The sequence below is a fragment of the Lichenostomus cassidix genome, chromosome 2, assembly GCF_008360975.1.
Source record: "Lichenostomus cassidix isolate B80296 chromosome 2, HeHo_3.0, whole genome shotgun sequence".
Classification (NCBI taxonomy): domain Eukaryota; kingdom Metazoa; phylum Chordata; class Aves; order Passeriformes; family Meliphagidae; genus Lichenostomus; species Lichenostomus cassidix.
Genome location: NC_139482.1, coordinates 19,769,061 through 20,010,089, shown reverse-complemented (window position 1 = coordinate 20,010,089; position 241,029 = coordinate 19,769,061). Strand labels below are relative to the sequence as shown.

Genomic DNA, 241,029 nt, shown 5'->3' with positions numbered 1-241,029 from the left:
ACTACAGTTGCCCAAAACAGTGCTGCTGTTAATACAAATTCACAGCATCCATTGCTAGAATTCAGTGGGAGTTATTACGGAGCATACTGTGAATGCAAATTAAAAATAATGCACAACACTCAACTAAGTCCTAATGGACCAATGGCACAATGTCAAATACATCAGGAGCAAAGACTTTTAATACTATTATTAAAACCCCAAGCAAACAAACAAAGCAAGTAAATTAGCACTGACAAAAACTGTTGGAGCAACATTTACTCATCATAGATCAGCGTGCAGACTGACTGTACAGCTCCCAGAGGCTTCTAAAATGCCTGCATGGCTGAAGGGGGAATATGCCTCCAGGGATGTCATATAATATAAGGGTTCTCATTGGGCACTGTGGTTGATGGTTGAGGTAATTAAGTCAAACTAAATGTTTCTTTCCATCACTGAGTGTGGCACAGTGTGTCCAGCTGCCCATCTGTAGAAAAATCTGATTTGGGATCATGTTTGTTGAAGTGTGATACATAAAATACACAGTGATAGAAATGAGAGGCCATAGTGGAGTCCAGAGTCATCTTTTATGATACATGTGATGGGGTGTGATGGTCAGTCGGCATCGTTTATGTTTGTGGAAAATCAGAGCCACAATTCGGGAAAATAAATGCATAATATGAGCAAATAGCAGGGATCACTTGGAAGAAGGAAAAAAAAAAAAAAGAACAGGTGTATGAAGGCCTAATCTTGGGATGGGAAGATTATCCATTGAGTTTGATCCAGGAGGGTGGCCTGACAGTTCAGCTCCAAATGTCTTTTTGTGATCAGTGTGCTCAAAAATGCTAGAGCTCTTTTTTGTTTGTTTTTTTTCTTCCCCCTGCCCCCCTTTTTTTATTTTTCTTAGTTCCTTTTTTTTCTTTTTTGTTTTTCTTGGCATTGCTACATTTCCTTTGTTGAAATTCACAGAGTACAGTAAAAGAAAAAATAAGGAAGAACCATATGCCCATGTATGGGGGTAGACTATTTCATTGCTGTGGAAGAACACCACAGAAGTGGTACAGAGCACCATGAACTCGTGGATTTGAGGAGGAAGAAAGACACGACCTCTGTCTTTAAACTGGGAAAAAGCCATTAACCTCTTTAAATAGAGTTAAAAATATAACTGCCCAGATTGCAGCCTGAACATATTCTTACATAATACTGATTCTCACAGTCTCTTTCTTCAGTAAAAACTGTTGAATGCTCCATAGAAACATAGCAGCTGCAAATCCCAGATTTTCCTTCTTCTATCATCAGGTACTTCTTTGGCAGTTTGCAGCAGTGAAGTTCATGCTGGTAAGGCTGTGGTGCAAGGGGGATGCCAAAGGGGTGCAGTTGAGGGATGTGGGGGAAAACAGTGGGATCAGCCAGACAAGGCTTGTGACTGTGGGATATCTTGCTGGGAAAAGGAGATCACCTGGAGGAGAAACCATGTCCCATACATCATGGGGCTGTGTAGGAAAGTAATCATGAGGGTGCTTGACAGTCAGGGTTCAACAAGGTCCCTTAGCTCAGATGCAGCTTTAAGCCCATGTTAATGTGGGGCCAATCTTGAGCTTCAGGTGAGGCACCTGCCAGAGTCCTCTGAAAGCTCAATGTGTCTCTGCAGTGAAACATCAGTGTTTACACAGGGTAGGGTGCATATCCAAGCAGTGATGACCCAGGCAAGACAGTCACTGAACCTTCAGAACATCTTGGGAAGAGAAATAGTATAGGAAAATAAACCATACAAAAAATATCCCTCTTAGCGTTAGGGTGGCTTCCTGTTTCAGACTCATCAGTGAAAGCAAGGGGGGAAAAACTCTACACAATTCTTTATTTCTGTTTGTCTAGTAACATCTTGAGCCATTTATAAACTGAAACTGAAAGCCTTTACCTCCAAACAGAAATAAATCCAGGGTACTTTAAGAGCTAGCAAGATATACAGGCATTTGGGAAGGCTTGTTGTAAACCAGAATTGTCTCAAATGTCTTTTTTTCTCCATTCTGAAGTAGTTTTCTGTCTGAGTGATACTGGTTGCAGACCAGAGTCCAAAATGAGCCAAAACATGATGGGATTCATGCCAGCATATGAGAGAACCATCTCAGCCAGCGCATGAGCATTCCTGTCCTGCTGGGGAGAGGACTGGCAGTGGGGCAGCTGGATTGGGGCTGACCTGCCAGCTGCAAAGGAGCACAGCCCCTCTCTGGCATGGGGGGAAAGTGAGAAACCTTGGAAGGGCTGTGCTGTGGCCAGGGGGTGCAGGAGGTGGCAGGCAGAGGCCAAGGGAGAGAGTTAGGACATTTTCCTTCTCACGGCAGATGAAAATCAATTGGGCTCGGCTCTCTGTCTCTCTCTCCAGTGCTAGGTATGGGACTTCAGTAAATATGCTGCTATCCCACACCTCGGTGACAGGCCTTGGTGAGATCGTATTGCAGTCCTGGCTCACTTTCATTAGGCTCTGCAAATATACTGCCATTCCTGCAAAATCTGTGTGCTGGGTAAGCCAGAATCTCTTCTATGGTCCTCAGATAGCCACTTAGCTATTTGTTTCCCTCTCAATTACCATACTCCCAGAGAAAGCACATTTTAGTTTATTATATCCAGTGTTTTTGATGGCCTGGCAGGAAAGAATTAAGGTCTAGCAGAGGGGAAAACCAAATGTAGCCTAGGAAGAGTGAGTGTCATCTGAACAGAAGGGATCAATATCAACTCTTATGTTTAGCATGATTTTCAGAACAGGCATTCAGTACCTAGCTCCCAGGTGAGACTTTCTGCTGCGCATGGTCATTTTCTTCTTACAGATTGACCAACCTCATTTTTAACCTTGAGAGCTTTACCACCCATACTACTTATTTGGACATGCCCTGCAGTTAACAGGTCCATCTAAATAGAACTAAGGTTGTAAATATATGGTTTGCATACACCATTTCTGAGTCTTTTTTATTGAACAGCCTTGGCCTCATCAGTAGATCTGAAGAAATCTAAAAATGTATTGGTGTTTGGGAGGAGAGCCCAAGAGGGAGATCAGGAGCAAGGAAAGGAGGATGGAGGCTCCAGGGCTTTGAGGAGGTGCATGGGGGGCACAGGGGCTGAGTGCGGGGAACAGGATGGCATGCAAAGTGTGTGGAGCCTGAGCCCTAAGGGCAGAGGGGCAGGAGGATGAGGCATTTTCAGCTGAGGGGAATGCTGATGCTTAAAGTACCATTATCATGTACTGGTTAGATGTGCATTTTAAATACCAGCATTTAAAATCCTTCGCCTTTAATGTTGTGTTTGCATATTGCATGAGTATGCATTTGACCGAATAGCTGAGTGTGTGTAAAAGTCAATTCTAAAGCAAAGAATCATCACTTGGAACCTGCAGCTGGAGAAAATTTATTCAAGCTTCCCCAGATGCACTCAGGCTCAGCTTGGCTGTGCTTAAGAGCAAATTGAGAAATTAACAAGTAAGCAATATGTGAATTTTTTTTTATAGCTGTTGGGTGTGGTCATATGTGGTCAACTGAATGAGCCCCCTGCTGACAGCTGACCAGAGAGTACCAGAGAGAGCAGCAAGGAGATGCAGCAGTGCTTCCCTGAACTGCCCCAAACCACACTATCTGGATCTGCTTCAAGGAGAGACAGTGCTTCAGCCTGTGCACCGCCTTTTTCCTTCTTGTGTGACTCAGTCTTTAGTAATGTGTATGGTGCAATAACTTTTGAGGAAAAAAATACCCCAACAACCAACAATCTTTTCAAGGGGGATGAGACTGAGACCACAAATTCAGTTCACATTGGAGGAGCTGGGCTAACTCCCTTTCTCAAGCACAGTGAACCAAATTTTCAGCGCTGAATTGCATGTTTTCATTTCTGAGGCACATTAGCATCTAGCTGAGGGTGAATAATGTGTGGTGGCAGGTATCTGAAAGATCTGCTGTATGGGATATTTGCATGTACCCTACTGAGTCCTGAAAGACAGGAACCAGTGTCGTCATGGGGCCCATTTCCTGCCTGGCCCAGTGATGCATGTCAAGATCTGAAGCAAGATGATCTCTGGAAATTAAAAGGTGACAAGTAATTCAAAATTGTGACATATTGATTTCTTTGTTCAGACACCATATAATTCGTAAAGCTGCAACACAGCACTGTAACTCAATGTTTGGTCTTTAATGACTGGCCCAGTTATAAATACTGTTTTACCATTTACTGACATTTTACATTTTTGAGCATGTATTTTATCTAGACTCACAAGCAGAGTGCAGCCATTTTTAACAAAAAAATATTTCAGGCTAAACAAAAGCAAGAACGCATGACCACGTGAGTGCACTCCCAATGCTCATTGAGAAGCTGTTGCCAGATGTTCTGCAGGAAACTGGGAAAGAAGGTGTGGGCTGGGAAGATGTGAGTGGAGCATGGAGAATAGCATTGGTAGAGCTCCAGTAGGAACCCTGCCCTGGATACCAGTTGGCTGAGGTCTAAGCTGGGTGTGACAGGAGTGGTGGTACTTTGAGCTGCACACTCATTAACCCCACACAAGGCATCACCCTGATCACAAGCTGCAGCAGCTGTTGGTGGAGACAGCAGGGAAGGGAGCTGTGTTTTCCCCAGGCTCTGGGAGAAGAAACATTGAAGGAGCTCTGTGGTGGACTCATGAAGATCAGATCTGTCTTGGGTTTTTTTCCTTGGTTATAGCAAACAAGCATTATTTTCTGTAGACTATCACATCTGCATTCCCGGATTCAGGTAATGTAACAGAAAAAGTGACAGAATTCCCCCTTTGACTGTATTGATCTATTCTGTAATCATAAGGGTAAAATTGTGTAAAATTTGGAAGTTTGGGTTAGATCCCTGAGTTCTCTTTTATTTAAGTAAAGAGGACATTTTTAGGAAATTAAGTAAACTATGAAATGTAAACTTACCTCCCCGTTCACAATTTCTTTTTAAAAAACCTGCAGATACTGTGATTACCTAGACAGGATGCAAAATGAATAAATTATGTGCAAACAAGCTGGTTTTGCCAGTTATAGATACAAAACCTTGTAAGGGCTTCTGGTTTTAAAAGGAATCTGAAATGATACATTTTTCATGGAAAGTAACAGCTTCACTAGACCTATTTATTTAAAAGATCATTAAAAAACAAAGATGCAGAAGTTTACTTTTATAGGACACAGATGGCGCATCATGGCTGGGTTTCATATTGTCAGATACAGTTATATGAAATATATACATCCATACCTGAACCATTCACCCTGGTTCCGTTTATGCTTAAAAGAAAGGTGCTTCTGGGGACAAATTGATCTCATCCAAAAGTGAAACATATTTAAGCTGAGATTTATTATCATGTGCATAAAAAGATACCAGAGCAAATGTTTCAGCTGCAGGTGAGGTAAAGCCCTCCTCTCCTGAAAGATATTTGGGGGAATTAAAAGCATTCTTCTCATCTGAAAACACAGACCGTTTCATTTATTCAGACATATTATTTTATGAGGTGCTGGCAAGCTTTTAAATGAGTATTTCTCACATAGCCTGGCACACAACTTCTACTGGAGACACAAGGTTGAATCAAGTCACATTTTGACATGGACTAAGCTTGATAGATACAGGGTTTAATTACACTTGCGTATTTCATTTTGTGGGAAAAATAATTTAGAGGCTCGGTACAGTGCATGTTCTCATGGTGTTATTGACATGAGTTATCCTATCCATGGTCACCCTGCTATATTCACACTACCTACTTCAATTTGTCCTTAATTTAGAGCCAAAATTAGCCTTTATCTTCCCTATCCTTTTCATGTAGAAGGTGTCTGCCACACTCACCTTATAGGTGGAATTTTTCAAGCACTTACTGCAGAAATCAAAGGTGGTTTTGCTGTTAAATTCCCCAGAGAGCAGAATTAATTGGTAGGACCTACTCAGAGAAATCCTGCATCCACCAAAATGACTCATCCATCATTTGTGAAGGGCTCTGGTACCCTGACTGGGTGGCAGTGGTGTGCAGAGTGCCACCAGGGTTGTGGCTCATGCTGTTCATATTAAGAAGGTCACAAAATGTGCACTTGCTTTGGGAATTCAACCCAAAAGCCCATTCTCCTCAAAAAATAAGAGACTTGAAAAAAAAAAAAAAGAGTTATAAGAGACTTGGAAAAAATATTGGGTTGATTTTTTATTTACATGCATGAGAAAAACAATAATTAATGAAAGTCTAGGTTCAAATCAGTGAACCAAAGGATCATTTAAGCTGGAAGATCTCTAAGATCATAGAGCCCAACTCTTAACCCAGCACTGCCAAGTCCATCACTAAACTGTGTCCCTCAGTGGCACATCTATGCATCTCTACAACTTGTATTTTGTTAGGCTGAGTATGCTCCTTCAAGAAAAGAAGCTGCCATGGGTTTTGATGTACTGAGCCATAAATATGCAAGGTGATTACAGCAGATATAGCCCCTGAATAGGCTCATGGGCCTGGGCAAAAGGAATGCTGAGAGCCACAAAATATGGTGAGTACAGACACAGCCCAGCCATGCAGGAGGCCTTCCCGGGTGGCAGTACAGCTGGAATATCTTACTGAACAAAGAGGAGTTAAACTCCTTAAAAAAAAGGTTGGCAACAGTATTAAAAAACCTCTTAAGCTGTAAAAAAAAAAAAAACCAACCAAAACCAAACCAACAAAACCTCTTAAGCTGTAAAAAAAAAAAAACAACCAAAACCAAACCAACAAAACCTCACTCCGCAGTTCCTGGAAAATGACAGTCAAATGAAAGCAGGGCAAGAAAGCTGCTCCTAAGCCCCTCCCGTGAACCTCTTTTAAGAAGTTTTGTCTGTTGCATTTGAGTCATTGTAGTGAGTTAGAGAAACGGAAGTGTTAAAAGAATTTCCATCATGCAAAACATCCAGTTATTCAAAAAGAGCTATTTTAGTTTTGTAAATTCCTCCTGAAGAAGTGATTGCTACAGGGAAGGAGAACTAGTAATTAATGTAGATGATGCTGTCTCAGAAGCATAGTGAGCTTGGCTATACAAAGAGCTTGTTTTATGATTATTTAGCTATTGCCTTTTCTCAAAAAGTATTAATTGAGGAGTTCTTTTAGTTTGAAATAATAGTTTCACAGGATTTATTCAATGCACATGCTATTCTTAATTGGAACAAAACAGACATTCTTTGAGTAGCTGTTTGATACTATAGTCTAAGCTTTATGTAAATAATCTTTATATTTATACATGAGCTGGGATCAAGAATTTGTCCATGATATAGCAATGGATTACACTGCCATGGAATTAAAAAGCAAACAGTTTGGTCAGGAGTTAGCTTCATTGCAAACCCTAAATTAGATTAGATTAGATTAGATTAGGAGGGGTATTCTTTCCCAGGCCAGGATTAAAATGTTAGCCGCTTTGGAGAGTGGGGAAATATTCTCAGGACAAAATCTCAAGAAACTGAAGGATGCCTGTGATTTAATTAGGCATCTTGTGTCATTTAGTGTTTCCCCCACTGCTCAGTCACTGGAGTAATGAGATTCTGAAAAGCCAGGCTTTTCCTTTAAAAACTAAATTATTAGTCCTTAAAATTGCTGAGGGGGAAAAGCTGAAAAGGATGCTCCTCAGTGTTAAAGAAACCAAAAAGAAAAAAAACAAGGATTAAGTATTTTTGAAGAAGTGGTGTGTTCCTATGCAGGTTTTGAAAAACTGTGTTAGATTATATTAGTAAGCAACTATTGTGGAAAAGAAACGGTATAGTTCACAGGGATAATTTTTAAACCATTTTGCACCCCTTGGTCCGCAGAAGAAAGCCCCAAATAAATAACGATGAGGCAGGAGAGCCCCAGCCTCTGTTGGAGCAAAGTCCTGGCCTCTTCCAGGCCACTGCAGCAGACGGTGAGTGTAACTGGGGCCAGATTGCTCCTGTCTGGCACAGCTGGAACCGCTGCCTCCTTCCTGGCAGTCACTGACATTCACAGTGCTAACAGCTCAATGGCAACTACCCTCAATCAACCAGCAATAGCAGTGGTTTTCTACAGATTTCACAGCCACGCTCGTGTTCTGGGACTCGATGGTAATGCCAGACTGTCCTGCAGGTGAGAGGAGAGATGGGGAAGGGACCCCAGGGCTGATGCACACATCCCCTGTCCCAGCGTGGACCACGTGGCACTGGGTCTTTGCCTCCAGAGTGAAGCCTGGGCAACACCTGAGACATTTAAGATCATAACAACCACCGTGTGTGCTTAAGGTAGCCTCAATACTTCTTTCCAAACATGTTTGAGAGGAAAAAACCGAAAGGAGAAAGGGACGCAGCCAGTAGGCTTTCCCTTAGAGTAAACCCTCAGCACTGGGAAATCTCCATGTTACTGGTTATCTCTGGACTGTCTTGTTAAAAAAAACCTAAGGGTTTTTGCTTCCAGGAATTTGTCTCAATTCCTCTTGAACTTCCTTGTTATGTGGAATTGAATTTCGCACTTTGGTTGGGAATTATGTGAAAAAAAGAAATAATTCCATTACTTCATTTGCACTGGATATCTGATAATTTCATTACTTGATCCTTATGGTGTGCAAGTAGTGACTAACATTTTCTCATGATCCTCATACCAGACATTGATCTAATCAGCCTTGTCTTAATACTTCTTAGCTTATGAGTTTTTTCATTCTTTTTTTTTTGCATCTGGAAGCAATTCTCAAAAGTTTTGAAAAAATTTAGAAGCACAGCTTATGAAAAATCCATGTTTTCCAATATCTGTCTTTAGAACAGATAACTTTGCATTGTCCTTGGTAATTAATTTACTGGTACCACATATCATATTTCTTGCAAGGTCTTTTTTTGCACAAATTCAAAATACAGAAATAAGAAACTGGCCATCTTTTACCTGTGGCTGGATAAAAACATTGAAAAATAGACAAAATCAGACCAACAAAATTAATTTTTTATTTAAAAAAAAAAGCAACATGACGTTGTATCTTTTACCAGTGATAGGAAAAAAAGAACCTAAAGAAACATTGCTTCAAGGTTTTGTAGAAGCCTAATTTGAAGCAACTATTTATAGATGCTGCATATTATGTTAATTTGGCTTCTCCTGACACACAAAGGCTTCCTTTGAGAGCTTTTGTAGTAAAAGAAGGAAGAAAGCGAGGGGCCCTCACAAATAGAGATATGATAAAAGCTGCTGTCATTATAACAGATCATCAGAAAGAGAGAAGGAAATGCTGAGACACCATTCATCACTTTGAGAAATGCTCACAAACAACTCCTGGTTAGGTAGGACTAGCTACAATTTTTATGAAGAGTGATATGTTACCAGAAAAGTGAAATTTTTCCTTTTTTGTAGGCTGTTTACAAACTTATCCCAATTTCTGCCAGTGTTATTTGCAAGAATTAATTTGAATACCTCACTCAAAACAGTAAGAAGGAATTAATTTCCATTTCAAAATAAATTTGCTTTCACTGAAATGTTGTTGGGTTGGGGGTTTTTTGCAGAAATGGGATGTGAAATTTTCGGCTTCTAGACTGTATGCAAACAATTTTAAATGGGTTATTTTCATTGTATTGAGGTCATTGATCACACTATTTTTTCTACTGTATGGCTGTAGAAATGAAAAACAAGATTTTTGACATGGGAAAACAGACCAGAACTGATGAACTATTGACAATGCATATGAATAATTGATAGCAACCAGAAATGAGCTATGCTTCACAGAACTTCAGGTTATTTTCTATTTTTGATGGTTTAAAGGGGATAGTGGCACTGTGGCCACCTTCACTGATTGTATTACTCATAAAAATGCAACTTTTTCAGGAAGAGAAAGAGAAAATCTTTACAAATTAATGTTTGCAAGCACAGTATGGTTATAGAATAAATGTCATGTCAGAAATTACATGTTAATGGATGCTGCTTTGTGTCTTAAGTTCTTTCCACTCCCCTGCAGACAGACATCAGGGGAGTGAAATCCTTTGTATGGTGAACTCACAATGCAGTTGTGACACCTTCTAGAAATGTGGTGTTGGATTTATTTAAAAATATTAACAAACCACTAGAAATCATTCACTTGGAGATTATTACAACTCATTTGTATCAAATTGTTTTTTCCATTAGTACAAGTGCCATTAACCAGACACTCAAAATGCCAGTCACTGGGGCAGTGTTCAAAGAGAACCTTCTATCCATTCTATGGCACACCAACATCAGCCACTGTCCAGCTGCTCTGGCTGCTGCTTGTGGGGAAGGGGAGGAGGCAGGAGGTGGCAGGCCAGCTGCTTGCCCACACAAAAAGCCCATCCACCAGCTGCTGGGGGTGGCCTGGGGAGCACCCTGGAGGGTTTGCCTGGTGTGAGCAGGCATGCAGTGCTGACCCAGGGAGGGCAGAAACCACAGCGGGGCTGACAAGGTTTTAAAAATTAGTTCTCTGCACTCCAAAATCATCAAGCATATAATGTTTTGTACATTGCCCACATAACGTGGACTCATAAGTTAAGAGCTGAGGCTCAGAAGTTCTGATGCCTGTGCAGGTGCCACAGACACTCTGCAAACTTGCACAGGGATTTTGTTGTGGTATGCACCACATGGTGTTGACATAACCTCATCCCAGGTATTACTTGAATGAACCCACACCATCAAATAACATCTTGGGCTAGGAAATCTGTGTCTAGACCAGATGTAAAGATGTATTTAAAGCAGTCTCACCATCTCTTATAATTCTCTCCTGGCAGTAGTCTTTACTCAGGCTGGAGACATGAAAAATCAGGGATCTCATCATTTTTCACATCAGGGATAGCAAGTGATCAGTAGCCTAGAAACATCACCATCACACTCATCTCCTCTGAGGTAGCATCTGATACCAAGACTACAGAATCAAAATTAATCTTTCTGGACATATGGTTAAGTCAACACAATTTCTTATAACCCCATTCCTCGGGGACAGAGGCAGAGAGCATCCTGATCTCCTGCATCCTATTATTATGGATGTTATTATCATTACTTGCTGAAAAATAATGTAGAATGAAAAAGGAACACTTTCTTCCTGCTAAAAGAAAGTGTTGCCTTTTTATTCTAGCATTGTTCAGGGTGGGGGGTGGTGTTATTTAAAAGAGCTTAATTCTGCTGGGATAATTAATTCATTTATATTCTTCTACACAACTGTCTTTACCACACTTTGTCACTGAGCTACTCTGTATTTTCAGTTGATGCATCCAGGTAGAATTGAACTGGGAAAGCTGACATTTCCAAATGTGTCTGAGTAGGAAATGATTCAGTGGTTCCAAGGAGTAGAGCCAACTGTAAAAGACCATTTGCAACATGATACATCTGGAACCCTAAGCCACTCTTTTGTTTTATGAGCTTCTAATCCTTCTATTTTAATGTACAGTGCTTTCCTTTTCCATAGAAAGATTTTGATTCCATGATGGTTTATTTTGTGTCTGCTGGGAAGAATTTGCATTGTAGCTTTCTAGGGAGCTCATCACAGGGGCAACCAGTGGTCCCTGCCCTCTGCAAACCCCACTGGGTCCCAGTCAGCCCAGGGGAGGCTGTTGATGTAGGGTGAAGAGTACATCTAAAGAATTTAGTCAGTGACTAAGCCTGTGCCATTTCAATGATTAGACTTTGACCTTGATTCAAAATATTCATTTGCATTTGTCACAAAAGTGGTCACTGAGGTATGCAAGTCGTGCTGTCTCGTTTTCTAACAGCCTATTTTGCAGCATATTGAGGTATTGTACGCCCAGGGAGAACAATCAAGAGCTTGTTTTACCTAATAAGGAAACTGCTGAGGCATATGAATAACTGTCCTGTTTTCCAATACATTTCACATTGATTAATTTTCCAGTTTTATGAAACAAGCTGCAGTTATCTACTGAGTCAGGTTCAGCGAACCAGTGCTTGACTTTAAATAGAAAACTACTGATGTCGCTGGGCAGATGTGCACAGGCTCTCCAAAGACCAGGGCTCCCATCAACACCAAGTGACACCATCCTATTCAATCTCCCACTTGCTTGCTTCTGGCTATAGAAACACTGACTTCTCTTGTAACTAAAGTGTATTTTTATTTGATACTTGCAATATTTTCTTGTAAGAACTTATGTATCTGCCCTGCGGAAGTTCAAGTTTCATAAAAGAAGAAATGAAGCTCAGTTTTACTTTTCTAATTCGTTTTCTATAGAGTTTACAGGTTTCTCTGAGTCAGGTACTTTGTGGTAGAGAAGCTGAAGATGTGTTTGGAAGACTGACTGAAGGAACAGCTCAGCTGTTTGCTCCTCAGGTGGTTGTGTGTTATGATTCTGTCCATGAAGACTGTTCCATAAACTACCAACATTAAATACTTAGTCTTCTTTCTGACATTAGTGCTGCTAGGCACCACATTCCTGAGAAAGCAATTCATGCTTCTAAGGCACACAGTCAAATCTTACTTATGTTAAATCAGTAGGAACAGAATAAACATAAAGCTCATGTCACTTACCTTTTCATGCTCAACTGCCTTGGTCTCTGTAGCACTCAGGAGAGCACTGTTGTGCTAGGGGATGGAGCTGTTGGTACATTAGGAGGAATGAGGAGAGGTGCCTGTGACATGGCTGCAGGACCCTCAGCAGAGGACTTGCACAAATCCCTTCCCTTGCTGGTCCCAGCAACAGGGCATAGGAGCACCATAACTCCCTGTGTAATAGTTATGCCTGCCAGCCAGGTCAGAGCCTCACACACAGATCCCTTCCAAGGCAGTAATGAAGGGTGCTGAATCCTCACACTGAAACCTCCTGGTCTGTGCATGTAGAAAGGCTCTGGCATCGTATTGACAGCACAGCCAGCTGCCAGGGAAGGATTCCACACATAGGTTTAAACATTCCTAGCATGAAAGGTGTCATTTAAGCATCAGTCATCATGTTCACTGTTGGCAGAGGGTTAGGTGACTCATTTTATCACCAAGGCTATTCCTAGAAAAAGAAAATGTAAGTGCCTTAGAAAGGCAGAAGGACTCCAAGTACAAGAAATCTTATAGTCTTTATAGGAGAGCCTAAAGTACTGCCATTAAGCACCAATGAAATCCTGAGTGATTAATGATCAGAGGAAATAGAAACAGGTTTATGTTACAGGCTATGCAACATCACCCCAGGACCCACAGCAGGATCAGAGGTCTGTGGTGCCAGAGACCAGGTTCCCAAGCACAGTGATCAGTGTTTGCTGGAGTTGTGGGTCTATGGTATTTTACAAATTGTTAACAGCTCCGTGAGAAATACTTAACATCCTAGACAGAGAACTCTGGAACAAGTACTACTTTGTTTCCCATGAGTATTAGTCCACCTCTTAACCAAATGTTTTCCTGCTTCCACTCAGCAGTATTGTAATATATTGTTAGAAATGGAGAGAGTATGTTTTTAATTGTTTTTAAACATTTTAGAGAATGTTTTTAAAGTCAGTCAACATATCAATCCTATTTTTGTTTGCTTTGTGGAGTTGTCTCTGGGTGCACAAGCTGGCTTCCTTTCAGATTAAATTAAACCAGAAGACAGGCTTCTGGGTCATATATAGTGGGCTCCAACCACTGATAGCATTAGTAGCCTCCTCCATCACCCTCCACACCCCCACTCTGGGTAGTGTGGACATGGGATCCCCAGTGCCAATAGTTTCACCCCACAGACCTACTCTATTGCAATCCACTACTCAGCACTATGGGCATCTGTGTTGGTTTGAAAGCAAACCAGTAGGAGATTACAAGTTAAGATTGAAATTAAAAATAAGTGAAATAATACAAGGAAAAGCACTGACAAAGTTAGATACAACCTAACACCCTGTTAGGGTGGTAGTAGCAGTCCAATTGAAGTAGTCTAGTTGAAGCGGTGATCTTGTGAAGGTCTAGTCTCTAGCTGAAGATCTAGTAGTAGCTCTGGTCTTCTGGGAACTCAGTAGACAGGGCTAGCTCAGGCAGTTCTAGGGCTAGGTTATATCCAGGTGGGAACACCTGGCTCCTCTCTCCTCGGCAGAGCATCTCACAATGGGATGAGATAAGTCTATGAGTTACACGGTGGGTCTCTGATGGCCCATTGCCTGTCATGCGGGGTGGGTCGTTAGCAGCTGGTAACAGCTAACGGATGGTCCATTGTCTGTTATCCGGAGTGGGTCATTAGCAGGTGATGGCAGCTAACGGCCCACAGCTGGTGGTAATAGAATACTTAACTACATCTATATTGTAACCTAGGACATTATCCACCCCTTATTCTATTACTATCTACACAGTTTTTACTTAAGATAAGGTCTCTTTGTGGTACACAATGGGTTTCCCCATCTGCTTTCATCACTCACCAAGTATAACTAGGCCCTTGGGCAAAAACTACTCTACGGATGGGTTTGCTTTTGCTTGAGGTGGGACTAATTCAAACAGTCTTTCCTAAAAAACTTCTTACGTGTACCACAGGGACTTTATTTCCATTTACTGTGTGTAAAGGTTTGGACTCGGCAGGATTGGCTCGATTGATAGAACTTTTTGTGTTAACTATCTAGGTGGCCTTTGTTAAGTTCAGTTCTCAATTTTTGAAGGTTCCCCCGCCAAGTGCTTTCAAAGTGGTCTTAAGTAGTTTGTTGCACCGTTCAACTTTCTCGGCAGCTGGTGCATGATAGGGGATGTGGTATATCTATTCAATTCTGTGTTCTCTAGCCCAGGTGTTTATGAGGCCATTCTTGAAATGGGTTTCATTGTTAGACTCGATTCTCTCAGGGGTATTATGTCTTTACAGGACTTGCTTTTTTAGACTCAAGATGGTGTTCTGGGTAGTAGCATGAGGCACAGGGTAGGTTTCTAACTATTTTGTGGTTGCTTTCACTATGGTTAGCACGTAGCGCTTTTTTTGGCGGGTTTGGGGAAGTGTGATGTAGTCAACTTGTCATACTTCTCCATACTTGTACTTTGACTATCGTCTACTATATTACAGAGGCTTTACTCGCTTGGCTTGTTTGATTGCAGCGCAAGTTTCATAGCTGTGGATGACTTGTGAGATGTTGTCCATGGTCAAGTCCACCCCTCGGTCACGAGTCCACCTGTATGTCGCATCTCTCCCTTGATGACCAGAGGCATCATGGGCTCAACGAGCTAGAAATAATTCTCTTTTGTGCTGCCAGTCTAGATCTACCTGTGACACTTCTACCTTGGCAGCTCGGTCTACCTGCTCGTTGTTACGATGTTCTTCATTAGCTCGACTCTTAGGAACATGTGCATCTACGTGTTGAACTTTTACAGTCAGTTTTTCTGCCCGGGCGGCGATGTCCTGCTAAATCTCAGCGGCTCAGATGGGTTTTCCTCTGCGCTGCCAGTTAGCTTTTCTCTAGCGATCTAACCATCTCCACAGTGCATTGGTTACCATCTAGGAGTCTGTGTAGAGATAAAGCTTTGGCTATTTCTCTCGTTCGGCAATATCCAAAGCTAGTTGGATGGCTTTAAGCTCTGCGACCTGATTCGATTCACTTTGTCTCTCGGTAGCTTGTACAGCTTGTCGTGTGGGGCTCCATACTGCAGCTTTTCATTTTCGATCTGCGCTTACAATTTGGCAGGAACCATCGGTGAAGAGGGCATAGCGTTTTTCACTCTCTGGCAGCTCGTTATACGGGGGTGCTTCCTCGGCACGTGCTACTTGCTCTTCTGCTTTTTTTGAAGATAATTTAAAAGTCTCACCTTCAGGCCAGTTTGTTATAATTTCCAGAATCCCAGGGCGATTCGGGTTTCCAATACGGGCGCGCTGTGTGATGAGAGCAATCCATTTGCTCCATGTGGCATCAGTGGCATGATGGGTAGAGGGAACCCTTCTCTTGAACATCCACCTCAGCACTGGCAGTCGGGGTGCAAGGAGAAGTTGTGTTTCTGTGCTGATCACCTCTGAGGTGGTTTGGACTCTTTCGTAAGCTGCTAAGATTTCTTTTTCGGTGGGAGTGTAGTTGACTTTAGACCCTCTGTAATTTCGATTCTAGAATCTCAGTGGTTGACTTCGGGTTTCACTAGGCACTTTCTGCCAAAGGCTTCAGGACAGACCATGGCTCCTGGCTGCAGAGTAAAGCACATTCTTTACTTCTGGTTTTGTCTTGACTGGTTTAAGGGCTACCGCATGAGCGATCTTTTGTTTGATCTGGGTGAAGGCTTGCTGCTGTTCAGGGCTCCAGTGGAAATCATTTTTCTTGCGGGTTATGAGGTAGAGAGGACTCACGATCTGGCTGTACTCAGGGATGTGCATTCTCCAAAAGCTTATGGCGCTTAGGAAGGCTTGCGTCTCTTTCTTGTTGGTTGGTGGAGACATCGCGGTGATCTTATTGATGACTTCAGAAGGAATCTGACGCCGTCCATCTTGCCACTTTACTCTCAGGAACTGGATCTCTCGGGCAGGTCTCTTGACTTTACTCTTCTTGATGGCAAAACCGGCTTCCAGGAGAATTCTGATGATTTTCTCTCTTTTCCCAAACACTTCTATTGCTGTGTCTCCCCACACAATGATGTCATCAATATACTGCAGATGTTCTGGAGCCTCACCCTTTTTCAGTGCAGCTTGGATCAGTCCATGGCAGATGGTGGGACTGTGCTTCCACCCCTGGGGCAGTCGGTTCCACGTGTACTGCACACCTCTCTAGGTGAAAGCAAACTGAGGCTTGCACTCTGCTGCCAGAGGAATGGAGAAAAAGGCATTGGCAATATCAATGGTCGCATACCACTTTGCTGCCTTGGATTCTAGCTCATACTGAAGTTTCAACATGTCCGGTACAGCAGCACTCAGTGGTGGTGTGACTTCATTCAAGCCACGGTAATTTACTGTCAGTCTCCATTCTTCACTGGACTTACGCACCGGCCATATAGGGCTGTTAAAGGGTGAGTGAGCCTTGCTGACCACCCCTTGGCTCTCTAGATCCTGAATCATCTTATGGATGGGGGCCACAGAGTTTCTGTCAGTGCGGTATTGCCGGCGATGCACTGTTGCTGTAGCAATTGGTACCCGCTGTTTTTTAATTCTCAGTAGTCTTACAGCAGACGGGTTATCTGAGAGACCGGGCAGGGTATTCAGTTGTCTTATATCTTCTGTCTCTACGGCTGCTATCCCAAAAGCCCAGCGATGTCCCTTCGGGTCTTTGAAATATCCACTCCTGAGATAATCTATGCCGAGGATGCATGGGGCGTCTGGACCAGTCACAATGGGGTGTTTCTGCTACTCATTCCCAGTTAAACTCACTTCAGCTTCTAGTACAGTCAGCTGCTGGGATCTTCCTGTCACCCCAGAAATAGAAATGGATTCGGTCCCCACATACCTAGATGGCATCAGGGTGCACTGAGCGCTGGTGTCAACCAAAGCCGTGTATCTTTGTGGGTCAGACGTGCTAGGCTATCGGATCTACACAGTCTAATAGATCCGATTATCTCTTTCTTCTACTTGGCTAGAGGCAGGGCTCCTCTAATCTTGTTTTTGGTGCACGATGTTCTTTTGTAAATGTGTTCCTGAGGTTCTTTCAAGAGGATCAGTTATATTATCATTTTCATTTTGTCGGGGGTTCTGTCCACAAGAGACTGGGGCAGTGTTGTACCTAGATGAGCTTCTTGAGGTGGATGTTTCTGTTTTCAATTCACGTACCTGGGCTGCTAAGGTGGAGGTGGGTTTCCTATCCCACTTCCTCATGTCTTCCCCATGCTCTTGAAGGAAAAACCAGAGGTCACGTCGTGGAGTTTGTTTTCTTTTCTTGACTGGAGTACGTCTGCTCTTGATGGCAGAGACTCGGGTTGGTTTTGGTGTGGCATGGAAAAATCTTTCTGTGAGTTCTTTCCTTAGTTTCTGATGGCTCTCTTCAATCAATCTCCGGACTTGCTCGGTCAGGTTTGTTTCTACCGATGAGACCTGGGTGCGTAGTGGGGCGGTGATAGTGTCCTCATAAATTCTCAGTTTGTTTGCTAACACGCTCACCTGGTCTTCGCCTTCCCTCCACTGTAGTGTTGCCAGGTAACGAGAGTATATCTCTGGTCCGAGCCGCGCGAATCTTAGCCACATTTGTGAAGTGCACCGGACATTATCTGGGTTCTTGGGGAATCTCTCGTTGTCTGAGAAAATGATCTCTAGCACGGCCAATTCCCTCAGGCATCGGATACTTTGTTCTATTGTGTTTCATTTCCTTTGGTGCATCTGGAGGTCTTTTTTGCACAGGTATTTGTCTCGTACACTCAGCAGCAATCGCCGCCAGAGGCTGAGAGTTTCTTGGGTTTTCCCAATCCCTTGGTCAATGACCACATCCTGAGACAGGGATCTCAGTTGTCTGGCCTCACTTCCATCCAGAATAGTGTCATTAGCTGCGGCGTTTCAGATACGGAGCAGCCAGGTCAAGATGGACTCATTCGCCTGCCGGGTGAATTCCCTCCGTAGGTCACGCAGCTCCCCCAGGGATAGAGAGCGAGTGATGATCTCTGGCTCTGTCTCTTCTGCTTGGTGAGATGGTCCTGCCGCATCCTCATCAGTCGCTGTGCGGACTGACTTGCTCTTGGATTTCTTTTTCTGGACGGGGGCAACTGCTACTGGCTTTGGCTGTTCTGATTCGGCAATGGTCTGTGGTGAGACATTGACTGCTCCTTTGGTTTTTTTCCTCTTGCCTGCTGATTTGTTTTGTTTCTCCTCTTCAAGAAGGCAAAGTATTGTTTTGTTTTTCAGCATGAGGTACACTGTGCTGGTCGCAGAGAAGAAAGAAAACAGAACTAACAGGAAGATTATGCCATCCTTAGCATCCAGAGAGAACTCAATGTTGTCAAAGATGGCTGTGCCTGGCCTGAAATGCTGGAAGAAACCACTCTCTCCTCCTAGCTCCAGAGGGTGGGTGCGATTGCTGAGGAGGTCCCAGACGAAGCAGCTCAGGTTAGGCCAGGCAGACAAAGTCGAGTATATATAACGAAAGGTATTCATCGCCTCACAGGTTACCATGCAATAGGCATAATAAACCAATACAGCAATTCTCATGCTATTCTCTGGTCGCAACAGGAGCAATGCAACGGGTAGATAGTTTCCCATTTGAGGGAAAATATAAAGGGTAAGATACATTACCCACATAGACAGGCTGAGCATCATGGTGATATGATTTTTTGAGTTTCTCTAGGTCGGGCCCCACGTTGGGCGCCAAAATATGTGTTGGTTTGAAAGCAAACCAGTAGGAGATCACAAGTCAAGATTGAAATTAAAAATAAGTGAAATAATACAAGGAAAAGCACTGACAAAGTCAGATACAACCTAACACCCTGTTAGGGTGGTAGTAGCAGTTCAACTGAAGTAGTCTAGTTGAAGCGGTGATTCTGTGAAGGTCTAGTTTCCAGCTGAAGATTCAGTGGTAGCTCTGGTCCTCTGGGAACCCAGTAGACAGGGCTAGCTCAGGCAGTTCCAGGGCCAGGTTATATCCAGGTGGGAACACCTGGCTCCTCCCTCCTCGGCAGAGCATCTCACAATGGGATGAGATAAGTCTATGAGTCACACGGTGGGTCTCTGATGGCCCATTGCCTGTCATGCGGGGTGGGTCGTTAGCAGCTGGTAACAGCTAACGGATGGCCCATTGTCTGTCATCCGGAGTGGGTCATTAGCAGGTGATGGCAGCTAACGGCCCACAGCTGGTGGTAATAGAATACTTAACTACATCTATATTGTAACCTAGGACAGCATCCATTCAGGTGCTCCAGCCAGCTTCATGTTGATTTATGCCTTTGCTGATCTGGACAGAAATATGAGGTCTATGATGAGTCCAATTCAATTGGAGCATGTCAGCTGACACATCTTCAGCGTTGCAGGTTGTAAAGTTCAAAATCTGTCGGCTAAACACACTGATTGTATGTCAGGGTGTCTATGCATTCTGCCTTGTAGAGCCCCCCTAGCCTACAGCTCCTTCATGATTCCTCACAACATTCCCTAATCCCTTACACTGGTGGATGCACCAGCTCTAGTCCTTCCCTGAAATATAATTTTCAGTCATGCAATGTAGCAAAGCACAGAGAAGTAAAAATCCATTGAGTTAGCAGGCTTGAGAGAGAGTATTATTATGGCAGAAAGCATTCTGGATATTGCCCAACAACTATTTCACCTATCTCTGTGTCCTGGTTTCAGCTAGAATAGAGTTAATTTCTTCTCAGGAGCTATTACTGTGGTGTGTTTTGGATTCAGAATAAGAGAGGTGTTGATAACACACTGACGTGTTTTTTGCTTCATCATTTTATTCTAAGTCAAGGACTTTCGTTTTTCCTTGTCTCATGCTCTGCCAGTGAGGAGCTGCACAAAAAAAACCAAACTGGGAGGGGGTGTGGCTGGGACAGGTGACCTGAACTGACCAGAAGGATATTCCACACCACAGAACATCATGCCCAGTATATAAACTGGGGGGAGTTACCCAGAAGCATGGCCAATCTGGGTTTGGGAAGGGAGGTGTGGCATCAGTCAGTGGGTGGTGAGCAATTGTATTGTGCATCAGTGGTTTGTTTCCTTAATACTATCATTATCATTATAATTATCATTATTTATAATTATTGTTGTATTTTACTTTATTTTTGATTATTAAATTTCTCTTGTCTCAACATACAAGTTTTACTTCAATTCTCCTCCCCATTCCACCAGGAAGAGGGAAGCTGAATGGGCATCTGGAGTGGTGTTTCATCTCCAGCTGGGTTAAAACCATGGCAGCTCTTCTTTGGCACCTGAACAGGGGAATCAAGGGTTAAGATAAGGACAGATCTGGCCAGAACATGTTAAGAGAAAATTGTTATAAATATTCATTGTATCGGTTTAACAATAGTTGCGAGTTACAATGTGGACGTATTTGCCCTCATATTTGTGGCGTTTTGTCTGGCTTGTACCGGTAATACCTCGCTTGCAGTTCGTGTTCCTGTGGTGTGTTTCATGGGATGGGCTTGTGACATGGCAGTGTTGCTGGTCTGTACACCAGCCTGGTGGATACGTTCAGTATTGCAGGCACCTCTGTGCTTAGGGAGTCATCCACTGGAAGCCGCACTTTTAGCTTTTTCTCCTTTATTTCAGAGGAGCAACATATGGGGGGAACACTTTCCTATTTTTTTCTTCTCCCCTCCTTTATTGTTTCCTTGTCCTCCAGGCTGATTACAGTAGTCGAGGTTTTTAAAGATTTTGAATTTTCTGTGACTACCCTTGATACCAAACTGATCTTTTTGCCAGGAGCCAGCATGTTGTTGCATATGGTTCATGCCTTCTTCAAGGTCAGACAAATAATCAAGAGCATTACCCAGAGATCTGCCCAAAAGCTGGATGGTTAAGAGTGGGTGGGTGGGATTGTATGAGCATGTCCCTAGGGCAGTGGGCACCTCCAGCGTGCTTGCACCTTACCCCTGAACACATGCAGAATCCAGAAAAATAGCAAAATATTTTTTAAAAGTGTCTTATCACCCTGGCACCCCACAGAAGACCCAAATCACTGTACCATGTTGGGGCCTGGCCCAGGCCTATCGAGCCATGTTCAGCACTGCTCAGTGTCCTCAGGAGGAAAAGATCTTTAAATCTGACAATGTGACAACAGGCCCTGCCGCTGCTCCAACCCCAGCAACAGGCATCACCACTACTCCACCCATGAAAATTACTCTGCAGATCTTCCTTCTATCTTCTCTGCATTTTTCTTTTCCCCAGAATGAAGCCGTTCAGGAGTAGATGGCTTCCTGAAATCTGAGGACTGGCCAAAAGTCCACATTCAAAAATGGCTCTATTTCAGACATAAAGGACCCATCAAGGTAATATATGGACTTGACAACTCAGCTATAAGCACCTGTTCATCTCTTCATAGATGAAGTTCAGTTGAGTGCATCTTGCTTCTAAAATTGTCCTGACACTACTGGGAATCTTGGCTCAGAGTAAAGGAAATGAGCAAACCCAGCAGCTCTGCCAAACTCAGTGCTATGAACACTGAATGTACTGGGGAGCACAGAAAAGACTTATCATTCACCTCACAGTCACTGGCAAATTCTACTGTCATATTTAATTTTCCATGAAATTATATTCAGACATAGGGAAGTGTCAGAGAGACTATTCATGTCTTGGCTGGCGTCTGTGCAGAGAGGGGCTATCAGTGATAGAAAGTCTTAGTTAAAGGGTTTATATTTTCGTGAATGAAATCAAGGTTTTCAGATGTGAGCAAGTTGTGGTCACTACAATGAAAAGGAAGGTTTGCTCCCAGGTTAGCTCTCCATGCTGCTGCCAGTTTCTTTGCAGCTGCTGCCCCTCAAAATAGTCTTCAGTTAAGGAGGTGCTAAAAAACCACGATGATATGAAGACAAAAATAAGTAATTCACTAAACAGGGAACATTGTAAAAGTATGTACATTGAGTCAGAACAAAAGTCCCTGACCTACAATACTTTGACCCGAGCTTCTTCTGAGACTGCCAGTGGCAGAAAACAAGTCAAGAACCCATCCTTGACTAAGAAAGTTGTTTCTAGGTGCTTTACAAGGCACCTAACATATTATTTGCCTTGACAAAACCCAGTTTTGAAAACCAACCGACTAAACAAGCATGACAATATAGATGTGAAGCGGTTTATCCAAGGGGAGAAAGCCTATGACTCAAATCTATTTGCAAAGTCTGTAAATTCAGACAGCACCAAAAGTTGTAAACTTCACAGAATTGTGGTTTTCACTGAACTCTTGGGTTGATGGAAAAAATTTTATTCCTCATAGTCAAAAACTAAACATGGTTTCCATTACAAAGTTCACTTCTGAAGTGAGTTGCTGGAGACTCTCCAATGAAAATTGGTGCTGCTTTGTCAATGTCAAGGGAAGATCTAACCTTCTGCTTCAGTAGGCTGGAGAATGGTACATGAGAAGATTCCTGATTGAAAAATATGGCTTCACTAGAAGGCTGGTAAACAAAACCTTTTTGTTCAGGTTTTATTATAGAACAGCACAGCCACATGAAAAATACAACAAGTCTTTGCTTCTGCATTGATCTACCAGTTGAGAAAGGGTTCAGATGCGGCCAGAAGGAAGAGCACATTTGTGTTTTCTTTCAAAGTGCACTCTTGCTTTTGTTGTCCCAATTCACTATTCTCAGAGCCACTAGGGGCCCAGAGCCTTTTCAAGTCACTTTTCTTATTTACTGTCATTTATGGATTATCCTGGCTCCTTCACTGTCATTCACTCTCAGGTACTTCCTGCTGCTGCTGCTATTATTGTAAGCTATTGGAAAAAATAAATAATAATTAAAAAAAAGTGAGGCACCCCTTCTCACAGACCTGTTAGGCTACATATTTCACTTATAGAAGCTGCCTTTCACATCGTTAAATTGCTTCACCTCCTGCTGTTAGTTATGCCTGCAGAGCTTTTGGTAAGTCCCTGTCTCTGCTGCTGAACGAGGTGCACCTTTCAAAATAGCTGTGACTCTTACCTGGGACCACAACCCTTTGTCTCTTTCATCTCTGTTGTCTCGAAGCTTTCAATAACAACCATCCCAAGAGATATTCATTGCTGCTAACAACACACTACTCACTAGTCTGGTTCATCCTGCAAATGCAGAAGAGCATGTTTTGGGAGCAGCTTTTAGCATAGCAGTGCAATTTTTCTCCAATTAATGTGATTCGTGGGGTTTAACTGTGTCTTTCACGCACATATTCACTCTCCATAATTTAGGAAGCATCAGTCTCCAGAAGCTCAGATCCTCTTCACAGTCATATTACAGCTCAATTTTATCTTTTTTTCTTTTTTTTCCATCCAACTAGTGTTTTTACAAACAACTGAGAATGGTTTCATATTTTACAACTATCTATAACTCTGTCAATAGCTGAAATAATTACCTACATCTTCTCCTGCACAGAGGACTGTATAGATTTTCTTCAGTGTCCAGAATATTTCTTTACATGTTTCTGACTTTCTGACCAAGTATTTTTTTCTCAAGGGCAGGTGATTATAGACTGCATGTGAACACAAGGGGCCATGACAGAGACTGAAATGTGCTGGCTTGGAGCAATCCTGTCAGAGTTAGCTATCTGCAGGCAGGCTCAGAGTGGGCTACACAGATTTGTCTCCCTCCCTAATGTACCATTTCTTCACGTTGTCTTTCTTTTTACCTTTTGTTGTAGTAATGACTCACTGTGCTTAAAAGCTGTAATTCTGAATTCTGCAAAAGCTCCCATGCCAAAGAATACTCCTTGATGCAAGGAGCAAGAGAATAAGCAAAAGTAGATTCAAACAGAGAGAAGGTTTTAGAAATAGAAAGAAGTAGTGAATATACTGTTTCATGGAGAGGCATGAGGTTAAAACTACGAGAAATGTGACATTTTCCAGAAATGCATCAGGCAAGGGGAAAAAGTTCAAGTGACCATTATGTTTTCTGGGAAGACAACATGAAAGAATGATGGCCCTGAAGTGGGTATTTTTTTTTTAATATTGCTAGGAGACAGGCATTAGATTTTCATGTAATCAGGTTTACATAGGGAAGTGTTGAAGTTTGAGCCAGTGATCAGGCAGCATGAAAGATACTGAAGGGGTACATTGCTTCTAGGAGAAAGAAAGTACTCTTGAAAGGTATCAGCTTTACAAGAGAAACTGATCAAAGGGGAAAAACTTCTGAGCCATGTATAGCAGATCTATAATTTGTCTTAATGCAAAATACACCATATACTGTTGTTATTACAATCACTGTGTCAGAACAGATTGTAATGGGGATCAGATATCAAAATCAAGGGGAAAACTCCAATCAACTTGACTTAACCTGTGAAAATGCAGAGATTATTTAGCACTAGCAAAAGAGAACAAGATCTACAAGAGTTAGAAGGAACAGAAAACAGTTTTACAGAATAGAGAGTAACCAAACCCTAAGTCATGAAGGACAGAGGAAAATTATGGAATTCTTGGATTTCTACAGGCCTAAGACTGAAAATCATAGCTGGAATCAATGTACACCTGCAGCCTTCTGAAACACCATGCCAGATGTGTATATTTCAAGCAATGAGACTTTGGCCAAAAGTGTTATATTCTTAGGAAAAAAAACATTTTGTAAGATCTTGCAGAGTGGGATTTAGTGTACCTATTAAGAAACAAGGATTCCTTCACAGTCTATACAGTCAGAGAGAATTTCTCAAAAGGGAATGATGTGAGCAGAACATCACTCTGTTAAACTTTGTGACAGCTTGATACTGGCTTTTGAACTAATTTGAGATCTCAAAGAGAAAACCACATACTGCTGAGCGCAGAAACACAGGGCACAGACAGAATGGCTGCCATGGTGGGTGTTCTAGAGCTCCACACAAAAGGGCAATAACATCTGGAACATTCACTTTTAGGGAATAGACTGCATCTGTTCTAAGGTGGAAAACAGGTCAAAAATCCAGGCTCATTAAAAAGTAAAAGAGTCCATAAAGACAGAAAGCAAATGCACAGATTAAAAAAAATGATGGACACAATAAAGGCCTAGAAAGGGCAAACAAAAAGTTTAATCCTGAGGAAGCAAACAAAGGACAGAAACAAAATAACAAAAATACCATTACTATTAAAAGTGTAAAAAAAGTCTTGTGTTTTATGGAGTGTTCAGTACAGCATGAAATGAACTTATTTATGCTAACTCCTGAATCTTGGAGTCTCAAGCTGAAAAGGCCAAGAAGTCAGTCAATGACAGGCCAGAGAATCAGGACTGAGCAGACCAGTGCAGGGAACACAGGCAGCACATCACAAGGCCAATGAGATGCTCTGAATACTCAAGAGAAAATCAAAGACCCAGGAGGTCTAAGTCATTAGACACAAGAGTGACAGGCACTTGCTGATTTTAAGCAGTTGTTCAGGTTGGTTATAGCCAGCCTGACAAGTGAGGGGACACAGTTTTTCTTCCTTTCTTACAGACATTTCAGCCTGGATGTTGATTCCCTTCCACACTGAATTTGTGTTGTGTGGCTTGCAGAATTTCCACTGTTGAGCTTTCCCTTATTCTGTAATAAATTACTCAGAGGAACTGCCTTTCTCATTAAGGTGTTTAAGTAGACTCATTAAGTATAACATTTGGACAATACCCAGGCAGCAGAGATTACCTCTTTTCTGTTAGCTAAATAGAAGTGCAGACAGAGTGCAATTTTCTTTACACTTGTGTTTCAGAGGGATGCTAAGAGGATTTCATGGCAGGAAACTGGGGATTGCATGAAATTATGCTGCAGGTGAAGGCAAGTCAGCTGTTTGCTCCAGTTTCTGAAGTGTATGTACATTTTATTCCCTCAAATTCCCTGATCCTTCTTTGACCTCTAGAAGTGAACAGTGTTTACAATGTTACAAGTTATTAGGAATGACAGGTGCAGAACAATCAGTTTAAGCCTGGATTCCTATGGATTTTATCTACTCAGCATTTCACCACAGGCCCAGCAATTTCCTATTGCCTTTCTCTGTCAGCAATCTGAGATTCTGGTCTTACATTTCTGAAATCCTTGCTTTCTATTGCATCCCCTAGGTACCAGCTAGAGAAAGTGCAGGGTACAGTGGTTTGTCCAGAGCCTGCTGGTGCTGGCAGGGCAGCCAGTGTGTGCACCCCAGTTTAGCCAGCAGCAAGTCCACAACCAGCTGATGGTGCCACCTTTCATTTATGGTAACATTCACTTGGCTTTTCCTTCTCTATTCAAGCACAATTTTTCTAAAAAATTTAGGAATACAGTGTCTTTGAAACATTATTGTCTCTTTTTCACGTGGCTAAAATTCTCAACCAGATTGAAAAGCTATTGGAGAAAGGACATGAACAAGCAGGAACTAAAGTACAGCCACATACATGTCACTTCTTAGGAAGCCTCTAAGAGGTGCTAGAACTTCTAACTTTCTCATAGACAAGGTTTTGAGAAATACAGGATTGATTTTCCCCTTTAGAGATAATCAGCAAAATTTTCCTTCATTTGCTCCAAGTGGGACTTACAAGCTCTGGAAAGGGACTTGTTTTGCAGGGTGATCTGTTTTGGAGGGTTTCTCAAATGAAAGATGCTATGCAGCAGGGATACAACCAGTCTCCTCCTGATGGGGCAGCTTATGAGCAATGTGGAGTCCCTTATCAGTTTGCCTCTAGCAATACTGTTTGCAGAGCCAGGTACAGTCTGGTATTTGGAGCCAAAGAGGCTAGAGTGGGATTCATCTAGATTAAAATTTGGTGTCTACAAAAGGTTAAATGAACCACACATTCCTTTCCCCTGATTCTAAAGGGAGGCTTGTGTACCTGCCCTGGCTGCAAACATCTACAGCATAAAAGTCTAAAGTTACTTGAAAGGAATCTCACCTTAATGTCCAGCCAATAACTCCCCTTTTATTTTACTTCTAAGTAGCAATATTCTCAAACAGAAAAATACAGGTAGACATAAAGCAACATGACAAAACATTTTAAAGCACAGTCTTACTATAAAGTGCATAGGTGCAAATAAATCTGTCCCCTTGGCGACAAAGTCATCAACATCCACTTGACAGGATGCTATCATTCAGCTTGCAAATGCTAAAGTTCCAGTGCAGTGAGTGGACTGCACTTCATTAAAACCCATTTCTCACTACAACCACTGCCAACACCACAATCTCACTCTGCAATTAAGAAAATGTAAAATGATCCCCTGCAAAGAAGAGTACAGTAGCAATGAAGGGAACATAGTCAAGTCCAAACCTAAGCCAGCAAATAATTTTCTTGTTACAGGTTCCCAGAAAGGACTTGGCAAGGGACATGAGTAGACAATGGAGCAAAGTAAATTGAAGGCTTTATCATGATCCCACTTCTCTGCCATGCTGAAATGCATTTCACTGAACTGCATTTTAAAAAAAGTTATTTATAGGAATGTATGTACATATATTTATGGATATGAAGGAATGCATGTATTTACTTCAAACAAATACAAATACTTCAAACAAAGAACTTTTTAATTAACTCAAAGGCTGCAGCAGTTGCTGCTGTCAAGACTGACCACTTCTGCCTTTTTGCTTTGTAGAAGGAGCATGACCAGCTAGTCACTGACACCACTTACCCTGGGAAACTCTGAAGTTCAGTTCCATGATGTGTTTTTCTGCTAGATTCTCATTATCACACATTCTGATCTGCCTCAGGCAGCTATTAAGCCCCTTGTCAAGTCACAGCTTACATATTGACTGTGAATCGTATCTTCTTTTAGCCCAAATTACCTCTGCATTTCAAGAGTCTGAAATAGATATCATGCAATTAAAACATTTTAAAAGCATTAATTGACACTTACAGCAATAACTCATTAAGTTGTTTTGTGCCAGAAAAGCCATTTGTCTGCAGATACTGTATCATTATGATTCTTTTTAGCATTCCCTTTAGTTTTATGTCCAATAAACAGCATCAATCCTTTGTGAAGACAATATAATGTTCTCAGTATCAGAAGGGACTCACATATAACAGAGAGGAAAAATTGTATTTGCTATAGCCTTAAACCAAGTCAGGCCAAGCACAATGAAATGAGAGTCACTGATTTCTTTCAGCTTTCCAAAGAATGATCTAGAGGGGTGCAGTTTAGAAAACGCAAAGCAATATAGAAAAGAGAAATACACATGATGTGGATTATAGACACAAAGGGACACATATCATTTGCTGTAAACCAGCAACTTCACTTTCTTGGCATTACATGAATTCCTACCAAATGACCATCTGGTCCACTTTAAGTGTCAGAAAAAAAAATCTGGGAAACATGTAAACATTCTCTGTTTACCTCAGACATGCAAGATCAGCATTTATACTTTGGAAGTAACTTGTTTTTACTGTGCACTGTTGTTTAATCCCATGTTCCTACTTTTTAAACAGTTCTTGTTGTCACTTCATCCTTTGTTTTCTCAGCCACTTTCTTGTCTGTCACAACATTAAGCCTCTTTCTAAGCTTCTGAGAACAGAATATGGTTCTTTCAGTCAATCATCCTTACCAGAGGACATAGTGGTAAAAAAATGAGATGGGTGAACTGTTAGAACAGGGATTATTTTAACTCCATCTACACTCCAGACTGCAAGCAATGAACCACTGCAAGAGTCCAAATTCATGGCAGGGTTGGCTTCTTTCAAAGATCTGCCCCTTCATCAGAAGAGGGCTGGAAGCTACCAGGGTCTGAAGCCAAATCCTGGGCAGAGGTGAAACTGAAATTGCTGGATTCTAATCAAACTCCACTTCAGGAATATCGAAAGGCTTCCAGGGGAGTGGCTGTGTAGGTGTTTCAGATGGACGCTAGAGAATTTTCTCAGTACAGAGCTGAGCTGAATCAGGGTTAATTGTGTCATGCACAGAACAAGTCAAACCCTCTTTTGGAGATATGAAGTAAAAACACAGGAAGAAGAGTTAGTTGGTTCCCTGTCCAAGTTCTTGCCACTCTTCTCCAAATTCCAAGTCAAATGCACCAGGAAAGAAAATAGATGCCACAACAAGATAGAAGAAGTTTCTATCACATTGCTTTTTATTGGAAAAAAACAGATTAATTCAGAACAAAAGATTACTTTGTCAGTGACAGAATGAGGTAAAATTAATACAATGAAGCCTCATTGAGTGAGACTGTATTATTCTCAAATTGGGGATTAATTAATCCTTCATCCGCTTGTCCTCCAGCAACATTACCTCATTTTGTTTGCAGGGCAGAAGACTCAGGAAATCTTTCGTCTAGATTTTATGACCATTGTTATAACTGTTGCTTTCTGTCCCTTGCCCCCTGTGGCCACTCCCTGCTTCCTTGGCTGTGTCGGTGTGGGAGCCTCTGCTGGCTGCTCACAGCTGGGGAGGCAACCTGGCTTTTCATTCACCTTCTTTCACGCTACTTCCTATACCCCCATCCCCAGTCTCAGGACTTGGAGATTGCACTAGCCGAGAATTTCCTTAGAATTTTTGATAGAAAATTGCATTTTCACATTATTAGGATATTCAGAAGAATGTTTAATCTAAAACTGGTTCAGAAGAAAATCCCTCACTGTTTCCAGCTTTGTTAAGTAAACTTGTTAAGTAAATAAAGTTATTTTTAATTAAAATAAGAAAAATATCACCATTTCACATGTACCACATATTTCATTTTGAACTATTCTTAGAAAAGCTCTTTTAAAAGTCAAGTCTGCAAAATTGTGTAAGTCAGCACAATTCCACTGAGACATGGGAGCAGAGGATTTGGCCCCAGGATCTGTATCTCCAAACCTACTGTGAACTGCAAACCTACCCAGCTGTGACATTTCAAACTGCAATCTCTTAAGGGCTTTTGTAAATTATCACATCCTGCCCGTGCACAGTCTCAAGAGGTATTATTTGCAGATGAAACCTCTTGGTAAGTAGTGTACCTAACGCATAACAGCTATTTGGAGCTCAGGGTAGTTCCATGGTAATTATTTCTGAGTTTCTCACAGAAGAGGAGCTGTACAACATGACACTGGTTAGTGCTCGGGGCAGTCGCTATCATCATGAGACCAGTAATTCTCTACCTGTGGTTTCTCACAGAGATATACTGAAATAATAGCTTGTCTGCAGCTGACTTTAAACATGTCTAATTATCCATTCAATATGCACCTCTTACAGTCTCAGAGGTTCTAGTAAATAATAAAGTCACTTAACCCCTTCCTCCAATTCAAGGTTTGGTGTATATCTCACGCTATGAAACTAAGCATTCCTTGATCAAAAAACCTCCAAGCTTACAATCACCAAATCCAGGTTAACAACCTTTCTCAACCAGAGGAAATACTAGGTAGTATTATTTGGGCTGTGAATATTTTTAGATACAACAACCTCAGGGAAATAAGAAATACACACTGAAGAAAGATCATCACTGGAGGGAGGCTATGGGCCTGTAATGGGAGTATAACTGAATCCTGGAAAGGTTGAAGCCCTCTGAAAGGTAGAAATCTTAGCACTAGCACAAGACACCTTGAAGGTTTAAGCACCACCTCTGAAGTGCACAGACTCATCTTAAAGCAAAAAGACCACCCCAACGTGCCTTCGGAGAAAGAGCTTGTGACTGAATTCTCAGCAAGCACTTAGAAGAAACACATCTCTGAGTAGATGTGCCTCAAACAGTTTCATTCAGGAGACTTTTATACCAGTGTTGGTGACCAAGTTTTGCTATTCTGCAGAATTGTTGGTCTGACATTCCTCCCACAACTGCCACAAAAGACTGCGCTAAGGATGGAGAGGTCCCAGATTTTAAGTATGCTGGCTCACCTACATACCTCCTATTCCTCTTTCATACATATTTTATTTTGTGTAATGAGATTTCACAGCACAGAATAAATTAGAAGATACAGGCTATGGTGGAAAAGGTGACATCAGAAAGATGGGAGCCTGGACTAAATGAGCTGCCAGAACTATTTACAGAGGGCACCCAACACCCTAAATAGATTTACTTCTGCTGCTTGAAACATTCATGCTCTCAAGATGGAATCAGATCAGTCCAAGGTGCTATTTCTTCCAAGAAGTTCTTGACATCTCAGAATTAAACTACATTAAAACACCAGAGGAAGGTGTTAATTCTTTCAACATGTAGAACCATGCAAATTGCAGGCACATAGTGTGCCCAGAACTGAAAACCAAGAGCAGATATATAAATGGTACCTCTCATCAGTGAAGCACGTCTCATGTGTCTTCTCCATACCAAAGGCCAAATAGCAAGCTTGTTCCAGTCACAAGCACAGCAGCCATCCAGGAGTTACTGACTCAGAAACACTGTCTCCTTTTCAGTTCCCTAAACATGTATCCTACACACTACCCTTGGCACAGAGCTAAAGCCACTGACCCTTACCTAACACAGTGTTAGCTCCATTGTTCTTGGCAGGCTTTCTGCCCCTGCACAGTCTATCCCTGAACACTTTACAGACCATAGCAAGGTGATTGAGCTGGCTCCAATTCAGTGCTGTTTACCAGCTCAAGGATTGTAGCAAGTGTTCAAACGAGTCAGGGGAGTGAAAAGAGAACAACAGCCTCATGTTATTTACAAGAGAGCTCGTGATTGTTTCCTCACTGTCAGCATCCTGCAGAGATCAGAAGGAAGCAGGACTAAAAGAGAAGCATGTTTAAACATTGAATGCCTTCAGAAAGATATTCTGAAGTATAATGCTCACTTCAGAGAGAAGGTGAAGTCGCTGTGTCTTTCTCACAAATATTTGCAGCTAAGAGCTGAAACTAAGGATCAAGGAAGTTGACTACGAACTTGCCATAAACTCAAGAAACTCACATATCTGAAAACACAGAGTCCATTGATTTCATATTCAGTAGGCAAGGGTGTAATTAGTTTTTAAGTAACTATACAGGTGGAAACAAACGAAGTAAACAAACCTATTCACACACAACAGACATTTGTCAGGGGGCAAGAGCATGCATAAAAAATAGTAGTATAGAATATTTTATCTTCATCCTGCAATTTTTGGGATGACAAAGCTATTCCTAAAGATTGCAGCCATTGCACCAATTTAGGAATATCACAATGAAGTGCTCTTCCAGCTGTGTGTGACCTGTAAAATAGCAGGGCCCTGAGACAACTGAGAAAATCATCAAGACCATAGAATTATTTTCACACAGCAAAGAAATTGTGAGAAAATAATAAACTAAAAAGTAGCTTAATTTTGGTTTTATGGCAAAAGAAAAATATAATGGCAACACTGTCTAATATGGCTCTTAAGACAATCTTTTAATTTAAAAGGGGTGAGAAATGGAAATACCATGCCCTCTTTTTCCTTTTTTTCCAACTCAAGTTTCACATAAGAGTGACACATTTCTACCAGTAATACTTATGTCTATTGATTTTAGAAAATCCAAAAACTTTGGTAGCAAGTATGAACACATTGAAATTTATAATAGGCAACAGTGGACACTGCCTATGAATCAAATGGAACTGAATGAACAGGTATTTTTCAGCTACTCTTTCCATTTAAGCAGAGTTAGTTTGTACCTCTGCTTTCTTTCTGGCAACCCTAAGACATGATCATCTTTTTAAAGATTCAGTCAGCATATTTAGTGTATGGGGATTGTTCTCTACATTTCTATCACCTTTTCAAACATTGTATTATTGCAGTAAGAACCGAAAACAAAAGAAAACCTTCAAATTATTTAAATAACTATTTCTCAAGTGTATGAAATTGTTCAAAAGTGTTTATATCTCATGAACTCTAAAATAAATTTTCTATTTAAGAACCTCTAGAGAATTGTTTCCAGGGTTTTTTCTAGAGACAGAACTCTTTTACTAAGAGTTGGCTAGGTATAATGTAGATTGGAAGGTTAAATAAATCGAGCCCCAGTCAAAGATGATCACTGTAAAAGACTCCTTCTTATAAAGAATTCTATTTTTTTAATTCTCACTAATATCACCTCAATTTGAATGAAAACAGGAGTAATGTTAAATACTTGCTTTGAGTTGGCTGCAAGTGTCGGCTGCAAGATCCACAATTCTATCTCTGTTTTGTCACTGAATGAGTCTCCATCTTAATGGTTTTCCCGGACTTAATTTACACAATAAAATGTCATTTTATTCAGTAATGAAATGTTTCTTTTCTTCATGAGTTGAAGGTCTATATTATACTGTTCTGCTTCACACATGATAAATTAAGAGGCATGCAAACATGACTATACACCTGGAGCCAGGATTCTCTTCTGAGTGCAGGAGGGTGCTTGGTGTGTGAAGCAGGACTCCCATTTGAATCTCTTCTTGCTTGTCATTTGCAATTTGTTCTACCAAATCTGGAACAGCCACTTAAGGGCAGTCAAAGTGCGATCTTATCAACATGGTATGAGCACAAACCACTGAGAGATTATATATGAAAATCAAAGTTGTTCAGTGACAGCAGCATTTCAATAGGAATGTCCAAGCAGCTGTGAGGGATGACCTACCCTGCCTATTTTTAATGGGATGTCTCACTAGCCCTAGATTGATTTCAGAAATTAAAGATACTTTTGCAGACATGTGAAGGGAGTTTCTACAACTCTGCTGAATTCAAATCAGTATAATGCAATAGTGGTGCAATACTGGAGATTTCCAGGTGTTCTGGTGCATTCTGCAGGGAGCAGTGCTGGGAGGAAGTGCCATCATGCAACAGCTATAGCATGACAAGCACATGCTCTCTCCCAGACAGTACCACCAGGGAGGCTACAGCTTACTCTTTTCCTGGTAAATCCAGAATTACACAGAACAGAATACAGGAATGTCTATGCCCCATCATACTCCTGTTGAGATCAGTGGATGTTCTTCCATTAGCTTCTATAGAAAACTGAATGGCTTAACCTTGGTAGAGGGCCAGGACACGTAAATCCTCCCCTGTAAATTTAGAACAGAAGACCCTATCTGTGACTTTCAGATTAGGAGATCTACATCTCCATTATAATACATCTGACTAACAGGATTTAAGCTTTGTATGCAGTTAAGCTCCTTGGGGTTACAACCACTTGATTCCTAATTCAAAAGAAGTAGGTGTGAATGCTCACACACTGCTTTATCACACTGTCATGGCAACGAAATCCTCATAGCTGCAATGTCATTGTTAGTCACATAGCAAAGGGCAGCCAGAGGATGTTCTCTGCCTCCACCCCTCTTAAAGGTTAATACCACAAAAAAGTTCTTCTCCAAAACACTGAAACGTCTACTCCTGGAACACCTATTTCAGGACCACTGTAATGCAATTTTTTTTCATTCATGTTGACATTCTCTTTAATGCCCTGTGTTTTCTGCTTTTCTTTCATAAACCAGTATTACTACTGAAACCTACTTCTTTTTTATGGAATATATTTTAAGAAATATGGAAAGGCTGTCTGGGTAAGAGCAAATATGTTACAGGGGACCTTGATTAATTTGTGAAATAATTCTAGATATGAAAGTATAGCATTTGTAAACAGATATCAATCGGGTGTCATACGCTGAATGCTTATATGAACTGACATCTACATGCTAAAAAAGTTTAAAAAATCAACTAGAACAAAGTTTAGAATATGTCTTTTAATTGATGATTAATTTCTACAGTGCTACAGTATTAACAATCTCTAAAACAAATATCTGAATCTATATCCAAAAAAACCTTATAATATTTGCAAATAAATAAGTTATTAGAAGTATATTGTGTTGCTTTCCTGTCCGTGTAAACTTCTAATGATAACCCATTTCAGAACAAATAACAATAATAAGCAGTTGCACTGCATTTACATTAGTACAATTCTATACATATAAATTCTATACACTTAGATAAATTTTTCTGCACTTACACTTTACAAAGCCATAAACTGAAAGGACATTCAAATACATTCAAGACCAAACAGAGAGGCAAAGAGGCATGAACAAAAAGACAACGTTTCAGGTGGTACAAGATGACACAGTACTGTATATCACCAGCCACTACCAGCTGCAGGTGTGAAATTGACAGCAACTTCCTAGGAGAGGGCTGCAGTCACCCAACATCCACGTTCTCCACAGTTTCTCTCCGTACAGCTCTCAGCTCACTTGTCAGATCTACTTTTGTGATCCAAGAGCTCACCAGACAGGTCTTCTCCATCTGGGAAGTCATAGGGGTGAATCAGCTGGGGACACTGGCAAAGCTGTCAGTCCCACTGAAGGCACTCGAGCCCCGAGAGTGGCACTAGTGCTGCACGGTGCTGCCCAACAGGGACCCCAGAGTGCCACCCACTCTGGGGTAAAGCTGTGCCCTCCTGGGAGAAAGCTCATGGAGCTGCCCTTGGCAAACACAAACCTGCCACTCGAGCAGCCTGGCAAAGCCCCACGGGCAATAATGGCACTGCAACTCACTTGAGCAAGAGAACACAGAGCTCTGCAGAAAAATGGGGAGTTTGTTCTTTAAACAGCCGTTGTAACAAACACAGAATGAAACATTTTAATGGGCTACGGTTAATCATCTATAAAAACTGTAGGTTCAGCATGAATTTAAATTGTAAACTGGTAATAAATAATACAGTAAGTCTCAGCACATTTTAAAATATACATTATTAAATAAACTTTGATTTTCAGAAAAGCTTTCAACTTTTTTTGTTCAAAAAACCCCACTTAAACAATCCTTTATGAACTGCAGCCAGCTTGCCTGCCTGAAAATTTTGATTTATGAAGCCCTACTACCTAGTGCAGAACATTTATTTATATTAACTTAATTTTTTTCTAAGGCAGATTAAGCAAGAGCTGAATTCACAAAAACCCTTAATGTAACAACTAATTTAAAATTATAAATTATTATAATGGCTGTGATTTGGTTTCATTCTGATTTATTTAGCTATCATATACATATCCACATATCCACTGAAATAAGCTACTGTGAAGACTGTGAGTACCGCAGTCAGAGCAGTAGCTGGACCTAGATTTAATGTGCACATATTTCTATCTGGATAAGAAATGTAGGTTCCATCTGGTCATAGAAAAGGTCTCCATGCATCTCCCTGTTAACTAGCCTTGCAATCTAACCATTAACACAAAGCTGGCTAAATGCTGTCTGTGTTCAATAGGAGTTAGAAACCACCCTGCACCGTTCTCCAAGGCAGTTAATTGTGACTGTGCTGTTGGGAGCAGAGTGCTGCACCCATCCTGGCAGACCAGTACATCTCAAGACATACATGCTAACAGATAGCAAATCGTATGGGCTAATAGCTAAAAGATAGCTGAGTGGAGCACGAAAGCCCTTTCATAAGACACCCTTTGTGCACAGAGATCCTCCCAGCTGATCTCCTGAGCTTGCCAGGCAGAAGGCAATGAAAGCACACTGAGCTTCCTCTCATTGCATCCTGCATGGGGAGAGAAATGGCTTCTACTAACCACTGCTCACAATGGTCTCAGTGACCCCTTGGTAGATCACGAGCAAGAAGCAATAGCTCAGCACCATATTTCTTTCTTGCCCTGAAGCCTGGATCTGACCTCCAAACATCCTGGGCTGAGCTGTGAAACAACCCAATCTGCCCCAAAACAGCTTTTCACAGTGTGTGAGTGCCGGGGAGAACCTCAAGAAATCCAGATGCTTTCAGGTGGAGTTTATACAAAGGATGGTGTGTTTCTGTTTCTACCAAAGGTAGGAAATGTCACCTGATTAAAAGGAATCTCCCTATTCCTGTGTATTGCCATTCAAAAAGTTTCATAATATGATATGGTATATGATTTCATTGATTCATGATATGACATATGATTTCATTTCGGAAGGCTTATATAGAACAAGTAAGAAAATACCTTTATAAGAATGATTTGTTAAAGACTACATGAAAACATTAGAGATGCTGATGTTTGGATACATTCCTAATCTTGCATAAGCAGGAGGATTTAAATGCTTTAGAAAACAAGGAATACTGCAGAAAGGAAGACAAAAGAGACAGATGTAAAAAGGAAGTTGGAAAGAGCACCATATGAAAATCATACTTAGGTTTTAATGTCCATTTAACAGGATAGTTAAATGTTTCATAATGTTGTATTGAAATTTAAATAAGCTACCTAGGATAAAATCCTAGCCCATCTGAAGTCAATAGAAAGAAGATTTTACCTGCAATTCTCACTATTTTGCAGAAGATGTGTTAACAGAATAGCAACCAGACAAGAGGCAAAGGCCTCAAGCTGTGCCAGGGGAGGTTTACGTTGGACATCAGGAAGAATTTCTCCACAGAAAGGCTGGTCAGGCATTGGAAGTGGCTGCCCAGGGAGGTGGTGGAGTCACCGTCCCTGGAAGCATTCAAGAAGCAACTGGACATTGCACTTAGTGCTGTAGTCTAGTTGACATGGTGGTGTTCAGTCAAAGGTTGGACTTGGTGATCTTGTAGGTTTTTTCCAACCTTACTGATTCTGTGAAAAGGAGGCTTCAGCAAAAGGTTTCAGTCAAAAAACAAAGGAGGACGAAAAGAACATGTTACTTACTTTTTTTAGGTAAATGCCACATAAACTAATCTACATGGCAATCTCTCTGGTCTATGAAACATTGACTGTGATACTGTAGGTAATTTTTAGCTTTACTTTTATTCATTCAACGTTTAGCAAGACTGTTTTGTAGCTGTAAATCAGTTTTTAAATTGTATCATTACCTTGTACATCATTGCCTTATGGAAGTGCAACCCAAGGTTTTTGCAAACAGTGCTGTATTCTTTTCATTTCACATGTACAAAAGGATATAAAAAATAGCTCCTTGATTAATATATAATATCCTCAGGCCACAATGAAAACAAATATAATACAGTTTTATAGTGCATACATTCATTTTAGAAGGAATACTATCTATGGGATACACTCATCTGATCAAAGATTTCAAAATCACACCCTTAAGTATCCAATGTATTTTCAATTAATTGATAGCTATGGTCTTCAGTGAGCTGCCCTGACAGTAAAAAAAGACACAGAACTTAATCTAATCTTAGTTACTCACAATTTATCACACTACTCTGCTTGCTAACTGAGATATATTTCCCAAAACTGCTGATATGTTCCTCATGGATGAAAAAGCAAGTGGAGTTTATAAAACAGTACTCAAAGAATGTTGGACACATACAACTGCTAGTCTGAACACATGTAACACAACTATATTGTGATTCAATGTTGTAAATGTACTTTACATTTGAAACTTTTGATAATTTTAGCTGCATATAAAACAGAAGTAGTAAGTTAAATCAGAGCACCTTGTGTGAAATTTAAGGAATACAACAATTACACCTCTTAAAATTTAAAGAAATACAACTGTTCTGTCTCAAGTCCACTATGCACCTGTCATACAAAAGGAAACTCATTTACATGTAATGAAGACATGCATAAATATCACAAATTTAATGCACAAAATAGAATTTGAAAATTAGGGATATAGCAAATCCTTGCTTTTTTATCAAATTAACTGATACACCTTTTTCTGGCGTATCTACAAATTTTAGAAAAGCTGTATTATCATAGAATCATTGAAGCTAAGAATCAAACTGCCTATTCAAGTACATAGTTCAACCTCTTGCCAACTCTTAACTGAAAACCTTCCAAGACACTGTATGCATTGATAGCACTACTGTGTCATTCCATAACCTAATGGATCTTATTGATAGGATCTTTCTCCTGATATTCATTGGCTATTTACCTTGTTTCAAACCCATATAACCAGTTCTAGCTACACCTTCATGCTTAGAAACCTCTTCCATTTGTCATGTAACAAAGAATTACACATATTAACAACTCAATCTTTCTGACTTCTTTCTAACTTCAAGTTCTAGTTTTGTTATTGTTCTCTGAGCTTTCAGAAGATTATCCAATTCTTCATCCCTGAAATATAAGACTATACTCCAGAAATTACCTCAGCAATCACAAGTATTCTGATTTCCAGCTGCCTGATGCAGCTCTTCCACATATATACTCTTCTTTTGATATTAGTGAAGCCAGAGGCAAGACAGGTTTGTTGCCTACGTTTTCAAGGTTTCATACCACATGACCACATTTCCATCTTCTCTCTCTCACTAAGTATCCAAGTTTCCTCAAATGCATCACCTTTTCTCTGAATCTCTTAGGCTGTGTCTAATTTGTTGGACCTCTCCCACTCAGGAATCATATAGTGTGATATCATTTGTAATTTTTATTAATATGCTGTAGATCCTTCTTGCAGATTTTTGAAGACATAAAAAAGAATTAGGTCAACACAGTATAAACAGTTAATGGGGAGGGAGCAATTAAAATTGCCCAATGGGATGATTCAAAGCACAATTTATATTTTAAGATGCTATTTCAAATATATTTTATCCCACTGAGCTATTTATAAGAAGTCAAACATCTCACCATAGCTACAGCTTTTCAATGCAATACTGATTTTCTGCATACATAATTTAAATGTAGAATAGGAAACATGCTGACAATCAGCTTTCCTCTGCAAAGGAGTCCTGTTCCAGCCACTGATTAGAGAAAGGTAGGCACATCATGTCTGCTCCTCAGCACAAACTTTTAACCAGTTAATACAGTATCTATTATTCCATGCATCTTTAAAATTACAAATGAAAATACAGGGAGGTCTAAATGTGCACTGACAATCAAGAATTCAGCTCCTTTCAAAAGTCTTTCTGGAATTCTGCAGTGTAATACTGTAATTCAAAAAACGTTGAACAACATGCTACAGTACTTATAACTGGAAAGGTATTACTTAATATAAAGCTTAAACAACATTCAATTCACCTAGTCTATGAAAAATATCATTACCTAATTTACACTCTGCTTTCCAGAAGACTCACTTTCAGTACAACTTAACAACTGTCCTGTTCTTGATTATGACTACAGGTCGTAACAGAACTTTCAGAACAGACGGCACAGTAGCCAACTATTCTCATTCTTAAAGCTATTTGTCAACGTATTGAAAATAAGAAAACAATTTCTTTGAAGAAATGAAAAATTAAAAATCAAAGTGAATCTGAGGATAAAAAGGTAGGTCTTTTTATATTATTTGCAAAAATATATTAATTGCAAAAATAATACAGTCCATGGTATTTTAGACACAGTTGTTTATTCTTGTTCCATGTTTTAAAACTTGGACTCAGAAAAATCAGAGGAAGTTTTGGGTTTTTACCCTCTTTTCTTCTCTTTTCCACTAAAAGCACCATGGTTACACAGCTTGATTCAATCGTCCTTTTCCACGATCACTTCTCCATGAAGCACTCTCCTTCTCTGCCGCAGCATGTGGAAGTAGAGTTGTGGAAATACTTGATCAAAGCATAAAAGAAAGCAAATTAGATGAAAAAATTCAACAGATCACATAATGGAAAAACAAAGTTTTGCAGAATGATGAACTGAGTAAAAATTATGGCACACAGTGGTGCAGTTAATTAAGGTTAATAGTAACAGGTCATGAACATCGTAGTGATTTAAAAAACAATAATTACTCAATGCTCAGACAAGGCCCCCTGAATAAATACTCTGTGTTCAAGGAACTTCAACAGTTTTCTTGTAGAAACAGGATTTAACCATATTCTGGTATGCTTGAAGTCTTCAAATCTGTCCTAAGAATGTTTGAATTATGACTTGGAGGAGGATACAATTTACCCTGCTTGTTCAAGTCTGAAGTGAGGAGATCCCTCTTTCTTGTCCCTCTGTCGTCTATTATATTACTATCCTGATGACAGAGTTAATCCTTATATTTAATGGCTAGAAAACTGGATTTATTCCTGAAGCGCTAAGTTACATAAACAGATGTAAAACTGTTAGTAAGCTATCATACCTCAGAATATTTTTTACTGACATAAATCTCTCTTGCTGGCCTTTGTGATTTCTTGGGACAAAAAATTTCAGTGTGTGCATATTGTCAAAGTCTATGTTTAAGGTCACCTTCTCAAGTAAATACCTTTCATGAATGCAGATCACAGATCTCTCAACTTCAATCTTCCTGTTTTTCAATTTCTCTCCCTAATCTGCTGCCTTGATGTGCAGATCATAAAAAAAATTCTATTATGGGTATTATCTAAAATATTATATTTGCCTATTTTGGTCTAGCTCCATTCATGTTGGAATATCTGGTGTATCAGGTTGCTTTCTCCTTGTCTTCACTGCTTAGGTAGCAGTGGAAGTAAAAATGGAAGTCAAAGACAGATATTCTATGTACTGTTACCTCCATGGCTTCTGGTATGCCTAAGTACAAGGACAAACTGATGACACCAGGGACTGCAGATGTTCAGAGAGGTTTAGGGGGATTGATTTCTGTGAAAATGAAATCTTGGAGAATATTGCTTCAAGCTTTTTCTGAGCATGCTTGAATGGTGATTTTTCTGAGGTAAATAATTATTAGTAGCAAAATGCTGCAGCAAATCTCTGGAACAACTTGCAGGACCATTTTTAAGCCATTACTTCAAAGTGGGAGAGGCACTAGAAAGTCTCAGTGACACAGTTACAGACACTTTTGTGTGTACGTAAAAAACTTCTACTTTGTCCAAGTCTAAGAAATGTTTCTAGCATTTTCATTGAAATTTTTGAGACAGCTTAGGTTCCTAAGGATGTCACAGGACAGAAAATTTCAGTCTAACCAATTAAAGCATAGTGAAGCTTGGACCAACAGAAAGCAAGCTTTTATTATAGAAAGTGTTCAGCAAATTTTAACACAGGCAGTGTTTACAGCATCACTGATGACTGATTATTATGTTGTTAAAATGTTTCTACAGTTGAATACTTACATGGCACATAGGAGCACATGACAATAATAAGGAAGTAATAGTAGTCAAAAGAGACATTGTATTTGTTGGGAAGTCTCAGCGAAAACATTCCTGTTTTCTTCACATAGGGTAAAGCAGCATATATGGTTAGCAGTTCACCTGCAACTCCAGCAGGATACAAAATGATAAAAAAGTTGTATCTGCATTGAAAAATAAAAAAAAAAAAAAACCTTGTGAGAAACACCACGTAAATTTTAATTTTTCCCTTGTTATTTTAAGTGACTCAGCAATGTATTACAGTAGCTCCTGCACCAAAACCAAGGACCACATCCTGACTTGGCACAGAATATCAATTTCAGTTACTTTTGACAGAGTTGCTTAGATTGACAGAGAATGCGTTTCTCAGTACTTCTATTTAAAAATAGTGAATTATTAGAATGTTTTTATCTCTTTCTAATAAAACAATCCTCAAATTTTTAGTGTCCAATAATATTTTTTTTAAATGTACTGATCTTACTTCTGTTGTCAATGACAAGATTCAGACCAGGACTGAATCTCAGATTCAGATGATCCTATATATTTTCATCACAATGCACACACACTGGGTCAACTGTATGTATTACAATTTGTTTGAAGATAATGAAAATGTTGAAAAACATCAGAAGCCTGCTTTACTGACTACAACATGGGAATACTATGTTTACCACTAATGGAAATTGGAATAAAAAGAGAAGAGAAAATGACAGTGCCAGAAACTTATCAGATCCATTTTAAAGTGAGATGATGTTCAAATAAAAGGCAAAGCATCCAGTTTAAAGACAATGTGATTTGAATGCCATAGGACACATAGGCAGTGACAAAATGAAAACTGTAATCAACAGGCTTTGTGCTTTCCTTTCACACAGTGCACCATGGATATGCAGGTTCTCCTAAGGAACAATTCACCAGTTCATGCAAGGAAAAGCAATGAGAGCTGTCACATAGAGAGAAAGGTACAGTGTGCACTCCCTGATCAAAAGAAATTAGATCCAAAACAGCAGCAACTAAGCACGAAACCCTCCTAGAAGCAGAAGGGCTTAGAAGACTCACAGATGAGGGGAAACACAGAATGGTTCAGGTTGGAAGGGACCACAGTAGGTCACCTGGCCCAACCTCCCTGCACAAGCAGGTTTATCCCAGAGCACAGGGCACAGGATTGTGTCCAGGCTGTTCTTGAATATCTCCAGTGAAGGAGACTCCACAACCTCTCTGGACAACCTGTTCCAGTGCTTGGTCACCTGCACAGTAAAGAAGTTCTTCCTCATATTCAAGTAGAACTTCCTGTGCATCAACTTCTGCCCTTTGCCTCTTGTCCTATTGCTTGGCAGCACCAAGAAGAATGCAGATTAGGGGATTAGATAAGAAGGAACTGATGCCTTACAAATAGTTTGTTTGTCTCTATGTAGTCATGATAAAGACCAGAAATTCCGTCTCTCTTGGTACTGAACTTATGCCCAGCTGTGCTGTTTATCCACAAATCTTGATGGGGTATTTTGGACTTTATGAAAAAATAATGCCTTTTCAAATGTTTTGTTTATATTAATGTTTCATCATACATCTCTTCTGTGAGAATGTCAGTTTTCCCTATTGTCTACATAAAGGAAACAAAATCCTGTTATTCAAGGCACACTGACCTGATGGCAAAAATGATTATCTGTCAATGTAGTATGGTCTGAATGCATTTCTCTTTTTGAAGTCTATATAAAAAATTACTCATGATAGCCCATCTGAGTATTTTTAAATTTGTCATTAAGCTTAACCATAAAGTCTCTCACCTCAGGCACTAGCAAAAAGATGAATGGACACAAATATCAGACAAATCAAAGAAGTGCATTAGAAGCATCAAGTCTGCATTATCTCTAAACCACAAATAAAGTAAAATAACAAACAAACTCTTTCAAATAAGAGTCGCCTGCACTGAATGTAGGTTAGATATTTTTCTTCTAACATCCTTAGTCTGTCCTACATGTATTTTTCAAATAATGACTACACAGAATACAATTCCAGTTAAGTCTCTTGATAAATATGCAGTTTCTGTAGTATATGTGACCTAGTGGCCAAGCTTAAGTGTGCTTCAAAATCAGAATAGTTTTGGTATGGAACACTTTTTGGGTGGTCTAAACTAAGTCAGTATTTAACTTCACTATATTGATACAATGTTACAAAAGCACTGAAAAAGCAGAACTGGTCACAGACTAATAATAACACAGACTGAGTGACAACAACTCCCACATTTTCAAAGAACTGGCACCCACAAAGACTAGCACAGGTGCTTAATATTGAACACTGTATTCAAGAGCATCGAAAAGAGTCATACTGTATGTTAAAAGACAACTCCAAAGATGCAGAAAAAACGAGTAAGTGAAAGCAACATTTAAACTGTGAGGCTCAAAAAGCAAAGGAAAAAAACACATATCCCAAAAGCCTCAGCTAAAATATTTTTCATATTTGAAACCAAGCAACAATGATCCCAAGTACAGAAAGCAACGAGCTTGCACTTTGCTGACACGTAACCAAAGCTCAAACATCTGCTCTCCTGTGTGTTAGTTCAGCATGCGTGAAACCAACATGCAGAGAATCATGAGAAACTCAAGTGCAAGGCATCTCCACCTGGCCCATTTAATGAAGTATGGCAAATGGTTGAGCAGGTTGAATGTGTAGAAGGAATATCGAGTAATCTCTGTCACAGTCCATACACCCAGAAAAAGAATAACGCTCTCCTCATTCTGGATCTGCAGAAGTATAAAGAACCAATATTTTCTTCATCCTTAGGCTTCTTTTCTGTGCAAACTGCAACAGGTTTCTCTTTAAGATACACAGAGCAGAACTAATATCTTGTAAAGAAAGAAAATTGTGGCATAATAGTCATATGCTGAAACTGTTACCTGGTACAGTTCATTATCATATGTGTTAACTAACATACAGACATTTGCCAACTGAGCAATCTTTATCCATTATACAAACATTAAAGTATAAAAATCTATAATTATGCTTATTCCTCCTCTTTATTCTCTACCTGCATTTCCACTACACTATTTAACTCTCCCTCTTTTATGTGTGGTTGACCTACTTGTCTATCTTCCTACTCATCAAAACAGCAAGAACAAACAAATGCTACAGAAGATATGTCCTTCTCAAAATCACATTTTAATCACTCTGCTTTTCACTACTCCATTTTCTAAACTTCCTCTTACTTTTTATCTTGCTACTTCCTCCATGTATAATGCACACCTCCATGAAACTTCAGGCAAAAGGAATTGCTTTATATAACCTACTAACTGGAACTTGGTCACACAAGATCAAGTTTGCAAGACTTCAGGGAACTCTAAGAGAGTTAAGGAGCACAGATGGCTCACTAAGGGAAGAGTAGTTGGCAGATCAGGAGCTTTGTGTAAACTCACTCACCAATCCTGCGTAAGATTTAAGTTCTGAGTCATTAAACTGCCTCATCAGTAGGTAGCACATCTCTGCTGTTTCAAAACACCAGTTCTTTTTCGCTCTGAGTGAACAAATAAACAGAAGTCCCCAAACACAAAGAAGGCACCTGGGGATCCATTACAAACACTGCCTTCTGTGAAGAAGAATTACACGCAAGTAATTTTTTTTAAGAGGGGAGGAATTTTGTAATACACCTCTATGCCTGAAGGCTGAAAAGCTCCAGGGATGTCTGTGAAATAGAACAAAGCAACAAAGTTGTGTTAAAATTATAAAAAAGGGAAATGAATTTTCAAAATAAAATGCAACATGGTGACAAAGTTTAATACATCTCCAAGATGCTGAAAATCCACAACTCTGTCAAAAATTGAGAAGAATTATAAGTGCTCATGAAATCATGCCCTCAATGTGTCAGTCAAAGAAGGTGCACTTTTAGCAGAAGAATCTCACCAACATCATAAAGAAATGGAGATATTAAAATAGCACAAAAATCACAAACAAATAGCAACAACTGAAGTGCAAAGACTTCCAAACAAATAATCAAAGGTAAAGACAGAATTAGGCTGTTCTTTGCCTCATGCAATTAGAGACAAGCATTGATAACTCAAACTTGGATTCATGTCACAGTGCTAAATCCAAGCAGAAGAGCTTTAAATAAGTATGCAGAGAATTCCTATCTGCTGCCTTGCAAATCTGCAGTCAAGTGGGGAGGTCTGGCTCTGGCTATTATCACTGCCGTGCCTCTCACCACCTAAAGTGACCCTGAACATTCATGCCTGCTAAGCAATAACAGCGTGAAATACAATCAGACATACATTCAGATGTATTTTTTCTTGGACACTGCTTGGCCCGCTGTAGTGTAGACAGAGGAAATAAAAAAATTGCTGGATATGCTAAAGATTTAGTCCACTGCAGATAACAAAAAATGGCAAAATGCAATGCTATAGTCCAGCTCATGTGTAAACATTCAAAATAAAAATCTTATTAATCTTTGAGACATTTTGCCTTAAGGAAAAAAAAAACCACTTAGCTTACAAAACACCGAGCCAAACAAACAAACAAACCCCCACAAACAAACACAGAACAAATAGAAAACCCCTATGAAAAGTCTGTTTAATTTATTTCATGTTAAGAAAGCGACAGTAAAGGAAAAGATGCAGTGTAGAAAACAAGACCTCTTGTGAACTGAAGATTTGACAACTGAGGCAGGTGCTAGTATAATCCATCTGCAGAAAGGCCTATGCCATCTGCTGGTGAGACAGTTTAATGGCTCAGCTTTTCAAGTTCTGAAGAAATTCAGGAGCACAAAATCCATCACCTAATTTTTTTACATGTCTTTCACAGGAAGCACACCTCATAAACTAAACCTAATGTCCTACCTACTAGGTGTGAACAGTCTGCTTGTTTCATTCTGCTAATGGATCACTAGCCTTACAATAGCCACCTACAGCCAGGCAAATAAAACTATTGTCATTTATACATATCCTCAAGTGCCATTGTGACGTGCTGGATGTCATCAAATGTTACTCCTACCATAACGTTAAAATTTTTGAGAAGGTTTCTTAAAAATAATGGAAAACTTCAACCATGTTTTTCCAAGGGAATTCAATTTAAGACATAAATTTGAAGACATAAATTAACATTTTATTTAGATCAATTCATTGAGTGCTAATTAAAATTTTTGAAAGGGAACTGGTAACACTGGGGTAGTTTTGCTTGTAAATAATAGGAGTAGTCATTGATTTCACTTAGGCAGGCCACAGAGGGCACAACACTGAAGACACTGCTGATTCACAGCTAAGACCCAGACTCAGCCTCCTGGGAAGAATCACACAAATCCCGTTGTGTAACCCTAACTTCCAAAATTGTACTCAAGTATGTAAGCATTCTCTGTAGGAATATCATTCATTTCTAAATCCACCTTCCTTGTGAAATGAGAACTGTATTAATAGCTTCTCCTTAAAACCAATCATAACATAATTTGCTCACCCACATACCTGTTTTATACTATGTGCAATGAACCACACCATGAAGATTCTTGAACTCACTTGGACCCCAGTCACAAGCACAGATGTGCGAACTATTCCTTAAAAAGAGAAACATGTTATCTCTGTTCCACATATCATGTTTTAACTAGTTACAGGAGAAACTAAAACAAAGAACTCACCAACTGCACAGTGGATTACCTGTAAATAAAAATAAGTCAGAGGTTACTAACGTCCAGCATGTTACTAGCTAGTGTATAAACATTTGGATATTAATATAGATCTAGGTTTAATTCTGTTTTTTATCTCCCACTAACTGTCTTAAAAAAATGCATGGCAGAGCCCTGGCAATCAGTGTTGGGATGGGGTCAATATCCAACCTGTGCAAATACATGAAAGACATTTATTTTCCAAATTAATTGTAAATATTAGGTATTTAGATACTTGCAAAGCATTTTTTTCAACTAGTAAGCTTCCCTTCCTTTACCTTACTCAAAGAAGAATTTTACAGGACAGTGTGGAGGAAGTCATAAGGAACACTAAACACACAGCAATTTAAAAATGTTCTACACTCATTACAGATTAATAACATTATTATACTTTTGCCAATGACAGCTATGAAGCTTTAGATACAGTGTATTTTCTGGTCAGTAATGTTTAGCAAATGAAGTGCTTTCCATTATTTTGGCAGGTTTGAATAGAATTACTTAGTGTGAATGTTTAGCAGCACAAAAGCCTACATACACCTGGTGACATGATTTTAATGGTTGTTTGAACTAGAGGTGTTATAGGCAGACTGAGGAAAAAAAGTTAAAATGCAGATGAGAATTCTTTGTTGTGCCTGGGAAAGAACGGTAAGAGCTCAATAAACCCAACAGCTTCACTCCATATATGTATCAGAACTGAGACCACTAGTGCATAGTGTGTAAAAGCATTACTCAAAGAATACTTTGCACATCTTGCACAGACCCTGCTGCAATAGATTATATGGGATATGTGAAGCCAGTCTCAAAATAAGTAGAAGCAGGAAAGGCACAGAAGGATAGTAAGTCCAGTATAAGGAATAATAGGTAACCTATAATCTCTGAGAGGATGATGAGATATCTAGTACACTAGAGGGTTGATCTCCTGGCTGTAAAGCCTTCGAGATTTTGCCTTTTACATTAAAGACTCTCAAATCAAACAGTTCCCAGGCACTGTCTGACTTAAAGAAATATTAGAATTAAGTTTGAAAAACATGTGCCCATTTATTTCAAGTAATCACCCTGCCCCACCCCCAAAACTTCATTAAATAATAAAGTAAAAAGGACTTTTAGTACTAATATATTTTTATTAAAATTCAGGATAATAATATGTTTTGCCTACGATATGCAGCATCCAGTAAAGCAAACTAATGTTTAAAATTTACCTCAAGCAAAGCAAATGTCTGGAAAAATTTAAGCGTCTTTTGAACGCTTCTGAATAAGCCTCTATGTGTTCCTTTCTGTATATAAAACCGCACCATGGCAATACCTAATACCAGCCACCTATAAAAGAAAGAGAATGGATACATTTCAAATCAGAATTCTAAAAATATCCATCCGTTGTAAATAATTTAGTATTTTTCTTCAGGGATTATCTTTGATTCTTCACTTGTCAGAGTTCTTAGATCATCAAAAATATCTTTAGACATAAATATTATATAATGTTATGTAAACATTACGCTCATCTCTTTACTTGGAGAAGGAGGGAGGAAAACGTGCTACCTTCGGAGGATTGACTTAATTGAGAGAACCCCCCAAAACCACCATCAGACTTTTCACTAGCAGTGATTACATATTTTTACTATTAAATCCTCATGCATCTTCACTATTAAATACTGTTATTTGAAAACACATGGTGAACTTGGCACCGAAGTCACTGTTTGGGTCGCGAGTTTGTAAAAATAAAGGATCAGAATTTATGCACATCAGTTCTACATTTTGTGTGGCCCCTCAACTCACTGATTTCAGGACTGACTAGTGATCTTAATGATTCTGTTTGTGATTGCCCAAATGAAGTTACCACTACACTTATGTTTTCAAAAGTGTTGAGAATTGTTCTTTAAAATTCAGACTGCAAAGTGTTGAAAGATGGGTGTTCTGTGCTCCTGACTTCCAGAAGCAGATGTATTTAACTAGTATATTTGAGGGTGTTGGATAATTTTATTTAGATTTTTTAGAAAATTGAAAAATGAATGTAAATGTAAAAGAAATGTAAAATGTAATGTAAAAGAAATGTAAAAGAAAGAAAAAGTAACAGTATCTCTTAATCATAGTAGAATTTGATATAAAACGCAAATTGAGATTCGGAATGGAAATTGACATTAAAAAAATAAACATCTGAACTCTGGGTTGATCCCACCACCAGCCCAGACTCCTTAAAATAGTCCAAGGCAGGAGCAATTCCTTCCACATAATAAACCCATTTTTATACAATTAAGATTTTAAAAACAGTGTACTATGAGTTCCTTAATCATAGGATTGATTGGGTTGGAATGGACCTTAGAGATCATCTAGTTCCAACACCCCCTTCTGTAGGCAGGGACACCTTCCCCTAGATGAGGTTTCTCAGAGCCACATCCAACCTGGCTTTGAACACTTCCAGGGATGGAGCATCCACAGGTTCTTTGGGCAACCTCTGCCAGTGCCTCACCACCCTCACAATAAAGAATTTCTTCCCAGTATCTAGTCTAAACCTGCCCTCTTTCAGTTTAAAACCATTATGCCTTATTCTATCACCATAGGTCCTTGTGCAAAGTCCCTCTCCAGCTCTATTGTGGGCTCCCTTCAGGAACTGAAAAGTTACAGTAATGTCACCCTGGAGCCCTCCGTTCTCCAGACTGAAAAAAACCAGCTCCCTCAGCCTTTCAGACCTATACCTCATTCTTAAAACATCATACTAGCAAGAAGACTGAAAACTTCAGGTTTCAATCCAAAAAGACTAAAGTCTTTTAGTACAAAAAGACTGAAGTCTTTAAGTACAAAAATTCTTTAATATAGACACAGGCATAACCAGACCTATGGATGGTTATTTTGAGAGGTAAAAATAAAAATCAAAAGTGACAATAATTTTAGTTTAACTTCTTCTCTGATGTTGCTGGGAACAATTATTCAGTCCTTCCATTTTCCATAAAGCCATAGCAAGTATATTCTACAGAGACATGAGCTCTGGTTAAGGAAGGGCCCAAGTGACAAAGCACAGGGGTCTCAGAAATACTCAGAGGCAGATTCAGAGAGATGATTAACATTCAGAGAAACATGTCCATAAACATTTGGATAAATTTTTAACTCATCTTATACTCCTCCCTAAGCATAAGGTATAAGCTAACACTGGAAACAATGTACCAGGAAACACTGATCTTTGCTCAGATCCTTCTGCTGTAACAGCGTGAGAGCCGCGTGGATCCTGACAGCTCCCTGCTCACCTCGGATGGCACGGACTGCAGGATCAGCCCCTGAACAACTCCTGTGCATGGTGCACTGCTATGCAGTCACTTGGCGTGCCCCATTCCAGCACTTCATGACAGCATTTCAAACTCACATTGACTCAGTCAGGCTTCCCCACACAGTAAGAATGATTCCTCTCTTTGATCCCTTCTACTTTAAGCCCATGAATCTGATCTGTCAGTGCTCCAAAATTTTCCCCTGCAAGTGTTACTTAGATTTTATATTGGATTTTAAACATGAGTGCATTTATTTCAGGTTGTCTCCCACTACTGTGGAAACAAGGAATCACTGGAATATCACTGGTAGTCTTTCACAGCGAAGCTGCCCTGTTTTATAGATAAGTGTTTGACAAGAGGAAGGTGACAGTGAGTTTATGTCCAGCTGGCAGCACAAATGTGATAGCAACAGCTCTGTCCGAGACTTAGACTGAGAAGTCATAATACATTTAACCTAACAAGGCATTTTTTTGCACCTCATTCCACAACCAAAGCATTGCAGAGAGAAGGAATCTTGGACTTCACTCAGAAACAAAGACTACAGACATATTTTTCTCAAATGATTTTTTACATGGACATGAATTTCTGTAGATGGATTTATTTAGCTGTCAGTGGCTTTGACTTTGGATCTCAGAAAAGCGCTTGTGCTGAGAATTAAAAATCACCAGGAAATGGCAAACACTTTCTATAATAAAGGCATCATCTCCAGTTGGGACTTGCAGATTTTAGTCCCTTAAATCTGTTTCAGAAACAAAGATAAGCTGCAATTTTTTTTTTTTTTTTTTTTTTTTACTATAATGGTTGTTAACATGTAGTTATGCATTGGTTTGTTAAACCTCCAGAAACATTTTGCACTATATTGCACTGCCTGGACAACTGGACAAATATAATATTCTAGTTGCTTATTTATCCTGTGTAGTGCCTCTGTAAAGTATAGCTGTATTTCAAATATGTATTTTCTCTTAACTTGTACCCACAAATGATTATAAGAACTTATTCCTATCTCTTTTTTTCTCAATTTCCACATAAAATATCCAATTTTGCATATCTTAATTCCTTCTAATATTAATGGAAAATAGGAGAGAAGGAAGTGAGAGATACTTTAGCAGCACCTAAGGTCAGAACTAACATGGTTCGATAATCTTTTAGAGACATATAAAAGACAGTGGCAAGAGTCAGTGTTCATTAGCAAATTCACACATGGAGACTGAGAATTCAATGCCAGCTAGGAAAAAATTACATGAAAGCACTTTTTAAAAAGTACTGCAGTAATATCTGAACAGACTTGAATACACATTCAAGATTCTCAGTTGCTAGTGAGAAGAAATCCATTACGATCGCATTCGTAGCTTTCTCCATCAGTGTGGTGTGTCAGTTTGAATCAGTGGGATTCAAAGGGCAGAGAGATCACCCACTGCTAACCACAGCAAAGCTGTTCTCATGATGAATATCACTCTAGAAGTTATAACATTTTTAATTATTAGCTTTCTTTTAAGCATCTGGAATTTAACAGATTGTGGTTTTTTCCCCCCAAGAGTTAGTGAACAGAGAAAATTTTCACGAAGTTAGAATATGTGCTTCAAGCGCTAGCAACATAAACCTGCTGCTCTTATGATGTCTTATTCAAACTAAACATCCCCTTTCCTCACAGCAGAGCCTCGCAGCACGCAGCACAAGCTCAAATGAACCTCCCGGGCTACTGCAGCTCTTGCCCAGTGCCCGCGGGCGCTGCGTGCCGCGCTGCTCTGGACAGCTCAGCGTGCCGGCAGCCGGCCGGGCTCTGCACCGAGCCCAGCGGGACCGCGGCCCGGCAAGCCCCGGCGGCACCGAGGAGCTCTGTCGGCGCCCCGCGGGCGGCCAGCAGTCCACTCCGCATCCGGCGCGGCCGTGCCGAGGGACGCGGCTCCCCGCCCGGCATGCCGCTCCGGCTATACTTAACCTCCGCGGCGGGCAAGGGGTGACGCGCCGGCGGCCGGCAGCGCTGCACCGTATTAGGCAATGGCCGGCAGGCCAGGAGAGCCCCGCTCCCGGCGGCTCCCCCGCGCCCCGGCTCTCCCGCCCGGCCGCCCCCGGGCCCCCCGGGCCCCCGCCTCGCCCCGGCCGCGCCGCCCCGGCTCCGCCGCTCCGCGCCCCGCTGCCGCCCGCGCCCGCTCACCCCGCGGTCATGGCGACGTTGTAGAAGATGAGCCAGGTCGTGGCCAGGGCGCCCAGCTTCTTCTTCTTCTTGCCGTTCTCCTTCTCCTCCACGGCGCCGTTGCCGCCTCCGTCCTCCTCGCTGGACGCCATGGTTCCCGGCCGGGAGCGCGGCGCACACGGCGGGGAGGAGGGGCTCCCTCCCGGCGGGGCTGGGGCCGCGCTGACAGCCGCACCGAGCGCCGGCCCTCACCCCATCTGTCTTCCCCGAGGGCCGCTGCCGCCGCCAGCGGCTCACATGGCCCCGAGCGCTCCTCCCTCCGCCCTGCGGGGCTCCCCGGGTCAGCCAGAGCCTGCGGGGGCGGCCGAGCTTCCATGGGCAGCGCGCTCCTGCTGGGATGGAACCCGGCCTTGCTGCTGGCCGTCCGGCAGTGCAGCGGGCACAGCCCACCTCAGGAAAAGGGACAGAAAATAACTCGGTTCTTGGAAAAACAGAAATGTCTGTCTGAGATTGACCATCTGGGAGTCTGGTCAGAACCTGAGCGGTGGGAATAGGCCCAGGCTCCCGCCTCAGAGGCCCAACAGCCACCTGCCAGGGTGACCTCGCGAGTCTGGCACGTCTCCATAAATGCCACCCTCAATACACGAGGAAGACTAAGGTCCACACCTGAGAAGGGATAAATATCTCCTAAGGGCCTGAAGAGCACCTAGCTGGTAGACTGAAGGATGACATTTGAATATGTATGTTATCTTGTAAGTGCACTCTGTGCAAGTGCCCTAGCAAGCCAAGGCAGCACAGGTAGCATTGTTGGGGCTGGCTCTGGAAGGGGGGCAGCCTTAGGCTGAACTGAGCTGATGTGACATGACCCTTCAAATGTCTGGGCTACACCCACTGTCCTCACACCTGGCTCAGGCTCTGCTAGCCTGGGGATGCTGGTCCCTTCTTGGGGCAGGCTCCTCATTTGCACAGCTAACCATGGTGACCATGGCCACTCAGCCCAAATACCTTGGAGATAGGCATGTACAGATGGAAGAATTCCAAAACTGGGTCAGTGTATCTTTTAAACCCGACTTGTTCAGTAGAATTGAAAGAGTCCAAGTCTATCTACTTTAGGATAGGGTAGGTATCCAATGTTGAAGACATCTGGATGTCTCACATCGAGGGCCTTCCTGTAAAAGATAAGCAGATGTGCCATACAAAACCCAAGTCTCCCCTTCCTCACCAAGGCACACAAACAGATGTTCATCTTTCAGCCTCAAAATACATACCTACTGGCAACGGCAAATATATTACATGTGCAAAATGAGTAGCTGGCAAAAGAGTACATTGTAAATGCTTGTAAGATTATAGTACACACCAATGTTATACATACACAGATGCTTTTTGTGTTCAAGTCATAAATATAATCCAGTTTGAGAATCCCGTAGTTAAAAAATCAAGACAAAAGAATTTATACACAGGATTAAATGACCCAACTCAGAAGTTTTTGCCAATATGGGTTATTCTGAGCCTACATGTCATCTCAATGTAACATCTATAAGCAGGTTTAAACTATAGCTTTCCAGAATATTTTCTGTATTTACTGTTTTAATTCTGGATATTCCCGCTATTTCACTTACACCTTTTGTCTGCTTGAATTCCACTTCTCTCTTCAAACCTTTCTAACTTTTTGGCTTTGACAATGTAGTGCTGAAAGGGGCATGGCAAATTTACCACATACTATGACTAAAGTGGTTTTTGTTTTATTTGATTTTGTCAATTTATGACTTCATTAACTGATGAAGACTTTCTTGTTTTAAATTATAATCCATGGAGAGGTGTTACCAATCCCGGTTTTTAACATTAGGGTTTTTTAAAATTACTTTTAGCTGTCATTTGCCATTTTTCTTTTGACACTTTTCCACAGAAGATTTGAGGGAACAAATCCTATTTTATTTCTGAAATAAACATTTTCATTTTTAAATGCTTCCTTGGATTTTTTCCATGCTTTTGTGCAGAATCTTTTGAAATTTCAGAATCAATGTTTGTCTAATTCTCATTAGAATTCTATATTACTTTCCTTCCCCTATCTATTTGCTCAAATTTATTGATTTTGGATGCACACATTATCTGTAATGATGACTGGGTTTGTCTTCAGTTAATTCAGAACTTACTGGTGAGGACAAGCATCTCAGTGTGTTTGCCCTAGTATTGTGGTTACTATTTATGTGATTGCAGTTTCTCTTGCAATCACACAACACATTCACCCAATTGAAGAGAACTTTCTGAATATCCCCATAACCTTTTTTTGGATTTAAATATATTGAACATTTTGTTCTGTTTGCAAGTTTTGGCATCCCACATTTGTCTATGTTTCCCAACCATTTATTAATGTATTAAGCATAAAACACATTGTAGAACTTTCATAAACACCCCACTGGTCTAATTTTACTGTAATAAACTGGCTCCTTGTTTCCATTTCTCATGTTTTAATCCATGGAGATATTTTATTCCTTAATCCATAGCTACTTCATATCCTTGGTAGTTCCTGTGTGACATTTTTGAAGCAGCATTTTCAAAATGTGTTTGTTGTGTTAATCCTGTTTTTTCAAATATGTTTTTATTGTTACCTATTTCAGGAATTGCAATAAATTAGTTGAAATGCAATTGCTTTTTCATAGGTTTCCTATTTTTATTCTTTAAGCCATGATTTCTGCCAATTACAATGTATATATTTGTGGTTATTAGTCTGTATTTTCTGAATCCTTTTTCTAAATTTGATAAAATGCCAGCAATTTAACTACAGTACCTTTACTTAATTAGAAATTATGTTCTTTTACGGCAGAAAAATTTTTTCATCTAATATTTCAACTTTGGCTAGCACCTTTTGACGCCAGAAAAAACCTCCAAATGATCCATAAGACAGATTTTGTTTACATACAGAAATTTGTTTAATGGAAGTGAATAAGCTTATACATTAATTACAGTATCTAAATCAGCTTTTAAAATCATTTATGACTGGCTTATCAGTTGAGGTGAACTTTGCTGTTATTCAAGTACAAATCAACTTTCCCAATAATTTTCAAGACAGTCAGATCAAGGTCTTTTGTGTTCTAGGTAGATGAGAGCATCACTGTGTTTCATATTGATTCTCAACATTCAATGGCAGTTTACCTTTATTCACTGTAGCTCCAAATCATCAACACTGTTCTACTGTTATTATAAAAATGAGAGGTTTTTCTGGTCTTCTTCATGATTGATATTATGGATACATATTTTACTTCTAGATGCCTATTGCACACATAGATATTCAAAACCATATAAAGCTGAATGTTTTTTACTTCCATTCTATTTCCATAAATACAAAGTGAACCTTTTATGAGATTATTTTCTAATGAAATGGTCTACAGTGTTTTGGGGGTTTTGTTACAAAATATATCTATTCAATAGATGGGCACACTTCCATGAAATGAAAAATTGTAGTGCTCTGAAAATAATATAATGACTTAGCAACTCCACTATCACAGGGGAAGTTTATCTACTATTAAATGCTGCAAGAACTACTTCATATGAGCCCTGCAGAATTACCTTTATACTTCAGATTAGTTAAATGTTAGAGAGTAACTTAAAATCCTGACAAGGAGAATTTGTTAAAAAATTAATGGCTTAAATTGTGCTTGTCCTTTTGCCCTGTCTTCAGTTAATGTTCCCAACATACTGCAAGAACAATGTGTTTAGACAACAGACTTATATATAGTACTTGCACACTATTTTAGGTTTATGGTATGTAGGAATCAGTGAGGTGTTCAAGGATGAATGCAAGTAAGCAGAATTATGTCAAAATTGAGCAACACTAAGTATGTGTCTTTTTGTATATTCATCCAGGTGTGTAGATCTGTTATTTAATTTACTATGCTAGGAATTTGACAGAAGATGCTCTCAAAAGACATGATGTAGAATGAATTGCATAAGTCTTGTGGGAGGAACTAGAAGATCTGTTCATATTTGGCACTTCTGAAGCAGTTGGAGTTTTGCACTGCTACTGCAAAAGAAACGATTCATATTAAGCCTCTGACTGTACAGCTCAGTAGTCAGCAAAGATGTGTCATGAACACAGGCTGAAGTGGAAATTTTTATTTCTGTTATAAAAATACAAAAATTCTGGTGTGAACATTTAGAAATTTTTGTATGAAAACCATTGATTCTGAAAGCAACAGGTTTATTTAATGTTCTGAAAAGTACCAGTCTGGAATGTCCTTGTGTGTTGTTCTATTTAATCCTCTCCAGGAACAAAACCATAACGCAAACTGCAATGCTGAAGAACAAACACATGTTAAAGGGAGATGACTAGACTGCTCATTTGAGTTTGGTTTATCTGAGTCTTTGGTTTAAAATTCAGTGTACTTTTTGCTATAATGGACAATCTGAACTCTGTACAACAGTTACTTTATGGGATATTTTAGATATGATGTGATCTCTGCAGTTGGTATTTTTGTACACTGCAGACTGTCTCACTCCACTCTAATATTCTAATTGTGTGTATACATACATATATAAATATAAAATGCTTAAAACTGAAATTAGTACCATTACCTTCAATGGTACTGTTCATATGAGTAAAATAAAACACTCTTGGAAATTAACTGCTAGCATAAATATGTTCTTAAATTCCCTTTTGTACATTATGCAATAAAAATAATATGCTTCTTAAAAAAAAAAGCTTTGCTACCTTGCCCAGGATATATCAGACAAATTTTTCACAGGGTTTCAAAAAACACACTTCAATAATACTAAAAATTCCTTCTGATTTTGTGTATACTTCAATGGTAGCTTACTTGTGTGAGAACTACACTCTCTATAGAGGAGACTGCTTCCATTATTAGGTTCAGAGCACACGCAATCTGAGGTTGTTTTATTTCAAGAACTTGAGTTAAAAAGGGCTCTTTATCAAGTGAGTAGTGTTCCAAACTGAGGCCCCTTATGGTCAGTGGAAGTATTTCTATTTCCTTCTTCACAGAATGGTGGAGAACAAGAAGATTAATTTTAACCTCATCATTGGTTGAAAACTGGTCTGAGTTATCAGCAAGAAAAAGTAACCATATTGGGTGTAGTCAGTTTGGCCACACTGAGAACAGGTGTTCGTGCCAAAAAAAGCACTAGGACAAGTGGTTCCCTGTGGTAGTGTCGGGAAGCTGGCACAGAGTGATGCTCTGGCCAGCATCCCCAGGGAAGCCCAGGCACCCAGAAATCTCAGCAGCCAGCACCTTACAGATTACCTGCCTTTTGCAGGTAATCAAAATACATTACTATAAGATTACTAAGGCAAACAGCATAAACACATTATTGTGTTTGACTTCAATGAATTTGTTATCCAAATTCATTTAACAAAACTGCAGTGTAAACATATGAAATATTACTTCATATGAGTTGGTTTGCAAGTACTGCTTTGAATTCAGAGAGATTGAGGAATATATAAATCCTTGTTTCTGGCATCTACATGCAAATATTAACTAGAAAGTTGCACATTGCAATTTTTAATGTGGTCAGGGCAAAGTGAATTATTTTATAAAATTTATTACTAGAATCCTTGCCTAGTTTTAAGATTACATGGATCGGAAGGAACTCCAGTTATATGCTTCATATAATCCTTCTTGCATACTTCATAAATATTAAGGTAAAAGAGGCAACTAAATAATTTTAGCCTGATTTCCTATATAACAGCAGACACCAGACTTATTGTATTGATACATGATATATTCTCTCTATTTAATGAAATAGATAAGAATACTGTAAGCCATGCTATTTGGACACTTGCAAAATATTAGGACATGTACAATAAGATTATAGATGGGAAGTAAATCACTGTGGTCCAGTAGTTAAAACATCTACATATGCCCTGTAACTGGGAGAAATTTTGTCTTAGCCATATCATTGTATTGTTATGTATTATAGCGTCTTGTATGCCATCCAAAACATTTTGTACTTGTCCTGTCAAAGACAAAAGCTGTGATTAAATGGACTGCTGGCACTTGCTCTATTCTGAACCTTTCTCTTTTCTTTTGATTATCATTTCTTCACAGCTTCCAGTTCCAAAAGCAATGTACACAGTGGACTATAATGAAAATGCAGTTAAAATAAAGGTCAGTGGGACTGATTCGTGAGTCAATTATTGCTCTTCCTATCTTTTTCCTTGCTAGTAGTGTATTGGCCTGACTTTTTCCTGGTATCATACACCTTATTTTTACAATGCAGCAGCTATAAAACTAATATATGCTAAAATAAATGGGCATGACAAGTAAAATACTACCCCAGTAAACTGGAACTGCAGTGGACCTCCATGGCAACAAAGGATTTGCCTTCCTCTAAGAAAATGCTTGTCTAATGCAGATGGGTGTCAATTGAGTGATTGTAAAGACCATTAGAACTCCCCTGCAGACTGTCATTTACAAGTTACTGTTCCTAAGAATCCTTTCCTACAGAAGACTATAGGGAAATGAATTGTTGTATATCATCAGAATCCAGAACTAAACTTCATATGGATAAATTCTACTTATAATTTAAAAAATAAGTCATAAATTGTACAAACAAACAACATAAATAAAACAATCAAATTGAGAAGTATGACACATCTTTAAAATCCAGGAAGTGTGTTACAATGGAAATCAACTGAATACATGCCTTTATGAGACTCCATCTGGAGTACTGCACTCAGCTCTGTGGACTCCAACATAAGAAGGACGTGGACCTGCTGGAGTGAGTCCAGAGAAGGCCATGAACATGATCAGAGGGCTGGAGCAGCTCTGCTGTGGAGACAGGCTGAGAGAGCCAGGGCTGTGCAGCCTAGAGAAGAGAAGGCTCTGGGGAAACGTCATTGCAGCCTCCTGGTATCTGAAGGGGGCCGACAAGAAAGCTGGAGAGGGACTTTCTAACTAGGACATTGTAAAGACACAGTGATAAGACAAGGGGTAATGGCTTTAAATTGAAACAGGGTAGATATAAGTGAGATATTAGGAAAAAATTCTTTACTGTGGGGGTGGTGAGGCTCTGGAACAGGTTGCCCAGAGAAGCTGTGGATGCCCCAAACCTGGCAGTGTTCAAGGCCAGATTGAATGGAGGTCTGAGCAACCTGGTATAGTGGAAAGTGTCCCTGCCCATGGCAGGAGGGTTGGAACTAGATTATCTCTAAGGTCCATTCCAACCCAGGCCATTCTATGGTTCTATGATCTCTTTTACCTGTACCTGAAAAATAGTAGTGTACAAAAAGAGAAGTGTGCAAAGAAAGAAGAACTGTCTGTACCAGTCACGTGAGATTTCTTACTTCAGACAAAAATAGCACATATTTTTTAAAAACACCCTACTTAAAACTTGCTATGAGGCTGTCTAGAGATAAGCCCTAAGTCACAGAACTATTGGGCAGATAGGCTTATCTGTGAAATCAATAGAGTCACTGTTGTAGAGGCCATCACAAGAATGAGGTCCAAAATAGAACAGATGATTAATCCCCTGGACATGCCTGTTTTTCCTTACCCAGTCTGCTGAAGTACTGTCCCCAGCTGTGCCTTCCCACCTCTTCACATGCCTGATCTAATTCCAAGGTGAGTCAGAGGTATGACATGATCCAACAGGGAACTTTTCTGCAGTGAGGTAGTTTTCAGCTGGATCAGCTAATTGTGCAGCCACAAATGAAATGGATCAAATTCCAAATCTAATAAGAGAAATGTGGTGGCAGCACATAGTTGTGGGCACCGGGAGTGCAGTGTTGCTACATTCTCTTTCAGCTGTAGATACCCCAAAATTAGATGCAATTTGAGACTGTACCTTTGAACTAGTCTCCTTGCTTTTAGATAGCTAACTTAGGCAGCAGTAGAAAATAATACCTACATTTTGAACTACATCCAGTAAAGCAAGATTAAGACACCTGTTTCCAATAGCATATTCATTATACTAGTCACACATAAGGTGGAGAAGCTGGTTTCCATAGCCATTTGTGTCTGCTAGGGCAAACCCCACACTTCCTGGGAGAGTGCTCTAACCACCACCCACCCATTGCTGTGCCACGGAAAAATGCCAGAGCCATGAGACAGGGAAAAGAGGGAGATACAATATAACATGGAGTTTTGGAAGGACTTCACACTGTGTACAACTGTAAAAAAAAATCATTACTCAATCAAAATATGAGCAATGATTACAGAGCCTTAAGATGCTTCCTGAGTATAGATTTCCTTTTACAAAATGTTGAGTAGGGTATTGGGAAGTAAAGATGGGTTAGAATGCTTTCAGGCAGAAGGCAGTCTAAAACCCCAGTTCCCCATGTGTCTTGTGTTCGCTCTTCCTGTGGGACTACTGCATACAACCTCTGCTTGTTTTAAAAAGATTCCTACAATTCATTTTGAAACCCATCAGAAAGAAGGGATGAAAAAGGAAAGCATGAAACAGGCTCAGAGAACGCCTACCATATATCTTTTGTGAACATAATGGGGGATGATGAATGGAGAGGAGGTAAAACATCTTCTGAGAATATCTAGCAGATATTGTGGAACTGAGGCAGAATCCAAAGAAAACATGCAATTCTTTACAAGTAGTCAGCTCTAAGCAGTAGACCAATGCTGACCTGCATTAGCTGCTGAAAACAGTTGTTACGGATAAGTAAAGAAGCAGAACTAGAGATCTGGGAAAAAAACCTTAGTAATATAACAAAGTGCCTAGTGACTGTAAATCCCTGTGGGAAGAGGCTTGGTGTGCAGTTTTCATTTGATGTGTCAGAAGTCTGCCTAATGCATGCAATCACATTCATTATTGAGCATGGTTAGTGCTATTGATTGCAGCTAGCGTTTCTGCCCTGCAAACAGTAGTAGTACCCTTTTCATTCCTTGTTTGCACGGCTGTGATGTGTCCTTATCGCTCTGTCTGACTCTTCCCCCAAGTGTATACACGAGCCCAGTTTTACTCAATTTGCAACCCAACTAGTTCATAGTGATCGAAAAAGTACTAAAAGGCCTCAAGGATAATGACTTAAGAGCTTTATGTGACAGCAGGAATAGGCAGAACGTGTCTTATCCTATGAGTCACATTGTTAACGTGGGACACACCCCACTGAGGCCAGGAACACACTCTTCCAAAGTGGAGCAGCAAGATAGGCGACCAAAGGCCACGGGATATTCCAGGCCGTGTGACCAGCTGAGAGCTACTTATCTGCATGGGATGTGACCGCGGAGAAGCAGTCAGGCGACCGTGCTATGCCGTGAGAAATGCTGGCTTAACCACCAGCCTTCACTTCGCCATCAGGCTACCCATGGCATAAGCACCATGGCATCCCCAATGAAAATATTCACTCAGCCCAACGTATAGGGAAGCTCCAAAAATCCTCTCCAGGAAGCAAACCTGCCTGGGTACAAAACCCGTGTCTCCCAAGCAGGGCGGACGAAAGAGCTGCGCATAACTAAATAACGTAACCATCCGCCCGGGGTAGCCGTGCCAGCCCTCAGCTCCCGGCCCGGGGCGGCGGGGCGGAACGCCGAGCGTCGGCGGCGAGTCCAGCCCCGGTTCCCGGCGTGCTGCGCGGGAGGCGGCGCCGGCCCTGCGAGGAGGTGGCGGCGGAGCTGCCCGGGGCGGGAGGAGGAGCCGCTGCCGCCGCCGCCGCCGAGGGCTGCTCTCTCTCGCCGCCGCCGCTGCCGCCGCGCTGCCGGGAGGGGCGGCCGCCCCGCGCCCCCCGCCCCGCCATGCCGCTCTTCGCCACCAACCCCTTCGACCAGGATGTGGGTGAGTGGCTCCCGCGGCGCCGCGGCCCGGCCTGTGCCCGAGGGAACCCCGCGGGCGGCCGGCCCTGCGACCCGCTCCCGCTGCATCCCCACGGGCGGTCGGCCCGCTATCCCGGCCCGGCGCTGCTGGGCTCGCTGGCGCCCGGCCGGGAAGCGGGAGCAGCTGAGCGGCCCGGGCGGGCCGGGGATGAGTCCCGGTGGGGGCGGCGGGGGCTGCGGCCTGGCCGGTGACAGCGCGGGGCTCCTGCGGGCCCTGCTGGCCGCACGGCCGGGGCGGCGGGCGCGGGGATGCTCCAGGGGGACGAGCTGGCCTGCTCAGCGCCAGTAACGCTGCAGCGCAGCAAAACAAGTAGTGAGCAAGGTCCGCGCTGGAGTGTTGTTGGAAGGATGAACAGTAAAAAGCACCATCTACAGTTGCTTCATAGACAGGCATGAGAAAATCGTCAAAGCGTTTTGTATTTAGTGCTGGAAAGGGGATTCCTGTGGGAGCTTTCTCTTTTCCTTTCAAGTAAAACTTGACGTGCTGAGATCAGGTGTCATCCCCACCTTGCTTGTTACAAGGCCAGACCAGATGGAGAGGAAATATCTGGCTTTTACTTGACAAAAATTGTGCTTAATGCTGATGTGTCCAAACTGTAGGTAAAATAACACATAGACAGTTAATAATTAGTTTTGTGTGTCTGATTTGAGATTGTGTAATATGGTTTGGTTTCGACCTGCTGCTGACATCTGTTTTACTGTAATAAAAGCTTTGTCTGGGGAATCACATAATATAAAGGGACTTTTTCTCATATGTGGGTAAGTAGCCCCCCCTTCCCCGCGATTATTTTCTTTCAGCAGTGTAACACTGTATAAGTCTCTTGAAACCATTTCACAATAGCCTTATACTTGCTGTAACTTTCAACTACAGATACATTGTTTCTTAGTGTTTATCAAACTTTAGACGTTTGGGCTGCGATTTAATTCTTCCAGCTCTTCAAAGAAAGAGCAAGTCAGAACCGTTTGAAGTCTGTGTCTTTTCAGGGGAAAGTATTAGTGCATAAACAAAGTAGGGGGACAAAGTCTGTATGTATGTTATCAGAAATTCTTAGTCTGTTGTATCAAAATAAGACACAGCTCGGTCTTCTCATTTTGAACTTTTAACACTTTTAAGCTGAAGACTGCGCTTCAGTTAATGACTTTGTTTGTGGCAAACTTGACTGACTTACTTTGGAAAGTAGTAAATCATTTTTCTTAAGTTGTTCTGCTCTCTTCCAGTGTAATTTGACAGCTGAAAGTGAGGAAGAGATTGTATTGCTTGTCAGTTTTCCACAGACTATTAGAGGATTGAAACATTGGTAATATTATCTGTGAGAATGATATGATCTAATGAGATTAAAAAGTGATAGGCTTAGGTTCTGGCAGGTGTTCACTTTTTTCTTCCTAGTGCCTTTGGCTGGCAGGGAAGCTCAGACTGCTGAATGGGTCTCTCTTGAGCTCAGTCCAGTGAACGTGCTCCTTAGCACTGTGAGTCTCAATGCAGGGCAGTAGCACCCAGCAAGTTCTTCAGTGGCTATTTGCTCTTTTCTAGGTGCAGAGAATGCCAATGCCTTATTTACTGTGCTTGTCTAATATGATCACCAGTAAATAATTTTCGAAGTGTTATTCTGTATACTGTATGAGGAGAGAGAAATAACTACTCAGTCCTTAAGTGTTCTTGGAAAGGCAGGTAGTGGGCAATGGGCTAATTTTCCCCAGTAAACAGCCTCTTTCTTTTGGCCCCTTTCATGGTGTCCTGAGGGAGACTGAAGGAGCAGCAGGCTGTTCAGTTGGTGACAGCCTACTTTCAGGAGCCTGCTGCCTTTATCCATCACTTAACTGGATTTTTGCCAGGGAGATGGGAATGATGAAGTCTCCCGGAAAGCATCCCTGGGCTCTTCTTCTCTGAGGCCCCTTGGGAACGTGCTATTATCTGGATGAATTTTTTGGCAGGCTTCATAAGATAGCATCAGCTGTAGAGTGAGCTCTCATATTCTCAGGAAACTTCCAAAAGTTGTCAAGCTGTAGTGCTGTTTTCCATTTATTTTCTCAGAGTGAAAGTTGAGTGCTCTGCTTTTGTTCTTACCCAGCAAGAAAGTTTTCTTTTGAAAATCAGGTTCCTGAAGCAGAAAGGCAGTCAGCAGCTATTCTTAATTTCTTGTGAGTTTGGACATTGGTGTTAGTTGATAGTGTTGCTGCGATAGCTGTGCGTTCTTGTCTACTGAACAGCTGACCAATGCTGTGGAGTAGTTGGAAATTATTTTGGAACCATTTAGGATGATGGATTGCAGAGAACATATGTGGAACTAAATAGTTCTCCATTGTTTTGAGGAGCATGTCTTACGTTCAGGACAAATTTGTGAGTTTTTCGGGCCAGTTAGCAGTGTTTGGCTAGTCCTGTTAGCATGCTGCTGCAGTGGAACCTGGTCATCCATTATAGTTTACCATTTAATGTCATCTTGGTACAGAGATTTTGAGGGGTGCACCTGTTTTTTCAGGTGTAGTTGGCAAAAGAATGTTGTTCAAGACTGCTATTAAATTAAAGAATGCCAAGAGATTTGAGGAAGTTAACCCTTGTCATCCTCAAGAGTCTGAATCTCTGGATGAAGCCCAAATACTTGTCATTTTCTGAAGTTTCTTTTTACCATATTTAGGAATATTTCAACAGGAAGGGATGCTAATCAGTGGTGACACAAGTTTTCACAATCAAGTCAGGGAACCTTTGTCAGTGTGTCCAAGTAAGGAGCATACTAATGGAAATTAAAAAGAAAAAAAAATCATCAAACAACTGGGCCTGTTGATAATATAATTAAGAAATGTTAATCCTTCATTTGAGGGGTTAGAATTAAAAGTGTTCTTATTAGGTTCATGGCTCGTCTGTTTCTGCCATGTTTCTCAATCTTAATCAAAAAATTATTCTCAGGGAGTTGTTCCTGAGAAATGCATATTTATCTGTAAGTTTGACTTGGGTAAAATAATGGTGAAATGTGCTTTAAGAATCAAAAGACTGTCTACTAATCTGTCATGACAGGCTAATTAGTAATGTAGCTGTGCTTAGGCTAGGTTTGATGAAGAACTTACTGCTGAAGCAATTCTCAAGTGTCATTTAGATACTATCTCAAGAATAAAATCTGTAACTCAGGTTCTGGTATAAGTTGTCATAAAATCACACACAATATTAAGAGGAGGTGTTTAAAAAACATGGGGGGTTTTGGACTTCTTTTTTCTTACACATAGTAAAGAATGAAGGTGTTTGTATTTGCTTTGGATGGTACTTTAGTTCTTACTGTGATGGTTCGAGGTAGCACAGGAGTGGGAAGAAATTCAGGCTTACTATTTACAGTAATAGGAAATTAAGCAGGTAGTGTAGTAAGGTAGTAGAGCTTGATGTGACTTGCAATCATTTTCCCTGTGTTTTATTAACTATAGCAGTTGTTGATAATTTTATGTTACTGACTCTTCAGATATTTAATAACATGCTTGAATTACAGATCAGCCTATAGTTTGATGCTATTAGAATGTAAGAAATGGTTTGACCGTGATTCCCGTGGTGCAATTTCCTGGAATAAAATCCTCTTGCTATTTAAACTTGTTGTTCTTTAGATTCATCCCCTTGGTTAGTCAACATCTTCAAAACATCCAATTACATGTCTTTGTGAGCTGGACTTTCTGTGTCAGGCCAGGTTTGCCAAAAGAAGGGAAAATTGTCACTGATGAGTTTCTTGACCCCAGATCATTATGGAGACTGCAGACTGTGAGTTAACATCAGCTTCAAGGGAAGAGGAATTCCAGTGATTGGTTCATCTTGTCATGAGACTGGCACTTTTTTGCCTTAGATGGCCTACTTTTTTTCTCAGCATTGTTTTATAAACAACATTAACTGTGACCTAAGAGGGAGACTGAGCAGAAAATGTGTACAAAAGGACCTATAGCCACCCCGCTTTTCAGTTATTTATAAATGTTTATAAATGTTAAAAAAAAAGGAACTTATTACTTAAAGATACCTTTGGTGTTATGTTCTCAGTGAAAAATGGCAGTGCTAACTGGATAAGACTGAGTGGAATACCCCTTCAATATTTCAGCCAACAAAAAAAATCTTTTTCACTATCAATTACCAGACTCTTGAGTTCAGCTGGGGACTTTGAAGCCAACATAGTATTTTCTATAGTCAAAAATCGTACTTTTCTGGTAATTTTCTTTCTTTCCTCCCAGGGAAGAACTGTCTCTTTAAGCGCTTCTCCTCATTTCAGCTGTGACAGTGTGCATTATAATATCAAAATTCAGAAGAATCAAAGTAGATCTCCAACATGTAAAATCTGTTCCTCTAGCTGATAAAAATAACACTGCATACCTGATGTGAAAAATTAAGTTTCTTGCTGATCTTCCTTCTGAAATGCTTCTAGTGTCGCTTGGCTTGTGGGGCTCTGCAAATATATCCTGGCCCCATTTGTTAGTATGACGTTCCTGTGATACACCTTGTTTATGGACTGTTCATCCTTTGCGTGTATCTCTAATGTGCTCACCTTCCTGTTGTGTTGTAATATTTGTGGGTGAAAGGTAGTTTGAGTTCTATGGATTTGTTTGGGTTAGCATGAGACAGCTGAACATCTAACTTACTTTTGTTCAGCTTGTCTTACGATTTCAGCCTTTTCTAACCAGGTCGTGAATTCTTTTGCCTTCATTCTGCTCAGTTCATTTTGTTGAGCGATGTTCATTTTGGCTGGGCTGCTTCATGCCCAGTGAGATCCTACACAGTCTTTTGAAGGAATGAGTTGAGGTGGCCTCAGTCACTGCTGCTTACTATGCCTCTGATCAGCTGCAGTGCTTTCATGGGACACTTCTACAATTGCTCCTGTAAGGACTTGGGAACACTGCAAATGGGGATACAGTTAAACTGCAGAATTTGGTTACTAGCTTTACCAAAGTTAATGGTGCATGGAATTCTAGTTCCTCTCTATAGTTTCATTGCCTTCTAGAGGTTGTTTTCAATCTTGTCTAAATGGAATCTGGTTGGACATATTCTTCTTATGAAGTTCTGGGCATGTTAGTGAAATGCAAAGTGGTTAATATTCAAGTGGTGGCTTTTATAGAGTGGGCCAACAAATGTATTTGTTCATTTTGTTTGACAGACAAAAAGAACAAAATATAATTGAATTTAACTTCAGTGGTGTGGAATGGTATGTAATCTGAACTTCTCAGCAAGTGCCAGCAAAAAGAAAGTAAAATTTGCAGTCAATTTCAGTCTTTAAGAGCTATTTAAACTATATTACTTTGGAATTTTAGTATTTGTGATTTTATAGAGAAGGGCAAATTATTTGTTTAGCCTTGTGAAGAAAACAAAACTTTGAATGGAAGAGGAGGAGAGAAGGCTGAGGGGAGTGTTGAATTTTTTTTGATTCTGTGGCATTAACAATGACATGACAGATTTTTGAGAATTTTTTTCATTCTGCTAGAAAGTGATTGTAATATGAGTCTGTGAGTTGAAGTCTTTCTTTAGCTATTCTTTTGAAGATTTTCTTTAGCCATTCTTTTCTTTGAAGTTACAACTTCAGTATTTCATTTTAACAATGTCCAACTGTGAAAATGATATTACATCCATGAATAGAATAAAAGCAAATAATAAGTAGGATGGTTAAAAACCTAAGTTTGGTATAATTTTCTGACAGTTTTTACTGATATTTTTTGACTGCTTCAAATTACGTACATTTTAAGTGTTGGATTTGAGGGTGTTTTGATGTAGATTTCTTATTTCTTGAAATTCTGCTGGTTTTAACATCTTTGAGACTTTGTTGCAGAAAAATAGCTCAGTTCTAAAATTGGTTTTTTTTGAAATAAACTTCAGTGAAATCTAAAGCTTGAAAAGCTCAAGCCTGCCAAGACCTCCCTCTGAAAATGAGGGACTAGCAATGGCTAGTCACTAAGTTTTCTGCTTTAAGAAATGCATCATGTGGTTGGTTCACTGCAGTATCTGAACAGTTGCAAATTTCTAATAAGGTAGTAAAATGCTATTGTTAAGATGCAGAACTGAGGCAGAGGAATCAAGTGACTAGCACATATTTCCATGGAAAACCTGCAGCAATATTTATATTCCTACTACCAGCACCTAAAGCATCAACCACTAAATCTGGCAATGGATTTTTTCAGCATGCACTGCTATTCTTCTGTTTAATAAGACTTTGTAAATCTGATGATAAATTTCTTTTAGGACAGGTATGAATTTTAGGAATTTTTATTTCCTTCTGAGAAAAGGGGTTTTTTTTTCTTCTGTCCTAAAATGATCAACTGCAGTGGTGTTTTGTATGTAATAGGGAACTTCAAATACAATCACAGTGCAAATATTTTTGGTTTGCTTCTAATTTATAAATAATGCACAAAACTGGAGGAGCAAACAGAATTTTATCAATGCTCCAAGTGTTCAGGTTTGTGTAAATTATAGGGAAATGGGGCCTCAACACAGTTAATGAACTTTGCAACACAAGGAGAGGCAGGTTGATTCAGGTATCCCTAAGGAGCCCATGCAAGAGCCTGTGTACTTATGCTACAAGCAAAATATAAGTAATCAAACTCATATATTTAGGCCTTCCTGGCCTGGCTTCTCATTCAACAGGTGTGATGCTGTCTTCTGGGTTTTAGGTACAGTATTTCAGTGAGAGTCTATGGCATTCGTAATGAGGAATGGTGTTTTCTTTAGAAGCCAGGTGCTATTCAGTTTTGTATAAATTTTATTCAGCGGTTTACTTGAAAAAAGAATATACATTTGGAAGGATGACTTCAGCATCTAGGTGTTTTATTTGAAGGACACTACAGCTTACTGAGAAACTTCGAAGTTACAAACACTGCTGAGATTTCCATCATAGGAGATGCATTTTGCTTCACAATACTTTATTTGTTCTGTGTTTGATTTATGACAATGCTTGTGTGGTTGCAGCACCGTTTCTGACTCAGAAGTTATGAAGCTACAAATCATTGGTCACTAAAAGGTGTGTTGGTAGGGAAGTACAACTAATGTGTACCTTATTCTCTTTTATATTTTCCTAGGCACCTGCTTTAGGTATAATGTATGTGTTAGAGACTGAATGTTGGGCAAGATGGAATCGGTCTGGCCCAGTATAGTTAGTGTTCTGAAAACAGAAGTATAAAAGGAGAGGCCTAGTGATCCCATGCTCTGTGCGTTGCAAAGTGGCTGAAAAATGGGATGTATTGGTTTTCTCTCTTTTTCTTTTGTTGTAGTAACTAAATGAATTGTTGAAGTAATTTAGACAGGTATTATTATATTTTGCCAGATCATTGTTGTGTTTGACCAAAGAACTCATAGATCCAATTATTGTTTTCCTCTAAAATTGTGGTACTTACCACTTTGTGTGTCTGTCTTTATGGAATTACTGGTAAGAAAATAATATTAAATGACTCCTAAAAAAGTAAAGGTGATGGTGCCTTAATAATGTCTGGTCTTTTTACTCTTCATGTACCTGTAACTTGGTGTAGTTCTGTGCTTCTTACAAAATGCTAAAAACGTCTGTTCTTAACACCTTCAGCCAAAACAAAGCACTCTGGGTAGAGATTCAAGGACACATTCATTGCCCTAGGGCCTGAAAATATGTAAACAATGGTGGGAAAGGGGGAGCAGGCCTGGGGTGGTCAGCATCATCTCCTGAAGGTGTGCTTGGGGAATTAGGGACCAATATGCTAATAGGACAGAACTTGTAAAAGGTGAAGAGCTTGTGATCCAGCATCCATTCTGGGTGTAGTCCCTTTGAGGGGGACTTTGCTTGCCCGAATGTACCTTGAAGGCCTTGAATAAATTTGTCCTCTTTTTATACTCCTAATCTGTCTTGGCCTCTGTTTCAGGTAGCCTGTTTTAGGCATCAGTGAGAGATGAAGATGTGTAATGAAAAAAATCTCAAGGAAAAAAGCCAGTTTAACAAATTTAATACTATTATTTTACTAAATACTATTAATAGTAATTAGGATTAGTAATAACTATTAATTACTACAAATTAACGTGATGTAACATAAGATTGTACAGTCTTGCACTGGTTAAAATGACTGTATTCATTTGTCAGCCTTGCTTGTTCTCAGAAAACAATACCTTGAATTTGAGTGGTGCAGCTTCATGGAAGAGAGCTGTGATGTAGTCCTTCTTCCTTTGTGTTTGGCATAGTATTGATAAGTTTTGAAGTATGCTGATTTCATGAAGGAGCCAGCGCTGTCTTTTAAAATTATTTTGGTAAAGTTTGAACTGTTACCTGATCCTGGCTTGGCATTCACTAAGTTGAATAAGATTTTAAAGCAATGATGAGGTGGAGGGATAGGGTCTGAACTAAACATTAATATTGTTACGCCTGAATTAATTTTGATCAAGGATGGAAGATGTAGAACCTTTCTTCTTTAAGTTATCTTCTATGTGCTGTGCTAACCTGTCTTAAGACTTTAAACTCAAATGTCTGTTTTTCCTTCCCTGTAAGAGTCCATTTCATACTATGATAGTCTGCCAGTGACATGTCAACTGGACCTAAATCCTGGGAGGGCGCCAGCTGCTAGGCAGGGTAGGCAACTACTGAATGCACATGAACTTCTTTTTTTGCCTGTTAGTGTGTGCCTCATGTAAGAAGAGACAGTATTCGTGGATTTTAAGTGATAATAGTGTAAGTAATTTAACTTAAGTAGATTTAAGTAATAATTTTGTCTACAAAACACTGATGCAACGTAGGATTTTTGTCAAAGCATCTTTGTTGCTCCTGTTCTCAGAGTGGTGAAAGGCGATAGTAATTTACTAATGCTCTGGCAGAGATAGTGGCCTTTTCTGTGGACAGTCAGCTCAGACAGTGTGCTGCTAACATTCTCAGTATGCTCTTAACTTTTAACTGCCCTTGTTTGAGAAAGAATTAAAGTAAAACGCTAGAGGGAATTTTTTTTTCATGGCTTACCATTAAATTTTTTATCCAATAGAATTATTGGGTGATTGTTACTGCAGAAGGCTGAAAATATACAGTGAAACTTGGTTTCAGGCTGAAATTTAGTAAGAAACTATCTAGTGTTTATGGTGGAGGAAATACCCTGTCCAACAAGGGGGAAGGCATTGCAAGTAAATGGCAGTTTTTATATAGGAATAACTTCAACTGCCAAGAAGGAATGTGGCCGTGGTAGAAAACTTGTAATTGTACTCATGAATAAATTTACTAAATGTTCTCATTGAGAATTAAAATAAGGGCTGTAATTGGTGTGGTTAATATGGATCAGGGATTTCATCAACCACCATCTTATAGTTTTATCCAAAGTATTTAAGTTAGCATAAAGCATGGTTTGCTGTTATATTAAAACATTAAGCATACATTAGTTTAGTCCTTGGTTTGCAGAGGACATAACTGATTGCCATGTCGTTTCTGTTTGTTGACATTGTGAGGAAAGAAGGATTGATTGTTGTCAAAAATACAGACAACTGTCTGTTATGTAGAACAATGGAAAAGACCAAGGTTTCAGTTCCATTGGATTGCTCATCTCTCTGCTGAAGGATGTGCTAACTGAAGTGCAGCATTAGGCATGAGTCTGGGTTTGCGAGGCTCTATGGGTGAGTGTGGAGCCTGGTGGGAACTTAAGGCTTTGGAGAGCACTGTGGAGGCTCACTTTGACTGGAGCTGGTCCAACTCCTGTAGAACTGGCAGCAGTGGAGTCTTGGAAGGAAACTGACTCCATGTGGTCTGTTTTGTGTGTCTCTGGACTGTGCTTCTTAGCCGTTTTCAGTTTGGTGAATGCACTGTAGGCAACTTGAGCTCTGTGTTTCAAAAAAAACAGTTGTGGTGCCTCAGAGTTGAGGCTGACTTTGCTGGCAGAGCAGCTGCTGTGCACATAGACTGCAATTTTAGGAGACTGCCTTGGCCTGTGATGGCTCTAGGCAAGGCATGAAGTTCAAGTGTCTTACCTGTAAATCACGAATTTCTATGATTGTTAGTCATAAGCATGATTTGTAACAAGAACAAACTGAAAGGAAAATAAACTGGTTGGTTGATCAGCTGATATATCTCAGTGCTAGGTGGTGCATGGTGTCTACCCATAATTTTTGATATTTCTGTTGATAATGACTACTTGTTGTAATCCAGCAAGTTTTCTGACAGGGTTTCGAGAGAAGAGGCAATGTCGTTTTATTTTATCTGAGAGAACATCCAGCGGCATATTTTGTGTTTTGCAGATTAACATGTGGACATTAGATGAAGGAGGGATGGGAAAAAAAAGTGTATTATTCTGTGCCCATTCTCCTTCTGTTGGGTTACTAATGGAAAATGCTTGTGCATCCCCTTATGCTCTTCAGTCCTGATCTGATCTATCAGTATTTAGAAAATCTTCTACTGAGCTGCAGTGTAAGGCTCAGTTTCCTTTAATGTTTTTATTTATTGTTATTCTTAGTGTAAATAAACTTTTCTGGGGAAGAAATAAGGAGGGAGTCTTTATTTTTTCTTCTGACATTAAATGTATTCCTTCTCCACCTCTTCTCTTTATTTCTTTAGTCTTCACCAGGGACTTTCGTCCTATTTAAAAAATTGGGAAGAAAGAGTCTCAATGGTTTCTTTGAGATTAGCGTTTGTTTAGCAGCCTTTGTAGCTGAAAAGAAACAGTGAAATATATCATCCAAAGCAGAAATAAGAATGGGAAGATAAAAATTTAGTGATTATGATGACTTTTTAAATCATCCTTGTTGAGATGTAATACGTAGAAAGGAAATGCAAGACACAGCAGTTTAGTGTCTGAGAAGGTGATAAATTTGGTTGTATCTGACTCTGTAAACAGTGAACTAATGCTTTCAATGATCATATCCTAATAAACTTTATAGTTTCAAATGGAAAAAATAATCTGTTGGTAGCTGTACTACTTGTGTCGTTTTCTGGGTGCATCTTTATTATGTGGAAAAACAACCTCAAAGTATGTTTGCTCATTAATTAAAATTCATGGTCACAAGTGAACATTAGAAAATTAAAAATAATTAGAGGTAACATTGCTAATATATGAATTTTATTAAATATAGGGATTTGTCATACATTTAGCAATATACAAAGAGGTAATATTTCAACATCTTTGTTGGTAATTATTTTTTTTTTAATTTGTATTTTGATTTACTTATACTTTATTTATCAGAGAAAGCAACCAGTGAGATGAACACTGCAGAGGACTGGGGCCTCATCTTAGACATCTGTGATAAAGTTGGACAGTCACGCACAGGGTAAGTGACTTTGGGAATTTCCTCCCCAAACTTCTTAAATTCTGTTTTTTCAGTCTCATACCCAGATGAGAGAAATGAAAGTTTTGTTATCTTTTATAAAATTCTGCAACAGCAGAATTTAACTTAAATTGATTACAAGTAAAAGGAAAGTATATGGGGTTTCTGCTGAAATATTTTAGAGTACTTCCTTTGGAGATCCTGGCTGATCTGTACAAATTAGGACTTGTGTACAGCAGCTTTTTGCCAGTGTAATAGAATAAATAAACTGATATGTTTTAGAAGTATCACTGTAAACCCAGAAGGCTTCATGAAGCATTTTTCTTTCAAAATCATAATCTAAGTTGGAAGTGACCTCTGGAGGTCATCTAGTCCAACCCCCCAGCTTCAAACAGGTCTAATTAGATCAGGTTGCTCAGAACCGTGTCGAGTCTTGAATGCCTCCAAGGTCAAAGGTTCCACAACTTCTGTGGGCAACATGTTTCAGTATTTAACTACTTCTACTGACTAAGTAAGTAAATAAAAAATTAATCCTGCAATCCGATTACAATTTTCCCTGCTCCAGTTTGTCTGTTGCATCTTGTCCTATGACTGTGCAGCTCTACGAAAGAGTCTGGCTGCATCTTCCGTGTATTCTGTGATTAACTGGCTATAGAAAGCAGTAAGGCCACTTTTTGTCTGCCCTTCTCAAAGCTGAAAGGACCTCTCCCATCTTTCCTTGTATGTGAGCCTTCCTGACCATCCTGGCAGTTTTCCATTGGACTTAAGGCAGGGTGTAAATGGCCTTCTTGCACTGGGGAGCCCCAGACTGGACCAAGTGCTCCAGATGCAATCTTACAAGTGCAGAATGGAGGTGAAGAGTCACTTTTCCTGACCCTGTTCATTGTGCTGACCACTTGCTTGAGCCAGGATGTGGTTGGTTGCCTTTGCTGCCAGGCTGCCCTGCTGATACCTCTCACCCAATAAGACCTGCAGATCTTTTCCTGCTTTTCATGTGGTCAGCTCCTGGCCTCATTCAAAAGGCAATTCCTTACCCTTGTTCTTGTTGAACTTGATGAAGTTACAGTCTTCCCGTTTTTCCAGCCTGCCCAGGTCCTTCTGAATATTAGCCATGCCCTCTAGTGTATTGATTGTTCTCCTTCAACTTGCTCTGGTCAGTAAGTTGCTGAGAGCAGTGTTGATCCCAATAAAAATCCCTGAAGTAATACCACTAGATACTGCCTGCTAACTGGAATTTGCTCTACAGGTGACGATTCTTTGAGCTTAGGAGGCCAGTTTTCCACCCACCTTATCATCCTTTTACCCAGCCTGTATTTCAGCAATTGTGTGATAAGGAGACTATAAGGGCTTCAGCTGTATGTCAAAACTTCGCTAAAACCGAGGTATAAAGTATCTGCTGCCCTCCATAGTTCTTGCCATCAGACCACCAGTGTCTTTGTCACAGAAAACAATGAGGCTTTGTGCTTCTTCCCCTTGTTTTCAGAAGCTATTCTCTGCCAACAGGGCTTTGATAAATGTGCATTTTGAAGATGTGATACAAAATTAAACACGTCTTAATATGGGCTGCTAATTTTTCCATTATTGATTACTGAGCTCTTTCCTAGAACTTATGCATGAACTTACTTTTTGGACAAGAAAAGATAAAGTATAATTTGAGCTAGCAACTAAAAAATAGTGTTTAAAGACATAATTTCAGTGTATTTATAGTGCTTTCAGTCTGTGTAGTATTAGGCTTTGGAAGTGTTTTAAATACACCTTTGAATTAATTCCCTGAAACCATTCAGGTAAGGAGCAGACTCAAGAAGAGAGTTCTGCCTTTGATGCTGTGAAAGGCTTCTCTGAGAATGACTTGGATTGCCTTGTAAAACTTCCAGGAACAGTATGAGATGCCAGACAGCAAAGTCCCACCTGGGACTTTTGTTCCAAAGCACAGGTTTGCAAATAAGCTTATTCCTTGGGATTAGAGATAGTCTCTAGAGGAGCACTTAAAAATAGCATGGTACATTGAGACTTCTGTGCTGTTGTGTATAACTGTAGCTAACAGCTGGCAAGTTCTTAATAATGTTTCATATTAGTCTTTGTATGTAAAACTGCATTTCTCTTCCTTGGTCATATTGATACCGAGCCTGTAACAGCAACTATATTATTGAATATTTCAGTATTCTATTTAATCACTGAAAGCCTTTCCACAGATGAAATTTAGTCTCACAGCAACATAGCCTGAACAGTGTTTGAATGTGTGTAGCTGCAAGAGACAGCAGTACAGAGAAAGCTAGAAATCTTCTGGTAATGTGCAGCTAAATTCCTGTGAGGATTTGTGAGGTTTTTGTGTTGGTTTTGATATTTTTCTTTTGTGTGTTTGTATTTTAATCTTTTTCTTAATAAAGCTGTTTTTTAAAAGAAAAGTGGGACTTTAACCTTTGTAATATTTATCCTGCTTTTAATAGGCTGCCAGCTGACTTGTTGCTTAAATTCAGATTCTGTTAAAACCTGCTGATAGTAGGTTTTCCTTGTTTTTGATGGATTAAGTCACGCAGTAGCAAGGTGAAGCAAAACAGTGTTTCCCATTAAGAAGTTTAAATGAGATGTGCTTAGCTGTTTGAAATTCCCCTCCAGTTTAAGTTCCTCTGACAAGGATGCTAGTCTTCTTAACTGGGATCAGCTTTAATCTTTTAACCAATTCTCCTCCAGTGCAAGCTGTCTGTTACTGTTCTTGGCAGAAGTTTAGATGACAAAATCTCTGCTTTATGGATTTTCTTTGTACCAATCAGTAAGCTCCATCGCATGTCTGCAGCATTCTGGATGTGGATTGTCTTACACCTGAAGCCACAGAATACTAGCCTAGAAGAATACTTGCTCCTTAAGTAGCACTTTTGGTGTAGTACATTGTCTGCCAACTTGTTTGTATCCAGATTAGTTGTTGGAAACCTGTTATGCTACAAAGGTACTGCATTTTCTCTTAAGAAAAATTAATTACAGTTCCATAACATAATTGCTACTCTTATTTTTTACACTGTAGTACTCTCCATACTGAGAATCACAAATTGCTGAAAATGTTATCTTGCTTCCTTTAATCCAAACCACTAAGACAGATTTTAGTAAGTTAGAATTGCACTGAATCCCTCTCTTTGACTACTTTCTCTGTTTTTTGTGAATTTCCAAATTAGAACTGCACAGGAAAGACAGAAAATATGTCAATATTTTAAACAATATGACTTGTTTACAGTAGCATATATGAAATACTGGTTTATGTAGTATAGAATTAATACATTCTGTATGTTTTGCATATCAGTTCTTAAGATGATCTAAAAACTTGTCTAATGATGAGACAACACATTTTTTTAATCTCTGAATTTGTTTTAGGAACTCATACAGCTCAGCAGTTGCACATCCTATTGTTTGCATCCTGTTTTATGCTAGTATTAGCTCAGTGAGTAAGTTGCCTTTTCAACATGAAAACACGATTAAAACAAAGGTTTTACTGTTAGGGGCAATCGTTTTTGTACAGCATTCTTGAAAACTTGTTTATTTTAAAAACTTTAATCACATGGTGTGATTCTTGGGGCTGTCCTGTGCAGGGCTACAAGCTGGACTTTGATGATCTTTGTTGGTCCTTTCCAATTTAGGATATTCTGTGATTGTATATTTGACTGGCTTTTTAAACGTGACTACAGGGAAGTATAGATTTTTGCATAGCGTTGCTTTGCTGCAATGAAAATTCTTAGAAAAGTTAATCTGTAGTTTATCATCTCAGAATAAAATAAAATTATAAAATTTGAATGATTCATTAAACAGAATAAAAGGAAAAATTAAAGGACAGGTGTGGTATATTTTTCCAAAGATGCCCCCCCTTCCTCTGTCATTTCAGTGCTAGCCAGTTCCTTACTCTAATTGTGTTTGCATTTGGCTTTGAGATAGTTGTACTGTTTATGTTTATTTCATGAGACATATCAGTCTGCATTGAAACTATCACAACTTCAGCTTTTCTCCAGCAAAGTCACTTGATAAAAAAAATGATGGCCGAAAAATAGGAAGTCAGTGGCTGAGAGAATACACCAATGGTTGAGAAAATAGAAACGTTCATTGCAGCACTCTCGTTTGGGGTGGGTATTGGAAAATTGTCATTGAGAAATGATTTGTCCATATTGCTGCTTGCCTAACTTTGTTCTGATTCCTTAAGGATTAATCACTGCCTCAGCAAGTCAGTGTTCTGGTTAGCTGTTTCTTCTTTGGTTGTTTTTGTGCCTGTTCATGCAAGAGAGAGCAGCAAAATTGCTTACTTGATAGTTTTCCAATGAGTCTTCTATTTTTTTTGCCTCAAATTACGCAATCTTGGTAGCATTTTGTATTGTCATTGCAGGGTATGTCTAGCAGGCTGACCAGGAAGCTTTATGATCAGCCTGTTTCTCAGAGAGCAAGGAGGATAGCTGAGTCCCACAGAGTTACCTTAGACTGTAAATGAACCATAAATTCCTCAACACATCTGAAATATTTTGTGCAGAGTAGTATTTTAGACTGCAAACACTGCTAATTGTGCATTTGTTAAATAAGGTTCAATCAGATTTTTTTTTTTTTTCTTTCTAAAACTAGAACTGAAATTTATTGTGAGTATTTTCTGGATATGTTGGTATATGATGCCATATATGATACATAGCTTATGTTGTATCTTGCCATATTTTCACCCTACTTATTTGTTATTACTACTCATTGTGGTGCCTCTGAAATTCTGATCATAGAATCATGGGAGCAGAACTTCAGCACAATATTTGTATATGATTTGGAGAGAAGCCTAATAAGTGGATAGAATTCTACCCTCATAGGGTGTATGCTTCACTCTGGTTTCTCTATAGTGCTTCTTGTTAATTTACACAATAAATTGTATGATGAGTTAATTAGAAGTAAAAATAAGAATTTACAGTCCTGTCTAGATTACATTTTCTTACTCTGTGTGACTAAAGACTGGTACACCTCGATTATTTTTTTAATGTACATGTGATCAAAAAATTATTTTAAAAATTTGACCATTTAAAAACATTTAACACATAAGTATTGATAATTTCTGTTAAATATATGAACAAGTAGATTGTACTTGAGGTGTGTGGATGATCATTTGGCTTTGAGGCTTTCTTATTACTTTATTACTTTTAATAAGACTTTAGATTCCTTTGTAAAAAAACTCCTGCACTGATGGTCCTGTTCCTGAACTGCTAAGCTCTTGATTCTGCACCCTACCTTTATAAATACTGGCTTAACAATGGGCAAGTGCTTTGTTGCACTTGCACTAATATCACATTGTTAATCCTACTCATAAGTTAATGGTTAAATAAAGCAGTTTTTTCTGAAAATTTTAGCCTGTATTCTTTCTCAATTAAAGTGAACATATGAAAAGTCCTGGATAATTAATAGATAAAAGGTAGTACTTGCCTTAAAGCTGTCATTTGTAATAATTGGTTATATGAAGGTATATACTGAATGATATTTACTTGTGCTGTGTGACAACACTTTCTATAATTAGTACCACTAAATATGAGGTGGACATTTCTGTAAAATGTAGACACTGCCAAATATAGTATAGCCAAGCGGTGGTGTAACTTATACCTGAGTTTCATGTTAGTTTTTGGATTCCAGTTCAATAGAAAAATACTTTTGCTCCCGAAGACAACCATGCTATAAATGTGTAAACCCCATAAATGTGTAAAATCTTAGTTTAGATTTACCTTTTCTTATCCTCTTTCTCTTTTTCTACTTACCCTCTTCCAGGGTTGTCTTTTCAGGGCTATTCAACAGATAATGATTTTATGCCCATGATAATTCCTATCTCAGCTTTGCTCAGCTTTCCACTACTTGTATAGACAGAACAAAGTAACAGAAAGTCACACAGATTTTAATATGCTAAACTTTCTGAAATTCCCTTTCAAATTCTTTGTTGAAGTTGCTTTTCATGTTATTTCTATCTACCACAACATAGGTAAGACTTGAATTTTGTATTTAATTGTTTGAAACTTTGATATAAATTGTCTAAGAGGTTTTTTAGAAATTATTGGATCATTACATGTCTTTATAAATGTTATTCTATAGATTAAAAGAGGCTCTGAGGAATGTAGCAGTGGTCATTCAAAATCAAAGTAGAAAAATGGTGTTGGTAAATCAGTTTGTAAGGCAATATTCTTACATATATATGTGAAATATAGAGGAGTAGGTGCATTGACTACAGAGAATTCCAGTTCTCTAATTGCAAAGGATTTTATGCATTTCTGGAGTATTTACAGTAATTCACTCGAAGTACAAAAGGTAATATAAATTACTGAGAGGTTTTTATAATTAAGAGCTACAAATCCTACAGATAGAAATGTGTACATCTGTTTATGGTGTTAAATTTATTTTTTAAATGTTGCGCTTATAAGCTACCAAATAATTTACCCATAATTTTCGGGAGTTCTGGCTGTTTGTTAGTGTTGTCAGCATTGTCATGAGTGCAACAGGAAATGTTCATTCCATTACATATTTTTAATTGTCTTGTGTTTTTTAGGCCTAAAGACTGCCTCCGCTCTATTATGAAGAGAGTGAACCATAAAGATCCCCACGTGGCTATGCAAGCATTAACAGTAGGTTCTTTTTAATGTAGCGATTTTTCTTCTTGGGAAGTTATATTGCAAAAAAATCTCTGAGTTTTAATCTTTCTTTCTTTAGCTTCTAGGAGCATGTGTATCAAACTGTGGCAAAATCTTTCATTTAGAAGTCTGTTCGAGAGATTTTGCCAGTGAAGTAAGCAATGTGTTGAATAAGGTAATGTATTATATTGATTCAATATATGATTGCATATATTTCATCTATGAGTGAAACCACATAGAGAATTGGGATAATCTGAAAGTGGAATGGAATGTACTTCTGGAGGACTGGAAAGGGTTGGGGGGAAGGAGAGAGATTACTGTAAAGACTGTGGTTCTCAGAACTTCGTGAATGTCACTTCATACTATTTAACGGAGGTATTCTGTTTGGGGGAGGTGTGGTGTGTTAATTTATAAATAAACTACTTTGTTTTCACTTTAAATAACAGCCGTGAAACACTAAATACAAATGTGGTGAAATGAAGATAATACAGGGCTTCTGTATGACCTTATTTTACTTTATTTTGGGCCTAGCACATACTGTACTGGTACAAACACAATGCTGATGTACTATTCTCAGTTTCTAGTAAAGATTGAGTGCTAACCTTGACTACAAAACAAAGTATCTGTATATTTTATATTGACAGTAACATGAAATTTCTTGAAATTAAGATCAGATTTCTACGTTACTTAACTAGTTTCTGTTGTCCATGCAGGGTCATCCAAAAGTTTGTGAAAAGCTGAAAGCCCTTATGGTGGAATGGACTGATGAATTCAAGAATGACCCACAGCTTAGTTTAATATCTGCTATGATAAAAAATCTTAAGGAGCAAGGAGTTACTTTCCCAGCTATTGGCTCACAGGTATATTAGATCTTTGTGGTTGTTTTTAAAGTGTTTCACAAATTCTGTTTATCCTCAGCTCTGGATTTTACAGTTTGTTGTCTTGAATTTTAGAATGTTTGGCAAACAAAATGAAAACTACCTTGCCTTAGTAAAACTTTTCTTTGAGGACTGAAATGCTCTCAGTTACTTTAGATTTTTATATGGCAGATGAATAGAAATCAAAATGGTGATCTTAATGTATTGCCAGATTTTTGTTGGATTCATTTTTTCATCTTTTGTTTTGGCTAGGCTGCTGAACAGGCAAAGGCCAGTCCAGCTCTAGTTGCCAAAGATCCTGGTACAGTAGCCACCAAAAAGGAAGAGGAGGATTTAGCTAAAGGTGAGTGCATTTATTTGCTGACATGATGCATATGTTGATTTATTTAAATGACCATTAGCCAGTCTGTATGTGTTACTAATGGTTTCTTCAACATTTAGCCCACCAAAGCCTATTTTTAAAGAGATCTGTGTCTCAAAAGCCCATATTGTGCATCAGTTTTGTAATGTTTGTTCATGTGTCCACCCTGATCCTTCTTAAATATGATCCATCTTTTTTCTGCAAATTTGAACTGAGTTTAATGTGAGTGAAACTTCACTGCTGAGTCAAGTGTAATTGAAAATTACCCAGAAATGTGAAATTATTCAAGAAATGATAGAGAGGAAAAAAAGGAAGGGGCAAAATTTTGTTTGTTTAAGCAAAAATAATTTTGTTAATTATGGATTAAGGAGGGACTTTACTGTGAAGGTGATCAAACAGTGACCTAGGTTTCCCAGGGATGCCATGGTGTTGTTATTCTTGGAGATACTAAAAAGTTGTCCTTGGCAGTCAGCTGTGATGACCCTGCTTGAACAGGGGATTGGACAAGGTGACTTCCAGAGGTGCCTTCCAACCTCAGCCAATCTGTGTCAATCTGATTCCCTGAATCCAGGCTAAAGGATCCTGCCTAACAGAGAAACAGAGGGCACTGGAACAGCTGTATCTTTTTAATATTTCAAGCAATCTGGAAAAGTTTAACACCGTGTAAAATGTAAAGTAAGAATGTAAATATTTTACATCAGTTCAAGGTTGTAGCAATAATATAATGATAAAAAATTGAAGACTTTGCAGAATTATTCCAGTTGTGCTTAAATGTTGTTTATTCATCCTGTCCAAACCTCAGTAAATCCATAGGCAGAATTCTGCTCTCTAGTCATAAAACATCACTTTGTTATTTACTATTCTAGAGAATGGTAAATTCTAAGAGAAAGACAGAGAGTGATTAAAATGCGACAGGAATAGAATTATACTAAAAGTTTTCAAAGAATTAAATTTTCATCTCAATCAACCCATTTTTATAGGGAATTTTCATCCGAGTAACTCTTCTTTTGTAGCTATTGAGCTGTCACTAAAAGAACAAAGGCAACAGCAAACAACACTTTCCAGTTTGTACCCAAGCACCTCAAGCCTTTTAACAAACCACAAACATGAGGGCCGAAAGGTTCGAGCAATCTACGATTTTGAGGCTGCTGAAGATAATGAGCTAACTTTTAAAGCTGGAGAACTTATAACTATCCTTGATGACAGGTAAGTTATATAGAATGTCTACTACTAGAATGGCATATTAAACTGTAAAAATGAATTATAAAATGATCATATCTTCTATGTAGAAGCATACCTTAGAATACAATTGGATGGAAACATATTTTTGTATTAAGTACTTTATTTTGTTATCTCCTAGATTTTTTACAAATAAATGTATTTGCATAAAAATTCTTGTGTAAAAATTTCTGCATATATACAAATTATATTTATGTGCTAATAATATAAGGGCCTTTACTGTGCAATTTCTAGGAAAATTCCATGTGAATATGGGGTTTTTAATGTATGGGGGCTTTATTTATTTTTTATCTTTAGTGATCCAAATTGGTGGAAAGGTGAAACTCATCAGGGTATAGGATTGTTTCCTTCTAATTTTGTAACAGCTGATCTTTCTGCAGAGCCTGAAATGAGTAAGTAACATTACATTTATGTATATATGTTAAACCCTGCCATGGCCCAGGGGTGATTTCCTTTCCCTTATGGTGGAGCTCTGTTGCAAGTTAATGTGATAACTGAAGTAAAAATGAGGAGCCCTTGCTATGCTCTTACAAGCAACAGTCAGACCAAGGTTGCCCAAGCTGTCTTCTGCTGACAAATGCTGCTGTCTACCGCTGGCTTTGTCAGCAGCTGGAGACTCATGGAATCACTTCATTGACACTTCGATAAATGTGAACAACAGCACCTTTTTTTCCAAATCGCCTTTTTGCCCTGTTGCAATGGTGCATATCTAATCAAGATGAAAATTAAGGCCCCATGGCAGATAGGACTTGGAGTCAGATAAACAGTTTTCAAGTAGTTCAAGAAACCTACATGTTGTAGGTATGTATGTGTGCATAGTAGATGTATAGAGAGATTTTCTATATACTGCTTTTTTACTTGTGTCTATTTATATCCATCTAACCTACTTTAAATATTTTTTAAAAATATTAAATATTAGACAAGACTTTAAGATTTTAGAACTGATTTCTGTAAATCTCGTGGGTTTGCAAGAGTACTCTCCTGTTACCTCAGTTTGAGGGTGCTAGAAGTGTGAGCAGGTCAGCAGAATTACATTCTGTAGCAGTCATACGATATGTTAAGACTACCTAATAAGAGTGTATGACAAGAGCTGTATCTGGCTTTTTGCTAAATATAGAGCTTTTTTGTTCTAGCCTCCACTACAGAGGAATGACATGCCTTGCAGATAGAATTTGGTGAAGAAGGGATAGAGAAACTTGAGACCTTTCCATTCTGTACTTTGCTCTGGAGAAAAGAAGGCTCTTGTCATAGATGATTTTATTAGTTTTATCTTGAACCTGACTTGGTAGCCCTATTGCTTCCAGTCACTCTTTCTGAATCTTAATATGTATGATTTCTTAATATGTATGTTATGTGCAGGGAGACTATGATAAAGACATTTACTTCCTAAAACATATTTCTGTTGACCTTGTGTGAACTGTTGTATTTTTTCTTAATTTGATTAACAGATAAGAAAATGGTTGAGGACTGTGCCTTTCAAATGTCAACAACGTCAACTAATTTTTACAATTTTCACAGTAGAGGTTTCAAATGCAAGGAACCTAGGCAATATACTAGCTATATAATATTTATGTCATTGTTTATTTTTATTTTTATAAAATTACATTTGGCTGTTTATCTTACAGTGAAAGCTGAGAAGAAAACAGTGCAGTTCAGCGATGAAGTTCAAGTAGAGACAATAGAACCTGAGCCTGAACCAGTTTATATTGATGAAGTAAGCATAGTAAAAGTACTGATTGGTACTAAATGCACTGCTGGGACATTTAAATATGTGATGTTCAACCTTTTTATCCTGTACTTCAAAAATACTATAAAAAGAGAATGGGAAGAGAGGTTTTTTTAAGGCAATGAAAAAAAACCCTGCAGCTCTTTCATTTGTTTGAGAGTCTTAGAGCACTTAGAAATTTCTGAAACGGAATTTGGAACTGCATTCTGTTTAGGGCCCTACTCTGGGATTGTACATCTGTTTACCTCCAAGCTAGAAGCTTTTTGATGAGTGGCACATCTACTTTCAAATTTTGCTTAAAGTACCACAGAGATACCCAACTTGACTGCTGTCTTAGATTTGTTTCCAGTATAACCACTACTCTCTACCCTCAGACTGAAAGATCTCTTCCCATCTCTGAAAAGTCTGAGATTCTGTTGCTATGTAAGTAATATTTAGTAAGATTTTTACAATCTCACCACAGTGATCCTGTAGGGTTTCCAGGAACATTCAGTCCAGGAAGTTTTTCCCCTGTTTTCTTTTTTTTTTTTTTTTTTTTTTTAACTTCAGCTTGTGTTCTGTCATTGTTTTTTTGAAATGAGAAATGAGTATTACTACCTTCTTAAAGTCCTATTGAAGTCCCACTGCAAAAATTCTTCTTCCCAAGAGATACTAGTTTGTAATCTGCTGAAGTAGATTATCTTAAGTGCCTGCTTTGAGGTGCCTTCCAGCTTTGTTTTATGTGAGTCCATGTTGATTTTTGCTTTAGTGTCTTCTTTTGTTTTTAAATTTGCCACAGTATAATTTTTAAGGAAGTAATTAATTAGACTTCCCCCCTTTCCATGGTTTAAGGACAAAACATGGTTTTATTTTCTACTTTCATACAATATATATAACTCAGTCTGATAAAGGCTATTTATTTGATAGTGCTTAGCTAAAAAGTGATTAAAAATAATTTATATGAAATGTTTCATCAACCAATATAGTTTAATCCAGAACACATTTTTCACAGAGTTCATGCCTGTTCATTTTCTAACCTTTGATGTTTCTATTATAAAAGGCTTGCACTTAAACTCCTTATTTAAGGATGACTTAAATGGTCAACCCTGAAATGCCTCCAAACATCATCTTAAAACAGCACTTCCATATACGTTGGTAATGACATGGCTCATGCACCGAATAGTCCTCATGCACTTAAAAATGCTTCTCAGTGGATTTGAAGTACTCTCTTGATATATTCTAACAAAACATTTCCACTAATCCCACTAGATGGTGGTATTGCATATGTAATAACTAGGCTGGAAAAATAGAAACTGCTCAGAAAATACTGGTTAGAAGAACTTTTAGGAATAAAGGATTATTCTGCACATTTCACTTGTTACTGCTAATTTTTCTCATTTGGGTTTTCCTTGTTCAAGCATCTATATTCCTGTAAAGCAGCATGTATAATTTGTATCTTCTTAAAGTTAGTATAGATAATTCTCAAGTGCCAGGAGATCAAAATGGCTGTTGTGAACAGCTGCTTTAGTTTACTATCCTGAAATAGCTAATTCCCTTGCTGGTACATTTGCCCTAATTATACTATTTGTGTTCTAGGATAAAATGGACCAACTCTTGCAGATGTTACAAAGTGCTGATCCATCTGATGACCAACCAGACCTCCCAGAATTGCTTCATCTTGAGGGTAAGGAAAAAAAAGAGTTTTTTCACTGTTGTTTTCCTCTCTGCTAATTTTCTGTACCAATGCAAATTGAAACTAAACTGAAGCTACTTCAGCTTTATGTGCATGCAAGAGGCATGCCTGAGAAAAGTGCCTGAGCCATAATTATCTTCTCACTTCTTGTTTCCCACATCTGAGAGACCAAAGTGCAAAATGTTTACTTGAAACAAGCATACTTTTCTCTAAAGAAAACTGTTTCCTATATTATTTTCCTTTTCAAGACACATAAATAGTTAATTCAGTCATATTCATCTATTATTTTTTTCCTTCATAGAGTAGCGCAGCATGAGTGGCGAAAGGAGTGTAAGGAAGATTCCATGAGAGGAAGCAGAAATACTACTAAGGTTTAGAATAGACCTGTGGGTGTCCCACATGCTTTTCACTTGCATGTGTTTCTGTAGGAGTTGCATATTAACAAATACCTTGTAGAGTACTACAAATTATCTTTCCCTTTTAGAGTCAAATTGTTCAGACTCCCTGTTCATAGAGGCATTATAGATCACTTTACCTAGGTTGACAGATTTTTTTGAATGGAATTTGAAAAAGGAAGAAAGGAAACTTCCCAATTATGAGACAGAATGTAGGCTTAAACTGACAATTCAGATGGTACCAGACTTTTTAAAGAAAATGGCAGTTTCTACATCTATCTAGAAGTTAATAATTAAAAAATGCATAGGTTTATAAACTTTTAGATATCTCCCATCTTTCCATACCCATCTGATTTATCATGCCTGTAAATGAATCCTGTTTTAGGAACTCACATCAATGACATGTCTGCACATATTCTAGTTCCACTGAAACTAAAGAGAGATAAAAAAAACCATGACCGATTTTATTCTTTCAAGTCCCAAATATAGCTGTAGAGGCTGTTGTCTAAGAAGCAGATTGCCTGTATCTGGTCCAGGACAGAGGCAAAGAAATTAAAGGTATGCTTGTCAACCAGCCTACAGATACGGCTTACTTTAGGAGTTGCTTCAAAATTCATTGTGAGATCATTAAAGCAATGCTGAATTTTATATCAAGCCATGGGACTGCTCCTAGAATCTGAAAGCAGTAATGTGGTCAGATGATTGCTCCCCAGCTACCTGCAACAGCACTTGCCAAACATATGACTACATCTAGTTCTACAATGCCAGTTCAAGATTAATTGCTCTGCACTTAAGTAGGCTTTGGTGAGCTACTCTTTTTGGCTTAGGTTCTGAAAATTTTGCCACAGATGTGTTTTGAGTCCTTGGTTCCTACCAGTGGTGGCAGATGCTGATCAACATTTGACAGAAAAACCACTTCATTTTCTTCTGCCATCCACGTGTCCAGTCACAAATGGCTTTGAATTGGGGAGCTCATCCTAACATATTCAGGAGCCCCAGGTTTGTGGTTGGCAGCAGAGCAGTCATCATGTTAACAGATACCTAAGCAATCCTTGTCATGCCTTCTGTCCCACTTCATGCTATGCATAAAAGTAGGCAGAACTTCAACAGGTTTTACATCTTTTCCCACCATTCTGCCATCGTATTATTGATCCCAAGTTCAAAGAAGCAGATGGGTACCTCTCACACAACAACTCTTTCACTTGGAGTTGCCTTCAAGGAACACAATAGTGATGTCCTTTCACACATCATGGCTCAGACATTTTCTAGACGTTATGCATTTCTAATGTCCAGAATTACACTTTCGGCTTCCATGTCTGTTTATTTTACATTGACAAACTCTGCCTTTCTGCTAATTAACCATGGTTTGCTTGGCAGTTAGATGAGCCCCATGTCCTTGTGCTGAAAGGAATCATGGTGTGCATTTTTGTTTATTTTAATGCTTTTCCATTCTGCTTCTGGTGAGCTTTTGTGTTGGCTTTTGCCCATATCAGTGGTTTAAAAAAGTCCCTTCCCCCAAATAGGATTCTAGTGAGAGCAATGTGCTATTAGTGTCTTTGATGTGCAGATGATTGAATCATTGCAACCATTTTACCCCTTCACTGTTTTCATAGATAGTCTTTTTGTAATAAAATTAGATGAGCACATTTTGCAGTGGCAAATTTTCTTCCTTGAAGATCACCTTTCAGATTTGCTTGAACCTTTTAATGCAAAATAGTTTGTTTTATACTTCCTGGATGTGTTTTGTTTCACTTTATTTTTATTTTAAATTATACTTTTAAAATTGTACCACTACTGAAAACTTCAGCTGGGTCTCATTCTTAAATTGTTCATGACACTACCTCTGTTACTAAAACTTTTTTTGACATACAGATTATAGTAATGAACTAAAAAAAAATTGCACTAGCATCTCTTTCTATCTGATTTTTCTATTTTAATTGTTCTCTGACTTTGCAGTATTGAAATGTTTATTTCTCTGATATATTTTAATGTCTTTCTATTCTAGCAATGTGCCACCAGATGGGACCTCTCATAGATGAAAAATTGGAGGATATAGACAGGTAAAAAAAAAGTCATGTGCTTTGACCCAAATTGAAATTTATTCTTAGAAATATCAGAGTTGTTACTTGATAATATCTTCATTTCTGTGAGTACTGGCAAAGAAAATAGGTTTATTTATTAGTAGTTTCTCTGGGAAGAGGTCTGAAGATTTTGTTTTTTTCCCCTTGTCACACAGTATTTTATATTGTTGTACCATTTGACATTCTGGCACTTGTCAGGCATCGCTTTACAGTAAGAATATGTTACTTAACACTCCTCATGAAATGCCTCTGTATTGTCTGTCCTATACTAAAGTTATCTAAATTGTAGAATGAACTGTAAAATGTATTTTTTAGGAAACATTCAGAACTTTCAGAGCTCAATGTTAAAGCAATGGAGGCTCTTTCTTTGTATAACAAATTGATGAATGAAGACCCAATGTATTCCATGTACGCAAAACTACAGAACCAGCAGTATTACATGCAATCATCTGGTGTTTCTGGCTCTCAGGTATGGATGTAACCTTTAATAGCCATAGACCCTTAGCAAGTTCACAGTGACTGAGCAGTGTTTTCTCTCAACACAGTATGTAAAAAAAAAATTAAAATAAAAATACTTGTTTTCAGCTACAAGCTTTAGATCCTCTCCTTTTGTGGGTTCTAATGCTCTTAGTTTTTTTTCTGTTCGGTTCCTTTTGATCAGGGAAAAAGCCCATTGTGGGCTTTAAGATGCACGTAAAATTAGAACATAAAATTGCCAGGGCTTTGCGTGGTGGGTCAAAGAAAATAAACAACCAAAGGAGTACAATTTCTCCCCTGTCTACTCATAGATAAGTTAACATGAAAATGCTGCTTTGAAAGAGTTACCATTTTTAACTTCAGTAGTTGGAATGCTAAATATTCTTCACTGATATATTAAAAAAACAAAACCAAACCCTAAAAATTTGAGACGATGTCTTTAAGTTCTAAAGTCAGATATTAAATAGTAAATTTTCTTGTATTTAATTTCTAATATTGCATTATTTAAATTCCTAGGTTTATCCGGGGCAAACTCAAGGTAATGCATATTTGGTGGCAGGGAGTGCACAGATGGGCCACATTCAAGGTTACAATCTTCCTCCTGAACAGCTCCCTTCGCTCAGCCAAGGCACAGTTACTCCATCTGCCAGCTCAGTACTGCCTGGTCAGCCTGCACAGACGTCTTACACAAAGTAATTTGAAATACTTTTCTATTCAAGTTTAAATCAATTTAAACAGAAAGGAATACAGATAATATTTAAAGGTGAATTTTTTAAATTACAGAAGTATAATTATAAACACAATAGAAAGATACTGTAGTGCAATAGTTTCCAGCATGTTTTTCATTGGTGTCATGTATTTGGTGAAAATTCCTGACAAACTTCCAAGTTTTCTATTGTTTTTATAATTTTATCTGGTTTTTAATTTTCTATATACAAAATATGTAATTCATACAGGTCTATACTTTTAAAATAAAAAAATAGAGAAAATTATACAGACATGATTTAGTAGCAGTAGTATTAACTCTTAATATACTTTTAATGAATAATATTATCCACGACTCTGACTGGCTCAGCATAATTTTTGAGTGTGTACATTCTACACACTCTGAAACTGAGTGTGTATACTCTTTGTCAGATTTCTTACCACTGAAGAACGGGGAGAACTCTGCTCTTTTTGGGAAAGAAATGAGTGGGCTATGGGTATTTACTAAGGCTTATACGGCTTGCCCATATAATGAAGCTACAGGAGGCTTTCTACATTAGGTAGATGGCCAAAGATGCTAAGTTTTGGTTAAGTTACCTGTATTGTAAAAAAAATTGTGGGTTTTTGTTAGTTGGTTTATGTTTTTTTTGTTTGTTTGGGTTTTTTTTGGTTTTTGTTTACTCTCTGCTGAAAGTAATTTTGTTCTAAAAAGTTGGGAGAGACATCCATCTTGAGTCATTAGTTAGTCTTTGTCCCCAGAATTACTTGTTTGGGATAGTAAAGAGGTAAGGATAAAGCGAGTTTCTGCATATTCACCTGACTTGTTTTGCTATTTAAAACAGTTTGTTGGGCTTTGGTTTTTTTCATGAACAGAATGGAAGCTAGATGGCATTCCATATTGCACCTTGAAATAAAACAGTAGTATAGATTCATGGTCTAATTTTAAATGGGAGGTGTCTATTGTATATTTGAATCTGAAGAGTGTGTTTGAGTTTTAATGGGAATACTCATTCGCTACAGTTCAAATATGCAATTTGTCCAGAGTTAGATTTTGTGTGTAAAAATAGAACAACTGAAGAAGCAATGAAGTTTTGCTGTTGGGTTGGTAAGTTGTTTGTTAATTCAACTTTAAATATTTTTTCTCTTTTTTTTTTTCAGTGCAATGGTTGGTTCTGTTGCTGGAAGTACTTATTCTAACCAGGCTTCAGTGTATAGTCCACCCCCTGGTACTGTTGATGTTGCTGCTTATCAGAATGCTGGAACTAATATGTCCCAGGTGCCAAACTATAACTTAGCACCTACAGCTCTGCCACAGACAGCAGGCACTCAGCAAGCACCTCCACAGCAACCACAGCCTCCACCACCTCAACAACCACAGCATAGTTATTCACAGAAGGCTCTGCTATAGGATCCAGGACTTCTGATTCCTAATCGTTAACCTCTGCTAAGGCAGTTGGCGATTCTATGAGTTTCTTCATTTAATCTCTTAAACTTTGTTTATCCTCAGCTTAATAAGAATCTCTCTTGGTGAACAAGTTCAATTTGCACTGACTTTTTAGGATTTTTTGTTTTTAATTTTGCGGAGGAACTGATATATTTAGGAAATTTACTTCCTTTTAAAATGCCTAAAAATTGGTACAAGATTATTTATGTATGGTTAAATTGGCTAGTTTGTGAAAACTCAACCATTGCAAACTGTTGTGGCATATATGTTATGTACATATAGTGTGTGATTGCAGTAGTGCCCATTTCGTATAGCTGTGGTGGTCATGTGAATATATTTAACACAATGGTTAAAAATAATTTGCTTTACTATTTTATTTTAACTATGAACTGACAACCATATTTCATAGTTTTGTCTAGTTTTGAGACAAATGCAATGTCTTTTTCCAATGCAGGAAAAACCAGTAATTCTGCATATCATGGTTACAATTACAAGCTAAGGTCTATATATGAATTTACAAACTTAATCTAAGTTTCACTACTTCTTGAATTGAACACAAGTGTATCATGACTATTAGATAGCTTATCTACCAAAGTAAACTTGTTAACTAGTAAATGATTCGGGGGGGATAACAGCAAATTATGATTCTGCTTTGGACATAATTAATAACTTAAAACTACTATTCAGAGGCTGCTAAACATATCATGGGACCATGAAACAGATCAGTATCTTGCATTTTATCATGAGAAGCATGTAATTTGTTTTTCTGAGTTGCTTTTTAAAATGAGAACCAGAACTGTATTCTGTGAGTGTTGGTAGAGATTACACCAAAGAAAGACAGAGGAATTGAGCTGAAAAAGAAACAATGGAGTTTTAAACTGGAACACACAACATGAATTACACTATTTTATTCAAGTCTTCTTAATTAGAACATGGAGAATTATGGACATCTAAATCACTTTGCTGAACAAACCTTCAGGGCTTCGTTTTATCTCTTGTGGCCTTGCTTAGCAATTTTTTCTGTTTACTGTTCTAACACAAACACTTCTGCCTTAAATGTCTGTTTCAATTTCCAGTTGTACCATTTGAGTTTGTTAGCCCTTCTATAGTTTGAATAGTTTATGAGGCATCTCATTTTAGCCCACTTTTAGGTTACTTTAAGTTCTCTTCTGCAGCAGCATGCATTAGCCTGTTTTAAACCCTTGTGTCACTCAGTAACTTAGCCAGATGGTTTCATAAATCATGTTATTTTCCTTCTGTGGATGAGGTGCTGGAAAAGAAACATGGTAATGGAAGGCAGCATTTCAGGTGTGCTTGAGCAGAGTTTCTTGTACAAAGACTGTTGTTACTTTGCATTTGAATTTCATCTAGTAATGCATTCTGGCTTCATCTTTTCCAGTGACTCTTAATTCCACTAAGCAATACTAGATGGCTTCAACATCAGATCTGTTTGCAGTCTTGTGTGTATGTCAGAAGCTGTTTGTTTTGTGTACTATATTTTAGTGTGATGCTTCTGGAATTAAATGTTGCAATTGTACATTATACTATAAAATGAGCTCTGTTATCCCATATACTCCTGCATCTGTTCAGTTACCTACATGCCTTTGTTTCACGAGTTTAATTGACATCAGTTTTTTTCCAGATACTTTCAGATGACTACTTTGCATAACTTCTGACTGGGGTGGTTACAAAACATGCCCATGGCTGATCTATTCCAGTTGGGGATGTTCTAGCCAGCTGGTTGATCTAATGCTAGTATTTTTCTTATTTGTTTTCTCTAAAATTTTTGAGCATCCTCGCAAACTGTCATTAATTATTTCAGTTCTTGGTGTCATCACAAAAGCCTGTGAAATTTGAAAGGAAATGCTAAAAAAAAAAAAAATCCAGCATACTGTGTCATAGATAACTTTTTATGGATTGAAGAAGTGATGTCTTTAGAAAGGACTTGTAGTCAAATTTAGGTAGTGTTCTCTGTATGCATTTGGTACCTTATTCCAAAATCAGATATACAATGTGTATAGAAATGTATAATTTATACACAAAAGTGAAAATAATTTTTTATTCCGTAGTTCTTAGTCCCTGTTTCAAGGAGAAGCTTGAAGTATCAAGATAGTCTTTATGATATTGACTATTGTATTCTTAGGTTTTCACATGTTGTATCACATGTTCCCTAATAAGGGCCTGTGGAACTTCTGTACAGAAATGACTCAGAAAAATTACATTTTGTTAATAAGTTGTCATTGTTTTTAAATTTTTTAAAGTCTTTCCTGGATATACACAAATGCTAGTTCCTGGTTTCTCATTTGAACACTGAAACGTTATGTGTATTGTAATTTTTCTGCTCTCCAACTTGCTTATTTTGGCCATTCATCTGTTTTTATAAAAATTAAAATAACTGTTCATTTATGTTCATCATGACCAAAAAAACCACTTGCTAAAATTCAATGCCCCTCTAAATTCCATATAATGAAAGTTGTGAAAAAAGATGGACAATTTATATTTTCCTTCATACCTTTATTAAAGTCACTGCTCTAAGATATCCCCTGTACCAGACTGGGAATTGTAGTTGACATTGAATCAGAGTTCATTGTCTATAACTGGTGGAGTAAGTCGCTGTATTTTTTGGTTCTGAGTCTTAATATTTCTGTTGCAACCTACGTTGTCCTTTTCACATGCAATTTTCAGATTAAGTTGAATCTGGAGCTGCATTACTTCATGTTGGTTTCTCTTACCAGAAAATGTCTTCCTGCTTGGTTGTACCCTATGTGTTTGATCCTCTGAAGTGATGCCTTCTCCTGCTTTGTTAGATGCTGTCATTGCATGAATTCCTTCAGTCATCCTCTCGTATCTGCAAGTTAGAAATTATACTTCAGTTCACCTTATCTCTGCTGGTTTGGAATCATGAACCTGGAGATGCCATTGCTGGTGCTTCTCTGCCATGATTTATTCCTAGATTTCATGTTTATGCGTTGTTTTGACCAAGTTCAGTTATGTTCTACCTTACTATGGGATTGAACATTGAAATGTCAGTGAACAGGGGAAAGTACATGTACAGCTACTGTGTGGAAAAGCTTTTTAGCAATTAAATAAAATGTCAAAATGTAAACTATTTGAAAGTTAAGAATCCTTGGAAATGTTATTCATGTTCCAATAGAAGACCTAATTTTTGAATGTCTTGTTTCCTTACATGTAAATTGTCAAATTAAGACTAAAATCTGTTTGAGATACTTTGTATAAACCTTTTTTCATTAACCCTTTCATTAAGGAATACAAAAATGCTAATTAATTTCAGAAGGGGTATTTCAGTGGCTTGGTTAGCATGAACTGGAGCAAACTCTGGAAAGTGCCTTCTATGCATTTCCCTTCTATAAGTAAAATTTTTTTGGCCATGTGTATCATCTCAGTTTATGTGGGCATAACAAAGCTGTCAAGATTGACTGTAAAATATCCCAGGAAAAATACTGGGGCAGTATGTTAAAATTTTCTGTCCTGATGTCATGGCAGTGTGTTCCAGAGTGTGCAGCTGCAGGAACAGTCACAACATATTTGCCCACCTCTGTTTAGTAACTGGTGCTGTGTAGATGTGTCTGTAATGTCAATGGCCAAAGCACATGGAGACAGGAGTAAAAAGGAGCGAAATATAAGAATTCCTGCATGCTTCTCAACAGGTGGGGAGTAGCATACTGCTCTCTTGGTACAGTTACTGTTCATGAATTTTGAGGCTGGGGGGAACTGAAATGAATTTGAGCTTCAGAAAATTCTGCCAGATTGGAAATTGTTAGATGTAACAAAGGAGATTTGCTTTTAATACTATGTACATACTTTGCTGATTGACTCTAGGCTGCTACTATAGTTCTCTGATTTCGTCTAGATGGCAGGAACATCAGATTTTCACTGGAGAACTGCTTAATACCTCATTCTCTAATTTTTTAGTATTGTCTCTAATGTCACCTACTTTATTTTTCACTCATATTTCAAAGATACCTGTGCAGTCTTTATATACAAAGGTCTTACCTTATTCTTTCTCTGCTGGGGTTCATAGACAGAAAAAAGACATCTCTAGTTAGAGCAGCTACACTGGCACTTTGAGTTACACAACTGCACCTTCCTTTGGAGAACATGTATGTATCTGTTTTGAAGAATAGGGGAGCATAATTTTTCCAGTAAAACCTGGATATTTTTAAAGAAAAAGGGTAGAATAAAAGTTACAAAAAACCTACATTACCAACAGCAGGCAGAATAATTTTTTACTCTGTTACTTGATCTTAGTAAAGCTGATCAGCTCCACACTACAGCTACTCCTTTCTCATTTTCAGCTGCAATGAAGAATATTGACCTAAATACATACACTGTCCACACTATATGAAAACATGGAGAAGGCCTTGACATTTGAACTTTTTGCTTCAATATGTAAAAAACACTATGTACATTTTTGAAGCCTGGTTTCTTAAATTGGGATGGTTGTGTTTAAAAACATTCCATTTGCTACTATGTAAATTACAGATCTAAAGTTCTCTTTTCATGCTGCTACCTTGGCAAAAAGGTGGTAGGAATTTTTGTTCTATCCTGCATGTTCTTCTGGAATCCAAATAATTTTTGTCTTTGTCATGAAAAAGAAAAATCTGCTGCAGTCTGCTTTGGTTTTAATAAAGTGTAAACAGTAGCAAAGTGCATTTTTGTTTGGCTTTGTTTGTTTTGATGCTCCCTTTGATGTTGGCATATGTATATATTTAGATATACTGCACTGTTGTACAAGAATTGTTTTAGTAAATAACACTATTTGTAAAAACTGTTAATTGTTTTTGGTATGAATGCAAAATATTAAAGTTGGGAGTATTTAGTTCATTATATTGCAAAGTCAATTTATAATTTTTATGGAAGAACAATCTGAAAAAGACTTCTCTTTCTGGAAGGACTTAGAGATAAAATAAGCAAGGTCTGTTAGACGTATTTAACTCAAATTTTCGCATTTCAGATGAGGTGGAGGTGAGGTTTTGGTTGTTCTGGTTGGGGGGGATTTGTTCTGTTGTGGAACAACGAGGGGTTAATTTTGTTAAGAATAATAATCAGTTCTGCATCAGATCAGTAGGTGCAGCACAAGCCTAAAGAGACTGTACTTCATTTGAGAAAGTTGGTAAGCAATGATCTTTGTCTTTAAGGAATTGAGAAAGGTGGAGAGATTGAAAGAGAAAAAACAAGTGAGAGCTTCAGGTCAATGATGCAATTCGGAGAGACAAGGAAGAATACTTTGTTCGAATAAATGAATCTTTAATAATAAAGCTTTGTTTCTAGGAGGATACACATGCTTTGTGTAGGGAGGATTCATCCACAGAAACCTTCAATTTCTGTAAACCAAGCAGTATCTTAAGTCTGTGTCAAAAGTAACCTCTCTTATGTTACAGAAGATGTAAAGTAAACCAGGGCTGTGAGTGGAATCAGAGTTATGGCATGTTCGGTAATGTCAAGAGATTTACAGAAGTTTTCTGCTTTGGGTGCAGTAGTTAAATACCTCACCCAGGAGAATTTTCAAAACAAACAAAATTTAAGGATGAATAAGGCAAGCCTTTTTGGAGCATGTTCTGACTCCAATGGCACGCAATATCTTGAGCACTTAATGTTCACCTTTGGTTGCTTACATTTGCACTGATTAGTTGTAGCGAGAATCAGGTTTTAAGATTTATGAAGCTCTTCAGCTTTCTTTCCCCCCTATACCTATGTTTGCTTTTTTCCACTTGGGTCTCAGCTTTAAGAGTATAAAAGAAGCACGGGATGTACATGTGGAGCGTGGTTTACTATATCCTGCTTCTCTGTCTGTGTGACATTTGCTGATTTGGTTTCCTGTGAAAACTGATGGATCAGCTCACTTCTGGTCATAGATAATAGGCAGGAAGAGCTGCTAGGACTTCTAAGAAGAATAGTCCATTAAAATCCTGCATGCAGAACAGAGCTGAAATGAGTATTTTTATTTTAGGAAGAAAAAGCAAATGTCATGTTTTGATACTGCAGAAGGAAGCTGTTCTCAGAAAATACAGATATTTTGAGTTGTTCATGATTTCAAACCCATTATTCTACAGAAAGCTTAGATAAGGTGACAATGTCAGAATGAAACACAGAGGGGACAAAGCTGTTGTCTCGTTGCTGTCTGGGTTGCTTGGCAGGCTGCCACAGAGGGGCTGCCTGAGCAGCTACACACTGTGCTGGGGGAAATAAATGGCACAGTTACTGCCATACCTTCAGAAACAGACACTAAGGTTCTCTACTGAACTGAATGCTGCAGATACCTAATTTCTGGAGTTGCTAGTGGAGGTAACCTAACTTGGGTTTAAATCCAGATAGCATAGTTAGCTTCTAGTCAGAGAAAAATCAGTCTGTTTTATCTGAGGACTCTGACAGTGCTTGAAATGCCTGAAGTATTTTGAAATATGTAGAAGTTTCGTATAGGAAGTGGTGGGAATGGAAAATTGTAGAAAAGATATTGCTCCTGACAAAATAAGTCTCTAAAAAGTCAACAACCTAACCTATCACCTAACCTATCACAAAATAATTTTTAACCTATCAGAGTAATTATTCCCATTTGATTATTAATTTTATATTACTGCCATTTAATCAGTCTTGCAACTTCACATTCAGGATTAAATTAACAGCTAGGTTTCATATTTTCAAAGTTAATATTATACCTAATTCCCACTGAAATGAGGCGTCAAAATAATTCAGCCACAACTATGGGTGATTTCTCACTATTACCCAAGGCACCAGGAAAGGCAAATAACTAATTCCAAATTCTGTCTGGTTTGGGATTATAATGCCTTTCTTCTGGGTATTTTTTATCTTTTACAGGACATTCTTCCCCAGGTGTGTTTTGAGGTTTTTATTTGTTCAGGTTTTGGGTTGGTTTTATTTTTTTTACTTTTACTTCCATAAGAAATGTTCACCTGTGGAAATACCAAAAAAAGTTGGAGTCCAGGTCACCCATAGACAACTTAAGCCTGTATGAAGACAGGAGATGAAGCTCTCCTGGTAATGGGACTGCTGCGCTTTGCTCAGGGAGGAGGTATAGGACTATTTTGTCAGAGAGATGGGGAGAGTGTATGAGGCTCCTCAGCCCTGTAGTGCTGTCAATATCCACATGTGTGAGGGCTTATCCCCACCGCTGGTGCAAAAAGGGGATATAATAATGACTGAAAATACTGCGGAAATACTGTGCCCTGAATTGTTTTATTGGACAGGACATTCTTCAAACAGGACCCAGGTGCTGCTGCCTTCTGCTTTGGTCTTTGGTGTGGTTTTCAGACCCACCTAGCTCCCTGCTCTTCTGAGGAAAGCTTTCAGGATTGTACTTAATTGTTCCACCTGCAAACAAGTTTTGTCATGATGTAACTGTCTCACCTAGGAGTGGTCATTGTCTCGCAAGTACTGGTAGACCTGCCCAGGACACTACCTCAGCATGTCTTAAACAGGAGAAATGAGGCACATGGTGACTGTGCCACACACCATGAACATGGGAAAAATGGAATCTAAGTCCCTTACTCAGGTGCTTCTAGCCTGAGTCATTTCAGCTCTGGTTCACCCAGCACTTTTCAGGTGGCAGGTTCTTTGGGGTGGTATGGTGCTCTTCGTGTGTTTAACATGTTGCTACATTTTTATTAACTTTGGAGCTCTTGCCAAACTTCTCAAAATTCAAGGTAAGAGTGTTGAATTTCCCAGAAATTATTATCTACAGACCTGGACTCACTCCTTCTATGTTATCAACACCTCCTAGGAGGAAGAGAGCAATTTAAACTTCTGTTTTGTCTTTATCTTTGTCCCACTAAGGCCTCGTGCAGGAGACACTGCATCGAGAGGAGGTAGTAAGCTCTTTATCTCTTGGAGCCACACTGCTCTGCAGATCAGTTACAGATGAGCAGATGGAGGAAAAAGTGAAAAGGCTCATTAGTGCAGCTCCAGCTGGCTCCTGAGATCCAGGGAAGAATTAAGCCCCAAAGTGTGCTTTACCAGTCCCAGCTTCATGTTTCAGCATGTCCCTTCTCACAGCAGCACTCAGCAACACCCCAGCCGCTGCTCACCCCCAGCAGGTCTGCTCCCTCTGTCAGAGCTGCTCCCACACACCAGGCAGTACCAGCCTCCCTCCTTCTACCCCTTTCTGACAGGTCACTCTGCTTCACACCCCTCCCCTTAGATTACAATCTACAAATTTGTTAAATGGCCTTTTTTCTCTAGAACTAGTTGGAGGGGAGAACAGTTTTGAGGTTGTCTAACCTACTTTTTTTCTCATCAATTTCATTATATTGAGTACTCAATATACTAGTCACCCTATTTGCTTCTCTAGTAAGTTGAGGGGGGTAGTAACTATGTCATTTTAAGGATGAGTGAAACATGGGATCACGAGGTTGGGTGCCTGGAACTGGCTTTATGGACAGCTGTGGGTGTTCATGGGGGCTGGAAATGCTCCTGGGTGACACTGCAGTGACAGGACTCGTGCTGCAGGTATGCAATGCCCTGTGGGAAGCATCCCTTGCTCCACATGTGCCCAGACCTGGTGCAGCCTGCTGTGGTCCAAGGAGTCACCACGGCTTGTGAAGGCAGCATGACAACTGCTCTTCAAACAAACTCGATGAGCTGTATCTGAATGCATAAACGATTTTGAACTAAATAAAATGACACTATTTGGTGACTAAACAATGTCAAATAAAAACATCACTGTCAGTCTTGGTCACAGGAGAGACAAACCCAGCACGTTTATGAGCAAGACAGAAGGTGAGGTGTAGTGGGACAGGGACCATCTCACAGTGCTGGAGCTGGCCTACAGGGAAGCCACTGTGTGGGATGCTCAGTCTGTTCTGACACAGACAGCACTGAGGCGTGGAAATTCTATTCTGTTCCACAGGAAACATTGCCAAAGTAAAAAACCTGTTGCTGAAATTAGAATGGAATGTAAACAAGTTCTGTGAAATAAAATTTAATTTGCCCCGCTACTATGCTGAAACTTCAATAAACTGTACTTTGTGACTGTTTAGTTTACGTAATACTTTATAATATTTCAGTCTTTAGTGAGTTAATTTTCTGAAGAAAATGTTCTTTTTAATTCTGCAAAAAAAATGCTGACAGCATGGGTTTAAAGAATTCTTGAATCAGATAGAAGGTTTGAATGTTAAATCATATATGAAACTGCAATTCTCAGTGCCTTTACTGAAATTAGGTATATTTCCATTCAAAAATGTAATATTCTCCCCATGGAGAAACCTTACTGTGGGTAACATTTTATAAATTTGGGGCTAGCAGTAATCTCTAAAAATAATCTGACATTAGGGATAGTATAATCTATTTTAAAAATATATGCTTTTTTTTCAACTTATATTATTGTTTAATTCCATAGTTCTTTGGGAAATTGCACTGGAATCTATTTCCTTTCTCTTACTTCACTTGTGTGATGTTTTGCTGCTGTAACCATCATGAATGAATATTCATAATGGCATAGACTTACTGGCATACTGATCCTTGTTGTAGACTTTTATTTATGGTACAGGGTATTGAAACATCCCTCAACTACAGCTTAACAGAAGAGTTGCCAAAAGAATGATTTAAAGATTTCTCAGTAATACTTACAGGGATGCCATAGCAGTCCTATTCTAGTGAGACAGGATCAAATCTGTGGTTAAGGAGTGTGGTTTACCATTTCATACAAAATTTGATAATTTGAAGTAAAGTTTAAAAAACCCAAGCAAACAAACCCCTAAATAATACTAATTTCTGTAAACAAAGCCAACCCAGACTTTCTACCTGACAGTTACCTGTTGATCCCTTAACCTCCTCCTTGGATATTTCTTCTTAAATGCTTTCTCCTACTGATTAATTTCTGCTGTAAAGGAGGATAATTCTTGAAGGACCTCTGTGCTCATGTCATGGCTATATTTAGAGTTGATTATGAAAATGGATATGAAGACTTTTGTTTTTGAATTAAACTGGATTTTCTTCGGTGCTTGTACTGTGATATGGTAAATAGAAAATACAAATCAGCTCTGTACCATTTATATTTTTTCCTATAATGTATCTTTTCCCGTTCATTTCTAAAAATAACTATTTCTTTTCATCCTTTATTAAACACTGTTTCATATGTTTACTGCCACACTTCTCCTACATCGCCTTTTAACCATGATAAATAACTGGAAATTAACATACAGCTGAAGGGTAGTAACTGTTATAAGTAGGTTATGGCATTATATTAATTACAAGTGTGTCCTGCTCTACTCCCACTGTGTTCCAAATTTTAGATATTGGAAATTTTTATTTCACTGGAAGAGTAGTTAGGCATTGGTGTAAATTGGCCAGGGAGGTGATGGAGTCACTGTCTCTGGGAGAGTTCAGGAGATGTCTGGATGTTTGGGATATGGCTTAGGGGAGATTATAATGATGTTACTTTGATGGTTGGACTTGGTGATCTTGAAGGTCTCTTCCAGCCTTGATTTTGTGTGATTATTCTGCATGGAGAAATATTCAAGGCCACTGCTGTACTCATGAATTTATGACCAGGATTAAAGATATGTATTAATTTTGTTAAGAGAAGTAGTCTTATCAAAAGGCTTATTGTGCCTAGATAAATAAGAAATGGCAGTCCAGTAATTGTGTCTTGTGTAGATAACAGAGCCATAGGTCCTGCTGCTCTGGGTGTGTACAGCTCTTGGCCATGTAGAACAATGTAATTAATGCAAAATTCCCACAGTGTTAGTTGGGAGTTATTTGTTACTACACAATGAGAAAGAAAGTGGAATAAACTGTGAAGATCAACCAATGCTTCTCCAGCAGCATTCCCTTTCTGCCTTCTTGCTGCAGGGGATTTGTACCATGGATTTAATGTAATTTAAAAAAAGGTATTTTTGAAAAAGAAAGACATGTAGGACTTCCCAATGAAGTCTGGAGGTATTGTCTTGAGAGAAAAAACTGTCATTCTGATTTAATATTTGTTCTATTGTACTACTTAGCACAATGCTGCAGGTATCCTGTTCAGGAATGCAGGCCCAGGCTCAAGTTAGGTAAGACCAACATAAGAGTATGACATCTAAATTGTTCCTCTATTTATTGTTCCTCCTTTGCTCCATCTGCTGACAAAGGGAGGTTAGGATAACTTCTGCTGTTTTAGCACATGTGTAAGGGATGAATACATTTGAGTATTTAGAGGAGTTTTTCTTTTGGTGGGATTTAAAGTAATTACAGAGCAATGAATTTAATCTCTTGGCAGTGCACTACTGCATTATTTTCCTTTTTTTTCCTATTAGTGGTCACAATTTGTTGTTGAGATAATGGTGTTTTAAAACCAGTGCTGAACTGGATCCTACTTACGCGTTGTTTTGTTCACTGGTTCTATCAGCTGTGTTGTGTGCTTGCAGAAGTCAACAAGATGACCTTAAGCCTTGCAAAGCAAGAGATGAGATGAAAAGGTGCTGAAATTTTTCATAACTCATCTTTCTACCAGCACCTGTATGGAGGAAATGTGTCTGATTAAGCTTTAGCTACATTTGAAATCATCTGCAGTGAATGTTGATCCACACCCAACATTCCCAGGTTTGTGTCCTGGCTCTTTTAGTTCATACACAACAGTGCTATAATTTTCCCTAAACTTGATAGATACATTTAGTTGGACTGTCATTGAAAATTCTTTGAGAAAGTTTGAGATTTCTGTCCATTTTCTGTGATTTTCGTCTTAGCTTTCAACTCCTTTTAACCCGGCAATATTCTGGTTTAAATGAAGATGAATTCCCTGACACCTATATACTAATTACAATGTATAGAATAGTAAAGTTCTTGAAATTTTCTTAATAAATAATGTTTTAGTCTGTGTCTCTCGTAGTTTAACCCCAGCTGGCAGCTCAACCCCACACAGCTGCTTGCTCACTCCCCTGCAGCAGGATGGTGGAGAGAACAGAAGGGTGAAAGTGAGAAAACTCGTGGGCTGGGATAAAGACATTTTAATAGGGAAAGCAAAAAGCTGCACGCACAAAACAAAAAAGGGAATTCTTTCTCTATGTTCCAGCAGCAGACAGGTGTTCAGCTACTTCCTAAGGAAATCAGGGCCTTGGGAAGACAGACACCATCACTCTGAATGTCCCCTCTCCTTCTCCTTCCCCCAGCTTTTATGGCTGAGTGTGACATCATAGAGTGTGGAATATCCCTTTGGTCCATTGGGATCACCTGTCCTGGCTGTGTCCCCTCCCACCCTAGCCTGCTCACTGATAGGGCAGCATGAGAAGCAGAAAAGGCCTCGAGGCTGTGCAAAAATGGCTCAGTAATAATTAAAACAACCCTGTTTTATCAACACTGTTTTGGTCAGAAATCCAAAACATACCCCTAGTTGAGCTGCTATAGAGAAAATTAACTCCATGCCAGTCAAAACCAGTACTGTGTCTAACTTAATTATTTCTTTTTAACAGTACAGTCTTCCAGAAAGCTCTCTCTCCAAAATAATTCAGTAGTGTGAGAATGTTATTTAAGTACTCTAGGGTGACTAATGAAATACAGAAATGGTTTTAGGCTTCCATTGCAGGTAACACACTACAGCACTCACGCAAATATTAGTAATGTGTAGATAACTATTGAATACCATCTGAGAGATACAGGTTCCCACATGAAACATCAAAAAACATCCTGGATGCAAATGTAAAAGCATGGATAGTAATCCACTTGTTTTATTTCCACACATAAAATACAGGCATATTATGTTTCAGGTCTGCATATGATTTCATTTAGGGCTGAACTTTCCATTTTCCAGTCTGCTATAAAAGTCAAGTACCACTGTGGCTTCAGGATTTCAATGTATTTTGCCAGGAAGAATGACCAGTTACAAATACTGGAAGCACCAGAAGAAGGGAGGGTCTGACCTGCCTCAGAGGAATTCAGGCCTTTCTGTTCTGTGTAAATGTCATCTGGCTTCCTACCCACGGGAGAGATGAAAACATATGTCTATCTAGGACATGCACCCTGTCATTAGTTATTTAGCAGATTGAGCTTCTGGTAACTTTTTGCCTACAAATCACTACAGCCTTAGACTTTGCTGAATCCTTTTGTCTCAAAAGAGAGAAAATCTTTCCCTTTGACTATATCAGATCAGAATATATGATTCATGTATTCGCATGATGATTCCCAAAGAGGAAGCCAGATCCAGATATAATTACTGACGAGTGTGCTGCAGATGAGGCATGGAGGATACATGAATAATCTCATCAAGACCTGCACTGCTCCAGACAGGGGGTATGGACATTATATATACACACATAGACATATATATGTGTCACATATGCCTATGTCAAAATGGCTTTGAACTGGTAGTATCTCCCATATCTCCAATGAGTATAATGGACAATGAGAAAAAGGCAGTTTTCAGATCAGGAAGGGAGGCTGGAATATTTCTCTTAGAAGTAGCTCTTCTGAAGTCTCATTCTGGTTGGAAGAGACCTTGGGAATACATCTAGTCTGACCTCCTCTCTAAAAAAGGTCTGACTTGGATCAGGTTGCTCAGCTCCTTGTCCAGTTCAGTTTTGAGAAACTCCAAGAACAGCCTAATACAGTTTCCTCTGTCACTTCAGAGTATATAGCTCATTCCTGGTACAGCCACTGACAGCCAAAGAGGTATCACCACTCATCTACTTAAGTCCCTTTTTCATCTCATTTGTATGACACACATATTCACTTACGTTACATAGAACCTTTGCTGCATGTAACCATCACATAAGCATGTAAAGACTTTGGTGGCAGTTTTATTTTCCTGCATTGAGACTGAACTTCACACAGTGTCTCCCTTCTCTGTTTATCTTGTGCCAAAAGAATACCACAAATACCCAAACTTTCAGTGATAATCTTAGAAATAAAAGTATTCTCTTAGGGCAGCAGCATTGTTCTCAGTCTTTCAACTTGCTCCTTTTAGCACTAGAGGTTTTCCTGGGCTTTTGGATTTTGTAAATAGTTAGGGAAAAAAAATAATTATCTGCCATACACTACAGCAAGAGATTAAGTTTCCTACATGACAATTCATCAACACAACAATACAGAACATTGCTGATTATTGCTGAAATACTTCCCACCTCCTGTCCCTGGGCCAGGCTGTTCCTGACCTTTATGTGGTTCTACAGATGTTGGGAGAAATTATGAACCACTTCCTCTTTACTCCCTTCGCATAGCCCCCAAGAGGACCCAGTGCAGACGAAGTGCCAGGCTGGAATCAGTGACTTAAATGAGTTTGGTTTTCATCTTGATTGTTTCTTCTCCTCTTATAATAGTGTCAAAGTACCTTCTTACTCTCCTCCACTGCTTTCCATACTAATCTCATATTAGTGTTACCCTGGACATGCTGTACTTTCCCACGTAGAACTTCCATCAAGGAGGCTTTTGAAGATTTTGTAATACTTATCAGAGAAATTCAAGTCCATGGTAGCACAGGGAGAGCTGCTGCACAGCATGCTTCATATACATGGTAGGTTTGACACTTCACAGATTCATAGAATGTTTAAGGCTGGAAAAGACCTCTAAGATTATCACGTCCAACCATTAATCCACCACTGCCAAGCCCACCAATTAATCATGTCTCTAAACACCACGTCTCCCCATTTTTAAATACTTCCAGACATGGTTATTCCACCATCTCCCTGGGCAGCCTGTTGCAGTGCTTGACCACTCTTTCAGGAAAGAAATTTTTCCTAATATCCAGCCTAAACCTCCCCTGGTGCAATTTCAGGCCATCTCCTCTTGTCCTGTCACTTGTTACCTGGGAGAAGAGACCGACCCCCACCTCATTACAACCTCCTTTCAGGGAGTTGTAGAGAGCAGTAAGCCCTGTCCCCTGAGCCTCATGTATTCCCCATCAAAATACCCAGTAAGTCCCATAGGTTACAAAAGCCTCTCTATTTAAGCAACAGTAAGACTGATGTTTTCAATCGATTTCGGGCTCTTCAGACTGTTTATCGACAGTGATCTCTAAGAAATAACATGCTGCTTTTCACAAGAAAGCACTTGGGGAAGGTCTTGTACCAGTACGGCAAGAAGCCATAGAAACCTCAAGGCAGACTGTGCTCTAAAGGCACCTTTTCAGAGAGATCATTTAATTCCAGGCAGGTGAAACCCAGCTAGCAGGCAAGATTCTGCCTCTCTGACACTGATTCACGAGCAAGATTTAAGTCCTGTTAACATCAAATAGAGCCGTCACATTCGGCAGAATAAGTAAACAAACAAATCGGCTGAAGCTCATTTATTGGAGCTCAGAAAATGCCTCGTAGGGTGTTTAAGCCCCAGGGTGCCCTCCGGCTCCTCGCTGGCATCCCCGAGCCCCGGCGCGCCCTGCTCGCCTCTGGGGGAGGAGTGCTGGGACGGGGGCGCAGCCCAGATCCGCATCCCGAAAGTAGGTCTCTGCTGCTTCTGCAGTCCTAGCTCTGGGGAGCGACCCGGTCGTTCGAGAAAGGGTTTGCTTTGAAACTTGGGTTTCTTACCCCTTATCCTTCTCCATTCCTTAGCCCAGAAGGCAAGGAGAGGGATGTCCTCCTTCCTCGGAGCGGGCTTGGCTAATTTTCTTGGACGACAAACCACTGACCCAGATGCAACACTGACAGGGTCGCAAAGGGGATAGAAGAGAAAAACAAACACCACGCACAAAGGCAAAACCAAAAAAAGCAGCCCTCCTCAGCTATCAAGGCTTTATCACCTGCACATGCTTGGAAGGAGGCTCTTTCCTCCGCTAAGGGAAAAAAATCAGCTTAGGAAAGCAAAGTTTGAACAGCGAATTCCTGTTATTTCAAAAGGCCCCATGTGACAGGATATTTCCTTATCATTTGGAGCGCAGGGTTTTCCCCCGATCCACCAGCCCTTCCCAAGCGCGGCGGAGCTGCCGGCGGGACGCGCTCTGCTCTCTGTCCTCAGCCGCGGGGCGCCCCGGGCGGAGCCGCGCCGATGGCTCCCTCCCTGCTGCCGCTGCTGCTGCTGCTCGGGCTGCTGCCGCGGGCTGCTCCGCTGCTCGGTAAGTGGAGCTGTGCGGGAACAGGCGAGCCCAAAAGCGAGGGGTCCCGGCGGGCACAGAGCCCAGCCTGACCCGGGGCTTGCGGGGCGTGGGGAAGGCGGTCGGCGCAGGTGAAGCCCGCGGGCATTTAACCCTCAGTGCGGCGGGCGGGAGGCTGAGGGAGGATGCCCCCATCGAGACCCCTTCCCCACCCGCATCCAGAGGTGCCCGGCGGGCAGAGCTGCCCGGCAGGACGGCCTTTTGGGTGCTCATGGCGCTGTGGGTGCAGAACAGGGCTGTCACCAGCTCTGCCTCAGTGTCCCCCACCGCTCTGATCAGCCCCTGATTGATTTAATGCCATCACCCAGCTGTCCCTCAGAGACCACCGCATCGCAGAGGTTTGCAGAAGTGCCTGGCACTGGGCTCTGCCTGTCCTCCAGTCCTCTTTGATGGGCTTTGCTTGTGGCAGATGGTTTTTGTGGGGCAGTGTTAAGGTAGTTGTGGTGCTGGTATGGATAGAGGTGTGAAAACAGGGGTTGCTTGGTGATCCGTGGAGTTTTTAGCCACTTGCTCTGAGATTTACCACGATGTCCAGCTCACAACTATATTTCAGTGAAAGTTTTGCACCTGCCCTTCCTGAAAACCTCTCAGCATGCACAGCTCTCTAGATTGAGATCCACTGACACAAAACTTCATAACACTGCCTTGTAACCTTTCTTGCTTTGTGTAATTAGCAGCAGTCATTTTAGGCCACCTGGTAAGCAAGAGTCTGTGTAGGGGAGACAGTCATCCTCCCTGCCTGCCACCTCCTTGCTCCCTCCTCTTTTGCTTCTGGCTTTTGGTGTGCTCTTTTGGTGCTCTCCATTAGTGTTTAACACTGTTAGCACTTCACTGGCTTCATGAGTTTCTTCTTTATTTGCACTTACATGATCTGTGGTGATTTGCAAATGATGCAGAGCGGGAAGCCAGTTTGGCTTACTGGAAACCTCTGCTGAGGAAATGACACTGTCTGGGTGAGATTCTGCAGTACTTGGCACAATTCTTAAGATACAGCTGGGGGTCAGAGATAGATAGGCAAGTAGTCACTGTGGGGTGGGTAGAGAAAAATGAAAGCCTGTGAGAAAAATTCTATTTGGATCTACTTGGGACATTTGAGAGAAAAGATGCTAGAGCTCCCTGAATGGCTGGATGTACAGTAGTAATGGTGAAGTTGTTTCCTATGCCTCACATGTTGGCATTTTAAAGAACTTCCTTCCAGGAGTAAGTTCCAAAATATGAATTACTGTTGGAAATAGGTTTAATTCAAAGTACTAACACTGTGGTACTCATGAGCACACTTAAAATGACCTTAAAGTGTTCCACCCATGGTTCATCTGTAGTGAAGAACGGCACCTGTTACAGAGCTCTATAGCAAATGTTGCCACAGAACAGTGAAACACAGCCAATGGTGAGATGTGTAATTCTGCTCAGCCCATTTTACAGACACAGCTCATCACGTTGGCAAGTGGTATCAAGTGTTTACAGAGAGGAGTTGGCAGGGCAGAGGAAGTGCTGCACAAATACCTGGCTTGTTTCTTCTAGACTACCTAATTACTCACATGGATACTGTTGTATGGGAATCCCCTTCAGTGACCAAGAAGGCAGAATAAACAGAAATAAAGCTGTAAACTGGAGCAACAGAGGACTAAGTTACAAGTCTGCTTGATGGCCATGGAATAGAGAGGATCAGCAGTGAGAGAAAGGAAATCCTGCAATTACAGCCTCAGGCACAGTTGCTCCAGCATCCTGCTACCTCTTGTTCTGCTCTCCAGTTTTGGTGTCAACTTAGTTTCAATGCCTGCTTGGCTGTGTTGGTCTTTTAGCTGCTTACATCTGTACTATCCCTGCACTGGGATTACGCAATGGAACCCTTGTATAAGCAGATGTGTTGGGTTTACACACTTGAACGCTTTGTAAAGGCACTGTCAGAACAGTAGAAGGCTAAAGTTTTGCTCCCTCTTCATCCCCACTGGCCAGACTCCTTTGTTCAACCATCTAATATTGTTTCTGAAGCCAAAACTCTTCACCCTTTCATGCTTGGATGCAGCAATCCAGGCTTTTGACTTAAGGATACTTTTTTCCTATGCACAGCGTCTTCTCTTTAACACCACAAGAACCATAAAATAAGGAATGTCATTTTAGGCCACAAATAATAGTTTCTTAACAGTTTGAAAAATCAGGTAGTGTTTTCCATGCATGTGAAATTATGTGACATCTCTTTATCCAGAAACTTTAAACATGATTTCAGGAAAAGAAGAGTTGCAAGCGCTGCATATATCAGTTTACAATAACACTGTGCTAAATGCTAGTAGAAAAGCAGAATAAAAAGAAGTTGTCACCAGCAGTGATAATTATACATTTCCTTGTATTGTCTGTGAGTAAGACAGATTGGTATAAGACAACAATTTCTGCCTCCAGTACTCATCAGTTTTACATTACTTCCTAGTGAGTTGGAAGCCAAAGGACAAGTGAAGGAAGCTGAACTATAGATGAGAAAAGTCTAGGTCAGCTCTTTCTCTGGGAGAAAGGTTATTTGTTCCCAGGTTGGTCTCCTGCAAAAAAGTATGATCATTTCTCCACTGGAGCCTCAGCAGAGAAGGAAAAATCTTCTGAGGTTAACCTGTTTTCCCCTTTAATGTTTCTCCATTAAAGAATTTGTTTAGTTTGGTAATCATACACTAAAACGAATAATGTTTTAATTAGCTTCAATCCCCAGAGTCACATAAATTAATTTTTCTCCTTCCTAGCTCATAGCCCAGTTAAAATATAGTTTTAAGACATTGTGCATCCTGTTACCTTATGCGAAAAAGCATTATTAATTTACTGTGCTAAAATATATCTCAGGTGGATCAGACAGGAGAGATTTTCAGTCTTTCAGCAAGATCAGCTTTGGAATGTTACACTCCATAGCACATCCAAGTGTAAAAGATGCTAAAAACTTTTTGAGTGGCTACAGTTTTGAAATCAACCATGAATACATGAAAATGGATGCTGTGAAGCACTGTTTACTAAGAGAGAGAAACAATGTGAGAAACTATGAAGAGCTTTGCATATTTTCATAAATCATGAAGAAGCATACCTGGTGAAGGCAAATCGCACCGCTGTTGGTATTTCATTCATAACCAAGAGGCTCAAGAGAGAAGTCACTGGTGACTGGAGTGAAAAATAAATATGCTCTACAAGTAGCTTGTGTATAAGACTTAAGAACATATCCATCCCCTCAGTTAATGCTTTAAAGATTTTAGCAGGGCTTTTGAGAACAGAGCTCCCTGCTGTGAGGAAATGGAGCCTGAAGAACTTAGTGACAGTTTTCATCTCCCCACACCTGAGAGCCAGTGCTGCTGGAGTGTTCAGTGTCAGGATTTGCTTCTACAGTGTTTGTGCTTCCTCATTTCAGTAACTCCCATGGGTGCAGCTTGGGTTAGTGCCATAAGTGTGTTTTCTCTCTTCAGTTTAACCCATAATTTAAACCTACAGGAAACACCAGACCTACACCTCTGCTGCCTTGTGCTTTTGAGTGTAGATACTTTCACTGACATGATATAGATGAAATGTCCTCACATCTGAACTAGTTGCATCATACAGCCACTTTAACAGGTGTAGTCCACACCTCCTTTTGCTGGACAGATGATGAGATTTTAACACTGAGAGGAGTGTCCAGATTGATGTTTCATTTAGATAGTAGGTAAGATTACTTCAACCCAAATGATTCTGGTGTTATTTGTCTTACAGATACCAGCATCTTCTTAATATATAATGAAGATCACAAGCGCTGTGTACTGGCTCAAAGTTCTAATTCAGTGACTACTGCTCCTTGTGTTCAAGAAAATGAGTCACAAAAATTCAGGTGGGTCTCAGATCACCAGCTTATGAGTGTAGCATTCAAATTGTGCTTGGGAGTGCCTTCGAAGAAAGACTGGGTTCCGATCACTCTGTATCCTTGTGACAAGGCTAGTGAACTTCAGCGATGGGAATGCAGAAATGAGACTCTCTTTGCAATCCAAGGGGAAGACTTGTTTTTCAACTATGGAAACAAACAGGAAAGGAATATAATGCTGTACAAGGGATCTGGTTTATGGAGTAGGTGGAAAGTCTACGGAACCACAGACGATCTGTGTTCTCGAGGCTATGAAGGTAAAGTTCTTTAAATTAATTTCTGTATTTCAAACTCATTTTTACATGCAGCTATTTTAAATATTTATATGTGTAGGAGAACTTCCTTAATCTTATAAATGATGAGTGAGTGTGACTTCAGCTGCAATCAGCAATACATGAGTGTGTGCTTTTTGTGTTTTGAGGAGTTCATTTTGGTTTTTGTCAGACTTGTCAAAGTCCTGATAGATGATTAACCATGCATGGTAGTGATTCATTTGAAGAGGATAAAAATTCTGTCATTATTAAAAACATGTTTGTAACTATTACACAACAGTTGATGATAGCTTTTACTATTTACTACATATGTCCAAAAAGATGTAAGTGTATAGTCTCTTGGTTATATTCTTTTTCCTTGGGGTGCAAATATCAAATATCTGTAAGAAATTAGCTAACTCTTGGTATCTTTAATGTAGTGCACCTAGGTGTTTGAAGGGAGTCTCAGAGCTGGTGCTAAAATGTTAGACTAAGAAACAAGCTATTTTAAATAGTTAAATTTGAAAAAGTTATGTATAATACATCTATATATACGTTCACGATAAGTATCTGGGAATAAATTTGACTTCCCATTTAGTATTCTTTGATAAACAGAAAGGGTGTCCAAGGGAGGTATGGATGCAGTTTCTGTGGTTTAGACTGTGGCTGATTACAGTACTAGTCCTTGGCCAGAAGACACAGCAGAAGAACCCTAGCAAAGCAAATTACATGAGAGAAGACAAGGGGGAGATGTAATGAGGTCCTGCTATTCCTTCCTTCTTCGTTGTCTAGCAGCTCTGTGAGAAAGGGAACCTGGCATGTCACCTCTCCAGCAGTCCTTGTCCAGTGCTGTTCCCCTCTGTGTCCTTCCATCAATGCATGTACTTTACAGGAGCACACACAGAAAGCTGCTTCAGTTACTTTGACAAGTTTAATCAAGTTAGGTTTCCGATGAAACAAAAATGATCTTTAGATGCAAATGAAAATTTTACTTGGGTATAACATATTGGAGTCACTCTGTGGTATATATCTTTCAAGTTTACGTGTACATGCTCGTCCATGTCTAAAATAATCAGCAGTTGAGTTTTATTAACAAAACACTCAACAGTTGTTTGCACTTAAAAAAGTTGCTGAACTATGTGGATTTTATGCTTTTGATTGTTATGCTTGTGAAATCTAGCATGACAATGTACTTGTCTTGGCTCGGTCATTTGCAGTCAGTTGTCTCCCTTACCAACAAAAATTTGTCTCATGAACATGGGTATCAGCTTAGACCTAGAGTAAAATGATCCATGTCCCATTTCTAGTACAGTTGAATACTAAGCTAGCAAGCTTTCCTTGCTATAATATTTTGTAATAGGATCATAAAGATGAACTCATATATATCTCATACTTATTCATGTTTATATATTTTTAAATTGTTGTGTCTCCTTAGATACCTACACAGTGAAAGGAAATGACAATGGAGCCCCTTGTGTATTTCCCTTTAAGTTTGATGGTAAATGGTATGCTGACTGCACGAATGCTGGCAGATCAGATGGCTGGTTCTGGTGTGGAACCACTTCGGACTATGATGTTGACAAGAAGTATGGATTTTGCCCAATGAAATGTAAGTTTTTGTATTCATGATTATGCTGTACTGTTATTCAGCTGCCTGAAATACATCTAAAATGTGCTTTACAGTTTGAAATTGTTCCATTTCTGTCTCTGTTTAAGCTGTTATCCTTTTAAGAACTGCCTAAATATCCAAATATAGGATCCAGCATAAAAAACATTACCCAATTATTTTTGGGTGAAAGTATGTTAACCATATGCTGGAACCTCTACATACACCATTTACTTAGTAAAGAAAGTCAATTAGATGTAAGGATGTTACCTTAGCATAAATAGTATATGCAAAAGGCCAAAAAGTAGAAATCTGTGCAGTGGAACTGGAAGCTAGAATACAGTTTACTTGAAAATAAAAATTACTTTGGAGAATGAGTTGTCTTCTAGACATGAAGGAGCTTTCATGAACTCTTTACTGCATCCTAAGGCTTCCCAAATCTGTGTATTATGTTTTAGTTCTGTCTTTTAACTCAATTAGGAGTATCCTGGTTTGAGTATACTGGGAGTTTAAAATGCACTATTATGAATATGCAGAACTTTACTTAGAAATTTTGATCTTTCTTTAAGTAAATGGGAGTGATTTATGCCTGCATGTATTTGAATTCTTTTAAATTGGAATGAATTTTCTCTGGACCTCTGTAAAATACGTACTAAACATTTTATCTACAAGCTGCTTCTTCTGTCTTGCTGAGAAGGGTAACACTTCTCCCTCCCTTCTTCTTTATTATTGTGTTTTGCTGTAAAGCTCCAGCTGACTGCAATCAGAGCTAAGGAGAAAAATATGCCTTCCCTTTGATGTGAAGAAAACTGTTTGGGTTGATCTTAACTGGTTTGATGACAAAATACTGGTGTGCTAGCCCGATTTCCATGAATGTTGCATTCAGTATTTCAGACAAATTAAAATCACACTTTTTTTTTCTCCTAAGCCAGTATAATTTCCAAGATAATAAAAAAATGTCAGGAATATCAATCCCATTAATAATGCACATGCAAAATTGACTTAAGAATACTTGCTGCCTAGTATTATTTCAGTACAAAAAATAGGAGGCATCATTAAAATTTTGTTTAATTCTTTGACATAATTCAAGGAAATCCATTCAGATTGTAGTGATTGTTTTTGGAAAAAGCTGCTTTATGCTGATTGCCTGCTTGTTTCCTTCCTGATTCTTCAGTGCTGGCTATAAAATATTCAAGTTTGGGTCATATATTTTAATGAGAGACAGGCCACAGTAGCAGAAGTTTTAGTCATCCCTACGAAAGAGGAATGAGTGAGATACAAGAGAATGATAAGTTAATAAACTCCAGCAACTCCTTTAAAATAGAATGTTTAAGTTTGTGCACGTTAAAGTTTATATACTAAGAATAAAGTGTTTGTTGTTTCTTAAACTGTCCAGGGAACCAAGGGTGCCAACATGAAAATATGTGATTCAAATTCTCACAGCTGCTCATACTGGGGCCAGGACCTTCAGTGAAATGACTGGCTGACCCAATCACTCACTTTTCATTCTCAAAACCACCTCAAATATTGTCCAAAATGAAGAGGGCATGAGACCATACTTGCAACAGTTAATATAAACCATAGTGGTGGAGAAATTTTATCAGTGGAAGTGACATAATTGTGATTATGACCCTATATTTGTTGATTTAGAAAGAGATGCTGACAGAGTAACAGTAGAAGCTGAAAACCCAAGGAAAGGAACTGAGAAGTGTTGCTACAGCAAACAATTCTTAGTAGCCTAGGAAATGCTGCTTCTTTATAGGTTACACCAGGTTTTTTTGAACTGTGTGCTGCACTTCAAAGAAGGTGTTGGGGAAGAAAACAGGTTGCACAGTGTAAGACCATCAGGAGAGGGACTCAACATGTACCTGCAGCTCTATTCCAGCAGGAAAACGTCCATTGAGGCCTCTTTCTTGACAGATGGAAGAACCATATATTTAGAGAAGGATTCAGAGAGCGTTCTAAGTGATGAATATAATTGCAGGTGACTAGGACAGAAACAAAAAGTGCAGAAAATAAATGCATGCTGAATTCACCTATGTAGGGGTAGAGTTCAGATTTTTATTAATTTTCTACTTATATACTAAGGAAAGGTGTAATTTAACATTAATTTAGCTTAGATCTTATTATTAATTTACCTAAAATATATTATTCCCGAAAAGTGATTCATCTTTTGGTTTCCCTGGGGAACTAAGCTATAAATAATAGCATATAGGTTTTCCAAAATCCTGCTCTGCAAAGGCATTTGACCTCTTAAAACTCAAATGTCTTAAAAGCAAATTTTCCAAGATTTTGAAGAGAGTTTGATTTTTATGAAAGGCTAAAATTCTACAGAAGAGCACCATATGGAAGTCAGCTATAAATTATGAGACTGGGGAACTGAGGTGGAAGTTTGGATGAATGCCTAAGACTTGTTTACCTCTTTTCTGTAATAATTGTACAAGATTTTTTAACCTCTCGCTATCAAGTCAGAGCCAATGATTTTTACTGAATTATAGATTTTACTATTTTTTCATTATTCATTTTATCCCAGGCTTGTGCTTGTGCACAGGGACTTATGGTGTTTTAGTACACAGTATAGCAAAGAAGTTTTGATTCTGATTGTTTTAAAATATTTTGGACAGAATTTGGTTTGTGGATAATAATAATAAAATTAAATTTCCCAATTTTACTGAAAAGTCATTATTACAATAGGTTATATTTGATGTTTTTTTAAATAAATATAGTTTGAAAGAAGCGCTTCATCTTATCTGTAGGTTATCAGATTTAATAGAGGAAAAAGTGGAAATGATAAGTGACCTCCTGACATTTAACATGTATCATGCTTTGTCTTGAGTTTTGTTTATTTTACTGTTTCCCTCTATTTGCATACTGAAGTTTTCTGAGCACTCTGAATTCAAAGACCTCTTTCTCTCAATTTTTTTCAGATTGCAACTTGAGAAGCTGATAAAGGCTTCAGGATTTTTAGTTGTTTTCTCACTGTTGGCAGACATGCAGTGATTTCTGCTGTGTTCTGCTTTTGTCATGCAACTTTATTCCCTTTATGTGATGTTTAGCTCAATGTTGGGACCTCATGCAGGTTCCATTTTTGGCAGATCAAGATCACACTGTTTTCTGTTGCTTGTTTGTGGAGATACAACTGAGATGAGCCAGGAGAGCAGCAGCGTAAAAAATGTGGTACATTCTGGGGCAGCTTCTCGTGTTGGGTCCTTTTGGATGATGCTTTCATTGGCATTGCCTAAAAGAGCCAGGTTCAGGTATTTAAGGAGTTCAGTCAGGCTATGTGGCAGAGGAGAAAGTCATGGTGTGTCAGAGATGCTTAGGAAATCAGGAATTGCAGGGAAATGTGAGATAAATGCTGGCGATGTCAGCTTTGAATTCAGTCGCTGGGTCTGATTACCACCATCACAGTAAGAAAATGCATAGCCACTTCACATAGTAACCCAAATCAGTAAAAAAATTTGGAGTTTCTTATCTCAGAAAAAAGGTCAGCTTGATATACACCTTTGCTAGAATCAGCCTGGAAATTCTTAGAAGTTTTTAGTCTTTTACTCCACATTGACAAATCAACTATTTTGGCATGTTTTTAGCCACTCATCATTTACCTTAAACAGCAGCTTTGATGTACCAGAGAAAATGGTGACCTTCTTTCATTCTCTGTCTACTCCCCTGGATCTACTAACACATTAGAGAGCCTCAGGATTCCTTTCAAACCAGTTATGTATAGCAGTGTTTAGGTTTTGTGTCTTTTGCTGTGCATTTTTTTCCTGTGTTTTATCTGGCTCCATCTTCATGATGAGTTACAGCATTTGTTTTTCTCCCTACAGTAACTACTAATGATCTGTGGAACACAGATCCTCTAACAAATGTCCAGTACCAGATAAACTCTGAGGCAGCTCTGAAATGGCACCAGGCAAGAAAAAGCTGTCAACAGCAGAAGGCAGAGTTATTAAGCGTCACGGAGTTACATGAACAAACATACCTTACTGGTAGGTTAATATTATCCATCAGTTTTTTTTTTTTTTATTGTATTATTGCAACAGTGATGCTAATATAGCATGTTCCATCTTTAAGATTGATAATTGTTCAGTTCTGGTAATTAGTAATTTGAAATTGTTCTACTGAATGATTCAGCTGGGAGTTTAAGACAGATAATATTTGGTTTATCATGATTAAATATTGCCATAAAGTAACATTAACATAAAAATTACAACAATTAAGTAATGCAGGCGATAAAGAATGAATGTTGGAAAGCAGAAAAATGCAAAGTAGTTTGTAAACTGAGGATACAGATAACAAGATTGCATCATTTTTGCATCCTTTTAGTCAGCAGTTTTGATGTATCTCACCAAAGCCATTGAATCTTCAGTTTATATTAAAATATTAAAAGAAAAAAGAACTAATGAACAAAAGCACTCATGAATAATCTCTTTTAGTTTCAATCTCCTTCAGTGTTTTTGGAAGGAGTTTCCATACTTCTCCTATGAGAAAATTCTTAAATTCATTCTCAAATATATTTACATTCTACATTGAGAAAGTTCTCTTTATTATCTTCTCAGCCTGTCTACACACATAAAATAGTCCACTAATTCCTTATTAAATAGATTAGAAAATATTTTTAGTATGTTGCATCAGCTGAAAGATAAAATATTCTATACCATCAGCTATATGTACTCTTTAAATTCGTAAAATCAGAGGATTAGACAATAGTTTGGGTGGAAGGAACATTTAAAGATTAACTAGACCAACCTCTCTGCCATGGTATGGGACATCATGGATTAGACTATGTTGCTCAAAGCCTAATCTAACCTGACCTTGAACACCTCCAACAATTGGGGTCAAAATTTCACTGGGCAAACTCTTCCAGGGCACCACCATTCTAATTGTAAAAAATGTCTTCATTATGCCCAATCTAAATCTGCCCTCTTCCATTTTTAAACTATTGCCCCTTGTCCTGTCACTACAAGCCCTGGTAAACAGTCTTTCTCCAAATTTCTTATAAGCCCCTTTTATTCATTGAAAGGCCATGATAAGGTCTCCCCAGAACCTTTTCCTCTCCAGGCTGAACAACCATTAACTATCTCAGCCACTCTTCACAGGAGGGATATTCCAGCACTTGGATGAAATTTCTTGCCTCTGGACTTGCTCCATGGCTTTCTAGTACTGGGGACCCCAGAGCTGGATGCCTCACTCCAAGTGGGTCTCACCAGAGCAGGGTTGAGGGGCAGAATCCCCTCCCTGGCCCTGCTGCCCACAGTGCTCTGGATGCAGCCCAGGACATGTTGTGTGAGTCACATGGCTGGGTCATGTCCAGCCTCTCACCCACCAGCACCCCAAAGTCCTCCTCAGCAGTGCTGCTCTCAATCTGCTCATCCCCTAGTCCATCTTGATAGTATGAATTTCCATGACCCAGGGAGAGGGCCTGGTGCTCGGCCTTGTTGAACTCCATGAGGCTGACATGGGCCCTCTCCTCATGCCTGTCAGGGACCCTCTGGTTGCCATCCCTTCCCTCAAGTGAGTCAAAAGCACTACTCAGCTGGGTGTCACCTGCAAACTTCCATCTGCACCCAATCCCACTGCCTGTGTGATTGATGTAGGTATTAATAATATCAGTCCCAATACAGACCCTAGAGGGACAGCACCTTTCACTGGTTTCCATTTGGATTCTAAGCCACTGACTGTAGCTCTTTGGACGCAGACATCCAGCCAGTTCCTTATCCATCTAATAGCCTATCAATCAAATCCATAATTCTCCACTTTAGAGGAATGAGAAATGTATTTTTAATGCTATAAACAATTTGTTCTGTCTAAACTTCTGATTTCAATTTGGGGATTTAGTAAAAACATGTGTTGTTTTTAAAATTACTGTGAGGAAATTATTGTTGAAATCTGTGCTCAAGGGAGAAAACCAGTGCTTACACAGAAGTTAGTTATTAGTTGATGTGTTTTAATTGCAGACTAATAGATATGGCTGCTATATGTATGTGAAGGTCACTTTTTTCATTGTACAACTACCCTGGCAATACCAGGATTTCCTGTCATCCTTAGTTCTCAATTCTCTTAACCACAACTTGCTTGTCCAGAAGAAGTAATAGAACATGTTAATGTGTTGGTGCCAAACCAGGTATGAGATTCCAGTCCTTTCTAGTAGTTAAAATGTATACCTCTCATTTTAACTTTGCTATGCTTCAAGTGCTGCCCTTAATTATGGTGTCAAAGACAGCTACAAATTGCAGTATCCTGGTATGATGCCATCAGTAGAAGCAGAAACATATTATACATATTGCACAATGATTTTCTGTGAACTACGCAGAAACACATTTAATTAAAAGAATCAACAGTCATCCAGCTGGGCTTCCAAGTCTTATTCTAAGGGCAGAGACAGACAATTGATTAATAATGACCATGAATAATGTAGAGAATTCAGCAGGGCCATACATAGGCATGATATGTCTAAGTGCTTTTCAGAGCTGGAGGAATAAATTTTTAGTGGTTTTTTGAAGCCTGACATATCATTGAATAAAGACGTGAAATCAGATCAGTCTGAAAAATGCACAAGATATGCTGTTAAAAAGATGATTGCAATAATTGCATCTTAATGTATTTTGAGAAATGAGAGCAGGTTTTTTGCACTGTGAAATTCACACCTGTTAATTTTATGGAAGAGATAATACACACTGGGAAACAGTATCTTTCGTTTTAGAAAACTGATTTTTGGTTTTGTGACCTTTTCAGCAACTTTATCCATTTAATATTTTATAGTTCTGAAAAAAAAGTTTCATGTTTGTGATCAGTGGTAGCAGAGTAATTTTGTTTTCTGTTGTAATAAAATTCTCCAGACCTAAAATTTTCAAAATTCGTATAAAAACTTACCTGTTTTGCAGGTTTAGCATAGCCACCTCAACTAGAATGTTAAAAATTGTCAAAACTTGTCCTGGGAAAAAGGGGAACGAGATGTCTTGATTCGAATTCATCTCTTGAGTTTTGAGGAGGTGTTTGCTCTTGCTGTGGACTTCCAAGATCTCTCTTTGTCTCTCTTACTAGGTCTGACTCGCACACTGACTTCAGCTCTCTGGCTTGGTCTTAATAGCTTGAATTTCAAGAGTGGATGGCAATGGGTTGGTGGTGCCCCTTTTCGGTATTTAAATTGGGTTCCAGGTAAGGTTAAATACATTGGTACTCAGTTCAAAAGGCAAATATTTGGTCCTTGTGTAACAAATATATTTTCTAGCACTCTATTCTCCTGCAATTATTGAGCTGGTTTTGATGTTGAAAGATTCTGATTATGATTATAAACACTGTGAGTAATGGTCCTTAAGGACCATTTAGGGATGTGCACCAGGCTTAATTTATTACTCATAATGGAATTTGTAACCTCAAAATCCACAAGAAAGTTTCAAGTCATCTATTGACACTTCAATTGCATATTTTCTTAATTTATTTTCTTTCTGAATACAGAAGAAATCAAGTGCTGTAGATGTCTTCATTTGTGAGATTAGACTGATCAGTGGTGTATTTATTTTTTTTTAAATTTTATTTTATTTTTCTTTTTTATTTTTTAAAATTCCTTCCCAATTTCTTTTTGTTAATTTTTTTATTTGCCTAAAGAGTAGATTTTCATTTTCGTTTGGGATTAACCTACCCACAACAGTAACGCATATCAAACTGAACATTGTCGGCTAGTCTACTGTGAAGACCAGTTACTTCACTGCTGTAGCTGCAGTGCTGAACTCTGGTGCCATCAATAAAAATCCTGTTTCTATGCCATCTGTGCACATGGTGAAGGGCTGCACGTCTGGCTGACTATTCAGAGTGCCCATGTGAGGTGTCATTTTGCAGGACCCTTGCCTTGTTCCTTTGCACTGGCTATTCAGGAAGCTTTTGGAGATTAATTTAAAGCAGATGTCTGAAGTTCTGCAGCATGAATAGTCTTTATCTTCACTGAGCATTTCACATGTATTTAATCATCAGTAACTATAAGTGCATGATCCAGTGTATCACCCAGGGCCTTCCTTGTGTAGATGAGACCAAAAGGATGTGTTAAGTGGACAAACTCCTTGAGTAGGTATAAGCTTTGAAGAGTGAATTGAGTTACTTCACAAATAGCTTTCCAATGGAGTGAGGACACAGGCAAACAGAGGAGCTGCAAGTTGCAGTGAAGGTAGTTATAGGTCTGTCATCCGAGTGTGTTAGTGAGAATCTGCATGCAGGGAGGAGTGGGGGAAACACAGTTGTGAGGGGGAGCCAAAGCAGCAAGAGGAGCTGTTCAAGGCTGTTAAAACTGCAGACAGCTCTCAGTTGTACTGCAAAGAATTAGATGGGTTTTGATGTGACAAAAATGGGCTCTGCTTATCTTTAACTCATTATGCTCTTTAATTTCATTCAAAGATAATACTCTACTCTAATGTCCATATAATCTATTCCATGTTTGTGTTGTGTCTTTCATGACTTTACATTGATTAGCCCTCTTCTGTCTCATCCACATTACACTGGATGTTCAAGACTGTCCTCTGGAGCCTAGACATTCTCCATTTAGAAAAGGAAAAAAATCCCAAAGAAAGTAAACACATGCACTGTAATACCTTCCTCCAAGACTGTGAACATGTAAAGAGGTTGTTAAATTATGAATTTGCAACTTGTGGCTGCTGTGGAAAATTAACTCTTAAGGGGATGAACTTCACCCTTCAGTCTAAAGGACTGTAGAGAACCACAGCTGTCTATGTGTTAATGCATTTTATGGTTGAAGCATGGACCAGAAGAGAATGAGAGGGCTCAGAGGGTAACCATGTAGTGTTTATATGCTGTTGTTATTGTTGTTGAGATTTGTGATGGTGTTCGGTTTGTTTTTTTTTTTTTTTTAAGGCCATCCATCTCCAGAACCTGGAAAAATTTGTGGTGCATTAAATCCTGGCAAAGGTGCTAAGTGGGAGAACTGGGAATGTAATAAGAAACTTGGCTATATTTGTAAACGAGGAAATGCTACTTTAGAATCTTTCATTATTCCTACAGGTAGGTTTGGTAATAAACCCTCAGCAAATTCTTAATGAGCAGTGTTTTTTGTCTGAAATTGGAATAGGTATTATTGCATGTGGTAAAACCAAGCAAAGGACTCTCTAGACTGTGGTTGGACTAAGATTCCCTCTATAAGTGAACAGTGTGTAATTCCTTTTCACTCTGGTTTCCCTGTTTCCTGTGTAACAATCTTTCTTCAGTAGTCTTGAGTTCTAAATTGCAAAATTGTGGAGTTCTCTTTTCCAAAACCAAGCAGAACCGTCAGGTTCAGATTATAAAATAAGAAAAAATGAATTTAATGTTATTCAAAGTGATGTGATTGTCATAAGCCCTATGTACACAATGAAACTAATCCACTTCTTCCTGTAATTTTTATTACATGTGACTCAGTGCAAGTCAGTAGTGGACTAGAGGAATTTTTAAAAATTCTTTTGAATTAGATATTTTTAATATATCCACATATCTTATAAATATAGAAATATTTATATGTAAATACTTATTTGGATACATATAGAAGCATATAAAATTCTTTATGAAATTATTTATATTATATATGTACGGACACTTTTTCTGAAAGAAATGTGATTCTGGCATTTGCCTAATGTACATAAGACAGACAGAACAGGGATAAAATTTATCTAGACCTGTTTCCTTGTTATCTCTCTGTGTACTATAAATACATTTTAACTTATTCCTTTGTTTCATCACTCCTTCTTTCTGTTCTTTTCAAGTACCTTTCTTTTTCCAGGACATACATGTATCTCTTAAATCCACTGATATTATTGTATATAGGTTTTAAAAGCAGAAGGCTAAACTACTACTAGATTTCCAGATAATTTATTAATATACATCACTATTTGCAAAACAGATGTTTTGGAAAATCAGTGTTTGATATTTTGCTTAAAAATCAGTTGGTGTTTTTAAAATTTTTTTTCTGCTTTTGCCAATGTAGAATTAGTCCATTCAAAAACACTTAGGACAGAGAATTCTGCCTCATTGCTAAGACAAAAAACCACGAGAGTGGGCTAGGGTCTCGTTAATTAAATATTGAAATACATATCAATTCATTAAATTAATACTTCAGTAATGAAATCAAACTTATTCATTGCCTTAGCTGAGAAAGACTTCAATGTATGTTTAGATTATTTCTTAATTTAAGATGTAAATTTTTTTTTAGTATTTGTGTACAGGTGATACCCAAAAAAGTTTCGTTTTTGCAGGTTGTTTTAGGTTGTTCAATTGGCTACTGCTCAGCTCTTCAGGTTTCATGCATCAGTTCTGAAACACTAATGCTTATAAATATACTATCCAATACTATACAATTTAATACTGAAATACTAATGCTTTTAAATATACTATCCAATACTATACAATTTAATACTGCTATATTATTTAGATTTAAATTCAGGCTTTTTCAGGGTGTGTGTGTCTAATGATCATGACTTTCTTTTGCATTAAGCTTTTGTTCCTCCCCCCACCTCCATCCTCCAGTTTACCAGTAATTTGAAGGAAGAGACGGAAGTTTTCAATCAAACAGAAAATGCTGAGCAAACACTGTGACAGATAAACCAGAGATTGGCAGTGGCTCACTTCATAAAGTATTTTCCAAAATGTCCCATGGGGGGAAGTCATGAAAGGAGTAAGCGTGGGATCATGCAAGGTGTTAAGTGCCCTCAGCTTCTAGAGGTGTAAAGGAAAACTCACGGTATATTATGTTTTCCTGAGCAGGGCTCCTGAGTGAAGAAATAAATTGACTGCAAATTCATACATGCATTTAGTTGTTCACCTGACATTAAAGACAGAGACAAGCCTTTGAAATTTTGACTCAAGAATAATTGTGTCTAAAAGAGCAGTATGAGGGACAGAGGATCATTTTACAACAGAATGTAATCATGCTTGTTTTCAAAACAAAGTTGGAAAAAATCTTAGCAGAATTTTTGCTTTCATTACAGATGGATTTTCACAAAGCAAACAGCTGCAGCATAGTTTTGGGATTTTGTTTTTTGTTTCTTGTAGCAAAATATTTTTCCAGCAGGGGGCCACATCATTTTATACATCAAAGTGATGAAAATCTTAGGCTACAGAGCATTTGTTCTGTAACGCAGCAAAGTAGATCAATAGAAACATATTAATTTCTACTGCAAAACGTTGAAAGGAAAGGCTGTCTATCTACCTCTACCAAGTGACTGCCAACATAGATTTCATCCCAAGCCAACAAAGTATTGTGATCTTAAAGTACTGTTTCCAAATGTTTCCTTACATTCTCAATTAGAGGAAATAAATTCTCTTACTGTTATTGCTGGGTGCTGTGTATCTCTCTTTTATCAGACCATCCCCCCACAGAGGATGGGTCTAAGAGAGAAATTTGAATGTCTGAATCATAAGACAAACTTGAGCAAGTACTTTCAGTCTGTTAGGCACCCAAGCCAATCACAGTGAGATTTTCAGACTTCAGAAAGTTAAGCTTGTAAGAAAGTCAGTTTTATGAGAGTATTTTCTCTCTATTTGAGGCATAACCATTCTGTGGTTACAGACCTATAAATTCATCAGCTTGGCACTTGGGATAATCTGTTTTACACTTTAATGTGATTTCATATTTTACCTTTTATTTGTGCTAATTTGGATTGCTTCTTTTGCTTAAGTGAAATTATGTCCTGGGAGTAGTACTTGTTTCCATTAGTCCTGAAATTGTACTAATGATGAAAAAGTAAATCGTATGGCTTTGAGTTGTCTAGTATTGTCTTTAAAAGTAGAATGGGGAAGCACACAATTAATTTTTGCTGAGTAGTTGAAATGAAGAACTGAAGAGTTTCTTGTACTAAGAAATCCCCAGCGATGTAGTTGGATAAGACTTACACCAAAGATACAAGACCATCAACTGCTTTTTTTTTTGTTTTGGGGCCTGCAACAAGTTCCTTTGTGTTAATGGGTCTACAAGCAAAGTTTTCTTGCCTTGTCTTAGCTGCTTTGGTGCTTAGTGAGAAATATTCTTGCAGTCTCCGTAGGCTTGAAAAAGGGATGCTGACAGACTCGCTGAGGCATAAATACCTTTGTGATTCTCTCTGTGGCCATGTCTGAACTGCTGATTTCTGTTCTAGTCAGTGTTTGTAGTTTGCAGAAGGGTGTGCTGAGTGTTCTCTGATTCATGGCACAGCACTGTAACATGCATATGACTAACTTCTACAACAGCATTTGTCACCTCTGTGCGCTCTTCTTTCTCCCAACATCACCACATACATTCAGTCTGTTTTCCTGGGGTTTCACCATTCACTATTTCTGTTCTTCCTCTCCTGTGGCAGAGTTGAGAGGTCTCTGACCAAGCACTGAGCTCCTTGTCCTGGGGACAAGAAGTTTGATTTCACTTGAACTTTGTGAGAAAATGCTAGCATTTTTTAGAGGCAGGTCTGAAACAGCAGGTACTGTTTATAGTACAAATCTGTGTTGTGACACTGTGCATCTATCGATCATCAGTATATTCCAGTTGAAACAAAATTATGTGCCTGAAACATGGGCCTGACTGGTCATGAGTTTGGATGCCTTTTTAAATATTCCTACAGAATATACCCCACTGTTAAACAAGCACATTTCTTCTCCTTCTGACACACTCAAGTTTTTTGGCAGCAGAATTTCTGAAAACCTGCTGTCCTTGTTCTACTCTATATATTGGTGTTGGCTAAACCCATCTGCTGATTATAAATAAGGAGCTGCAAGAATCATTGTTTGTTTCTACAACAGTGATATTCTGTTCATTATATGTTTGGGTAGCACTCCTCTCAAGGCTGAATTGTTTGCTGAACAGCAATGTGTTTGTTGGCAATACTCTGGTGCTCTTCTACTGAACTTCTAAGAGCAGGTTTAAGCATAAATCATTTACTTTGACAGTATAATTTCATCAATTAAGCCTCTGAAAAGGATTCCTAGAAGCAGTAGTCTTATCTGGGTTCTCTTGCGGTTATGTATAATCAGTTATTTCTTTCCCTAGCCTAGCAGATTGGGCTAATCCATGAAGTGTGGCTAGCACAGGTCTTTCCCGTGAGAACACCCCTCTGTGTTTTATAAACAAAGATAAAGTTTGGATGTTTTTAAACAGTGTCTTGAGATTTGGACAGTTCAGGCCTGGCCAATCAGGCCTAGGGGGAGGTTTCTGGCTGACCAATCTGGGCGACCTCTGAAAAGTCTATATATATTGAAATCAAAATAATAAATTTCTTCTTTCTTGTCACACTGAGAACTCGGGTCTTTTTCTCTGCTAGCGGCTCAACAGCGACAATGAAGTACCTAAGTTTTGGGGGAAAACAATTACTGTCATAAATATATATTGTAAAGTCAGGTTCTTAACAAATAGAATGGGGTTAAAGAGGTGTAAACATGAGTGTAGAAAAATTATAAACCACCACTCTGCAGATCTCACATTTTAGTATGCATATATGCATGCATATGAAAGTCAAAACTGTGTTTTAATTGTCTTTTCACAAGTTGCAAGCACTTGTTTGCAGCTGTAGTGTTCTTTAAAAACAATGTGGAAGTTTCAGCTGTCAATTATTCATGCAAATTATTATCCCTGTACACATTTTTCACCTCTGCTGTTCTTCATTAAAATAATATATGATTAATTTTTTTGTTAAATATTTTCTGATTTGATGTTTAGTCTTTTCTTAAGAACAGAATTGTGAAAATCTTCATGGAAATTTTTCTTTTCAGAGACTAATACACCTGTTAGGTGTCCTGATCAGTGGGTGTCATATGCTGGTCACTGTTACATAATTCATAGGGAGCCCAAAATATGGAAAGATGCCTTAACATCTTGCAGGAAAGAGGATGGAGATCTGGCAAGCATCCATAATGTTGAAGAATACAGCTTTGTTATTTCTCAACTTGGGTACCGTGAGTATTTTTTCAAAATAACATACATATATATTCTAAATAATAAAGTATTTTTAATATATCTTACCTGTAAATAAAATTAGGAGACTGTTTAAAAAAAAATTCTGATCACAGGGTGCAGAAGGAGTTAAATTTTAAATTTAAAAAATCGGAGGGAAAAACCCCACAGAATAGGAGCACAAAACCCAAACAGACTTTACTGCCACAAAAAAGCTGTGGTCAATGATGCAAATTGCATTATCTCCCAAATCCTATTTTTTAGGGTCTGCTGCCTCCTTTTATATAGGTTAAAACAATGTTCAACTTTTTCATAAGATAAAAGGATTTTTTCCTACTGATCTGGAAAAATAAATGTGGGGAAGCATTGTCTGCTGGTCAAAGACAGTTTGGGAAGATCTGTGTCCTATTACCAGCACTGCCATGTCCTTACCTTCCAAGTCATGGTGCTTGTGTTTCTTCTGAAAAGGAATCTATCTGTCCCAGCTCATGGATTCAGACATGCCCCATATCAAATACAGTACTTATGTGCTTGGCTTCTGAGCACATTTAAGGTGTTACACGGCAACTTAGTCTACAGATGCAAGATGTGTTCACCAGGAACACGCAGCCATGCTGACCCTGAGGCCATTTGATGGGAGAAGCATGTATGTATACCCAAGTATGCTTCTTTTCAGTGACTGATCCTATGTGTGCTCTTAGTGCCAGGTAAAGGCTAGTTAGTTTATCCTTCACTGAGAGTGCAGTCATGTGCTGTGAGCTGCAGCATCACAGCAGTCTTGGAAATCATAAAACAGCTGATATGCTTTACTTTTGTATCCTAGCCATCTCCATGGAAACTTGTGCTTCTCTCCACATTCCTGAAAGAGTGACTTGTTCTTTCATAAATAAAAAAATGAAAGAAATGAAACTTTTTCGAAAGATATTCTTGGAAAAGGCAGGACCCCTTGATGAGAATTAGGACATTTGACAGAAGTTAGGTTTGAAAGGAAACTGTATTTTCACCTTACATCTGGGAAGTAGGTTATTTCATAGTTTAATACCTCCTCCAAAGACCTCTCCTGAACTGACTGACTGCACTCTTTTTGTAAAAGTGAGTGTTTGTGAAAGGCAAATAGTCCTGAAGGAAACCGGGCTTCTCATAAATGGCACACTAGCTGCAACAGACTATTTTGAAAGGATTCTTTTCAGAGAAGTAAAATTGGAACAATTAAAGAAGCCTTTTACGACAGTTTATGACTGTATCAGATTGCCCTTTTTCAGCAATGAGATGAGAACACCATGTATTGCAGTGCCTAGAAAATCTTGTCTGCATCAGAACTCTACTGTACAGAAAGGACAAAGGTCTATCTTTGTGCCAAACAATTCACAGTCCCATGATAAAACAAAGGAAGAAGGGGGACGATGAGATGAATATTGTCATGGTAGCTGAGCTTTTGTTGGCATCACCCACAAAGGAGAACTTTAGAGAGGAACATGAAGAATAAAGAAGTGCATTCTGGATGTTTACACGGAAGTCCAGCATGTGATATGGCACAGTGTGGCCCAGTGCATGACTGAGAATGGGAAGCAGCTTTACAAATTGCTGGAAAAAAACCCTCTTGGTATTTAGTCATCCAGCTGTGGAGATGGTGGCAAAAAAGCAGCAGCACTTCTAGTGAGGAAAAAATGTTATGTAGGAAGAGACTCCATAGATTTGCATGGCTTATTTAGATGACTTTGGTGTAGTTATTTTGTTAAAGAATGTTGTTTATTGTTTGTATTACCATGGTGTGAGTCCATGTAGGAGCTCTGGCCATGGGTAGTGTGCTGATGTGCTAAGTGCTCAATAAACACAGACAGATTTTAAGAGGCATTTCTGTTGCTAGGGACAGCAGAAACAGAAAAGAAACAGTTCCAGTTCTATTTAGAGACCTGCTCCTGTACCTGATGACTTTTTCTGTGGGCTCACAAAAAATGGTATTTTTAAATTCCATAAGTGATTTCACTGTCAGGTTGACTGTGATCAGTCTGGATAGACTGTGTTAGACGAAGACTTATGCAAGAGTGCAAGAACTTTGATAACAGACTGAACAGGAAAAGACCTCTGAGTTTGATGAGTAGAAATAAAAGGTCAAAGCGAAGGAAAGAACTGTTTAAAACTGGTCTTCTTGTTCACAAAAATGGTAATAATTCTAGCAACCAAATAGTTTATCCTTTGCTTGGAAAGACAGCTATGCAAGGAAATGACTGGGTGTGCAGTTGGTCAGTGTGAGTCATAGTGCTGAGGACAAAAGGAAGTACCTGCTCCCTATAGCACATGCTGGATAACAGACTGGAAATAAATAATGAAATGATATTTTAAAAAATGCTGATTGCACTGAACAAAGTCAAAATATCAGTTCTAGAGAGGAATACCGTTTGATGATGATGGAATTCAGACTGATTATAAATGCCCACAATATTAATCCTCCTTATTCAAATAGTTTATTCAGAACACAACTAGATGTGAACATTATAGTAGCAGTATGTTAGAGTGGAGGAATTTAAACACATGCAAATAAACCTTTCAAACAGATAGTGTGAAGTAAATTTCCTCGATCAGTCCTTCAGTGTCCTTTCATCCAAAAGCCTTCAGTTAACTCCTTTAACTGTAAAGTGAAAAAAATCCAACAACCATGTGAATTTCATTTTACTCTCAAATCAAATAAATTATAGGAACACACTACTGGGAAAACTTGCAAGTACTCTCGTTGTCAGCTCTAAAAGACATCACTGTGTGTCTGAGCATTAGAAAATAGGACACTTCTTCATTCTACTAAAAGGAGGGGGAAAAGGGGAGGTAATATTTTATTTAGGTGTTTATTCGTATCTTGTTTCAGGTGTTTTGAGCTGGAAAAGAAGATGAACCTAATTGTGTTGCAATATAATTCAACTAAGGGAATATGTTTGTTGTTTTATATGAAGTTAAACATCCTTATTGTATTACCACTTTAGGTGGCTTTCCTGATGACTGGAGTGGGTATATGAGGGTCAGTCTGACCTCTATAAAATTGAGACCCTTAATTTTCTGTGACTGCATTTTAAACTTCCTGAGAATAATTTTTTCCTGTTCAACAAAGACAAAAATTCATATTCTATAGAAGAATTGTTAATTGTCTATTTTAGAGCCAACTGATGAGCTGTGGATTGGGTTGAATGACCTCAAGGTTCAGATGTATTTTGAATGGAGCGATGGGACACCTGTCACCTACACCAAGTGGCTTCGTGGGGAACCCACTCATGCAAACAACAGGCAAGAGGACTGTGTTATTATGAAGGGAAAGGTAAAGTCACATAGCTATTGACTAAATTGTCTTATAATTTCATTTAGCATTTGGGCTTTTTCCTATGCAGGAGCAAATAATAAAAAAAATAATTTAAAAAATGGGGATATTACTGCTTAAAGCAGCCTATTTTAGAGTCAGGAATTAATTTTTTGAGGAAGGAACTCTGAGGTTGCCAGAAAATTTCACTGTCTTCCCTAAGAAGCAGAAAAGTGATGGCAACTGCCCCCCAAGATCTATATTTCTGGATTTTAGTTTGTGCACATGGACTTTTAAAACAATCTTACAATTACACCGGGAAGCATGTGAACATGTAGATGTTTTTCATCAGGAAGCTAAAATGACATTTTGGATATGCTGGGCTTTTTTCTGTTTTGACTGAATATGGGACTCACCTTAAAAAATTGCACTAGCAATTTTTATTGATGCTAGAGTGAAATACACTTTTTAGAAGAAAATAGAAATCTTAATTTTATTTTTCTAGGCAAAATTTTAAATCTTGGATCTAGGTGGTTTAGTTGTCATGTTTATATCTGCACTGCATATTAAGAGCTGTGAGAAAAGTAGTAAAGTATTTCGCAGTGATATTAGTGAAAGCCTTTCCTGAATGACTGTATATTTACAATTTAAAGGCTGCTTTGTAAGGGTTGTGTTCTGAAATCTGGCAATGATCTAGATCTAGAAGCATTGAAGGAACAGAGATAATACCTGGCATAAAAGTTAGTCTGTGTTGGTGTTATATTTTTCCATTTCGTGATAATTAAAAATATTGAACTTTCTACCTCCTTTAGAGTTTGCCTGTTTTGTCAGGAGGGGAAAAAAGCATGTACACATAGTAAAAATATTTTCTTATTTTGCGAAATTAAAACTTTTTTGTTCTGCTGTTGCTACACTTTTGGTGAGTGTACTTATAAATTGAAGAGGTTGATGTTGTAGGAGATGCTTTTCCTCTCAGAGTTATAGGGTCAGACAGTGGAAAGAAGCTGAGTGCTCCAAGGTGAGAGTCAATCAAACAAAGTTGTAAATGGCAGTTGCTTCAAGAACTTTTATACTTGTCAGGAGATAATGGAGAGCTTGCTCAGCTATGGGAGGGGAGTAAGGCAGCTGGCCTTGGTGCATGTGGGTGGTTAGTTTCAAGGAACACATACTTGAGGTTTTGTCTCATCTACCATCCTGTGCCCTTTAGCTAACCTCATCTGTTGGTGTTAACTTTGAGGTTTGTGGTGTTACACATGGAAGTATTGGTGCAGAAAGTATTAGAGAAAGTAAGAGGCAGATAGGCATTTCATTATTTGGTAGGTGCTTTAAAAAAAGTATTAGGATCACTCTTGATGTTCATAGTTCCTAGACACATTTTTAATATATATATATATATTTACAGTATTTTGGAACACATAGGGCAGCTTAAATCCATTGGTAAAGCTGTGATTTTCATCACAATTACTTGACTGCATTCAAACAAGCGTTTCAAGAAAAAACAGGAAGGAACAGAACCTGTTATGTGGTTTTCTGAGAGCTGAGATGGCATTTTCTGGCCAAACCAAGTATTACAGAATTTGGGGAACTTAGATTCAGGTTAAAAATTTCTATTTGTGTACAGAAGCTGGAATACCACTAGACTCTAATTTTCTGCAAACCTAAATAAATCACCTGTGATAGTTTGAATTCCAGCACTTGTTACATATATCTAGGAAAGAGCCAGCTACCTTAGCTTCTGTTTCAAGATTAGAGGAGAGACAATCTGGCCATTTCTATGAGATTTTAGGAGAAAGGCAAGGCAAGTAGAGGCTGCAACTAGCCCTAGAAGCATCCTCTGGTGCAGGGCACCAACAGCATGTTCTGGAGTAAGGTCATGCCTCTCCACAATGTCAAGCCCTGGAAAAAAACCTCCTGGTCTACTGAATGTTTTCCTTACTCTATGTGGCCATTCATTGAAATCTACTGGATAAAGAAATTGATAGAAAAATAGTAACCATTGTTACTTACATCCTCATTCTCACTTTGTATGGTCAGTACAATTTTGAAGTTCAGACCAAACCACTGGGACACACAAGCAATTCATTTACAAGGAGGCAAGAGTACAGATATAAGCAGCAGTGTGTATGTGTCAAGGCAAATCTGTTGACAGAAGATGACCTTTTAAAAGGGATCCAACACTGGGTTGCAGATTAAAATAAAATTAATCCAATGGTGAAGGTCTCAAAGCATTAAAATTTGGGCCCACTGGTCATGTGCTGTATGCCATGCTAAAACTGCAGCACTCAGTGCAGCCATGATCACTGTTCAGAAATAGAGTATCCAATGGCAAGCTGGCATGATTAATACTGTGGCCAACAACCACCTGAAAATACTGGCTCAGGGTGTTGGTCCTTGAATTTGGGAAGGAAGGACGCCATCCTCTGTTAGTCCAAGCCTTCTCTTCCTTCACATAACACAATGCCAGTCACTACAGAAGGATCTTGGGGTCCTCCAGCACTGAATATGTATTAAATAAGACTTGTATCAAAATCTCAGAGGCACTTTTAATTCCAACAGCAATGGATAGATATATTTATGGCTGTAGCTATAAATAAAAATAGCAGCCTGCTGTTCTTTTCTGCTGTTTTAGAAGAGCTGTCATCCTTTCACTTGTATCAGTGCCCAAAATCAAGACAGAAAGCATGATATAGATTTTGGCTGAAGAAATTCCATGGAAGTTATACCAGCTCATTGTCCCTTGGAATCAGCTGTCAGCTGACCAAAAATGCATAACTATAAGTTGACCTTCCCAATCTGTTGATGTTTGCCTACCTAAGTACATTTATGTTTCCATTGCTGATATTTATGGGTTGATCCCTCCTTGGCTGAAGCCATCTGAATCCATCACTTATTTTTACAGAACAAAGCCTGGCCCTGTTTATGGCACCGCCTTCTTTTTAAAGGAAGTGTTTGGGTTTAGTTAACAAGAAAGCAAGAGAATAGAGATATATTTGCAAAAGATAGCTCATAAGACTTGGCAAGAAGTATCTAGAAATCACACCATGAATTTCCTGCTGAAGACACAGCTGTGGAAAGGCAGCAAATGATCTTCCTGGAGCTAGAGACCCACAACTTCAGAGAAGGTTTTCCTGTGTTGAAGAAGTCTGAAGGTTTTGAAAAGCTGATTTCTCCCAGTCTGAGAAGGTCAGAGATTTGGGTGATTATTTGAAGGGCCTACCAACCTACAACCTTTCTCAAAGACTGAGGAAGACATGGTAGGGGATGATGTGATAGCCTCCGATGGACTTGCCTTGTAGTCAGCACAGGACAGACACAAGCACCAGCTGAACATTCAAGGCTTTTTTGTTGTAGGCAGTAGTGTTGAGCTTTGGGAGAGTTTTGGCTGGAAGAACTTTGGATATTGTGGCACAAGTGTCTGTGTATTGCCATGATGATTATTTTACATTTCTGGTTTGGAGTGGGGGGGGGAAGAATAAAAAGAATGGAAAAAAAAGAAATTGCCACCAACTGTTATGAAATTATAGTTGTAAAGGTGGAGTCTTTAAGACATAGGTGAGAGGCACAAAAGTTTCCCTTCCTCTCCTAATACCTTAGTTCATCTCTTCAGCCAAAATGTATGTAAAATATTTTGGGAACATGGTGTGATGTTCCTTACTTTCAGTACAGCTCCCACTGAATGTCATTGTTTCTTCTGAGAATCTGCAGTATGAGGAATAAGAATATTAATTCTAACTTTGACAAAGAACTTCTTGCATCTTCAAAGTTTTGTGTAAGCATAACTGTAGTCTTCTGGTGGTTATCTTTTCTTTTCCAGCTGTATTTCTGTGAGGAGAGATGATATCTCCCTTTCCTCCCACATGATTATTAAATCAGTAGTCTTTGTAGAGATGGTGTATTGCTGTCACACTCAAGGGATTGCTTTTCAGAAGGGTAGATAATCAAAGAAATTGTAGGTCAATAGTCAATCAGCTCCAGAAGAAATGAGGTAGGAATGAGGTTGGAATGATGTAGATTTTGCTCCATTTAAAGACAGCAACAAATTATTAAATACTTAAAAGTATAAACCAGCTTTTTGTGAAGATGCAGTCCCAATTCACTGATGTTCTGTTTGTATGCTCAGGATGGATTTTGGGCAGACCATTCTTGTGAAAAGAAAATTGGCTACATCTGTAAAAGGAAACCTCTGTCAGATGCTCCTGCAGAAGAGGAAACTGATGTGGGCTGCCAGAGAGTAAGTGAAGAAAAAGCTGTCTGATCTGAATATTCTCTTAGGAATGATAAAAAAGAGAAACTGTCACCTAGGTGACAGATAAAACAGGACAAATAGGTTCTGTGTCATCATAATCAGGAGTTTGCCTTCTCATTTCTATGGCAGATGGGGTAGGTGATACATATGACTAAATCTAGTCTATGTCTGTCATTTGGCTCTTGATACTCCCTTTCTTTTTCCAGGGAAAACCAAATTTCAAACCTGTTGTCCCTGCAGCAAGTCATTTTTCCTTGATTGGCATTCAACCTTCCTTAAAGGGTGTGCTTGTACCAGCAGTTGCACTTCAGCTCTGCCTGCAGTTTTCTACAAAATTATTCACAGCAGGAAGGGTATCCATGTCTAAACACTGTTCTCAGGGCTTTGCTGTGGTCTCTGGCAGTGCTCTCTACTTCGAACAACTTCTTACCAGTGCCCAAGTAAAATGAATCTATTGTGCTCCTCCTGAATTGCCAGCAGATCAATTGTTTACTTGCTTGCCTTCTGGTGACATAACACTCAGTAATTAAAAAAAGCTACTGTAATTTATTATGTCGTGTGAAATCTTATTGAGTATTTGTCTTTCTTTAAGATATTGCACTTTCTGCCAAGACTGTTTTACACAGCTTCAGAGAAAGTTGTTGATTCCCAGTATTTGTAAAAGAGTACCTGGTATCCTTACAAGTATTCAAATATTGGAGGAACTAAAGGGTTCCTCATGCTTATGGATGTTATCATTGCCTAAAGAACTAAGTGCATGCTTGTAGAAAAAAGTCTCTCAAAATGAGAAATTTAAAACATCAGAAGAAAATTTGTGTGAATTGTGGCTGATCACAGCAAACTTCTCTGAGAGTATGTTCCTGAGTAAATGATATTTGAATGACAAAACTTTAGGAGAGAGTGTTAATGTTAGTTAAGAATAAACCAACTTGTTTGAGGTGTCATTCCCTTTCTCAAAATTCAAGCTGAAGTTTGCTTCTCAAGACCATCTTCATGATTGCACAATGCCTATGTGTTGGTCATAATCCTGTTCTGAACAAAAAAGGTGCACAGCAAAGCCTCTCATTCCTTTGTGGGTAGACTACACTGATTAAAAATTCATTAGATATGAAAAACTGTTCTATGCAACAAAATACTAAAAAGTTTTGATCTTTCCTGTTTCCACTCTGACTTCTTCAGTTCCATTGCTCCTTTGTCTAGTGGTTAGATAACAGTGGTATAAATCAGTTTTCTGCTTTGTTGGTTCCCTTTCCCTTTCCCTTTCCCTTTCCCTTTCCCTTTCCCTTTCCCTTTCCCTTTCCCTTTCCCTTTCCCTTTCCTTTTTTCCCTTTCCCATGTGATCACTTCAGTTTATTTTTACAGGGTTGGAAAAGACATGGTTTTTATTGTTACTTCATTGGAAATACATTTGTAACATTTTCTCAAGCAAATCAAACCTGTGGAAGTCATCAGGCTTTTTTAGCAACTATTGAAGACAGGTATGTAAATGTCTACTTGTCCAAGGGGATCAAATGAGGATTCAACTTCTAGCTTCACCTGCATATCAAAATAAAGACTCTGATCTGGGCAAAAATCTAGCTTCAGAGGAAGCTATCTGTAGATAGAGAACTTTGCACAGTTTTTACATGTAAATTCAAATCCAGAAATCTGGTTTATACTGGAAGTAGGCCATGGCTGTGAAATCAGTATTGATATAGATGGTTATGTCAAAAAAAAAATAGAACTATATTTCTACTTCCTTAATTGTAGTGGCTAGCTTGAGTCGGGAATACAGAATCCAATTTTGACTATTAAATGAAGAGACATGACTCTGAATTCCTTTCAAAAGGTAGTTCAAATGATCAATAGTGATTTTAGAATTTAGGTACTTTTTAAAAAAATAAGTGAGAAATCAGATCATGTAAAGTGCTTGGTACCTGAATATCTGTCAGAATTCAGGCAAGGTTCAGTGTGTGTAAAATTTCTGGAGAAGTGGTGCATATTACTGGATGTGAAATACAAGAAAAATAAAAGGTGTAAGAAATAAAATATTTTGCTTGCAAATGACTCAGTGCTTTACACAATCTATTATTTGTTCTATGTTATCAACGTACATATGTTCTAATGTGAAAGCTCCACCTGTCACAAATGGTAGCTCTCTAAACATGGATAGAACTGCAGCCGCCAGAAAAATGGTTTAAAATTAATGTGGTCTTTAGACTACACCTTGTTAAGGGGAGACTTTTTAAATTTGCTCTGATGTCTTAAGAGCTTTTTGTTTAAACACCATAATGAGCTAAGACAAGCTTTAGCTCTACATAGGTTTGTTTCCCAAATCAAACTTTTCTTCCATAATTGTTGGATCTAATTTCGTGTTCCTTAGTTTGATAATTTAGTATCATACTACTTTAGCCTCTATATTTTGTAACTTTCTTCAGTAATGCTGAGATTCCTTTTCCAGTTTTGGATTTTTCTGAAGCATGGAGTCATAAAATATGAGAGTACTAGAAACTCATAAAGTACAGTGGTACAAAACATAAGGCATGGTAGGTTTCTTCTTTACCACCTATTTCCTATCAGTCCAGGATTATTCCACCTTATTTTCTAGACATCCAAAAAGAAAGAAGAGTACTCTAGTATTGAACTCGAAAAATATCTATTTTATAATGTTTTTATCGTATTCTTTGCTAAAGAAAATCCATCCAAGTTATGCTTTCAAGAAGGTACAGCAGTAATTCAGAGAAAATAACAAGCCTTTTAAACTTTAAAAATAAATGTAACAGTATTAATTTAGTGACTAATTTCTTTTGAACAGATATGAACAAGCCTATCTGACTAGCCTGGTTGGGCTGAGAACAGAAAGATACTTTTGGATTGGACTTTCGGATGTAGAAGAAAAAGGAACATTCAAGTGGGCTAATGGTGAATCTGTCTTATTTACACACTGGAATTCTGAAATGCCTGGTAGGTATGACTCTGTGCTGTTTAATGGGTCCAGAGCCCAAAATACATTGCTCACTACTCATATTTTTTTCCTTAGCCCTCTCTTCATGACATAAAGGCCAATGGCTTTCAAATACATCCACCTGCTTTCCCCAAGCATCCAGTGTAATTGCTAAATTCCTGCTAAGCGCTGAAATGAGTTTTTAATCTGAGTTTGGGAAGAAGTTTTTAATTGAGATCAAGTTTCTAATTTGCAGCTGTTCTGAGGAAGGCTGTGTCTGTACTACTCTGGAGCAGCAATCTCTGCAGGCATATTGCACTCTCCTTGCAAGTCCTGCCTGTTCAGCCATATCTCATAGCACTCTTGCTCACTGCATGTTCTGAGCGTGGGGGACCACAGCATGCATGAAACCTCTCTGAGTCCTAGAGAAAATGGGGTTGTAAGGGAGGACAAGAGGGCCAAAATATAGGAATGGGAGGGCATTTAATCTCTGACATGATCACATCAGAAAGGGGGGTGGGTTTTGGGTATTCAGAGTTCTGGTATGTCGCACATGACTTTCAGAAGGTTCTCTGATTCTGTTTAATTTCAGTACCTAATTGCTGATTTGAATGTGTCAGGTGAAGTGGTAAGGCTATGTAGACCACAAAGCCAATAGTAGGCTTGTATGTACCTGGTTAGTTTTTTAAAATTCTTAGTGAAATTAGAAAAATTTGAGAAACTAGCTCTAACTACATCTTCAGTTTTAGGGGAGAATTTTTTGAATCTAAGGTTATGATCTAGCTGGAGTCAGCCACTGCAGGTAACTTGGTGTGAGGCATAATTCAGTATCTCAGAATGGATAAACCAGAGATTTTTTTCCCCCCACCAATTAGAATCACAGAATCACAGAATGGTTTGTGTTGAAAAAGCATTTATAGATCACCTAGTCCCCACCCCCTGCCATGGATACCTTCCACTAGACCAGGTTGCTCAAATCCTGGCCCAATCTGACCTTGAGAACTTTCATGACTGGGGCACCTACAACTTCTCCAGGCAACCTGTTCCAGTGACTCACCACATTCATAACAAAAGAATTCATTCCTTATGCCCAACGAATCTACCTTCTTTCATTTTAAAATGGTTGCCCCTTGATCTGTCACTATAAGCTCTGGTAAAAAGACTTTCTTCATCTTATAAGCACTCTTTAGATATTGAGTAGTCATGGTAATGTTTCCCTGGAGTCCTCTTCTCCAGGCTGAACAACCCCACTCCCTAAGCCTCTCTCCATAGGAGTGATGTTCCAGCCTTCTGATGATTTTCGTGGTCCTCCTGTGGACCTGCTCTAATATTAGAAATACATTTGACTCTGTACAAAGACTTTATTTCTGCCAAGACAGAACATGAAGTTTTCTAAATTCTTATAACACCCTAAATGGTATTTTTATGCATTCCTGTTTACAACCAGGTAGAAAGCCAGGCTGTGTTGCCATGAGGACTGGAATAGCAGGTGGATTATGGGATGTACTAAAATGTGAAGAAAAGGCAAAGTTCCTATGCAAAGTCTGGGCAGAAGGAGTGACACTTCCACCTGTTCCTACAACAACTCCTGCTCCCCGGTGTCCAGAAGGCTGGGAGTCAAACAATCGTATTAGCTTCTGTTTCAAAGTAAGTATGTTGATTATTTCAGCATTAAGGTAGTTTCTGTTTGCTTCACATACATGTGATTATCTCAGTTTGTCAGAGCATGGTCCAAATAGTGCCAAAGCTGCAGGTTTGATCCCTGTAGGGGCCCTTCACTTAAGGGCTGGACTTGATGATCCTTGTGGGTCCCTTCCAACTCAGAATATTCTGTGGTCCCAATAAAAATTGGTATACATATGTCCTATTGTTTCATAATCTTATTTGCAGATTGTATGTACAAGTCTTCTTCCTTTCTACTGAAATGCTCATGGTTTCATTTATTCTGTTAAAGACTAATCTTCATGTTTGATCTTCTATTTCTAAATTCCAATTATTTTAAGATTGTTGTCTTGTCACACCTGTCAGCAATGCAGTGTGCTAACTTGACTTAAGAGCACTTATTCCAAGCCTGTGTCTCACAGAGCACCCCTAATCCCTGTACTCATGTTTCTGTAATTCCCACAGAACATAGTTGTAAATTAGTTGCTTTTGGGTAGTTCATATTTCTCGATCTTGTGATCTATATGGTCTGTTTTGTCTGATGGCAAAATGCTCTCTTTAGCCTTTTTCACGAGCAGAGCACAAGAAAACATGGCTTGAATCACAGGAGTTCTGTCGATCCGTAGGAGGAGATCTGGCCTCCATTCACGGCAAAGAGGAGCAGTACGTGATCTGGCGCTCCATTGCGTGAGTATCCACAGGGTGGTCATCACCTCACTGGCATTAGCTCTTAATCTTTCAGAAGTATTTATTTTTAGGTGTTTGTGTTTACATCAGTACAAGCCAGTCTGCACTCATTATCTGTGTCTGTGTCAAACACACAGCAAAAGCGTAGAGCTGATGAAATAGTGGGAGTTGCAGGACTAGCAGCAATAACCTCAAAAGCTGGTGGTGAAACAAGATTGGCAAGATATCTAGTTAAGGCAACATTTATCACCTGAAGTAAAGCTATTTACTGTGGAGTTGTGTATATTATAAAATTACTACAGATGCCAGTTGTTTTCAAGTAAATAAGTTTACAAAAATAGTAACAGTTGTAATATAAATCTGGACAATATGTTAATAATTTTGTCAATTTTATTAACTAATCAAAAAGCAGAGACAACCTAAGATTAATTTTTTTCTTACAGAAGTAATGTAAATAAGGTTAGTAAGTCCCTGAACTGCAAAAAACAGGTGTGAGATTTCTGAATACGATAAAATATTCTTGAAAAGCCAACACTTGTAGTATGACCAGAGTAAACCAGGCTCAAGGATCTTGTACATCCCTGGCTAACCAAGAAGCAAGACTGAAACATCATGGTCCTGCAAAATGCTATGGTCATACTAGAATTCCAGCTGCTTACTTACAGTAAGGAGGTCTCGGATGCTTCATTGCCACAAATTGACTGAAGATATTCAGATAAATCAATGAAGTGTGTCTGCTTGCTTGGAGACAAGGATTAGTTTAAGGTGATATTTTTGAAATGTGATTCAACTGCAGAAAATAACTCTCTGTTTGGAAACTGTAAATGCCTTCACAGAGAAAATGAAGATTTGAGAAATGGAACACCAGTAACTAGTGATAAATTATACAGAGGTATTAAGACACCTTATTTACAGGACTTGTATCCAATAATTTTCTTGATCTGTATTTCAACCTGAGTTAATGTATAATGATAACTGCTAGAAGCAGTTGCATTTTAGTCTATTTCCACCCTGGTTGTTGCTGTTTTTAACAGCATTAAGGACTAAGAGAACTCTCTTAACTGTAGTAAATGATAGATTATTAAAAATACTGTAATGCCCTTATTAGTATTGGGACTTTTTTTTTTTTTTTTTAGAAACAATGGCTATTACCACCAGACTTTCTGGGTGGGTTTATATTACTTGAATCCTGATGATGGCTTTGCTTGGAGTGATGGATCTCCAGTGAGTGATTTAATTTTCCACAGCTGTTATTTTACATTCCCTGTGCCTCTCAAGTATGTGTAGTGTGTGTGTTTCTGTGTAATTTTATGCTTAATCATAACCCTCCATATTGTGCACTCTTTAGGAAAGCTAATGAATAGCAATTTCATGGCTTGATTTTTTTGGCTAAAACATGCTGATTTTTTATGAGAAGATACACATTGAATCAACAAGGAAACTAAATACATGTAGACTAAAAGGACGTTCTTACAAAGACAAGGGGTTTTTTGTAAAATAGTCCATCTTTACTATTTCTTTTCTTTGCTCATTATCTGCAATAGCTTGTATTCCATGGAAATGAAGGCATTTTTTAATGCCAGTTTGACCTACTGCACTTTAAACTAAGATATAAAACTGCATTAAAAAAAGTGATTTTGGTGATGTAGGTGTACTTGATGCAAGGTTGGTCAAGATATATTGATGGCAATTTACCATACAGAAACCTGAAACTTGAGTCCATACAGGAAAATTAGAATAGAAGTAATACTCTTCTGAGGAAAATTGCAACATTATTATTGTATCTTAATAATATCCTATTTTGAATAATATCCTATTTTACTCATACTGAGTATTTAATTAATTTAATATTGAGATAAAACATGACCCAACATTGTTATTAAATGTATTTTACAGAATTTAGGTCCCATAAAAAATGTTGATATTCTTCCAAGTGTGAACAAAACCAATTGTTACCTAAGCTGAAATCCAGTTGTAATCTGAAAAAAGTTTGAAAGGTCAGCATTTGCATAGGGAGATTCTGGTTTCCTCCCAGCTAAGTTTTTAAACTGACAGTAGGAACAATTTGTAGGTCTGTGATTTGATGCTGTCTCCTCCCTCTCTCCCTCATTTTATTTCTACATAACAGAATCTTCACAAAACTTCTTCTGTCGTAGGTGAGGTATGAAAACTGGGGCTTTGGAGAACCAAATAATTATCAAGGAGTTGAACTCTGTACAGAGATCAGTGGTGATTCCAGCATGCTTTGGAATGACAGACACTGTGACTATATGTATGGATGGATTTGCCAAATAAGAAAAGGTATTGCTTACTCCTGTGTTTTAGTGTAATAAGAAGATATTCTCAGTTGATTTTTACCTTGACTTTAAGAAATAAAAAAAATTTAAAACCTCTTAGTAAGAAAAGTTCCCTCAGGAATATGAAATATCACAGTGGTATAAGGATTCCATGTCTTTGTGGTATTTAAAGATGTGCTTTGGTGCCTTGCGGGGGCATCTCACTGAACTTTCTCTATGATTTCAAAAAGGATAATGTGATAATTGATAAATAGGGAATGCTACTTTGAATATTAATGTTCACATTTTACTTTTCATTTAGAAAATTCATGCCTTCTTCAACAAATCCTATTATAGATTTTTTTTGAGTTGAGTTTCAAGTTATTAGAAAACAGTTTCCAAATCAGTTCACATAATTGGTTTTTTTTGTGTGAAAAATCCCTCCTTCAGTTGCCTCAGGTGCTGTTTTGTCTGCTAAGAATGTGTCGTTTCAAGATGGAGCCTGTTTTTGAGATACTTCATTTCTATATTCACATGTTGGCTGCTTATTAATTCTCTTGAGAGAAGTTTTTGGAGGTTTTTAATTTATTGAAGTCATCAAGACAATATTTATAATTTAGGGGACACATGAATTCCACTAACAGTGCATCTATCTAAATTTGAGCATTTTAGAAAGTGCACATTTAAATGTTTTTCTGCTTTCTTACAAAGAGGAGCAAAATAAAGATGTTGCATTAGATTATTGACAATAAATATCAGCTCTGCCTTATACTGGTAAAAGAAATTCTTAGGCATAGATCTTCTTAATAAACTTCATTATTTGTGAGTTTATATTTTAGCACAAAATTAGTCAGTAAGCCAAAACTGACAGAGTTTTCCTGTATTATAAATTGATTTCCTGAGATGCTAATGATGACATCCAAGATGCCATCTCAATGATGGCATAGCAAAAACAATCAGGCAAATTATTTAGTCTGAAGTTTTCCTTTTGGTAAAGGATCGGTTAATTTCTGGAGATCTTTTCCAACAATGTTTTATCTAGGGAAATTTGTGTGATCCAGGTAGAAGTTACTCTCAACCAGAGAAGGATGGAAAAAACCTCACTCTGTAGTAGGTAGGGCACCACATCAGATGACAACCGAGCCTGCATTCCTGCTGCCTCTGGTTTAAGCCAGAATTCAAGTATTTATGACCAGGGGAAAAGAGTGAGAGGGAGATCCAGGACAACTGTCCTAACAGAGTTAATGCCTTGGGGCATAAAATTTACTGCTTTCAATGAATAAGAAAAAATTACTTGACTCAGGTAAAATTCAAGGTATTTATAACACTTGGCACTTAAGGAATAGCCTCAGGGAGCAAGACTATGTATTTAAAATTGAATAATATTTAAAAAAAAAAAGATATTTAGGCTATTTAGTTTCTTCTACATTTTGGTGTTAAATCCATTGCTAACCATAAAAATCAATGTCAGTATTAAAACATGCCTATCAGTCATAGTAAGTATTTTCTCTTCAGGCAGAAAGTATACAATCATAATTTTTCTTTTTTCTGACAGGGGAAAGTGTAAAGCCTGAACCAACAGAATCTCCTGCACCTGGTATGTGTTACTGTTACTACTCTTTGTGTGTGTGTGTGCGCTAAAAAGCATTTTTAAAATTTTGTTAAGGAGGATGTCTTGTATCTCAGGAGCAATATCATTAGCTTGGCAATTATCTTACAGAATACAAGACTACTGAGGATGGATGGATTATTCATGAAGACAAACAATATTATTTCAGCACAGAGACTGCTCCTATGGAACAGGGCCGTGAGTTCTGCAAAAAGAACTTTGGAGACCTTTCCGTCATTGAGAGTGAAAGTGAAAGGAAGTTCCTCTGGCGATATGTAAGAAAAATCATTAATACTATGGAATAAACCATCCAAAACAAGTGAGCATGGGCACAAATCCTTTTCACCATGGTGTTCTCCCTACAAGTTTTAATAGTGAAATTGCAGTAACACTAAGCCAAATTAGTATGAAGAACAAACTTACGCTAACTTATAAGGGATCTGTGGCTTCATTTTAGACAAAAAGTGTTTCACTGCTGAGCTACAGTTGTGTAGGGTATCTGTAGTAGTGGATCAAAGCAGCAACTGACATGCATGCAACACTCAGAACATTGACTTTAGATCTTCTCTGTTTATCTGGGCTACAGTCTACTCAGCAATCTCTTTTTGGTCCTCACATTTGCTCCTTCTTGTTGTGAGAATATAAATATGAAGAAAGAAAAAACTGGGACATGGATTATGCCATAAGAAAGAGCTTTGAAATTCTATTTCTTATGTCGTTGGAATAGTTTGCTTTTTATGCTGCCTGAGGCCAGCTTATTTTTAATAAAAAATGTGCTTAAAAGGTAAATTTGAACTACATAGGAGGTTTTCTGAGTTGTCTGAAGAGTGACACTGAAAAGACATCAGGGCATGTATCAATTTACATCCAATTGTAGGAAGGCTTGTCCTTGCAAGAAATTTGTCAGATAAAGTCCACTGCAGAGACTATGCAATAGGAGCTGATTTCAGGGGCTTTCAGGTAAAACTGTGCAGAGCATTGATACAGTGACCACACCTTTTGGCCAGTGGTGAAGTTTGACTGTCAGCTGTGAGCTCTTCAACTTAAATGTTGTAGCTACAGAGTACAGCAGTTCATATCCTCTGTCATTTAGAGGTATATTACTCCTCAGTGACATATTGGACTTATAGGATAATAGAGGACATTTATACAATTTTAATTTTTACATTCTAGATATTGAAAAATGGCAAAGAGGATGCATATTTCATTGGTTTACAACTGAGTATTGACCAACGAACAAGGTAGGTCATACCTAGTTTTGAGTCTTTAATTTAAACATAATTGTATTCTAAAGTGGTTTAATTCCTTCTTAATTTAGCTCTAGATTAGCCAGAAGAAATGCTACATGTTTCCTAAATAGAATTCACCCAAAGCTAGCCAAAAAATTAGAGTGCAGCTAATGTATTTGGAATTTTTATTCAGGAACTCTAGTTTCCTTTATTCTGTAATTTCTATTGAAAATATAAATAGATTTCCGAACTCTAAATATATGACTTCTGGTAGGTAAAAATGTTCTTTTTTCCTATCCTTACCTGTTGAGACCAGACTCTAATAAAAGAACAAATGAAACCCATTTTCTTTTTCTATAACAAAGATAGCTGTTGCACTGTCAGGACAATCAGGTTTTCTGCAAAACTTTTTTGAATGTCATTATACAGCACCATATTGATTTTGACATGTGATGTTCATTCAGCCTGGATTCAGTTCAGCCTGTGTTTTGAAGTGCCTGGGTAGATGCCTAGCAGTTCTCAGTTCTCCTTATAGTCCACAGTGGTAACACGGAAACTCCACAGGACAATAAGGTTGTTAGGTGAGCCAGGTCACCTGCAGAAAATGAGGTGTTTCTGCCTTTCTGGTTTTGTATTTTGTATTCATCTTGGACCCTAAGATGAATATACTTTTAAGTACTTTGTGCATGTGCCTGAAGGATGAACTTGGGCACCCCTGTCACTTGCAGACCACTAGAAAGAGGTCTCCTAATAGTTTGCCTGGTTATAATTTTGTTCTTTATTGCCTAAGCTACATGGATGTACACCTTTTCCAATGTTTGTGTTTTACCTTGTATGTCTTAGTGCAGGGAGTAAGTTTAGAGCAACTAGTAAAGAGGCAATTTGGTCAAAAACCTTGTACACTTTACTACGAATGGTTATATTAAACATGTTGCAGAATTCTTTTTTTAACATGGAAGCAATTCTATTTGTATGTTAAAGAAGAATTTTGTTGGATTGTTTTTCTTAAGCTGGATGGATGGCACTCCAGTGAATTATTTGGCATGGGCACCACATGAACCTAACTTTGCAAATAATGATGAGAACTGTGTAGTTATGTATAAGAATTTAGGTGAGTTTCGTATGTTGCTTTCATGAATTGCATTATTTGCGTGTTTGTATCAAATTATTTTTTCTCTTCTGAGAATCACCCCTTCCCCCTCTTTTTTTTTTTTTTTTCTCTTTTGCAAAAAGTTATTGAAGTAGATGGCAGTATTACTTACAGGATTTAATTGTTTTGTGCTCTTGTTCTTACCTTAAGCCTTACACGGGGAAGCTCTGATAGAGGTCTGTTGTTAGAAGTTTGTGGTTGTGATTGTTGGTTTATGTTTTTTACTGAAATTGATTTAATGTGTCACTATAACATTTCTAGTAACTGGTTCTACAAAGCTTTCAACTTTCTGTAATTACAGTGACATTAAGTGTCATAATTTTCCTAGACACTGATATTGAATGATAATAAACTGAGAGACAGCTTTGATCTTATCTTTCAACTAGAAATACTTTATGTGAGAATGAGTGAAACTGATCTCCATTAAGCAGCATGAGATGTGGTGTCATGCAGTTTCCCATTTATCTTACATCCAGGATTTTGGAATGATATAAACTGTGGCTATCCAAATCCCTACATATGTGAAAGGCACAACAATTCCATTAATTCAACTGTTCCTCCCACCACATTTTCAACTCCAAGAGGATGTCATTCAACTTGGCTTTCTTTTCATAATAAGGTACCCTAACAAATACAGTGCATGCTGGATGTTTGGCAAAGCATCAAATAGAAAACAAGGGAATTATTTAATCATTCTGTTTCTATTTAATACAAAATATTATTATGTTTATGCAGAGAGCTAGTTGAAACATGCATACTTTTCTTTGTTAGCCCATTCACTGTTTTGCAGGAAAAGTTCATTTTTGATGCTTCTAATGAAGCATATTCAGTTGCAGCTGATGAAAGTAATTTTCTAGTCAGTTTTTCAAATATTTTGATATGCATTTAGTCAGAATTCTTAAGTATTGATGCCTTGATCTTGGTGGTTTTTAAACAAAACAAAAAAAATTCCAATTTTATGTAGAACCAGGACCAACACAAAAAGCTCATGTAATGTTAAATATATTTTTTCAGATAAGTGCATTGTTTTGCTGCCCTTTTTCCATCCTGCTCAGTTTAAATCAGTGATTGTCAATTATTGAGGGGTATTGGAGTAAAGATAACAGAGAATTTGTTCATATTTTAGTGTTACAAAATATTTGGATCTACAGAAGAGGAACGTGTTACTTGGCATGCTGCTCGAACAGCTTGCATGAATTTAGGAGGGAACCTGGCCTCGATCCCTAATGAACAAGTGCAAGGTACAGTTTTGTAGCAAGCAGATGAGATGACATTTAATCCTTACAGGTTGGCTGGGGTTTTTGTCTGAATATGAACAGGTTTGAATAATGATTGCACATCTGATTTTTGTTCCAAAACATACAATTTTTAGAAATTTACAATGAAGTCTTCACTTGAAACTACCAAAATTTAATGTTGGCTCAGATATATGCATGTGTATATTGCCCTGGCAGCCAAAGTAATATTTTTCCCTGCTTGCTCATGATGCCAGCTGGACCCTGCAATTTCCATTCCAAACAATGTGGTTTCACTAGGTGGCATTAACTTGCTGCATGGCTTTCCTATTAAATCAAGCAGAACACCTTTAGGATGAGGGCTTGTCTTTAGGATGTGGGCAATTTGAAACAGGTTTGACTGCTCATACAGACACCCAGAAGTCACCACACAGATGAGCCACTCTTCACTAGAGGAACTTATTTTCATGGACCTAAGAGCTGCATCCATGTTGGGGAGATGAGCAGGGGGAAGTTTCCTTATGCTTGAATAAACAAGAAACATGTTCAAACTAAAAACCAGGGAAGACCTTGATAGATGTTGATAACACCCTTTTCTTTTTAGACATACTGTTTTATACTACAGTGATGAAAAACAGATGCTGCACAACACATACTATTTGTGAACTCAAGAGAGCATACTGAGAAATCAACCATTGTAAAACAATGCCTTGTAGTCTGAGCAGTTAAAGAGCTTGAATTCAAACTGCCCATACAAAATTAGTACTACTTACGTTTTCCACTTGTGAAGAGCTGAAGAATCAAACTTTCATTTTTCAAACGTAGTTATATTCTTATCCTACATAATTTCTGCAGTATAGATTAAGGTAGTTAGTTCATGCTTAGGATTTGAATTCTAGGTGAAAGAGAAATGAGCAACAAAGCTATTATCACAAATCGATTATCCTTGTAGGAAGCGCAGGCATAAGGGCTTGAGTTCCTGTTACAGTTTCTGGCAGAGCAGCAATGCTAATGTTTGGCAAAGAAATCCACTGCTTTCATTCCTGGAGAAGTAAGTTGCATACATTTAAAAATACCAAAGGAAGGTGAATGATGAACAGAGCAGACAGAAATTAAGATGTTCTTTTCAGAGGAAAAAAAAAATCATAACAATGTCTGCAGAAATTGGCAAAATCCATTATATGTTCATTTTTTCACAGTGTTTGATACATAATGGATTAGTGGATTGAATGTCAGCTGACCTAGCCTGCTCTGTTTGTGAGCTAGCGACATTAGCTGAGCCATACAAGCACCCACCTGGACTGTGCAAAGCTGTGATAATTGACTTCCTTGTGTTTAATAGTTCTTTAAGACTCATTTGAAGCACGTTGCTTGTGCATTCTGCTCCCTGCTAAGGCAGTGTGGGCTATTGCCCAGCTGCCCAGGGTGGGAAGAAACACCCTCCTGGCTCTACAACAGCACTGCTTGTGCAGGTACACAAATGGTAGGGGCTCAGTGGTCCTGTTATGTCACTGGGCAGCAACCAATCTTGTGGTATTATCAAAAATGTGGGTGAACCCCACGTCTGCTTATGTCTAGTTGTGGGACTAGGATTCAAGAGTGTCTTGAGACATTATAAAGATCATTTCTGTCATGTTTTTGGGATTTATCCCAGTATCAGGTTAGAGACTTAGCTGAAGTATTTTGACCCAAGGCACAGTTGTATATCTGTTCATCAAACTCAGCATTCATCTCCTTTCCATCTTACCTGCTTATATTGCCGACAGTGGATGTTCTGTATTTCAGAAAAAGTATTTAATATCAGCAATCTCAGTAAGGCCAAACATTTCAACTGTCCCACATTAAAATTATTGCTCTTTTTGTTTGCATTTTTTTATTCTAGCTTTCCTCACCTTCCATCTGAAAGATTTTGTTACTGATACATGGATTGGATTAAATGATATAAATCATGAAATGAGATTCCTCTGGACAGATGGAACAGGGGTTTACTTTACAAACTGGGCCAAAGGCTTCCCATCAGGACATTTGGATTTATATGCATATAATGGCCAGGTAAGTAGCCATCACAAATTGTTTCCTAAAATTTGATTTTATAGAGTCATAGACTCATTTAGGTTGGAAGGGACTTCTAAGACTGTTGAGTTCAACTGTTAATATAGCACTGCCAAGGCCACCACTAAACCACATCTCTAAATGCAACATCTACACATCTTCTAAATACCTTCAGGGATGGTAACTAGACCACTTTTCCCTGGGCAGCCTGTTCCAGTGCCTGAAAACTCTTTTGGTCATGAAATTTTTCCCAATATCCAATCTAGTTGTGTCAATTCCTTGGTACAACTTCAGACCATTTCCTCTTCACTTGTTGTATTATCACTGGTTATGCTAGGGAGAAGAGACCAACACTCACCTTGCTTAAGACTGGATTTATACATTTGGTGATTTTAGGCATGTTGTTGCTTGACTTACTACCTTCATATTTTTATACATGTTGGATATAACTCCAGGTAAACAGAAAGACTTTGAGCCCTTGGGCTCTGGCTATATCGGCTGGTGACAGGATCTGTGGAGTGCTCATACAAAGACTTGTTTCAGTTTTCAGTTCTCTGTGTTCATGAAGGCTCCACAGCTCCTGTGTTCAGCCTGTGTTCTCTCATGAGCTGGGTAAAGAGGGCAGTGGTTCTCCTGCCCCATAACATTTGCCCCAAAGCACAGGAATAGTCATCAGTTGTGCTGGAGCTTGGCAGGTTCCTCAGGTGGCATGTAGTTTGCAAGGGGCCATTTACAAATATTCACCTTAAACAGGTGTCTTACATAGAAACAAAAAGGCAAATTCTGTCAGTCACCATTGCAGAAAGGACATGAGTCTATAAAAAGACAGCCATTCAATTTTTACAAGGACAAAAAAAAGTAAAACAAAACCACCATAAAATCACTTTCTCTATTTCTCTGTCAAACAAACTGATCTGATAGATCACAGAGTTCCTTTCTCTCTGGTCATATGTATTTAGATTGTTCTGTACTTGGGAATTACAGCACATTATAGTGCTAACTCTATTTCTCTTGAATGATATTTTTAATGTGGGAATCTTTTTATGTATAATGTCCTTTTCCCTGTTTTGGGAAGTAGCACCTGTGAGCTTCTTATCTCTAAAGTAGGAAGAAAATTAGGTAGAATTTGGAATTTAAAAGAAAATATCTTAAAAATGTTACTTCTGAAAGGAAAAATATATTTTTTATCTTTTTATATAAAGTAATAGGAATTTTATGAAGTCTTATGTGAAAACTTCTAAAGTCCCTTTTTTATAAATTTTAGATTTAAAGTTTACTTGATTTTAGCAAAAAATATTATCCTAGTATGAAATACTATGCAACTGTTCAATTTTAAAGATTTAAATCTCAATGTTTTTCACTCACTAAGTATTTATCTGTACATCGCCTTGTGGACACACAAAAAAGCAAAAATTAAATTGAATAAAATAAATATGGATGTTTTATTGCACAAAACCTCTTGTAACCCTGCAGGATTTTCCACTAATCACTGTTTATTTAACATGTGCTAACCTAAGTTCTTGCTATTGGGTCCATGTCAGAGGAGCTAAAATGTCATAGTAAGGGTGGTATTGACAGATCAGAGGCTGCCTTTGGGCAGGAGCTGTTCTAACTTTGCTGTGTGTACTATTACAGCTGGAAACAATAAATTGTTGCATTGCCCATTAAGGCTTCTATTTTATTTCTGGGGCAAAGTTGACCTGCCTTTTCTAAAATAGTTGATCTTATGTCTCTTTAAATTGTTTGTGACTCCTTCTCTCCATGATGTATGCCTGAAGATTGAGAATACTAGAATTTCTCTGGTCTGCTTACTCACCCCAGTGTTGTGCAATAGAAAGCAATTAAGAAATTTGTGAAGTGTATGAGGAATAGAACTTACACAACATAAAACTTGTGCTCTTGAATTTTACAAAGATTTAGGAGTAAAATTACATCATTACTTGTGTTGGAAGATGTAAAACAGGGACAAAAGTTTCGTATTTGCTTTCTCCAGCTATTTTTAACTGATGTTATATCTCTTTGCCTCGAGGCTGATTGTGTTGCCATGAGAAACAAACCTGTTAAGGAAGCAGGGAAGTGGGCTGATCAGAGTTGTGATAACAACAGAGGATATATATGTCAAATTAATGCAGGTACTTGTCTTTTTTGTTAAAACATAGTAAAACCCTATGGGTTTTTTTTTTCAGGAAATTGCTTAGATGTGTGGATTTAAACATCCTTTTGCTTCCCATAATGATAAATGCACAAATTGTTCTCCAGGCAGGAACACAAGGGTTGAATGTGTCAGAAGTCTGGTTAGTCACTGCTCTTACCTGACCCTTCCCAGCAAAGGCTGTGTTGCTATCTTCCTGAGCTGGAATTTTTTCTGCATCTTTGTGCCCAGTATGACCCTTGATATGACATTTATTCTATGGTTTTGTAATTTTATGAGCACATTGGCTTTCAAAAAATGTTCTGGAAAATACTCTTTTGTACATGTAGTATGAACTTCCTGGAGTGAGACTGTAACTTACCCGCACTGAACTTGAGCAAAATCACCTCCAAAAAAGAGATTAAAATGTTTAAATCTATTATCTGTTTAAATATCTGAATAATTTTTAAGGACTGATCTGTTGTGAAGTTTTTTATTTCTTGGGAAGAAAATCCTTGGAAAACAACACAGTTTCTGCAAACCATTTCATTTGATGAAACAAAGTTTTGGGAAAAGAACGATGACCTAAGCCTAAATAATTTCAGTAATACTGTTCTTAAGGATTATACAGAATACGCCTTTACTCTTTGTCAGAACTTTTAGCAGCTCTTTTCCTTTCTACAGCTTTGTAATTGAATTTGACTACTGATGCTGGCTTAAAGAATTGTGCATCCAACCCATGTTGATTACAAATCAGGGAATAGGAAATAAAGGAAGACCTTTGTTTAATTCTATTTGCAACCATAGTGAAATCATACTTCCCTTCTGAACAAGTATATGGCTCTTTTTTCATCCTGTATTTTACAGATGCTGAGTTTCTGCCTTCTACAAGTTCCTCCCCATCCAACATTATCCGTTATGGTAATAGTAGTTATTTGTTCATCCATACCAAAATGACATGGGAGGATGCACGGAAAAACTGCAAACAAAATCAATTTGACCTTTCCAGTGTCTTAGACCCCTACAGTCATTCATTCCTGTGGCTGAAGATATTAAAGCATGGGGTGCCTGCTTGGATTGGTCTTAACAGTAATGTGGTAAGAACATTGAACTAACTGGACATGATGCTGCTTCTCTCACAGACAAATCAGGAACCGAAAAGTCTTAGTATCTCTCTTTACTTTAGCTTATTTGTTTATATCTTGGACCTAAATTACTTTTTGTGCTGTCGGAGGAATCCATCCTCTTCTGTTAATCTGATTAAATTGTGTATACTGCACATGTTTTTCACACTTTTTCTGTGATATTCCACTCTGTGCCCTTCCAAATAAGACAATTTAGGCTAGCATCATGGAATATCTCTTTGTATATTTCAGGTATAGATGTGATAGATATGTGGTATAAAATCCACATATTTTAGAATTTACAGAAGAAAGCATTTTTTCTAAATAATAATACCAAATTTTGAGAAATATGAGAAGGTGTTATTGCTATTACTAGAAGGTGCTATTTAAACATTTTTGAGGATAGCAAGCAAAATAATTAATTAGTTTACCTAGTTTAATTTTGTCTCCCCTTTACCAGTTCTTTGATATTTTAATACTTTCAGCATATTAAAATACAGGGGTTTTTTTCTTGGCACAAACATTTGTCCCACAAACACTTCATTTGGCTGAGCAAATGAAAAGACCCCAAGTGTATGAACATGACACACCACTTCCCAAAAATCAAAAGATCTCTCTAACATTAATTGCCAGGATGAATCACTGAGTTCACCAGCTTTGGCGGGAAATGATTACGGTTTTAAATGTATTTCAAGTTAGAAAAATCTTTGTGCCTTGAAACTTCTGGGGAAACAGTTAGTGGAAAAACTAGTCACCAGAATTTCATTCCTACAAATGTTTTTAAATGAAATTGTCATTAATCCCAAATTAAAGGTTTTGTTAAGTTCAAAATTAACTCAATGTCACTTTGCATTTCCTTTTGCTGAAAAGCATTTTTGCTCTGCTGTGTTTCTCAATAGTTAGCTGTTTGTTGCAATAAAAATTTCAAAGTTTGAACGATCTGTATTTGTTACTGGTTTCTGAAAAAACCTCAAACTTTTTAGCACAAAGTGCTACATAGAGTAGATAGAGTTTAATCATTCCAGCTGATATGTTTTGTTCTTAGACCAATGGGCGTTACGAGTGGATTGATAACTGGAGAATGAAGTACACAAAATGGGCTGAAGGGGAGCCGAAGCAGAAATTAGGCTGTGTCTATCTTGACATTACTGGAGCCTGGAAGACAGGATTCTGCAATGAAAGTTACTTCTCTGTTTGCAAAAAATCGGATGGTAAGAACTTTAATCTGACCATTGCAATAACTATCAATATCTGTTTAGAGACGCTGGGTTTTATTTCAAGAGCTAAATAGATGAAATCATTAGAATTTACTTGGGTTGAGTTAGGCTACTTTAAAATTAGGGCAAACACACAGTTAGAAAGGGCTAGTGTGGCTATGAATAGCTATCACTTTATGTCAATAATGTTAGATAAATTCTGCAAAGCTTAGGCTCACAATACTCTGTTATTTATTCCACTCTCAAAAAACTTGCAAGATCAAAAACCTCAAAAATCAAGACAATGAATGTTAGGGAGTAATCACATGGTTTTTAAAATATTTTTAATCAGTTCAAGCTCCCACCGAGCCCCCTCAGCTTCCAGGAAAGTGCCCTGAATCAGAAGGACACAGGTCTTGGATCCCTTTCCGAGGTCATTGCTACTACCTTGAATCTTCCTCTACAAGAAACTGGGCCCAGGCATCTTTAGAATGTCTTCGACTAGGTGAGTATCCTACTTCATGAGCACATATTCCTGGCTTGTTTTCCTAACTGTGGAAAGCTTAATTTGGGAGGTGATGGAAAACAGCTCTCTACCAATGGCACACACTGTCTCATGCCTGTGGGACCAGGTATAAGAGGAGCTGTGTGGCCTGGGATGAAAATCATCAAAGTGGAAAACTTGTGCTTTGACTCTCATAGGAGATAAACAGCTTCATCTACAGCAGTCACTAATGCTTATTTTAATCTAATTTATATCTTTTGTATTATTGATCTAATTTCCCTCTTGATTATTGCAGTTTTATGCCATTGGAGTGAAAACTACAGCTCTTTAGTTTGAATAATATATGAGTAAATGAGGGCTTTGTGCAGTTCATTCTCTCAACTTCCTTCTCTGGGAAAGGGATGAGGACTGATTATGCTGGACTGCGTCTCTCTGTCTGTTGCATTGCTCTCTGTAGCACTGGTGGCAATGTGACAGAGGTGTCTGACCTCCCATTAGATTGTGCAGAGATCTTGTTCACTCTGCCAGTGGAACTGATTATAGCTTTATCTTCACAGGAAGCATATATTGACATTTGGTCAGGGGAATCGCAATGTAGGCTTCACTGATAATAAACCTATCAGTGAAATGCGTGGCAGATATAGACACCTGGAACTGGGTGAGAAGACTTTCTCTCTCTCTTCTGGTACTCAGGTTCATTCCTGGGTTCTCATGAACTTGTTTGTTGACAGGACAGTAAGAATACTTTCCACTGTGAAACTTACATCTCTAAGAGATTTTTCTTTCCCCATGTCTTCCAGGTGCCACTTTGGTCTCGGTTGAAGACTCAGCTGAAGCCAACTTTCTGACCTACATCATTGAACCACTTGAAGGGAAAACATCAACATTTTGGACTGGAATGTACAGAAATGTGGATGGTACTTTCTGTCCTTTTAACATCTTTTTTCTCACTGAATAATTACCAGGAGCTGTTTGACATGGGTGTTGAAAATTTCACATTATATTTCTGTAAGATATAGTGAAGTTAGAAAATGTATTGTATTATCATCATGGGGGAAGCTGGCAAATTGTAGTCAAGAAGTAACCAATAATATAAAACAGAAAGGCACAGAAACTTCACCTGAGAGGAAGAAAAAAGATTCACAACAAAGTAAGGTACAAAGGGCATATAGCAGAGTACTGACAGGACCATGTTGGGAGTTGAGCCAAATTCAAATTTTTCTCAAATGTGAGTAGGCCAGGGATCCATGTGTTTTTTCTTGATATACTCCAATTTTTGAGGTAGAGAATAATGTGTCTGACATCACTTCTAGTCTTTGGAATCACCATTCTGCCATGACCAGTCTCTTATTTTAACTACAGCTGGCCCTCAGAACAGCTTCAATTAAAGATGTAACTGTTTGTGTCTTTGGAATTGTGTATTACAATTTTTTCTATTTTCTGCCTCAAGAAAGATAAAGCAAGACAGAATAAGCAACAAGCTGCTTTAATTAAATCTTAAAATTTTATTAATATTGCTTTTTCATTAATGCAATTAATGTTCAATTAGATAGATATTTCTATCTTTACGATAGACCTTCAAGTTCAGTGTTGTAGTGTTCAGGCAAAAAATCCCAATATAACTGTCAGAGGCAGGGATGCAAAATAGTTCAGGTGACTTGAGGTGGGATTTTCTTCAGTTTTGGAGGGTTATTTGTACAACTGCCTATCCAAGCACTTGAATGACAAACTTCTTAGGGAGAAGACAACTGCTCAATTACATTGCTGAACCTTAACCAGGAATAGTGAAAATTTTCAGTGAAGGAAAGAATTTCAGAGTAGTGACTTATATGCATGACTCATAAAGGAAAGCTGAGGCTTAGTCGTGGTCAGCTGACATAAAAAATGTTTTTTAAAGTGGTTCCAGAGCAGTGCAGAACAGCACACTTCTTACACTGATAATAAATACAAGAATTCTTCAGCTCTTCATTATAGCTCTAAATAGTGATTATAGTGATTTCAACATAACTGCAAAACAGAATTTCATACCTTCATGTATGTACCCAGACTTTATTGAGATGCCATGTCCTGACACAAAGGGTGTCAAGGAATTATAAAAAAAAACACAAAACAAATGCAAAATATGTAGAATCTTATAAGAAACCAAAATGTAACTTTCATGCTGAGTCTAAGAATTTGTTTGAGTACAAGGTACAGTCACAAGGGACACATTTATTCTAAATAAATAGCACTATTAAAAGAAAGAAAGAAAAAAGGAACCGGAAGAAAGAAACAGAAAGTCCCAGCATAGCTGAACAACAGTGATCACAAGATTTTGGAAGCAGATCTATAAAAAGGAAAATAATCTGTGTAAAGTTTGTGGAAAGGAGCAAAAACTGAAAAAAATGGAATAAAATTCAACTTAGAAAGACTTCAGAGTGAGCTTTGAAAAGAGTTACACAAAATCTTCCAGGAAATTACCGAAATGAAGAGCATTCTGGTGAAGTTCTGTTTTAACATAATTTATTTCTAGAAATGGAATAAATTATTGACACTGTAGTGTTGCTAAAACTTATGGGAGATTGTTCTTGGAACTGTCTTGCCTTTGCTGCACCATAAGCCAGATTAGTCTTCCATTTTCCAACAACTGATATCGTCATCATTTGCATAAAAATTTAGGGGCAACATGTTGTGTCAGAACAAAAATGTAAATAGTTTAGTGGTCTGTCTCCAAAACGGGCAGCAAGTAAATTTGAAGGCAATTAATATGGAGCATGTGAAAGTGTCCATATGGAAATTAATACAATTTTTTTTTTTTCACATTCAATGTTTTTTCAATTAGGAGAATGGCTGTGGTTAGACAACACTGCAGTGAATTTTGTCAACTGGAATGTTGGAGAACCTTCTCCTCAACAAAACGAGCACTGCGTTGAAATGTATGCAAACTCTGGGTATTGGAACAATATCTATTGCTCTTCCTACAAAGGATATGTTTGTAAAAAACCAAAAAGTAAGTGCTGCATTTATAAATTAGTTTTATTTTTGGAGTATGCTCTTTATATGCTAGTATTAGTAGGTGGCTATTACACACAATACATTTTAGCTGGGTGTTCTGAGTTTTTATAAATGATGAACATTTCCATGCCAGCCAAAAGATAGAATAACTCCTATCAGAAAGTAGAAGTTCTGGACAGTCCTCAAGTTCCTTAATAATTGCTTTTAAAAGACTGAGTTCATAACTTTGTCTAGTGTATACACTCGATAAGTTTGCATGTTTTCTATTGATAATTGTTGAGTAACCACAATGTAAGGACCGTGCCTTGCATACAGAAATGTGTCTAATCTATATGCAAACATACTCCTTAGGGCATCCCCTCTGCTCTGCCCATGGAGTGGCCATTGTTTATTTCCCTCTGCCAGTCTCATGTGCACGTGTTTTCTGAGTGTGACGTAGTGTTTGTATGAATTGAGTGTTTATGAAGAGTGAGTTATTTAACAGCTTGGGATCTTTTGTCTCTGTGCTCTCCTGTTGTGAAAAGATGAATGAATGAACAGCAAAGCACAGTTTGAATGTAGCTAAACTGAAGGTGTCCTGAAATAACTGAATGTGCAAATTTGACAGCAGGGACAGCTAGTGCATGTATGTTTCTAAAAGTCATCAAAATAATTCCTTTGAGCATGAATTACAATACCAAAATCTCTTACTTATGTTTCCTAAGAAAGCTGAAATGCATGTAGTAGCCGAAATGCACCCACTTCCTCTACAATACTGGAAATGAGAGAAATTCTGCTATCCTTTCTGTAAATTTTTTCTCATACAAAATTATTCTTACTTACTCAAATGCTTGTAATGATGACTGTATCTTTTACAGGAAATGCTGCAAAATGTAAGATATATCCACCCTTTCAGAATCTATTCATATGCTTTTTTGCATTGTCATTGACCAAAACAAAAGGCTCTCTATTTTCATAATCCATCCAGCATATTCAGAGTCATGGGTACCAAATGTTAAAATAAATGACCACCATTCCTTTTTGACCATTCAATTCAACTATTTGTGCTGCTGTCGGCATTCACCTGTTTTGATGCTAAGCCATTTCAAAGAGCTGAACCAGATGAAAGCTAGTTATCTTTTTCTAGGATTAACTTCAACCAGTCTAGCCTACTGGTCTGGCACACCATGGACTCAGCCTAGTTACAGTGTCAATGCAAGGATCGTATAGTCACTCACCCCAAAACAGCACACAGACTAGTCCTGCATTGTCACAGAAATGCAGCTTTTCTTGGCACAGTTTTGCAGCACTGTCACAATGCTCCATGTGAAGAATTTAAACAAACTATTAAATAGCTATAGACTAATAAATGGGGTGTTAGAAGCATGGTTTTACTGAGTTGCACTGGCTATTGCTGGTTATGTTTGCTATTTTCTGAAGAGGCTGAAAAACAAAAATGTAACTGAATTCTTCCCATGGTATAGATGCTGTTTTCTGATCCATTTATTGAGGTCATTTTTACCATAGTAATTTGAGTTCTGTAGCAGATCTATTCCATAAAGTATCTAACTTTATTTCATAAATGAGGAGGTGCTCAGCCTGGAGAAGAGAAGGCTCTAGGGAGATATTAGAGCACCTTTCAGTACCTAAGGGGGGCTCATGAGAGAGCTGGAGAGGGACTTTTTACAGGGGCCTGTAGTGAAAATCCAAGGATGGAAATTCACAACCTCCCTGGGCAGCCTGTACCAGTGCTCAGTCACCCTCACCATTGAAAAGTGTTCCCTGATGTTCAGAGGGAACTTCTGTGTTTCATTTGCTGCCCAAACCCTCTGTTCCGTCACTGGGAAGCACTGTGGAGAAGATTTAAGTGGGGACTGGTAAAAATAATTTAAATTCCTGAGATCACCTTTTTCAGAGTGAAACATGATGCATTGATTCAAGATTTAGTTATAAACTGATTTTATGTCCACATGAAAAAATAAAGATCTTCATCTTAAATGGTGGCCCATTTACCCAGCAAGCCATATTTCATGGTCCAGAGGTTAAAATTGAAATGAACTACAAACCTATTATAGTTTGGATGTGATACTTGCTAGGACACTTTGAAATTCACATGTGATTTCAAGTGTCTATGCAGGTAAGCCATCAAAGTGTTTTGGCAAAACAGATTTATTATACTTGCTCTGTTTGTATTAACAAGTACTGCAAGAGTTTTTCATTATATTGAGGATTATGTTTGACCATGTCTATCCTCAAGATGCTGTATAGCTTTTCTTGCAGTTTCACTGTGATGGCTGGATCAGTCTTCATGGAGCTTTTTGATATTTCTTCTTTTCTGCTAGTTTATGTAAATAATTACATATTTGACCAGAATACACTAGACCACTGTGCTATGCCTTAGGTATATATAATTTAGTATGAACTGAACCCAAGTGTTTTCACTATTTAGTGGTTTGTATTACTGTATATTTATCTGACCATGATTTTCAGTATCTTCTAAATATAGAAATAAATAATGAATAATGTAGAAATAAATAAAATAATAATACAAAAACTTTTTTTTCAATATTTTCAAGTTCCAGTAACAGAAATGCCACCAGCATCTGAAATGCCACCAGCTGAATTACCTACAAAGGGTAAGAATATTATCTTTCAAGTAGAAAAAAAACTGTCCCACATGTGATCATAAACTGAAAAAACCTTATTCTGTATTATATCTCTTAACTTTTCTGATATACCCAAGTGTTGTACCTGTTTCCTGGGATGCAATTGTTTCCCAGTGGTATACAATATACTCCATCTGGTATCCAAATGCAGATTTTAAAAAATAATTCTTGATCTAGCATGCAATGTTAGTGATTTAAAATCAAGTTATTTTACATTGCTACTTTTGTCTCTTGTTACTTGGAAACAAATTAAGCACTTTCTCTTAAAAGATCATGCATTCTAAAAAACTTCTTTCCAATAATCAGATAAAGAGTATGCAGCATTCTCTTGATTTCTCCCTATTTGTTTTCAGCCATGACAAAGGACGAGAAGTCTTCCACTCTGAACCACAGTAAAACAGGAGTAGTAGGAATTGTTATTGCCATCATCCTAGTTGGAAGTGGCCTTGCAGGTTACCTCTTCTACAACAGAAGAAAGAATTGTTTGCCAACAAATGACAGCTTTGAGAATAATTTGTATTTTAATGGTGATACAGTCCCTGAAATTAGTGACACAAAGGATCTTGTGACCAACATAGAACGGAACGAACATGCAACACTGTAATGTAACAAAAAAAATTGTAATGTAATATGTAATATAAAATGTAATGTAATAAAATGTGCCTTGTTTTATTAAAATTATGCAATTGGAATTAAGCCAAAGGTATTTTCTCATGTGCAATTACTGTACTAGTCTGTTTCTGTGTGTATAATGTCATATACTGCAGTTACTTTATTTTGTAGCCATTATATAAGGTGTAAGATTTCAGATCTCAGGACGTAATGATCACACTGGTGAATGCAGGTCTTAAGAAAAGTGATAATGTTGACTTATTATTAAATGGAACAATTGAAATGGATGCAATAAAGGAAGTAAAATGTGGATAGATCCACTTGAAGAACGCACACAAGATTTGAAGTTTCTGCATCAGACTTATTTCAAATCATGCTATTGAACAAAGTTATTCAGGAAAATCTCTCTAATTCTACCATCTTTCAAGCACTCCCATGGATTTAACTACAGCCATAGTCACTAGAGGACAAGGGAAAAAGACCTTTATGATATTTCAGTTCCCTCAACTTCATACAACACAGAAAACCAATGTATCTTATGTAGATCTTGTAATTTATGTATTCTAGGATTTCATCAGGTAGAATCTGGACGCAGGCCTCTGGAGTGGGAAAGTGTGGTTGATATTAACCGCCAGAGTTCTGGCTGGCCACAAGTGGGTTTGTTGGTGAGAGCTGATGAAGGTCATGGCAAAACTTCCTTTTTATGAGGACAACAGTTACTGAGGAGAGGGAGGAATGTTGCCTATGCTTGTTCTGAAGGTTTCCAGGACCAGAAGGTTTCTGGATAGCTGTTATGGTGATCACATGTTGGTGCTGCTCTCTATGGAATCTCAATAAAGTAGCATAGGTTTGTGGGGTGTGTGCTGCAAGTCAAGAACAATTTAGCTTTACCAATATAGTAGTTACTACTGATTTTATTTACTTTGTAAAATGGTTAAATCAGCTACTATTTATGGAAATATTAGATTTCTCCAATGTGGAGTTTATATTCCTAATTTTTGTAGATCCTATAAAATGTAAATCATGCATGATTCCTCACTTGCATACAAAGGTTTGCAAGGATTGATTTTGTGGTTTCAGATTTTGCTGTGAAATAAACAGTAACTAGCTTTGATTTTTAAAATAGGTTTTCATTTTATAGTCTTTTCTATATAAGACACTGTAACATGATACAGTGAAAAAGGAGATCACTGATATCACTGTGGGGACATTCCATCAAAAGTTGTGATCAAGTATTATATTAACCATATTTTCCTGAATCTGTCCCAGGATTATCTGCTCAAAGATAAAACAAAAATGCGAGCTGAGGGATTTAGTAAAAATCTTAAATTACATATATATGTAGGTAAGATGAGAAAATTTGTCCATTAACTCCTTTTCTTTGGCTCTACTCTTTTTCTCCCAGTTATTTCCTTGCCCTGCTCCTACTGCTGTTTCTGTTTTTAATGTGCAGTTGTTTAAGCATGTATTTTCAAGGAATAGTAGCTTTAATTTTTTTGTGCCATCTGATGTGGCTCATGATAGAAAGCTCTTGACTGATTAATGATGCTAAGGGTCATGTTGTTTCAGTTATATGGAGAAGTGGGGCCAGGAAGAAATTAATGTGAAAGGGACAATGAAAGGCCAAGAGAGCCTGGCTGGAATCCCAGCCTCGCTGTGCTGGCTGTTGAGCAAACAACAAAGAGGTGCAGTCGCTACCTAAAGAAAGCTCAGTCCTGTTCTAGGGCCCTGCACAATCTTAAAATGGTATCTGTACACTGAGCTGTTCTTCCAGATAACCTTTATTCCCATGCACATATACAAAGGTATGATTGCAAAGAAGATAAAAATAGAGGGGATGTCTCATTTCTGGTTCTTTGCCATACTTATCTGGTGCATCACTAAAAACGTGTCAAGGAGGGAATTCAGCTACTGGAGCCTGGATAGTTCTGATCCTGGATAGTTCTGAGCTCATCCATCTACTTATTCTTCCTGAAATCCAGCACCATCTTTGACTTGAAGAGAAATAACAATGTCATGCTAGTTAATAGCTGGCAGTAGATGTAGGTGCTTCTGTGAAATGCTGTGTCAGCTCTGCTCTCCTGTCCAAACAGGTACAGAAAAAAATAGAGAAGGCTCTAAGTAAGAAGCCCTACTCTGAAGATGGAGCTACTTAGCCTGCTCATTTTAGAAAGAATGTGAATGAAAAAGACTTGAAAGATTTTCAGAGGATGAGCTAATTTAAGGTGTATTTCAACTAGATGAAATTGAAGCAAATTTCCCACTAAAAGATTAACATGGAAACAGTAGCATTTACAGCACAAGAAATCATTACAGTTCCATGCAGTAAGCAGTAGTAAGCACTGATACTTTATACACAAGCTCTAAGAGAAGTTTTTGAATGGGAGGTAGAGAAACCAACAAGCTTGAACACTTTAAACAATATCTAATTAATATAAAATCAAATGGAAGGCTTTTACCTAGGAACAGAGACAGGTAAAATATGCTTCCCTATCTGGCTGGAAAACAGATGTGTCATTGGAAATGATTCATGTTCATATGGACACACCATAATTTTATATTTTATGTATTCTTATCCTTCACCAAATCTTTCAACCACTTTCTACTACTAACTGCTATTCATGTTGGGGTTGGTTAGGTGCCATAAAATCAAACTGTTGCTCTTGTGATCTCTTACTTTGTCTCCCAAGTAGATGACACTGGTTAGGGAAGATCTCAGGCTGTTTTTAGCATATATATGTATATGTATACACACACATTCACAAAGGAATTGGGTTCTTGATTTTCTGAAACATACTTGCTGTAAAAACAAGGAAAACAATTCCTTGATAATCAAGATGATGAATAGTATGACTAAGTGAATATGAATACAAAAGCAAATAAAATTTTTAAGTGATCTCTAGTAATTCATGTCTATAATCCTCTGATACTGCCAAGATTTCCCATGTTTGATCAGGTGGTTTAGAAAAATTAAAGAAAAAAAATTGATTATGTAGCATAAAAATAGAGAAATGAAAAGGTTGTTCAATCTGTTTTCTTTTTCTTTTTTTAGGCTAGAAAGTTTCTACTGGGGTTTAGAGTACGTCTTTTTAAAAAAATAAATGTTTGCAGTTGGAAACTGTGATTGTGCTATATGTGGGGATTCTGGATTTAAATCTAAATAAGACTGGCTAAATAGTCACTAAGTTACTTTCATATTTTAATACCAGTCTTTTTTTTTTTAATTAATTGCTTGGTTTCTGTAGAGAAGCTTTCTGTTGAATGCAGATGGGCTCACCCATGCATTTCTGTGGGCACCTGAGGAATGAATTGATAGCAATGCTCAGTGGCATGTAAAGTTTTGTGCCTTCACATTGCTATGTTTCTTGATACTCTTGTGTTCAATTCTCATTTCCCCTTTTCTCTGAAAAAGTTCGGACTTCAGAAGAAAGGTGGTGAATCTGCACACTGTGAGTGTGACTTCCTGCCTGGGAGCAGAGATTGCCAAAGGAACAATGCTGACTCAACACAAACCCCAGCAGCTTTTGTTCCTCGCCACTTTTAAATGTCAGGCTGTGCCTTGCCAAATGGCAGATCCTGGAGCACATCTTTGCAGTCCTCTGGTTTTCTTTCCCACTTTGTAGGCTGTGATGCAATCTGCTCAGGCAAACACACAAACACCGAGGTAAAGCTGACTGTGGTATGCTTTACACTTTTTCAGCCTCTCTCAACAGATTGTCAATGGCAGTCCTTCACCAACCACTGATCTTTCTTCAGAGCAGAGCTAGTTACTTTTTCTCTGTTGTAATTGTACTTGTTGCCTCCTGAGAGCTCTGGATATTCCGAGATGTTTTATACAGCAGAACCACAGGACACATTTCTCTTCCTCCTGAACAAGGAAGGAAGGAAGTTGGAAAATTAAGGTTGCACATTCAAGCACTGCAGTGCTGAGGAGTAGCAGAGTGCTTGACTCCAGACTCAGTGCAGACTTACATATGGATCATAACTTACTAAATAAATGGATTCTACTGCTTTGTGGAGATGACCTAGTTTCTTCCATTTTCCTCAGGTCTCAGTATCCTTTCCAGGCTCCCATTCTTTGCATGGCTTTGCTTTAGCTGTGTCTGCTGGCCTTCAGGTCCCACCATTCTCCCTCACTGTTGTGGTTTTGTTCTACTCTAATTCCCTGTGTACCTCTTTAGACCCCGTGGGTCGTTCATCTGCATTTGTGTCAGAGTAATAGAAGCAAAATCCCACATCTTCATGAGGGTGTCCAGGGTTTTCAGTACCTGCAACAGCAGCAATTTTGCTGCAGATGCAAGCTGGGGAAGGTATCCCATACCAGCCTCTCCTGGAGGTATGGCAAATACAATTTTTCAAAATTCATAAGCAAAAACTGACTTAAAGCTTCCAGAGGAGTCCCTTTTCAGAATTTTGTCAGAATGCCTGAAGCTGTATACTATATGTGGTGCGAACTTTCACAGACTAGTGGGATGAAAAATGAGGCAGTATTCCTTATCAGTTTCATTTTCATCACTAGCAATAACTGAAGATTCAATATTTTCCATTTGCAGGTTTCTTTAGCAAATTTCTTCAGTTGTTGCTATCCATTGCGTAATTACTCCTGCATATAGTCAAGAATGGAGCAAAAGAAAGAATAGAAAGAATTTTATTAGAATAGAAAGAAAGAATCTGTCTTCAGAAGAACACAGATCCTACTTTCTACAGCATATTTCTCTTTTCTATGGAATTGCAGGCATGGAAAATTCTGGCTCTCTCTGAATCAATAGTTGTAGTTATTTGATTTGCATGGTGTTCCAGCTGATTTTTCACAGTACTGCATTGCACTCTGGCTTTGTCATCATGTATTAATATAGACAAATCTTCCTCTTCTTTTTTTTATTTCTTTCATTTATTCTGCAAATGAGACAGTCATCTCACCTTTTTGCGAATATGATTCTGACATATAAGGTATGTCTTAAAAATCCACGCTAAAATGTCACCTGTTAGATCTCATATTTCCATGGCAAACTTTTATACACTAGAGAAACTAGCTTAGAAAGCAAAGTTAACTCATTAATATATTATTTCAAAATTACTCATGTGACATGACACAGTTCCTTATTTGAAGCTCAGAACTTCCCTGTATCAGTTGGTTCTTAAAAAGGGTTTGTTAATCCACTTCAGTGCAGAGGGATTTTCTTGCAAGGCACTGATTTGATCTTTAGCATCAATACGAGGTGAAGGGGAGAAAGGAGAGAAATATTTGCTATGTCTCTCTACTTGTCCCTGATTTTTCTTCTCTCCATTAGTACATCTCTTCAAATGTCTGGTAAGTCTTTGTCCTCTGCTGAATGCAGAGGTTTTCAAGTTCTTTAACATGCCTTCTAGATGATCTCCCTTAGTGGGCAGTGAATTTAGATCTAGTTACAGCACAGAATTTGAAAAGTTTTCTTTATCTTTGAAGTCTGGTGGTATCTGCATAGGCATTCTCTTTCCTTAACCCAGGCTTCAACGCAGTGCATGAATGAAACAAATATGCCAACAGATGTGGGCATAACCTTGGCAGTGCTGATTCTTGAAACTGAGAAAGCTGAATGCAGGCAAAAGCTGATTTCAATTTACTCCATCAGAGGCTGGAAGAGCTCAGAAGTACAGAGGAAGGAACTGTCAGAATGCACAGAGCTACTGGCTGATGTGTGCTATGAGTTTCTTGGGCAGCTCATACAGACCACAGCACACTGATCAGTGGATATTGAAATCTTGTTTCCAAGCTGACAGCTTTAGGAGGGACCTTAAAGTCCTCTGTGAATGAAGAGATTTCATACCCTCTTACTGCTGAGAGGAGGAAAAAACTGTGTCTTTTTCCATGTGGAGCCCAGTGCTATTGCTTGAATGGCAGCAAGGAGAAGCCAATGCACCAGTCATCTAATCCACCACAGGACAATTTCTTCTGTGCATGCTTTGGGAGAGACCAAGCCAGCTCCAACCTATCCTCTAATAACCTTCCCAAGAACCTCTGCATCAGGAGAGCTCTGCTGGGGAAAATGTTATCTGGCTTGTTCTGGTCTGTAACCTTTCAGAGCAACACCAAGGCTGTTCAACCAAAGCTCCCTGGCAGCTTTGGGATGGGGAGGGTTATGAAGGCTTACTTAAGTATTTATGCCATTTCACTTGGCAAGAAACCTTGGGTAAAACTCAATGGCACGGCTAAGTGAGCTGGATGATATTGCCTGTCACTTAGAAGGGAGTGAAGGGATGCAAGTTGAGCGGCAAAAAGAGTGAAGATTTGGAGCAGGCTGAAGTTGAAACCCCGTTATTGAAGGTGATCTTAAGAAACAAAACCCTGCTGTGCAGCGTGTCACATTTCTGTTTACAAATGTAGTTATTAATAGCACTTAGGATATTGGCTTAGTTTAACTATGCTCAGAACTGATGATGCTGCAAGTTGTGGCTTCCCTCCTGAGAAACATACAAATAAAAATGGGTGAAGAAATTACTTTTTGCACCGACGCTAAAAGTTTATAAGATAATTGACCAAAAATGAAAAACACACTACTTTCTTGATGAGCTGAAAAACACAATGTCATTCTGGACCAAATAAAAAAATATTTAATTTTGAGTATTTAAACCATTTTTAGTAGCTCTAAAGCAAAAAAGTCCCTTTACTTGAAGAATTAAAGCCCATTTAATATGCTGTGATGGAAATTTGAAGAAATTATGAAGTGTAGTGAAGGTAGTTTTTGACATGCATTTTGAGACCACTTTGGTTTAAGGAGGGATATGAAGAGCAATGTCTCTTAAAAGAGCTGTGTCTTCAGCTTCAGTGTCTTTTACTTTTAAGAATATTTTCATAAATATCCTTCAAAATTTTGATTAACCTCCCTTGATTTCTTTCTTTATGACCTATACATACTTTTTTTTGTAGCAGACTGTCATATAGCAAGTAACTGCCTTTATCTCCTGAGAAACCTCTCCTCAAATGTTTGCATTATGATTTTATTTTATAGGTAAGGAAATATTTTCAATCTATAATGAAGACAGCAAGCTCTGTGCCCAAGCTCAGAACTCTAGCTCAGTCATAACTACCACTTGTGATGAGCGTGATGAGTTTCAAAAGTTCAGGTGGGTCTCTCCCACGCAGCTGCTGAGCATGGCACTCAAGCTGTGCCTGGGGGTGCTCGCCAAGGACGACGAGGCTGCCATCACCTTGGAATCCTGCAACAGGACCAATGAGCTCCAGTGGTGGGAGTGCAGAAACGAGACTGTTGCAACCCACGGCAAGGATTTATTTCTCAACTACGGCAAGGGGAAGGGGAAGAAAATCAGGCTGTCCAAAGCACCCAGCAAAGGAAGCAGGTGGAAAATCCATGGAAGTGCAGACAGTGTGTGCTCTCAGCGCTACGAGGGTGAGTACTGAAATTCCACCTCTATTTCTAGGTAACTTAACTGCCCCTATCCACAAAGCATTCCACTGCCTGCTTGACAGGCAGCAACTATTTTCTTACAGTGATATCAGCAGAAGAGTTAACATAAATAGGGGGTAGAGATGAAAGGCAAATGTATCTGTATACTTTTCAGCAAATATAACTATATACATTTCTGCATAGTTTGTAAAGTGCAATTCTTTCAAATGATAGAATAAAATGACAAAGGCCTATGATGTAATCATAAGGAAGAATGGGAATTCTGTTTGTACAGCAACAGGAAAAGGAAGTCTATGACTGTTTCAAAATATATCTGATCAATATGTAGAAGAGATGATTAAAAACTAAGAGATACTTAGTTTTTATTGTTGCTACTATTTGCTTTGACCACTAATGAACTCTAAGAAGTTAATTTCTAATTTACATAAATGGAATCTACCATTAATATTATTTAACTACTGTTTCCCAGGCCTAGTAAAAAGAAAAAATAGAAAACACAAAAGGAAAAATGGTGTTTAATGGTTTAGAATGCAATGTTTTATCACCCTGGAAAAGGACCACTAGAGAATAAGATCTCCTTTTCCTACAATTTTATGGCTCTTGCACTATGTAGAGTGACATTCAGGATCTAGTGATCAATGTCCTTTCTATTTTGACACTGGCAGGTTGGGAATTCAAATAACAAAGGAATAAATTTTTGTTGTGCATGACAGTTGTTCCACAGGAAGGATGTTTGTCATAATTTTGTGCAGACAGCAGCAAAGTAGACTGGATAGAAATGGAAGAAGCACTTCCCAGCACAGTCACTTGCAAATTTAAGACATAATTTCCTCTTATGAAGACTAATAAAAATATTATTGATACCTCCTTTCCAAGTTTTTTTCAACCATACAAGGCAAAAAAAAAAAAAAAAGGAATGTGTACATTATGCAAGGACAGAAGTATGTATGCCATGGGAGAACCTGGGTCATAGGGACCTCTGACACAGTAGTCCAGAAAGAAATGGCATGGAAAGGTTAGACAGAAATTAGTTAAGGCCCAATTAAGTGTCTGAGTCTTACTGCTGAATATTTTGCCACTGTTATACCTGATTGGCACAACAGCCTCATAAAGGTTTGGGGTAACAAAGTACTGCTGTACTGAGTCCTGCACAACTCAGCTTTGTCCATGGAAAGCTGCCTGTGAGTGTCACTGTGGTGAGCGCCTGAAACCAACTGACTGTTGAATATTGATCTCTGCTTCCCTCCATAGATATCTACACCCTGGGAGGAAATGCCTTTGGTGCACCCTGTGTGTTCCCTTTCAAGCACCAGGGGAAATGGTATGCTGAATGCATCCCTCGGAGGGGTGATGCAGAGTCCCTCTGGTGTGCAACTTCTTCAGATTTTGACAAAGACCAGTTGTTTGGAAACTGTCCACTAAAAGGTAATTTATTTATAAAAATCTCAGGAAAAGTTAAGCTAAAGTGCCCACTGTCATGGTCAAAAGCTTCTAGGGATGGGGAAGCAGCAATGGACAGTGAGCTGAGTTCTGCCTCTCCTAGTTCACTGGTGAGCTGTGCAATGAGGAAATGAGGCATCTGCTCTTCACTCTCACTGTCCTGCAGTGTTCCCAAGACTGGGACAGACAGGGAGTAATCTGAGGGTGGTTACTGGGACTGCTGGATAAAGGAAGAGAAAACCCCTAGGAGTGGGTTTCAAGACAGGAAGAAGTGCAGTGGGTGAGGAAGGTGAGATACATCAGGTGACTGTGGTGTATTATAGGATGGAGGAGAGAACAGGAGGTTTTAGTGAAGGGAAGGGTGCAGGACACATGCAGTGACCTTCACCTGCCTGCAGTGCTCCAGTGCTTCCATACACCTACAGATCATCCAAAACAGCTTTCCAATGACCCCAACACAAATTCCCTGCCCCTTCATCCCCACTTCACATGTGATTGTGTGGAAACCATAATTCCTGTCACGTCGAGGTGTCTGGAAGAGCATAAGAGAAGTCTGAGGGTAAGAAACAGGTGTGGAGACCAAAACATCTGTACAGTGAATAGAGAAATACTTGTAGAGGGAGAATATATCAGTGAGTGGGTTAATGTGACTGAAATGTGAGAGAAGTAGATGAGTTATACAAACAAAAAGGAACAGGTTCAATGTAGAAAAATTAGGTTTGTAAGGATAAATAATTCCTTATATGGTTGACATATTGTTAATATTGATTGGACAAAGTATATTTGTGTGAAACAAAATATATGTAAAAAATTATCATATCACACAGTTGTATAGTTTTAGTCTGTGGCAAAGATATTATTTTTTGTGTTGGTAAATATGATTATCTTGTCAAATTGTTGGTATCATCTTTTATAGACACCACCCACAAAAATTTTTGGAAAACAAATCCTGTGACAGAAACCCGATATCAGATAAACTCAGAGTCACTTTTGACATGGCACCAAGCAAGAAAAAGCTGCCAGCAGCAGAATGCAGAATTATTAAGTATCACAGACCTTCGTGAAGAAATGTATTTATTAGGTAAAGTAGAAAATCCCCTAAAATATGGAAAAAATAATGCACAGTTTTAAATGTAAATCAGTTCCAAAGCTTTAACATTGATACTTTTTTTTATCTCATAAAAATAGGTCTCAGTTACATTCGTAAAAGAGCTTGTCCCTTTCTCACAAAATCCTGTATTAAAATAGTGGAAATAATTATACTTAAATAAAAAAAAAATCCCTCATGTTTTAAAGTGTGATTTTAAAATATCATTCCCAGGCTTTTTAATAACTTTAAAAAATCAGAGGCATTTAATAACCTGACTGTTTGTTTCTTTTGGCTGTTTAGGGCTCACTAGTGACCTGGGCATCAATGCAAAGCTCTGGACTGGTCTCTACAATGCACTTGGCAGTGGCTGGCAGTGGGCTGGGGGAATTCCTTTCAGATACCTTAACTGGGCTCCAGGTAAGTGCACTTTTCTTAAATGATGATCAACATCTGGGCCAAGGTTTCTTTGCCTCCCCTCTCCTCTTGGCCATTCCCAGTGATGCTCCCTTGTCACATCTTTTGGGAATTACCACTCTGAAGAATAATACCTGTGTGGCTTTGCAGCTGCAAAAGTCTTGCACAGCTCCCCACAAGAGGAGGTGAAAAGTTTCACTGTTAACAGTAGGATCCTGTTCCTCTTTTTTAAAGGAAATCCTTCTGTGGAATCTGGAAAAATATGTGGCACCTTCCAAGGCAGAAATGGCAAATGGGAAAACCAGGCGTGTGATCGGAAACTGGGATATATCTGCCAAAAGAGAAACACCTCCTTGGATTCTTTCCCCATTTCCTCAGGTATGCTTATCAAAAGCTAAGGCTATTTTCACAGTCAGTGAGAAATACTGTGAAGATGCCATACAAGAAATGGCAAAACAGAAGGATTGTACTTGTCGACTTGGACCAAATACTGAGAAGACTTTAATTTTCTAGCTCGTTTTAAAGATGATGTCTAAATGTTGTTCATGGTTTTGAAAAGAGCCCAAGGTACCAAAGAAGGCAGGATTAGGCATTTAGCCATGTAATCCCGACCATGAAATATTGATTAATATCCTGTTCCCTGAAATGCACTCTAAAACTATGTCCTGCTAAAAGATGTGAGCCAGAGCTCATGCTCCCCTGCTCTTTCTGACCCTTTTTGTTCTATTCCGAAAAGAAAAAAATCAGAATATGCATCTGGAACTTTTCCCCATTTGAGTTCCCTTTCCACTTGAGCCAGACTAGGTCTTAGCTATGTGAAGAAATAGGTGTGCAGTTCCTCCACCTGGAGTTCCCAGCATGCAACTAATTTCACAATACCTCCCTCCCCTAATATATATGAATACATAAGACTATATAGCTCAGGGCATGCATGGCACATGCATATCCTGTACTTTCTGGCTGCATCCAGGCAGTTCACAAGGAAAGGTTTCTGACCCTGCTAATGTCCAAACCATGTCTGGGTGTTGCTTAGGGGAATGCAATTTGGTCCAAAGCACATCCAGGGAGCATCAGACAAAGTGGTTGACCACACACCAATGCTGGGCACACATTCTCCCCTCTTCAGTTTGCTCTGAAGGTACAGAGCAGGTGAACTTTCCAAGCAATGGGAGGGGTGCTGGCCATACTAAATTCATACCTAGAAATAGGTGCTGAACGAAGTGTGTGGCATTTCTGTGCAGCTGGAATTTCTGGTATAACATTTCTAGTATAACATGATTGTGTCTGGACTTTCTGATATATGATTTGGGCTGTGTAGGAGCTCCAATTGGCTCCTGAATACCTGGTGTTTCCAGAGAAAAAAATTTAAAAAATCTACAAGATTCACCATGATAGAGTCCCTGAGGAGGAAAAGAGGTCCTTTTCTGTAGAACATGGCTGTACCCAGAGCCTCACTGAGAGGGATTTAATGTGGAGTTGTGCCCTGCACATTTGCATGCCAAATTACTCAGTATTTACTTTATCTTGTAAAATTATTTGTTGGGAGCTCCAAGCCCAAATGGAAGGGAAAAGTCTGCTTTGTAAGCTTTCTACCTCCAGACTTTGGCTTCTCTCCTCTTCCAGTATGTGCTCCAAAATTTCAAATTCAGCTCAGAATAGGTAATTTTCTTTTTGAAACACTGAATAGGACTGCTCATCAATGAATTTTTTTTTTTTTAGGTGATTTAAAGCCTGTCAAGTGCCCCAGGGACTGGGTGCCCTACGCAGGCCATTGCTACAGAATTTACAGAACACCAAAAATATGGCCTGAAGCCCAGTCTTCCTGTAGGAAAGAAGATGGAGACCTGGCCAGTATTCATAATATTGAAGAGTACAGTTTTACAGTGTCACAGCTTGGGTATAGTGAGTATTCCTGCAGGTCACCTTTTCTTATTTTAATCTGGGATTATACTGTTGCTATTATTCATTTAATCATTGTAACCATGACTTTTTTTTTTTTTTTAAGTTCTTCTCCAGTCAAAAGGGGATATGAGATTATTATAACATATTATTATATATGAGAACATTATAAGATATACCCATACCTACAATTATCTTTGTATTCCCAGAGCCAGATGATGAGCTGTGGATTGGTCTAAATGACTTCAGGGTTCAAATGTACTTTGAATGGAGTGATGGCACACCTGTGACTTATACCAAATGGCACCGTGGAGAGCCAGCCCACACTTGGAATGAGGCAGACTGCATCGTTATGAAGGGAGAGGTAAAAATCCATCCCTGACTCTCACACTTGTTTCTGTCCTTTGTGCGCCCAAAAAGCAAAACATCTATGATTTAAAAAAAAAAAAAAAAAGCCGCAAAAAAGGAGCAAAAAAGAGGAATGATAGTTTTAAAAGTATTTATGAGCTTGGTTTAATTTAGGATATCTTAGTGTGGAGGGAGACTTGAGACCAGATCTAGGAAGGTGAGTGATGGAGCACCAGAAGCAGTGCACTGCATGGAGACTTGGTCCTCTCTGAGACAGTTGCCACCTGAAATATCTCATCATCCACATTGAACATGACTGATCATAGTGGAATGGATTTTTGGACCAGGGACTTTCTCATTTTTCCCCGTAAAACAATTAAAATGTATGGATTTTAGAGCTACTTTGGAGGCACAAAATCCAAATTTTATCTTGTTTTATACTCATTATTAAAAAAACATGCTGTGGAAAAAGTCCTGCTGTGGAAAAAGACCTACACAAGATATTTTTTCTTATTTTCTGTTTAGTTCATCCAGCATTTCCTTGCCAGTCATCTGGTTATATGAACATAATAGATGCTGTGCTGGTGAGAATGGAGTGGAACCAAATGTTTCCTTCCTGCTCTCCTCAGTCCCTGAATCTTTAATACATCCAGCTGTCATTCTCACACCTCTAAGGAAATGTGGCCCTTACTGTATGTATTTGGGAATTTGAGGGAAAAACCAAGGCAAGGAAGAGAGCTAAAACAGTCTCAGCCATAGGAAGAGAGAAGGGTTCTTTCTGATGATGGTGAATATTCTTATTGGATCTGAATTGTCTCTAGCTTTTACTTCTCTTTGTGGTTTCTTCTTAGGATGGATCCTGGGCTGACAGTCACTGTGGAATGAAATTAGGCTACATCTGTAAAAGGAAACCCTTGGCTGAAGAATCAGGGGAAGTTGAAGTTACTTACCCAGGCTGCCAGAAAGTAAGTGTAAAACAAAAGCAGCAAAAGGTCATTGCACACTACTTTCACTCCCATGACAATAATTATGACAGAAGTAAATTATTTTGACTGTTCTTGCTGGAGCCTAGAAAACTGTTAATTTTATATGTATTGATACTTAGACTAAAAGGGAAACTTTTGCTTTATTTAACGGAAATGTAGATTGACTTATTTTGTTTATTCCCTAACGAGAGTACTTTGCTCAACTCTCTCCTACAGCAGAACTGGTAACTGCATCCATAAAAACCACTTTCTGCAGAACATTCTTTTCAGGCTCTAACACATGTGTCATGGGCTGCAAGCCTTCTCAGTTCAACCAGTCTGCCACAGGAATCAGGAATATTTGAGCTGACTGTTTTGCAAATTGTTTGTAACCTCTTGCAACACCACTTATGCAATGAGAAGGCAGAGCAAGCTTTACACAGGGAGCTGCAAAGTGGCTGTGGCTGTGGTTGCCACCTCAAGGCATAACCGTGGCTCTCTGTGTGATTATGTCTTATCTCCTGTATATCTTGATACAGGACACACCCCTTGTGTGTCCTGTATCAAGAGACAAGACACAGAGCTATGGTCACAAAACCTATGTTTGATTATCTTCTTGGTGTAGTTTCATGGCCTCTGAGATCAGTTTTGACTTGGGGTATGGTATTAAGGTGGCTTTTGGAAGTGCACAAAGCTGTGCAGTCTGACAGCCTCTCTGCACATCTCTGCTTCAACACCAACAGGGCTGGATGAAGCATGGCTTTTACTGCTACTCCTTGGTGCAGATGCCAGCAACATTTTCAGATGCAAAAAAAATTTGTGAAGAAAACAAAGGTTACCTGGCTACCGTGAGAGACAGGTATGGAAATACAATTCTTGTCCTTTAATGTGCATAACCAGCATGGAAGGCTTAAACAGAAATTTCTTCTTACTTAGCAGTGATGCATAATGTCTATCTAGTCTGACATCACTCTTTCCCAGGAAAATTTCTGATAGAGCTGAGGAAGTATTGCACAATACATCAGGGGCTTTTAGGCCATCAGTACAAATATTCAGGACACTGCTACTTCACACTTACATAGTTGTTGCCTCCAGGAATTAAAAAACTGTGTCACCTGCACAACAACACCAGACTGACAGAGTGTTTTAAAACTTTTTGAACTAAAAATAAACAGCTAAACATGGAACTATTTACTTCTTCTAGATTCAAGTTTACAGCCTTTTTTTCCCTTTCTTTGAAACAGCTGGATATGGAAATGTGCCCATTTTAGAATAAAAGTCGATTTTTTTCCCCATGCTAACAAGATAAAAAGATAGAGACCTTATCAAAAAGCTCAGTAAAACTCTGTAGCTCTAATTTATACAGAATGAGAAACATATACTCATTAATTCAAGTATTGTTTGGCTGGTGTTGGTCATTGTGCAGCACAAAAGGTGAGTAGAATCATCCTAAAGTCTAGACATTAGCAAAATATAAATTAAAGTTATCTTGTATGATAATTAGAACTATAGAAGTAAGATAATTACTCTTGCTTCATTTCATACACATTGACAAATCACCTTAACTTTACCAGATTTGCTGCTATGAACTCTTTGAAGAAATGAACAAATTCTGACAAAATGTGATACAACAGTTTGGTGCTTACTCTTCACAGGTATGAACAAGCTTTTCTGACCTCCGTAATTGGATTCAAACCAGAAAAATACTTCTGGATTGGTCTTTCAGACGTGGAAGAGCAGGGAACATTCAAGTGGGCCAGTGGAGATCCAGTCACCTTTACTCACTGGAATGTGGGAATGCCTGGTAAGTGCCATGTGGACCACTGAGTTCCTGCTCTGGGGAGCCACAAAGGGACAGTTTGAAAGCTAAAAAGTGGTTTAGAAGCTCATCTGGCATAATGCAGCAGAAAGGGTGATGCAACTTTCCATTTGTGCTAAAGGGATTAAATCAAGGATTGTGATAGCTCTTTTCAGAAGATCACTTGGGACTGCACATGTCAGTTGGTGTCATTTACTTTTTGTTGTTTGATGGGTATTTTTGAGTGATTTCTAGCTTAATGTAAAAGGAACTTACATTAAAAAAATCTTGTAATAATTTAATGAGAATGCACATGAGCTATTGTGAGCTATTGGTATCCAAACACAGTGGGAACAGGTTACTCTTGAGAAACCAGCAGATGTTTTGAGAAGATGTAGTCATTAATAAGATTTACAACTTTATGTTTTGTGAAGGAGAGGAGGCAGGCTGTGTGGCTATGGCAACAGGAACTTCAGCTGGATTATGGGATATTTTGAACTGTGAAGAAACAAACACGTTTCTCTGCAAGCAGCTGGTGGAGGGAGTGACACCCCCTCCTCCTCCTCCAACAGCATCTCCTCGCCTGCTGTGCCCAGAGGGATGGCAATCCACTTCTCAGAGCAGCTACTGCTTCAAGGTAAGTGCTTAATTTCTGAATGCAAATGCTTGCTTTTTAAATAGGAATATGTTTTGTGCATGCATGCAAGATGGATTTTACCCTGCTGACCTGATGGACAGTCTGTGGTGTTAGAAGGCAAGAAGGAAGCAAGTGACACGACTCAATATGAGTTATAAAGCAAGCTCCATTTATTTCACAGTATGCGTGGCTTATATAGTGTTACAAGTGCTTATGTTTACTACTAAAAGTTATTATTTGCATTCTATTACATTTATTCTCACACTCTCAGGGTTCTCCCCTCATTCTTCTCAGGGTTCCTCCTCATTCCTCCTCATTCTTCTCACGATATTCTATCACAGCCCAAGGGCACAGCTGTGCCTCTCAGGTACCTTTCCCATGGCACCTTCCCAGGGCACTGCTGTGGCCTGTTAGCTAACACAGGTCTTGCTCGCACCTGGCACAAGCCTTATTTTGCAACACTGTGGTAACATGTCTCCAGCCATCCCCAGGTGGTGTGGCTGGGGAATGCTGGAAAAAGCTGTATGTCTATGGAAGTGAAATTTGGAGCCATAGGAGCTCCAAGATGACAGGAAAAGCAAAGTTGCAATAGTCAAATTTGATAGATGGCCACAGGTTCATGGCTGAACAATTAAATATTAAGTAGTAGGACTGGACCAAAAGATCAGAATAAAGACAGAAGCCCATATTTGTGTTTCTAAATATCTGTAATACCCAGCACAGTATTTAGTTGCCCACTTTTTACAGATTTTTCAGGGAGGAAGGGAAAAAATGCGAACATGGTTTGAAGCAAGAGATTTTTGCAGAACCATTGGAGGAGATCTGGCATGTATCCACAGTGAGGAGGAGCAAAACCTGATCGCTAGACTGTGAGTATCTGCAAAGTTCACCATTTAAATATAAGAAAAAAAATTAAAAATTACCTTTCTGAAAGACATAAAGGACTTCTGGTGATCAATTTCCACTTTACAAAGATGGTGTAAAAAGTGGCATAAAAAGTAGCGGAAAAAAATGGGTAAAAAGAGGTGAGCAAAAGGTTTTTTTGACACACCTCTGAGAAGGTGATACCATGCACTAAAATATCATGAATGTAAACAAAACTGAGAGAAGTATCACCAAGATTGGTTTCAACTGAAGTTAATTCAAGGAGATAAAACTGATCTTTTTAGCTCATTTTTAGTTGATCAGTAGATAAAATACTCTTGATTAAAAGAATATTTTGTGCTGGTTTCCTATTCCTACATAATTAAGGGGAAAAATTGGAAGATTTATGAAAGCCTGACCTATTGATGTTCTTAGATAAATATTTAAATCAAGCCCATCAGTGCAGAGAGCTCTGAATTTAGATGCCTAAGCTACTTAGTGGAACCAAGACCTTTAAATATATTTTCATTTGACTCAGTATTTGTGGACTTACAACATTTGTGATCTTTCCCATACAGTTTTGTGTTTCACTGCCTCCTTACACATGTAGTGCCAGGGTGTTTTTCCCCACATGACAATTAAATTATTACATTACTGTCACAAATTATACTTGAAGTATCAAGTGTACAGAGAATAATGTAATGATACACATTCCCCTTCCCTGTTTCATGCTTTGTCTGATTGTCTATATTTGTAATCATTCAGAGATAGAGGTTATATTCACTATTCGTACTGGATGGGTTTAAGTTCCTTGGACTCTGATGGTGGATTTACATGGAGTGATGGCTCACCAGTGAGTAAATAACTTATTATTCCAGCTTTTTGACTAGGGTGTGTTTTTTATTTATGTATCTCTTGGCAGACAGCTCTCATGACTCTTATATAAAAGGTGCAAATGACATTAAGTCTTTAGTACCTGATTCCTCTCTAAGAATTAGTTTTCATTTTAGTCTTTTGATATTTCATAGTTATAGATAAAAATACAAAATTTACAGTAATTAAAGGAGTATCACTCCTGATCTAAGTAAGTCTGATTGTGCTAATCTCTGCATTTCCATTTGTTGTTTGCTGTAAGAACTAACTCTGTACATCTACACAAGCTTGGCTTTGCTGCCCTCCTTGTCTTAAGTAGATCAAATCTGCCAGGTCCAAGGCCTTATGGCAGCACTAATGGATTGTCCTGGTTTGGAACATCTGAGTAGCATAAGCAACCCAGAAATCAGACAGAATATTTTTTTCTAGAGCTTGACAGGAGAACATCAACTTTCCAGTTAACAAACAGGGCAAGAAATTTTTGGCTTACTAGCACAGCTTATAAACACATTGATGAATTATTATGCTATCAAGGGTCATGTACTTCTTCTTAAAAGGTCTGGCATTAAAGAACAAGATGGACCATAAAATCAAATAAAGTACATTCTTCTTTAATGGGATGATACAGATACAAGACAATTGTTTCCTCTTAAAAGGCAAATAGTAACAAAGTTTTGTTTCCACTACAGGTAAATTTTGAAAAGTGGTCACATGGTGAACCAAACAATTATGATGGGAATGAAAAATGTGGTGCGTTTACTGGCTATCTCAATATGGACTGGAATGATTTATTTTGTGAACACATGCTGGACTACATTTGCCAGATTAAAAAAGGTAAGAAAACTTCCTGCCTGTAGCAACTTTTAGAGGTAGATAAGAACATCCTTCCCAGGTCGTATCACACACACTATCTGCAAGTATTAGAGACAGTTGTGCCATCAATCACAATAAAACAGTTAATACATTTCATTTCAGTTAAAGCAATTGAAAATGATTAATTAATCTGTGAAATACACAAGCAAGTTTGGGATGTGTATGTAGCATGGTGGGGAAGTGAAACATAACAGCTTTAAGTTGGGCATAGTTTCTGAAAGCTTAACTTATGAACAGGTCTAACATTCTGTCTTGCTGCATGTAGCACTTTTCTTCAGATACTCTGAGAAATTCTGTGACAGAAAAAAAAATATACTGAGTAGCCCTTAAGATTATTACTTGGAATTGAAATGCTAACTACTCTATAAATATAATTGAGATAGAGCTAAGAAATATAATGTACTCAAATGTTGATTTATATTGCAGGAGCCTCACTGAAACCAGAGCCTAATTCCACATTCAGTAAGTCTCATGCTTCTAATGAAAAAAAAAAAATTAACATGTAGTGAAGTTAATTTCTATTACAGACTACTTAATGTTTAATTTGCAGGTTATGAATATGTTGTTGGTGAAGATGACTGGATAATATACAAACACAAGGAATATTACTTCAGCAAAGAAGCAATGTCTATGGAAAAAGCCAGAGGCTATTGCAAGAAGCATGGTGGTGACCTTGCTGTCATTGAGACTGAAAGTGAAAAAAATTTTCTTTGGAAATACGTAAGAAACCTGTTTGCTTCCAAAATGCACTATTTTGTTGTAAACTGAGGCAACTTTTTTCAGCTGGTTTGTGAAACACTAGAAAGCAGTCATAATTTAAAAAAAAGAAAAATCAGTGCCACTTTTCATCCTTTCATGGGCTTATCTACTTAGGAGCTTCATTATAATAATTATTTTGATAAATTGCTATATGTAGGCAAATTCTCAGCCTCTTTTCAAGAATATCCTCAGGGTGCAACTTTCAAAGACCTTGCTCTGTTTAGCTGAAAGCTGCAATTACTAATTGTGTTGTTTTGCTTACTCAAGTCTTTTCACAGAATTCAATAAAATCTCTTTGTCAAAATAGATCTCATATTTGCATTAATAGGTTTAAGTTAGAATATTTTCTAATAGGAAGAGAATTACTGATGATGATATACTGTTCTGGAAATAGTTTCCTACTATTAAAATCTAATTTGATTACATTCTTTCCTTCACATGACTAGGTAAAAAACCCCAGGGTTTACTTGTAGGTTTTCAGGAAATTCTCACTATGCTTTCCTAAAACTCTTAAAAATACTGCTATAAGCCTGATTAAGAGGTCATTCTTACCTTCTTAACATAGCTTTTTTTTTTTCCATTGCTTTTTCATATAAACTTCATTTTTTTTTTTCTAATTATACACTGGAAATTGGAGGAAAATCTTGCATTTTGCAGTTTGGGCATATCACTTCAGCAACTCCCTGCACATTATATACTGTGCAATTGTACAACTGAAACTACAGCATTTTTTGAACTTTTTTTTTGCTTCATTTGAAATCTGTTTTGTTACAGTTCAGTAAATATTTTAATTTGTTTGTTTGTTTTAGATTTTCTATAAAGACTGGGGAAGTAACTTCTATATTGGCTTAAGTGTGAGCCTTGACAGAACATTCCGGTAAGTACAAACAAACTAGTTTTGTCAGACTCAAAATGTCAATATTTGAGATGGCTGGCTCTAGGAAAGAGTTGAAATTCAATGATTGATACAACCTGTCTACAGCCATGTCCTGACAAAAAGTTTTAAAATGGGATTCTGCTCCTCAGCAAAGCAATTCTCCCATCCTATTTTCACCATCTGTTTCCACCTGTTTTGGTTCTTTATGCAGCTTTTGTGTTCTGGTTGGGATGTTTGACCATAGGAAGTGAGGCATCATCCCCTATTCTTTATTAGGGGAAAAAAAGTTCTTTGGAGGTCTCCAGCATTTTCCAGACAGTACTTACAGGCATTGCTGAATGTTGAAATGATCAAAGAAAAAGAACCCTAAAAACCTGCATCAAAGTGAGAGGCATCAAAGTGGTTTTTAGAGGAGAAATATCAATGCTGGAGAGCACTTATCTGGATTTCCAGATGGTTGTACTCAGAGTTCAGGGCAGGACAGCTTCAGGTGGCACAGAGTCACCACTCTTTTACAAATGTCTTTGGAAACAAAAGTGCCCTGGAATTGTCTTAAGCATCCCCTGAAGCCTTAGATGTGTTGCAGACATGTCTCCTGTGGCATTCTTTTCTCCTGCTGTGTCTTTTCCTAGTGCATTCTTCTGGGATTCAAAGCTTGATCAGATGTGTCTCAGCCTCTGCATTTTCATCTTGCTTCTGCTGTCACAGGTTGCCTTTGTTGGCCACAAACCACAAACCACAGAGACTCCATAGTTTCAACTCCTGGAGCTTCTGCTTTCTACCTCACATCCACTGCTCAGATACATAACTGGTTTTTTTCCCAGCCCTCCTTGCTCCCTCACTAGTTTAATTCCCTTCCCAGCTGGATGATGGTGCAACTATTTGTTTTGTATCCTTTCCCCCTGCTTATTAGGTATTGGTTTTTCCATTTTGACTCAGGAGTTTTGCAAGCAGCTAGGCATCCTGGTGAATTCTGAATCTGTAGTTTACATGCAAAAACATGCATGCAGTTTCTTAGTCTCTGAAACTGGAAAAACACTGAATTTTCCTGGAGCTATTGTTGTCTGAAGATTGGCAGTCTTGGCTGATTCATCACTTGACTTCCAGCACACTGAAGCTTTTCAGTTTTTTCCTGGCTACTTTTTGAAAATTATTTTGAATCACCAAGCTATGAAATGATTGTTGCATAATTAAAAAAAAAAAAAAAGGAAGCTAATAGTTGTAAAATATTAAAGATTTCCTTCGCTAAACAAAATGGTTCCAAGTGGTTCCCAGTACATGGTTCAAGACTCTTTCTCACCCTACAAGATCTTATATTATCCTGGGTTTTGACCCAGGAAATTGCTAAAATAAGCTCAGGTGCTCTGGAGAAAGCCAGATCCAGTGCTAGACTGGTGCATTTCTAGCACACACTCAATGGTCAGAGACCAAGAAAAGTTGGGATCACCAATTAAGATGATTAGTTCAGACCTGGTCCAAGTCAACACAGTAGGCAGTTGACATGAAAATATTTTTTATTAATTCCAAGTGGAAGGTCTTGGTTTCCTTTCAGCAGAGAAAAACATGTTTGTAAGCTAGGATGTAGGAAACTTAAAATACAAAACTCAAATGTGTCCTTTGCAAAGAAATGTTAACTAATACAACTAAGAATTCCCTCAAATTACCTCTTTCAGGTGGATGGATGGAACACCAGTGAACTATGTTGCCTGGGCTCCAAATGAACCCAATTTTGCCAATAATGATGAAAACTGTGTGGTGATGTATACCCATACAGGTGGGTGCAGTGACAGTATTCAGTGTGCAGGATGTGGTTTAGGCTCAGGAGGGCTGAATGGGCAAGGCTGGGTGGGTTATCACACTGAGCAGGCTGATGTTTCATAGTGTTCAAAAAGCAAAGGGGGATAAATTGTAGTTTCTTCTTTTATTTACGTGCTTTTAAAAAATTGAACTCTGTGTAGATAACACATTGAATTACACCTGCAATTTTGTCAGGAAATTCCTAAGTGAACAAATCAGGTAAGCATCAGACAATTGGCAGACAGAGTCAGTGTAGTTTCTCCTCTAACCTCTGTCCAATTTCCCCTCTGTCCTCTCCAGGATATCTGTAAAATTGGGATGATGATGTTAATGTTATACTCTTAGATCACACTCCAATAGGCAGAAAAGACACCAGAAAACTCTAAGACTGTGAGAAGCTCAGGTAATAAGGTAACTAGGACTGAGTGCCTTACATAGCCAGAGTGATTCCAGAGACCTTACAGATCTCAGAGAATGAAGTATTTGAACTAAAACTCCCCTTTGTCAATACTATGGTTTTGCAATACTGAAATATCTCTGTTTCTAAACAAATTATGTATATTCTAAATTTTGCTGGAAACCTGAATATTTCAAAGCAACAGACAATTATTATTCCTGGGGAGAGAAATACAATTACTGTAACCAGTTTTACTTCCTGTGATAGGTTTCTATAGGAAATTACACTTTTTATCTCAATCTCAGTTGCTGGTTTTGTTTTTTTAATTCTAATTTTCTTTCAGGTACATGGAATGATCTCAACTGTGGCAGCGTTGAGTTATTCATCTGTGAAAGGCTTAATGACACTGTTCGTCCAACTGTTGTTCCCACTTCACCTCCACCAAAGGGTGGGTGTCAGGATGACTGGCTCCTCTTTGATAACAAGGTGCAGTATGAAATGTCAATATATTGCATTTTAAAAAGAGCAGAATGAAAACCATCTTTGGATCAGTTTTGCAATTGTAGCAGGGTTTTCACTTATCACAAAGTATGTTCTGTTTGTGTGTATTTAAAGATTTTAAAATTACAAGTCCTGATGCAGAAATTGCAGCCTCTTTTGGGATCACAGCACTTACGAGGGTGATCTTGACACATACAAGGAGAAAGCTTCATCTTACAACAGCTCTACACAGGGGAAGTTTCTCATCTATCTTTGGCAACACAAAACACTAGCAAAAATGTATGTTTTCATTTACTGTGCTGAGCTTATCTGGCTCTCACACGTTGCCTGGACCCTTACCCATCCCTTGCTCAGCATGCACTGGCTCTTAAACCACTGAGGCACCTTCCCGTGAGCAAATTCATCTGGTTTTTTTTCTATAACCAAACAAATCCAAGTTTTTAAGTAATCCAGCTATAATATTTGCTGCACTTTATTATGTGCAATCACTCTTAGCCCTCTCAAAAGACAAAACTTCAGGATAAGAGACTGTATGAATTAAAAATCCATAAATTTTCATTAATGAAGCTATAAAAGGTATAAAACAACAATGTACACCACAATACTAGTAGCTAGAATACACCTAGCAATGAACATAATTCTCAATTGCATTTTTTTTTCTAGCTCTGTCTGTCTTCCCTTCAACTGAGCAAAAATATTTCAGTTTGATAGAGGTTAATTATTTGAGATCTGCTGACTGTTGTTTCCTTTTCCTTCCCTCTCTCAGTCCTGAGAAAAAGTCACAAAGTTAGTGTCTTCCATTTCACAGTGCTCTCTCAAGCTAAAATCTCTTTCTTCCTCACCTCCTGGAAGAGGAGCTTCAAAGGCTCCTCCCTTGACTCTTCCCTAAGAATTTATATACCACCTTCCATTTTGTCCTGCTTTTCCACAAATTGCCTGCTTAACTTGCATGCTTTAGGTAACACATTTAGGTTGTTTGACTCTGACAAAGCTAATTCTAATGGCTGAAATATCATAAGATCATATTACAAGAAATGGTAAATTCCTGGCTTTCCTTATAATGTCAGAATCACTGTGTTTCTGTGACTATCCTGTGAGAACCAAACCTGGTTTGACAAATAGGGTGAGAGAAGATGAGATGTCTTTCTCCAATAACATATCTTATGCTTTTTTGTTTTCTGTGGTCTTTTTCCGCATTTCTCTCTCAAAGTCACACCTCAGAATTGTGTTCAGAAGGTTTAATAAAATTTCTTCTGAGATCAATAGACTGACATATTTCTTTCTTTAAGTCTATGTTAAATATTGGGCTTTAGATTGATTTTCTAGTACAGATATTTTCTGCCATTAAAACCCAAAGACAAGCTATAAAAAGTACTTTTACATGAGTTAACCCCCCTTTTTACTCAAAATATTCAGCTTATCTTGTTACAAACAGAGATGTTTTCATTAGAAATTAAAACAGCATCTAGATTCAGATTTGGCACACTTCTCTTTTTCAGTGTTTTAAGGTATTTGGCCTAGATGAAAATGATACACTGACATGGCATGCTGCACGGAACAACTGCATGGATCTTGGAGGAAATCTGGCTACTATATCAAAAAAGGAAGTGCAAGGTACAAAGTATCAATGTTTTGACCTTTGACATTTGATGAGACACCATGTAATTCCTGACAAAATCCTTAAAAAAGATACTATGGCTTCTGCTACATATACTCTTATTTATTCCACATTAATATGAAGTTGTGCTAAATGAGAAATTGCACCCTTTGAAAAATGCTTCTAAGGTTTTCGTCTCTTGATTAACTTTTAAAATCATAGTCTGGGGATTAATGAAAGATGTACTTAAATATTTTATTAGAGGCTTGTCATATAATTGAATGTCCACATTTTAGTTTTTTGAGGAATTAGATGATCTTTGAGGTCCCTTCCAACTCAGGTCAATCTATGATTCTATGATTCTATGTAAAAATAGCACACAAGAGGAGTAATACCCTAACCCAAATCACTGGGCACCTAGCTGCTGAGCCACATGCTGTAGGTGTCAGTGGAGGACACACCCTCAGGCAGCAGAAGGCTGCAGTGCTGGAGTTCCAGCTTCCCCCTGTTCCCCTGGCTCTGCTGGACATCAGCACCTGCTGCTCTTGCTGCTCAGCCTGTTGCAGATTTTTTAAGAGGCCTCATTTTTGCTCCATGGATGTGCTGCCTCAAGTCCCGAGTGCTGTACATGGACCATTTCCTGCCTCACGCCATCAGTACTAGTGCTTTATGCATCTTTTCTCTAGCAGAGGAAGGAAATCATTTTGGTGGAAAGTCAGTCTAGGCAGGAGCTAAAGAAAGCAGCATCTGGCACTCCACAAAGCTGAGATTCCTATTCATATATACTTGGTTATTAAGTAGTTTTATTTGTGTTATGCCTGTTTAGAAATGAAGTTATTAAGTCACGTTAACAAAGAAGTTACCAAAGAAGAAAAGGGAGTGCACAGACTGTGGACTCACTTTCTGTGTGCCAAGGCTTAGTGTACTCATGTTAATTTCTGTAATACAGATTGTAAATACTTTTTTTTCCAATTTTAACTTTAGATGATTGATGTTAAAAATATATTCAGATATATTAATTTTATTTTTATCATGAGAGTGCCACCTTATTATAAAGAGGAAACTCATCATCCTGTTTCCAGGCACTCTAAATTCTGTGGTATCGGGGAAGAGTGCATTCAGTTTCCTTCCTCATACAATTTTTCTTTTTTCCCTTCAGCTTCCCTTATGTCCCTCTTAAAAAATGCTGCAACTGATGCTTGGATTGGACTGAATGACATAAATCAGGAGCACAAATACTTGTGGACAGATGGAAGCCCAGTAGACTATACAAATTGGGCAAAAGGTTCCAGAAGTTATTATAGTATGGTAAGCACCAATTTCTGTTTGTCGCTTAAACATTACAGCTTTGGTGGATGAACAAAATGTATGTAGCTACTATTGTATTTTCTGTCTTTTCCTTTATGAAGATTTTTAAATCTTCATAAATTTAAAAAGTCTGTTTTTAAAAGGAGACTACCCATGTGGGAGACCTATTTACACACATTTTCTTAACTTCTGTATTTGTCATGGCTCTGTATGAGTCCAGAGAGCGTTTTGGAAGCATTATGCAAAACTCAGGCAAATGAGGATATTTGAATAAACCATTGCATAAACTACATAATTTTGGGATGAGGTGAATATTATTTAGATTTGATGAAAATAATTTAGATAATTGCACATATTGAGAGTTCTTGGAACCAAGCTTGTCAAGATAAATGCATTGAACAAAATACTCAAAAGAGGGAGTCTGTGTCTTCCTTTCTAATTTTTATCTTCCTCTAATATTCCATCTGAAAGATCCTTTCTATATGCTCTAAAACTTCTGGCATGGTTATACATTTTTGTGTACAATTGTAAGACAAAACTCGGTGTTATTCAGTAATTGTGAAATAGTTAATGTAGAATACTGCCCAATAGTATTATTTCTATACTCCTGTGCTAGCTTTACCAAGTTTTTCTCTTTCTCAAAAGAGAATTGCTTCACAATCAGCTGAAATGGAAACAAGTTCTTTTAGGTAGAGCTGCCATCAGGCTAGAGCTGAATTTTTGGATCTCCAGGACTTCTCCATCTCCCACGTGCCTATGCTTTCTGAAGAAGGCTGTGACCATTCCCTTCCAGAAATCACTTCACATGCAGCTCCCTTCTCCTGCAGACAAGACCTGGGCTGATGCCAGGAGTGTGTTTGGATAAGGTTATGGTGATGTGAGGTGGGGACAGTTGCCTCCCTCTGCAGGAAGCCAAGCCACAGCTTCTCATGCTGTGGGAGGTAAAGGAGGAAGGTAAAAGGTCCAAAGTGCAGCAGAAAGGGTTTTGGAAGTGTCTCCCACAAAAGTTTTTTTCTGACAAACTACCTCTACATTACTACACTGTGGCAACCACTTTGCTTCCTAGTCCTGAATTGGGGCAGAAAGAGGAATTCAGCTCTCCAGGTAAGCTTCAGTGAAGAGAAGAAATTCCCCACAACCTCCAGGAAAACAGCCACAGACCTGTGGGCCACACCTGGCACACATATGAACCCACACACATGCTCACACACAGAGGGTCCTGCACAGAGGTTCTGTACATCCAGACAGTCCCAGACATATCCTCCTGCCTCTGTGCTGTGCTTTGCAACACTCTCTATCATCCAAGTACAAACTTTCCTAGGGCTGAGTCACAAAGGCTTATTGTCACATCATGTGCCTGACCATTGCTTGTATGAATTTATGACCTTCATATTATTTATCTGTATGTGCCTGCATGTGATACATGAGTCTGTGTATCCAGGAGAAGTGGGAATGTTTACTACCTATCCACATCTTTTTTCTTGTTAATCTCATTTGTCTTGTAGGATGATTGTGTCTATATGATAAAGAACCCTATTGAACAGGCAGGGAAATGGAAAGATGAAGGATGTAAAACAAGCAAAAGTTACATATGTCAAAAAAATTCTGGTAAGTTTTCTTTCACCACTTTCTAGTGGACCTGATTTATTGTGGTAATTTCAAACTTGTGTTAAAAGTGACTTTCCTGTAATTCCACCCTAACCTAACTGCAATGAATAACAGTATCATTTGCACAACAGACTGTTTTAACAAGATGATCACACATTTTATTGTTTTGGAGAAAAAAACTTATAGAAAAAATAACCTCTTAACTTTTTCTATTTTAAGGACTAGACCAGTAAATAATCAAAAAAGTAGATCTATGTATCATCATGTATTTTACTACTCCTGGTAATCAAAGGTGGCTGAGTGCACTGTATTAATATCTTCAAAACTGGAATTTTTATTGTTACGCTAAAACCACTGACACTTCTTCTTTTTTTTAAACTGCCCTGCTTGATTTCCTTTACATTCTTTCTCAAACAATTTCAGCTGCAGCAGTGACTTCCCTCTGCTTGTTCATGGTGTGTTTACTGTACCCTGTTCCTTGTCAAAAATACAGCAAATGCCAATATATAATGCAAAAAGGGAAGAAATTGTTCCTTTCAATGCCCTACATTGGTACAATATGTTTTGTGTAGGTGTGGTGCTTACAAGGCTTATTCCTGGGGATGATACAGATATTTCTGCTAAAAGGTCATTCTGACAAGTATTAGAAAATTTTGTCACAGTACATGAAAATGTGACTTTCATCACTGCAGGGATTGTTTGGACATATCTTAATTTGTTGTTGTAGTTTCTCTTAATTATGTGATAGCTCCAGTGTACTAGATTTTCTCTCAGTGTTATAAGTCTGAGCCGATATACACTTTGACTTTTTGGTTGTTTTTTGGCTTGTTACAGACCCCAAACTGCCCAACTCCCCACCCACAACGCCAGGGTTCGGCTTTAACAATTATGGTGATGACCGCTATGCGCTCATCGACTACAAACTGAGCTGGGAAAAAGCAGAGAAGAACTGCAGGGACCAGTCTGCAGAACTGGCCAGTGTCCTGGATCCTTATGTTGATTCTTTCCTGTGGTTGCAAATATTAAAGCATGGGCAGCCTGTATGGATTGGCCTTAACAGCAACATGGTGAGTCCACCAAATGCTCGTGATAGTCATAGAATTACCTCAGGTGAGCCATTGGTGAGATCCATGAATGTGTGGCAGGAATCAAAATCTTGTGGAGGATCCTGACTTCCCTCCACTTCAGGGGATTTATTCATTTAAGTTTGTCCATAATGTAAACAAGAACTGCCACAGCCCATACCTCAAAGGCCACCAAGGTTGTAGCTGCAGCACTGAGTGGCTTCAGTGGTAAAAGTGGTGATGGAGTTCTCACTTCCCACTCCATGGTCTACCACACAATCCTGTGGGGGAGTAGTGCCAGTTCTGAAGGCACACTGGGGAAAAAATTGGGTCAAAAATAGTTCTTTCTTTGTGAGTTTAAGGCTTTGTTTCAATCCACAGCCCAGCAGTAGAAGAGCTTGTTCTGGGCAATAGTGGAAAAAGCAGGGCTGTGGCAATGGGGACTCCTCAGTCTGGGTTTTGGAGCTGAAGCCAGTGCCTGGTGTAAAACTGCCAACAGACACAGCTAGGAGTGGAAAGGTCTGAAGTGGGAAGCAGCTAACATGTGAAAAAGAACATGGATAAATGTAATGTAGCTGGAAGTTTTTGAAACTGAAGCCAGGGGGAAATTGAGTGGAGAGGGGTAGAGCAAGAGTTTGGTGGAACACAGGTCTGAGAGAGGGCACAGGTGCTGAGGTGAGAGGAACCAGAGCCACACCTCAGTGAGAGCACTGGGAAATTCGGATTAGACAGCAATCTGGAATGAAACATGACCAAGGGTCTCAAAGGAAAGGAAATAGCACCAAGAACAGGATGGGAGCCTGCCTCCAAAGATCACAGGAGGAAGGATCTAGGCTGCACAGGATGGGGTGACTGAAGCCATGGATGTGACCAGTGTCAGTCATCCTCTGCAAACACTGGTGAAATCCACTGACAAAATACATGCTTGGCTCATCTCTGGTAGCTGGGCCTTGCAAGACCCACAAATTTACCACCAGCCCAGTTAACATGGGTGGCAGAGGTCTGTGGTCCAGCCCCAGTTTTCCTCTCTCCAGTGAAACCTCTGCTTTTTCTATTTGCTTTCTAAATACCTAGAGTAGCCTGTTTTAGAGGAATACTGTCAATAGTTAGTTTCTCTGCAATCTTTATTTGATCTGTGTGTATATGTGGACTCATTTGATAAAATCTTCAGCTGTATATTCACATTTGTTACCTGAAGGCCCTTTGCCCATTTAGGGCATGAGATGGATGGTGTGAATTGAATAACATAGGCTCCATGCTAAACAAACATCTGTAGGACTACTGCCCTGCCTGCTGTGGGAAGTGCAAGTCTGGACCAGTTTCTTCTGTATTCATGACATAATCTTGTGCAAGAAACTGTGATTCTCAATTTTTCCTAATTTTTCCATACATTCAAGTGCAATCCTAATGTTCTTCCAATGTAATTCTTGTATGTGACATAATCTTTATTGTCATTTGCTTTTAGAATGGAGGCCAATATGTATGGTCAGATAGAAGGAGGAGCAGGTATCTTAACTGGGGCAGTGGAGAACCAAATAAGAACAGAGCCTGTGTCTATTTAGATTTGGATGGTTTTTGGAAGACAGCACCTTGCAATGAAACATATTTATCTCTCTGTAAGCAATCCAATGGTAAGTGCTGAATAGGACAGATGTGATTTGGGAGGCTGGAATTTAGGTTAATGGCTTGATTTGAATTTAGTTTTTCCATATGTACAAAGGTGGTGATAGACAGTGTATGCCTTGTGATAAACTCTTACTCTTTTAAGAAATAACTCTCAGATCCAGTCTGTCTTGTGTGACTTCCAGACATTTCATTTCACAGGCCAGTCAACACATGCACATCATAAAGACAGCTGCAATATTTCATGCCACATGCCATAGTGGTATTTTTGCCTCCTTGTTTGTCAAGAACTACAGAAGCAATCAACTTTAGCCTAACTATGCATATATTAATGATATACTTTTACATTTAAAAATATCTTTTGAAATATTATGTGTTAAGAAACTTCTGTCAGTGTAGCAGCCAAATCAATTAATTTGTTTGATGATTCTGCTCAAACACTTTAGCACTCAAATATTACATACAATTTTCAAATGTTTCAATTATATAAGAAATTTATGATTTGTCATAAATTCATAATTCACAGCAAATTTTATACTCATTTAAGCTGTGTTTTGGCTTTAATCAGGTGATGAAATAGGCTATGAATTCTGCTTTTACATTGATGTACAAGGGTAGGTACAGACAACTTCTCTGACTGACCTTTCTAGAAACTGCCTAGACACAAAGATATCGACTGGTGTCGAGATCCCTTTTGTATGCTGACTCATTTCTCATTCTGCTTCACAAGTTTTAGGTAAAAATTGCCTTGTTGAGGGCAATTGCAGTTAAACTGGTGTAAGCCTCCTTTAGCAGACTGGAGAACCAGCTCCAGCCAGTACAGTTTGTCACTAGTTTGTCAGGCATAGTTCAATACTTTAGTTAAATCTATGGGGTATTCCTTTTCCTGGAATAAATGTCAAATTTTTAGGACTGATGTGTGGTGCAGGAATACATTTTTCCCTTGGCTTTTAAGACTCCACTAAACCTGTGTGTCTTAACAGAGTTAATCCCTAGTGAACCACCACAGCTTCCTGGGAAGTGTCCTGAACCGAAGCGTGGCAGATCCTGGATTCCCTTCCGTGGGCATTGTTACTATGTTCACACCACTTCTGAGGAAAGCTGGCCTGATGCTTCCATGATGTGTATTCAGATGGGTAAGTGCCCTTTGTTTATTAGGATATTTCACAGGTTGGTTGTGTGCTTGGCTTTTTAATCCAGAACCAAATGATAATACCTAATGTGTGTATGTGTATATCAATTATAAGCTATACTTAATTTAAATTTATTATCAAGCATTTTTACTATATGGCAATGCTGATCATGAAGCGTGTAATGATTTTTTTACTGAGATAATTAATTTATAATGAAAAATCTTGCTGAAAGTATATGTAATGTTTAATTGATATTTTTAGGTGCTTCTCTGGTTTCCATAGAAGATTCAGCTGAAATGAACTTTCTTCTACTTTACTTGTCTCCACTTGCAAGTGACTTCAGAAAGTTTTGGATAGGATTGTTCAAAAATATTGATGGTAATTATTTCACAATGCATACTGAGATGAGAATAGATACTAAATAAACAGAGACAATACTAAGTACTACTAACATACTAAATAGCAGTACCCACTAACATACTAAATAATAGTACCAATATGCTAAATATTAAATAAATAATCAGGGAAAAATAACTAATATTTAATAGCTTTTCTGCTAAACTATGTTAAACATAAACCACCAAGAGATCTACAATTTCTGTATCTTTATTGCCATTAATGTATATTTGTCTGTAAAAGGTTTTAGTTTAGCACTGCAGTAGTTGAATAAAAATATTTCTTACTGCTTTTTTTAACTCAAATTACTTGACATTTAACCACTGTAGTATTTTAAGCACAATGTTGTCTTATCATTAAATGCTGAGTTAAATTAAATTTATTTCTAGACAACACAGTGCATAGCATCTCATATGAGCTGCCTAGAAAAAATTATTAACCTAAATTTCAGTGGTTTTTTCCATAAATTTTTGGTGGAACCTTTCATTTTAATCCAAATATATTTCATGTGTTTGGGTTTGGTTTTTTTTTTTTTAACTGCTGTAATTTCAAATTTGATACTGTATTCTATATCATCATAATTCTGAAGCCAGTTTTTCTTGGCAGACTCTGTGGGTAAACCTCCAGACTGACTCTAGACTGAGCTCCAACATGTGCTCAAGTCTGTGTTTCTCACCACCAGCAGTACTGGGCCAGGTTCACCTGTTCTAGCTGAAAGTGAACAGTGCAAAAGCAGTGTCTTGTTCCTGTTCTTGTCCCCTGCAGTGCCACTCAGCTCCACTCTGGGCAAGCAGGGGCAGGAGGGAAGTGCAGCTGCAGGGGAGAGACAGAGGAAGTGGCATTGAGGCAGCTGCAAGTTATACCAGGATATGCTGCCCTGAAAGCACACCCTGAGGGAGGGAAGAGGGTTATTATTCCTGCTTGATGGGAGATGCTTGACAGTCAGCAGGAGAAAAGATGATTAAAGAGAGAGCTGATTCAATTTGCAGAGATAATTGATTAATCCAGCTCTAATAAAGTAGTTATTGGCTGGTCTTGAATACACATAAAGAAAATCTCCTGAGCATTCTGTATGCTTGATACTGGCTTGCACAGGTGCTTTGCTTTTCTTAAGGCACAGTCCTGGGCACAGGCTTCTGCTAAAGGTCCTTGGGTAGCCTGGACAGATCTTCCTTAAATCACTGACAGCCATGAACACTAATGAAGTTAGCATTAGCACTTGTTACACTCCTACCTGAATAGCTCTGGCTGCTAAAAGAGTGAGAAATAAGTGGTCCACATCGAGAAATAGATGCTGTGTGATACCAATTTAATCCACTAAAAATTCCAGATCTGATCTGATACACTAGACTAGAAATTATTCCCCACTTCATTCACTCACTAGGTGATATATTTGATTTTAGGAGAATGGATATGGATGGACAAAAGTGCAGTAGAATATGTCAACTGGGAGAAAGGAGAGCCTACAGTAATTTTTGATGAACACTGTGTTGACATGGATGTCTCAAGCGGAACCTGGAGGACCTATTACTGCTCTGTTGACCAGAATTTTATTTGCAAAATCCCCAAAAGTAAGTACTGAATTTCTGCATTGGTTTATTTTAAAAGTAGTGGTTAATATATATCAAGCCAAGCTGTTTAGGCACTGGGTACACTTTATGGATTGATGCTGAAGCATGTGCATGTGAATAAAAGCCAAGGTAATTCCTGTTAAAAATGGTGAGAAATTATGTTGGAGAATAATATGAGTCAGAGGTCCCTCCCCTCAGTTCAAAAGCTTTGATTTTGGGCATTTACTAGATCCTGGGGTAGGGCAGAACACATCATCTGTTGAGAGTGCAGAGAACATTCATAGTCACTATGGTTAGAGTGGAAGGACCAGTAGATGATGAACAGATGATAAAACTAGAGTGTGCTAGGAAGAAAAGCAAACACTCTCCTGATAGGTAAGCTGAGGGGAAGCAGTGCAAAGTCACTGAGCTCCTGCAGAGAGAAGGCAGGTGCTGCTGATGGGGACAGCAGCGCCACAATGAGGTGTCTGTTGGATGAGCAAGCAGAAAGCACCAAGTGAGGGTGGGCAGTGGAGCCCAATTCATTCCTCTGCTGACAGAGGCATGGTGAGACCTGCCAGGACAACCAAACAGCATGTTCTATTTAATTTGTAATGTTTACTTGTGGCCAGTGGTTTTTTGGATGACAGCCCATGCAATCTGAGTGTCACAGGCTGGGGCAAGTCCTGCTTGTGAGCACAGCTGTGCTTCATAAGTAAGAAGGATGTAAATCTGCACACCTGCAGCTGTCATGGGTCACTGTTTGTACACAGACCCAGCTGTGTTTGCACACATCAGCTGGGAAATAGCTTGAAACAGATCCACCACACAAATGTGGTTGATGTAGTGGAGAACCAATCCTGCCTGTGGATCTTCCCATCTTGGCAGGTTGGCAAAGGAGTCATCCATGAGCTTAGAAGGGCCCAGCCAGGCAGCTCTGCAGGCAATTAACTGAATCATACTCCCCAAGCCATGGAGGGAGGAAAAGGAATTTGCCTAAAAATACAACTAAAATGCTGTTAAGTGCAGTTGCTGTTAAGTGCTTTTCATTTTTGCAAGAGTAAAAAATGGAGTTCTTTAGTGTGAAGTATTAAGCTTTACACTGTGGAAGTGTAAAAGCTTTGAGCACCATCTACCTTTCAAAAAAGGTGTTCAAAGCAATGAATAGTGAGATAATTAATCTTGTGGTTTTCTTCTTTTACCAGTATTTTTAGCAAGTATATGTGAAAGATTTGGCCTCATTTGTCAAAACGTATTTTCATATATTTTTCATATACTTTCACATGCATTGTTCAGATCTGGGGCCCCCAGCATAAAAAAAGAGTCAACTGGGTTATTTTTAAGCCTTTTAAAATAACCTACTTTTAAAATAGCTTGCTCAGCTGGGTTCAAAGAAGGACTGTGAAGATGATCTGAGGGCTGGAGCACCTCCCGTATGAAGACAGGCTGGGAGAGTTGGGATTGTATAGCTTGGAGAATAGAAGGCTCCTGGGAGGCCTTTTAGCACTTTTCAGTACCTAATGAGGGTCCACAAGAGAGCTGGAGAGGAACCTTTTCCAAGGGCATGTAGTGACAGGACAAAGGGGGAACGGCCTTAAAATTAAAATGAGTAAGACGAAATTCTTTACTATGAGGGTGGTGAGGGACTGGAACAGGCTGTCCAGAGTAGTTGTGGATGCCTCATCCCTGGAAGTGCTCAAGGCCAGGTTGGATAGGAGCTTGTGAGCAACTTTGGCTCTGGAAGGTGTGCCTGTCCAAGCCAGGAGATGTTGGAATTAGATGATCTCTAAAGTTCCTTCCAACCCAAACCATTGTATGATTCTATGATTATTTAAAACTTGTTACAAACACAAAGTAAAAATTATGTATGCAGTATTTATTTTATCTTTAAACAGTTGCTTTCAATCTGTATAATATATATATATCTTTTAATTTTAAAGTTGCTGAAGTTGAGCCAACCCATGATTCACTAGTCCACAATGGTAAGTTGGTTTCTTTTAAGATCATTAAACATAAATTTCAATAGGTTTATAGGCATTCATTATTTAAAAGTGGAATTTCCTCCAGAAAATTTCATTTAGATACCCATTTAATTGTCTCTGATTATTTTATTTTAAATCTGTATAAAATGAGAAATCCTCTCTCAAACTGGATGTCTTTTTTTCTTACAAATTGTATAGGTAGTACAATACAATTCTCTTTTGAACAGATTAAGCCAAATTCTGCATTATCCACCTGTAACAAGCATCAATTTAAGTTGCTGTTATGATTGTTTGGTACTTTTGTTTTCACTCAGTTCCTTATTTAGGGAGATATTTGTTGTATGCAACAGTCTCTGGGCATTTGTACCAATTGTTCTGTTTTGTTTTCCACAGCATCAACAAACAAAGCTGCTCCTTCATCAGCAGGTGGTTTAGGAGGGATGATTTTTATGCTGATCTTCCTTCTGCTAGCTGGCACTGGCCTCACACTGTACTGTTTCTATAAAAGAAGACGCGATCAACAAATGTTTACAACTGGTTTTGACAACGCCATATACCGTGGTGACCCTGGAACTCTTGAATCCAATTGTCTTGTGACCAATATTGAAGAAAATGAGTAGGCAACAATTTGATAGGCTGGGTAATCTTGGGTGTGATTTTGAAGAGAATTAAAATGTTGGCATACAAGAATTCTGAAGGAAAGCAATTTTCTCCTATGGAAATTCTATTTAATTTTGCATGGAGTGCTTCTTGCTTTCTGTACTAGCAGGAACAAGCAAACTTGCAAGGCAGATGCAGAGATCTGCTCACAAACTGTAGTTCCTGGGAGGATTGCAGAGCTTTCACATAGACCTGGAGCTATGTTTTTTAAGTCAACACTCAGGCAGCTCCAGTCTCTGAGTGTGTCCAGCATCATCTTTAGGCACAAGAACCACGTTCACCACAGGCAATTGTGTGAATATGGTCCTTAGCATGTTCCAAAAAGTATGTTCAGACCTGTAGGTGTCCTGAAAATGTCCTGTTGATCTCCAGCACAGACTGGCAGTATTGCACAGGTTGGACAGGATGTCCAAGCTCACCTGCTGCAGATCCTGTTTGAAACAGGACCAGCTCCCAGCCTCAGCCAGGCAACTTGCTCCAGTGCTGTGGGTCCACATCTTCTTTTTGCTACTGAAGTACCACAGAAACCCTTTGTGTTGCCCATAATATCAGAATTAACATCATTTGCTCCTCTGTTTATGACTGATGGAAAGAAAAGTGTAAATTGTGTTTCTTCCACTATATTTCTGTAACATCTGCATTGAAATATCAACTATAATGAGAGGTGGGAATGTATTGTGAATAGTAGTGGTTTATCATTTAAACAGTCAAATGGGGATTCAAAAGAAGGTGCAAAAGAGTAGGAAGGAAGGAGGAATTATACTTAATTCACACCTGAAAACTTACATAAAATGTATTCCTGATATCTTCAATTCCAGCGTAGATTTCATAAATTTTTAGGCCATTTTTTCAAAGCCTATAGAAACTTACCATTAGAAGGTCTTTTCTAATTTCTAACCAAATTCTTCCTGTCCAGGTCTGTTTGAAACCTTTGAATCTCATTCTAGACTTCTGTCATGATGGAGCTGATGGCATTGCATCTTATACTGGTCTACTGGTATCTTCTCAGGCTTCATAAATCCTAAAAATAGGGTCACATATAGGTGTATTTTGTTTTCACTTTCCCAGTGTATTTTATGCCAAATACAAACAACCAAATGACTCAAAGCTCTTAGTGCAGTGGATGTCCTTATTTAATTTGATACTTTTTGATATTTTAATCTTTTGACAGATTTTAATTGTTTTTAAGTTAAAATATTTTGTGTCTGTATGAAATACATGTAAATAAGTTTTTACTCTGCATTGGTTGACTAAACAGGAATTAAAAGGCTGATTCTAAATAAAAGTGTGTCTCTTCTTAAACAGAACAATTTTTCATAACAGTAAAAGAGGAAGGAGGGATGGGATCTTAAATTTTTATACACAAATGAGCATTCAATTTTCCTAGTCTAGCATGTTCTCAAATGGTCTTTACCAACCTGGGAAACTGTGTTTCATTGCTTCTTTATCCCTAACACATGAAAGTTTGCCCTAATAATTGTCTAATGAATAATCTTGTAATTTAAGACTACTTATGTGCTGTTCTGTTCTAGTAGTTTCTTAGACAGATTCTTATATATTGATAGCTCTTTTACATCTCCTCTCAGTATTTGCTGATAGCAATACTAGTTCTTCCTTTTTCATTTCACTGGCTACGCCTTCTGGGTCTCTAATACCTTCTGCTATTCCCTTCTAGACCCTGTGCTGTGGTATGTAGGTCCTTCTGACAGTACAGTGCACCGCCTGGTAAGGTATTTCAGGTGAGATCCTAGCAACACTGAGCAGATTAAAAGATTTAATCCACTCTTGTAACACCTTCCATAAAGGATCCTTCTGTCTGACTTGTATGAATACTTCTACAGGATGTATAGTTTTGGATAAAGAAGTGGCTATCAGAAGCAACAAGCCAAACTCAGGGTTTGGTCTTACATGCAACAAAATAGCATTTATAAAATGCCTTTTGACATAGGCAAGATTTTGACACCTAGTTTCTCAGTTACTTGCCCTTGCTCTCTCTCTATATTAGGGTGGTATCTCAGAGAGGGTGTCCTGCCTTTTCTCACTATTTTCATTATATCCCTAAACTATAACATGGACGAAAAAGTAATTGATTCTGTACTTGAACTTACTACATAGTGAGAAATAGTAAGTGCCTTTGAGGAAGGAAAAGCTGTGGAAAAATGCGCCATGGTAACTTTCTGTAAGGTCAAACAGTGACAGAGCCATGGCAGACAGATGTACAAAGAAGACTGGAACCTCCTCCAAAATATCAATTTACAGAGAAAGTTTGCTGGTATCAGTATCAGTACCTATTTTCTCCAGGCCCCTCACTGAATCTGAATCTAAAAAGAAGCTGTTGAACTACAAGTCTTAACCTTTGCAATTATATTTCTGAAACCAGGGGACTGAAAAAGGAAGTGAAGAGTAATTTGGAACAAAATGTAAGGAAGTTCTATAAATACAAAGAGAATAGATAGATAGTTGTGAAATGAACTAGTGCCTTCAGGCCAGATTCCAATGAGCAAGAGCCAGATTTTCCGGGGTCAATAGGAAAGGTGTAAACTGCTCCATAAGCATAAAGTTGTCCTGGTGTCTCTGTATTTGGACAGAGGAATAGTTAGTGCTCTTTTTGTCTCTTCTCAGCTGTGTCATCTGACATATCCTGCTTTCTGGGCCTACATTTTTGCTATGCACAGCTATTCACTATCTGTTATATAATCTTTTAAAGGATTTGATTAGTGTTTTTAGGATGTGGTTAGTGGTTCTGGTTTCTCTGAGGAAATATTTGCTCTCATTTGAGGACATGCATATGGTGCAACCATTATACTGGCATTTTACCCAGACTCTTGATCTAGACATTTAGCTGAAATCCATCTCACCTACTTTTAGAACTGACTGACATAATTGTGCTTTATAGTCGATAATCAGGAATATGTATGGAGGACTTGCAGTTGTTCCATGGTCCACCAGAAGAGGCTAATGATGGCACAGAGGTTCTAGACATAGGAGGAAGTAATATTTGGCAACTGGAAGAATAAGGGCTTGTGCAGTGAGAAACATTGGCTGAGGTTGGTAAGAGGATTGCATACAAAATTGCAATACAAAGTGTCCAGAAAAAGGAGATTGAAGGGAAAGGTAAAAGGAGAAAGGAAGGGGTTTGAATTGAGCCAGAAGTGCTGGTCTTCCCTGGGAGAGGCAAGGCTGAGCTTGGCAAAGCAGAGGTCTGGGAAAGGCAGATGCTGCAGAGAAAAGTGCAGGAGGATAGGACTCCTGATTATGGGGAAGCAATAGAAGATTGAAGGTGCTTTGCGTATGAGGATCAAGAGGCTGGAGGGTGTAAGATATTTGCATGTTTGCTCCTATTTGCCTGGGTATTCTTGTGTTCTTTGGAAAGGCCACAGCTGGGGATCAGGGAAGAAGGCAGGCTGCCTCTCCACCTTGCCCTGGCTCCTAACATCTTTCACAACACAGAGCCACCTAGAAACATGAGTTGATGGTTTCTTCACTGAGAGTGTGCACAGGGTGGGGGTGATGCTTCAGAGCATCATGTTGGAGTGCAGAGGATGGGAGGGAAGCCGGGGTTTTCCTAAGAGGAACAGAAAGTGGACCTCTGGGGAAGCCTCTGGGGCAATGGAAAGGAAGAGGTTTCTGCTAGAGTGCTACAGAGGAACTGCATGGGCTGTTTTGCAACCCAGGAAGCCACTGAGAGAAAGCTTACAGCAAGCACTTTCTCTGCAAAAATACTGTGGAAAGTGGACACGTTTGTTTTTAAACAAAGAGTTAAATCTGTTTACAATGAAGCTTTAACAGGAAATGGGAAATTAGAAATATGCAATCTCCACAAGGTGCAAAGATAACAAAAGTCTGGGAAAGAGGAGACCATTTATCTCCTTGACTGTTTGCCAAAGCAGGTACATTTAGTGTACATAACAGTGAAACTGTTCATTCTTAGCTGGGTTACAAATGAAAGGGAATTGATTATGCCACAAAGACTGTACTGAATATGTGAAATTCAATGACATAGAAACTTAGCATAGTGACACAAATCAGGAAGGGATTTTAAATAAATGAGGAAGAAAGATAAAAAGGAAGGAAATCCTTAAATTTTGCTTGAAAGACTTTTGCATTCACCTAAAGAATCACAAGAGCAAACCACAATCTATGAATTTTCTTCCTTTAACAATTTTTCATTGCTTCTTTTATAATTTGGCTGAAATTGCACTGGTTGTTAGAATAATTTAAATTCCAGAAATTTAGTATTTTCTTATAACTCCAAATATTAATGAGTTGTTTTTTTCCTCAATTATTCATATGATGTTTGACAGTTCAAACAACTAAAGTGTCATTTAGAGTGAATTTTAAAAATAGTTTCTGCCTGCTCTTACCTTTAGTGTGTTCAACATAGATGCATTTTTCTATGGAAATATCACTCTTGATTATGGAAATACTCAAAAGCCATCTGGAAAAGGTTCTGAGCAATGTTTAAAAGAGTAAATATCTTTAAGGTCCTGCTTTGAGCAAGGCCTTCACCTAAATGACCTTCAGAAGTCCCTTTCAGTGGGAGCTGTTCCATAATTCTGTGGTCAGTAGTGGTGTACAGGATAAAGAACTTTCAATGAGCTGAAGCAGAAGATGTGACAAAGGCAGGGGAGAGACAGGGCCACCACCTTAGGAAGAACTGCTGTCCTGGCTGCCATATGGTCAGTGCTGCCACCCACATCAGGCTTAAGCTTCCCACTAATATGAGATCAAAGCACAGATACCACAAGCAGCCTCCACTAATGCTATTTTTGTAGTGTCCTGTCAGGTGCTACAGCTCGAGAACTATGGCTTGTTTGGCAGGATTTGTGCCAAAAGCAGCAACAAGAAGAAGACATGGGACAGAGGGCCATAATCTACTGCAAATAATGGCAGGGAAGGGATGATAATGTAGCCCAGGCTGCTCAAAGCATTATTGGAAATGGCAAGGGCCAGCAGGAACTTCAGTCTGGTGTCCTGCCCTTTGATGGCTTCTGCCTTGAGTTTGTGAGGCTAGTTTAGCTGAGTAGGTGGCTTTGGCTAATGATAACTCTTAGATTTTACCACAGGGGTTAATTAAAATGTCCAAAGGAAAAGGATGAGGTCAGTTAAGACCAAAAATTTCATCTTTTAGGGTCCTGCCTGAATTTAAATTAGTTCTTTGTATCTGTCAAGATCCTCTAAAGACTATAGAAAGTCAGTAATCAGAGAAGTTGGAGGATAGACGTTGTTTTGAAAACAATATACACTGAAACTAGTCTTAATGTTGCACATTTTTTTACAGTTTCAGGTCAGGTATCAATTCAATTGATTGTCAGATCCCAGTAGTTCTATCAATTTTCTTTTTTAAACACGCTTGGAAAAATTCCAATATCCTGAATGAGTTTCTAAAATTTGTTGAATTGCGCTTGAAATGGCATCTGTGGAGTGTCCTGAAGTGACAAAGAACAGTAGAAAGGGCTGATGGAAAGAATGCATATGACTTGTGTTCTGTGAGAGGTTTTCTCCAGCCATGACAATGTGGATCTCTGTAGAGTCCTATCATACCTATACAATGGGGCTGTCTACTTGAAATAAGCCAATAAATTTGATTTTTTAATAATGACTTCTTAAAACTAGGTCATATTGACGGTTAATTTAACCTCGAATCCTATCCCTGATGGTGTCCAAAGCAGGCATTAAATGAAGAGCCCAACAGTTGACAAACATCAAGTGGTAACTTTTTCTTCACCTCTCTTGGCCTCAATGTTTACAGCTCTGGGATTTCCTGAGCCAATGCAGTGGTTTTGAATTCATAGGTATATGGAAAATTGCATGCAATTAACCTTGGGTTTGAATTTATTCTAACAGTTCCAGAGTAAGTCCTCAAATAAACAACTTTTAATGTCTGATAAATGTGAGGTGATTTGTTCTGATTTGCAGGGAATAGAAAACAAAAAGTCCATGTAGACAGTTATCAATAGGCTGGCTAATAGACTCAGTGTATATTGTTACAAAATTTTCCTCTATACATGTCTCCAGAAAGCCAGCAGTGATAAACATATGTTATTGTGACTTTTTAAAAAAAATAATAAAGTATTTTTTAATCAAAGGCTTATTTCTTTTTTCTTCCTATTGATGTTTGTAAATAGCCTATAGGTAGACTATTTTGGCTTGGTTCAGAGAAATCAATGTAAATTCACCACCTTCTGTGAGGAGCCATGGTAGCTCTGTGTGTGTATTATCTTTTACTATTTCTCTCATTAAAAGAAATTTTCTCTGATCAGTCTTTCCTTCCTTAAGAATCTTCAATTTTGCATTTAATTTCTCAAGCCAGTTACTGTATATTCTTTATGAAGTTCATTCTGCATTTTAGTCTTTGGATGCTTCCTGCTGCTGCTCTGTGCCCCAGTATTTGCACTTCATCAGGAAATGTACATGCCCAGAAACTGCAGGACTGGACACCTTCTAAAAAGTGGTGAAAATAGTCCACATACATTTTTGTATGCAAAAATGCCTGAAATGAACAGCCACATTCATGCTAGTGTGACTAATAAGTAATTACTGATAAAGAGTAAGAATGAAAGCAAATTGGAAGAGTCAGCTTATTTTGTGAATTTGTCTGTAGACAACATGAGCTAAAGGTCTTGTATCACTGGCAGTGCTTTAGAAAAAGTCCTGAAATTGCTGAAATAGGGACAGAGATGGTAGTGAAAGAAAGGAATTCCTTACTCTATGTTTTAAAATATTCCCATGATTTTTATTGTGTTCAGGGAAAGCTGTCTGTCTGCTCTTCATTAGAGAGTGAGTGACTTTGCTGTAGCTCTGATCAGCCAGGAGACCAATCACAGACATTCCCAGCCTCATCAGAGGCAGAGCAGGTGCAAGGGCAGCACATGAGGAGCTCTGGCACCTTCCTTGCCCTTTGAAGCAGATCAGGCTGGGCACAAGGCTTTGGTTGCAGACAGGAGTGAGGTTATCCCAGCTCAGCTCGGGTCAATGGCTCTGGCATGTGGACCACAAGCAGCTTCCCTGACATGCTGCTGCACTTTGGAGATGCAGCATCTTTTATTTACCACTGAGTGGAGTCCTTAGCAAGACTACAGATGTGCAAGTCTGGATTCCCCAGTTGCTGAGTGACATTTCTCTCAGAGCAGCTTGGCAGTGAAGCTGTGCCTGGCATCACAGCCAGATTGTTCAGGGCATGGGTGGATGCTGGGCTTGTCATCAGGGTACCACGAATAGAGGGTTACCTTTTGGCACCATTTTCAAATCCAGTTTCTACCAAATATTTAATACAGACTTTTTTTTTGTTTGTTTGTCTGACAACTTAAGAGAGATGCTTATAAAACAATATTAATTTCAAAATGAGTGTATCTTTACTCATTATAGTTCACTGGCCCTTTCTTTGGACAATGTCTTATATCAGACACTCACCTTGGCTCTCTTCTAGTGGCTGTGATTGCTATATTAACCCAACTGAAAATCTGGGTTAATAATCCCATATATTCATCTCCCATAGTCAAGTAGATGCATGCTTCCAATAGGTTGTAAAATTGCAGCAGGTCCCAACCAGATGTGAGGTTTCAAGAAATTTGGGTTCCAATTCTTCAGGAAATTAATTATGTTGTAAGTGTGAAATGAAACCACAACAATCAAACAATCCAAATAAATCAGTCGTGAAAAGAAAGTAAGGAAAATGAGCTAAAAGCAACTATTTTCGTCATTTCATATTTCTGAGTGGCTGTGGGTACCTGTTTGTCATCCTGCACTCACTCATATGGTTTCCCAGTATCAGATTCTCTTCCAAAACTTCTATCTACCTCTCAGTACTCTGCTTCTTGTCAGTACCTTAACCCCTGCAATTGCCAGCTTTCCTCAATCTCCTAATCATCAGTCTGATGTGCAGGGACCCTCGACGGGATCCTCGACTTCTTACTGGTCTCTGCAAAAGCAAAATGCCATGCAGGAGCACACATGGATCTTTGTTCATACCAATCCTGGCTGTGTGAATAGACAGGGGCAGCAGAGGAGAGAAAAGCACAGAAGATGCTTCACCTGGTGTGTGGGGAAAACATGGGAGTATCCTTCCTCAGAGATGCTCAAAATGTGAAGCTCAGCAAGGCAATTGCAAAAATAACAATTATAATTCCTAACATACAGCATTGTGCAAATCTGTTGTCCTCCTGTTACTGTCAAGTTCTTACCTTGCATTTTACTTGAGTCTTGTAAAAACAAACATGCATTGTATAAATCTTCAGTACACAGACACACTGTGTTATCTTACTGGAATGTGTCACTTCCATGTCACACTAACTGTGCTGTGAAACAATGTGTCAGTTCAGATTTTTAAGCTTTAAAATACCTTATTTTCAATTTAGGGGGGATTCCAAGGATGCTTGAACAACCATGTTGTCTATGGTTCTGGATGTCACTGAAAGAGAAATGTGAATGCAATTTCTTTCTTCAAATGCTAAAGTAAGCAATAGAAGACATGATGTAATTTAAAGCTTAAAGGTCTTAGAGTTTTATATATCCTGTGAATAGGAACCTATAATCATACACATAATAGAAACAGGGAGCTGAAAAGGTCCTGCCCAAAGGAAGTCAGCTAAAACTGATCAGCTGCTGAAAGAGCCAACAATGCTTTTAAAGTTTCCAATAGCAGCCATGATTTCACCTCTCTCCTGGGCAGCCTTGCCAAAGCTTCTGTACTAATAATGTTGGAGTGCTTTGCAGTGCTGCTGGCTCCTCAGGACAGCTGGGCTAGAGTAGCCCACATCATCAGCCAGCCATAAGCTCTTGGTTGCTCCAGAACAGGCTGGCAATGGCTGTGCTCAGCCTGCTTCATGGCAATGGTCCCTGGAATGCTGGACATGCCCAGCTGGACCTAGAAATCCCTTTGGGGAAGTGTCCACTGCCATGGGTGAAGGACACATGCCTACACTCATTTACTGAGCTCTGCAATATTGCCTTTTCCTGAGCACTACTTAATTTAAATTAATTAATGGTGCCTAGTTACAAGCTGGGCTTAAACCATGACATGAAGTTTAAATAATTAATTAGTACACTTTACCCTTATTTGAGCTGTTAACATACAGAATAGTGCAGAATAGTACAGAATCTTTCCATAAAACCCTTGTCAGTACACCTACCAACTCAACATAAGTTACTAATTACTGTTCTTTTTATAGGACTATGATTCCTTGCTATCTAGTCATCCTCTCATGATTAGCAAATAGTACTGCTTTTTCTACTACTTTCCCAGGAATTCAAGTCTGCCTGACTTATAATTCCTAGGTGTTTTTATACGTTCAAACCTTGCATAGCTTTCCTCAGTGTATAGAACTGGAAATTTATCCAAGTCTTCCAGCTTGTCTGTAAGAGTTAAGAATAGTCAAATTACTCTGCTTAAAAAAAAGAAAAGAGGTAATTTTTGTGGTTATCCTACAGCCCAAACATCACATTTGGTTTTCATCTTTAATCTATCCTGTTGTTTTATGCAGAGTTGGGCAGAAATTTTGTAAACTAAACAATGTCCATGGCATAGGAAATGATCTTGCAAATATTTCCTTATCTTCCATTGTTTACATGCCTCCTAATGAAGTGTCTGACAAAATGCTGTGGAAATGAAGAGCAGACTTTAAACAGTGCATGCTGTGTTTTGGTGTGAAGCATTAAGCTCATGAATGCAGAGACACTGCCTTATGTAAAATAAGAAAAATGTATTCTGCACTGAAGCTTTCCAGAACAGATTTAAGTGTGAGAGACTGTGATGCTGCCAAGAAAAAGTGTGAGATTATTGAAATTGTGGGCAGGAGCCCAAACTCATTTTAAATGCATATTGCCTTCGTAATATGGAAAATCAGCTAATTTAAGAGTACTCTGTACACTCAGTGATAAGAACAGCACCCAAAAAAATGTACTTTGATGGATGATGTGTCTACTTAGATGAATATTTAGAGGTAAGCAGTTACTGAAAAATACATGTCATTGGCTGCAGAGGATGTAGCCTTGGATAGTCCTTTAGCTGAGAGCTGGCTCTGACTAGAATTTGAAGCTTTGACCAAGACTCACCAGCTTTCTAGAGGCAGCTCTGATCATCCTAGCAGTTTTTAGTGCAGTGTAACATGACACAAGGTCTTGTATCTGAAGAACTGAAAACATTTTTCTAGATGCCATATAGACTTCACAACACTGTAATTTTGTGCAGATGCAGAACTTAGAGGATATGGTTTGACTGGAAGGGAGGAGCACCTGGTATATTGCACAAGGGCAGAGCTGGGAACAGATAGACTAACCTTTGATTTTTTCTGCTCCTGGATGTGTTCAAAATTAGGACAACACCCTTGTAGCTCTTTACAAGCTCACATTATTGTCTGCCTAAATATGGATTACTTTAGGCAGGGGATAAGTGTCTTTGTCTCCAAAACAGGCAGTTCTACACAAATGGTGTGACCAACACTGCATGCCCAGGGCATGGTCAGGCTAAATAAGGTGATATTTTCAGCATTAGACAGTCCTGAGAACTAGGTAAACTGAACTGATGACTGAGCCCCAGGCAAATCACTTTCTGCTCCTAGAGAGCAGAAAGTGATTCAGACCACAAAAAGAAGTAAAAAAAAGAGGAAAACGCGCTGCAGTGATATTGTAATACTCAGACAATGCCTGGAAGAGCTGTCAGAGATTTAGATGCCCTTTATAACAAAGAAATCTGGAAACTATTTCAGATTAAAGCCAGCCCATACAGCTCTTTAAAAACTCCTTTTGCTCTTTTATTTGAACTAATGTGCACAACTTACCAGAAAAAAAAAAAAAAAAAGAAACCAAGCCCTACAGATCTTTTTATAGTTTTGTAGTTAAGAGATTCCTTTGGTAACAGTCAATGTGAATGTCTGCTCTATCTGCTTCTGTGCAGTTAATTACAAAATTTCCTTCCCCTTTCAGAAAACAGGTTTGATACAATTGTAGTTGGAAGGTTTGTGAGGAGGGAAAGAGCTCCAGTGTCTTCCTTGCCAGTGGGTGCAAAGAAACTTCAGTCACTACATGTCTCCTCCCATAGAGACTGACAGATAGGTCAGGCCATGAATCTGTATTGGGCATTAGGACATTTTTCAGATGTGGAATTTTTCACACACCCTTGTTACCCTAATTTAAAATCAGGTTCTGGAACTCACCAATCCACAAGTAGTGGGGAAAGGAAATGTACATTTTTCTGCCTACTTTCCTGCTTCAGCATGTTTCTCTAAGGTATTCAAGTCAAATGTAGCATTTAGATGTGGTAGAGAATTTTACAAAATGAAAAGGATTTAAAATCTTTAAAAAACTATCATAGAAAACCTTCAGTTGGAAAGGACCCATAAGGATGATCAAGGACAATTCCCTGTTCTTCACAGGACACCATAACACTAAACCATATGACTAAAAACATTGTCCAGATTCTTCTTGAAGTGTTTGCCCATGGGAAATATTTGGAAGCAATACTTTCTGGAAAGTGGTATACATTTTTTTTTCATAAGAAAGGAAACAGTGATAAAGCAAAGGAAGAAAACAAAGACTAATCACAGAGATAATACAAAGAACAGGCATTTTCCCAGTTATTTTTACAACTATATACAGTTATCCAGGAAGTATGGCTGGACTAATTATTTCTTTCTCACACTATCCATTATTTAAACAATAGTCCAAAAATACAAACTGATTATGTCCAATGACTGCTGAGGCTCAGTTAACAAGAAGCAGTTAAAGGGTAGTACAAAAGGCTGATGAGTCTGTCTGCAAACCAGCAGTCATGGAGCATATGTTGCCCTGCTGTACTGCAGCCAAAATATTGAGGGTGAGATGCTTGTGTCAGCAGGCAGGCCTGTGCAACATCTGCAGCTGTGACATGCACCCTTGGCTGCAGTTTGCCAGATGGGGACTCTTCCACCCCTTGAATCTGTCCCCTGTGGCCCCAGCACAGGAAAAAAGGGCTGAGACCTGCTGAGCTCCTGGTGCTCACTCTGATATTTATCAGGGTGGTGATGACTTTGGCTCTGCAGTTTACTCTCTGGCTTTAGCATGCTGTTCCCATTTTAACTCCCCACTCTCTCATTGTGGAAAATACGAGAAATTTTCAAGCAGTCAGCTGCTTTTTCTCTCCAAGGAAAGCAGGGTTGGGTCTCACCTTTCCTTTTAAGTCTAAGGTTGATGTTGCATGATGGACTTAGAGATTTGTCCTTGACACCAGAGCCTTTCAGGTCTCACTCCCACTCTCTCTGGCTCCAGTTCAACCTTGTTATGAGCTGCTCCAGCACTTTAAGGATAAAAGGAACTGACTTGTGCTTGGCATGCTGAAAGAGCTCTGTACAGGACAGGCAGAGCCAATGCCAGCTCCAGGGTGAGGGTGCCTCTGCCCAGCTGGGCACAGAGCACAGAAGAGCCACCATAAGCCCTGGGGGAACTGACTGAAGCTCTCAGTGAGGCTCAGCCTGAAATCCCCTCTCCTTCATCCTGCACTTTTCTCTTGCTCTTATTCCAAAGGGTGATTATTATTTTTCACTAAATTTGTGTGCTTTTTAAATTGAGCCTGTGTAGCTGTGTCTATATGATTCCTCCACCCCCAGCATTAGTGCCTCATGGGCTGGTGAAGCAGCTGAGAAGCCACCAAAGTAGATGTGCCACCTGTGACAATTTCCCAGAGACAGTCTCTCATCTCTCATCATGCTCTTTGCCAGTGTCCCACAGGTGCCCAAAACTTGTTTGTGCTGAACTGCATTAACTTGTAAGTTGAGGTTGAAGATTGCATAACAAGGCTGTGACTATGTTTCTTTTCATATAGTATATCTGAAACCTGAAAATAATTCATAATTTCCAGAGATGGAGAGGTAAAGTGGAAAACACTGAAAACTACTCTTGGTGAAAGAGAGATAAGTGGCTCTGTCTGATTTCTGACAGCTTCTTTCCTATTGTTTTTTTAAATTGTCTACTAATTAACATGCCCAAGTACTTAATTATCCTGTTAAGATTTTTTCCCCTGGTACCTAATTCTCCCTTGTTAACTGATTTCCTTTTTTTCTGTATTTCTTGCCTTTTCTGAATAGATATGTAGGATAATTTACAACCTTTTTTCATGCAGAAATATTTCACAACTTTGCAGACTGTTATTGTGTCCTGCTGTGGTTTTCCCTCCTGTGGACTGAGTTCTTCCATAATGTCCTCAGAGGTCATGTAATATTTTACTACACTTCACACAATATTTTCACATCATGGAATGGTTTTTTTCATTTAGAAGTTTTTCTAAACAAAATGAAATATTTCCATTGTAAAACTCTGCTGTAATAAAGTCATGCCTTTCCATGGTTATATAGTCTATAGTGTTCAGGAAAGGAGTGTTAGGAGTCCTGTTTTTCTCAAGTTTCCATCTTTAAGTTTGGAAACCAAACTGCTGAGTGCTGGCTCTGGATAGGAACTTGATCTGGGTAAAAAGCAATATGGGGCATTCCCTGAAATTGTGACTGACCTTTGGTATGGCCATCAAACTAGATTTACCTACTTCACAAGAAAAAGAAGCATTGTTTTTACAGTAAACCATTTTTCAAGTTGTTTTGGGTGCTTGTGTCCTAGTTGCATTTATGTAGGGATGTAGGATATTGGCAAACTCCTGTAGAAGGGCAGAAATTTTTATAATGCCCTGCAAAATGAATCTCCTAAAATTCACTCCTGTCTCATCTCACACATGAAAATATGAGACTTCTGTGTTTCCTGAGAGTAATTTTTTATTCTGCATAGGTAAGAGATAAGATTTAAAAGGTTTAGGATGAATTTGGGTATTTAGTATTTCACTGTTGGTTGGATCCCAGGAGCTCCACGTCTCCTCGGGAGAAACAGTGGGAAAGCAGTGAGATATAACCTTTTGTGCACCACCTGCTTTCCCAAGGAAGCGTGGTTTGCCCCCAGCGAGAAGTCATTCTTTTTTGAGGGTGAAATTTGTGCCCTGTGGTCTTGTTTTTTTTGAAATGTGGCATGTGACAGAATGTTTCCTTATTTAGCACTCAGAGTTTTTTACCCAACCATCCAGCCTCCAAACTGAGGAGGACTGGCCATTGTCCTCTCTTCAGCAGGACTTCATTGCCAGCAACTCTCACCATCCAGGTTTTGCTGAAGGGAAGAAAAGGAAACAGCATTTACAATTATGTTCTCCGTGTTCTTGCTTGTTCTGTCTCTTGTTCACAGTGCTTTGCAGCTGGTGGGTAAGTGCCTCCTGCTCACTTCCTGTGAAGGTTCTCATGAAAGTGCTTCCAGTCCTCTGGTTTTCTGGGTGATTGTGGTTCTGTGGTACTGTCAATATGCACATTATTAGTTTGGGGACAGGGAACCTCTTGATGGCAGGCAAGGGGCAGGGGGAGGATCTCATGGAAAAAAAGAAATGGTTAGGGAAGGAAGCAGAGGCTCAATTCTTAATGGCTTTATTCATATAGAGTGGCATTATCATTTCAATAATCCCAGAAGATCAGACCTAAGAAAATACTGACATATGTTTAAATGTCTTCTTTAAATTTATTTATTTATTTCTGTGTTCTGATTTTTGCGCTGTTGGTGTCTGGGTAATGGTTTGCAAAATCAGGGAGGAAAATCTCCAGGAGTGGTGAAATGTGGAAATATTTGTAGGACAATAAGATATTCGGATATATATATAGATATTGGCTGTAAAGGGGATTATGTTCACTGTTTTGAACAGACTCACTGAATTCACTGGCACTGATAAAGTGAGTGGAATAATATTTTTTTTAAATCAAATTGGATTAGGGTTAGGAAGTTTCTTATGGAATTGCAGTAACAATGCTACTGCTATCCCTTTTGCTGCACTTCTCTTGTATGTGTTAAATGGGTGGCTTCTGCAGACCTGAATGTTTAAGGTTAAATCCTTTCACCTTTCTAACTCCAGAGGAAAACTGTCACAGATTGTCTCAGAATATGTGGTATTTTTTTAATCACCATGGTCTCAGTGCAGGCCAGAATAATTATTTTCAGTGTACTCTATATTATCAATTATATCAATTTCCATTTTTTGCAGGCTTTTTAATGAAATATCTTTAACGTCTTAAATACATTTTTATTCAACATGATACTCACTGATCAAGACATGTATTAGGGACCAAAACTGGTTATGAATCCCACAATCTTTGGCAGGAAATACAACCGAATGGGTCACAAAGTACAAGACAAGGCAGCAGAGCAAAATCATAGGCAAGGCTCACAATGGCTGCTGATAAACTCACAGCAGGACTGAAATCAGCTCCCCTACTTCTACCTTACCTTGAAGCCAACACTTCAGACAAGATCAGAGAAACTGCCTGGAGAGCTAGGGACCCAATTTCTGGTACAGGTGTACCTTCTAACTTCCACCAGCCTTTCAGCACAGGCAAGGGTCAGATGCTGCTACTCCCTGGTCCTTGATACTTTCTCAGACTGCAATTGGCATCCCAAAGTCATTCCTAGTTTTATATTCAATGGCTCTTAGTAGGGATGGCAGATCTTGTAGGTCAGCAAGGCCAAGGAGCCCAGAGTGACCCGAGAAGCCCAGACCAGTTGCCTCACATTTATAGGATGGAACGGAAAGAAAAGGTGGATTTGGGAGTGGGTAGGCAAATGGCTCAGCAAAGATGGCTGTGTACCCACTAGGAGACCTGTAAGATCTGGCAGGCTGAGAAAAGTTTGTAGAGGTCAGAGGTCTACCAGGCCATGCATCTGAGGGTAGGTTGGAACAAGATAATGGTAATAGCAGTGTGGTTGAGGGAATTCCCATGACTAACATAAAACCATCCAACAAGCTGTGCTCACCTCAGCTGCTGCTGCTGCCCACCACTGATCCATGATATGGTGCCTTATAACCATGGCATACACTTTCCTTGTCTACTTTATTTTTAACCAGTAGAATTGATGTTGCTCTGGACTTTGTTGGAAAATATCATGTTTTTATCTAATATGAATGGAATGACATCTTGTTCATGTGAATAGGAAGCAGAATGATATCACATATCCACTATACATATATTCTATATTAATTATTTGCTATGTATTGTTTTGATTTACAGATACTGAAGCATTTTTAATATATAATCAAATCAACAGGGTCTGTCTTGAGGCATCTATTGCACAGTCAGTTAGAACTGCCACTTGCAATCAAGACAATGAATCACAAAAATTCAGGTGGATCACAGATCATCAGCTTATGAGTGTGAAACTGAAACTGTGCCTGGGGGTGCCACTGAAGGAGGATCAGGCCATGGTCACCCTGTATCCCTGTAATCAAAAAAGTGAGCTCCAGTGGTGGGAATGCAGAAATGAAAGCCTCCTTGCAATCCAAGGAGAAGAATTGTTTCTCAGTCCTGCCAACGAAGAGCATGATAACGTTTTGTTAAAGAAGGGGCTGAGTGCAAAGAATATGTGGAAGATTTATGGAGCCATGGATGTTTTATGTTCCCAGGGATATGAAGGTACAGAAAATTGATTCTTTCATCCTTTGCATTAATTCCTTTGTGAGTGTTAGAGTGTTTAGGATCTTTGGCTCTTACTAGTCTGACTCCTTTAGCAACCACTGGAGTTTTAGAAAATCCATGCACTGACGTACTAAATCTTGAATTTAATGTTATATTTATGTGCAAGCATGTATTATACATACACTTTTTTAATTCCATGTATTATAGTATATTAGTATTCCAAGTATTTTAAGTATTACCTGTACTCTCTCTATATACTCTAAAAATATATTAGTATAAAGGTATATACATACTTGCTCTTACACTATGTATAAGTAGTCTCTAAAGTCACTGCTGCTCACCATACTGTGTCACTACATTATTAATAGAACACATAAACACTGATGAGTTTCTTATACAGTCATATGGATATGAAATTATAACCCCATGAAAGAAGCACAATATGGGTGAGCTGAGAAAGGTCTGAAAGTACTGATTTAAGTGGAGGAAATGTGGCTTTTTTGACTCAGCAGATGAGGACGCTCATGAAATAATTATAGTCCCAGGTGCAATTACCTTTTGTGATTAGCTAAAGTCTGGTTGTTCTGAATGGCTTTCCCACATCCAGAATGAGTATTCTGAAAGCCATCTCACAGGATATTTGAACACTGAACTCATAGCCTTGCATGTGGGAGCTGCTTTGCTGTATGAGATACTTAAATTGTTACTGGAATAAAACCAGAGATAGTCTCATATATGTTTACCTTTTTCCAGAAACCAAGACTTATAAATATTAGTTCCTGCTCTTGCACATGTTATATGAATCTTAACATTGTTTGAAATAGAAGTATCTTAGGGTAGAACTCTGGAGCCTTATTAAGATGGTGAAAGCCTCTTGGACAGGAATTTAATTGTAGACTTCATCTATGATATATTACTTTTCATCAGAGTAGCACTCTAAAGCATATGTCAGCAGCTTAAGTCTGAAAAAGTGTTGAACCAATTTTTTTTATGATTATGGGAAAGGAACCATGGAAAGTGTTTTGAGATGTAATTCAGCCATAAACTTTACTTTTTCCTAGTTTACTTGTCATTTTTCATACTAACACTAACATTTTGTGTTCTCAGAGACCTTCACACTGCTAGGAAATTCTTTTGGGGCCCCATGTGTGTTCCCCTTCATGTACAAGAGGCAGTGGTTTGCGGAGTGCACGGCCGCGGGGCGCACAGATGGCTGGCTCTGGTGCGCGACCACCGCTGACTACGATACGGACCAGCGATACGGGTTCTGCCCATCCAGAGGTAAGGTGCCTATTCCCCTCAGTGGTACTGGCAAATGAGCTTGAGCAGAATTTTATTCTCTTTACAACAACCACTCATCACTTACAAGAATGTATTTTGGTATGTGATGCATCGCCACATCCTGCTGCTCACCATGCAAGGAAATAACATGTTGCACAAAGATGTGGAGAGAGTGACTGAAGAGTAGAACAGCACTCAGCTCCCACTAGCTGTGGGGGTGTTGCAGAGCAGCACAATAATTTTGAGCTCCTCACTGCTTCCCAGCCAGGATGTGTGCTGTCACTGTTGCACGACCCTTCTGTGAGGACCCCCATTGTGATGGGTGTGGGCACAAAAATGAGTACTCTAGGAAGATTGATGTTGAAGTGAATGTTTCAATCTGCATGATTCTCATGTGAATATATTTTTGAAGTGGAATGTGTCCTTTTATCCATGCTGTTAAGCCCTGTTCATATTGTTAGTGAATCAGCCTTTCCACCCCTTGATATCTACCTGGCATTTCTCTGCAATTTCAATCACTTTCCTATATGTCTGTGGTCACTTCCCCCTCTATCTCCTTTTATGGCTTTGTTATTGCCAGGAGAGCTTTGCATGCATGACGTTGAAATCTTCACCTGACACATCTCAACTTTCCCCTGTATTTCTCCCTATGGCTCCTGTTCAACACTGTCTTTTATTGTTAGAATGCCCCTTTACTACAATTGATTTAAAGTGCTTGAAAGAGCAATGTAAGTGATATTTAAGGAGATGAACGAGAACCTGCCACACAGAGTGAGAACCTGCAACTCAGTTTTCTGTCCGCAAGTTACAGTGACCTCTGTTGTAATTATTTTCTCCACAGATAAAGACAGCACCTGGACTACTGATCTGTCAACAAATGTTCACTACCAAATAAACTCTGACTCAGCTCTCACGTGGCACCAAGCCAGGAGGAGCTGTCAGCAGCAAAATGCAGAGTTACTGAGTATCACAGACATTCATGAGCAAACATACCTTAAAGGTAAGGTAGTGAAGCACACCCTGGGTTACATGCAGGATGTTCAGGTCATCATAACAGCTAAGGATTATTTAGTATGATTGTGGCCACTGCCTTTGGACCAAAATATGTGTGGGCAAGAAAAGAAAATCCTACAGAATCGTCAAGTTCCGATGAAAATTGCTGCAAAATTTACACAGAGTTCAAAGTATTCCAGCATCCTGCAAAGTGTAACAGTTTGACTTCATATTTACAAATCTTATTTTATATTAAAATCTCATTGATTTTTTTTTGATGGGGAAAAATCTTGAAAAGTAAATTAAAGTTTTACTTTTGGTCAAAATGAAACTCTAAAAAAACTGAAAAAAAAAAGGAAAAGAAAAAGAGATATATCTTTATGCCAAAAGAAAGATGCGCTATGTTTCAAATTCTGTTTTGGCAGCTGTTTTCTTCATTCACTTGGCAAACTGAAAAATATTAGTTATTTATAAATATCAAATTGCATCTTTACTTATCCATGTATAGCTGAAGGAATGACATGGAAGAAACTATTTATTGTTGGTTTTAAGGATTAATTTAAATTCTAACAGCATTATCATTATTGTTTATACTTATACTCTACCAATATTTCTACTTATATGTACAGAATTTAGCCTATTCTACAGAAACAATTTTATCTTGGATATACTCTGTGAATATAATCTATGCTCATTTTGTATTAATTGACGGAATAAAACAGGGAGTTTATATTTGTTTGCCTTTTACAGTATTCAAAGCTTTGGCATATTTCAATTCATCAGGTATCTCAGTCTCTACAGACATTTGCAGTTAGAAATTTAGGAATTGCAAATCTTCCTAGAGGCATTGTTAGTAACCATTGCTAATACAAGAGTGATTTATAAAATAGTTTATCTTCTTTTTGTAATTTAGGATTAATAGAAGGTACAGATTCTGCACTGTGGATTGGACTCAACAGACTGGACTTGAGTAGTGGATGGGAGTGGATTGGAGGAAGCCCTTTCCAGTACCTAAACTGGGCTCCAGGTAGATGGGACTTTGTTTGATTTTCTGTTTCCAAAGAGAAAATATACATACCTCAAATATGATTGTAAATTTTATTATCAGATAGATATGCCATAAGCATTTTAGTTTTTCTTGCTTTAGCTTTAGAAAAGTCTCTTTTTCTACAGCAATATAAGACAGAAACCTTCAATGTATTGCAAAAATATTTTAGCTGTGAAAACAACACTACCTGTCCCAAAAATATCCAGTATTCCATTTCTTGACTAGCAACAAAAGCATGAAGAATTTACAGGTTCGTATTCACTTACATAACTCACATACTGCATTTCATACAGACATTTCCATTACCAGAGACCTGCCTTAGCTCTTGCCAAAGCTGGGAAAGACATGGCCTCCATCACTTCATCCAGGAGTTTTCTCTCACATGTGTTTTAGAGCTTAGAGCTCTGCTTGTCTTTCAAAAAAGTTCATTTTTTTTTGTCTTCCCAAAGGAAGCCCCTCTCCAGAATCTGGAAAGCTCTGTGCAGTTTTGAATCCTGAAACCAAAGCTAAATGGCAAAATTGGGAATGTGATCAGAAACTTGGTTACATTTGTAAGAAAAGGAACATTACTTTGGTTCCTTCAGGTATGTTGATATATATTGATAATTAAAGAAGAAGTTATCTGAATTGCTCAGCATATTGACAAAGATGAACAGAAGAATTTTCTTAGAAATAGAAACTATTTTATGTTTCTCTAGTTTGCTTTTTACAACTATTGCAACCTTTCTAATCTGATCTCCAGTCCCACAATACACAGAGTGAAACAGATAAAAGCAAAGAATGCCCAACTAGTCCCTTCTGTCCTTGTTTCAGTGGCCAGGTCTCCCTGTAAGTACAGACACTCCTGACCATCAAAAGGGAGAACAGCCCAAAATTATTTTTCAGAAGAGGGGAATTAGTAAAAATAAGAACGAGAAAGAAAGATGCAGAATTTATTGTGGTTCTAAGTGATTTTCCATGACTTGAGGCCAACCAGCATCCAGGTTAGCAAGTTCAGAGGTCTCTGCAGAAGTGGTGGAGGATTGAGACAATGGAAGATTGATACATTGAAGTGAGAAAATATATTTTAAGTGTATGAACATTTCCCTGTTGGTGTGTCCTTATGTATTCATCTAGCTGTAAATCTATCTTGATGACTTTAACTCTATAAATACATTTAATCCTTTAAAAATTTATAAACCTTCTGTGTTAACTGTAGATAATGTCTGATTTCTCCAATCTGACAAATAAGTACTAGGCAATACAGAAGTTGATAAACTTCATAAATTACAAAATGATTAATACATTACAAAATTAATATATTTGTTGCAGACATTTGACTAACATTAGAACTTGTATTAGATATTATTTGTATTAAAAAGCTTTCCTTCTCCAAGCTAAAAATTGCCTGATTTAGAGTCACATTTATGTTTCCTACACTTCGTGTTCATCATTTCCTCATCATGAGAATTTCAAAAGAAAATTCTTAGTTTAGAACCTTCACACAGATTAAGTGAAAATATTTCAGTGCCATGTCCCTTGCACGGCATCTGAACTCCTCTGAAGCCTTGGTGTGTGTTCCCAGGTGATTTTGGGTCTGTGACTTGCCCAGATAGATGGGTGCCATATGGAGATCACTGCTATAAGATCTTCAGGGACAGCAAAGGATGGGAAGGAGCTTTGACCTCTTGCCAGACGGAAGGGAGTCACCTGGCCAGCATCCAAAGCCTTGAGGAGCACAGCTTTATGGTGTCTCAGCTTGGCTACAGTGAGTATTTCCAGGGGTTCTCTTGCCTTTGCCTGTATGGAAAACCAGACAGTTGAATTGAGAGTTCCTGCTGAGCTCTGGATGTTGTCAAAACTCTGATTTTACTTACTGCCAAAATAATTGATCTAGGACTGGGGGGCTGGGCTTAGGGGCTTTCTCAGTTTTTTTCAGTTTGTTGAAAGAAGCTTAAAACATTCACACTTCAAGTTACATAAAACCAGTATTTTAAAATCTGACCAGTGCAACGGAACTAAAAAGGAACTATTCAGAATTCTACCGTACTATCATCTATCATTCTATCATCATGGTGTATCAGCACTAGGCTGGTAATTCACATCCACTGTTATGAGGAAGAAGAGCCAAATTTTTTCATCCAGTGCAAGGATTTCCTTACAGCCTTAATTTTCCAAAGCAGAGAGTCTTTATTTTAATATCTATATAAAATATTAACTTGTAAAATGACCATAAAACACACTGAATGATTTTATGCTTCAGAAATTTGTGAAAGGAATTATATGTCCAAAGTTTGATGGCCCTGTGGAAAGGGTGGAGTGCCATAATAGGTCTTATCTCTGTGTCCATCTTTTAGAGCCAACAGACAAGCTGTGGATTGGGCTGAACGACCGAAAGGTTCAAATGTATTTTGAATGGAGTGATGGAACCCCAGTGATGTACACGAAATGGCACCTGGGAGAGCCTTCCACTACAAACAACAGGCCAGAAGACTGTGTACTGATCCAGGGCCAGGTGCCATCACCCAATACATATTCTATTTCCATACTGAAACTAACTTCCTAATAAAAGAATAACGTGCTCTGTTATTTCAGCAAACGGCTAAGGCCGGAAAAAGGGATGTAGGGAAAAAGAATGAGATTGAATGTGACTTAAAAAAAAAAAGGAAGTGTTACTGCATCACTGGTGAAATTTTCTTTTTAAGGGAATTGGGAAGTCACAAATGAAATTATTAGGGCTACAAAACAGGTCTCTGAAGGTATTTTGAGTACATTATCTCCGTTTCTCTGGTGGTAACGATGGTATGTGGGGATTTCTGATTCCTGCTGGTTCCCCTGTACCTGCTCATTTGCCATCCCATAGCACAGCTGCCTGTGTATGGCCCTGCACAACAGGTCAGGGACCAGCTCCATGCACCCTCCTCCCTTATCACTGCCAGCTGTGGCTGTACTGCTGTAGCCCAGTCTACTGTTTCACTGAATGTGAGCAGATTTGGTTTTGTTATCATGTAGGAAAATTGGATAACGAAAAATTTCCATTTAAAAATAGAAGGAGAAAGAAAAATAATAATTTTCATTATAAAGAAAGACATTATTTATCTTCTTTAGATTAATCATCTTTGTCTTCTTTTTATTTCAAACTTTTTCCTGACACAGAATGGCTATTGGGCAGACCATGCCTGTGAGAAGAAGGCTGGCTACATTTGTAAAAGAAAAGCTACATCACAAATAGCTGGAGAAAAAGAAAATACTGATGCAGGTTGCAAAAAAGTAAGTGTGTGAAAATGGAACATCAGTTTCTCAGATGAAATAAGTACCTTGCCTGAGAATCACTTAAAATTATTTGAATTATTTGTAATTATTTACATGGAAGGGTTTTTTGGATTTATTTATTTCAAAGCTTCTCCCTCTCAGTTACTCTAAATTTCAGAAAACCATATACAGAACCTCCTTAGGAGTAATCTGTAATTTCACTGCAAAAAGTTTCTAATTCATAATATTCATTATTGTCTCACTTCATTAATTTTTAAGTGGCATATTTCACTTGATACATGATATCACAATTAATTAAAAATTGGATGGAAATCCTGAAACCATGTTACAGGGCTGGAGAAGATATGGGACCTACTGCTATTTTATTGGACATGTTCCAGCAACATTTTCAGAAGCAAGCACCACTTGTGAAGGAGAAGAAGGTTACTTAGCCACAGTTGAAAGTAGGTATGAGAATGACTTTTCCTTGGCTTTTAAATAACTAAAGATTGTATCTTATGAAATATTCCTAGAAAAGCTAACAACACCAATGTGTTTAAGTAACAGATGAGGTCTCTAGTTGAACAAAATAGTCTTGCTTTTTTTGTTGTTTATATGGAGTCAGAATCCTGTGGTAAGGTCTTTCCCCCAGAGTGATGTAAGGAAAAGGAGAAAAGAATTCATTACCACATTAGACAAGTAGGATTTAACAGCTTTGTTTTCACTTGTATCTTTATGATCCCTTTTACAGATATGAACAAGCCTATCTGACTAGCCTTGTTGGGCTGAGGCCTGAGAAATATTTCTGGCTTGGCCTCTCTGATGTGCAGGATCAAGGCACTTTCAGGTGGGCCAATGGTGAAGATGTCTCCTTCACACACTGGGATGCAGGAATGCCTGGTAGGTGCTCTCTGAGAGATCGTGGTCCCCATTTGGGTTTGCTGGGGCAATGTCTCCTGAATTTTATGTTTTAAACTTTTGGTATATTTTACAAGCACTGGCAGTTTTCAAATCCCAGATTTTAATTTCAAAGGGAAAGATTTGAACTGCAATTTTGTATTAGGATATCTGATCTATTTACCCATAAGATTTTTGGCCCATCTTCACAGGGAGATAAAAAGAGTTACAAACAGGTCCTGAGACTATTCCACACTTGGCCTTCTAGAGAAAAAGTTAGCCTGGGAGGGTATCTTTGGAGAGTCTATTTCAAGCTGAAATATCAAGATAATAGATTATGGAGAAAATTGATGGCATGAAGTCAGGACTAAGCATGGCTGCAAAAGTATCCAGGAGCTGTTAAGATTACATGAAGTGAACTCTAATCTGTAACTTCCTGCTAAAGCTGCCTTGACATCTAAGCTTTATAAAAAGACAAATTTGCTGCCAACATCTAAAATGGTTCCAGGGAGATTTGGGGAAATACAGATGAATGAGTCATTTGTAAACTTGCTGAATCTGAATTAAGAAAGATATAGTGGGAAAGATATATAAAATCACTTCTGGAAAGATCACTTCATAGATCTCCTGGAGCTCCCCACAGAAGGCAAAAGCATTTGAATTATGGAAATCCATTGTGTGGTCTATCTCAATTACCAAAAGCCTTTCAGCTGATCTGACCTAACATGGAAAAGCTCTTACATGAATAAAAATATTTATCAAAAGGCACTCAATGGAAGGTGGATTTCTTTTTTAATGGGGGCTATTTTTTACTGGGGAAGTGTGGTCACCAACAGAGTCCCATAATGACCTGTGCCAAAGCCCATGCTGTTCAATATATTGGCAGACTACTACCTGGAAAAGGTGGAATAGTGAGGTGACAAGATTTGCTGATGATAGTAAATTATTTCTGATAGCAAAGATGAGCAAACTCAGGATGGTATCAGGAGAATAAGTGACTGAGCATGATCAGTAAATCAGCAGGTGATCTTTGATGCAGGTAAAGGATGCTCTTAGGAACAAATATATGTCTTGAATTGAAATAAAATGATGGATTTATAGCTGATCATTTCATTTCAGTTCTTGGCCCCATGGTAGACAGGTCCATTAAAATATCATGTCTGTGCCCAACAGAAATTTTAAAAAAAGCCAAATAAAATGTTAAGAATACTTACGAAATTAAGAAAGAACACAAATAAGCCATTGAATAAGCCCATTTTGTTCATTTGGCTGCATCTTCTTGCAGGCAGCTTGCAGGCAGCTATGTTTCCCTCTGGGAGAACAATCTAAAATTTCAGCAAACATCAGGGGATAAATTTCACCCTGAATCTGTCTAAGTTTGCATGCCTGCCCTCTGTGTGCACCTGTGGGGTTATTTCCATCTATGTGAAAACCACTAGTGACCAAGGCAATGCTACCTCATGTAAAACAGGTTTAACATAAATAGAAATTAGTTTCTTGCTTGAAAACACAAGATTTCACTGTAAAAACTCTCAACCTACTTTCTAACCAAAGGACACTCAATTTTTTTTTTTTTTAAAAGCAGGATTCTATGTGGATCATGACCTTCTCAAACAGAAAATACTATTCTTCCTGTGTGAAAAACACCTGAAGTATAACTGCTGTTCACATGTTCTTACATGGCAAGAAGTGAATGGCTGCTGTTTAGAGATTTTAACATAGAATTAAATAATTCACACTTTATAAAGTATCCAACACATTTGTTTTGTTTTTTTTTCTCATAAAGCAAATAATCCAGGATGCGTAGCCATGAGAACTGGGACTTCAGCTGGATTGTGGGATGTTCTTGACTGTGATACAAAGCAAAAATATATATGCAAACAGTGGGCAAAGGGTGCAACAGCTCCACCTATTCCAACTACTGCTCTGGCCCCCACATGCCCTGCAGGCTGGGTATCAAACAACTACAGAAGTTCCTGTTTTAAAGTAAGTGCTTAAATAGTTAAAAGATGCAGCTTGGTTTGGGAGAAAGAAAAAAGCAAACCCAAAAACTCACAAGAAAAAAAAGAAACAGGAACTGACATCTTCATTTTGCAATATCTGAGATTGGAATACAGCAAAAAACAAAACCTCCCAAATTCTTCTCAGGAAATTATCCATGGGAGGGGAGAAACTAAGGAAGAAAGATGAGGTTGAAGGGAGGGAAGGGAAGGGGGGGAGAAGGGCACAGGAAAGAAAATGAGGAAGTTTCAGGGGTGCTTCAGGGGTAGAATGAACTGGAGCAGGAAATGGAAGAGGAACACAAATATGAAGTGCCCAGGAAAACACAAAGAAAAGAGCAAAAAAGAGAAACAGGAAACAACTTCATATTAAAATTACTAAAAGCAAAATACCAAAATTCTGTATTAAACAGCAGAAGCAGCAAAACTTGTTTGTTGGCACTGCTCTTTATGTCTCTTGTGCAAAGATATGGAATTTGTCAGAGACGTGTGAGAGTTCAGGGAACGAACAGAGAAACAGTGAAGTGTTTCCAGCTGCACAATACCTACTGCTGGACCATGCTAAAGAAAGCACATTACCCCCCAAAAAAGGATGAAAAGTCACTTGAAAGGTTAATTAAACCAGTGTTTATGAAGGGCATTTATTTGAGAGTTTCTGGTGCAAAGCTACAGATAACTTGTGTTTGAAGTACAGCCAGCTATATCTGAGCAGGCATAAAAAAGGAGTTTGAAGAAGAAACGAGTGTAATGTGCAAACAGTGATTTGGGATCATGCAAAGTTGAAATATGCTACGTGTGAGATGTTAGTATTTCTTATCACTTTACTGAATTAATAAGTCCTTCTCTTTCTGTTTTTTTTTTTTTTTTTTAATTTCTTTCAAACTCATCTGGAATACTGTTTATTTGGGCTTCTTTATCCCCAAATCTTAATTTTAACTTCGATCAAATTTGTGATAAATTTCTCTTAAACTAGTCGGACATCATACTGCAAATGTAAAGTAATAGTTGTAAACTACTGTAAGGTAAACTACCATACCATACCTACTCCTCCCATGCCATCTTGCCTGTCCACCACAGCTACTTTTCTTTCCCTTCATATGGAAAGTGGCTTGGGCCCTCCTCCAGATAAAACAAAGGGAGCTGGGGAGTTGTATTCCCTTCCAGGAATTCCTTCCATCTTTTTTTTTTTTTTTTTTTGGTCACCATTATGCTAACTGGACAGGCAACTCTAATGTAAAAATTCTATGAACAGAGTGGAAAATGCAATTTCTCTTATGGATTTGCCTTGTATGAAACCTTATTTATGGCCAAGCAAGACTATCATTCCTTTATTATTGTAACATATATATGACATGTTTTAAAGTAATTTCTCCATAGTGTTTTTGCAGATCAAAAATTAGAAAGAAAACATGGTTTGAAGCTCGAGATTTTTGCAGACAAATAGGAGGGGATCTGGTCACCATTAGCACTAAAGAGGAGATACCGTTACTAATTGAAGCAATGAGGTTGGTATTTGCTCTATTTATCTTACCAGATTTAAAAGAATTTTCATATGAACTATTATGAATGGTCTTAGATGATTTCTGAAACATATGGATTCCTCAAAAGCCAACAGACCAATGATACTTTGAAATGTATCTATTTGGTACTGTTTTTAACCTTTTCATGGAAAATAAATAGCGGTTTATGTCAAGAAAAATTTAAAAAACCTCCACCAGTATAATGATTTCTAGATAAAATTTAGAAACACGTGAAATTACCAGTATTTCCACAAGGGTAGAAAACATGATCAATATACCTACTGTTGAAGCAGATGTGTATCTACCTTGCAGTAGTCAGTGCTGAAAACACTTTTTGAATCTGTGAAGGTTTTCCCTAGTTAAATTAAAGTAAATACTTCTTTAAGGAAATGCACGATTAATACTACTAATAAGTCTGCTAACTAAGCTACTGACGCTGAACCACAAAAATATTACACATTTCTATGAAGAACATATGTATGTGCTTCACCCAAGGTAGTAGGGAAACTTGTAACTTCACTGCTTTTACAATGTGCTCTGGAAAGTTTAATAATGTATTTCTGAATGTTTTTTGCATCAATGTTTACACACTGCTCTGTCCTGTAATTTCTTTTAGTGCCAGTCGCTGTACGTTTGAAACAGTTTGGCTTGGTATATTTTCCTTGAGTCCAGATGAGGGATTTGCCTGGAGTGATGGCTCTCCAGTAAGTATTTTAATTTTTCATCTTATTTGTTTGCTTAAGATACTTTGGGATTTGTACATATACTTTTTGTCTTTTTACTGTTTTACTCCTCACCAAAGAAAACACCAATCCTGCAAGCATTCACATGGCTGCTAACCTGTATTGTCATGACCAATATCATAGTTTGACTAATATAATTTAAATACATGGAAATTATCTGTATCTCATTGGCATTTGTAGCTGTCTGTGTGAAACTCCAACTTACTTTCTCTTCCAAGAAGACATATTTACACCTAAGGTCAAAACATAAAAATTCATTATACTGGATCATGTATCCTGTCTCTGGCAGCAGCCACAAATATCTTAAGAGCTAATCAATGAACAGGCATGTTTCCCAGTATACACCTGCATCCCCCAGTAAGTGATGGCTCAGGGTCTTTTAGAACTGGAGCTCATATCTTTATTTTTAATTTATTTACTTCCGTGAATTTATCCAGTCATCTCTTGAGCCCATGCAAATATCTACAGCTGTGGAAAACATTCCTGCAGGATTCCACTCTTTATAACCCTCCATCTACTACTACTTCCTACTCTATTTTTTTTTTTTTAACACAAGCAAGGACCTTTCCTCTTATCCTGTTCACGTTACTTTCCGTAAAATTTCAGAAACAGACATTATAAAGAACTTTTTGAAAATAGTAAGTAGTATTAAATGTATCTCCCCATTCATATGTCAGTTTCTTCAGAGGTAGGTCCTCTAGATTTTTAGGATGTGACTTCCCTACCAAAAGTCACACTCCCATCCTCATTAACCACAGGGAAGGGAAGAAGTGAATGCTGAATTGATGCATGATATGGTCACTGCCACCAGCCAGCTGCTGGAAAATGTAATTTTGAAACAGGTCAGATGTGGAATGAGAAGTACTTTGTTGGCGCATGATTAGCATGAATGATGGGTGGGTAAAGTACATAGCTAGGTGAAATTCATTAGAAAAAGTCCATTTGCCTGTTTCTCTTCTGTCTGTGTCTATGGCTCAAGGCACAAAGAGGAAAATCCCTCCAGGGCAAAACAGCCATGTCTGAACACTGACACCACTGTCCAGTGTAAAATCCTTATACCTACTGCTTTCCCTACATTTTCAACTCTTTTTAGCTAAATCCGGAAACTTTGAGACAAAAGGAATTAGTTTCTGTTTTCTAATGGAAAGCACAACTACTGAAACAGATGAAAAGAGTAACAAAGGTGATTTCTTCTATAGGTTAGGTACACAAACTGGGATGGCAGTCCAAGGAATTCAAGAGGACGCAATTTTTGTGGCTCACTCTATGGTGGGAGCTCTTCTAATCTATGGTCTCTTTTGGTCTGTCAATTACCACGCGACTGGGTTTGTCAAATAAAACAAGGTAGATTTCTTCTTCTCTTTGGGCAAGAGGCTTAAAAAACTTTAAGTAGTTGCTTTCTAAGTTAAGTTACTGGGGAAAGACACAAAATTTTGAAGAACTACCTTTTCCAAATGCAAATCAAGAGCATTAAGTAACATATTATAGGCTGTGATTTTTTCAATTATGATTATAATAAATTTTATTATATTTCAATTATATCAATTTTATTTCAATTTTATTATAAGAATAAATTGATTTTTTGGACATAAATTAGGGTGTATAAATAATCCATATGTTTGCAAGACTTCAGATTTTTTTAATATTAAAAATCTTTTGCTTTTATTTTTGTATTATTGGAGGAATTGTTAGGATTTGTATTGTATTCCTTTCAATACTGTTTTTTATACCAACACAGACAAAACTAAAAATTAAGTATGATATCTTTGTCAGATTTGTTGGTACTTCAATTTCTCCCATAGCATTATTCAGAATTCAACTACTTTGGAAAAGCAATGGTTCAAACCAGTGCCATTTCTTTTTCTATCATGACCAGAAATAACTCACAGTCAGTCACATATATACATATATATATATATATATATATATATATATACAGTCATAAATATATACATATATACATACACACATACAATATTTCCTTTTGCTTATGAGTATTACTCAGAGAGTTTTTTGATAGAGCTAAAGAAAATCCAGTTGAAATTTTCTCACTCTTGATGAAAATACCCCCCAGGTGAATTATGGAATGCCTACTAATGGATCAGTAAAGGAGCTGTATCCCAAATTTTAAAGTGTTTCAGATAAATCTACTGTAACTTACAGGCTGGAAGAGCAAATTTCCCTCGCCTTGTTCTGTGCAGGAATGTGATTCAGCCAAAGCTATGGCTTTGCTGATGTGAAGCACAGCTTATGATACAAAGTTAAATTAGATGACCTTGCATATTGTGCAATGTGAAGCTGAAATGTGTGGCTAAGCCTGCTTTCAGTGGCAAAGGGGTGGAGAATCCTGCTCTGTTCCTCACTCTTCTTGCAGTCAGCCAAAGGCTACATCATAAAACATGCCACAGAGATGCATCATGTCTTCTATTCTCCTCTTTTGCAGGAGTGTCATTAAAATCTGAACCAATTGACACATATGGTAGGTATTTGTATACATTTATTCTTATTAATCTATTTTCCCCTATAAAATTGTTACTTAAAAAAAAATTGTTACTTAAAAAAAATTCCCCTATAAAATTGTTACTTAAAAAAAAGCTTTTGTGTTCTACAGATATCAAATTTAGAGCTAGTTTATTTATCTTCCAGAATATAAAACCACTGCAGATGACTGGATCATATATGAAAATAAGCTCTACTATATCAGCAAAGAACAGGCCTCCATGGAAGAAGCCCAAGAGTTTTGCAGGAAGCATTCTGCAGACCTAGCTGTGGTTAACAGTAGCAGTGAGAGAACGTTCCTGCGGAGAATACTAAAAGAAAATGTGAGAATCATTGTAAACAACCAGCCTAAGTAGAAATGCTTTTGACAATCTGCTTCTAAAACTTCAGGTGTCTCAAGCAGAGTCATCAGCATTTTCACCAATGAAATCTCCCCAAATGCACCCTTTGCTCCCATGGGATTTGCTCTCTCCTGCTCTGTGCCAGCTGTGCTGAGCTGGTGAGACAGGCTGACAGGATGAGCAATGAGGGAAGGCACCAACACTCTTGGGAAGTAGCTGGACTTAGAGGGACAACAAAAAAGGAGAACCAGTTTCTGACCCAAGATCTGCTTCTTTCCTACTCCTAAGGGCCTTCAGTGCTGCAGGACTCAGCTCTGATGTCTCAGATAAAAACCTGACTTCTGTGCCTGGGCATACAAACACATCCATTGCTGTGCCTAGCTGCAAGCATGTGCTTTACTGCTGTGGACTTCACTGGCTGCTCTGTGAGCCTAATCAATGGTGTATCCATTTCTGCTTGTTTTGCTTCACAGATTTCTCCTTTTAATTAAAATCGTGTCTTTCTTCTTCAGGACGAATATTGGAGTAAGTCAACGGAATATTTCATTGGTCTAAGAGTGAGCCTTGATAAAAAGTTTAGGTAAGTTGTCAGGGCAGTTCTTAACATGTAGAAACAAATACAATGTTTTATGTAGCTGGAGGTACTGAATATGTTCCTTTCCAGGTCTGAAGGCAGTTCCTCATAAGGTGTACAAAGAGGAATGAAATAGTTCTAGAATATTCTAAAATCCAATTGTTTTCCCCCAAAATAAATATGAAAAGAACCTTTTTCCTCGAGTAAGCACTTAGCCAAATAAAGGCTTGGCAGATCTACTCTCCATACACACTTTCTCAAGATGTGTAAAAAAAGGATGCTGTTAAAACTGGCAGAATGTCCATTGACTTACAGAAAAATGGGGTTAAAAAATCCTGGAAAGGTATTTTTCTTCAGGGTAAAATCCACAGAACAGTATTTTAATTTGAGTTTTCGTCTATGAAGACTTCAGAAATGCTCCAAATGACAATTGTAATATTAACTAAAAATACAATGAAATAAATTAAAATTTTAATATTCTTCTCTGTACTATGTATTATTTTGGTTTTTCATATTAAATTACATCAGACCAATCCTGTCCATTAACAGAATATATACATGGTGCATTCTTTTTCTATTTTGCAACCAGAAATATTTTACAGAAATTTCTTCACTTTGGAATAATCAGGTAAAGAAAGGAAAATCTCTAAGAGTCCTTCCCACTTTAGCCAGTTTCCATTAATTCTCATAGACTTTCTTAATTGTGAGGGGTTCATTAAGAATATAATCTCACAACTGAAGGGGATTAATAACTGCTTATATATCTTCTCTTAAAGCTGGATAGATGGAACACCAGTAACTTATGTGGCCTGGGCTCCTAATGAACCCAACTTTTTAAATAATGAGGAAAATTGTGTGCTAATGTCGTCAGATCATGGTAAGTAACAAAACAAAACAAAACTCTTGGATTTTATTTATCTCAGTTTGGGTTATGACTGATGCGGTCAAATTTCTGCTTCCAACTGTCACACAATTTTCTGTAGCTGTTTTCTGCAATTTTTTTCCAGTGGCAAACCAAAACAATCCAGTAACTTTTCCCAGTCATATTATATTCTACCAGCTGTGGAAGGGTCTGTGTCCTTAGAATGGGGAGATTTCAGTACCATGCGTAAAAAAGAGGTATTTTCTGGGTTTATGAGATCGATATTGCACCTTTTTAGAGGGCTTTTCACTACTTCTTTTAGTAAAAAGTTGAATGGTTTGTCTTCTCTCCCATGAACTAAAGAAAATATTTATAGCAGCTATAGGAAACAGGGGAGTTGAAGGCACAAGTCAAAGAGGAGAGAAACAAATACATCTAATGTCCTAAGACTGTCTCACATATTTACAAGTACACTGAACTGTAAATTTTTAGCAAATTCTAGAGCTCAGTTTCCTCCTGGCTCTATTTCTGTAACTTAACTGAGGCAAATGGGAATTTAGTATATATGTATTCATTTCTGAATTTATGTTTTACAAAGAATTAATGCAGTATGTTTGAACACTGCATTGTGCCATTAGATTGATCTGGTGTTTCCTATCTCACCCATCTCTGATCCATCTTCTTTTCAAATTTGTTTACTGGTGTATTTCCCTGCTGCCTGCAATGTGATGATGCCAGAGCTCAAACAAACCATAAACAGGTACCCTGAACAAGCAGCAGAACAGACAGTTCAAATTAACTACAAGGGGCTACAGAGGTTTTACTCTAAGGGATTAAGCTGTCTCATTTGAAGGTGCCAAGGTTACTTTGCCTTCAGATCAAGCTGCAGTTTCGAATACAAAATAGAGAAAATTGCTTTCATCTTAAAAAAAAAAGAAAAAAAGTCATAAATTATTACAAATACTGTAATGCCTTGACTTATTTATTTTATTTTATTTTATTTTATTTTATTTTATTTTTATTTTCAGGCTTGTGGAATGACATAAACTGTGGTTCTGCCAACAAATTTGTATGTGAAAAACATAAGATTTCTATTAATGCAACATTTGCTTCTCCATTGCCTCCCGGAGGATGTCCAGAAAGTTGGATTTTCTTTAACAACAAGGTTTGTCAACAAGTATCTTCAGTAAACTGTGTAAAGCAGTAGAACTGATAAGAAAATCCTGAAAACCTCATATTTTTTATGAATATAAAGTAAATCTGGAGAGTAATTATTTAGAACATGAAGGCTGGATTGACTGGGCTTGTTTTGAGCTGACTATAGACATTTGACTTTGAGGAGAAATACAGTAAAAGTAGATTTATGCTGAATACATTTCAGAGAGCACAGTTTTTGCAGGCTCAAAATACACTGTTGTTTAAGAAAACTCTCCTCCTGTCTTCTTTATGGGCATTTTCCTGCAGAAAAGTACATTTTAGGGCTAATTGATATTAGTCACATACAATAGTTCCAATCTTTGCTAGTTTGAAAAATGCTTGATTTGTTTCCAGTGTTTCAACGTATTTGCTTCCAATATAACAAGAAATCTCACATGGCATGCTGCACGAGATGTTTGTTTCAAACTGGGAGGAAACCTGGCTACTATACCAAATGAACAAGTGCAAGGTATGTATATGGGCTCTCTTGAAAGAAAAAAAAATCTTAATCTCTCACTAAAGAAACTGCTATACTCTCCAATATAGAATATGGAATTAACTGATGAAAATTGCATATTAGGCAGGTTGGCCCATGGTTTATTTTAACTCCAAAGTGCAAGGCAATAGCTAAAATTGTTACACATAAGAAATAAAGTTTGTTTCTAGTTCTTTCAGTTGCTTTGTTTTCATGAAACTTCCAGGGTTTTTTTGAGTGTGGTTGCACAGATCTCTCATACTGACAGAAAACTATATTTTCTGTCTGTTACTGGCAATATGAGTTGCTGAAACGCTATGTGAGCATACACAGTGGGGAAGGGATGCTTATCTGAACATTTAATTAAAGGTAGATGGTCTCTGTAGTGAAAAATTATCCTATTATGGCCCCCATTTGGGGCTTTTGCACATTTTCCCTGTTTTGGGCAAGTCACGATGAGCTTTCCTCTAATGAGAAATCTTTCCTTCCCCCAGCTTTCCTTTTCTATCATTTGAAGTATGCCGCAACTGATGTTTGGATTGGGATGAATGACATCAACAAAGAGTCCACATTTTTGTGGACAGATGGCAGCACTGTTTCCTACACCAACTGGCTTAATGGTGCACCAGAAAAGAAACAAGGCTACTATGATTATTATGATATTAGATGGCTGATGGATGATCCTCTGGAGGTACAGGAAATTTGAGTAACCTGTGTATCTTAGGCAGCTAAGAAAAGTTACAACAGCAATAATAGGATGCTGAAACAAGTCCTTTTGTAAGCAGGATGGGGTTTAGCAAACCATCTGATAATGATTCCAAATGCATCCAAATGTTTGGCAAAGGTTCTATAGAAGAGGGGTTTTGTGCCTTCCATCTGAGCTATTGCAAAAGACCAGTTCTCTAAAAGAAACTTGGAGAAGCTTATATTACATCAGTTCCCCCCAAAACTGCATTAGTGCAATTACTAAAGTTGCAACACCAAACACAGAGAAGGTCTGATAAACCAAAATTAAGATTGTTGATGCAACAATAATTTGTCTGTGTGTATGTCCCATTCCTGGCTAATGTGCTCCCACACTGCTTTACTCATTTCTGATGGTACAAATTGATATCTTCAATGAAATTACTATTTCTCTGCTGAAATTCAATCTCTTTTCCAAAGGTGGTGATTTCTGAGGAAATGATTGGCAGGTAGTCACCCAAGATTTTGACATCTACCATCAGTCAATTTGCTGATGACTGAAACTTACTTAAATCAGCGTCAAGGAGAAACTTGGATTAAATGCTGAAAGACTGCTTTGGCCAGTCTTGTAATCAGGGGCATAATGAAAGAAATATTGGAGCAATTAACATAAGGAGGTGAATTTTTTTGTTGCTAAAGGGATCTGATAATGATAACTTGACAATGACTGTAAGAAAAACAACAAAGAGTGTCTGCTTTCTGCAAGAGTGTGCTTCAGTTAGACTAGCGCAGACTTGTGCTTTTATTAGTTCTTGTATGGTTTTTCTCATTAATAAAAATGTTTTGAAGTGGATCTACATAAATGTAAATCAGAACTGAGATGATTTAGTATAGGTACCTTAGTAAATTCTACAGTCGTTAAAGTATTCTTAATAAAACTGTCAAAGTTGGTTTTAAATGACTTCTTTCAGACCTTTGGTGGCGCCAGTGGAAGCCTGCTTCAAATTTAAGGGGTTGCTACTAAATAATGTCAAGCTACTACTTGACAGCTTGACCTGTCAAGCTGCTTGACAGAAACCTAGGAAACCCAAAGTAATTACCCAGGTGTTCGATGAGCTCCTCTCCTCTCTGCCATCAGGCCTGTGCTAGCAGCACAGGAGCTTCAGCTTACCACTGCCTTATTGCCTTTTCTAATGGCTGTGCCTTTTCCCCTCTCCTTCAGACAGATTGTGTCTTCATCAGGAAGTCAGAGGGGAAGTGGAGGGATGATAGCTGTGACAATGAAAGAGGCTATGTGTGCCAGATGAATCCACGTGAGTTCTGTTCCACCCAGTCTCCCAAAGAGAAGGAGTATCTTGGTTAGAGAAGCTGAATGTATAATCTAATGTGGTTTCTTCCAGCTTTGAGTCTCATTCTGAGTCTCTCAGGCTTTCAGAGCTCCATCAGTGTTAAGTCAGGGTTATGTTTAAAGCACAATTTGTTTCACAGAAATTGCTGAAGAGAAACCACTATCTTAATTGGGGGTTTTTATCTAATCATGAATAATACTAGAGAATAATGAATGAAAATGGATTTCTTTTTACTGAAGTATGAGGGGTTAGGCACCCTGTTTAAGTACAGTGTAAATTATGTTCTTGCAGTGATCTTCCCATTCCCCTGGATGTCTCTGAGCAGAACATTTAATCCTCCCAGTATTTTTACTGAATGCCATGTGATGTCAATCAAAATGTACAGCTTCTTATATGTGTCTTTATTGTAGAAGAACATTATTCTTTCTTTTACAACAAAATGAGTAATGAATGTTGACTCTTCTCCAGTAGAATTATAATTATGCAAATCCCAGCTGCCCAACCATATAATGGGAGTAGAGAAGGCAAAGCACAGATAGCAAAACAGTTTTGCCTCAGCTTTATTAAACTAAAAATTATTCTTTGACCTCTCACTTCAGTCAGCTCTTGCAGCCTATGCACTCTCAGCTAACTTACTTGTAAGAAGACACTCTGCCTGCACAGCAAACATATAGATTTATGGCAGCATTTTTAATTTGCTTGATCCCAGTTCCAGCTCTTCTGAATACATTTACAGTCTCAAGGGTGGAAATATACATTGCCTGACTCAAACATGCAGGTAGCATTCTGGCAGCCCTTGCAGACAGGCCAACAACTTGGTGTCAGCAGCAACTGGTGATCAATGAGCATCAGGTATCAAAGTCTCAGGCTGAGACTACAGAGTAAAACAGTTAATGCCTTAAATGCCTTGTCCTAAGTCCTCTTCACCAGTGATCTAAAATAGCTGTGTACTCAGATATTCAGATTTAGTCAAATAACTTAGAACACAGAATCTGAAATATCCAATTTAGGAGTCTTATTCTGAATCAGTCAGGTCCATAGCAAGTATACTCTGCTTCAGGGCATCCAGGATTTCACTCAGTTTATTACATTAGCAAATTTTCTCCATGTTTTGAAAGCTGCTTTTAGCACTTTTTTTGGTGGAGTTTTTTTTGGTGTGTTTTCAGATTTTTTTTTGTTTGTTAGTTTGGTTTGGTTGTTTTGTTGTTTTTTTGGGTTTGTTGTCATTTTGTTTTGTTTTCTGCTTGTTGTTTTGTTTTGTTCATGAGGTTAAAAAAAGATTTTGACTTATTGACTGGACTTTTGGACCTATTTTTTATAGCTTCCATGCTAGACAAGAGCAATATGTTGTAAATTCATGCATTTAGTTTTTTCTCCATAGTTCCCTCACAGCCTGAAGTACCAACAACAAACCCAGCCTCTGGCTTTACACATTATGGTGACAGCAGCTATTCAATCATTTCATCTGAAATGCAATGGGAGGAGGCCAGAAAAAATTGTGAAGACAAATCTGCAGAACTTGCAAGCATTTCAGATGCCTACATCCATTCATTCTTGTGGATCCAGATGCTGAAATATGGAAAACCTGTATGGATTGGTCTCAATGGCAAGATGGTAAGTGCTGGACAGATGGGAGGTGCAGGTGCTCAGGGAGCTCTCCTGCTTTGGTAGACCTCTGGATGACCAGCTCATATCAGTGCTGGAACAGCTGTATTGTGCATGGCTTCACTGTGTAAATGCACAAAAATCTAGTGCTCCTGCTAGGATTAGTCAAGGATTTTCATCCACCAAACGGAACGAAGAATCACCAAAAAGGTTACCCAGAAAGCAAAAGATGAAAGTAGGATGTTCTAGAAACAGTAGAAGAAGCCAAGGCACACACTGAGGGTCACAAGCCAGAAATTGCAGCTGTCATAGAGTGACTGTTGGCTGCCCTGAAAGTCAAATGCTCTGCTATACAGGGAGATACTTAGAGCAATTATTATATTAATAAAAGTTACTACAAGTATTAGGGAGATATTTTAAGATTTAAGCTGACTGTTTAATGTTTAATGTCAAGTAATCTTTATGCACAAATAGCTTCCAATTTTAATTTAAATAAAGCAGAGCAGAGGGGACAAATTCTCTGTAATTGCTTCTCTTGATATAGGATTTACTAAACGACCTTAGGTTCTTGAATTTCTTGCCCTGTTGTAGAAGTTTGTCACTTCAGAAAAACCCTCCCAAAAGCAATGCAGTGTTGAACAGTGTTCATATGTAGTTCTTGTGTAACTCAAATTGCCCAGTGACATTGCCTAGAACAGTGAATGGGGCTTAAAAAAAAGGGCTCTTTTTTCTGAAAAAATCAAATAGACATATCATTATATTTACACTGTATTTATGTGACAGAACCTTTTATGTAAAAAAAAAAATCTATTACCAGAATTTATTTGTTTACAGACTGGTGGCTATTACAAATGGACCAATAACCGGAAAACCAGGTACACAAAATGGGCAGCAGGGGAACCAAAGGAGAACAATGGTTGTGTTTACCTGGATCTTGATGGTACTTGGAAAACAGCATCTTGCAATGAAAGCTACTTTTCAGTTTGCATGATGTCAGATGGTAAGCAAGGGCATGTAACAATTTTAAAGACACATTCCTAATTCCATCAATCTGCCTAATCCTGGAGACTTTGCTCTAGCTTGGGCCACTCCTGCAGAGGGCTATGCTTCAGGGCAGCACCTGCCTCCCTGCAGAGTATGGGTGTTTGCTATAGGATCATGGGCAAACTTAGGCACAGGAAAGGCTCTTGTGCAGATGGATATGGCTGCACTGCTTTCATGGTAAGACTGTTTCCATAAGATGAAGATCAATCTTCAAGGTCTATCTTGCTCTTTCCAAGGTGTGACCATAAATCACATGAGCCTGTGTGTAATTTGGCTAAGTGCAGGGATTGTGCACTGACTGTATGAACTGAAGCTGGGGAAGCTCACACACATGTGCCACTGATCCAAAATACAGGCTAGAGTTTCATTTCCATTCTCCATTGCTCGAGCTAAAACCATTCTGATGTAGGTGTGAGAGCCTTGGGAATGGAAATGATACTTAACTCTCTGAAGATATATGCAGAGGCATGTTTGCATCTAGATTTTGTGGAATCATGCTGTTTTCCCTTCTTTAAGGCCGCATAATTTGGTCTGTTGCTGGTATGAGTTTTGCAGTAGGTTTTGCCACTCAAAACTGGCTTCCCAATTAAACTTTCCAGCCATACATTTGGTCTGCTTATGCAGTGCAAAAACCACAGACCCATCAAAGTGAATTAGACTTGCACCCATGATCAGAAACAGAGTCTAATTTGGCAGAGGCATGCTCCACTGATGGCTTTTTTTTCTATAAAGTGACAACATGAAGAGACCAGGCAGCCAGACAACATGGGACTGTGGCATCAATGATTCATTAGCCTACAGCAGCTTTCTGTGTTGTGATAACACAACTTTTAGATTTATATCATCCCTCAGGGTTTGCTTTCCTCACAGTACTGCCAAGGTAGTTAGTTAGATGCTGCAGGATGCAATTGGGATTCCTTGTCCTAAGAAATATGATTTGAGAAAAAGATGTTTCACACTTTTGACTGCTTGGCTCTCCCTGCTGTCTGGGTTGGGGGAATGTGGGAATACTCAGGAGTAGATGTCCAGAGAGCTAAAGCTGGGTGAGAGAAACCCCACCCTATTTACACACATATTATAGAATCATAGGCGACTCATAATGCAATAACAATTTCACACCATATGGATTCTTTAGAGATAGCTCCTACTGACCCTGCTCAGCTGCCTGGAGACTGTCCTGAAGGAGATGAACTCCAAGCTTGGATCCCTTACCACGATCACTGCTACTACCTCGAAGCATCAGCTGGGATGAGCTGGGCTCTGGCCTCCCTTGAGTGTGCTCGCTTAGGTGAGAGCCTTCATTACCAGCTAAAAAGATTTGTACCAAGGTTTATACAAAACTCACATAAAAATGGAAAAATACTGATTTTTTATAAAGTTAGAAATATTTTTTTTACCTACTGAGCTGTTCTAAAGCTGGCACAATGAAAACAAGCTGACACGAGTGGCTTCTCTCCTCTCAGGTCTGCAGCTTCCCAGTGTGTGGATTTCCCCATCAGCTCCTGACTTCTGGGATACCATCCTGGGGGCAGCAGTGGGGGGACACAGCCCCTAAGCACCTCCAGCTCATTGTCTTCTGCAAGCAGCAATGGAGAGACCAACAGAGCAGCATTAATGTTGCCAGGAGCTATTGTTTGTACAGAATAGAAAGAGAAGGTTGTTACAGTGATAGCTCACATAGGTTATCTACTTATTGATGCCTTTCAGGAGCTACCTTGGTTTCAGTAGAAAACATGGATGAATCTCACTTTCTGACCCATAAAATTCAACCACTTGGAAATAAAGTAGGAGGCTTTTGGATAGGACTTTACCAAAATGTGGAAGGTATGTATTACTTTCATTTTTTAATGGAAAAATACTTTGCTAATATAAGGAAATTGAGGATTACTGTACTTCTACAAAAAAAACATGGGTTTCTGCTGAGAAGTGGCTTACTGTAGACTTTTAAAGTTAATTGCTGGGCTAAGGAGTTAAAATATTAATGAAATAGATCCATTTTAATTTTTTTTTTACTCTGCTTGTTACTTTGTAGGCCAGTGGTTGTGGCTAGATAATGCTGTACTGGATTTTGTTAACTGGGAGGAGAAAGAGTTTGGTGTGGAGCATCGATGTGTTGAAATAACTGCACCATCTGGTTATTGGGACAAAAGCGATTGCTCTTCTGAAAAAGGATTTATCTGCAAAAAACCCAAAGGTAGGTCCTCAGTGTGTCAGCCCTTAGTGACAGGGCAGATCTGTTCACTAGCAACTCTTACAGCCGTCCACCACAGGGCTGGAAGTAATTTCTGGCAGTTTTGTTTGGCATATCCCACTTCTCTAATCATTTGTAGTCGCCTGTTTTTGCAGACTGCAAGCTCTTCACATCCCTGCAGTCACATGGAAATACAGTAACATCCTGTACAGCCTAGGCTGAGAATGAAACTTTCAGAAACTTTTGAGTACCTGACACAGGAATTTATATGGCACCTGTCAAACACCTGTGCAAGGGTCTGACTATTCCAAGAACTACATACTATTACAGTTACTATACACTTGCAAGGAGGAATCAATATGAATAACCAGTCTTCCTCTCTCAACTTGTTATTCTCAAAAATTATTACTTCCCAACATCCCTAACTGGCTTCATATAGGTACTCATTCAACAACCTATAAGTCAATAATGCCTCAGGCATTCTAAAAGGTTACATGTTTGTATTGCAATAATAATATGAGGAACAGTTCCCTTCTAAATGGAAACTTCAATTCATTGCAGAAGCTGTCTTATTATCAGCACTTCTGGAAAACTTCATACAATACTGCATATAGCAGACTAATGTTTGAGAGATAAAACAGTACATGAAATATTCTCAAGTGGAGATACAAAGGAAATTGTGTGAAAGAAAGCACTATCATTCAATTCTCTTAACTTAGATGCTAAAATTCAATCTATATTAATTAAAAAAATAGAAATTAGCCATCTTTAAACCTTTGCACTTTCTTTTGTAGTAGGTGTGAGATCAGATTTAATTTTCCAGCTTTTGCATTGTGCATGGTTCCTAGTAAATCATGGGGAACTCTCTGTCTTAACGCTGAAAACGTCAAAAAAAGTAAAGGGTGGCTGTAAAGCCAGTTTTAAGTTTCCATTATTTGGATGAAAAGCTGAAAGAACTTGATTTCAATACTAAAGACACCTCAAGACATGGTAGGTGGTGAAAAAATAACTGAAAATTTGGGGTTAGCATTTAGTAATTTTCCAAGTAATCTTTAATTAGATAAACTGAAGTGTAACCAAGAAACAGTCATCTCCCATGCACTGCTAATTTCTGTGCTTAAATCAGCACACACCCACAACAGTAAATGAGTTAATACCTATTACAGAGTTTGTAAAAACATCCTAATTACATTCCATCCTACACAGTACTAAAATAAGAAGGAATCTCTAAAGTCCATCCATTGAATCACACGCTGCTCCCATACATAACTATTTCCCACCTTAGTGGGGGTTCCTTGTACCTATTAATTTTGCATTCTGTTTGCTTTCACTTTCCATTTTGCCTTTATAAATTCTCCTCTGGCTATCAAGAGTTTTTGCCAAATCTTTAATTCTGTGTATAATTCTTTGTTTCTGAGTGCCACACAATTTTTTTATACTTCTTCAACAGCAACAAAAAATTTAAAATGTCTCATTTTTCTCTGTCTTTCTCTTACACAGAGGCAAATAGGAAGATTACTCCTACGATTCAGTAGACGTTTTCTAGGGAAGACATTTAAGACTCAAGAATTTTGTAAGCGCTAGACATGCAGATCTTCCTAAAATGTTCCATGTAAAATTAATCTCCAGAGTGGTGCATCATGTTCTTAGTACACTAAAATTAGTATTTCAGGAAAAATGTGAAAAGGTACTTTGTATGAACATAGAAAAGAGTCTTAATGTTGATAATATAAAAACAATATAAAGTTTTAGAAGAATGGATAAGGTAAAGTCAGAAGGTAAAAGCTTAACAATGTATTTTTTGCCTCACTTTGTTGCCTTTTATACCAGACATATGTTATTAATGCAATGGTAGTACTTCAGGGTTTTTTGTTCCTGTATTATTTTGGCAAAACAGTCAAACTTACAGATTCTAATAATGTCCTATAATTTCTCTTTAATATTCATTGAAGTTGAGCCAAATGGGAGTCCTACACAGCAAAAAGGTAAGAGCCTTCATAGGAAAATTAACACAAATCTAAATAGAAGAAGAACTGAAAATAAGTTTTCCCAAATCCCTCTCTTTTAGAGAACAAGTCCTGCTGAGGGTTGCACTGCTATCAATCCCTCAGGGTAACCCCACTGTGCCTTTTACATGCACAGCAGCCTCACATGTTCTTGGCCAGCAGGAGAGCTGCAGGGCTAACCCTGAGCTGATAAGCTCAGCAGTGACCAGGCTTGAGAAGAACTTTGAGAACAGCTACAGAGAGCTTTAGCTAGGCTGTTGGAAACCATGTAGATGTATATGGAAATCATGTAGATGTATATGAAACTTTCTTTCAGAGATATTATTGTAAATAAGGTAACATAAAGATATTGTAAAACTCCTTTCAAATAATTAGTGTCCTGTATCCATCTAAAGCATACATTTTCATTAAATTCTTACAAGCATCCACTGCATGCACTGTACATCACTGTAATCCAGATCCACTAAAACCATGTTAGCTTTAGGAACAGAGACCTGGCTCCTGATCAGCAACAATTCAGGGCTCGGATTTATAGCCTTCAAGTTCAGGCAGGAGAGAGCATCTCCACCATGTTTTTCACATTGTATGTGGAGTTAAAAACTACTGTGATTTCTCACAATTATATGGATTCATTTCAGGCAAGGAAAAGAATGGAGAGACTCACCCACCTGTTCATGTCTCTGTTTGGCTCCTCATTTTCTTGGCTATTTTAACTGTTTTTGGAGCTGGCATGGCAGCCTATTTCTACAAAAGAAAAAGACAAAATGAGCTCTCAGCAGATTCTGGGAATGAAACACTATTAAAATGATGTGTTGGCGACTGAAGAATTGGTGAGAATGGATCCTGTGGCATGTTTCTTGGAGCAGCAAGTTACTCACTGAAATTAAAGGATGTATCTGTTAAAGGTCTCTAGTGTGATCTTAAGTGAGATCCAGTGTAATCATAAGTTACTTTGCCCTTTTTGCAGTAGCTCATTCTTTTTTTATTGTGAATGTTTTACAGAATCAGAATTATATTTTGATGTTATAATTTTGTAATGGTCAAGATGTTCTCAAGTGCCTTAGCAAGGACAGTAGTGCAAAAAAATTGTCAAAAGGATATATATATACTGAAAAAGGACTATTAAAGTCAACTAGTGAGAATGAATGTCCAATAAAATGTGAATGCCTATTAGAACTGCATTGCTGTGACTTTGTGGATACTGAAAAGGACTCAAAAATAGAACCTGTCTAACTCTGTTGCAAACTTGAACTCATTTCACCCCACAGGCTTCACTGAATCAGACCAGAAATTTTATTGTTCCTTATGGCTGTATCCTATTACACTTATAAAACTGCTTCATGTACTTATCTCAGATAACCTTGTCATGTACATTTTCTGCTATGGAAAAACATTTCATGCCAGCAAAGAATT

The 241,029-nt window shown here is 38.5% G+C and overlaps 5 protein-coding genes across 6 annotated transcripts; 4 read left to right on the top strand and 1 right to left on the bottom strand.

Annotated features, from left to right (window-relative positions):
* Positions 1 to 40,300: 40,300 nt before the first annotated feature.
* Positions 40,301 to 53,306, bottom strand: HACD1 (3-hydroxyacyl-CoA dehydratase 1). 2 transcript variants are annotated; one of them, XM_085050600.1, is made up of 7 exons: positions 53,033 to 53,306; positions 48,823 to 48,940; positions 47,597 to 47,615; positions 47,427 to 47,509; positions 44,605 to 44,726; positions 41,977 to 42,155; positions 40,301 to 40,515 (listed from the first exon to the last, which is right to left on the bottom strand). In XM_085050600.1, exons 1-7 carry the CDS (start codon positions 53,161 to 53,163, stop codon positions 40,433 to 40,435), a joined length of 735 nt encoding a protein of 244 aa, XP_084906726.1. In that variant the 5' UTR covers positions 53,164 to 53,306; the 3' UTR covers positions 40,301 to 40,432. The 2 variants fall into 2 exon arrangements, with proteins under 2 accessions (XP_084906726.1, XP_084906725.1); XM_085050599.1 differs by having other exon boundaries at positions 47,427 to 47,515; positions 53,033 to 53,305.
* A 9,245-nt stretch (positions 53,307 to 62,551) lies between these two features.
* On the top strand, positions 62,552 to 96,237 carry STAM (signal transducing adaptor molecule). The gene is made up of 14 exons (XM_085050594.1): positions 62,552 to 62,749; positions 73,894 to 73,978; positions 80,505 to 80,580; positions 80,666 to 80,761; positions 81,300 to 81,446; positions 81,717 to 81,807; positions 82,839 to 83,031; positions 83,362 to 83,456; positions 84,690 to 84,778; positions 86,366 to 86,453; positions 88,863 to 88,917; positions 89,254 to 89,407; positions 89,932 to 90,107; positions 91,279 to 96,237. The coding sequence occupies exons 1-14, from the start codon at positions 62,710 to 62,712 to the stop codon at positions 91,526 to 91,528; spliced, it is 1,635 nt and encodes a 544-aa protein (XP_084906720.1). The 5' UTR covers positions 62,552 to 62,709; the 3' UTR covers positions 91,529 to 96,237.
* A 10,756-nt stretch (positions 96,238 to 106,993) lies between these two features.
* LOC146440916 (macrophage mannose receptor 1-like) lies at positions 106,994 to 161,090 on the top strand. The gene is made up of 30 exons (XM_085050586.1): positions 106,994 to 107,555; positions 111,306 to 111,707; positions 113,137 to 113,310; positions 117,135 to 117,296; positions 120,352 to 120,465; positions 122,170 to 122,316; positions 127,021 to 127,203; positions 130,348 to 130,505; positions 134,605 to 134,715; positions 136,093 to 136,208; positions 137,525 to 137,677; positions 139,105 to 139,300; positions 139,878 to 140,002; positions 141,139 to 141,226; positions 142,159 to 142,303; positions 143,834 to 143,875; positions 143,999 to 144,162; positions 145,061 to 145,128; positions 146,127 to 146,227; positions 146,743 to 146,885; positions 147,393 to 147,507; positions 149,384 to 149,553; positions 151,583 to 151,685; positions 152,552 to 152,781; positions 153,854 to 154,019; positions 154,357 to 154,509; positions 155,310 to 155,426; positions 157,331 to 157,498; positions 160,059 to 160,118; positions 160,502 to 161,090. Exons 1-30 carry the CDS (start codon positions 107,489 to 107,491, stop codon positions 160,750 to 160,752), a joined length of 4,392 nt encoding a protein of 1,463 aa, XP_084906712.1. The 5' UTR covers positions 106,994 to 107,488; the 3' UTR covers positions 160,753 to 161,090.
* Positions 161,091 to 165,883: 4,793 nt separating this feature from the next.
* On the top strand, positions 165,884 to 197,904 carry LOC146440915 (macrophage mannose receptor 1-like). The gene is made up of 30 exons (XM_085050587.1): positions 165,884 to 166,071; positions 167,750 to 168,148; positions 169,418 to 169,591; positions 170,523 to 170,687; positions 170,997 to 171,113; positions 171,345 to 171,488; positions 172,830 to 173,012; positions 173,219 to 173,373; positions 174,209 to 174,322; positions 175,066 to 175,181; positions 175,978 to 176,126; positions 176,555 to 176,757; positions 177,505 to 177,626; positions 178,387 to 178,474; positions 179,184 to 179,328; positions 179,794 to 179,829; positions 179,918 to 180,087; positions 180,936 to 181,003; positions 182,677 to 182,777; positions 183,541 to 183,683; positions 185,198 to 185,312; positions 186,455 to 186,603; positions 188,109 to 188,211; positions 189,046 to 189,278; positions 190,741 to 190,906; positions 191,882 to 192,034; positions 192,293 to 192,409; positions 193,831 to 193,998; positions 195,918 to 195,959; positions 196,353 to 197,904. The coding sequence occupies exons 1-30, from the start codon at positions 166,011 to 166,013 to the stop codon at positions 196,577 to 196,579; spliced, it is 4,326 nt and encodes a 1,441-aa protein (XP_084906713.1). The 5' UTR covers positions 165,884 to 166,010; the 3' UTR covers positions 196,580 to 197,904.
* A 12,757-nt stretch (positions 197,905 to 210,661) lies between these two features.
* Positions 210,662 to 240,786, top strand: LOC146440914 (macrophage mannose receptor 1-like). The gene is made up of 30 exons (XM_085050592.1): positions 210,662 to 210,826; positions 212,672 to 213,073; positions 214,184 to 214,357; positions 215,199 to 215,357; positions 216,264 to 216,377; positions 216,848 to 216,982; positions 217,963 to 218,145; positions 218,735 to 218,892; positions 219,534 to 219,647; positions 219,982 to 220,097; positions 220,381 to 220,529; positions 222,313 to 222,512; positions 223,904 to 224,031; positions 224,663 to 224,750; positions 225,989 to 226,133; positions 227,233 to 227,268; positions 227,436 to 227,611; positions 228,142 to 228,209; positions 228,980 to 229,080; positions 230,094 to 230,230; positions 230,617 to 230,731; positions 231,232 to 231,428; positions 232,644 to 232,734; positions 234,152 to 234,384; positions 235,210 to 235,375; positions 236,555 to 236,707; positions 237,127 to 237,243; positions 237,452 to 237,613; positions 239,563 to 239,595; positions 240,255 to 240,786. The coding sequence occupies exons 1-30, from the start codon at positions 210,769 to 210,771 to the stop codon at positions 240,422 to 240,424; spliced, it is 4,278 nt and encodes a 1,425-aa protein (XP_084906718.1). The 5' UTR covers positions 210,662 to 210,768; the 3' UTR covers positions 240,425 to 240,786.
* The last annotated feature ends 243 nt before the right edge of the window (positions 240,787 to 241,029 follow it).

Excerpts from the sequence above, each read along its gene's own strand:
- STAM (XM_085050594.1), top strand. The coding sequence starts at position 62,710 with ATGCCGCTCTTCGCCACCAACCCCTTCGACCAGGATGTGG. Across the intron at positions 83,032-83,361 it reads ATAACTATCCTTGATGACAG|TGATCCAAATTGGTGGAAAG; the intron begins GTAAGTTATATA and ends TTTTATCTTTAG. Across the intron at positions 86,454-88,862 it reads AGAATTGCTTCATCTTGAGG|CAATGTGCCACCAGATGGGA; the intron begins GTAAGGAAAAAA and ends TTTCTATTCTAG.
- LOC146440915 (XM_085050587.1), top strand. The coding sequence starts at position 166,011 with ATGTCTCTCTACTTGTCCCTGATTTTTCTTCTCTCCATTAGTACATCT. Across the intron at positions 176,758-177,504 it reads AGAGCAGCTACTGCTTCAAG|ATTTTTCAGGGAGGAAGGGA; the intron begins GTAAGTGCTTAA and ends CACTTTTTACAG. Across the intron at positions 178,475-179,183 it reads CATGGAGTGATGGCTCACCA|GTAAATTTTGAAAAGTGGTC; the intron begins GTGAGTAAATAA and ends TTTCCACTACAG.
- LOC146440914 (XM_085050592.1), top strand. The coding sequence starts at position 210,769 with ATGTTCTCCGTGTTCTTGCTTGTTCTGTCTCTTGTTCACAGTGCTTTG. Across the intron at positions 219,648-219,981 it reads CTGATGCAGGTTGCAAAAAA|GGCTGGAGAAGATATGGGAC; the intron begins GTAAGTGTGTGA and ends ACCATGTTACAG. Across the intron at positions 224,032-224,662 it reads TTACTAATTGAAGCAATGAG|TGCCAGTCGCTGTACGTTTG; the intron begins GTTGGTATTTGC and ends AATTTCTTTTAG.
- HACD1 (XM_085050599.1), bottom strand. The coding sequence starts at position 53,163 with ATGGCGTCCAGCGAGGAGGACGGAGGCGGCAACGGCGCCGTGGAGGAG. Across the intron at positions 48,941-53,032 it reads AACGTCGCCATGACCGCGGG|GTGGCTGGTATTAGGTATTG; the intron begins GTGAGCGGGCGC and ends TTTCTTTTATAG. Across the intron at positions 42,156-44,604 it reads TACTTCATTAAATGGGCCAG|ATACAACTTTTTTATCATTT; the intron begins GTGGAGATGCCT and ends TTTTCAATGCAG.
- LOC146440916 (XM_085050586.1), top strand. The coding sequence starts at position 107,489 with ATGGCTCCCTCCCTGCTGCCGCTGCTGCTGCTGCTCGGGCTGCTGCCG. Across the intron at positions 113,311-117,134 it reads TGGATTTTGCCCAATGAAAT|TAACTACTAATGATCTGTGG; the intron begins GTAAGTTTTTGT and ends TTCTCCCTACAG. Across the intron at positions 127,204-130,347 it reads TATTTCTCAACTTGGGTACC|AGCCAACTGATGAGCTGTGG; the intron begins GTGAGTATTTTT and ends TGTCTATTTTAG.